Raw genomic sequence first — 288,358 nt, 5'->3', positions numbered from 1 at the left:
TCACTATTAGGACATGCCACACACATCAGAGCATGTCCTACCTTACACTTCCAATGCACCCTGCCCTAGGGCCTACCATAGGGGTGACTCGCATGAAGTTAAGGGAAGGTTTAAGGACTGGCAAGTAGGTGCACTTGCCCAGTCAGGCTGCTTCTGTGGGTGGCACAACCAGTGCTGCAGGCCCACCAGCAGTATTGGCATTTACAAGCCCTGGCACTTCAGGTGCACTTTATTGGGGACTGACAGTAAACCAAATAAGCCAATCATGGAATCCAATCAATGTATCAATTTAACATAGGGAGCACTTACACTGTGGCACTGATCCGCAGTGTCACAGTGCCCAAAGCAATATTCCAGTAAAACATCGTAAACAGAGGAGGCAAACAGACAAAAAATGGAGGAGAGACTCATGCCAATGATGCCAGGTCTAACACCCACTATACTGCTTTAATATCCTTTCCTCGTGATCCTTCTATTACTCAAAATGTCATTTAGTTGTTTCATTGCTTCACTTTGATAGCACTCAGACGTTAAGAGCACTATATTGCCCCCCTTATCTGATGGTTTGCATACAAAAGTGTTTTCTTCTTGTAAGCCTTTCATTGCCTCCCTCTGTTCCTGAGTGATGTCACTCTTAGTTACTCTCTTGTCTTTTCTTGTCTATAGTTTCATCAGGTCTTTGGTTACAGTCTCTGTGAAGACATTAATAGCATCCTTGGGCATCTGTGGAATAAATTGAGATGACGGTTTAAATGGACTTCCAGGGCCCACTTTCATGATTACCAACTGTTCAGCTCTATGGATCTCTGTAGATATCCCTTCTCTGGGATTCCCTTAACTTTGCAAATCTTCCAACACAGCCAGCGTCTCTAGATCGTTTACCATAAAAATGTTCATGCCCCTATCTACATTACTGACTCATGTCCCTCTATGCCCATATCTATTAATTTTGAAATACTTATGAAGTTTGATTTCCCTGGCAATTTTAAACAAGTTAATTCTTGTCTGGGTATATTTGAATCTTTTAGAGGGACAAAATGTAAGTCCTAAGCACAATCCTGTTTCTTCTGTTGCGTTCAGTATTCTTGGTGTCAGATAGTGAGATTCTCAATTGTTGGCGTTTGTTCCCCTTTTTGCTCCGAGTGACTCGTGGTGAGAGGCTATTGTTGCTTGCTCCAGCCGTCCCTCCTCCTTCTTCGTTTGCTCTTCACTTGGAGTGTCTTCACCTCCCTCCTTTGCACCACGTCTGCCCGATCAGCCGGAACTCCTTGTGAAAAGGAGTAGATGATTCCTTTGCTGTGGCCTGTGATACACTTTCCTCGCTTGACAAATCTGTATCTGTAATGTGTGATTCAGATGTTTCTCTCTGTTCAGCAACAGTACGGGTTCTGTTGTTTAACAGTTGCCTGCGCGGGGCATCCAATCTTTTTCCAAAAGTGAGCACATGCCCCAAAACGTAATTTTTTGACTTCCTTTCAAATTTGTCTTGTTTTTTTTTGTTTGATTTTTTGTTTTTAATTAACTAATTAATTGTGGGTTTGTAATGCACTAGAATCAACTCCCGAAGGAGTATTTATGCGTAGTAGACCGCTGGGGAACCCGTCCTGGCTTCCCTGAGAGATGGTCCCTTAATGGGTATCTCCAGGGTGAGACCAGGCATCCCCGGCGGTCTGGTGGGGCCGTTAGTGAGGATGAGGCAAGCTAATGCCCAGAGTTGCCGAGTGTGATCGCTGATCAGAGTGGGCACCGAGGCGAGAGAATTATCGAGTCCGCTGACCCTGGTCCAGAAACCTGCCGCGCCGGGAATCGGTCCCAGGCCGTCCTCTGCTCTCGGGTCTGCCGCCTCTAACCAGTGAGCCACACCACTCCACTGGATAAACGTTTATTTATTGCTGACTTTAGTCACTCCTGTTTGTTTTTATCATCATTCTTGTCAATTTCACTCTTTAGAGTATTTATTTCTTGTAGAACACATTCCCGATCACTCAAATTTCACCAGGATGACTAACATGCCTTTCGATGAATTGGCTGTGTGGTCAGCCCATTCCATAGTAATAGCGGTCTGGGTTCTCATACACTGGAACCGCATAAATGCGCAGCCCACGTGGTATGCGTTGAACATCGATGTAGTTTGGGAGGGATGTTGCCTCTCACCATTACCGAATTTCTGTTTCATACACTTTTTTTAATTTCATGAATTGCGCTTTCAATTCATCTTTGACCTCTGCCATGTTCTCTTCTTTGAGAATCTCCCTTCCTTTTGCATGTGTCAACTGCCGCTTCCCGGCCGCTTCACTAAACATGCCATAAATGATGTGTCACCAATGCACTCAATCTTGTACTCCTGCTCCTCGACCTGCCGCCTTGTTACAACCATTCCAAGTGTAAATACAGAACACCTTCTTACCAGAACCAACTTGCACCCGTGTCTGTGTTAAACCCCACCGCTTCAGTAATTAAACGCGACTCATCACAGGTAAGATACTTTGTTGAACTATGTGCTCAGAGGCGGCGGCGAAGGGAAAGGGATCTCTCGCTGCTACAGATCGCCAATGTTCCTTCGCTCGCGGGCGGGTGCTTTATGCGCGAAGGTGAAAATTGTGCTGAAATATTCCAGCTACACAGTAGAAATCCACCAGCACTCACGGGAGCAGTTCCCAAGTATTTTATTGGGATTTGAGTACTTTCAGACACGTTTCGGCTGCCGCCTTTTTCAATGATGGCGCATGCTGAGAAACAGCCTCAATTAGTATACACTTCCTTGGTCAGTAGTTTAACATCAACAATGGATTTCACACACCAAACGACCATCTGTCTATTATTTTCAACCATCTTAATGCATGTAAATCAATACGCATTGCATCATAAATGAAACATGAGTGTGTAACTAAATCATATCTCTCACCCTGAATGGGCAATGTATAACTATCACTATTTTTTCAGGGAATTTCTACAGCTTTTCAAATGCTAATTTATAACTATAACGTCTCTGAAACTGAAACCTATGGTTTTTTCAGTGAACATATATATATATATATATATATATATATATATATATATATATATATATATATATATATATATATATATATATATATATATATATATATATATATATTCTGAGGAAATGAATACTGGATGGTCTGCTAACATGTTGAAAGTCTCTATATGAGCATTAGACACACAGACGGCTTAAAAGCATGTCAACATTTTTTGAGAGCCAGGAACATCAAACTTTTAGAACACACACACATGCTCCTTCAAATGATTGAAATTTCTCTGACTGAGAATGTTTTCATGTTAAAGGGAGGTGGTGCAAACAACTACCATTCTTTGATATCAAAATGACATGATATAGGACTACTGGATATGGACGAATTTTTATTTTTGAGACAACTGAAACCTACCATCCCTACCTTCTACCACTTGCCGAAGGACAGGCAGGCATCGCCAGGGAGACCTATTGTGGCATCGCATGGAAGTCTCACCGAACATATGTCAATCTATGTCCATTTCTTCCTTTTACCACACGTAAAGGTTCTCAAATCGTACATTAGAGACACTAAGGATCTGTTGGGTAAAATTGTATCCTTGCAGTGGGAAGAAGGGTACACAATGATGGTTCTTGGCATTACCAGTCTATATACTTCAATAGAGCATCAAGATGGCCTGGTGGCCATGAAGTATTTTTTGGACAAACGTCCTTTGAAGTATACTGAACACAGTACATTGGTATTGGAGTTTGCAAGACTTTGTCTGTTTAATAACATTTTTCTTTTTCAGACTCAGTTGTACAGACAGACGTCTGGTACAGCCATGGGCACCTGCTTCCCCCCAGTTACGCAAACTTGTTTGTGGGCCGGTGGGAGGAGCAGGTGGCCTGACGCATGGCCAACAAAGAATGGACCGATCAAGTTTTCAGATGGTACAGTTTCATAGATGACTTGTTCATCATCTGGAATGGGTCATCTGAGACAAGAATGAGGTACATCTTGAATTTTCTGGTGATGTCAGCACTGTTCAGTAACACTACGGTTTCTGTTGTTTAACAGTTGCCTGCGTGGGGCATCGAATCTTTTTGCAAAAGTGAGCACATGCCCCAAAACGTAAATTCTCGACTGGATAGACATTTATTTATTGCTGACTTTAGTCCCTCCTGTTTGTTTTTATCATCATTCTTGTCAATTTCACTCTTTAGAGTATTTATTTCTTGTAGAACACATTCCCGATCACTCAAATTTCACCAGGATGACTAACATGCCTTTCGATGAATTGGCTGTGTGGTCAGCCCATTCTACTAGTAATAGCGGTCTGGGTTCTCATACACTGGAACCGCATAAATGCGCAGTCCCCGTGGTATGCGTTGAACATCAATGTAGTTTGGGAGGGATGTTGCCTCTCACCATTTCCGAATTTCTGTTTCATACACTTTTTTTAATTTCATGAATTGCGCTTTCAATTCATCTTTGACCTCTGCCATGTTCTCTTCTTTGAGAATCTCCCTTCCTTTTGCATGTGTCAACTGCCGCTTCCCGGCCGCTTCACTAAACATGCCATAAATGATGTGTCACCAATGCACTCAATCTTGTACTCCTGCTCCTCGACCTGCCGCCTTGTTACAACCATTCCAAGTGTAAATACAGAACACCTTCTTACCAGAACCAACTTGCACCCGTGTCTGTGTTAAATCCCACCGCTTCAGTAATTAAACGCGACTCATCACAGGTAAGATACTTTGTTGAACTATGTGCTCAGAGGCGGCGGCGAAGGGAAAGGGATCTCTCGCTGCTACAGATCGCCAATGTTCCTTCGCTCGCGGGCGGGTGCTTTATGCGCGAAGGTGAAAATTGTGCTGAAATATTCCAGCTACACAGTAGAAATCCACCAGCACTCACGGGAGCAGTTCCCAAGTATTTTATTGGGATTTGAGTACTTTCAGACACGTTTCGGCTGCCGCCTTTTTCAATGATGGCGCATGCTGAGAAACAGCCTCAATTAGTATACACTTCCTTGGTCAGTAGTTTAACATCAACAATGGATTTCACACACCAAACGACCATCTGTCTATTATTTTCAACCATCTTAATGCATGTAAATCAATACGCATTGCATCATAAATGAAACATGAGTGTGTAACTAAATCATATCTCTCACCCTGAATGGGCAATGTATAACTATCACTATTTTTTCAGGGAATTTCTACAGCTTTTCAAATGCTAATTTATAACTATAACGTCTCTGAAACTGAAACCTATGGTTTTTTCAGTGAACATATATATATATATATATATATATATATATATATATATATATATATATATATATATATATATATTCTGAGGAAATGAATACTGGATGGTCTGCTAACATGTTGAAAGTCTCTATATGAGCATTAGACACACAGACGGCTTAAAAGCATGTCAACATTTTTTGAGAGCCAGGAACATCAAACTTTTAGAACACACACACATGCTCCTTCAAATGATTGAAATTTCTCTGACTGAGAATGTTTTCATGTTAAAGGGAGGTGGTGCAAACAACTACCATTCTTTGATATCAAAATGACATGATATAGGACTACTGGATATGGACGAATTTTTATTTTTGAGACAACTGAAACCTACCATCCCTACCTTCTACCACTTGCCGAAGGACAGGCAGGCATCGCCAGGGAGACCTATTGTGGCATCGCATGGAAGTCTCACCGAACATATGTCAATCTATGTCCATTTCTTCCTTTTACCACACGTAAAGGTTCTCAAATCGTACATTAGAGACACTAAGGATCTGTTGTGTAAAATTGTATCCTTGCAGTGGGAAGAAGGGTACACAATGATGGTTCTTGGCATTACCAGTCTATATACTTCAATAGAGCATCAAGATGGCCTGGTGGCCATGAAGTATTTTTTGGACAAACGTCCTTTGAAGTATACTGAACACAGTACATTGGTATTGGAGTTTGCAAGACTTTGTCTGTTTAATAACATTTTTCTTTTTCAGACTCAGTTGTACAGACAGACGTCTGGTACAGCCATGGGCACCTGCTTCCCCCCAGTTACGCAAACTTGTTTGTGGGCCGGTGGGAGGAGCAGGTGGCCTGACGCATGGCCAACAAAGAATGGACCGATCAAGTTTTCAGATGGTACAGTTTCATAGATGACTTGTTCATCATCTGGAATGGGTCATCTGAGACAAGAATGAGGTACATCTTGAATTTTCTGGTGATGTCAGCACTGTTCAGTAACACTACGGTTTCTGTTGTTTAACAGTTGCCTGCGTGGGGCATCGAATCTTTTTGCAAAAGTGAGCACATGCCCCAAAACGTAATTTCTCGACTGGATAGACATTTATTTATTGCTGACTTTAGTCCCTCCTGTTTGTTTTTATCATCATTCTTGTCAATTTCACTCTTTAGAGTATTTATTTCTTGTAGAACACATTCCCGATCACTCAAATTTCACCAGGATGACTAACATGCCTTTCGATGAATTGGCTGTGTGGTCAGCCCATTCTACTAGTAATAGCGGTCTGGGTTCTCATACACTGGAATCGCATAAATGCGCAGTCCCCGTGGTATGCGTTGAACATCAATGTAGTTTGGGAGGGATGTTGCCTCTCACCATTTCCGAATTTCTGTTTCATACACTTTTTTTAATTTCATGAATTGCGCTTTCAATTCATCTTTGACCTCTGCCATGTTCTCTTCTTTGAGAATCTCCCTTCCTTTTGCATGTGTCAACTGCCGCTTCCCGGCCGCTTCACTAAACATGCCATAAATGATGTGTCACCAATGCACTCAATCTTGTACTCCTGCTCCTCGACCTGCCGCCTTGTTACAACCATTCCAAGTGTAAATACAGAACACCTTCTTACCAGAACCAACTTGCACCCGTGTCTGTGTTAAATCCCACCGCTTCAGTAATTAAACGCGACTCATCACAGGTAAGATACTTTGTTGAACTATGTGCTCAGAGGCGGCGGCGAAGGGAAAGGGATCTCTCGCTGCTACAGATCGCCAATGTTCCTTCGCTCGCGGGCGGGTGCTTTATGCGCGAAGGTGAAAATTGTGCTGAAATATTCCAGCTACACAGTAGAAATCCACCAGCACTCACGGGAGCAGTTCCCAAGTATTTTATTGGGATTTGAGTACTTTCAGACACGTTTCGGCTGCCGCCTTTTTCAATGATGGCGCATGCTGAGAAACAGCCTCAATTAGTATACACTTCCTTGGTCAGTAGTTTAACATCAACAATGGATTTCACACACCAAACGACCATCTGTCTATTATTTTCAACCATCTTAATGCATGTAAATCAATACGCATTGCATCATAAATGAAACATGAGTGTGTAACTAAATCATATCTCTCACCCTGAATGGGCAATGTATAACTATCACTATTTTTTCAGGGAATTTGTACAGCTTTTCAAATGCTAATTTATAACTATAACGTCTCTGAAACTGAAACCTATGGTTTTTTCAGTGAACATATATATATATATATATATATATATATATATATATATATATATATATATATATATATATATATATATATATATATATATATATATATATATATATATATATATATATATGTATATATATATATATATATTCACTGAAAAAACCATAGGTTAGAGACCATATATAGTTAGCTGGACATTTTATTGACATAAAACCAATGAAATTCCATATATAGTTAGTTGCACTAACTATATATCGCGCACCCGCAATCCACTGCTGATGATGTCACATATTACATCATTCATGACATGGTCAGTGACATCACTGATGACATCACTGATGACATCTCAAATGACATCACTGATGACATCACTGATGACATCTCAAATGACATCACTGATAACATCATCTAGTGTCTGTGTGTTTTTGTAAAGTTTAATTATGTTTTACATATTGAAGAATGAGTGGATGTATGGAAGACTGAGTGTGTGTGTGGCTGGCTGGGAGGTGTGTGACTCTGTGCATATCAATGTGTACTTGTATCAGTGATTGTATAAGAGAGTAAGTATGTGTTAGTATATGTGTGAAAAGTATGGTGTTCTGTGTTTAACTGTATAGATGAGGAAATCGAAGTGTGATTGATTCTTCACAGGACTAACTAGGTGTATGAGTGCATATGATAGTCTTGTAATAATGAGTGACTGTATGTATGAGTGATTGTATGGGTGAATGAGTGAATGTGTGTGTAGACGTAGGAATCAGTGAGTGCGTATGTAGTAACTGGTATTGGTGTGTCATGATGTCATCAGTGATGTCATTTGAGATGTCATCAGTGATGTCATTTGAGATGTCATCAGTGATGTCATCAGTGATGTCACTGAAGTATGGTGTTCTGTGTTTAACTGTATAGATGAGGAAATGGAAGTGTGATTGATTCTTTACAGGACTGACTAGATGTGTGAGTAACTCCATGGATGAGTGGCAGTGTGTGAGTGTCTGCATAGGTGTATGAGTGCATATGATAGTGTTGTAATAATGAGTGACTGTATGTATGAGTGATTGTATGGGTGAATGAGTGAATGTGTGTGTAGACGTAGGAATCAGTGAGTGTGTATGTAGTAACTGGTATTGGTGTGTCATGATGTCATCAGTGATGTCATTTGAGATGTCATCAGTGATGTCATCAGTGATGTCATTTGAGATGTCATCAGTGATGTCATCAGTGATGTCACTGACCATGTCATGAATGATGTAATATGTGACATCATCAGCAGTGGATTGCGGGTGCGCGATATATAGTTAGTGCAACTAACTATATATGGAATTTCATTGGTTTTATGTCAATAAAATGTCCAGCTAACTATATATGGTCTCTAACCTATGGTTTTTTCAGTGAATTTTCAAGGTTTTGTGAATGCAAATTCCTAACTATATATGGTCTATAACCTATGGTTTTTTCAGTGAATTTCATTGGTTTTTTAAAAGCTAATATCTATAGCTGTAAAATATATTCTTTATTACGTGACGTATCACGTAGCCACGTGAGACGCCTCATGACGCGTCGCATAACCGTGACGTATCGGCTCTGCAGCGCAAACAAAACCCGTAACGTAAGCGTGCCGGAGCACGCTTACAGATATATATATTTTTTTTAACCTTAATTAGACAAAATCCACACGTGCACATATCTTGAGGCCTTGCAAAGGCACATCAAACAAACAGTCCCTACAATTTTGTCAAGTTTGCTGGAAATCTATTCCCTTAATTTTTTTTTCACTGTTTCTCTTGGTTTTCCCCTTGTTACGCTTACCGGGACGCTACCCGGTACACGAACCGGACACTCCAAAAACACAAGATGGCGGACTCCCGTTACGCTGCCGGTTAGCTGCCCGGTTCGCGTACCGGGAAGCGCCTCTACCGCGAAAAATCGCTGGGGACTTTAATATTCCCCTCATCAATCCTAGGGGGTCAGGAGGGGTTTACCTTGCCCCCTTTCCTTCATTTCCCCCTTCTTTTTTCACCACATCTTGTCTCTCGAACCTACCGAGAGACAAGATGGCGGCCGCTCCGGACTGTTTACAATGTTGACAGCTGCGCTGCCGGTTAGCTGCCCGGTTAGCTGCCGGGTGAGCTGCCCGGTTCGCGTACCGGGACGCGCCTCTACGGCGTAAAATCGCAAAAAAATTATTTTTATTTTTTTTGCCCCGCGGGGCACTTTAATATCCCCCTCATCAATCCTAGGGGGTCAGGAGGGGTCTACCTTGCCCCCTTTCCTTCATTTCCCCCTTCGTTTTTCACCACATCTTGTCTCTCGATCGTACCGAGAGACAAGATGGCGGCCGCTACGGACTGTTTAGAATGTTGACAGACACCGGAGAGCCAATCAGCTTCGCTTCGCGAAGTTCCGTTACGCGTCAGGTACGCAAACCGGGGCGCTAACCGGAGCGCTGTCACAGATATATATATTTTTTTAAACGTTAATTTCTCAAAATCCACTGGAGCACATATATTGAGACATAGCAAAGGCCCGTCGGGCAAACCATATCTACAATTTTGCCAAGTTTCATGTAAATCTATTCAGCCGTTCGAGCTAAAAGTGAGTCCAACCGCCCTATGGAAAAATGAATGGGAAAAACGTGTTTTGGGACCCCTCTTGTTTCTCGACCCCCCCTTGACGAAACCCCCCCAAATTTTCAGGGGCTGCTAAGAAACGAAATGTGCCATTTTCCTGAAAATCTCAGCCAATTCCGTCCACAAACGCCAAAGTTATTAGACATAGAATTTTCAGAAATCCCATAGAGAAAAAATCCTAACTATATATACCCACTGGCTATCGCCAGTAGGTAATATACATATATAAACATATATAATCTGCATATCTATATAAATATAAATGCATGCATACATATACATATATGCATACATATGCATGTTATTTACATGAAAGTTTTAAAAACACTAATAAAAGCAAAGCTAAAAAGCCACCTCATTACAAACAGAATGGCTTTAACTTAAACGAGGGCGAGATCTATTGCATTTTCAATGCTTGTTTACTTTGGTTCTATCAAGAAGGCATTCAGATGTTTCACACATTTGCCATAAATTCTGAATGTTAGCACTCTAGTTGCTCATTAGATCACTGTAGTAAAGCTAGTGCTCACCAGGGAAGTCTGCTGCTAATCATGGTTTGCAGCCATTTTCCAGCATTTTTTATGCCGCAGACTTTCAGTCCGCATACCATTATCCCGCAAGGTCATTGACCTCGCATACCATTATCCCGCATTTTTTCAAAACGCATGTGCATTTATCGCGCATGCCTTTACAAAGAATTACGTTTTAAAGGCATGTATGGTAAATGCATTTGCGTTGTGAAAACCACGATGACGAGAGAGGTAAGTGGGTTTGTGTTAATTTTTTCGTGGGTTAGTGATTGTGTAGTGTAGTGTAGTGTTGTGTAGTGTAGTGTTGTGTTAGTGTAGTGTAGAGTTGTGGTGGTTGTTTAGTGTAGGGTCATGCTGGGGGTAGTGTTTTAGGGTTTAGGGTTGTGTTGTAGTGTTTGCGTAGTGTAGGGTCATGCTGGGGCTAGTGTTTTAGGGTTTAGGGTAGTGTTGTAGTGTTTGCGTAGTGTAGGGTCATGCTGGGGGTAGTGTTTTAGGGTTTAGGGTTGTGTTGTAGTGTTTGCGTAGTGTAGGGTCATGTTGGGGTGTAGTGTTTTAGGGTTTTGGGTAGTGTTGTAGTGTTTGCGTAGTGAAGGGTCATGCTGGGGGTAGTGTTTTAGGGTTTTGGGTAGTGTTGTAGTGTTTGCGTAGTGTAGGGTCATGCTGGGGGGTAGTGTTTTAGGGTTTTGGGTAGTGTTGTAGTGTTTGCGTAGTGTAGGGTCATGCTGGGGGTAGTGTTTTAGGGTTTTGGGTAGTGTTGTAGTGTTTGCGTAGTGCAGGGTCATGCTGGGGGTAGTGTTTTAGGGTTTAGGGTAGTGTTGTAGTGTTTGCGTAGTGTAGGGTCATGCTGGGGGTAGTGTTTTAGGGTTTAGGGTAGTGTTGTAGTGTTTGCGTAGTGTAGGGTCATGCTGGGGGTAGTGTTTTAGGGTTTAGGGTAGTGTTGCAGTGTTTGCGTAGTGTAGGGTCATGCTGGGGTGTAGTGTTTTAGGGTTTTGGGTAGTGTTGTAGTGTTTGCGTAGTGTAGGGTCATGCTGGGGGTAGTGTTTTAGGGTTTTGGGTAGTGTTGTAGTGTTTGCGTAGTGTAGGGTCATGCTGGGGTGTAGTGTTTTAGGGTTTTGGGTAGTGTTGTAGTGTTTGCGTAGTGTAGGGTCATGCTGGGGGTAGTGTTTTAGGGTTTAGGGTTGTGTTGTAGTGTTTGCGTAGTGTAGGGTCATGCTGAGGGTAGTGTTTTAGGGTTTAGGGTAGTGTTGTAGTGTTTGCGTAGTGTAGGGTCATGCTGGGGGTAGTGTTTTAGGGTTTAGGGTTGTGTTGTAGTGTTTGCGTAGTGTAGGGTCATGTTGGGGTGTAGTGTTTTAGGGTTTTGGGTAGTGTTGTAGTGTTTGCGTAGTGAAGGGTCATGCTGGGGGTAGTGTTTTAGGGTTTTGGGTAGTGTTGTAGTGTTTGCGTAGTGTAGGGTCATGCTGGGGGTAGTGTTTTAGGGTTTTGGGTAGTGTTGTAGTGTTTGCGTAGTGTAGGGTCATGCTGGGGGTAGTGTTTTAGGGTTTAGGGTAGTGTTGTAGTGTTTGCGTAGTGTAGGGTCATGCTGGGGGTAGTGTTTTAGGGTTTAGGGTAGTGTTGTAGTGTTTGCGTAGTGTAGGGTCATGCTGGGGGTAGTGTTTTAGGGTTTAGGGTAGTGTTGTAGTGTTTGCGTAGTGTAGGGTCATGCTGGGGGTAGTGTTTTAGGGTTTAGGGTAGTGTTGCAGTGTTTGCGTAGTGTAGGGTCATGCTGGGGTGTAGTGTTTTAGGGTTTTGGGTAGTGTTGTAGTGTTTGCGTAGTGTAGGGTCATGCTGGGGGTAGTGTTTTAGGGTTTAGGGTAGTGTTGTAGTGTTTGCGTAGTGTAGGGTCATGCTGGGGGTAGTGTTTTAGGGTTTTGGGTAGTGTTGTAGTGTTTGCGTAGTGTAGGGTCATGCTGGGGGTAGTGTTTTAGGGTTTAGGGTAGTGTTGTAGTGTTTGCGTAGTGTAGGGTCATGCTGGGGGTAGTGTTTTAGGGTTTAGGGTAGTGTTGTAGTGTTTGCGTAGTGTAGGGTCATGCTGGGGGTAGTGTTTTAGGGTTTAGGGTAGTGTTGTAGTGTTTGCGTAGTGTAGGGTCATGCTGGGGGTAGTGTTTTAGGGTTTAGGGTAGTGTTGTAGTGTTTGCGTAGTGTAGGGTCATGCTGGGGTGTAGTGTTTTAGGGTTTTGGGTAGTGTTGTAGTGTTTGCGTAGTGTAGGGTCATGCTGGGGGTAGTGTTTTAGGGTTTTGGGTAGTGTTGTAGTGTTTGCGTAGTGTAGGGTCATGCTGGGGGTAGTGTTTTATGGTTTTGGGTAGTGTTGTAGTGTTTGCGTAGTGTAGGGTCATGCTGGGGGTAGTGTTTTAGGGTTTTGGGTAGTGTTGTAGTGTTTGCGTAGTGTAGGGTCATGCTGGGGGTAGTGTTTTAGGGTTTAGGGTAGTGTTGTAGTGTTTGCGTAGTGTAGGGTCATGCTGGGGGTAGTGTTTTAGGGTTTAGGGTTGTGTTGTAGTGTTTGCGTAGTGTAGGGTCATGCTGGGGGTAGTGTTTCAGGGTTTAGGGTAGTGTTGTAGTGTTTGCGTAGTGTAGGTTCATGCTGGGGTGTAGTGTTTCAGGGTTTTGGGTAGTGTTGTAGTGTTTGCGTAGTGTAGGGTCATGCTGGGGGTAGTGTTTTAGGGTTTAGGGTAGTGTTGTACTGTTTGTGTAGTGTAGGGTCATGCTGGGGGTAGTGTTTTAGGGTTTAGGGTAGTTTAGTTGTTTAGTGTATGCTAAAGGCATATTCGTTCTAAAAGTTTTCGTTATTTTAATTTGCGGCCTAATAGTACATGCGGGATTTTTTTTGCAGACTGATGGTATGCGGGATTTCGTCATATATTCGCTAATCATACTTTCTATGGCAAAATGAACCCCCTCATTTTGTTCCTTTTTAAATTAAATGTTTTAAGAGTTACCACTTTATTCCAATCAAGATGGCTTCAGGTGTGCCATACCTTTGTAATAAGTAGGACTGTTAGCACTCTAGTTGTTCTTTAGAACACTCTGGGACATTCTGTCATTGGGCTATAGTTGGGCTACATCTGGCTGATATTTGGGCTACATTTGTTTTTTTTGTCTCTAGTGGCCATCTTTGGGCTACATTGGGCTACATTGGGCTACATTGGGCTACATTTGGGCTCCAACATATATATAGCCCAAAGTAGCCCAATATATATTTTTCAAAGTTAATTTTCGTAAAAACCACTGGAGCCTATATCTTGAGACATAGCAAAGGCACATCGGGCTACCAGCCCCTACAATTTTGCCAAGTTTGGTGTAAATCCATTCAGCCGTTCAGGCTAAAAGTGAGGCCAACCGCCCTATGGAAAATTGCATGGGAAAAACACGTTTTGGGACCCCCCTTTTTTCTCGGCCCCCCCTTGACGAAACCCCCCCAAATTTTCAGGGGCTGCTCAGAAACAAAATGTTCCATTTTCCTGAAAATTTCAGCCAATTCTGTCCTCAAACGCCAAAGTTATTCGACATAGAATTTTCAAAAATCCCATAGGAAAAAAATCCTAACTATATATACCTACTGGCTATCGCCAGTAGGTAATATATATATATATATATTCTGAGGAAATGAATACTGGATGGTCTGCTAACATGTTGAAAGTCTCTATATGAGCATTAGACACACAGACGGCTTAAAAGCATGTCAACATTTTTTGAGAGCCAGGAACATCAAACTTTTAGAACACACACACATGCTCCTTCAAATGATTGAAATTTCTCTGACTGAGAATGTTTTCATGTTAAAGGGAGGTGGTGCAAACAACTACCATTCTTTGATATCAAAATGACATGATATAGGACTACTGGATATGGACGAATTTTTATTTTTGAGACAACTGAAACCTACCATCCCTACCTTCTACCACTTGCCGAAGGACAGGCAGGCATCGCCAGGGAGACCTATTGTGGCATCGCATGGAAGTCTCACCGAACATATGTCAATCTATGTCCATTTCTTCCTTTTACCACACGTAAAGGTTCTCAAATCGTACATTAGAGACACTAAGGATCTGTTGGGTAAAATTGTATCCTTGCAGTGGGAAGAAGGGTACACAATGATGGTTCTTGGCATTACCAGTCTATATACTTCAATAGAGCATCAAGATGGCCTGGTGGCCATGAAGTATTTTTTGGACAAACGTCCTTTGAAGTATACTGAACACAGTACATTGGTATTGGAGTTTGCAAGACTTTGTCTGTTTAATAACATTTTTCTTTTTCAGACTCAGTTGTACAGACAGACGTCTGGTACAGCCATAGGCACCTGCTTCCCCCCAGTTACGCAAACTTGTTTGTGGGCCGGTGGGAGGAGCAGGTGGCCTGACGCATGGCCAACAAAGAATGGACCGATCAAGTTTTCAGATGGTACAGTTTCATAGATGACTTGTTCATCATCTGGAATGGGTCATCTGAGACAAGAATGAGGTACATCTTGAATTTTCTGGTGATGTCAGCACTGTTCAGTAACACTACGGTTTCTGTTGTTTAACAGTTGCCTGCGTGGGGCATCGAATCTTTTTGCAAAAGTGAGCACATGCCCCAAAACGTAATTTCTCGACTGGATAGACATTTATTTATTGCTGACTTTAGTCCCTCCTGTTTGTTTTTATCATCATTCTTGTCAATTTCACTCTTTAGAGTATTTATTTCTTGTAGAACACATTCCCGATCACTCAAATTTCACCAGGATGACTAACATGCCTTTCGATGAATTGGCTGTGTGGTCAGCCCATTCTACTAGTAATAGCGGTCTGGGTTCTCATACACTGGAACCGCATAAATGCGCAGTCCCCGTGGTATGCGTTGAACATCAATGTAGTTTGGGAGGGATGTTGCCTCTCACCATTTCCGAATTTCTGTTTCATACACTTTTTTTAATTTCATGAATTGCGCTTTCAATTCATCTTTGACCTCTGCCATGTTCTCTTCTTTGAGAATCTCCCTTCCTTTTGCATGTGTCAACTGCCGCTTCCCGGCCGCTTCACTAAACATGCCATAAATGATGTGTCACCAATGCACTCAATCTTGTACTCCTGCTCCTCGACCTGCCGCCTTGTTACAACCATTCCAAGTGTAAATACAGAACACCTTCTTACCAGAACCAACTTGCACCCGTGTCTGTGTTAAATCCCACCGCTTCAGTAATTAAACGCGACTCATCACAGGTAAGATACTTTGTTGAACTATGTGCTCAGAGGCGGCGGCGAAGGGAAAGGGATCTCTCGCTGCTACCGGTCGCCAATGTTCCTTCGCTCGCGGGCGGGTGCTTTATGCGCGAAGGTGAAAATTGTGCTGAAATATTCCAGCTACACAGTAGAAATCCACCAGCACTCACGGGAGCAGTTCCCAAGTATTTTATTGGGATTTGAGTACTTTCAGACACGTTTCGGCTGCCGCCTTTTTCAATGATGGCGCATGCTGAGAAACAGCCTCAATTAGTATACACTTCCTTGGTCAGTAGTTTAACATCAACAATGGATTTCACACACCAAACGACCATCTGTCTATTATTTTCAACCATCTTAATGCATGTAAATCAATACGCATTGCATCATAAATGAAACATGAGTGTGTAACTAAATCATATCTCTCACCCTGAATGGGCAATGTATAACTATCACTATTTTTTCAGGGAATTTCTACAGCTTTTCAAATGCTAATTTATAACTATAATGTCTCTGAAACTGAAACCTATGGTTTTTTCAGTGAACATATATATATATATATATATATATATATATATATATATATATATATATATATATATATATATTCTGAGGAAATGAATACTGGATGGTCTGCTAACATGTTGAAAGTCTCTATATGAGCATTAGACACACAGACGGCTTAAAAGCATGTCAACATTTTTTGAGAGCCAGGAACATCAAACTTTTAGAACACACACACATGCTCCTTCAAATGATTGAAATTTCTCTGACTGAGAATGTTTTCATGTTAAAGGGAGGTGGTGCAAACAACTACCATTCTTTGATATCAAAATGACATGATATAGGACTACTGGATATGGACGAATTTTTATTTTTGATACAACTGAAACCTACCATCCCTACCTTCTACCACTTGCCGAAGGACAGGCAGGCATCGCCAGGGAGACCTATTGTGGCATCGCATGGAAGTCTCACCGAACATATGTCAATCTATGTCCATTTCTTCCTTTTACCACACGTAAAGGTTCTCAAATCGTACATTAGAGACACTAAGGATCTGTTGGGTAAAATTGTATCCTTGCAGTGGGAAGAAGGGTACACAATGATGGTTCTTGGCATTACCAGTCTATATACTTCAATAGAGCATCAAGATGGCCTGGTGGCCATGAAGTATTTTTTGGACAAACGTCCTTTGAAGTATACTGAACACAGTACATTGGTATTGGAGTTTGCAAGACTTTGTCTGTTTAATAACATTTTTCTTTTTCAGACTCAGTTGTACAGACAGACGTCTGGTACAGCCATGGGCACCTGCTTCCCCCCAGTTACGCAAACTTGTTTGTGGGCCGGTGGGAGGAGCAGGTGGCCTGACGCATGGCCAACAAAGAATGGACCGATCAAGTTTTCAGATGGTACAGTTTCATAGATGACTTGTTCATCATCTGGAATGGGTCATCTGAGACAAGAATGAGGTACATCTTGAATTTTCTGGTGATGTCAGCACTGTTCAGTAACACTACGGTTTCTGTTGTTTAACAGTTGCCTGCGTGGGGCATCGAATCTTTTTGCAAAAGTGAGCACATGCCCCAAAACGTAATTTCTCGACTGGATAGACATTTATTTATTGCTGACTTTAGTCCCTCCTGTTTGTTTTTATCATCATTCTTGTCAATTTCACTCTTTAGAGTATTTATTTCTTGTAGAACACATTTCCGATCACTCAAATTTCACCAGGATGACTAACATGCCTTTCGATGAATTGGCTGTGTGGTCAGCCCATTCTACTAGTAACAGCGGGTCTGGGTTCTCATACACTGGAACCGTATAAATGTGCAATCCACGTGGTATGCGTTGAACATCAATGTAGTTTTGGAGGGATATTGCCTCTCACCATTTCCTAATTTCTCTTTCACACACTTTTTGTAAATATTCTGTAACAGTTATGTACATACATGGTAAATAGGCCACGAAAATTGGCAAAGTGTGTATAAATGTATATTGTGGCTAGATGTATTTTCCCTGCATTTTATATTTGCATGTAGGAAATACTTGAGTTGCTGTTTTGGTTCCTTTTTTTCTCTCTTTTTCCCCTTTGTCTCTTTTCTATTTTTTTTCTCTTTTCTCTTTTCATTATCTTTTTTCCCTTCCTTTCCTTTTGATCCTGCTTGATTCTCAATTTTCCTTTGATGAAATGCAGTATGAGCTTGTTTGTATATGTGTATATAATGTATATGGTATGTATCATATAGAAAGGTTGCCTCCAGTTATGTTCTCTTTGTAGATATGAAGTTTAAGGAGATTATGGATTGATAACATCCTCCTCTTCGATTGATCTGCTCATCCAGGGCATGATATGTTTAATGATTTTTGTTCCAGGAAAGGAGTGCCATAGGTGATTGTTCATGCCCATCCATGGGCGTTATGTATGATCATTGAGTCATTGTACTTCTGTTGGTTTAGGTGTATTAATTGCCGTACTGATATTTGAATTTTGTGTCTAAACATAATTTTGACATTCAAAGATGGCACTGCAAAATGTAACGTTTGTTCGGGACGCCTCGATTTCGCGACAGTCCCTTCTTTGTGCTCATGCTCGGGAGGGGGGTATTTAAACTCTTTCCTGTGGGGCTAGTTCCCCCGCTGTGTTGCAGGGCGGGAGGGCGAGTGCAGCGCCCTGGTGCTCATGGCGAGCTCGGCTTGTCATGCAGCATGGTGGAGCTGTGCTCATGACAAGCTGAGCTCGTCATGACCACGCCCGTTCCAATGGAACGCCCAGCATAGCAGGGGAATTTTCCCCATGTTGGCGCGGCGCAACGGTCATGATGAGCTCAGCTTGTCATGAGCACAGTACGACCGTGCCTCAGGAGTAGCTGAGCTCGTCATGAGCACGCAACGGGTCAAATACCATGACAATTCGGCCCTTCGGTAAAAATGGAGAAAGGTTATTACCGAAACGCGTCTGTTTATGCTGTGCGAGTTTGCTGTTAATAAATGTATATAAATAGCACTGTGAATAAATGGTCGCCCTGTAACCCCCGCTGTGTCCTCTGGTCATTTTCATGGAGGTGATCGTTTGTTGGATATTTTCACGCGCCTGCCAGTAGCGTGTGTAAGAGGATCCGTCTTTCAAAGTGGATCTCAGCAATATTGGCAACGTGGCAATTCTCTCCAAGGTATTGGATACTGCGACCCCGCCTCGGAAACAGACCAAGCAAGTGACCGCTGCTAGAAGCAGTCCGTGACTGCACGGAGACCCGTGATCACTGAATCTACGCGTCACGGCCCGGTTTGGTACCTGAATCTGGGGTTGAGGCGTTTGGGGACCCAAGGCGGCTATGGACACTTTCATTTTGGGACACACTCAGCTTCTACCAAGCCTCCTCCCCCCCTTTGCAAGGCACAGCAGTGCTCACTGAAGCACGTACTTACTCCGCAACCAACACAGATCGTTGAAATGCATGCTGGGATCTGCAGTCTTCCGATGACAGGCTGCAGCTGTAGGCAATTAGAGGCGGAGCCGTGGAACATTCAAAAGGAGGGAGTGAGTGTGAACCAGTGCAAGTGTGGTAAATTTTAATTACCTATACTTAATTTATGCGGTAAAGTTCAATAAGAATAACTCAGTCAAAAAAAGGAGAGACAGAATCCGTGGTATCGGAGGTTTTAAAAGGGGTTTTATTCCTTAAAAAGGAATTGGTTATATGGTTCGAACCATGGCAAATCGATTTCCGTTGCCACTAAGGCTCGGGAAAGGATAGACAATACTTTATTGACAAGTTAACATATATATAGTCAATGCATTACAATAATGGCAGATGCAGGAGGCGTAACAGCTGGGAGGAGAGATAAGAATACACATACGTAATGAAAAAAGGCGTTACAATAGGCGTGCATGAGGGCAGGTACTAGAAACGTCATTATGTGATGTCACAGGTGGGTGGATCCACAAGAGAATCCTGTAGTGTCAGCAGAAATATATGGCAGAGATGCGCGCGCAGGCAGCATGACGTGTGATTGACGTGTAACTGGAGTGTGAAGGGGACTTGACATTTAGCCCTACATGAGGAGACAGAAGTCTGGGGCGTCAGAACAACCTAATCCCAAATCGTATCTAATATCTTGTGTTTAGGGAACTGTATTATCTGAATGGAAAAGGTCTCTCGGGCAAAAGGCTATTCTATACTGACTGCTAGTGCGTGCATATGTGTCTACGTGTCTGCATGAGATGCGAGGGGGCATGGGCCTACCATGGTAACAGGAGCTATGAATTACTTGCATGGAGACAGTGAGACCGGGCCCTTTGCTCTGCAGCTGGAAGGATGTTTTCCTAAACTACCAGACAGGAATGTATTTTCGAGGAGCGGAGCAGATAACTCGAAAGCAAAATACCGTTTTGGCAGGCAACAGGCTGAGCCAGGCACCGTTAGCCGCGCAGGGAGTAAGACAAAGGTCAGGGATACAGATGCTCATCCAAGCTGGAGCATTCAGAGGCAGAAAACAGGAAAGAACTCGATGACAGGAATCAGGGCCTAACTCGCCTGAGCCAGGGAAAACGTGAAATGTGCACCATGAAAAAACGTTGGCAAGGCACACTTAGGAACGGAATATCTGACCCATTCATGGTGGATCTGAAAGAAGACATGTTAACGTTGGACGCAAATGTATTTGCGTCTTCATAGCTGATACAGGAGGGAAGTTACATGCACTTTAAGCTCGTACATGGAGACGGTGGGGTACACGTTAGGGAACATTTCTGACCATAAAATTTATATTTCCTCACAAGGGACATCAGAAGAAGGCAAAACGCCGAAATGCATCATGTCGATCACTGTGAATAAATGGTCGCCCTGTAACCCCCGCTGTGTCCTCTGGTCATTTTCATGGAGGTGATCGTTTGTTGGATAAATAAATATGTATGTATATATATTAATGAATGAATGAATGACTACACATTTGTGTAGCGCATGGCTACCCGGAGGCATCCCAGCGCTTAAGTGATCCATTCATCTCCAGTGTATTAAAGGAACACAAATGTTTTCAACATCTTCCTAAAACTGAGGTGGTTCTCCTCCAGACGAATGGCATCCGGGAGATTGTTCCAGAGTTTTGCGGCCTGCAAAGCAAAACGCCTACCCCCCATACGGATTCTCCTAATCCTTGGGATTGACCATGGATAATGAACCTTTCCCCACTAGTGGAGGTTGCAGAGATTTGCTAACTACGCACATTACAATGAACACACAGAATTCATGCAAAAACTCTGACTCCGTCACATAGCGGACTTAGTTACTGCACCCACAACCCTTTTATAAAACAACTTTACCTTTACATGCTATAAAGCAAATAACCAATTCAGAAAAGTGAGCTTTGAAAAATATCAGGCAATGAGAGAGGTGATAATTTTGGAGTCCCCCCAATATAGGGCGAGGACCAAGCAGATGGCTTGAACACAAAGAGAATGTCTCGCAGAACAATTCGGTGGTGGTCCCATCCTCCTAGGACCACCCCAAGAAAAGATATGGGCAAAAATACAATGTCAACTGAAGGCCCAGCAAAGCATTATGGGGCGAGATTCTAGAGTGCAGTGAATATTATAGTATTAGCTCTCAGCTGAGCCGGAAGAGCACCTGCTGCTTGAGGAAAGTTTTGATATTGAATACCTGTTTTGTAGGCTCAGTAATGTTTTGGTCTTGCCTACTCAGCATGCATGGGCTGCATAGGAAAAGCCCTGTAGAAAGCGATTTAGGTGTGCTGCCAAAAACGTGCACACATTGCATTGCTTTGCATGGCAACGCACGCACGTTTGGTGATTCCCTTGCGGGTGTGAGCTTTCAAACCATCTTTTAATTGCAAACAGATGGTTCCTGCTCACTCCCCCAAGGGAAACAGGCACAGGACTCCTCCTCTCTCCCCTCCCCCTGCTGCATGTTCCTTTCCTCGTCTTTTTTTTTCTTCAGTGCGAGGTGTGCACGCTTGTTTCTCATGCCGTTGCCTCAACAGCAGTTCTATTTTACGGGCTACTTATCATGTTTTGAATGGTGATGGTACTCTTTGAATAAGTACACCTTTGTTCTGTGATGTCTCTCATAGTGTATGGACTTTTGTCGATGCAATTGAAGGCAAGGGAATTAACTTGGTATAGTTGTATGTTGACTGATCTGCTCCTGGTTTTTAATAAGTCTCACATACCAAGCTTTCTCATTGCAGCGTCTGCAGTAGTAATTTTTGATACTACTTACTTTGATTAGATTTCTTATATCCACTGCTGAATAAACTATCCCCAGCACAGGGTCATTGAGCAATAGTTGGGCTTGTGCTGCGGGGGGGGCTTTGCTGCCAGGTTAACATCTGAAAACTATTTTGTATATTAAGTTTACGTACTTTAGGCAGGAGAAAAATAGGAAACTGTACAGCCGGTCTTAAAAGGGCAAGCAATTAATTTGGGAAGGTAGCCTTTTTTTACGTAGGAGTGCTAAAGAGTATGATGTAATCTGCAGAAAGGCATCTTTTTGATATGAGCTGGCTTTAAGCACCCCATGTACCAGAATGAGTAAGTGCCTTCTGTGAAAACCAAAATGGTAGTAAGCTTAGGAATTTGTCTTAAGTTAGTTCTGTGAGTCAGGCCCTCACTATCTTCTCTGTCTGTGTGTGGGTGAACTCTCTATCAACACCATCTAGACGCTCCTCAGAAGCCACAAATGCTATTTTTTAATATTTTTTATTATCTTTGTTTCTATGTTAAACAGAAACAACAGAGTTGGACAGTTTTACTTTTATTTTTTGTATAAAATTGGTCTATAAAAAAAACGATATTAGTGGGATCACCTTAACATGGTAAAAATTGAAAATTTGTACGTAATGAAAGTGATTGATAATATGAATGTGTGTATGATTAATGTTAGAATTGAGTATAAGTAGTGTCTCAGTGAATGAATGAGTGCATGGGTAGTATTTAAGGGAATGGATGAGTTCTACAGTAATGCCTGAGTGATTGGATAGTACTTGGATGATGGTATGAGTGCAGGGGTGCTGCCTAGATGATCGTATGAGTGCATAGGCACTGGGTTTAAGTATTAGTGCAAAGGCATTTGACAAGTGCATGGGCAGTATATGAGTGAATGTATGAGTGCATGGGTAGTGCCGGAGTGAATGATTGAGTGGAAGAGTAGTGCCTGATTGATTGCATGAGTGCATGGGTGGTGCCTGGGTGTTTGCATAAGTGCTGGGATAGTGCCGGAGTGATGGGATGAGTGTATGAGTAGTGCTTGAGTGGAATGATTGGTACAAGAGTAATGCCTGAGTCATCGGATATGTGTATAGGTAGTGCCTGAGTGGCAATTGAGACAGGACTCACGATATACAATCCATATCACCGCCATACTTGAAAGGTAATGTTATATATTTTAAGTGTTGTTCTCCATTACCAACATGTGTAGTGCTGAGTGAGTGCCTGAGCCTTCTCCAAGGCGAGGTGGCCCCCACTCAGCTGCTCCTGCCTGCCGCCTGCCTGAGCCTTGCTCCTGCCTGCCGCCTGCCTGAGCCTTGCTCCGCTGCTGCCTACCTCGTTCTTCCCCCTGCTGCCTCCTCGTTTTCCTGTGCCTTGCTCCGCCGCCTCGCTGCTGCCCTCAGCACTTCCCCCCTCCTGCTGCCCCGCTGCTGCCTACCTCATTCTTCCCCCTGCTGCCTCCTCGCTTTCCTTCTCCCTTCCTGCTTGGGTCTCCTCCGCCGGACGACCCAGCCGCCGCAGAGCCGCCCTGTGAGCCCCTTCCCGCCACAGATCTCTGCCGCCGACCCTGCCCCCCCTGCCCATTGTACGCCCCCCTCCCGCCACCCAGCTGACCCGCCCTACAGGCTCCTCTCTTATGATGCCCCCAGAGCGACCGCGCAGCTGACGCGTGCAGCGGGAGCGCCGATTGTGCGCCAAAGGTGCGCCAAAGGTAAGCCCGTCTGTGCCCGTCCGCACCTGGACCGTGCCCAGTGCCAGGACTCCTGGCCCCCGCAGATCCCAGCCCACCTGCCGGACCTACCTCGCAACCGAACTCATCGCACTCAACGCCGGCCGAAGCCCGGGTTGTTACCGAGCCACCCCGAGACGCACCTACGGACCCTTCTGCTGCCACTCCTGCAAGTTCACCAGCATCCGGACCAGCACTACACCAGCACCGACCAAGACGAACAACAGCAGCAGCCACCTGAAGTGCATCCTGCTCAACACCCGCTCCATCCACAGACACGCTGTCGAGCTCTGGAACCTGCTCGACACCACAGCCCCAGACGTCACCTTCCTCACGGAAACCTGGATGAACGCCTCCTCTTTGCCCGACATCGCCATCGCCATCCCAGACGGCTACAAGATCACCCGGAGGGACCGCATCAACCAGACTGGAGGAGGCATCGCCATCGTCCACAGGAACACCATCCGCATCACGACCAACACCAACGACACCCTCGCACCCGCCGAGCACCTGCACTTCCAGATCCACATCAACCCCAAGACCACCCTCAGAGGCACCCTCATCTACAGACCCCCGGGACCACGCACACAATTCTGCGAGGACATCGCCAACTTCGTCAGCCCGCACGCACTCCCCTCTGCTGACTACATCCTCCTTGGGGACCTCAACTTCCACCTGGAGAACAACAACGACCGCAACACCACCACCCTGCTGGACAACCTCGCTAACCTCGGACTCAAGCAACTGGTGACTACCCCCACCCACTACGCCGGACACACACTCGACCCCGTCTTCTCATCCAGCAAGGACATCGCCTTCAGCCACGCCACCGGACTCCACTGGACGGACCACAGCTGTGTCCACTTCAGCTTCAGAAGGACCACGATCCACCACCACCAGCACAGGTTGCACGCAAAAGCTGGAACAAGATCACAGCCGACCAGCTCGCGACTTTCCTGAGCAAGAACCCACCCACCAGCGCAACGAACCCCAGCCGAGCGGCCACCAACCTCACGAAGTGGATCAGCGACTGCGCAGACGACCTCGCCCCTCTGAAGACCCCACCCAGCAGACCCGGAAGCAAGAACGCCCCATGGTTTACCGACGAACTCTAGAGCTCCAAGAAGAACTGCAGAGCCCTCGAGAAAGCCTGGCGCAGAGACCCAACACCGGACAACATGACTGCCCTCAAGCTCGCCACCCGAAAACACCCCCAACTGATCCACGCCACCAAGAAAACTGCATTCAAGGAACGACTGGACAACAACGCACACAACAGCAAGGAGCTCTTAAACATCGTTAAAGAGCTCTCCAACCCCAACGCCGGAATCAACGACATCACCCCTTCGCAAGACCTCTGCAACTCCCTCGCCTCCTACTTCCACAACAAGATCGCGGACATACACAACAGCTTCAGCACTCAACCGACGCACGCCACGACCGAACCACCGCCCCCCACCACCACCCTCCACGCCTGGACCCCGATCAGCACCGAAGACACCGTCCACACGATGAACTCCATCCACTCCGGATCTCCGACCGACCCCTGCCCTCACCACGTCTTCAACAAGGCCGACGCTGTCATCGCACCCCACCTGCAAGACATCATCAACATCTCCTTCGACACCGCTACCTTCCCGGAGAGCTGGAAGCACGCCGAACTCAGCGCTCTACTAAAGAAGCCATCTGCCGACCCCACCGACCTCAAGAACTACCGCCCCATCTCGCTGCTCCCGTTCCCTGCTAAAGTCATCGAGAAGACCGTCAACAAGCAGCTGGCCGCCTTCCTCGAGACGAACAGATCCCTCGACCTCTCGCAGTCTGGCTTCCGGGCCAACCACAGCACCGAGACCGCCCTGATCGCAGCAACCGACGACATCCGAGCCCTGCTCGACAACAGAGAAACAGCGGCTCTCATCCTCCTGGACCTCTCCGCGGCCTTCGACACTGTTTGCCACCGTACCCTAGTGCAGTGCCTCAGCAACGTCGGAATCCAGGAGAAGGCATGGAGTGGATCATCTCCTTCCTCGCCGGAAGGACACAGAGAGTCCGCCTCCCCCGTTCAGATCAGAAGCCACCGAAGTCATCTGCGGCGTTCCTCAAGGCTCCTCGCTCAGCCCAACCCTCTTCAACGTCTACATGAGCCCCCTCGCAGCCATCGCACACCAGCACAACCTCAACATCATCTCCTACGCCGACGACACCCAGCTGATCCTCTCCCTCACCAACGACCCCGCCACTGCCAGAGCCAACCTACACGAAGGGATGAAAGAGATAGCCGAATGGATGAAGAACAGCCGCCTGAAACTGAACTCGGACAAGACGGAAGTCCTCATCCTGGGATCTTCACCCTCCGCATGGGACGACTCCTGGTGGCCCCCCGCCTTAGGCAGCGCACCCAAACCATCAGACCACGCACGCAACCTGGGCTTCATCCTGGACTCCTCCCTCTCCATGACCAGACAAGTCAACGCCGTCTCCTCGTCGTGCTTCAACATCCTGCGCATGCTACGGAAGATCTTCCGGTGGATCCCCACCGAGACCAGGAAGACGGTCACCCAGGCCCTCGTCACCAGCCGTCTGGACTACGGCAACTCCCTCTACGCCGGAACCACCGCCAAACTCCAGAAGAGACTCCAGCGGATCCAGAACGCCTCAGCACGACTCATCCTGGACATCCCCCGCCGCAACCACATCTCCGGACACCTGAGAGACCTGCACTGGATCCCGGTCAACAAGAGAATCACCTTCCGTCTCCTCACCCACGCACACAAAGCCCTACACAACCAAGGCCCAGGATACCTCAACAGCCGCCTCAACTTCTACGCTCCCAAATGCCAGCTCCGATCGACCGGAAACGCCCTCGCCGCCATCCCCCGCATCCGAAGAGCCACCACAAGGGGAAGGTTCTTCTCCTACCTCGCCGCCAAGACTTGGAACTCCCTCCCGACCCACCTCCGCCTGACCCAGGACCACCTCGCCTTCAGGAAGCAGCTCAAGACCTGGCTGTTCGAGCAGTAGCGGACCCCCTCCCCTAGCGCCTTGAGACCCTACGGGTGAGTAGCGCGCTATATAAATGCTTTGATTGATTGATTGATTGATTGATTGAGTGAATGGATGAGGACACAGATTGTACCTCAGTGTATGGTTGAGTGCGAGAGTAGTTCCTGAGTGATTTGCATGAATGCATGCATACTCCCTTGATGATTGCGTAAGTGCAGAGATACTGTTTGGGTGATTGGATGAGTGCATGAGTACTGCCTGAGTAACTTCATGAGTGCACGGGTCATCTCTGGGTGCTTAAATCAGTGCATGGGTACTGTATGAGTAAAAGGATGTCTGCAAGAGTAATGCCGGGGTCATTGGATGAGTGCATGGGTACTGCTTGAGGGAATAGATAAGTGCAAGGCTAATGCCTGTGTCATTGAATGAGTGCATAGGTAGTGCCTGAGTGAATGGATGGATGCATGCGCACTGCCTAAGTGAATGGCTGAGTGCAAGATTAGTGCCTGAGTGATTGTATGAGTGCATGGCTACTGCTTGAGGGAATGGATGAGTGCATGGGTAGTGCCTGAGTGAATGGTTGCGTGCAAGAGTAGTGGCTGAGTGATTGCATAAGTACTTAGGTTGTGCCTGGCGATTGCATAAGTGCATACGAAGTACCTGAGCAAAAGTATGAGTGCAAGAGTAATCCCTGGGTCATTGGATGACTGCATGAGTAGTGCTTGAGTAAATGGATGAGTGCATTGAGAGTGCCTGAGTGAATGATTGAGTACAAAAGTAGGTGTTGGCACCATTGAGCAAGTACTTAATCTATCAATGTTGATAGAGAAATACACAACGGCCAAGGGAGGAAGACTCTTTCTAACCTTTTTAGATCTCACCTCAGCGTTTGATCTCGTAAATCATAGTAAACTTTGGACTATTCTAACTACTCTGGGAGTAGATGCAAACATTATCAGCCTTCTAAGAGAATTGTATAATGGGGCGTGTGCAATGGTCAGGTTTGGGCGGGATGGTGAATGTACAAGGGAATTTAGAATTGGAAGGGGTGTGAGGCAGGGGTGCGTCCTTGCTCCATTCTTATTTTCTATTTATATCAACAATTTAGAGGATACACTCCTTCAGGAATGTAATGATATGCCCAACGCCTCAGCCCGCCGGTTACCTGCACTTATTTATGCAGATCATACCGTGCTTATGGCAAGGACCCCTGTAGCCATGCAGGCCATGATTACGTCTTTTAGTGCCTTTATGGATAAACTTGAATTACAAATAAATTGCACTAAGACCTTTGTGATGAACTGTGGTGGAAATGTCCGGAAAAGGAAAAAAACTATGTTCATTGGAACAACTCCACTACAGCACACCCCGACTTTCCAATATTTGGGGATTCTCTTTGACCATAATGGAAATTGGAATAGTGCAATACAGGCTAGGAACTTATTATTTGCTAAAGCTATAATGGCCCTTAAGTCATTTAGCAAAAAGATGGGGGAAAAGCCAGTCAAGGAGCTTATATATATTTATAAGACTAGCTGTGTCTCGGTGGCACTATATGGGGCAGGCATATGGGGACACTTAAGTGTCAGTAGTTTACAAGTAACTGAAAATGTTTTTTTACGATACCTATTGGCACTCCCAATGAGCATGTCCAACTACAATTGCCATACAGAATTGGGTCTTTTTTTCTTGGAAGACTTAATTAGAATCCAACCGATACTTTTATGGCACCGGGTATGGACAAATGAGAGATGCCATCTTAACAGACTCATATTGGGAGATGCTCTAAAGTTGGATGGGGCAAAAAGGATAAAATGGTTATGTCACATTAAAATTGTGTGTAACAACATTAAGCACCCGGAGTTCTTCAATGAGCCAGAATCCATGTGTAACATTACTAGAAAGACTTTGAAATTTTTATGTTTAAACTTCCTTGTGAATCAAAGACATTCATGTGAAATGGCTAAAAAGACTGTGATCTCCCATCAATCGATCACCAAAGGAAGGACTATTCAGCCCTATCTAAACTTACAAATGAAAGAGCATGAAAGGTTTCTACTAACCAGATTCAGATTTGGAATTTTGTTTAGACTACTGAGTTTCCCAGCCATGAATGACTGGTCTAAAGTTCTGAATAAATGCCCCTGTGACAATGTCTCTATTCAATTGGACATACACATTTTATTCTTTTGTAGATTTTATGTGACACCCAGGAAAAGATGGATAATCCCAATTCTAAAATATATGAATCAGAGACAGTGCCGCCCTGCATTTTTTGCTATACTGACATTGGAAGATATTTTCTCCGTTTGTTCCGTTGTGGCATTTCTTAAAAGTGTATTTTATTTGCGTAAGACAATGATAATTTGATTCTGGCCTGTGTACATAATTACCCTGTATACTGTTCTCCTGTTTATTTTTTAACAAAAACTTGATGTCTGTAAATTTTAATGTGATTTTATCTACTTTTCTGGTTATGAAATATAGCAGAATAAAGTCTTTTGATACTGATACTGATACTGAGTACAAAAGTACTGGCTGGGTGATTGCATAATTGCAGGGGGAATCCCTAAGCAGTTAGATGAGTGCCTGAGTGACTTCATGAGTGCAAGAGTAATATCTGGGTGCTTAGATCAGTGCATGGGTAGTGCCTGAGTAAAATGATGACTGCAAGAGTAATGCCTGGTTCATTGGATGATGACTGCATGGGTAGTGCCTGAGAGAATGGATGAGTGCATGAGTAGTGCCTTAGTGAATGGTTGAGTGCAAGAGTTGTACCTGGGTGTTTGCATAACTAGGGAGATGTGTCACGTTGTAAAGCCCTGCGTCACATTATACATGCATCAGGGTGGGCATTACCACGCAGGACAACCTCTTAAAAGTGATGCAGTGAAATCTACAATATTTCACTGCATCACTTTTAGGACGTCACTTCGTCAAAACCTTACGCAAAGGAGTGACGAAGTACAGTAAGTATAGGCCTCAAAATACATTTATGGAGTTGCGTCGTGCTTGTGAGACAACTCCCACAAGCAATGCGTTACTTTTGGGCCAACAGATGCGTTAGAATTTCTGATTCTCATGCACATCATAGACACCTAAGCATCTCACTACGGTTACAAACTAAACAGAGAGAAGTCAGAGTGTATGCCACTAAACATACACACAACTATAGAGGTATTGGGTAACTCAGGGCTAGCATGGCAATCAAGATCCATCAAATACCTAGGAATCAACTTCGGGAAAAACTTAAAAAGCACCCTCGAACAAAACGAGAAAAATACCCTAGACAAGATAAAGGGGCTGCTTGAAAAATGGTCGCCCAAGTATATCACCTGGTGGGGAAGAATAGAAACAGTCAAAATGATGATCACGCCAATAGTTAACTACCTATCAGCATGCTTCCCCTAGCACTAACTAAGGACTTCCACAAGAAAACAGACCAAATTCCTAACAATTTCATCTGGAGTGACAAAAAAACGAGAATAGGCCTTGCAAAACTGAGCTTAAAGAAAGAACAAGGGGGCCTCAACGTCGCAGACCCTAGAACCTTCCAGAATGCCATGGTAGTCAGGCAGGGGGTCCACTGGGTGCTCCATAATCAACAATACACTCCGACCTGGCTATTACTAGAAAAAGCCATCCTCGGCAACACCAACCCACTTGCTCTCCTAACCACCAACAAAAAGGCACTAAAAGGGAACCCGATACTCAAAATAACAAAACAGGCTCTCCTCAAGGTAGACCAAATCTAGAGAGAAGCATCCAAAACTCCTTATGGGTAGCACTCTGGGCAAACCACAAAATCAAATACAGAGGCAGACCCCTTGACATAACAAAATGGAGACAAACAGGCCTCTCGCACCCAGCTCAACTGGAGGAGAAAGGGATGCCCCTCATGTTCAACAACATGAAGGAAAAGCATACCCTCCCTGACTTAGAGCTATACAATTTCCTGGTTATTAAATCTGCCATCACAAAAGCAAATCTAAATAGGCTGACTCCCTCAATATTCCAATACATGGAAAACATAAACAAGACCGGTCACCAAGTGTCACAGCTGTTCAAACTCCTCCGCCCAAAATCCACAAAACTCAACGCCAAAAACACAGGCTACTGGGAAACATAGATAGGCTCGAAATTTACAGACCATATGGAGGGCCCCTACACGCAACATAATTTCACCGGGACTAGCCCAAACAAAATTCTGGCTACTGCATCAAGCACAATGGACTCCAGTTAAACTAGCGAAGCTGGGTCTAAGAGAGAATAACCAATGCTGGAACTGTGATAGAGAAACAGGGGAACTAGCCCACCTTACCTTCTACTGTAGCAAGGTTAGCAAATTCTGGAAGAAGGTGTTCGACTATACGAACAAGGTCCTAGGCTGCACCCTGAAACAAGAATTCAGCACTATAACCACAGCACACCTCAACACAGACGTTTCCTCCCAACAAGACAGAAACCTTCTTGACTTCCTCCTCACTACTGCAACAAAAACAGTGCTTGCCAAGTGGAAAGACACCACCAAGGCCACCTTTAAAGAATGGCTGAACTGGGTGACGCACCTAAGAGGAGCCGACTCAACTGCACTAAGACACACACCCTGGAGAAACACCAACAGAGAGATGTGGTCATCCTTAGACCGCTTCCTCGACCCATACAAACCACCATAGATAGCACAGAGAAAGAAAACAGCAAGAACAGCAAGTTTCCTTGAACTTACTCCTGAGGCGAAAAGCCGGGAGTTAGCATCTCATTTTTAAAACTTGTATAATCTGTTTTTAAAGAAAGCTAATTTCCCAGGCCATTACCTACTATCACGCAGACCCGCCCAGCCGATTCAGGGCTGACGCGATCGACTGCTGGCAGGGCAACGCCGCCTTCCTCGAGCAGCGGACACGCCCATCCGCGCTGACCACGCCCCTTTCCACAGTATATGAACGAGCGCTGAGCAAGAGCAAGCGTTCATTGAACTTACTCCTGAGGCGAAAAGCCGGGAGTTAGCATCTCATTTTTAAAACTTGTATAATCTGTTTTTAAAGAAAGCTAATTTCCCAGGCCATTACCTACTATCACGCAGACCCGCCCAGCCGATTCAGGGCTGACGCGATCGACTGCTGCCAGGGCAATGCCGCCTTCCTCGAGCAGCGGACACGCCCATCCGCGCTGACCACGCCCCTTTCCACAGTATATGAACGAGCGCTAAGCAAGAGCGAGCGTTCATTGAACTTACTCCTGAGGTGAAAAGCCGGGAGTGAGCATCTCATTTTTAAAACTTGTATAATCTGTTTTTAAAGAAAGCTAATTTCCCAGGCCATTACCTACTATCACGCAGACCCGCCCAGCCGATTCAGGGCTGACACGATCAACTGCTGCCAGGGCAACGCCGCCTTCCTCGAGCAGCGGACACGCCCATCCGCGCTGACCACGCCCCTTTCCACAGTATATGAACGAGCGCTGAGCAAGAGCGAGCGTTCATTGAACTTACTCCTGAGGCGAAGGGCCGGGAGTTAGCATCTCATTTTTGAAACTTGTATAATCTGTTTTTAAAGAAAGCTAATTTCCCAGGCCATTACCTACTATCACGCAGACCCGCCCAGCCGATTCAGGGCTGACGCGATCGACTGCTGCCAGGGCAACGCCGCCTTCCTCGAGCAGCGGACACGCCCATCCGCGCTGACCACGCCCCTTTCCACAGTATATCAACGAGCGCTGAGCAAGAGCGAGCGTTCATTGAACTTACTCCTGAGGCGAAAAGCCGGGAGTTAGCATCTCATTTTTAAAACTTGTATAATCTGTTTTTAAAGAAAGCTAATTTCCCAGGCCATTACCTACTATCACGCAGACCCGCCCAGCCGATTCAGGGCTGATGCGATCGACTGCTGCCAGGGCAACGCCGCCTTCCTCGAGCAGCGGACACGCCCACCCGCGCTTACCACGCCCCTTTCCACAGTATATGAACGAGCGCTGAGCAAGAGCGAGCGTTCATTGAACTTACTCCTGAGGCGAAAAGCCAGGAGTTAGCATCTCATTTTTAAAACTTGTATAATCTGTTTTTAAAGAAAGCTAATTTCCCAGGCCATTACCTACTATCACGCAGACCCGCCCAGCCGTTTCAGGGCTGACACGATCGACTGCTGCCAGGGCAACGCCGCCTTCCTCGAGCAGCGGACACGCCCATCCGTGCTGACCACGCCCCTTTCCACAGTGTATGAACGAGCGCTGAGCAAGAGCGAGCGTTCATTGTACTTACTCCTGAGGCGAAAAGCCTGGAGTTAGCATCTCATTTTTAAAACTTGTATAATCTGTTTTTAAAGAAAGCTAATTTCCCAGGCCATTACCTACTATCACGCAGACCCGCCCAGCCGATTCAGGGCTGACGCGATCGACTGCTGCCAGGGCAACGCCGCCTTCCTCGAGCAGCGGACACGCCCATCCGCGCTGACCACGCCCCTTTCCACAGTATATGAACGAGCGCTGAGCAAGAGCGAGCGTTCATTGAACTTACTCCTGAGGCGAAAAGCCAGGAGTTAGCATCTCATTTTTAAAACTTGTATAATCTGTTTTTAAAGAAAGCTAATTTCCCAGGCCATTACCTACTATCACGCAGACCCGCCCAGCCGATTCAGGGCTGACGCGATCGACTGCTGCCAGGGCAACGCCGCCTTCCTCAAGCAGCGGACACGCCCATCCGCGCTGACCACGCCCCTTTCCACGTCTTCTCTCTGCACGATAAATCATGTACAGTAACCGGAAGCGCAGCGGACGAGCGCAGCGGGCGCGACGATTGCGCGCCAAAGGCGTGCATAAGGCAAGCTCGTCTGCGCTCGTCCGCGCCGAGGCAGGGCTAAGGGCCACCCCCCCTACCGCTCCGGACCTACGTCCGTACCATGATACGGTGAGACTTACCTATACCTCTGTCGAACTACTGACTCTCAGACAAGTAGCAGAAATACCCCATGCTACACCAAATCTTGGATATACTAACCCCATCCTGGGGCCGCACATATGCCCAACTTGCATAAAGGATACTCCTAACCCCCCTAAGACTGTCCCACAACAAGTACTAGCAGCTCTAATAAATGCTAGATCTCTCCCCAAACACAAGTTAGAAATAGCTGAACTAATCGATACACATAAACTGGATATATTATTTATCACGGAGACATGGGGAGATGAGTCCTCTGGCCCAGATTTTAGAGCTGCCACTCCGACCAACTACAGTGTCTGTAGATTGGACAGACCGAAAAAAAAGGGTGGAGGCTTAGCGAATATTTACAATGACCAGTTTAAACTTACTATGGTACAATCAAATTGTCCAGAGTATGAGGCCTTTTTCTTCACCATCGGCCTTTCGGCCAAAACATCTTTCAAAGATATGCTACTATACCGCCCTCCGGGGTCAAGATCAAAGTTTCTAGCCAACCTAAGTAATTTGATCGAAGCCGCGGCAGGATCTACACATTTCACGTTACTGGGAGATTTTAATTTCCATTCTTGAAGCTATCAACGACTCTGAAACAGTACAGCTAACGACCGATTTAGCGGCCGCCGGCATGCTGCAAATGGTAAAAGAACCAACGCACCAAGCAGGCCATACTTTAGATGGTTTATTTACCAGCAACCCATATATATCCATCACCCAGGTAATACCCCTGATCTGGACTGACCACGCTGTGATCTGTTTTTCCATCGAAATTAACTCTGTCAAACCACCTTCTACATCTTCATCCCTAGTCTCCTTTAGAGACTGGAAACATATTAATCTCGTTCAGTTAACAGAGATGATGCAAGACAGCTACACCCCTAATGAACAGGATCCCACTCGAGCGTCCTTTAAGTACTTAGATAAACTAAATACAGCATGTAACATATTAGCCCCTATCAAAACTACCCACTGCAGTAGGAAACTCCCTTCAGCACAATGGTTTACAGAGCCCCTACGAATCCAGAGACAGCACTGCAGGAACCTGGAAAGGCAGTGGCGCCGCCATTACAGTCTGCCGACAAAACGACCTACAAAAATGCTATCTCTAAATACAAAAAACTCATAACCGTAGAAAAAAGTCGCTACTTTACTTCGCAAATTAACCAAGCGAAAAATTCGGCAGGGGAACTATTTCAGGTGGTCACCCAGTTGTCCAACCCCCCGGCCCCGCGCCTAGAAGGCTTTCAATCTCTATCAGACGCTTTGGCCACCTTTTTTTTTTCACAACCAAGTTTATTGAGCAAAAGAATGACAAGCATGAGGCACCTTCCCACACCAAGGTCACCACATCAAAATCAATGTATGGATCACATATACAAGAAATATTAAGCAAGTATCAAGGAAGCTCAGCTTTAAAACCCCAACTACCCTTCCCAACCCCCAACTACACCCCCACCCGTACCCACTACCCCCCCCCCTTTCCACACATGTACAGAGGCAATACAGAGATGGTTCATATAATAGAAGCAGGCATGAAGCAACCTGGGATGTGCCTTTAGGGCCAGAGACAGCGCTGCGATCAAATGTCCTCCTCCGGTTCCGCCGGGGGTTCCAAGGATAGGCCACGGTAGTCAGCCCACCGCTTCCAGATCTTGAAGTGCTTGCGTGGGCAGCCCCGCGCCTCAAAAATCGGTTTCTCAAGACCCATAAAATAGTCTAGTCCCGCCTTCCATGCCGACAGGGGGGGGGCCCTCACTGACTTCCAGGCCCGAGCCAAGTCGCGCTTAGCCACCACCAGGCCCAGCAACAATAGGTGCCGTTTATAGATGTTGCCCCCAACCCCGTCCATGACGTGCAGTAGGCCCAGCCGGTGAGTACGGGGAAGATCCCAGCCCAGGACCTCAGTCAGGCAATTCCACACACCCCTCCAGAAGCCAGCCAGGCGACCACATGACCACACTGTGTGCAACAAGGTGCCGGGCACTTCCCCACATCGCAGGCACTCCGATGACTCAATCAAACCAGCCCTCCACAGTCGTTCACGTGTGTAATAGGCACGATGTAGATACTTGAATTGTATGAGACGGAGCCGAACCGCGATAGCGGTGCCACGGGGAGACTCCAGGGCCTCTCTCCAGTCGTCCTCGTCCAGGGTGCCTACGTCCACCTCCCAGGCTTCCCGGAGGGAGCTGAGAGTAGACGAGCAATGAATAACCAGAGTCTGGTAGATCCTGGAAACCTTCTTGTCTCCCAGGTCGCCCATAAAGACTTTCGCCTCAATTGGGCTAAACTCTGGAAGGGAGTCAAGGCCAGCAATGCTTGGGGCGAGGGCATGGCGCAGCTGTAAGTATCGGAAAAACTGGGACTGAGGCATTTGGAATTCCACTCGGAGGTCTGCAAAGGACTTGAGGGTTGCGCCGGACACGACGTGACCCAGTTGAGTAATCCCAATAGTCTCCCAACCCTCGAACCCAGCCAGAGTCGCCAGCTCTGGAAGCAGACCGTTGTGCCACAGCGGCGTTTCCGCCGTCAACTTGCCCCACCATCCCATGCGGCGCAAGGACTGCCGCCACACTGCAAAGACCACCCTTGTCACCGATGGCAACCCACGGCGTATACGCGCTGAGTATAGAACGGTGTGGAGCGTATGGTCACCCATAAGATGCCTTTCCAGGGCATATGCCGGATCACTCCTATCCCCGTACCACCAATCATTAAGAACAATCAGATGGGATGCTTGGTAGTAGGAGAGGAGATCAGACGTGGCCAAGCCACCACAGTAGGTGGATAGAAAACATGTCTTTAGGGCCACCCTGGCTGCTCCGCCCTCCCACAGGAAGCGGCCCAGCACAGAGTTCACCTGGCGAAACCACTCCATGCCGATAGGGTGCGGGAAATGTTGGAGTTGGTACAGCAGTCTCGGCAGCGCCACCATCTTAAAGATGGCCGACCTCCCAAAGATCGTAAGCGGCATCCTGGACCACGTTTTAACATCCGTCTGGACCCGTTCCCACACCGGCAGGACACTACGCGTCCAGGCCACGGCCCGCGAAGTCGAGAGAAAAACACCCAAGTATTTCAGGCCGTCAGTCGCCACTCGTAGATCAGCAGCCCAGTCGTCGGCCACTACTCCGCCATGCAAAACCCATAGGGTCGACTTAGATAGGTTAAGGGTAAGCCCGGAGACTTCGCCAAACCTCCGCATGATCTCCAGGATTTGAGGGCCAGAGCGCCGCAGATCTGTAAGGAACAGGAGGACATCGTCCGCGTAGAGTGCAATTCTATCCGTAAGCGTATCGTTCCAGACAAAGCCACGCAGCTGGGCATCTAGCCGCACCCGCGCCGCGAGGGGTTCCATGGCCAGGGCAAATAGGTATGGGGATAACGGGCAACCCTGGCGCGTACCGCGGCCGATTGGGAAGCGTCCTGAGACCGCTCCCGCCACCCGGACCGACGCCGTGACATTGGTGTACAGGAGGCGGACATAGGACAGAAAGACCGGCCCGAGGTTTAGGCGGGCCAATAAGGTGAAGAGATACGCCCAGCTCACCGAGTCAAAGGCCCGGTCCATGTCCGCAAGGAGAAGTGCGGCCTGTTCATCCCTAGCACTCATGGCGTCGATCGCCGCCTGTGCCCGCCGGATATTGTGTCGGGTGGCCCTGTGCGGCATGAATCCGGCCTGGTCGGGGTGGACCAGGTCGGCTATGAGGGGCAGAAGGCGGTTCGCCAGGGCTTTCGCCAATATCTTGGCCTCGATGTTGAGGAGGGAGATAGGCCGGTATGAATCATGACGGTCAGGTGCCCTACCAGGCTTCAAAAAGACCACAATCTCAGCATGACGCCAGTCAGGTGGCAGCTCGCCCCTAGACCGCGCTGCCTCCAGCGCATTGCGAAAGTGGGGTCCCAGCTGGACGTGGAATTTTTTATAAAATTCGGCAGGGTAGCCACTAGGGCCGGGCGCCTTCCCAGCGTTCAGTTGGCCAAGGGCCTCCCCTAGCTCCTCGGACGTAAGTGGGACCTCCAGGGCCGTTCTAGCCTCCTCCGGGACTGCCTGCGGGAGTAGAGCATCCAGGTACGGGGCAATCCCGCTCTCCCCCAATGGATCGCGAGGGGTATATTGTGCTTCGTAGTAGCGGGCAAAGCTGGCCGCCAATTGGTCCGGGTCGGTTATGACTGAGCCATCCCCCGCCGTGAGACCGGGGAGCTCCAGGGGCTGGAAGGTCGCCTGGCAAAGTCTATGCAACATGGTGCAGGACTTATCGCCCCACTGATATACCCTACTGCGCGTGGCGAGCCACGCCTGCCGGGCCTCCTCATGTAGGACCGAGGAGTAAGTCTGCTGGGCCTGCAGGAGCTGGCGCATCACGCCCTCCTCACCTCCAAGTCGACCACGCTGCTCCAGCTCCTCCACGCGGGCCGCGGCAGCCACAATGGCCTCCCGGTGCTTCCGCCGAGCGGCCACACACCAAGTTATGTCGATGCCCCGGATCGTGGGCTTCAGCGCCTCCCACACCACGACTGCATCGGCTCCCCCCACCAAGTTCTCGCGCCAAAAGTGGTCGATCGCCACCCGTAGGTGCGCCACATAGTCCGGCCGCTGCAACTGCCAGGCGGACATACGCCAGCGAAAAGGTTGCCGTTTAACGAGGAGGGTCAGAGTGGCCAGGACAGGGGAATGATCCGAAAGGCCCCTGGGGAGTATCGAGGCGTCCTTAACACGGCTCAGGCAGGCCCCAGGTACAAACAAGTAATCAAGCCTCGAGAATGACCCATGCACCGCCGATACATACGTGAAGGCCTGTACTGCGGGATGAAAATGCCGCCACACATCGACCCAGCCCATACTGCGCGCCGTTGCACTCAACCGGGTGGGGGCAGCCGCGGGGGGGGGTTAGGTACCACACACGCTCGCCGCTGGCGGTCCAGGCCCACATCCATGACTTCATTCCAGTCGCCCCCCACCACAGTCAGGACCTCGGGGATTTCGTCCCACAACGCAAACAGCCGTTCAGACAGTGCCCACTGCAGGGGGGGAGGGGCATAGACACTACCAAAAACCACCGGCTCGGAACCCAGTAGGCCTTTAACAAAAACAAATCTGCCCTGGGGGTCAACCCATTGCTTCTCGTGGACATAGGCCACCCTACGATGGATCAGTATGGCCACCCCCCTCGAGCCCCTCGTAAAGCCAGCATGATAGACCTGGTGGTAGCCGAACCTCTGGAGGCTAAGGGCTTTGGAACCCAGCATGTGCGTTTCCTGAAGCAAAAGAACATCCACCATCTCCCTTTTCCCCCACCGCAGCACAGCCCCCCGCTTAATCTTATCGAGGACACCCCGCACATTCCACGTCACCACCCGCAGGGTCTTCAAAGGAGTCACACTCGCAGCACTAGCCATTATCGACACACAGTTTAAGATCCGGCCCACCCTCCCACCCAGGTGCTACCCGCAGAACGACAAAAAGCACAGCCCCCGACACGTGTGGACCCACCCCCCCAGCCCGCAAACACAACTCCCCCGTTCCAGCCCAGAGCCCCCCCAACAACAAGTGCAACACCAGAACACCCCCCCATACCCCACCCCCCCCACCCCACCCCACGTAGTCGCACTGCCTCATCCGTCCAGCGAAACACCTCCTCCGGCGAGTCAAAGAAGTGGGTACGAGACTGGTGTATGACCCGCAAGAGAAGCTGGATACAGGAGCGAGTACTGGAGCTTGAGGCCCCGGAGCTTAGCCTTAGCGTCCATGAAGGAGTGCCGCTGTTGTTGCACCATTTTTGTGTAGTCCGGGAAAATCATAATGGTATGATTCTCAAAGGCGAGGGAGCCCTTGTTCCTCGCCTCCCGTAAGATAACATCACGGTCATGATAGTTCAGCAGGCGGGCTATAACCGGCCGCGGGCGCCCACCCTCCGGCGGCCGCTGGGTCAGGGCCCTGTGGGCCCTCTCGATCACGAAACACCTAGATACCGCCCCTTCAGGGAGCCAGCTCTCCAGCCACCCGGTCAGGAACCTCTCCATGCTGTCCTTCTCGCACCGCTCCGGAAAACCAACGAAGCGGAGGTTGTTGCGCCGCGCGCGCCCTTCTGCATCCTCCACGCGGGCCGCCAGTGTCTTCTGGACGCTTTCAACCTCCGCAAGGCGCTTCTTTAGGCCACCAATGTCCGCCTCAGTCTCCGTGACACGGATTTCGACCCCAGCAATCCGCTCCACTGCATTGCGGAGGTCCTGGCGTAAGAGCGTGACATCCGCCCCGACCGCGCCTATCTTGGCATCGAGCATGTCCCGAGACTGGGTTATGGCCGCTAGGATAGCTGCATTGTCTGGCCCGGGGCCGCCGCTGCCACTGGTCGCCCCAGCGCCACCACTCGGCCCTGTGAATTTATCTATGGGTCCATGCTTGGGCGGGCCACCTCCTCTGTCCCTGGTCATGGCAAGCGCCGGGCAGGGTCCACACCACTCTCGGGCACTGTCGCAAGAGCTGGATCGGGGCGGCCCAGATGAGGCCCCGGGGAGGGGACGCTGCGATCGGGTGTCGCGAAAATCGAGGCCCCGGCGTCACCCCAGCAGGACAGGCCGCACCCACACTCGCCCTCACGGGCAGCCGTCTAAGATATATCAGGAAGAATCAGCGGGTCCGCGGTCCATGGGTCGCCGTAACCAGCGGGCCTAGCCAGGGGAGGCGGATCAGGGGGGCCAGCCGACCACCAGTCCAGCCCCGGTCGCCCCCGGGCACAAGGGGTCCCGCCACCAGACTGTCGCAGGGCCCGGCCACGCCACCACCACTCGCCGGTCGTGCAGGGGAAGAGCCGATGGGTAGGAGTCGCTGGTTCCGCCTCAAACTCCAGGCAATCGCTGGCGGAGAGAGAAGCCCAGGACGGCGTAGCGGATGCCACCCGCACCCGCCAGGTCACAGCTGCCACCAGGCGTCGCGAAACTCGAGGACCCCGGTTCCGGCCGGCCACCAGGCCGCGCTCTGCCACCGACTCCCCTCGATCACAGGAAGGGGGGAATCACAGGATCTACACACCAATGCAGACTGGAGACTTCACTGGATCGAGTGCAGGCACTGGGCACCAACAGTGGGCTCGGGGGTCAGGATAAATGATCGGATTTAGTCCGGGCCGGCGGGAGCTCTACGAGGCTGCGACCGCCATCTTCGCCCGCCAAGCCACGCCCCTCTTTGGCCACCTTTTTCAAGGATAAGGTTAGTTCTATCTTTCTGACCTTTTCTCATTCCTCGTCCACCCCCACCCTCAGAGCACCTTCCAGCAGCAAACTACCGTTCTTTTCATCCTTCGAAGCAACTAGTCAGGAGCACATACAACACCTGGTAGCCAGCACTAAATCAGGATCCCCCCTTGACCCATGCCCCCCTGCCATACTGAACCTCATCACGGAAGCGATCGCTCCTGTATTATCTACAATCTGCAACGCCATGTTTTTAACAGGCACCTATCCATCGGTTTGGAAGAAACCTATTATTAAGCCACTCCTAAAAAAGCCTGCTCTGGATCCTCTGCTTCCTGCCAGCTATCGACCTATTGCATGTCTCCCTTTCCCAGCCAAGATCTTTGAAAAAATAATGAACAGCCAACTTTCAAAATTCATTAACGACAATGACCTACTCTATGATACCCAGTTTGGTTTCCGACAGGGTCATGGAACGGAGACAGCATTACACAAAGCAGCAGATGAAATCAGAGCTACGATGGATAAGGGAGGATCGGCAGTCCTTATACTACTGGATCTTTCCGCAGCCTTTGACACAGTCGATCATGTCACTCTGATCGACCGTGTCCTGGCCTTAGGAATAAGAGGCAAAGCCAAAGATCTTATTGCCTCATTCCTGGCCAATCGCCCTCAGACAGTCAAGATGGGTAATTACACCTCCCAGACCTTTTCTCTCCCTTGCGGAGTACCACAGGGCTCCTCGCTAAGTCCGACGCTTTTTAACATTTATGTATCGGACTTAGCGAGGGTGATAAAATCCTACGGAATTACCCTAACAACGTATGCAGATGACACGCAGTTAGTGTTATCTGTACACAATGATGGTACTTTAGTCGCAGATAATTTTCAAGAGGGTATGAAGGCAATAAGTTCCTGGATGTCATCAAACTGTCTCAAACTAAACTCCGACAAAATGGAGGTGATGACATTTGGGAACTTACAGCCTGCTTGGTCCCCTCAGTGGTGGCCATCTCAGCTGGGGGTACCCCCCCAACCAGTAGTCAAGGTGCGTAATCTGGGAGTCATATTTGACAACAAGATGACCTTTCTGCAACATGCCAACGCGGTGGTATCTTCCTCCTTCTACATCTTAAAAAGGATAAAAAAAACTACTTCCTTATTTACCACCGTCCGCGGGCAAAACCCTAATTAGTACCTTGGTGTTCTCGAGAACAGACTATTGCAACGCCCTCCTTCTAAATGCTCAGGAAAAGGTACTTAATAAACTACAGACGGTGCAAAATGCTGCGGCAAGAATTCTGGTTTCAATTCCCAAATTTACCGACTTCTCCTTACATTAGAGAGCTGCATTGGCTCCCTATTAGGAGTCGGATCAAGTTCAAGGCCCTGTGCATTGCCTACAAAACTATCAATAATCCAGGCCTACAGTTCCTAAAAAAAGCTCTCTGTCCGTTGGAACATCCTAGGACTTTACGATCATCCTCAGCCCATTTGCTGAAAGTTCCTCGGACAAGAAAAGCCAACTGGGGAGATAGATGCTTTACCATAGCAACTGCCAAACTATGGAACACATTACCACTCCACATTAAAACTGCCCCTACGCTACTAAAATTCAGAAAGAGTCTTAAAACATGGCTATTTTCATCCTAATTCCCGTATGTCTCCAGTAGTGAGTTCTGTAACGCCAGCGCCGAGACACCCGTACGGGTATTTAAAAAATTGCATTAAATAAATAAATAAACCCCCCACAGTGTTCGACGGTCGATCCACAACCAACAGCCGAATGCCTATATGTTATATGTATACGTTATATGTTATAACCAAGCACATGACGGTAAGATGATGGTCCTGTTCAACGGTACCATAAAGGCCGCATGCTCATAGGGGCATTCAAATTCCAACCAAGAACCATCTACCAAACGCTTTTATGTAATACGTGTATGCCAAATGAAAGAGCAAAATGTTCTTAATGATACATGTATATGTGTGTCTTGTCAAAGAAAAATAATAAAATTATATTTAAAAAAAAAAGAATTTCTGACACATCTGTTAATACTTGCATGATGGACTATTGTATTATAAATATAGCGCATCCATGGTGGTGCTAGGACATTTGATGGTGGTGCAAGGAAACTGATGCATCTATACAGATGCGTCAGTTCCTTGTAAATCTGCCCCATTCGTTTTTGTTTCTAATTTTCTTCTATTTGCTCTATAACATAGAATCATTAAAATTAGATATTTACCAAATATTTTGTTAGATTTGGGGGTCTCTGGTTGGTGCAAGTATTCACTTTTGACAAGCAGGGACCCTTTTCTCTAAGTCAGGGTGAAGGATGACCCCTTAGAATGACCCTTGCTCACCCTCTAGGTGCGTGGCGTGAGCAGCCAAGGCTATACTTCAGGCATTGTTAGTTAAGCATTTGTAATAACCCACACAGTAAACATACCAATCCCCCCACAAATGGACACCAGGCTGTAGTTATATAAAAATACGGCTTCTTTATTTAAAAAATATATATATGCAGGTAAGACTTATCACAAGACCAATATAACGATTTGCTAAGCCACAAGGTTGTAAATAGGCAAGTGTTCTGCTTCCTTTTACTCTTGTCAATGTTCTAGTTCCTTTTAAAAATACTCTTTTTAAGGTTTCCAGGTACTTTAGGCCAGTCTTAGGCCAGCTGGGCGCTTCGTAGCACTTCTGTGCGCTCTGAACGGGATAAAATCACAGCACCCTACCAAGTCTCACGCATCTCGTGTGAGTCGCGTACCTAAGGCCCTACCAACTCTCACGAATCTCGCGGTGCGGGTTTAATGGAGACCAGAGAGGGGCCTCGAGAGACCCAGGGCCTTTTCCGGAGGTGGGGGCTCTTGAGCCTCGAGAAACCCAGGGCCTTTTCCAGAGGTGGGGGCTCTCGGCTGTAGTGAGGGAGGGATGTACGGCATTACAACACGGGCTTTTACACCGTGTGCCGTTACAACGCTGTTTTTACAACGCAAGTCGTTACAACTAGGTGTGGGCGGAAAATCCGTTCCGCTCGCGGATTTTGCGGATTTTCGGGAAATCCGCAATCCGCGAGATTTGCGAATTTCCCGCAAAATCCGCAAATCCGCGAGCAGCGGATTTTGCTCGCACTGCTCGCACTGTTCGCGTGAGTTCGCGCCCCGCGAATAAGTGCAAAATTGCAGAAATACGATCTTAGCAAAACTGAAAGTAACTACTTACCAGGTTCAAAAGTTCAGGCACATCATTAGTAGCCATTTCCTGTAGTGCTTCCTGAGGGGCCCCTCCAGAGTTCAGTTGCCAGTTGAAACTATTATGTGACCCTGCTCTGAACCTCAGAATAGTTACACATATGCCACAAAGGTCCTGAATTACAGCTAAGGGAGACAAGCAGGAGCCAGGCTGGAAGTTAAAATCCATTAATCAGCCCCTAATTCATTATTGTCAGTTGGGGCAGGGCAGGTGTTGTAACTAATTTTGCAACAATGAAAGCACTTAGCAAGTGCAAAAGATCACTAATCAGGGCGCACTAAGGAAGCAGGTGCCAGCTAAAAAAATATTCTGTGACACATTAATCAGCCCCAAATTAATTCAGGTCACTTGAGGCAGGGAAGGTGTGCTTTGCTTTGCCGAAAATAATGTACACTGGACAACCAGAGGGTGTGGTGATGAAACAGAGGGTGGCATGGGTGGGCCAGAGGGTGGCATGAGTAGTCAGAGAGTGGCAGTGGTGACAGAGAGTGGCAGTGATGAAGAAGAGTGTCCCAAACAGGCTGGACACGTAGAAACAACAAGTTCGCAAAACTTGCGACCCGACAGGTAAGTTCGCAAATTGCGAAATTGTAAAAACCCTCGCGAACTGGCAGAAACACGGGCGAACACAAAAAAAAAAAATCTGCAAATTCGCGGGAATTCGCGGATTTTGCGGATTGCGAATCCGCAAATCCGCAAAATTCGCGAACGCGAGATCCGCAAAATTCGCTCATGCCTAGTTACAACAACTTGCGCTGTAAGGGCTGGATAGTGGAATAGTTTAATTTTCTATTCCAACTCCAGCCCACGTTACAGTAGGGAAGGTGTTGGAATAGAAAATTAACTATTCCCTATCTAATAGCGCCCTCCAGCGCAAGTCGTCGTAACGACTTGTGTTGTAAAGGCAGCGTCGTAATAGCAGCGTGGGGTAATGCTTGCGTTGTTAAGGATGTGTCCCGTGAGGGAGCGAGGCTGGCACCCGAGGCATCTGGACTTCACGGAGTCTGTTCTCTGGGTCTGTTGGTCCGGTGGGGAATTCAGGCAGGAGTGTGGGGGCACACCAGCGAGCCTCCAATGGTGGGGTGACACGGCGATTTCCCTCAGCGGGGGGGGGACCGGCTCGGCAGAGCGGGGCTCTCCCTCGGCGGGGACGGGGAAACACAGTTTGGTCACGGCCTCGAGGAGGGGCTGGGGGGCACCAAGGTCACGGCTCCGGTGGGGCAGAAATCCTCGCAATTACCGGCAGATGAGCAGAGAGCAGTGAGGAAATAGAAATTATAAGGTGGCCAATGTGTCCCCCACTCGCACCCCATCCATACACATGTGCCCCATGTATGTCATGTAATTCCTTTTCCGTGCCTGCCAGGAAGATGCATATGCATTTGTGTCCAATGTTAACATGTCAGTTATACAGTTCTTCAAGAAAATCCCGTTAATTAGGCTTCTAGGCCTATGGTGCCAACGTCTTTACATGGTGCACTTTTGAATAAAGCACACGTTTTCTCCATGTTTTCTGGCTCAGCCGAGCCAGGCCCTTAATCGAGGCTCCGAGTCTCTTCTGTCTCTGAAAACTGCAGTTTAGGTATGCATCCCTGACCTCTACCTTACATCCTGCCCAGACGTGCGGTGCCCGGCTCGGCCTGGCCTGCCTGCCAAGACAGTATTTTGCCTACAGTTATCTGCTCAGCCTCCGCGAAAACACATTCCAGTCTAGTGAAATAGGTAAACATATTCCCGGCTGCAGAGCAAAGGGCCCTGCCTTCCTGTCTCCATGCAAGTAATTTACTGCACTCGTTACCATGATAGGCCCATGCCCCCGTACTTGGCATGAAGATTCATGTGCATGCACTAGCATTCAGTGATGAACGGCCTCTGCCCGAGAGACCTTTTACTTCAGACACTACATCCTCTAAACACAAGATATCAGATATGCTATAGGTGCAGGTCGTTCTGACATCCCAGACATTGGTCTCCTCTACTAGTGCTAAAGTCAAAGCCCCCAGCTCTCCCCAGTTACACGTCATGCTTAGCTGCGCGCGCATACGTGCCAAAGGTTTCTGCTGATCTGGCAAACTTTCTCTAGGCATCCACCCACTTGTGACGTTTCTCCGACTCGTCAAGTGCACGCCTACGTGTACGCCTCTTTACACGCCTTCTGTTACGCACATGTGCTCTTATCTCTCTCTTTTCACCTGTTACGCCTACTGTATTCATTTCAATTATATGGTTTTACTATATATAATGTGTGATGTTAATAAAATGTTGAATATCCCTTCCTGAACCTTAGTGGTGATGGAACCCGATGTCCAGTGACTCGAGCCACTTAATTAAAGCCCATATGACTCAAATATAACGGACTCTGCCTCTCATTTGATTGAGCTATCCTTATTGTCATTTAATGTATAGAAAAATAGTCCGGTAATTTATTTTACCACATAAATCTGGTGCCCGAACAGGAACCCCTCCCCTTCCTCACTCGCCTGCGATGTAACGCAGGCCCCTGACCCCTTCTACAGCCGTGACGGATTCCGTGCACACCTGCGGGGTTTCCTGCTATCTCCCTCAGGCCTACGGAGGAGACGGAGACTGCGACCCGGCATCCAGATGAGGCGGTGAGGAATGCGGAGGATCCCGACCAGAGCCCAAGCCGAGAGAGCAAGGTCCGAGGTATCCGGAGGCCTACCTGTTCCGAAGCGCAAGCGTAGTAGAAGCCGTAGCAGTCCAGTCCAGTCCAGTATCAAGTGTCCGAGGCCTTCAGTTTCTACTTCCCGGTGAGTACCGTTGTTGGGAACGCATCTAGACGGGTTCATTAATTTGTGCCCGGTCAAGACGGGTCTGGGTACACAGACTCGGTCCAGACGTGTTCACTTAGGTGGATACGGTATGACGTGTCTCTTTTATGGGACCGGTATGTCTGTACTATTCTAGCAGTGCATCTAGTAATTCAGTATTCTAGAATCTCGAGTTTTTCAGAATTGTGTGTTTTCTATGTACTAGATAGCATCTGTTCGAAAATGTTTTAATGTATCCAATGTCGTGGTATGAATGATTGTTTGCAATTCATTATTGTGTTTATTGTGTCCACGTTCAAGTCAGCTTAAATATGCCACTGTTCTCGAAATTACGTCAGATAGGAACCAGGAAAGGGATACTCGAAGAAGCAGTTCCCGTCCCGCCTAGGGACACTCCCGGACATTTTATGTACCAGAAACATGGCTTAGCTGCCATACTGTATTTAGACTTATGGGTTGATTATACTAAGGATCTGGAAGAGAAGTTTAGATGGCCTGTCTCAGGGACATGGGATGCTGAATGCATCATGAGAGTAGAAGAAGCATTATGGAAAAAGAAAGCCAGACTATCCCAGAAAGATGCCATAGAATTATGGCGTAAAGAAGCGCATAGAAGAACAGAGAAAGAAATCAGGAAAGCAGAGAGAAGTAGAGAAGAATCCGAAAAAGCTAAAGAAAGAGAGTTACTAGAAGAAGGTTAACGAGTCAGAATAGAACAATCAGACAGACAAAGAAATGCCCTTATTACGGGTCTGTATCCAGTTCTCGCCGAGGGCCTGCCCAAGGCGACCCCTGAAGTACCCCGTAACTTGCCACCACCATTGGTCCCGACTAAACTCCGTCATAAACAGACCGCAGTGGACATTTTCCTTTCTTCCTATTTAGATGACGTTGCTCCAGAATATACCAATGCACGTGTACCACCTGCTAATAATAATCTTCAGCCTATTCAGCCTGTTCAAGACACGACTCCCCCTATTGTCACTTCCCCCACTGTCTCTCCTGCCACTGGTCCTGGCAATCCTTTTTCTACACCTGCAACCCAAAGTTTGCCTACATTACCTACCCCTACTTTACCAGCTATGACACCAGTAGCGACAGCACAGCCAGTTGACGGTCCCGCTTCAGCTTCAGGAGGTGCAGTAGGAGGTCTCCCTATTACCCGCCTCAAGTAAAACGCATAACACTTAGAGAACCAGCATTACAACGCACACCAAAAGTAACTACATACGCAGCCCTTAGACAGTACCTTACTGATTGCAGATATGATCCAGTACCAGGCGAAGACCAGATGATACTATACTCAATACGTTTACGACGAGTCACGAACTATTTGTCTATTTTACCAAATATGAGAGAACATTTAGATAACATAAATAATTTTATTAGAACAGGGGAGAGACCAGAATGCATTCACGAGGCCATGGCACACAATAAGGTGGAGACACAAAATATGATCTTACAGTCTTACAGTTTTGATAAATTGTTTGATAAGGGAACAAGATCGGCCAGGTAAAAGCAAAGAAGAGATGCAAGTCCTGATAAAATGGAGTGACAACATAGCTGATGGTAAACATAGTAAACAAAGTTGTATAGAATCCATGTACAGAAAGATCCGTAAAGAAATCCTAGACATACACGCAAAAGAAAAAGCAGCTAGGGAAGCCGAGAAAGCGGAGGAAGAAATCTCAGAGGATGATGATATAGATGATACAGAAGACCCAGATAGAATAGCATACGTAGGTAGAGCAAGACCTTTTGACAGACCCATTCGCCTAGAAAGCAAGAAACGTTTCCTTTCTCCCATACCAGAACAATGTTCTCTTGAGCATCTATTCCAGACCACTGATAAAGTACTGAAACAACGAATAGGTTACAGTGAACTTAGTACCATGCATGAACAGGAACTAGCACGGTCAGCAGTACAATGGGCTGGAAATACCAGCGTATATAAAGATGATACAGTAGCGCAAACATTTTTGAATCTTTCCCCAGCCGAACAGCGATTAGCTGGTATGTACATGATCCAATATCTCATTACACTATATGAGAGCCAGCATTCCGATCCAGGCCCCCTATATAATATTTTGGACGAGTTACTTCTAGGTAGATGGAGAGGCCTAGGTACCGATTTGATTAATACCATTCTAGAACAACGACACAAATACTTTTCTGACTCCACATTTCGTTCCTGTTCCACCCCCAGTAAGGAAAACATTTTATATAGACAGACAGAATCCCTTACGAGAAGTCCATCCCGTCCGGAGAACAGACGGTGAGCTTGAACGAGTATTCGTATACACACCCTTGACCAAAATGGAATTATTGGAAATGAAAAAATTAGTACCCTGTCACGATAAAGATCCAGCAGGGTTTCACCGTGAATTAAAAGACATGCTCCTCATGGGGGAGCATACATATCCCGATATCCTTAAAATGTTAAAAGTACTGTTGCCTGCCGGTATTTACGAAAAACTGAAAGAAAAAGAATGGGAGGTGGGAGAGAAAAAGATTGATTGGACAGTATTAGAAAACGAAGAAAATACTCGAGTTCCAGGTACTGGTCTCGGGGAAAAAGCCAAAGCATTACCCGAGTTGTTAATACAGGTTTTGCCAAGATTACTAACTACGAAAAAGGAGGACTGGGATGCAATCTCAGCCTGTAAACAGAAACAAGACGAAGACACTAGTGATTTTTATTCCAGATTTGAGAAATGTTTCATTATTAATAGCGGCCTGAAAACAAGTAGTGAATCATACCCACATCTTTTTGTGACCAAATTAATAGAGAATTCCTTACCACAAGTTAAAAATAGAGTACTGAAAGTCGAGAGTACATGGCAAGCAAATACCCCTTCTCAAATGTTACAAATGTTACAGTACCACCAGAACCGAATTAGAGAGGAACACGATCATGAACAGAGACGCATTAAAGACACGAAAATGAAAGTACTAGTTGCTCAGTCTGTTCCAGCTGACGGTCAGAAGAAGGGTACGGCACCGTCAGGTCATTCTGCAGTTCCCGTTAAAGGGAATTGCAATTACTGTAAACAGCCAGGTCACTATATAAACGAATGTGCCGTTCTGAAATACAATATTGCTACAGGCAGGACGAAAGAAAGACCGCGTCCCCCTAGACAAGAACATGTTCCACAGCATATTTCACAGAACACGCAACCTCCACAGAATGCACAACAGACAGTAGCTGTAACCCAACCCCAACCTATTGCTGCCACGCAACATGTCACGCAACAAATGTACCAGTATGCACAGTCCGATTACCCCGATTATCAGCAGTACTCATGAAACAGCCTAGAGAGGGAGGTTGGCTTGCCTCTTATCGAGGTTCCTGTAGATCAAGAGGGTCCCTATGTACATAGTCAGGTATTAGGGAAAGACAGAAAGTTTTTGATTGACACAGGGGCGAGCAGAACTACCATCAGTCATGACGAGGTTCCAGGGGCACCCCTCTCAGGCTCACAGAATGTCTCCCTGGGTTTTTCAGGAAAGCCTATTGTTAACGAAGTGTCAAAGCCAGTTTCCCTAGAAGTTGGTCCATTGTCCCGTACTACAGACTTGTTACTTACAAAAGCATGCCCTGAAAATCTGCTTGGTATTAAAACGTTGAAAGCACTGGGAGCAGTAATATGTTGTTCTCCGGAAGGAGTGAGATTGTTTTTACGTGATTTTAAAGGACATTATGTGTTGAGAGATTTTGATCCAAGATTGCAGAATGTACCACAGCATTTATGGGCACAAGGTCCAACTGATGTAGGTTGTATGCACATTACTCCATATCGTGTTACACTCAAGCAAGGAGTTGTACTACCCCGAATCCAACAATACAAATTGCCACCTGAGGCTGTAGCAGCCTTACTGAAAATTATTGACGAACTGATTGCCCAAGGAGTGGTTGTTGAAACCGACTCCAATGTATGTAATTCTCCAATCATTCCGATTCTTAAACGAACTGACCCAAATGCGCCACCAGTCTACAGATTGGTGATCGACCTTCGAGAATTAAATAAATGCATCATTCCCCAGTACCCAGTGGTCCCAGACATTTCTTCCTTATTGACTGCCATTGATTCCGAAGCAGCGTTCTTCACTGTTATCGATCTCAAGAACGCCTTCTTTAGTGTCCCCATTCATCCGGAAAGCCAGTATCTTTTCGGATTCTGTTTAAATGGCCGAAGCTTCAAATTTGCACGTGCTCCTCAAGGGTTCACGGAAAGTCCTAGTATTTACAGCCAAGCTCTGAAAAGACAACTAGACAGTATTCACATGCCTACTGACACTGCCCTACTCCAATATGTTGATGACCTGTTAATTACAGCACGGACCGAACGTGACTGCGAGCGCGGGTCACTGACTGTCTTGTATTTCTTGGCCGAAAAGGGGCATAAAGTGTCCCCTTCGAAGCTACAATTCTGTGCCCAGCAAGTGGTATACCTTGGGCACTTGCTGTCCAAGTGGGGTAGACAGTTGACACCAGACCGCATCCAGTTAATTGCACATCTGCCACAACCCAAGACACAAAAGGAGGTACGGGCCTTCATTGGCCTCACCTCGTACTGCAGACAATGGATTCCTCAGTATGCATATCTAGCCAAACCACTCATACAGTTGACAACACAGGAGGCAGCGACTTCGACTGTCCTCCCTTGGACTCAGGAACATACACAAGCTTTTGATGAATTGAAGAAAGCCCTATGTTAAGCACCTGTTTTAGCGACACCATGTTACAGCAAACCTTTTACACTTTTTGTCACTGAACGCGATGGCACAGCATTATCTGTCCTCACACAAGATCAAGCAGGAAAACACAAGCCTTGTGCTTACTTTTCTAGTACATTAGATCCAGTGGCCCAGGCTCTGCCTGCGTGCCTGAAATCAGTTGCAGCAACAGCTCTAGCAATCAGACAAAGTGATTCAATAGTGTTAGGACATCCCCTGATAGTACAAGTTCCACACTCCGTGGAAGTTCTTCTGAACCGAACCCAGACACAACACCTGACCATAGCAAGACTGACAGGATATGAACTGACATTGTTTCAGCCACACATAGAGATCAGACGTTGTAACACTTTAAACCCTGCCACATTGTTACCCTCAAGCACAATTGACCCTACACCACATGACTGTGTGGAAGTCATTAATACTGTAACAAAACCCAGACAAGACTTGACAGACATTGCATTACCCGACCCAGACCTGACACTTTACGTGGATGGTTCATGTATGAGAACAAGCACAGGAGAGTTAGTGGCCGCATATGCAGTGACCACTGAAACTGAAGTCATAGAAACACATCGTATTGACACATTGTCTGCCCAAGCAGCAGAGCTCATCGCTCTGACCCAAGCTTGCATCCGAGCCAAGAACCTGAAAGTAAACATATACACAGATTCACAGTACGCATTCGAAGTTGTTCACGACTTCGGTATCCTCTGGCAAGAAAGAGGTTTTTTAACTTCTCATGGCGCCAAGATACAGCATGGTCCCCTCATTCAAGCCCTGTTAGAAGCAATACACTTACCTGCATCCATTGCTATCATGAAGTGCAAAGCACATACGAAAGATACTGACACCATTTCCCAGGGTAACGACCTGGCAGATCGAACAGCTAAACATACAGCTCAGACTCAAACAGACATCCCGACTGATCCGACAAAGACTGAAGTATCAACACAGACACATTGTATGACAGTGAAGGATCCCGTTCTAGATGTACTCGACATACAGACACATGCCACTCCAGACGAAATCAAGAAATGGACTGAACAAGGAGGGATCCAAACAGATCAGGGATGGATGACGAAGGGAAGAGCCACATGGTTCCTCCCCGACTCTATGGTTCAAGTTATCATAAATACAGCACATAGTCCAGCACACTTAAGAGAAAAAGCCATGTTAGACAGCATTCAAAATCTCTGGTCCAACAAGCATTTACGTGCAGCAGCAAAACAGAAAGTGCGTACCTGCATGATCTGTTGTCAGTTCAATCCAGGCAAAGGCATTCCCGTGGAACAAGGTGGATTCCATCCTCCTGATCACCCTTTCGAAGTCCTCCAAATGGATTATATCCAGATGGACCGATGCAGAGGATTTAAGTATGTCCTCGTAGTTACAATCAGAAACGGTAACTGTTAAGGTTAGAGCGCACAGCAGGTAAAGGTATATTATAACTGATTGTCCAAAGTGGTGCTCAAAATGAAGCAAGTCCGTTACCACGACATGAATAGTGCTATAAATAGCTCAAACAATTATATATTCCATCGAGCACTCAAATAAGTCCAATAAATTTCTTTATCAAGTGGTGCAATTATTATTTAATCTTGAATATTTCAATTCTTCTCTTCATTGAAATACAATCTTCAACAATCTCCAAATTGTGCAGCCTGAAATACAATCTTCAACAATCTCCAAAATGTGCAGCCAACACGTGTTTCGTCTAGTCTGATTTGACTTAAGACTTCCTCAGGGCTGCAACCCAAAACAAAGTACAGACACTGTTATAACTCTATATCATAGGTAATTATAACAGACTAGTCATTTTGACCATATGTGTGAGGGACACTTCCCAGAAGCCGACCCTGTGTAAAAAAGGGGGGTATAAAGTGTATAGTACAGTCCTCAACACCAAGAGCAAGCTAGAATACTCCACAGTGATCTATAGATATCTATATACAAGTCTAAAAGTTAGTATCTCTATAGGTAGAAGAGAGAATATAGTATATATAAGAAAATCAAAAGCACAAAACCGACCATGTTAGAAGGCGTCATACCTATATGTCTCCTCGTTGAGCCAACCTTTTCACAATTGTAGTCTTTAATTCTCCTTATCTCAATCTATAAAGCGTTGATACATTATGAGTCAGTACGAAATTATTTAGGTGTCAAGTTAAACAAAGGACATTTACTGGCGGTAAGCGCTACCTGCTGTCTTACCTCTTATAGTAGATTATTATCCATAATAAGTATTTTATGTTCGGGTGAACATATCTGTCACCTGAAATGAACATAAAGCTCAGTATTAGATTATCGCATTGAGTTAATGTAAGGGGAATATCTATCCTAATTATCGCACTCGCTTCCGTCTCCTTTCTCACCTTGTAAAGGAATCTCCTTACTTCGAACCGCGTCTCGTCTTCTCGGCGTTCTAGTAAAGCGCCATCTTGAGTTTCTAATTTATACTAATGGATTACGAGATGCGCCATATTGGTATAGTTGTATTAACTACTCGAGCAAAACTCGAACAAAACTGTAAAGTAGCAGATGGGATAGAGTTCACTATGGTATATTACGCAATGCTTGTGTCGATATTACGTGTTATATATATATCGGACCATAATTATTTACCTTCATGAAAGTACCGTAACTGTAAGCTAAATTATCCATTACGCTTAGCAAGGATTATATATTAATAAAGTAGTATAGCTGGAGGTTGTATTAGAGTATACGAATAGTAGTTTATCTAAAATAAAATCCAGGGTAGTTCAAACTGACGACAAAGTCGTCCGCCATCTTGGAACGGTCTACTATACTGTCATTATACTATGTAAGGTACTGATTCCGGCTCCATATTACGGTCCACACTGTAGTGGATACCTTCTCTAAATGAAGTGATATATTGGCAAAAAGTAAAGTTATTTAAATGGCCATCTCGATATCCTCTAAATATAGTCGCCTTTGATGATACTTATTCAAAGTTAATCCGTTTATGTTGGTTAGCGCTACGATGTGGCACACAGATAATCAGCTCCTCTACATAGTCGAAGAGTGTTATTATAAGAAAGTTATTTGCAGGAGGATTAGAGGTTAGGGTTTGGAAAAGGAGGTCATAGTATTACACTCCACATATTTGTTATATCATATACATATGCTATTTTTAGTTGACACAATATCCTGTCATGATTAGATTATTAACAACTTACAATACATACATAAATTTGTATGGGAGAACATATGTTATATGAAAACATGACGTTAGTAGCATTACATTAAAAACATTAGAATCCATACATTTCATTTACATGAGTTCAGGTAGAGAAAGCCTTCTCATAGGTTATTTATAATCACTCATTTCCTAGGAAGAATTCATACTCATTATCGACATTGAGTCCCTTCTCAACGGCCTGTAGTTTAATAAGCCATGTCACTTCCTTTCTTCTAAGTGTTAAGATCCTATTCCCTCCCCTGGGATCTGGATCAACACGTTCAATGCCATGATAGCTGAATGAGTGTTTCAAACTATCTTGTGAGTTCCTAATCAAGTGTGCAGCCGTAGGATAACGTGTGTCACCTTGCTTGATGGCTCTAAAATGTTCTGCCATCCTGTCTTTAAGTCTCCTCTTGGTGCTCCCCACGTATATCATTCCACAGCTACATGAAATGATATAGACTACATAGGTCGTGTAACAGTTTATGAATTTGTCAATAACATATTCTCCTGTGTCATTATAGTTGAAAGTAACTACCTTTTTCTTGGCCCATCTGCATGAAGAGCATTTACCACATTTGTGGAAACCCCTAGATCCAGAGAGCCAGTCTCTATTCACACGTTTCTTTGGGTAACTCGGACTCAGAATATTAGATAGAGTCAAACCCTTCCTGTATGTAACAGAGGGGTATTTACTAATGTACGGTGTGAGATCTTGGTCTAGCTTCAAAAGATGCCAATGTCTTTTAAGAATGGAGTACAACTTAGGACTCTCTGTGCTATAGTGAGTAATCATTCTCACCATAGTTGCAGTATCATTCTTGGTGTCTTTGGGTTTAACTTTCAGAGTGTCTTTACGTTTAAGTTTCTGTACCCTTATTACAGCCTTGTCAATCACTTGTTTATCATAGCCTCTTCTAACAAAGCGACTAGATATGTCTTTGATGTTAGTTTTAAAATCATGGTCTGAGGAACAGTTACGCCTGGCTCTCACCATCTCTCCATAAGGTATTGCCTTTAATTGATTATTAGGGTGACAGCTTTTGGCATGAAGAACTGCGTTGCAGCTCGTGGGTTTCCTGTACATTCTGCTTTTGAGATGGCCTTCTTTAACATATAACTCAATATCTAAAAATGTTATTTTCTCTAGATCATATTGAGTTGTAAATTTGAGATTAAAGGTATTCTCATTGAGGTAGTTGAAAAATCCTTTTACTTGTTCTACTGTCCCTGTCTAGATTAGGAGACAGTCATCGATGAAACGACCCCAGTAATGAATATACTGGATCCATTCCTTATTAGCCATACCCCAAATTCGCTCCGCCTCGAACCACCCCATAAAGAGGTTAGCCAGAGACGGAGCAAATTTGGCTCCCATCGCCGTCCCGAGCTTTTGTCGGTACCAGTTACCGTCAAATAGGAAGATGTTATTTTTAAGGACTAGTTCAGTCATCTGTAGTAACATTTGTGAGTGATCATAGAGCTCTGCTGCTCTTTTACTCAAGAAAAAATCAAGTGCTTTAATGCCCAAGTCGTGTTCTATGTTTGAATATAAAGATACTACATCAAGGGTAGCTAGTATCATTCCGGTATCCCAAGACATGTCATCCAGTATATTCAAAATGTGCTTTGTATCTTCATGAAGGTAAATAATTATAGTCCGATATATATATAACACGTAATATCGACACAAGCATTGCGTAATATACCATAGTGAACTCTATCCCATCTGCTACTTTACAGTTTTGTTCGAGTTTTGCTCGAGTAGTTAATACAACTATACCAATATGGCGCATCTCGTAATCCATTAGTATAAATTAGAAACTCAAGATGGCGCTTTACTAGAACGCAGAGAAGACGAGACGCGGTTCGAAGTAAGGAGATTCCTTTACAAGGTGAGAAAGGAGACGGAAGCGAGTGCGATAATTAGGATAGATATTCCCCTTACATTAACTCAATGCGATAATCTAATACTGAGCTTTATGTTCATTTCAGGTGACAGATATGTTCACCCGAACATAAAATACTTATTATGGATAATAATCTACTATAAGAGGTAAGACAGTGGGTAGCGCTTACCGCCAGTAAATGTCCTTTGTCGGTACCAGTTACCGTCAAAGTGGTGCTCAAAATGAAGCAAGTCGGTTACCACGACATGAATAGTGCTATAAATAGCTCAAACAATTATATATTCCATCGAGCACTCAAATAAGTCCAATAAATTTCTTTATCAAGTGGTGCAATTATTATTTAATCTTGAATATTTCAATTCTTCTCTTCATTGACGGTAACTGGTACCGATAAAAGCTCGGGACGGCGATGGGAGCCAAATTTGCTCCGTCTCTGGCTAACCTCTTTATGGGGTGGTTCGAGGCGGAGCGAATTTGGGGTATCGCTAATAAGGAATGGATCCAGTATATTCATTACTGGGGTCGTTTCATCGATGACTGTCTCCTAATCTGGACAGGGACAGTAGAACAACTAAAAGGATTTTTTGACTACCTCAATGAGAATACCTTTAATCTCAAATTTACAACTCAATATGATCTAGAGAAAATAACATTTTTAGATATTGAGTTATATGTTAAAGAAGGCCATCTCAAAAGCAGAATGTACAGGAAACCCACGAGCTGCAACGCAGTTCTTCATGCCAAAAGCTGTCACCCTAATAATCAATTAAAGGCAATACCTTACGGAGAGATGGTGAGAGCCAGGCGTAACTGTTCCTCAGACCATGATTTTAAAACTAACATCAAAGACATATCTAGTCGCTTTGTTAGAAGAGGCTATGATAAACAAGTGATTGACAAGGCTGTAATAAGGGTACAGAAACTTAAACGTAAAGACACTCTTAAAGTTAAACCCAAAGACACCAAGAATGATACTGCAACTATGGTGAGAATGATTACTCACTATAGCACAGAGAGTCCTAAGTTGTACTCCATTCTTAAAAGACATTGGCATCTTTTGAAGCTAGACCAAGATCTCACACCGTACATTAGTAAATACCCCTCTGTTACATACAGGAAGGGTTTGACTCTATCTAATATTCTGAGTCCGAGTTACCCAAAGAAACGTGTGAATAGAGACTGGCTCTCTGGATCTAGGGGTTTCCACAAATGTGGTAAATGCTCTTCATGCAGATGGGCCAAGAAAAAGGTAGTTACTTTCAACTATAATGACACAGGAGAATATGTTATTGACAAATTCATAAACTGTGACACGACCTATGTAGTCTATATCATTTCATGTAGCTGTGGAATGATATACGTGGGGAGCACCAGGAGGAGACTTAAAGACAGAATGGCAGAACATTTTAGAGCCATCAAGCAAGGTGACACGCGCTATCCTACGGCTGCACACTTGATTAGGAACTCACAAGATAGTTTGAAACACTCATTCAGCTATCATGGCATTGAACGTGTTGATCCAGATCCCAGGGGAGGGAATAGGATCTTAACACTTAGAAGAAAGGAAGTGACATGGCTTATTAAACTACAGGCCGTTGAGAAGGGACTCAATGTCGATAATGAGTATGAATTCTTCCTAGGAAAGGAGTGATTATAAATAACCTATGAGAAGGCTTTCTCTACCTGAACTCATGTAAATGAAATGTATGGATTCTAATGTTTTTAATGTAATGCTACTAACGTCATGTTTTCATATAACATATGTTCTCCCATACAAATGTATGTATGTATTGTAAGTTGTTAATAATCTAATCATGACAGGATATTGTGTCAACTAAAAATAGCATATGTATATGATATAACAAATATGTGGAGTGTAATACTATGACCTCCTTTTCCAAACCCTAACCTCTAATCCTCCTGCAAATAACTTACTTATAATAACACTCTTCGACTATGTAGAGGAGCTGATTATCTGTGTGCCACATCGTAGCGCTAACCAACATAAACGGATTAACTTTGAATAAGTATCATCAAAGGCGACTATATTTAGAGGATATCGAGATGGCCATTTAAATAACTTTACTTTTTGCCAATATATCACTTCATTTAGAGAAGGTATCCACTACAGTGTGGACCGTAATATGGAGCCGGAATCAGTACCTTACATAGTATAATGACAGTATAGTAGACCGTTCCAAGATGGCGGACGACTTTGTTGTCAGTTTGAACTACCCTGGATTTTATTTTAGATAAACTACTATTCGTATACTCTAATACAACCTCCAGCTATACTACTTTATTAATATATAATCCTTGCTAAGCGTAATGGATAATTTAGCTTACAGTTACGGTACTTTCATGAAGGTAAATAATTATGGTCCGATATATATATAACACGTAATATCGACACAAGCATTGCGTAATATACCATAGTGAACTCTATCCCATCTGCTACTTTACAGTTTTGTTCGAGTTTTGCTCGAGTAGTTAATACAACTATACCAATATGGCGCATCTCGTAATCCATTAGTATAAATTAGAAACTCAAGATGGCGCTTTACTAGAACGCCGAGAAGACGAGACGCGGTTCGAAGTAAGGAGATTCCTTTACAAGGTGAGAAAGGAGACGGAAGCGAGTGCGATAATTAGGATAGATATTCCCCTTACATTAACTCAATGCGATAATCTAATACTGAGCTTTATGTTCATTTCAGGTGACAGATATGTTCACCCGAACATAAAATACTTATTATGGATAATAATCTACTATAAGAGGTAAGACAGCGGGTAGCGCTTACCGCCATTAACTGTCCTTTGTTTAACTTGACACCTAAATAATTTCGTACTGACTCATAATGTATCAACGCTTTATAGATTGAGATAAGGAGAATTAAAGACTACAATTGTGAAAAGGTTGGCTTAACGAGGAGACATATAGGTATGACGCCTTCTAACATGGTCGGTTTTGTGCTTTTGATTTTCTTATATATACTATATTCTCTCTTCTACCTATAGAGATACTAACTTTTAGACGTGTATATAGATATCTATAGATCACTGTGGAGTATTCTAGCTTGCTCTTGGTGTTGAGGACTGTACTATACACTTTATACCCCCCTTTTTTACACAGGGTCGGCTTCTGGGAAGTGTCCCTCACACATATGGTCAAAATGACTAGTCTGTTATAATTACCTATGATATAGAGTTATAACAGTGTCTGTACTTTGTTTTGGGTTGCAGCCCTGAGGAAGTCTTAAGTCAAATCAGACTAGACGAAACACGTGTTGGCTGCACATTTTGGAGATTGTTGAAGATTGTATTTCAGGCTGCACAATTTGGAGATTGTTGAAGATTGTATTTCAATGAAGAGAAGAATTGAAATATTCAAGATTAAATAATAATTGCACCACTTGATAAAGAAATTTATTGGACTTATTTGAGTGCTCGATGGAATATATAAATGTCCTCGTAGTTGTATGTGCCCTTTCCAGATGGACAGAAGCGTACCCAGTCCCAGATTACACTGCCGTGACCACTGCCAAACAGTTGGTCCGTGAATTCTTCCCGCGATACGGCTTGCCCCGTGTCGTGTACTCAGATAATGGACAGCCATTCTCGTCCGAACTCATGAAACAGGTATCACTCCTGTTAGGTTATCAGTGGACATTTCACTGTGTACGACACCCCGAAGCAGCTGGCCTGGTCGAGCGACATAATCAGACTCTGAAAACACGATTAGCGAAGGTCTGTGCAGAAAAAGGTGTAGATTGGATAGTAGCCCTGCCAGTTGCCCTCTTTTACATGCATATGGTAGCTCATTCCAGAACCGGACTATCTCCCTATGAGGTAGTCTTCGGCAGACCTCCAAATATGTGGGGTACGCCGATGCCCCGAAAAATTACCGATGTCGATAGTAACATGCTGACAGATTATCTGGCTTCCTTGATGTCTGCACTACTATCTTGTCGTTCACAGGTCGCGGCTGCCTTCCCGGACAACACCCAAGTGAAACCGCATGAAATCGTTCCAGGAGATCTGGTTTACGTCCGCAATTTTGATCGCACAAGCTCTCTGGAGCCCAGGTGGAAGCAGCCGAAACTGGTGTTGATGACCACGAGGACCCCGGTGAAAGTGGAAGGCAGAAAAGGGTGGCTCCACTTCAGCCACATAAAGAGATTTCATGGACTGTGTCCAGAGACTGTTTTCAAGGACTGCCCCGTTTCAGACACTGACTCTAAACTCCCCCTGTTAGAAAAAACTCCGCAACAGGAGTATCGAGCTAAGCTAAGGTCTAGTAAGTCAGACAGCGTTTAATTGTTTAAGTCCCCCTCGGGTGAAGCGGTTAGACAGGTTTCTGACATGTATAAGATAGACCCAAGTAGTCAGAGAGATAGGCGAATCGAAAAGAGAGAAAAATATTGCAAAAACCTGCATAGCAGATGTGTCATTACGTTAATTTTCATGTTTTTTTTTAAGTATCTCGATTATATGCATAAGCTTGATGCTACATGTTTTCTTTCCTCCTCTTGGTTCACATGTACATACTTTCTCTAATGACACCGTAGAGCACACTTTCAGCGACCTGCCCCCTCACGAGCTATCCTATCGACTAGCAATGCGCAACAATACTTTCATTCGTATGTTACACCATACTCACCTGGGTATGTGGCCGACTCCCACCTTATCAGAAATACAAGGGAGCTCTGCCCCTCTTTCCCTACCCGTTTACACATAATGGTTCATGTGGAGCATGGTTTGCTTTAATGTCTTCTTTAGACAGTAAGTCCAAAGTTTCCCAAAGCAATTGGATATGGGGGAACCTGAATACAGTCATGAATAAAGCATGTTTCCCAGACGCAAACGGTCTTCCCCAAAGGATAGGGACCGATCTAGAAAATGAAGTGTATGAATTAGGTAACTTTTCCCTCAATCTCATGATCCTGAACGTCCAGTCCGAGACTAATTCGGACTTGCCGTTTATAACAGTTTTACCAGTAAAAGGCGAATTATGCGTTAGAAAGAATGGTTCAGTACATCTAGGACACAGTGATTGTGATACTGTGGTCGAATTCAGCGATAAAGGAAAGTCTACTTTCAAAGCCTCTCGCCATTCCTATTTCGTTTGTGGTCAGACAGCTTATGTACATCTGCCCCTTGATTGGGATGGAACGTGTTATATAGCGTTCCTATTACCACCTGTTTTTCTAGCCCCACCTGATTACCATCGAAATTCACGCCTTGTGCATATAAGACATAGAAGGGAGATCAAGTCCCCAATTGTCGATCAGACTGAGACAACATGGGAACAATATACAGATTTCAATAAAGGATTCTTTTTCTTTGTAGGTCCTGTCCAAAACAGTAAACTGATATGCAAATTAACCAGAACTTTGGAAGCAGTAGTAAATGAGACTACTTCTTCTTTAGGAAACCTGACCAAAGAGCAATCTGCTATGAGACTCGTTGTTCTTCAAAATCGCCTTGTCCTTGACGTCCTCCTGGCCGATAGGGGCGGGGTTTTGTAGAGTGATCGGATCCAGTTGTTGCGTGTTTATTCCTAATAACGCGCCATCCGTGTATAAAGCCATAACGAGGCTCCACGAAATTGCTCACCTGATACACCAGAATCCAGGCACCTGGACTTGGTCCGGTTGGCTCTGGAGTGTGATATCCGCCTGGGGATGGAAAGTGTTATCATTCGTAGGATTAATACTGCTTATTCTATTCAGTTGTTGTCTCTGTCTACAATGTGGGCCAGCGATTTGCGGCTTGTGCGCCACAGCTTGTATTCCCCGTCCCAGTTCACGTTCCCGTTCCCGAATGAAGAAAGAAGAGCAAATGATGTTATATGAACAGATAGATGGTCTCATGAGAATAGATATATCCTAAAGGGTGAAGTAGGGGCCAAGGAGGGAATGAGGAAATAGAAATTTTTAGGTAGCCAATGTGTCCCCCACTCGCACCCCATCCATACACATGTGCCCCATGTATGTCATGTAATTCCTTTTCCGTGCCTGCCAGGAAGACGCATATGCATTTGCGTCTAACGTTAACATGTCAGTTATACAGTTCTTCAAGAAAATCCCGTTAATTAGGCTTCTAGGCCTATGGTGCCAATGTCTTTACATGGTGCACTTTTGAATAAAGCACACGTTTTCTCCATGTTTTCTGGCTCAGCCGAGCCAGGCCCTTAATCGAGGCTCCGAGTCTCTTCTGTCTCTGAAAACTGCAGTTTAGGTATGCATCCCTGACCTCTACCTTACATCCTGCCCAGACGAGCGGTGCCCGGCTCGGCCTGGCCTGCCTGCCAAGACAGTATTTTGCCTACAGTTATCTGCTCAGCCTCCGCGAAAACACATTCCAGTCTAGTGAAATAGGTAAACATATTCCCGGCTGCAGAGCAAAGGGCCCTGCCTTCCTGTCTCCATGCAAGTAATTTACTGCACCCGTTACCATGATAGGCCCATGCCCCCGTACTTTGCATGAAGATTCATGTGCACGCACTAGCATTCAGTGATGAACGGCCTCTGCCCGAGAGACCTTTTACTTCAGACACTACATCCTCTAAACACAAGATATCAGATATGCTATAGGTGCAGGTCGTTCTGATATCCCAGACATTGGTCTCCTCTACTAGTGCTAAAGTCAAAGCCCCCAGCTCTCCCCAGTTACACGTCATGCTTAGCTGCGCGCGCATACGTGCCAAAGGTTTCTGCTGATCCTGCAAACTTTGTCTAGGCATCCACCCACTTGTGACGTTTCTCTGACTCGTCAAGTGCACGCCTACGTGTACGCCTCTTTACACGCCTTCTGTTACGCACATGTGTTCTTATCTCTCTCTTTTCACCTGTTACGCCTACTGTATTCATTTCAATTATATGGTTTTACTATATATAATGTGTGAAGTTAATAAAATGTTGAATATCCCTTCCTGAACCTTAGTGGTGATGGAACCCGATGTCCAGTGACTCGAGCCACTTAATTAAAGCCCGTATGACTCAGATACCACAGACTCTGCCTCTCATTTGATTGAGCTATCCTTATTGTCATTTAATGTATAGAAAAATAGTCCGGTAATTTAATTTACCACAGCAGGTTGAGCCAGTTGATCCTGTGGCTCAGGTCAGGGAGCAAGCTCAGTCAAGCCCTTGGAGAAAGTTTCAAGCACAAGTCTACAAAGTCTTTTCAGCAAGTCTTTTCCTCTCCTTCCTCAGCAAGGCAAGCAGCAGGCCAGTCCTTCCAGCGTCTTCTTCTCCTTCTAGTTGGGCAGAGGTTCTTTGTGGGAAACAGGATTCTAATTTAGGCTCCTACTTTTATACAGCATTTTCTTTGTTCTCACAGGCCGGGGGGCCTCTGCATAACTTCATTTAGTCTCTGAGCACTTTGTTGGGTGTACTCTGGCTTCTGCTTTCAGTGTGAGGGGCAGGCACATCAGACGTTCTACAGGAGGTGGTGCCAGCATTGTGGGGACAGGGGCAGCCAGGAGTACCTTGTTGACAGTGCTTTGTCTTTCCTGGGCCAGGTGTCGGCTGAGTCATCAGTCGCTCCCCAGGGGACGGAGCCAGCATTGAGGTGGCAGAACACAGCCCTATTCAGAGTCGAGGGGCACTCCCACCTCCCACCAAGTTGTAATCCTTGCATTCACCACCTGTCATCCACCAGCCCTGTCACTCACATAACCCAGACAGTCAGATACACATCCTAGCAGAGGCGGGCTGAAATGGTTAGGCAAGCAAATTCTAGCTTTCTAAAAGTAGCATTTGCAAATAAAGGATATTCAAATAAACTTTACTAAAAGATGTATTTTATTATTCTGAGTTCAGGCATACTAAACTTGACTTTCTACCATGTTCCCTGAGCCTGCTGGGATTATAGGGTGTAATATTTCCAGCAGCCCATCTTGGCCTAAGAGAACAGGTAGCCTTACAATAGTGAAAAACTAAATTGGCTGTAATTCACTATAAGGACATGCCACACACATCAGGGCTTGTCCTACCTTACACTTACAATGCACCCTGCCCTAGGGCCTACCATAGGGGTGACTAAGATGAAGTTAAGGGAAGGTTTAGAGGCTGGCAAGTGTGTGCACTTGCCCAGCCAGCATGACAGTACCAGACTGCACGCAGGTTCTACAATGGCAGACCCTACACACATTTTAAAGGGCTGCTTCTGTGGTCGGCGCAACCAGCGCTGCAGGCCCACTAGCAGTATTGGCATTTACAAGCCCTGGCACTCCTGGTGCACTTTACTGGGGACTGACAGTAAATCCAATGAACCAATCATGGAAATCAATCACAGTTACACTTTACATTGGGAGAGCATTTGCACTTTAGCACTGATCAGCAGTGGTAAAGTGCCCAGAGTCATTAACCCAACAAAAACAGGTCAGAGAGAATATTGGAGGAAGGCAAAAAGTTCAGCGATGACCCTGCCAAGAGGGCCAAGTCCAACATATTTCTATATGTAATGTAGACAACATCTCTGATCTACAATGTGAACATTTCATGTCCTGATTGGCTGTTTTAATCAATTTGTTAAAAGGTACTGATTTACAGTACGGTATTGTCAAATATATGAATCTTTCTGTTTGTATTTCAGTGATGGTTGTAAATAAACACTCTCCACATTTATGATCCCATCTGTAACTTAGCAAATCTGAATTTGTTCATCTAACACTCTAAGCATAAGCATTTGAAATTCTTGTGCATCTTGTTGTACATTAAGAGTAAATGTCATGAACCAGTACATATATCCAAAAAATGCCAAACGCCAGAAGCAGTATCGATTTTACTTTTGTCAGTTACCAACTATTGAAATACATGATGTAATAAATGACAGAATATTTTTTCATGATTTCCTATGATTTCACAATAAAGATCTTCTAGATAAAACACAAAATTCAGAATCGCATTAGCATAGCAATTGATACATGAAATATTTTCCAACTGGTACCCTACAATCTCATCAACATTTTCTACTTTCTTTTTCTTTGGGCCTTCAAGTTTCTCTTCATTTCTTTTATTTTTTTGAACCTCAATATTCACCTAAATCAGGAGCATGAAATCTTCTTAAACGATTATACTCTTGTATACAATTTGCATCAGCACTAAGCTTATTCTCATCAAAATCTATCTAATACAAACCAGACAATGTTCTTACTCGATATAATGCAATATATGCCATTCCCTCTTTGAACACTGAACTTCCGATAATTACAAAAGCACTGTCTATATTAAACCTTGAGATTAATGAATAGTTACTGAATTTACTAAGGACAGAGGAAACTGTTCTTTACGAACATGCAAAACTTTTTTGCAAGTAAATAATGTACACCACAATGTCCAATTTGTCTTACCTCTTTAATCTGATCAAATTCTATTATCAAAAGTTCTATTCCATCTCTGTTCTGAAATTTCACAAAATCAATCACTTTTTTCCATTGCTCCATTTACTAAACCGTCTTCTACATACAAATTATGCCATAAAATTTCCCTCACAGTTTATACATACATGTAAAGTCTTTCACTAAGCCAGCGGTTTTATATACAGACTTTTCCAAATAATGCAATTTAGCCTGTAGTTTGTCTGTGAGAAGAGTAGCCTTTCCCTAATAGCTTTAATATTCACTATTTCCTTTTTTTCCAGTTTCAAAAGTTCTTGCTTAAATGTGGAGCACTCTTGCAGAGTAGGCATTAAACAAAGTATATACTTGTTTTATCCAAGCTTATTGTAGATTATTTCAGCCACTGTGTTTGCACTTGTAATGAAGTTCCTTAGTAGCCGACTTTCTAAACTTTGTTTACCACATTTCATCAAGACACCAATTCTTAAATCTTGAAGAATATTACATAAACTTCATAACTAAGTTGTTGCATATTCTTAATAAATTCTTTATATTCAAAATGCACCCAAATGTTTGCATTTCCAATATTTCCCTAAAATTTCCTAGTGCCTCCATGGACAAGTGTTTTAAAAACAGGTTGTCCTTTTATCGGAGTAAGTTGTTGTAGATCTCCGAATACAATTAAATGTTTTCCTCCTAACAAAACATTGTAATGTATTTTTTTTAATCTGTTGCATTCTTAAATGTACAAAGGCAAGAATTAAGTTTGGAGACCATGCTCACCTCATCAATGATTAAATGTTTATTTTCCTTTAGTACTCTTGAGACTTCATAACAAGCTTCTCCAGATAGTTTCTGATATTCCAATGTATTGCCATGTTCAACAGGTGGCATCAGTAATCGCTGTAAAGTAATCCCTTTAATGTTATAGGGAAATTGTGCATTGGATGCTATCTTTACATGTATTAAAATAATCTTCATAGCAGTCAAAATATCCAAGCAAATCTGTTTCACTGCGCCAAGGCTCAAACATTTGTAGAAGTGCTAAAGAGAAAAATTACCTCTTATCTGGAGTTTTGTAGCAGAGTTTTCTGTGGTTAATAAAATGTATTTTGGCATGTTTTACCAAACATCCATCACAGCCAATTACTGCATATTTTTCTACTTTTATATTTTCTGTAACGTTTCTTTTAAAGCTGTAATGTTGAAGTATTTCATACAGACATAGGTTTTCCAGATGTGGACTCCTTTTGTGATAGTATATATCCAACATATTAGTGTTAACAATATCTGTACTTTCTGGTTTATTGAATACTAAGTATTCAATTTCTTGTAAAGTTTTCGAATACCCTATTTCGTGTGGAAGCAAGACCTAAACTTACCCAGGGGATTCCTCTTGAATTTGAATATATACTGGCAGAGCTCAGCGATCTGAACATTCATAGGATCCAGTCTCCCAATGGGAAAGCATCTTCAAGCTAAAGCTGTATAATTTCTTGCTAAAATGCTTTTCTTGTGAAATTTCTTCACACGTTTCTTTCATCTCTGTATTTTCAGATTTGGTTATATATGATGTAACATAGTGAGCAGCAGCAATTGAATTATCTGCAACATATTGAATTTCGATGTTTGCATTCCACATTTTCAAAATCAATGGATTGTAGTCATTAATATACTTTGAGTCTTCTGTTCTTTGTAAGTTGTATGTATTCTTCAGAGATTTTCGAGTTATTGAATGCCTTACTGCTGACATAAAACTATCTACTCTTCCTTTAGAAATTATTGGACGTGTGAATTCAAAACATATTTTGAATAAAAGTTTACTTTAGACTTGTATTTTTCTCGACAGTATTTTCCACATTGATGACTTTTAAAGTGTAAAACTTGTTATCCAAAGCTATTTTTTCCTCCTTCTCTTGGAATGGCACAGGTAACATACTGTTCGATGAAAGACAAAACACTTTCATCAATATCATTTCCAAATTTTGGAGCATTCTTGATCCATAATAGCATGTCTGTATGAGGAGCACCTCTGGATTTGGTACACATTTCGCCAAAAGAAATCAACGTCTCCAAGAGGAGGAATATTTGTATTGCAGCTAAATTACATCACACTTTGAAACTTATGGTTAAAATACCTGCAGATATTTACAGGATTCAAGGAACAGAGTTCTCCAGGTGTCTACAATTCAATATTTTTTAGATTTTAATTTGTTTCTCGTAGAATTTGTTTCTTCGTAGTAAATTGTCCCATGCATATTCAGCACAGCTTAGTGTTGCAAACCATGTAGGGGTAGCCAAGTTTCTTAACATACATTTAGGTTCACTGTGATGACAAAACCAAGATTCATTGGTACCACGTTGACATGCCATCAAATTAATTAACTGTGATTCTACATTTTCATCTCTTTATTGACATTTGTCCATGAATTCTTTTGCAGAAACATGTTGAAAATGAACTCCTGTTTTTAATATGTGGTTCACTGCATAGGAAAGTGCGGACAAATCACTTTCAAACAAAAGATTAATATATATATGAATGCACTGTTGAAATCTTGGATCTTCAGAGCACATTCCTGTAGAGCAGTATTCTGATGCTGGAGTCTAAACAGCTCGTTCATCAAATCGTCCACCTTTTCCAGTGGAGAACAGCTGTGGAAAACAACAAGATTGTAAACTTTTTTTCCCATACACTCATGGGAGTTGCCTTTGCTTTCTTCATTTGAAATAATTCAATACTGTTTTAAATCACTTCTTTTGAATGTAGTGGATGTATAGTGCTATGCTCATAGATCTCTTCAGTCCTACACTTGTCCTCTTTTTCGATTTAGCCACTTGAAATTTCTGTTTCATCTTCTCAGCATGTTTCCTGTTCATCGACATTTACATTCTTATATTAAATATTATACTGTATCAGATATAATGTGGCCTTTTCAAATTTATTAACATCTATAAACTCTTGCTATATTTTTCAACTCTTTGTTGGTACACCATCAACTAGAATAACTACTGGGTCATTTTCCTCCATATTTATAGCAACAGTTTCAATATTTTTCTTAAGCTATAAAGGTAAGTACACAACTCTTCCTTCCAGATCTCTAAATCTGTTAGAGGCAATTTACCTGTTTTAGGCTCCATACAAACTATAGCCTGAAATGTGTGAACAGTTTAATTAGAATGGACTCATATACATTCACATCTGCCAGTTCAGGAAGAATAGCTACCAACTCTAAGTTTTTATGTACTGCTCTAGCTGGCATTTTGTTCTCTTCTAATTTGTTGTAACAAAAATTTGCATATATGTTGATCAGTGGCCAACTCAAACCAACCTTCTACCAACAAATAAGCACCAAATTGCTGCCACTTATCATTGTTTTCCTTTTTCATTTTCACTTTTTAAATATTAATAAACATTCCAGGTTTGACTTCTATCGTGAGTATGTTGACAACAAATATAAACATAGTTTGGTTTCTCAAATGAAACTGTCTTAAACTTTGTCATTTATTCAGCAAACTCGTCAATACTAATATCTTCTACCTCTTCTTCAATACCGACCACATTTCAGCGACACCATCACCGACCTCATCAGCACCCACGCCCTTACCTCCATGGACTACATCCTCCTCGGGGACCTGAAATTCCACCTCGAGAACAACAACAACGCCAACTCCACCGCCTTGATCGGCAACCTCGCCAACCTCGGCCTCAAACAGCTCGTGACTACACCCACCCACGCCGCCGGACACACTCTGGACCCCATCTTCTCCGCAAGTCCCCACATCTCCTTCAACTACACCTCTGAACCCCACTGGACCGACCACAGAGGCGTCCACTTCACCTTCAAGAAATCCACCACACACCGCAACACCCAACAGCTACCACGCCGCTGCTGGGGCAAGGACACCAAGGACCAACTAACCACCACCCTGGCACTGAGACCACCCGCCGACCCCACCGACCCCGACACCACAGCCACCAACCTCAAACAGTGGATCCGCGACTGCACCAACACCTTCGCCCCACTCAAGACCACCGCTACCAACCACACCAACAAGAAAGCCTCATGGTTCCTCAAAGACCTCCGGACCTCCAAGCGCACCTGTCGGAAGCTGGAGAAGAAATGGCTCTGCGACCGAACTCTAAACAGCTACACAGTCCACAAAAACGCTACCTGCAGACACCACCAACTCATCAGGACCGCCAAGAGAACCATCTTCAAGGACCGCCTAGACAACAAGGCACACAACACCGAAGAGCTCTTCAGCATCGTGAAAGAACTCTCCAATCCCAGCTCCAAACCAACGACATCCCGCCATCACAAGACCTGTGCGACTCACAGGCCACAAGATCACCGACATCCATGACAGCTTCACCTCCGACACCCCGACACCCACCGCCGAGACCATCACCCCTACGACCTCCACCCACACCAGTCGCCTGACCACCTGGTCCAACGTCAGCGATGAAGACACCATCAAGACCATGGAATCCATCCACTCCGGATCCCCATCCGACCCAAGCCCCCACCACGTTTTCAACAAAGCCAGCTCAGTCATCGCACCCCACCTCCAGAAAACAATCAACGCCTCCTTCGAGGCAGCAACCTTCCTGGAAAGCTGAAAGCACGCCGAGATCAACGCCCTACTGAAGAAACCCAAGGCAGACCCCAACCACCTCAAGAACTTCGGGCCCATCTCCCTACTCACTTTTCCAGCGAAAGTCACAGAGAAGATTGTCAACAGACAGCTGACCCTCTACCTCGAAGACAACAACATCCTAGACCCATCCCAGTCCGGCTTCCGCAGCAACCATAGCACCGAGACCACCCTCATCGCCACCACAGACGACATCAGGATCCTTGGACAAAGGAGAAACAGTCGTCCTCATTCTTCTGGACCTATCAGCAGCCTTCGACAGGGTCTGCCACCGCACCCTTACAGCGCACCTACACGACGCCGGAATCCAAGAGAAGGTCCTGGCCTGGACCACATCCTTCCTCTCCGGCAGAACCCAGAGCGTCCGCCTCCCACCCTTCCGCTCCAAGACCACCGAGATCGTCTGCGGCATCCCACAGGGATCCTCCCTCAGCCCGACGCTGTTCAACATCTACATGGCACCACTCGCCCACGTTGCACAACAACATAACCTCAACATCCTCTCCGACGACACCCAGCTGATCATATCCCTCACCGAAGACCCCCACACCGCCAAAACCAACCTCCACAGAGGAATGAAGGCCATCGCTGAATGGATGAAGAACAGCAGGCTCAAGCTGAATTCAGATAAGGCGGAGGTCCTCATCCTCAGCCCCACCCTATCAGCCTGGGACGACTCCTGGTGGGCAACAGCCAGATCACACCTCACCTGGGAAGCCTGCACTGGCTCCCCATCAACAAGAGGATCACCGTCATACTCCTCATCCACGCACACAAAGCCCTACACAACACAGCCCCAGCATACCTCAACGACCGACTCGTCTTCCACACCCCCACCCGCAGCCTCCGCTCTGCCAACTTTGCCCTCGCCACAGTCCCTCGCTTTCGGAAAACCATCGGCGGCGGCAGATCCTTCTCCTACCTCGCCGCCAAGACCTGGAACACTCTCCCTGCCAAACTACGACAGACCCAGGACCTGCTGGCCTTCAGAAGACTTCTCAAGACCTGGCTTTTCGATCAGTAGCTGCTTTCCCCTCCCTCCCACTCCCCCCAGCGCCTTGAGAACCTCACGGGTAGGTAGCGCGATTTACAAATGCATTGATTGATTGACCAAGCTCTCACTTTCTCTACACTCCTCTTGTGAACCAAAAAAAATGAAATTGTATATCATCACAACCTTTTTTTTACATCTGATACTGAACTGTGCAAAAGAGCTGTGTTCATTTCAATGAAAGATAATGCAGGGCTTTTTACATAGTACAGACTCCTGACTGACTTCTGCATTTCTGAGTGATGTACTGCTAACATTCTTAAATGATGAAAAGTACTTTAACACACGTTTCTTGAAAGACAAGCCAGGGAATGACCCTGAAACTTAGTATACTTTCTTACTTTAAATGGGTCTAGTCCTTGTAAGATCTTAATCTTCTATTTAAGACTTATTTTTACATATTCTCGTAAAGTAAATCGTAATATGTCAATACTACTACAATCCTACTTATTTACCAGAACTTGCGTACGCATCCCTTGAACTTCCTCACCTATTATATCTTCCACATTCCTAGGGACCATCTTTTTTTTTGGAATGGGACAACCATCTTTCTCTCATAGCATTAACCATTAGTATAAACTGCATGAACTAATGTGATCTGTTGAAAATAACTTTCTTCATTAAAGAAAGGCTCAGTACTAGAAGTGTGCTTCCATTCACCACTGAAAGTTTTACAAAAGTTACTTCTATTAATCAGTCTTTTTCTTTTTCTTTTTTTCAATGTTTTCATTTGCTTTAATACTAATATAAATAGTTTTCATTTCAATTCAAAAGCAGTATCTACTACACTTTCAATGTGTTGCTTCTTCTTATATGCTGCTGATCTTTTATACTTTGTGCAATCTTTTAATTCATTTTGAATGACTCTATTTTGAAATAATCATACACGTATCTGTTTAAACTGTTTTCTTTTTTTTGTGTCGTGTTCTTTTTCCAAAAATAAATACTTTTTTTTCCATTACATCTGTTTATTTGCTTGTGCTTTGTTCTAAAAATTTCTATTTTGCTTTCATTACTATTGTCTTTCTTTAATCTTGCTACACGTGTTTTAATACATTGTTTAGTACTCTTACCAGAAGAGACTTTAGCTTCAGTAACATTTTTCAAGTGCGCGCTTTTTATTTTTCTTTAAGTACTTCTGTTTTCTTTGTTCTTATCTCTTTTCATGTTTTCTTGCCACCTTTAATTTGTGATTCAAATAAGATAAATTTCTAAAAAACAAAGAACAGTTTCAAAAGTTGCATCTCTATATTCATAATAACTAGTAAGCAATTAATTACAATTACATTGCTATTCTCTGTATAACAAATAACAAAAGTGTTGGAGCAAGCAAGACAACTGTAGAGAGAGAAAAAAAGGTGCTGACAGAGAAAGAAAGAGACAGAACAAAAAAAAGGTTTGGAAACAATGAAAAGAAAAACACTTACAACAACACAGCTACTGAAAAATGTAAAAAATAAAGAAAGAGTCAACAGAGGTGCAGAAAGAGACAAAAGAAGAAGAGAAACAATCAAGAAAAGTACAAAAGAAGCAAGAACATTACAAAAACACACAACACAAGTGCAGGAAGACAGGAAAGAACAGTTAAAAAAGGAAAAGTGCAAAAAATGACTAAATAGTTGGCAAAAAAGGGGGCAAAAAGAATGCAGAAGAGGCAAGGGAGGTGCACAAACAAGCAACTGAGGTGCACAGGGAGGAAAGAACAATAGTGAAAGACACCAGAGGAATGCTAAAAGAAGCAATAGAGGTAGAGAAAAGGGAAAGCCAGGTGGAGGCATGCTAGCTCTGCTTTCACCCTAGTCGCACTCATCAGTTATTCTTTGCTACCTTCTGCAGTCACAGCTGGGTAAGCTTTAATAGACAATTATCTTATTCCAATGGCTCTTCTCTTTTCTAAAATGCCTCTCCATTTAACCCTGACTACAAGGCACATACATAATATGAATGATACATGTCACGTATAAAATCAATCCTTCAGACATCCTGTCTGCCATAAGTAGGTGGTGGGAAAAGTGATGCACTGCATTACTGGTAAAGGGTTAAGGAATGGGATATAAATTGTGTTTGGCACATTCATCACAGACTATCCCATCTTTAAAAGACAATGCACTTACTTTGTCCCACTTTTCTCCCTGGCCTCACCCTCCACCACACTTATTAATTATTTTTTTCCAACAAATACATTTGCATGGTAGTAAGGAAAGGAAACTTAACTTACTCTACTGCAGGGTAGGTAAGAGGGATTAGGTTGGGTAAGAAGACGTTTTACTTATTTGTAGTGGAGACAAGACGTCTCCAAAGTAATGTGTCAAGCCCCGACGGCGTCTGGATGCTGAGGAAGGCCGTTGTGTTGTTCCATTCTCCCCGTTGTCTCTGGAGCCAGGAACGAGGTGGACTGTGGCTTGGCGAGCGCTCGGCCCACGCCTTTCACAGAGGGCGCAGGCTGTCTGTGCAGGGAGCCCCCCAACCCCCATATATAGCGATCGCACAGCGGGCCATCCAGATCTGACCTGGGAGCACTGGACTGTCCAGCGCTGCACCGGACTGCCCAGATCCGCCCTGGGAGCCCAGAGTTGCACCCGAGCAACAGCGGACTGCCTGTGGGCCGCTAATTTATTTACTGGCAGCTGCGGATCGTCGCATTTGAGGCCCAGCAGCCGCGAACTGTCCAAATCAGCCCGGGGGCCGCCTCGTTGATCATCGGCTGCAGCGGATCGCTTCTAGTCCGCTCTGGGACCATGGATCGTCGAATTAGCAGCAGGGGCCTCGGTTTTCGATCTGGGCCAGCTCCCCCCCTTCTACTGACCACCGGGGGAAGGGGGGCCCCTGATGTCCAGATCCCAAACTCCTCCATTTGTAGCAAAGAGCACTCAACTTCATGGAGAGGAGGACCCTGCAAAAAGAAATAGACACTGAAAGAGGACTAAACAAACACAGGAAAAGCATCGGCCATCTAGGAAAGGAGTAAAAACTACAGTATGAATCAATTATACACCTTTTCTAAACTGTTATGTGCCACGAGAGGCTGCTAATGCAGCAGTGTATAGCAAAGTACATTGGTCCAAGGTCCAGTGAGGCCTCACAGGACCTTTGCAATCAAATCTCTACCTATTTCCATGAGAAAATCACTAACATTTACTCGGGCCTAGAAACCCTTAATCATGATCTAGTGCCGCCCTCTGACTTGGAGACTCTTTCCCCAGCTGCCACCTCCATTACACCGCAGGGGGGTTATTTCACTAACTTCCCTCTGCTTACCTCAGAACAAATTAATCTGCTTTTGGACAATCTGAAGTCTGGATCTCCTCTTGATCCCTGCCCTCTTAAAATGTTCAAGGAATGCAGGGAGGTCCTACTTCCTCCCTTTCTAGAGGTGATCAATCAAGCAATTCTAGAGGGAGTTTACCCGGAGCCTTGGAAATTGGCCATCGTCAAGTCCCTCTTTAAAAAACCCATGTTAGACCCTGGCATTCTTAAAACTTTCCGCCCCATCTCCCTGCTCCCTGCCCCAGCGAAAATACTGGAAACCCACCTAAACACCCACCTGAGCGCCTTTTTAGATCATGCCATTCTACTTGACTCGTCCCAACACGGTTTTCGAAAAGCCCATATCACCGAGTCCGCCCTGACAATTGTCGCTAATAACATACGTGCGAAGGTCGACAGTGGCCAGACTACCCTGCAGGTCCTGCTCGACCTTACTGCTGCATTCGACACTCTGTCTCCTGCCATTTTGGCTGGGCGTCTGCGGGAAATAGGAGTGGATGGACTGGTCATCCAACGAAGTGTAGATAGTTGAAGTTCCAGGATTTCTGTAGCTGAGTTTCATCCAGGTAAATCTAAAGTCCTGTAGTCATGGGTTCCTACTTTATACCCAAGGAAGGGGTGGGACAAACTCTGGGGACCCACCTATGGGAGAGTCAGGATAGAGGGGTGGTTACACCGATATGCCCTTGTCCAGTTTCGCACCAGAGCAGAGGCTGAGTGCCCCTGAAACCGGTTTGAGCTGGACTATGCACAGGGACACCAAATGTGCCCCCAGTACAGACATCAAAGCACTCTTGGAGTGCACCCACCCAGCCCCAATACACTAATGCCTGTCTGGGAGGTGGTCACACCTCCCTGTGACAAGAAACCTTTTGTCAAGCCTTCCCCTGCTGGTGTTTCATCCAGCAGCAGGAAGGCAGAATCATGTCTGTGGCTGCAGCATCCCTTTTGTGATGCCAGTGTCGAGGAAAGCTGGTACCAGGTGGCCCGATGCCCCACACTAGTGGTTCTACCGTGGAGGAATCCTACCTCCCATACCAGATATTGGTGTGGAGGTATGATTCCAAGGTTTTTGACACAAAACACAACATGGTTCTGTGCAGCCGTTTAAAAGTTAGTATTTACTGCAGGTTATAATGCACTCAAGAGTATATGGTCTAGGCTGCATTGCTAACAACCCCGGAAGATGGATTCCGAAGGCTGCACAGGGGCTCTGCTCAAGCATGGGCACCCTCTCACACAAAATCCAGCACCCTGCCTTCAGGATTGATAAGGCCTGCCATAGTGGTGACCAATAGGCTTCTAGGTGTAGTGATAAGGTAGATATAGGGAACCTATATCTGAGTAAGGGGTGCCTACACCACCTTACACAGGCTGCTGTAGCATACCTGTTGATTCATTGTGCATGGTCTCTCATGGGTGGCATAATGCATGCTGCTATCCCCGAGAGGCCTCTAGGGTACCTATGACCTGGGTATATAAGATACCATATACTAGGGACTTATAAGGGTACCCCAGAATCCAATCTGCGGTCTACCTAAAGTACATGCAATCATCTTAGAGAGGAAGCAGCTAGGCTGGGGTCCTGGATAGCAGGGCCAGACTAATGTAAAAAAACAGTGAAACATCAGCAAAAAGTGGGGGTAACTATAAGAAGCAGATCCTACTCTCCTATAGCCACCTCCATCTCTTCACGGTGCCGCCAACCGCAAGGTAAGCGGCTGGTGCTACGGGTGATTGAGGGTGGCCTGGCACTGCCGCTCCCCTGCTCTGCCATTGCAGTGGGTGGGAGTAAGAGAAGATAAGAATATGAATGGTAAAAGGAAGGCAGTGGGAAATAAAATGAGATAGTAAAGCAAAAAATAAAAAAGGACAAAAGTCACAAAAACTGAAAAAAAATCACAAAAACGTAAAATACATGAACACAAAGACACACAGTAATATAATAAATACAAATGAGGGGTAGATAAGTTTGATAGTGGGATTAAAGTGATTAAAAAAGGAATAAAAATGTCCCATAAACAAGATGGGTGCAACCATGAGAACCATGTGGTGCCGTTCTGAGACAATTTTCGGTATGAGAACGCACGTCGCATTGTGCATGGTGAAAAACATTACGCGAACGAGCATGGTGAGCAGCTCAACGGTATCATTAAGGATCCTTTGGAAGATGAATTTGATGATGATCGACATTGTTTAGTTTCCACTTGCCTCTATTGGTGCTGCTGCTTGGTCTTGTGGGAGTGGCTAGAGGATTTCTGGAACTTTCTGGAGTCCATTTTCTCGACTCATCATGACGAAGTTGGTTTCTCTTTGCAAACCATTACAAACGTTTTTCTTTCGCACAGCCTTTGCATGTTTGTCCACTGCAGGTACCAGCAGCTCCATAAACACATCACCTGTGTTCACTTGGATCATTGCGAATGCAACTTTTCACTTTGAACGCACTGGTTCCCAGCCAGAACTCGAATCAATGTAAACTGCCTCGCTCTTCATTCTTGCCGATGAGTGCAATTATGGCCTTTCTGGGTAGACTCATCTCCTTTCATTGGCGCACTTTTTTGCACCTGGCTATCGCGGCCTTCTGTGCATCTCTGTACCTGGTTGTTGTTGCCTTGAGCACTAGCGTACCATATGTAGACTGGCACCGTACCTTTTCACGGAGCCTTACCAGCAGGCAGCGGCGGTCTCCATAACGAACGGTGGTGGGATGGGTGGGGTCATGTGGGACGCATCGCGCTGTGGGGATCGAATATAAATAAAAACCTTGCCTTTTGCCGCTGGCCGCTCCAGCATTGCGTCTCCTTCCGCCACCTCTCTTCTTCCTGTCTGCTGGCCCCAGTAGCCCGTGGGACAGACTCCCTGTCCAATCCCATGCTGCAGAGCAGTGCGGGGATTGGTCTGAGCAGGCAGAAAAGATGCCCTGCCCTGCCCAGCGAGTCAGTGGGGTTTTCATTGAGCAGTTGGGCTGGTAGAAATCTAAGTGCGCATGTATGTTTTGGTCACTCTGAGACAGCCGCCAAAACAGATGCGGACTTAGGGAATGGAGTGCACATCGTTTTAATTTACATTTGCTGTCTCTCAGCCAGGCAGTGGGACGACACTAGTTCTCCATTTCGGAGGAGCCGCCTCTGCCAGCAGGTTCCTGGTGCAACTGGGACAAAACTTTCTGCAGCGTTGCACTGGCTGGAGTAGCGCTTTGACTACACATTTGCCATCCGTTGGCAGCTTCACTTCAACTGAGGCGCAGGTGGCTTGAAGAAACAGTCTGCTGGCCCTAAGCAAACTCTCAGAGAGAGCACTCTCGTTGCTTCGGGTTACAGAGCCCATCCTCGTTGCCAGTTGTAGCATCCTCCTGGTAGCATGCAAATGACCACGCCACATAGGGAGCTCTGTAATGCAGGTGTTTATAGTTTGGAGCGCAACCGCTAACTGTACACACTGCAACATGAACTTTTTGAACCACACCCAGACACACCTAAACGATTATTTCATTCTCATACGGAGTCTATCAGGGACCAATAGAGTCCCGCTATTCATAGCCATGAGTCACTACGTTGGTTAGTGTGTCAGAGGGAGGGAGAGAAAGAAGTGAGAGGGAAGAGAATAAGGGAGCAAGATGCAGGCAGTCAGTGTGTCGGAGGGAGGGAGAGAAGTAAGAGGGGAGAGTAGAAGCAGGCGGTCAGTGTGTCAGAAGTAGGGAAGTGAGAGGGGAGAGTAGAGGCGGGCGGTCAGTGTGTCAGAAGTAGGGAAGTGAGAGGGGAGAGTAGAGGCGGGCGGTCAGTGTGTCAGAAGTAGAGAAGTGAGAGGGGAGAGTAGAATTTGGGCAGTCAGTGCATCAGAAGGAGGGAGGGAAGTGAGGGGGGAGTAGAAGCAGGCGGTCAGTGTGTTGGAGGGAGGAAGGTAGAGATAGAAGTGAGAAGGGAGAGTAGAAGTGGAACAGTCAGTGTGTCAAGGGAGAAGGGAGAGTTGAAGCGGGGCAGTCAGGGCATCGGAGGGAGAGAGAGGGGAAGAACGAGTGGAGGTATAGAGGACAGAGAGGAGGGATAGAAGAAGAGGTGAGGGGGAGGAGGAGCAATAAACTGAGATGAAAGCCAGAAGGGGAGGAACAGATGTGAGGAAAGAAAGTGTCAGAAGCAAGAAGGGAGATAGAGAGGTGGGCAGGGCCGGCGCTAGGCATGAGCAGTGTGGGCAGCTGCCCAGGGCCCCGTGCCTGCTCTCAGCCATGGGGCCTCGCACCTTTAAGGACTCCAGACTATTGAGGACCAGGGGGCCCTCTAAAAGTTTATATATTTTTTTGCTTGAACAATCTCCCCTGCAGACCTGTCTCTGTGGGCCTAATGGCTGCATCTGCATGCTGATGACAGCAATCAGACAGGTAATTGAAGTGCCTCGTGCCTATGAAGTGGCCCTGCCCCTGTATCAATGAAAAGCAGACTATCCTGCAGGGCACAACAAAGGATAGAGTGGCCATCGCGGCGCATTACAATGGAAGCTGCTCACTAAGGAGAAGTGGAAAGGGAGCAGAGAGGGGAATAACGGGGGGCAAGACAAACGGAATAATATGGGGGGAGTAGATAGGTGTGAGTGCAGCGAGCGTAAGACAAGAGGTGCACGCAGAGGAGCAGAATCAGCCTATGAAAGTAGATGAAGCAGGGCTTAAGTGTGCTGGGTCACTCAAGTCTTAGACCCGGTAGTGAATTAAAATGGACATTGAAAAGGGCCCCTACATTCATGTCCTTAACTTCGCCTGCAAAAACATTGATCCAGTATCTGCACAATGAAACAGAAAAACAACATGGTTCACCGACGACCTCAAAGAATCAAAGAAATCCTGCAGATCCCTCGAGAAAACCTGGCGCCGCGAACAGACGACAGAAAACATGACAGCCCTCAAGAACGCCACCCGCAAACACCACCAGCTGATGCGCACCACCAAAAAGACATCGTTCAAAGAACGCCTGGACAACAACACACACAACAGCAAAGTACTCTTCAACATCGTAAAAGAGCTCTCCAATCCCAATGCCAACAGCAACGACTTCACACCATCGCAAGACCTCTGCAACTCCCTCACCACGTTCTTCCACCGCAAGATCGCCGATATCCACAACAGCTTCGGTGCCCAGACTACGACCCCAGCCACCGAACCAACACCCCCTAGAACAACCCTCAGCGCCTGGACTCCCATCAGCACCGAAGACACCGCCCACGCTATGAACACCATCCACACCGGCTCTCCTTCCGACCCATGCCCTCACCACATCTTCAACAAAGCCGACACCATCATCGCACCCCACCTATGAAACATCATAAACAACTCCCTTGCGTCCGCCACCTTCCCAGAGAGCTGGAAGCATGCAGAGATCAATGCCCTACTGAAGAAGCCCACAGCGGACTCTAAAGACCTAAAAAATTCCGCCCCATCTCTCTTCTTCCCTTCCCGACGAAAGTGATCGAGAAAGATCATCAATAAACAGCTGACCGCATTCCTCTAGGCCAATGGATCCCTCAACCCAATCCAGTCCGGATTTCGAGCCAACCACAGCACCGAAATCGCCCTTATCGCAGCCACTGACGACATCAGGACCCTACTCGACAACAGGGAAACCACCGCCCTCATTCTCCTAGACCTCTCAGCCAGTTTTGATACAGTCTGCCATCGCACCCTAATAACCCGCCTCCACAACGCCGGGATCCGAGGCAAAGCCCTGGACTGGATCACCTCGTTCCTCTCCGACGGAACCCAGCGAGTCCGCCTCCCTCCCTTCCGCTCCGCGGCCACCAAGATCATCTGCGGCGTACCTCAAGGCCCATCGCTCAGCCCAACCCTCTTCAATATCTACATGAGCCCCCTCGCCACCATCGCACGCAAACACAACCTCAAAATCATCTCATACGCCAACGACACCCAGCTGATACTCTCCCTCACCAAAGACCCAGCCAGCGCCAAACTCAACCTCCAGGAAGGAATGAAAAACGTAGCTGAATGGATGAAACTCAGCCGTCTAAAATTTAACTCAGACAAGACAGAGGTCCTCATCCTCGGACCATCCCCATCTGCCTGGGATAACTCCTGGTGGCCCATAGAACTGGGCACCGCACCGAGTCCCACTGACCACGCACGTAACCTGGGATTCATCCTGGACTCCTCTCTCACGATGACCAAGCAAGTCAACGCCATCTAATCCTCATGCTTCAACACCCTGCGCATGCTCAGAAAGATCTTCCGGTGGATCCCTACCGGAACTAGAAAGACGGTCACCCAGGCCCTCGTCACCAGCCGACTAGACTATGGGAACACCCTATACGCAGGGACCCCAATCAAACTTCAGAAAAGACTCCAACGCATACAGGACGCATCCGCATGACTCATCCTCGACATCTCCCGCCACAGTCACATATCAGCCCACCTGAGAGACCAGCACTAGCTCCCCGTCAGCAAAAGGATCACATTCAGGCTCCTCACCCAAGCACACAAAGTGCTCCACGAAATAGGCACCGAATACCTCAACAACCGCCTCACGTTCTACATTCCAACACGCAAACTCCGCTCCGCCAGCCTTGCCCTCACCACCGTCCCAATGGATACGCAGACCCACCACCGGAGGAAGATCATTCGAATACCTGGCGGCAAAGACTTGGAACACCCTCCCCACCCACCTGCGTTTCACCCAGGACCACCTCATATTCAAGAAACGCCTCAAGACCTGGCTCTTCGAGCAGTAGCGGCACTCCCCCACCCCTCTCCCCCCCCCCAGCACAGCACCTTGAGACCCTCACGGGTGAGTAGCGCACCCTACAAGTGTATTGATTGATTTATTGATTGATTGTGAAGCAGGTGATGAGACGGGCCCACTCTGCATTTTTGTCCTCAAACAATTACTCTGCAGACGTGCCACCTTTGATGCAACTTCATCAAGACTCTGCATAGTTCTCTCAGAGTCTCATCATGTCAGACCGGGAGCATTCTCGATATTATATGCAAGGAAGCTGGAGGTGTTGCTTATTCATCTTAGGCAACTAATAGCCACGGACAAAGCCAATAGTCCTGGCTTGTTGTAGATATAAGTTTACTTGTTGCAATAATTATCTGGAGGCAATGACAGAGGCAGCAAAATACCATTTGGGTGGCGCACTATGCTAAGTACAGATTTAGATAGCTTACATGTTTTTAAGCCACACCCTTAGTTACATCAGCCATGCCCCTTTGAATGATCCCCCCCCCCAGTTTTTTCATCCCACCTGAAGCCCTGCTGTCAGGTCAGTATATGGGCCATTTTTGTGGCTAGTTGTTGACCTGCTTTATGGTTTTTACTTTTGATTTTTATGATATTAAAGCAAACATTGCCTGCACCAAACTCAAATCGGTGCAGTCCTTCCATACCTTACGAAAAACTTACACAGCAGGGGGCAGATTTATGAAGAGCTTGCGCCACGTTTACGCCGCCGTTGCGTGACGCAACGGCGCGGAAACCTGGCGCATCCCTGCGCCCTATTTACAACGTGATGCATCTAGGAGATGCGTCACGTTGTACAGCACTGCGCCATGAGGAGGCGTTCCTGCGCAGGGGGGGCGTTCCTGCGCAGGAACGCCTCCTGAAAGTGGCTGAGTGAAATCTATGAGATTTCACTCAGTCACTTTCAGGGCAATGCTGCGTCAAAACCCTGCGCCTGCTTGAAGCAGGCGTAAGGCTTGAGGCAGCATTGAAAGAATAGGCCCCCCCAGAGCATTGCTGGAGCTGCGTCGCGCTTGCGACGCAACTCCAGCAATGCGTCACTTTTACGGCACAGATGCGTGACGCATCTGTGCCGTTTTTGCCCCATGGTGCGCCGCATCATAAATGCGGCGCACCATGGGTGGCGTAGCTGTGGCGCACTGTGGCGCATGTTAACTGGCGCATCCCTCGGGATGCGCCAGTTAACATAAATCTGCCCCCAGGTCTTTACAAGTTTTAAACTGCCCTAGTTTGCAAACATGGGACACTTTTCCAGCTAACTAACTCACTCATAGTACAGGGGCCTATTTTCCCTCCCAGTCTGATGCTGCCTGTTTGGCAGGGCCACTGGAATTATGCGATTAAGCGGCAGCGGCGATTTCTGCAGAATTATGCATTTGACACATTTGACACATAATCCATCATCTGCTACATAATTTACAGATTTTAAGAACAAAATTGCCTTCTATCTCTAACGGTTCAAAAGCTACAAAAAATGCAGCCACGCGTCTTGCTGCGTGTGGGAAGGCCCTTATGAAAAGCTGGAATAGTCAACTTTATGTTTCCCACTGCTAAATTCTGGGGTTAAGTTGGTACTAATGGGATGCAGCCAGTGCCCAAACAGTGTTACATAGTTTAAGAATTGCAAAAAAATGAAGTAATACTATTTCAAAATGTGCCGGATTATGCCACATAAATTGTTTTTTCTTGCCACATAATGTTGCCATCTCCTGCCGCATAATTCCAGTGGTCCTGATGTTAGGGTAATCCATGGCAGTGGTTTTGTTCCAGTTTATATTTCACATGCTTTACTGAATCTTGCATTCCCCAAGAGTGCTAGCCATTTCCAGCATGTGTGTTTGTGTATTTCATCTCACAGCATGTTACTCTTGGATGGTGCACTCTTTGCACTGAGCCGCCTCCAGGTGTTTATAACAGGCTCCAGTTGAGCACTTCGGAGTTGAGGCTCAGGCAGTACAACTTTCACACTGTGCCTGTCCGTGGGTCAAAACGGTGTTCAGATTACATGATCATTCAAAATATGGCCTCTCTGCAGAGCACAAAGAGCAGTAGTGTGAGGGAGAAGTGAGAGGTGCAAGGAGACCTGGAGAGAAAAAGAAATAAGAATCGAGAGGGGGGGGGGGGGAGTAGAGGCCAAGAGTGTCTGAAGACAAGAAGTATGCAGAGGGACAAACTGAACCCCACTCGTGTGCTCCCCTCCTCTGCACCCCGATGGCACCGCCTGCAGTGCCAGCATCTGCCCCGGCAGGGCTCTTAAAGGGGCCGCGTCCCAGTAAATGTTCTGAAGGCAGAGCGCCTCGAAGCTGCCTCGTCAGCGCTGCTGCTGCACCCGGTGTTTAATGGTCAGCTGTGGGTATTCTTGGCACTGCCTGCGGCGCTGCTTCATAAAACCTGTGATCTTGGGCAGGAACTTCCTTAACTGCCTCAGACCCTCCCCCTGGTCACTCCCCCTCTCCTCCATCGTCTCATCGTGACTCAGCAGCGAAGATCAGATAAAAGGAGGAGCCGAAGGGGCATCAGTGTGCACCTGGATACCTGCAACAGAGGAGGCAGGAGCAGCAGAGGGAGGCAGACACCAGCAGAGGAAGCAGAAACCAGCAGAGGAGGCAGCCAGCAGTTCTGAGGCTCCGTGACAGGAGAAAGCACTCAGTGAGTTTGTCTTCAGTTTTTTTGTTGCATATTCATATATATATATATATATATAGCGCGAACTCGACCCGAAGGTATTGGAGCGCTTTACATGAGCATCGGTTACTTACACTTTCAGGAAGCGGGAAGTTAAGTGATTTGCCCAGAATCACAGGATGTGTGGACCAGTTCAGACAGTTGCAGCAGGGCTGTCCTGTGCACACACACGGAGCTGCGAATATCTACACTCATACAAGAGAGCTTACATGTGCACACCCGCAGCAGGGTTAACATGTGCACACCCGCAGCAGAGTTAACATGTGCACACACGCAGCAGAGTTAACATGTGCACACCCGCAGCAGAGCTTACATGTGCACACCCGCAGCAGGGTTAACCTGTGCACACCCACAGCAGGGTTAACCTGTGCACACACGCAGCAGGGTTAACCTGTGCACACCCGCAGCAGGGTTTACATGTGCACACCCACAACAGGGTTAACATGTGCACACCCGCAGCAGAGCTAACATGTGCACACCCACAACAGGGTTAACATGTACACACCCACAGCAGGGTTAACATGGCACACCTGCAGCAGGGTTAACATGTGCACACCCGCAGCAGGGTTAACATGTGCACACCCAAAACAGGGTTAACATATGCACACCCGCAGCAGGGCTAACATGTGCACACCCACAACAGGGTTTACATGTGCACACCCGCAGCAGGGCTAACATGTGCACACCCACAACAGGGTTAACATGTACACACCCACAGCAGGGTTAACATGGCACACCTGCAGCAGGGTTAACCTGTGCACACACGCAGCAGGGTTAACCTGTGCACACCCACAGCAGGGCTAACATGTGCACACCCACAACAGGGTTAACATGTACACACCCGCAGCAGGGTTAACATGTGCACAGTCACCCGCAGAGGGGTTAACATGTGCACACACACAGCAGGGTTAACATGTGCACACCCGCAACAGGGTTAACATGTGCACAGTCACCCGCAGAGGGGTTAACATGTGCACACCCGCAGCAGGGTTAACATGTGCACAGTCACCCGCAGAGGGGTTAACATGTGCACACCCACAGCAGGGTTAACATGTGCACACCCGCGACAGGGTTAACATGTGCACAGTCACCCGCAGAGGGGTTAACATGTGCACACCCGCAGCAGGGTTAACATGTGCACACCCGCAACAGGGTTAACATGTGCTCACCCGCAGCAGGGTTAACATGTGCACACCCGCAGCAGGGTTAACATGTGCACAGTCACCCGCAGAGGGGTTAACATGTGCACACCCGCAGCAGGGTTAACATGTGCACACCCGCAACAGGGTTAACATGTGCTCACCCGCAGCAGGGTTAACATGTGCACACCCGCAGCAGGGTTAACATGTGCACAGTCACCCGCAGAGGGGTTAACATGTGCACACCCGCAGCAGGGTTAACATGTGCACACCCGCAACAGGGTTAACATGTGCTCACCCGCAGCAGGGTTAACATGTGCACACCCGCAGCAGGGTTAACATGGCACACCTGCAGCAGGGTTAACATGTGCACAGTCACCCGCAGAGGGGGTTAACATGTGCACACTCGCAGCAGGGTTAACATGTGCACACCTGCAACAGGGTTAACATGTGCACAGTCACCCGCAGAGGGGTTAACATGTGCACACCCGCAGCAGGGTTAACATGTGCACACCCGCAACAGGGTTAACATGTGCCCAGTTACCCGCAGAGGGGTTAACATGTGCACACCTGGAGCAGGGTTAACATGTGCACAGTCACCCGCAGAGGGGTAAACATGTGCACACCCACAGCAGGGTTAACAAGGCACACCTGCAGCAGGGTTAACCTGTGCAAACACGCAGCAGGGTTAACCTGTGCACACCCACAGCAGGGCTAACATGTGCACACCCACAACAGGGTTAACATGTACACACCCACAGCAGGGTTAAAATGGAACACCTGCAGCAGGGTTAACATGTGCACACCTGCAGCAGGGTTAACATGTGCACACCCACAACAGGGTTAACATATGCACACCCGCAGCAGGGCTAACATGTGCACACCCACAACAGGGTTAACATGTGCACACCCGCAGCAGGGCTAACATGTGCACACCCACAACAGGGTTAACATGTACACACCCACAGCAGGGTTAACATGGCACACCTGCAGCAGGGTTAACCTGTGCACACACGCAGCAGGGTTAACCTGTGCAAACCCACAGCAGGGCTAACATGTGCACACCCACAACAGGGTTAACATGTACACACCCACAGCAGGGTTAACATGGCACACCTGCAGCAGGGTTAACATGTGCACACCCGCAGCAGGGTTAACATGTGCACACCCAAAACAGGGTTAACATATGCACACCCGCAGCAGGGCTAACATGTGCACACCCACAACAGGGTTTACATGTGCACACCCGCAGCAGGGCTAACATGTGCACACCCACAACAGGGTTAACATGTACACACCCACAGCAGGGTTAACATGGCACACCTGCAGCAGGGTTAACCTGTGCACACACGCAGCAGGGTTAACCTGTGCACACCCACAGCAGGGCTAACATGTGCACACCCACAACAGGGTTAACATGTACACACCCGCAGCAGGGTTAACATGTGCACAGTCACCCGCAGAGGGGTTAACATGTGCACACACACAGCAGGGTTAACATGTGCACACCCGCAACAGGGTTAACATGTGCACAGTCACCCGCAGAGGGGTTAACATGTGCACACCCGCAGCAGGGTTAACATGTGCACAGTCACCCGCAGAGGGGTTAACATGTGCACACCCACAGCAGGGTTAACATGTGCACACCCGCAACAGGGTTAACATGGGCACAGTCACCCGCAAAGGGGTTAACATGTGCACACCCGCAGCAGGGTTAACATGTGCACACCCGCAACAGGGTTAGCATGTGCTCACCCGCAGCAGGGTTAACATGTGCACACCCGCAGCAGGGTTAACATGTGCACAGTCACCCGCAGAGGGGTTAACATGTGCGCACCCGCAGCAGGGTTAACATGTGCACACCCGCAACAGGGTTAACATGTGCTCACCCACAGCAGGGTTAACATGTGCACACCCGCAGCAGGGTTTACACGTGCACACTCGCAGCAGGGTTAACATGTGCACACCCGCAGCAGGGTTAACATGTGCACACCCGCAACAGGGTTAACATGTGCACAGTCACCCGCAGAGGGGTTAACATGTGCACACCCGCAGCAGGGTTAACATGTGCACACCCGCAACAGGGTTAACATGTGCACAGTCACCCGCAGAGGGGTTAACATGTGCACACTCGCAGCAGGGTTAACATGTGCACACCCGCAACAGGGTTAACATGTGCACAGTCACCCGCAGAGGGGTTAACATGTGCAAACCCGCAGCAGGGTTAACATGTGCACACCTGCAACAGGGTTAACATGTGCCCAGTCACCCGCAGAGGGGTTAACATGTGCACACCCGCAGCAGGGTTAACATGTGCACAGTCACCCGCAGAGGGGTAAACATGTGCACACCCACAGCAGGGTTAACAAGGCACACCTGCAGCAGGGTTAACCTGTGCACACACGCAGCAGGGTTAACCTGTGCACACCCACAGCAGGGCTAACATGTGCACACCCACAACAGGGTTAACATGTACACACCCACAGCAGGGTTAAAATGGAACACCTGCAGCAGGGTTATCATGTGCACACCCGCAGCAGGGTTAACATGTGCACACCCACAACAGGGTTAACATATGCACACCCGCAGCAGGGCTAACATGTGCACACCCACAACAGGGTTAACATGTGCACACCCGCAGCAGGGCTAACATGTGCACACCCACAACAGGGTTAACATGTACACACCCACAGCAGGGTTAACATGGCACACCTGCAGCAGGGTTAACCTGTGCACACACGCAGCAGGGTTAACCTGTGCACACCCACAGCAGGGCTAACATGTGCACACCCACAACAGGGTTAACATGTACACACCCACAGCAGGGTTAACATGGCACACCTGCAGCAGGGTTAACATGTGCACACCCGCAGCAGGGTTAACATGTGCACACCCACAACAGGGTTAACATGTGCACACCCACAGCAGGGTTAACATGTGCACACCTGCAGCAGGGCTAACATGTGCACACCCACAACAGGGTTAACATGTGCACACCCGCAGCAGGGCTAACATGTGCACACCCACAACAGGGTTAACATGTACACACCCACCGCAGGGTTAACATGGCACACCTGCAGCAGGGTTAACCTGTGCACACACGCAGCAGGGTTAACCTGTGCACACCCACAGCAGGGTTAACATGTGCACACCCACAGCAGGGTTAACATGTGCACACCCACAACAGGGTTACCATGTTCTCACCCGCAGCAGGGTTAACATGTGCACACTCGCAGCAGGGTTAACATGTGCACACCCGCAGCAGGGTTAACATGTGCACACCCGCAACAGGGTTAACATGTGCACAGTCACCCGCAGAGGGGTTAACATGTGCACACCCGCAGCAGGGTTAACATGTGCACACCCGCAACAGGGTTAACATGTGCTCACCCGCAGCAGGGTTAACATGTGCACACCCGCAGCAGGGTTAACACGTGCACACTCGCAGCAGGGTTAACATGTGCACACCCGCAGCAGGGTTAACATGTGCACACCCGCAACAGGGTTAACATGTGCACAGTCACCCGCAGAGGGGTTAACATGTGCACACCCGCAGCAGGGTTAACATGTGCACACCCGCAACAGGGTTAACATGTGCACAGTCACCCGCAGAGGGGTTAACATGTGCACACCCGCAGCAGGGTTAACATGTGCTCACCCGCAACAGGGTTAACATGTGCACAGTCACCCGCAGAGGGGTTAACATGTGCACACCCGCAGCAGGGTTAACATGTGCACAGTCACCCGCAGAGGGGTTAACATGTGCACACACACAGCAGGGTTAACATGTGCACACCCGCAACAGGGTTAACATGTGCACAGTCATCCGCAGAGGGGTTAACATGTGCACACCCGCAGCAGGGTTAACATGTGCACAGTCACCCGCAGAGGGGTTAACATGTGCACACACACAGCAGGGTTAACATGTGCACACCCGCAACAGGGTTAACATGTGCACAGTCACCCGCAGAGGGGTTAACATGTGCACACCCGCAGCAGGGTTAACATGTGCACAGTCACCCGCAGAGGGGTTAACATGTGCACACCCACAGCAGGGTTAACATGTGCACACCCGCAACAGGGTTAACATGTGCACAGTCACCCGCAGAGGGGTTAACATGTGCACACCCGCAGCAGGGTTAACATGTGCACAGTCACCCGCAGAGGGGTTAACATGTGCACACACACAGCAGGGTTAACATGTGCACACCCGCAACAGGGTTAACATGTGCACAGTCACCCGCAGAGGGGTTAACATGTGCACACCCGCAGCAGGGTTAACATGTGCTCACCTGCAGCAGTGTTAACATGTGCACACCCGCAGCAGGGTTAACATGTGCACACATGCAGCAGGGTTAACATGTGCACACCCACAGCTGTTTTAACCTGTGCACACCCACAGCAGGGTTAACATGTGCACACCCGCAGGAGGGATAACATGTGCACACATGCAGCAGGGTTAACATGTGCACACCCGCAGGAGGGATAACATGTGCACACATGCAGCAGGGTTAACATGTGAATACTCGCAGAAAGGGTTATCATGTGCACAGTCAACCGCAGCAGTGTTAACATATGCTCACCCGCAGCAGGGTTAACATGTGTACACCCGCAGGAGGGATAATGTGCACACATGCAGCAGGGATACCATGTGCACACCCGCAGCAAGGGTTAACATGTGCACACACGCAGCAAGGTTAAACCAGCAGGGTTAACATGTGGACACACGCAGCAGGGTTAACATGTGCAAACGCGCAGCAGGGTAACATGTACACACATGCAGCAGGGTTAACATGTGACCACTCAGAGCAAGGGTTAAAATGTGCACAGTCACCCGCAGCAGAGTTAAAATGTGCACACCTGCAGAAGGGTTAACATGTGCACACCCGCAGGAGGGATAACATGTGCACACCCGCAGCAGATGTAACGTGTGACCCCCTGCAGCAAGGGTTATCATGTGCACGGTCACCCGCAGCAGAGTTAACATGTGCACACCCGCAGCAGAGTTAACATGTGCACACATGCAGCTGGGTTAACATGTTACCACCCGCAGCAAGGGTTAAGATGTGCACACTCACAGCAGGGTTAACATGTGCACACCGCAACAGGGTTAACATGTGCACACATGCAGCTGGGTTAACATGTGACCACCCGCAGCAAGGGTTAAGATGTGCACACCCGCAGTAGGGTTACCATGTGCACACACACAGCATGGATAACATGTGCACACACGCAGTAGGGTTAACATATGCACACATGCAGCAGGGTTAACATGTGCACACCTGCAGCAGGGTTAACCTGCGCACACCCGCTGCAGGGTTAACATATGCGCACCCGCAGCAGGGCTAACATGTGCACACCCACAGCAGGGTTAGCCTAAGCACACCCACAGCAGGGTTAACCTGTGCACACCCACAGCAGTGTTAACCTATGCACACCCACAGCAGGGTTAACCTGTGCACACCCACAGCAGGGTTAACCTATGCACACCCACAGCAGGGTTAACCTGTGCACACCCACAGCAGTGTTAACATGTGCACACTAGCAGCAAGAGTTAACATATACACACATGCAGAAGGGTTAACCTGTGCACACCCGTGGCAGGATTAACATGTGCACACCCACAGCAGGGTTAACATGTGCATACCCGCAGCAGGGTTAACCTGTGCACACCTCCAGCACGGTAACCTTTCACTTAGGTCACAAGTCCAAAACAAGCAGTTTGAGCCATTGCACTACAATACCTTCAAATTTTGCACATGCAAGACCTATTGCATTGCACATTACTAGCGCCCATGCAGCGATTTCACATTCCTAGAGCCACACCCCTTTCTTTGACAAGACATGTCTAAAGAAAGGGGTGTGGCCGACATTAAAGTGAAACCTCGGCTTCGCCCTGCCTTCACTCATTTATAGAAGGGCTTCCCTTTGCACTCCCACAGCAGGGTTAACATGTGCACACTTGCAGCAGGGTTAACGTGCACAGACGCAACAGGGTTAACATTTGCACACCCGCAGCAGGGTTAACCTGTGCAAACCCACAACAGGGTTAACCTATGCACACCCACAGCAAGGGTTAACATTTGCACACCTGCAGCAAGGGTTAACATATGCACACATGCAGCAGGGTTAAGCTGTGCACACCCGCAGCAGGGTTAACATGTGCACACATGCAGCCGGGTTAACATGTGCACACTCAGAAGGGTTAACATGTGCACACATGCAGCAGGGTTAACATGTGCATACCCGCAGCAGAGTTAACATGTGAACACCCGTAGCAGGGTTAACATGTGCACGCACGCAGCAGGGTTTACATGTGCACACATGCAGCAGAGTTAACATGTGCACACATGCAGCAGAGTTAACAGGTGCACACATGCAGCAGGGTTAACATGTGCACACCGCAGCAGGGTTAAACTGTGCATACCCGCAGCAGGGTAAACATGTGCACACACGCAGCAGGGTTAACATGTGCACACCCGCAGCAGGATTAACATTATGCACACCCACAGCAAGGTAACATGTGCACACCCGCAGCAGGGTTAACATACGCACAACCACAGCAGGGTTAACATGTGCACACGCAGCAGGGTTAACATGTGCACACCCGCATCAAGGTTAACATGTGCACACCGCAGTAGGGTTAACATGTGCACACACGGAGCAGGGTTAACATGTGCACACCCGCAGCAGGGTAAATTATGCACATATCCAGCAGGGTTAACATGTACATACCCACAGCAGGGTTAACATGGCACACCTGCAGCAGGGTTAACATGTGCACACCCACAGCAGGGTTAACCTGTGCACACCCGCAGCAGGGTTAACATGTGCACACCCGCAGCAGGGTTAACATGGCACACCCGCAGCAAGGTTAACATGTGCACACCCGCAGCAGGATTAACATGAGCACACCCACAGCAGGGTTAACATGTGCACACCCGCAGCAGGGTTAACATGTGCACACACGCAGCAGGGTTAACATGTGCATATCCGCAGCAGGGTAACCTTTCACTTAGGTCACAAGTCCAAAACAAGCATTTACGAGAGTCTGAGCCATTGGCAATGCAATAGCTTCAAATCTCGCTTATGCAAGACCTATTGCATTGCACATTGCTATCACATTCCTGGAGCCACACCCCTTTCTTTGACAAGACGCGTCTTTAGAAAAGGGCGTGGCAACATTAAAGTAAAACCACGACTTTGCCCTGCCTTCACTCATATATAGAAGGGTTTCCCTTTGCACTCCCACAGCAGGGCTAACATGTGCACACCCGCAGCAGGGTTAACCTGTGCACACCCGCTTTAGGGCGTTCCAGTGGAAACCCACAACAGGATTTCCTTGTGCAAACCCACAGCAGGGCTACCCTGCTCACACCTACGAAAGGACTTAACATTGCACACTGACAGCAAGGTGTGCCAAGTATGTGGGTGCACACCTATGCACATTTGGGTACATTTGCAGCTTCCCACTCCAAGGCTACCTAGACTAGTCAACTGATTGGCACACCATGGTTCACCTAGACATACCTGCTTCTTGGTACTCCAGGGCTTGCCTGATTCCACCTTTAGCTTGGCACTGATGGCTGACTTGTACATGCTAACTGTTTTACATTCTAGGGCTCACTTGGACACACCTGCACAGGTGTGCTGCTTGGATGGACACATGTGCCTCATAGCAGTCACAGTGTCACCTGGACACATCTGTGCTTGTTGGAACGCCAGGTCTCCTAGACACATGTGCCCAACGGCAGTCCCAGGCTCACCTGGACACACCTGTGCTGGTTGGCACTCCAAGCCTCACCTGGACACATCTGTGCTGGTTGGCACCCCAAGCCTCACCTGGACACATGTGCGCTTGCCACTCCCGGTCCAATGGCAAGTCCCAGGCTTACCTGGACACACCTGTTGTGCTTGTCACTCCTGTGCTCACCTGGACACATGTGTGCTGCCTGGCACTCCTGGGCTCACCTGGACAAACCTGTGCTGCTTGACACTACAGGGATCACCTAGACACACCTGTGCTGCTTGGTACCCCAGGGTTGAACTGTACACATCTGTGCTTACTTGCACTCCCAGGCTCACCTGTACTCATCTGTGCTGCTTTGCACTCCGAGGCTTACCTGGACATGATTTTGCGGCTTGGCACTCCAGTGCTCACCTTCACACACATGTGCTGGTTGGCACTTACGGGCTCATCTGGACAAGTGTGATGCTTGGCACTCCTGGGCTCACCTGCAGATTCCTGCTGCTTGGCACTCCAGGGCTCACCTGAACTCACCTGTGCTGCTTGGCACTCCAGGGCTTACCTGAACTCACCTGTGCTGCTTGGCACTCCAGGGCTCACCTGAACTCACCTGTGCTGCTTGGCCCTCCAGGGCTCACCTGGACACACATGTGCTTCTTGGCACTCCAGGGCTCACCTGTGCTACTAGGCTGTTCCAGTCTCACCTGTACAGGTCTCATGCTTGGCACTTCAGGGCTCACCTGGACACACGTGCTACTGGCACTTTTGGGCTCACCTAGACGTGTGTGCTGCTTGGTACTCCAGGGCTCACCTGGACACATTGCCTGCTTGCCACTCCAGAGGTCACCTAGACACACATATGCTGCTTGGCACTCCAGGGCACACTTTGTTACCCCTGTGCTGCTTGGCACACCCGGGCTCACCTGGGCACAATAGTGCTGCTTGAAACTCCAGTGTCGTCCACCTGGACACACCTGTTCTGCTTGGTACATCTGAGCTTACATGGCCACGTGTAATTCTTGGAACTCCAGGACTCACCAAGGCACAGGTGCTGCTTGGCACTCTTAGCCTCACCTGAACACGTGTGCCACTTCGCACTCCAGGGCTCACATGGACACAGGTGTGCTGCTTGGCACTCCAGGGCTCACCTTGAAACTCCTGTGCTGCTTGGCATTTCTGGGTTCACCTGGAAATATGTGATGCTTGGCACACCAGGACTCACCTGCACATGCATGCTGTTAGGCACTCCAGGGCTCCCCTGGACACACCTGTACATCTTGGCAGTCTAGGACCCACCTGTGCTGCCTGGCACTCCAGAGCTCACCTGGACACCTGTCTTGTGTCACACTTCAGGGCTCATCTGGACACGCCTATGATTCTAGCTAGCACTTCAAGACTCACCTGGACAGGTCTCATGCTTGGGAATTCAGGGCTCACCTGAACACATCTGTGCTGCTGGGCACTTTCAGGCTCACCTGGACATGTGTGCTCAGTGCCCTCCTAGAGACATTGGCTCCTTGTCAATCCAGGGCTTGTCTGGACACACATCTGTGCTGCTTGGCACTCTCTGGCTCATCTGGATGCACCTGTGCTGCCTGGCACTCCAGGGTTCACCTCAACACAGCTGTGCTGCCTACTCCAGGGTCTACATGGACACACCTGTGCTGCCTGGCACTTGAGGGCTCACCTGGGTACACCTGTGCTGCTTGGCACTTCAGGGCTCACCTGGGTACACCTGTGCTGCTTGGCACTCCCAGGCTCACCTGGACACAAGTGTCCTAGCACTCCAGGGCTCATCTGGACACACCTGTGCTGCTTGGCACTCCAGAGCTCACCTGGACACACCCGTGCTGCTTGGCACTCCCAGGCTTACCTGGACCCCACTGTGCAGCCTGGCACTCCAGAGAATACATGGACACAACTGTGCTGCCTGGCACGTCTGGGCTCACCTGGAGTGTTAGTTGGCACTGCAGGGCTCATCTGTATACCTGTATACCTGTGCTGCTTGGCACTCCTGACATCACCTATTCACATCTGTGCTGCTTGCCCTTCCGAGGCTCATCTGGACATGTGTGCTGTTTATCACTCCAGGGCTCACATGGTCACACCTGTGCCTCTTGGTACTCCCAGGCTCACCTGGACACACCTGTCCTTCTTAGCACTCCTGGGCTTACCGGGACATGTGTGCTGCTAGTACTCCAGGGTTCACCGGGGTTTACCTGTGATGCTTGGTACTCCAGGGCTCACCTGAACACACCTGTGCTGCTTGGCACTCCTAGGCTCACCTGGACACACCTGTGCTGCTTGGCACTCCAGGGCTCACCTTCACCTACCTGTACTGCTTGGCTCTCCGGGGCTCACTTGGACACCCCTGTGCTGTTTGGCACTCCCAAGCTCACCTGGACACCCCTATACAGCTTTGCACTCCCTGGCTCATCTGGACACACCTGTTTGGCTTGGCACTCCTGAGCTCACCTCGACCCACATGTGCTGCTTAGCATTCCAGGGCACACCTGGGCAAACCTATGCTGCTTCGCACTCCAAGGCTCACCTGGAAACACGTGCGCTGCTGGGCACTCCAGGTCTCACCTAGACACACCTGTGCTGCTTAGCACTCCAGAACTCATCTGGACACACCTGTGCTGCTTGGCACTTAAGGGCCCAGCTGGACACACCTGTGATCCTTGCCACTACAGACCTCACCTGAACACACCTGTGATGCTTGGCACTCCAGGGCTCACCTGAACATAACTGTGCTGCTTGGCCCTAAAGGATTCACCTGGACACACCAGTGCTGCCTGGCACTTCTGGGCTCACCTGGACAGGTGTGATGCTTGGAACTGCAGGGCTCATCTGGATCCCTGTGCTGCTTAGCATTCCTGGCCTCACCTATTCTCACCTGTGCTGCTTGCTACTCCAGGGCTCATCTGGATACACCTATGCAGTTTTGCGCCCCCGGGCTCACCTGTATTGCTTGGCACTTCTGTGCTTACCTGGACATGTTTAATGATTAGTACTCTAGGGCTCACCTTGACACAGAGAAGTGTGGAGAAGTGTGGCTCAATGGTTAGAGTGGCAGACCCTGATGCAGAGGTCTGGCCCGGGACCAGGGTTCAATTCCCCGCCTCGGCGGGTCTTGGGCATAATTTCCTCGGACCTGATAATTCTCGCCTCGGCGCCTACTCTAATCATGGGTCCCACGCTGCAACTCTGGGCAATAGCTTGCTTAATCTCCACAACGGACCCAACAGCGCTGGGATGCCTGGCTTCACCTTGGGGGTGCCCAGCAGTGGACATTTCACAGGGAAAAGCCAGGAAGGGTTCCACAGCGGTATGAGTACAGCGCCAGGATGCCCCGGAATGGGGCGGCAGTGCGCTTTACAAGTACAAATACATTTACATTTACACATGTCTGGTTTGTAACTCCAGGGCTCACTTGGACACACCAGTGCAGCATGGCACTGTTAGAAATTAGTATTTCTGGTTGGCTGAGGCTTGCACCAAAGCCAGGCAGAAACCACCATTCTAAGACAGGGCAAGGAAGTCACCCGCCAAGATAACCCCTGCTCACCCTCTTGGTAGCTTGGCAGGAGCAGTCAGGCTTATCTGTAAAGCATTTGCGCACGCACCCACCAGCAACAACACCCAAGGCCCCCCACAAAAAGAACTCCACACAAGGTTATATCAAAAATAGCCTTTGTATTATCAAAACACATCAGAATCAGAATCACAGGATGTACATTGTGCCAACTGGAACGGGCAATATTTACAAGTAATTATGTACACGGGACAGGGCCACGTGGACCACTATCAGGACTAAGCACTTGATAGAAATAACACTCTAGACATAGCAAATGTAGCGCACAACCAGTAACCACTGGTAAAAGGTAAGTACCACCTACACAACCCTAGCAACCTTAGGAAAATATCACGCAGGGAATCCTGAACACACTAGTATAACACATACTTGATAAAACAACCACCTAAACATGAAAATACATTTAGTCGTATAAGCCCGAAGCTTCACACATGATGCATAAAAACACATTCAGAGGTATCAAAACACAGGGTGCGCAAAACATCCTACACACAGTACCTTTCCTAACACCCAAAGCATTAGCGCATAAATCACATTTAGCACATAAATCACATCAAAGTCCAGGTTGCGCCACAGCGCCAAAACCTAAATGTTGCAGCTACCCACTACTTGCTGGGCAGCTGGGGGACAAGAACAGGGCCTAAACGCTGCACCTGGCACTAAGTGCTGCGCAGCTGGGGAAGGCCAAATTAGGGGCGAAGGAGTGCGACTCACTCCTGAGTCCAAAGACATGTCCCTAAGAAGAAAAACCTAAACGGAGCAGCTGCCCACTACTTGCTGGGCAGCTGTAGGTCAAAATGGCAACAAGGGCCCTCACTGGCCCTCTGAAAGAAAACTGCACCAACTGAGAGCCTTCTAGGCTCTGGAACAATCATATGCGCCCTTCTGGGAGCCCTCTAGGCTCAGGAACAAATGTGTCCCCGGTTGGAGCCATCTAGGCTCTAGGGATACTGGGGCCTAGTAGGATCTGGAGGCAAAAATGCTGCCATCCTGGGGGGGACGTCCCACTGCCTGCTGGGGCCGCTCTACCACCCAAAATGCCCCTTCAGTCCTGGGGCCTTGTAATGAACCACTGTGCCCCCAAGCCACTCACAGGGGCTCGTAAACAAACATGGGCCATCGTTGGAGCTTCCTGGGCTCGGGAAGAACGGTGGGGCGGCCCACTGCAGCTTGCACTCCCCACGCATCAGGAATTACCATGGACACACACATTCCCCATGCATTCCTATGGGAGGGGAGGCCAATCTCACACATGCAGTAAGAGAGCGCATGCACTTTACACTGTGCCACAGTGCTAAAGTGTGCAAAGACCAGAAATCGTTATAATTATGTAACACTAGAAGGCAAAAAGTTCAGGGGTGAACCTGCCAGAAGGGCCAAGTCCAACAGGCACTCTCAGGGTCATCTGGACACACCTGGGCTGCTTGGCACTCCAGGCTCATCTGAACACACCTGTGCAGCTTGGCAATATAGGGCTCACTTGGACATACTGTGTTGCTTGGCACTCTCGGGCTCACCTGGACACAACTGTGGTGCTTGGCACTCCAGGGCTCACCTGGACATAACTATGCTGCTTGGCACTCCAGGGCTCACCTCACCTGGGCTCACCTGGACACACCTGTGCTACTTGGTACTATAGGGCTCACCTGAACACACCTGTGATGCGTGACACTTCTGGGCTCACCTGGACAGGTGTAATGGTTGCATCTCTATCGCTGATCCATTGCTCGAGCTGTCCTGATGGCTGCGTTGGTCAACAGCCCTCTTTAATATATTGACTGTTGTGCCAGGACGCTTCCACTGGTGATAGTGAGCTGTAGTGAAACGGGCCTTCGTGAAACCGTTGATAGAAACTGGTGTAGTGTCAGTACTGGGGAATGTTGTAGTGTCGTCAGTGAAACCTGCCACTCTTGCAATCTTAACCTTTCCCGACGTTTCCAAAGATACACTTATAAAGTATACATGAAGATTTTGGGGCAGTGAACAGCGAAATACACGTTATTCACCAAGTGACATCTATCATATCCGATAAATACCGGCTCAGTGGAGTCTGATTTATCAGGTGTGATAATTCTCGCACTAATTAACGGGCCATTCGTAAATAGGGGACTCGAGTGGATGACTTTGTCCCAGCTTGTCTCCAGTTCAAGGGCAGCGGTGTAGCAAGCTTGGAATCCAAGGGCCTCATTTATGGGGTTTTGTGGTTGGGCAGCGCTGTCCTACGCCAAAGTGAAAGGGCGGGAATGCCCCGTATTTATGCAATAAAGTGCATCCCTGTCCGTTCTCCCTACGCTGGCGCCGTTTCAGCAGCCTAGCTCCAACGTAGGCGCCCTTGCCACGGGGCAAGATTGGTGCAATCCTGAGAGGTGTTTTTCTCTTTCTATTTGTGCTGCAAAATGCAGCACGCAAAGAAGGAGGAAAAAATTAGGAGGAATAAATATATTTCTCCTTTTTATGCCTCCCCTCGGGAGGCGTACGGTTTTGGCACGTCCCCAGGTTTAGATCACTTTGTAAATCTGGGGCACAGTCAAAAACCACTGAGGTGAGTGGGAAACCCACGGCGACGCCCATGAAACGCCTTCCTGGCGCAGAGCGAGGGGCGCAGAATTTGCGCTGTGTTGCCTTACTCGTGATTTATGAACCACTGAAAGCCACGTAGGTCGGCTTTGAGTGACCTCATAAATCGAAATGAGAGCCCTGCATCACACATGTATCACTTTGTGTGGTACAAAAGTGACGCTGCGCTCTCATAAATAAGCCCCCAAATATTCAGCAGGGACTTCATTTCACAGCCTCTCGCATTGGCGAATGCACCTGCCGTAAGGCCGGAGCCCATGGGTGTTCCAGCCCAGAGCCAGACCTCTGCACAGTTTGTTTGTGGTCCTGGTGTTTGGTGAGGGGAAGACGCCTGCCCTCTAGTGGAAAACCATAATATTGCAACATAGACCTCCTCTAGCAAGGCTCTCAGCCACACATTGCAGCACTCTTTACACACCCAGGGAAAGGAGTAACAAGCATTGGCATAGCAAATAGGTCTCGCCTTTGAGACCTTACAAGTGTTTTGCCAGAGTTATTGGCTTTGTTAATGTGTTAAAGCTATGTTGTAGAGCACTTGTGACTGCCTGTTAGTAGTAAAATATTGCAATAGTTGGTGGTTAGAGGGGCTCCTACAGCTTTGAGCCCCAGTTTCATTACACCCGTTACACCTGCTGCACCATCTAAATAAAGCCTATTTCAACTGCAAGGTAACTGTAATTTGACTGCCCATTTAGTAGTAAAATGTAGCAATATTAGGTGAATAGGGCCTTTGGACCTGCTGCACCATTCAAATATATATAAAAACAAGTGTGATTATTACCCTGTTTAACAGTACACAATTTATTAACCTGAGAAAGATGAAAGGTGGAGATGGCCCACCAGATTTTGAACTTGCTTTTTGAATGAGGGAGAAAGAGGAAGTTAGATGCCATTAAAAGAGAGGGAGAGAAAAACTGGAGTATGCTTCAATAGAGAATTCTAGAATTTGCAAGAATTAGTAATAATCAGAAGAGGCAAAAGAGACCAAAAATAACATTCTGAAGTACGAACTTGATCCTGACAATCACTGAACTTGTCATCGATCAGGATCCCTTTCAGGGCCTGTGAATACATGTTTGCTGAAAACATATTTTAATCAAGAATGCCCCACATTTCTACACTTATGTGGAGAATCGCATTACGCGCACAATGATTTAGCAGTCACTGTAGGCACACCTGAGGAATCGCATACCTGGCGCTGAGTGATTGCAGTCTACACAGAACTCGTCTGATTTTGACAGCGCGTGGTCAAGTGCAAAAGATGTATTATTCTTCTGCAAGACGAGAAAGGGCTGCTGCAGAGCGGACACAAAGAAAGCACGCACAGCAGGCAAAGATGTCCGGATGATGTTACATTCATGGGTGTAGACCGGACTTTGGACTGCGCTGGCTTGTATTTTATTTTGTCCTTTGTCATCAAAATTTACTCTTTTGAGCATAATATAAGTGGCAGCCGAATGATATGACACCGCAACAGTGTAACCTACCTCCTTTACAACTCGGCTTTAAAGAAAATCATTGCAGAGGCTTGGTCAAGGTTTGCACAACACGCAAAGACAAATAGCATATCGCAACGAGCTCGAAGTGGAGTGACTGAAGGAAAAAAGCACAGAACGAAAGTGAAAGCAACCGCAAGACAGGCAAATATAAACAAGCGTGGCCACGGTAATTAGAAACAGATGACCCCAGCGCGCCGCTGCTCGCTCCCACAAGGTGGATGCCGTGGGAGTCAACATTTTGACACAACTCTTGGCCAACTGAGTGCTTTCATTTCTGACAAACGCACCCAAAGGACAATACAAGTACTGCTAAAAAAAAACACATGCACAAGTGTCAGAAAGTGCAGACTGATTCCAAAAGGGCATTTTTTAGAGCAGGGCATGCACGCTGCACTAGGCTCGACCAAAAAAGGGCCTCACAATCACATAGAGGCCTACAGGGTTTGTACACACATTCCGCAGGCACAGTGACCAGACGCTTAGAAGTCTGTACCAACCAGGGGGCCTCCACATCACCAGGAATTATAGGATCCTCTCTCCTGTTTTAAGCAGAGGGGTACTAACCCCTCCCCGTCTAGAGCTGTCTCCATGACCACTAGTGTAAGACCCCTGGTGGCTTCTCAGAGTATGCAGGACAAGCATTGGCAAAGCCAATAGATCGCGCCTACAAGACCTCTTTATTTTGCCAAAGTCTTTTAGCCATGCTGTGTTGCATTGTGCTGCTGTGCAGCATGGTTAAAATAACAAATGTAAAAAAACGATATGATGACGTAGCCGCTGTGTCATTTTGTAGTCACGCACATGCGTTCAGCCACATACATGCTGGTACAAAAGGACACAGTCGAATATTTTTTATTTTATTTACAAATCCGAGATAGAGCAGAAAATTAAAAAAAAGTAGAACAAAAGCAGTATAAAAAAAACTGAAGCGGATGACTTGGTAAAGGAGTGCGTGGGGATAAGCAACACAGCAGGTAGGGAAAGAAGGAACAAAGGAAGGGTTCATGGAGAAATACACGGATGAAAGTAAGCAAAGAGGCAACCAAAGAGATAGGCCAGTAAATTAAAAAAAAGTGGAACAAAAGCAGTTTTAAAAGAAAAAAAAACTGAAACGGTTGGATTGGTCGAGAAGCGGGTGGGGCTGAAGCAACACAAGGAAGGGTTCATGGGGACAAAGGGAGAAATACACAGGTAAAAAAATCAAAGAGTTGCATGGTGGGGAAGCACATAGATGAGAGAAAGCAACATTAGTGCAGGTGGGGGGGAAGAGAAACACATGGACAAGGGACAGCAATGTGAAAGGGGGAGACAGGGGAGATGGCCGGAAAACACATGCACTCTCATGGAGTGTGGAAACAATAATTTAAAAAAAATTGTCCTCTAAAAGTGAGCTGAAAGAGCATTGTAGCCAATGAATCATAGGGATAGTAAAGAGGCCATGCTCCATGGGAGGGGCAGACACATGGTGGACAGGTTGAAACCAGAAATGTCATCCAATAGAAAGCAAGCAAATGCAACTGGCAATAAAACAAGTCAATAGAAAGCAAGCAAATGTAATTGATGATAAAACAATATAATTGAAAGCAAATGGTGGGTTTTAAGGCCGGGAACATTTCTGGGGAAGCACATTTTACATCTTTGCGGCGCTATCTGGTAGACTCGACCTAAGGTTCGAACCAGGGAAGTTATGGGGCCACAGGTGAGAAAACTTGCTGTAGTGTGAACCTGACGCAAGAGCAACAACTCCCCCTCCTTATACTTTAAAACACCCCCACCACTCACACCTGGACTACAATCACTGTGGTTACTCGCACACACACTGTGTGCTCTTGTTTGAACACTCTCAGGAGTGCATCCTCACATTTCTTGCACACTCACTCCTCCGCGACCACACTGCCAGCCTCCCTACTTACTCTACTGTGTGTAACTCGTCCTCTCTCTCTTCTTGCAGTGGCGCAGTACACCATCACCTACTTCCCCGTGCAAGGTAAGTGCACCTCTGACACTTTCTTCTTCCTTGTGTAGATGGTTGTGGAAAGGAAGCAGTGGTAGAGGTGGGAATGGTGAGATGCGGATCCCTCCAGACCCTCTCCCCACCCCCCCACAGAGACCGACTCCTAATGCAGACTCTAGGAGTGGGGGTGGGGTCGGGGGTGTGATGGTTGTTTCCCAAATGTAATGTGCATTACAACATAAAAGCGCTTAGAGGACAGAGAAGCGCTATTTGGGGAGCTCCTCCAATGTCTCGTGCATTTCCACGTTAAGAGTTTAACAGGAAGTTCATCAAAGGGGGTGGAGCTGCAATGCTGTCCTGTTCATACCCAGTGCATGCTGGGAGACGTAGTGATAGGAAGTCTTTATTCACAGAGACCTGTGGTGCTTGGGAGTCCCTGACACGTGTTTCGCACACATCACGGTCCATTACTGAGGGGGTGGTGGGCACTGAGTTACCACAAAGACACTCCCCATGGCTCACAGATGTCATGTGTCACCACTGAAGCCCCGGCCACGAGAGATAGTTGCACACACATCTTGTAAGTTAGCGGTGATGCTAGCAGGTCACACGTACTAACACATAAATACCCAGTACTGCGGAACGTTGCAAGCTGGTCACATGTACTAACAAATAAAGCCCCAATACTGTGTGAATATGCACACATGTCACACGTACAAACTCAGAAAGACCCATTACTGTGGGATGTTGCACCCAGGTCCCAAGTACTACCACATAAAGACCCAGTATTGTGGGAGTTTGCACCCTGGTTACATGTACTAGCACACAAAAAGACCCAGTAATGTGGAATGTTACATGCTGTTAACATGTACTGACATAGAAGGACTCAGTACTGAAGGATGTTGCACTCTGGTCACATGTACAACTAACACAAAAAGACCCAGTACTGTGGGATGTTGCACACAGGTCACATGTACTAACACATAAAGAGTGAAAGGCAAGGGAGGTCTCCTTTGTAATCCAATTGGGGACAAGGAGAATAGAAGTAAAGAACTAGAGAAGTCCCAAAACACTCAACTGTTAAGAAGCCCTTTAGTGTATTTCCCTCATAACTCGTGATGCCCACTCAATGCAGAAATATACAGTATTACTCAATTTAAGACATAATGAAAAAGTCAAGAATCTAAAAAAACGTGTGTATTGTATTAAAAAAACAGTTGATTACAAATCAATAAAATCAATGTTTTATAACATAATTACAGTGCCATACATCCAAATATTGAGTTCAGTCTTTGTTAAAAAAAGTTGTCGGTACAAATACAAAGATAAAAATATCATAAAAAACATAGTTGTTAAGGTTGTCGACGCAGTGTTTCGGTGTATAACGATACCACCTTCATCAGGACAAACAATTCTATACAGAAAAAGCATATAATTAAATACATACAATGGTTTATTAAAAAAGGTTTATTAAAAAAAACTTACTTTCACAATTTTCACAGCACAATTTTATTTTCACACGTTATGCTATTTGTTTTTAACAAGCAAAGAAGTGTTATCATTAATGAGTCATTCTGGCATTTGAGTTATACTGGGCTATACACGGGGTTCTTAACTTTAGTGACACAAAGTCACCAATAAGGTAGCTCTAAGATAAAATCATGATGCATACCTGTGAAAAATTACTGTCCCTCTCTTCTTAATTGGAGGTAGTTTGGATCGTAATCCCTCAATTGATAGAGGATCTGGTCTATTATGTCCAGTGTAACATTCCTTTCTGTAAAGAGCATTACATCACGTAACTTATCTCTATTTACTAGGGCTGAATTACAATTTTATCAGAACAAGGCCATTGTATTTGGGTGGCATGTGTTTGTTACCTTTAAATTTCAGGAACTCAGTAATGAAGAGGATTTTGCTGGAGCGGGGCCACCGTATTATTATGAAAAAAATCACTATAATGAAAATAGAGTAGTATATTTAGGTGTAGCTGGATATGACAAAGATTATATTTTACTCAATCTATGCAACCTGGTGGTTATACATATAGTCGGTCTGAGTCTGAAAGGTCAATTTTCTCAATGTAGGACATGGTAAGAACTACAGGTGTTCTTTTAAGTGAACAGAAGAAATTACACATAGCAGACCTGCAGGTGTTTTTTTATTATATGAACAGAAGGGATTAACAAGGGCAGACCTAATATTAGGGCTATGTTTTTCCTGGGAAATTCATGAGTTAAGCAGCATACTCACCCTCAAAGCTGGGTTATATGACCCTCAATGCAGCGTCACTGGATTCCTTTTAATCTGCTACCAGCGCTGAATATCGTTATACAGTGTCTTTTGTCAATTTGACCTGTAGAGGATTATATTACAATCATGATTGTAATATAATACATAAAATCCTAGTGCTGTGGGGTATTGCATGCTGGTCACATGTACTCACACATAAAGGCCAAGTATTGTGGGATGTTGCATGCTGGTCACATGCACATGCACATAAAGACCCTGTAATGTGAGATACTGCTTGTTGGTCACATGTACTAGCACATAAAGACCCAGTATTGTGGGATGTTGCACTCTGGTCACATGTACTAACACATAAAGACCCAGTACTGGGGGATGTATCACCCAGGTCACATGTACTGACGCATATAGGCCCAGTATTGTGGGATGTTGCACACAGGTCACATGTACTGACACATAAAAACTCAGTACTGTGGGATGTTGCATGCTGGTCACATGCACTAACACATAAAGACCCCATACTGTGGGATTTTGCACGCAGGTTGCATGTACTAACACATAAAGACCCAGAACTGCAGGGTGTTGCATGCATGTCACACGTACTGACGAAAAAAGACCCAGTATTGCGAAATGTTGCACACAGGTCAAATGTATCAACACATAAAGACCCATGATTAGAGGATGATGCTCACTGGTCACATGTTATAACACATAAATTCCTAGTGCTGTGGAATATAGCACGCAGAGCACATGTACTAACAAATAAAGACCCAGTATTGTGGGATGTTGCACACAGGTCAAATGTACTAACACCTAAAGTCCCAGTACTGTGGGATATTGCATGCTGGTCATATGTACTGACCCATAAACGCCAAGTACTGTGGGATGTTGCACACAGGTCACATTTACTAACACATAAAGTCCCAGTAATGTGGGAGATTGCATGCTGGTTTCATGTACTGACAAATAAAGGCCAAGTACTGTGGGATGTTGCACACAGGTGACATTTACTAACATATAAAGTCCCAGTAATGTGGGATATTGCTTGCTGGTTTCATGTACTGACACATAAAGTCCCTGCACAGTGAGATGTTGCACGCAGGTCACATGTACTAACACATTAAGACCCAGTATTGTGGGATGTTGCATTCTGGTCACATTTACTAACACCTAAAGTCCCAGTACTGTGGGATATTGCATGCTGGTCATATGTACTGACACATAAACGCTGAGTACTGTGGAATGTTGCACACAGGTCACATTTACTAACATATAAAGTCCCAGCAATGTGGGAGATTGCATGCTAGTTTCATGTACTGACACATAAAGGCCCAGTACTGTGGGATGTTTCACACTGGTTACATGTACTAACACATAAAGCCCCAGGACTGTGGGATATTGCATGCTGGTCACATGTCCTGACACCTAAAGACCTAGTACTGCAGAATGTTTTATGCAAGTCACATGTACTAACAACTAAAAACCTAGTACTGCAGTAAATATTGCAAGCTGTTCACAGATACTACTTACATGAACTAACACATAAAGTCCCAGTACTGTGGGATATTGCATGCTGGTCACATATACTAACACACAAAGACCCAGTATTGAGGGATGTTGCACACTGGTTACATGTACTAACACATAAAGTCCCAGTACTGTGGGATATTGCATGCTGGTCACATGTACTGACACATAAAGTTCCAGTACTATGGGATGTTGCACGCAGGTCACATGTACTACCACATAAAGTCCCAGAACTGTGGGATGTTGCATGCTGGTCAAATGTACTGACACATAAAGGCCTAGTACTGCAGAATGTCCCACGAAAGTCACATGTACTAACACATAAAATCCTAGTACTGTGGAATATTGCACTCTGGTCACATGCACAAACACATAAAGACCCTGTACTGTGGGATGTTGCACGCAGGTTACATGTACTACTAACACATAAAGACCCTGTAGTGCGGGATGTTGCACGCAGGTTACATGTACTAACACATAAAGACCCAGTATCGTGGGATGTTGCACACTGGTCACATTTACTAACACATAAAGTCCCAGTACAGTGGTATATTGCATGCTCGTCACATGTAAAGACACATAAATGCCCAGTACTCTGGAATGTTGCACACAGGTAACATTTACTAACACATAAAGTCCCAGTACTGTGGGAGATTGCATGCTGGTCACATGTACTGACACATAAAGGCCCAATACTGTGGGATGTTGCAACCAGGTCACATTTAATAACACACAAAAGACCCAGTATTTTGGGATGTTGCACACTGGATACATGTAATAACACATAAAGTCCAAGTACTGTGGGATATTGCATGCATGCTGGTCACATGTACTGACACATAAAAGCCTAGTACTGCAGAATGTTCCACGCAAGTCCCATGTACTAACACATAAAAACCTAGTACTGCGTAATATTGCAAGCTGGTCAAATATACTAACACATTAAGGCCCAGTACTGTGGGACCTTGCACACTTGTCACATGTACTAACACATAAAGACCCAGTACAAAAGCATGTTGCACCTAACTCACATGTACTTACACATAAATACCCAGTACTGCAGATTGTTGTATGTTGGTAATATGTACTAACATATGATGACCCATTACTATGGGATGTTGCATGCAGGTCACATGAACTAACACATAAAGACCCAGTAGTGTGGCATGTTGCAAGCTGAACACATGTACTAACAACTACTCACTAGGCCTGGCTGTAGTTTGCGTAGCAGCACTACACCTAGCTTCACGAAGTACACAGTAGCTGATAACACTGTGTACTTATATGCACTGTGAAAAAATTGCAGAATATTTGCAAATGGCATCCTGCACAGTGTCAGTTATGATAAAATAAGTATCTCTATTTTTATATGCTAAAGAGCATATACTACTATTAGCATGCAGTGAGAGAGGTTATGATTTTAGGATCCTCCCTAACCTAGGGTGAGTACCAAACAGATGCCCTGAAAACAAAAAAAAGCACATCTTATTGAACGATCCGGTGGTGGTCCCATCCTCCGAGGACCACCCCAAGCACAGTTATTGGCAAAAAAACATTCCCAACCAAAGGCCCGCAAAGCATTATGGGATGAGATTAGCAGTGGGCAGTGAATATTATAATATCCAATATCAAAATAATTCTACAAAGAGCTGCTGTTCAACTGGTGGTTACTAGATGTCCCTCACGAGTCAAATGCAAATGCTTGATGAAAGGGTTTGAAAGGTTTTGCATTTGACTTGTGAGGGACATCTAGTAAAGACTAGTTGAACTGCAGCTCTTTGTAGAATTATTTTGATGTTGGATACTATAATATTCACTGCCTACTGCTAATCTCGACCCATAATGCTTTGCAGGGCCTTTGGTTGGGATTGTTTTTTTGCCAATAACTGTGCTTGAGGTGGTCCTAAGAGGATGGGACTACCCCTGAAGTTCAACAAAATGTGCTTTTTGTTTATGCTCTTTGTGTTCAAGGTATCATCTTGGTTGTCCCCCTAGGTTAGGGGGGGGACCCCAAAATCATCACCTCTCTCATTGCCTAATGTTTTCATTGTAATGTAAAAGTTCATTTTGTGAAGTGGTTATATGCTTTTAAGCATGTAAAATTGTTTTTTCAAAGCATCTGAGGATGTTGTTGATTTAGCTGCTACGCTACGTGATTAAACACGTGATTAAACACGTTTTGGTACTTTACGTGCGAATTAGTAGAAACTTTGCATTCTCCGTTAGTATTATGCCCAGGGTTAGTACTAACACATAAAGACCCAGCACTGTGGGATGTTGCACGCTGGTTACATGTACTGACACAGAAGGACCCAGTACTGAAGGATGTTGCACTCTGGTCACATGTACTAACACATAAAGACACAGTACTGTGGGATCTTGCTTGCTGGTCACATTTACTAACACATAAAGACCCTGCACCGTGGGATGTTGCATGCTGGTCACATGTACTAATACATAAAGACCCAGGGCCCGATTCACAGAACTAACTTAAGACAAAATCCTAAACTTACTACCATTTTGGTATTCACAGAAGGCACTTACTCATTTTGTTATTCACACAAGGCACTTATCATTTCGGTATTCACAGGAGTTAGGGGTCCTAAATTTAGGACTCTTAAATGCCTTCTGTGAATACCGAAAGTCTTAAATTTAGGATTTTTCTCAGTTTAGGAGTAGTAAAGTTCGGATTCCTAACTTTAGGTCTCCTAAATGACTTCTGTCAATACCGAAAGTCTTAAAGTTAGGATTTTTCTCAGTTTAGGAGTCCTAAAGTTAGGAGTCCTAACTTTACTACTTCTAAACTGACAAAAATCCTAACTTTAAGACTTTCGGTATTCACAGAAGGCATCACAGTGGGCCCGGATGGCACACTCCAACCCAGAACCAATTCTCCCCACTGTGTTTGGTGCAGGAAACGCAGTCTGACACAGGGGGATCCGCCAGTCCAGTGGCTGAACCTGCAACGGACAAGTGACTGGTAACTCAGGTGGTCGGAATGTAACATAGGGGGTCCTGGACACTGTGAGTATCTTTATGCTCTAATCTGGGGGGATCATGGCAGCCTGATGAGTTAGAGGTGGGGCTGCTCTCTGGAGTGGTTTGAGTATAATGGGATGGGGACGGGGGCGGTAACCCTGTGTTTCACAGTGCCCGTTCTATTTTGCCAATTCACCTTAAGTGGCCGATTGTAGAGTGCCGAGGTGGCCGGCTAGGCATGGGCCGGGCAGGGCTGCACGGTACCAGTCAGTCGGCTGAAGACTTAACTACGGGGTGAAGGGGTTCTTTTGGACTATAAAGTATTCAATTGCAGTGTTTATCTTGTTTAATTCTTTAATTGCAAGTTGAAGGGGGGATCTGAGGGGGGGTGAGTCTTTGGGGCGGGGTTTGAGGTCTCCTGACCGGTTCCGAATCGGGAGATGCGGTACTACCGCCTGTGGGTGGGTGATGTTAAGGTTCCCTGTTTTGGTTCGGGTGGCATTCCGCCTGTGGGGGGGGGGGAAATGTTGGGGTTCCTAGTTTTGATTCAATGAGAAATGCTGCCGGGTTATTTTAGACTCTTGCTATGTATTGTTTAAGTTGTCTACCTTTTGATGGGTCACGTCACACTGCGGAGATGATTCCAAAGGGCACCAGGTGGGAGCTGCGGGGTAGATAAATACTAATCAATGATGGGTGATACCTGTAAATACAAACTACTGGCGTGGAATGTTAGGGGGCTCAATAACATGGTTAAGCAGATCAGAGTAGCCAAATACATCCGGCGCTATGGGGTCAGCTTTGCTTTCCTACAGAAAACACACCTCTGGGGGGAGTGCCTTAAGTATGTCCAGTGTAGATAGCGTGGTCAGTTTTTCGCTACGTCCTACTCAGGGTTTGCTAGAGGGGCGCTAATTTGGGTGGCACCTGGGGAACCCTTTAAAGCCATACACTCAAACTTGGATCCAGAGGGTAGGTTTGTAATCGTGGTGGGTACCCTGGTTGGGCGTAGTGTTTGCCTGGTGAATGTTTACGCCCCAAATACGGATGATGGTGAGTTTTTGGGTCAAGTGCTGGGCCGGTTAGATATAGACCCAGACACGGAGCTCCTGCTGGCGGGGGATTTTAACTGTGCACTTGATGGGAATTTAGACAGATGCCCCCCAAAGCTAGACGCCAAACCTAAAATGAGAGATGCAATGGCCCAGATGCTCCAAAGTTATGACCTCATAGATGCGTGGAGGCACAGCAACCCTGTTCGTCGGGTGTACTCGTGCTTCACGCCTTCTGCCAACACACAAAGTAGACTAGATTACTTTTTCCTGCAGGGCATGGTAATGGACCGGGCAGAAGAGATCCACTAATTGGCGCTATACCTATCTGATCACTCCCCACTCCTGCTCACGTATTTGGTGGGTGGACCACAGCCCAAGATCCCGCTCTGGAGACTCAACACGGAGGCCTTCGGAGATCCCACGTATAAGGAGGCGATCTCGCAGGGGCTCGGGACATACCTAGAAGTGAACTGGGGGTCAGCTACTACGAGGGCAACTGAATGGGACGCCATGAAGGTAGTCCTTTGGGGGACAGCTATGTCCACGGAGGTAGGGGTAAAACGGGTGCTGTAACGGGAACTCCGACAGCACGAGGACCGCTTGGCGGAGATGGAGAGAGACTTCCCTACAGATAAGGAGCAACGGCCTGAATGGACGGCCACACGGCAGCAATTGGGAGACGCATGGGCCTCGCTTGGCAAGCTTAACAGGACAGACAGTAGACGAAGATGGTATATGGAGGGTGACAGAGTTTGTAGACTGTTAGCGCATTTGATACGGACAGAAACCCAACCTCACCCTATTTTGGCTATGCAGAATGAATTGGGCCGGACGGTATATACCCAGCAGGCGATTAACGAGGTGCTCCGATCCCATCTATGTAAAATATACTCTGAATCACAACCGTTGGCGGACGCCGAGAACATGAAGGTGTACCTCGAGGGGATACAGCTCCCTGAGATTGTAGCAAATAGCCAGGAGGACCTGGGGGGGCCACTCTGAGAGGAGGAACTACGTGCTGCAATAGTCCACCTGCAGACAGCGAAATCCCCGAGGATGGACGGGTTAGCGGCCGAACTATATAAAGAGTTCAAGGCGGTTCTGGTTCCAAAACTCCGTGAGGTGGCAATGGAGGCCTACGACCGGGGCTCGCTCCCAGACTCCATGTGGGCAGCGACGATTGTAATGATCCCCAAGCCGGGTAGGGACCCTCTCCTCCCTGGATCCTATCGACCTATATCCATGTTGAACGTGGACTTGAAGATCATCAGCCCAGTGCTGGCTTCCAGACTCCTCCCCTGCCTTCATCGCCTGGTCCACGATGACCAGTCAGGGTTCATCCCGGGCCGGAACACCTTACGGAATATCCGTCGCCTGGCACATGTCATGCGAACTCTAGCGGGACAGGCCAAACAAAACACACTGGTCTTCCCGGATATCGAACAAGTTTTCGACTCGATTCGCTGGGCCTACCTCTGGAAGGTGCTTTTAAAACTAGGTCTGGGGGAAGGATTCGTAAAATGGGTTCAGTTGCTATATACCAGGCCCGTGGCCAGAGCCCGCACGGGTTGATGTATCTCAGATGAGATAGCCATATCGAGGGGAACGCGTCAGGGGTGTCCCCTCTCCCCCCTGCTCTTCGCCCTGGCGATGGAGCCGTTGGCGTGCCATCTCCGCACGGCACTGCAGGGCCAGGGTGTCAGAATAGGGACTGGGGAACATGTGGTGTCCTTATATGCAGATGACGCCCTGGTCTATCTGAATCAACCGACGCAATCGTTACCCGTCCTGCTGTCCGAACTGTCACACTTTGCGGCTGCCTCGCAGTAAATAGGGCGAAGTCCCAGCTTTATACGATTGGGGAGCAGTCTGAATGGCAGGGGGTCCAGCGCCCAGAGATGGGACTCCCATGGGTGGACGACAAACTTCGCTACTTGGGGATCTGGTTGGGTCGCAACCCGATCGATTTTTTCTACCATAATATGGGACGGATACTTCAGGGTTTGAAGGGAATTATTGCCTTCTGGAACACCCTTAAGATCTCCCTGATGGGAAAGATCGCCCTAATCAAGATGGTGGTCCTCCCGCGCTGCCTGTACACGATGCAGGGGTCCTTTTATGAGTTGCCGCACCGGACTTTTCGGGAATTGGATTCCCTCCTAGTCCTCCTGTTATGGAATGGGAAGAGATGTAGGGTGAGTCTAGAGGTCCTGAAGCGTTATTGGGGCGCGGGTGGACTGGAAGTCCCCGACCTTGAGCTGTACTATTTTGCATTACAGCTACAGCATGCCATTGCATGGTTGTACACGGACCCCTCCTGGGAACGGTCCTTGCTGGAAGGGGCCTATGGGAATAAACAACTGGGAGCGCTGCTTTGGCAGGGGAGGGGACGATGAGGCCACATTCCCCCACTGGTAAGATTGGGGGCCGCAATCTGGGACCGTGTGACGCACCCACACATCTGCGGCACACCGTTTGCCCCCGATATGGATCTGTGGCTAATGCCGCCCTTTGCCCGGATTGCACAGGTCATGTCCGTAGACAAATGGATGGAGGGTGGTTGCCTGATGTTAGCCGATCTGTACCCAAATGATAAATTCATCACTTACCAAGCGGCGGTCACTACCTTCGAGCTGGGTCCGGGGCAATTCCTTCACTACACCAAACTAGCGGCGACTGCGCGGCAGTTATGCCCCTCATTCCCGGAGGCTCCGGCACACACCCATACCTTAGTCATGATGTTGGCAATGGCGAGGGGCCGGAAGTTTATGACCCACCTCTACAGGGCTTTGCGGGAGGATAAAAGATTACGGCCCTTGGTGATAGAAGACAAATGGCAGCCGGCGTGTCCACAAAACATCACCCCCCGTCATTGGGAAAAGATATATGAAAGCGTGCGGAAGGTGTCGGTTAGCAACCGTTTTAAACAAATTCAATATAATATTATACACATGACCTATCTCTCCCCTAGGTGACTCCCAGGCTATTGATAGCACCAGGGATTCCCAATGCCTGAGATGCCGCAGTCCCATGGCGGACTTTATTCACATGGTGTGGGCGTGCCCTAACCTCCAATCCTACTGGAAATCAGTTCTGGATGTCTTGGAGAGGGTCTCGGGGCGGGTGATAGACGTGGACCTGCGCCCTTGCCTCCTGGGCTTAATTCCCAGAAACCCCAAACGGAAAGTGAGCAGACGGTTCCTCATACTAGGCCTGGTCACAGCCCGCCGTCGTATAGCGATCCACTGGCTGTCCCCGCAGGGCCCCATGTTGCAGAAATGGAGGGCGGATCTACGGGAGTGGGCATTGGCAGAAGAAGCGCACGTAAGACACACAAGAAGGGACGGGAAGCTACAGGAGGTCCTACAGGCTTGGGGTGTGATGTTTCAGGTATTAGTGGGGCTGGATGCCCCACAGACTCAAAACAGCCCCGATTCCACGAACATGGGACAGGGGGAGACCGAGACACAGGGTGGCGCGACACACAGTGACCCGCCATAGAGAAGGGGTGGCATGCATAGACCAAATCTTTTGTTTATACTTTCTCCTTCGTTCCTAGACCCGGCAGCAGAGGGGGGGGGAGTTCGGGGAGGGGTTGGGGGTAGGGGGATGGGGGAGGGGACGGGTGAGTTCCTATGCTGTCCACTATCGGTTTTCTTTTTTGTGGAAAAGTCATTGGGCGAGTGGTGGATAAAGCACACTTCATTATCCTCGCCATGGTTAAGAGACTGGCCAAATCCTGGACATGATAGACGGATTCTCATACATACCGCGAATGTGATGTATGCTGTTGGACTCCATTGTGTGCATATCCATGGTGCTCTGCATTGGTATCCGTATGTAACCTTGCTATGCAATTTTGTTTAATAAAGGTTTTCGAAAAATTAAAAAAACAAAAAAAACACTGTCTAGAACAGGTAAGAATAAATCCCTTGAAAAGGTGTTGGGATACGTTAAAGCAAATACCATTTCTGTTCTAATCTTCCTCTTATGAACTTATATTGATTTAGTAAACACATGTTAAATAAAACGTAAGTTGGTTTGTCCCAGGCCATCCCTACCCTATTCAGAACTTTGGATGGGCCATGGAAACCCCGGGAGTTCATTTTAGAATGTTGATGTGCCCCAGTCTGATTTGAACCTTATTGCTGAGGGAGCTTTTGTGGCGGTTGGGAACGCCTACCAAGAGAATAAACTTACCAGTTATATCTGAAAAAAAAGTTAGTTCTGTGAATCGGGCCCTAAGGACTGTGGGATCTTGCTTGCAGGTCACATGTACTAACACAAAAAGACCCAGTACTAGGGGATGTTGCAGGCAGGATTTTACCCGAGCTCGGTGATGCAGTTAATTGTGTAGATGGTGCAGTGACACCGGTGCAAGTGTCAGGGCGGACAGGAGAATGGGCAAAATTCACCGGAAAAAAAGGAACCTGTTGCAGAAGGTGGAGTGATGCGCCGCTTCTCACTTCCGGCCACACATTCCTCTGGGACCCTATTCTCCCACTCCGCACCTTTGAGCACCCACGGACCCTGCTGCGAAGGCACGTAGGCGTTTATGGGGCCTGTAAAAACGTAGGGGCAGATTTATGAGTTCTGGCGCATCTCTGAAAAACAGCAGGGATGCACCAGAACTGATGCGTCACGCAATTCCCTCCTTGCGGCACCACAGATGCGCCACATTTACAATGCGGCGCACCATGGTGCAAGGAAGGGCAGATGCGTGACGCATCTTGTGGTGTACGGGCGGCGCATTGCTGGAGTAGCGTTGCAAGTGTGACGCAACTCCTGCAATGTACAGAGGCCACCCATACATAACGTGGTGCGTCACTCCTTACGCCTGCTTCAAGTAGGCGTAAGGATTTGACCCAGCAGCCTCGTAAAACTGACTCAGTGAAATCTTGTAGATTTCACTGCGTCAGTTTTACGGGGCTTTCCTACGAGGGAACGCCCACCCTGTGACAGAACACCCACATGAAACCTGACGCAGGTTTCATGTGGCGCAGGGCTTTACAACGTGACGCATGTGCCTAGATGCGTCACGTTGTAAATAAGTCGCAGGGATGCGCCACGTTTCCGCGCCCTTGTGTGACGCAACGGTGGCGTAAACGTGGCGCAAGTCCGTCATAAATCTGCCCCGTAATTTTCTGTTGTAGAGACGCCTTTATTTTTTGACTTGACACCGATATTGTAAATATCTAATCATACTAATCGGAGGAACTCAGGCATCAAAGTCACCCAGATTTGCCCTTCAAAAAAACATTTTGTGGAAAAAACAGATTTCTATGATACCTTCACGTGTGGGACTGTACTGTTCCCCATTGAGTGTTTGTACTAATTGAGCTTGCAGTGATGTGCACCCTGGCAGGGTACAGGCCGGGTGGCTCAACTGCTAACAAAGCACCAAGCACTGTAAAATTACACAGGCGGCCAGTTTCCAGTGTTGGCATTATCTCAAGAAGGCACTTGAAGGGTAATGATTTCTTTAAGTAACACGCGTCCGCTTCATGCATCGTCCGTGCAGCAGAGTTGGGGGGACAATGCATAATTTAAAAGTAAAAGCGCAATACCCATTTAGCAGGCGCTGCGCTGAGTTACTAAAACACGACATTACCGCTTAAGTAAAAGTAAACATATTGTAAAAAAAGTCCTGTGGTGAGCTGTAAATAAAACAAGTACACGTATATACCATACACGGTCTCATGGAGGAGGCAGCAGGACTTTAGGTCTGGTTGGTGGGGTGGGGAAGAAACAGACATGAGGACTCGTGTTGTTATTGAAAGCGAGCGCCCAAGTTGTTAATTTAAAAACACATGGTATAAGATAAAGCACTGCCGTGCTGCTTAAAAAAAACACAAGCGGTTCCAGCTGAAGCAGCGCACGTCCTGCTAACAGTAGGATAAATGCAATAAAGAAAATAGAGCTTACAGACTAATTAGCACGCATCGTGTAACAACCAAAGTAAAAGGGCCAGTCCTCATGGGAGGTCACAAATGAAGACAAGGTGGTACTAAGGAGGGACTAACAAGCTTATTAACATATCAGAAGCCAGCATTTTTGAAGGACAATGACACAAGCCAATGAGAAATATGGGCGGGGCTTGTAATCCATACTCCAGTACAGCAAGTCTCACGGCGCATGCGCGCTGACTCTAGGCTCGACCTAAAAAGGCTGGGATCTCATTTACACCAACATCTAGTGCCTGGCAGCAGCAGTGACAAATGCAAAAACAACAGTTGATGGACAGAATGCAGAAATGTCATACATTCACCCCAGTACAGAGATCTGCACCAAAATCCATCGTTTTTCTGCACTCCACACCACCCTAGGTCAGACAATGGCTATATGCAAATCAGCCTTGACCCTGTGCCTCATGGGAATAGTCCAGCCCAAACTGCCAAGCCATGTCTTTACTGGACCGGAATCAAGCATCCTAGGACCGGTTTCTGGCTAACAGTGAAGTAGTGTGGCTCACTGGTTAGAGGCGGCAGACCCGAGAGCAGAGGACGGCCCGGGACCAGGGTTCGATTCCCGGCGCGGCAGGTTTCTGGACCAGGGTCAGCGGACTCGATAATTCTCTCGCCTCGGTGCCCACTCTGATCAGCGTTCACACTCGGCAACTCTGGGCATTAGCTTGCCTCATCTTCACTAACGGCCCCACCAGACCGCCGGGGATGCCTGGTCTCACCCTGGAGATACCCATTAAGGGACCATCTCTCAGGGAAGCCAGGAAGGGTTTCGCAGCGGTCGAAGCGCCTTGGGACCCTCCGGGTAAGTAGTGCGCTATATAAATGCCTATACATACATACATCAGCCGTCTTCAACCAGGATAGCTTGAACCAGTGATGTGGAGAGCACGGGACTCACGTCTGAGCATACCCGTCTCACTCGGGGTGACAAATGCAAATACAACAGTTAATGGACAGAATACAGCTTTTTGACATTCAGTGGAGCAAAGGGGAAGGAAGGCGAGGAATAGGAAATGTCACTCCTCTGAGAAATGAGCCACACCCAAGAGACACATGAGCCTTGGAGAGCCCCGCGTCCTCGCCGAACGTCCGCCCATGTGAGTTGGCTCAATGAACCCACATCATGGCCATTCTGGCTTCAAGGCACTATAACAAATGACAAATCTGTCTGCTTTCCATCACTGTGTGCGGAGGTGTAAAGATTTTTCTCTACAAAGTTTCTCAAGTTTTCTACACAATTTCTAAGCTCAACAACTTGTTTTATACTAAACATGTGCAGCAAAACGTCCCTGTTAGAGAGCGGACCTTCGCAGCTCCTCTGCGAGGAATGGTGTGCAAAGTTTACAATACTCTGTGGTTGTCGCTTTTTATTTGACCCACCCACCCCCCAAATCCAGCCTGTGTGACTTCAGCATCCTCTCACACTAAACATACTAAACTATTGCTTGCCTCCATTCATATTAACGTGGTATCTCTTCATCTGTTGTATGTTTACGTATTCTGCATACAGTCATATATTTGAACGCACCACTTTTACTTTAATCCATTTAAGAGTGATACCTCTTGATCTACTGATTAGGATGTCATTGTTTTTGTCTTCTATATACATAAATAATTTCTGATCTTCTAAACTTGTGTGGAGTCTCTTTGTGGTGCATTCATTGTGTTTCTATGTGAGTTTGGTTCACAAACGCTTAACACATTGCCTCTGATGATAAGCCCGCCTGGTCTGTGCCAAGCTACGAGAGGGTGAGCACAGGTTATCTTTGGTGTGTAACTTACTTGCCCTGACTAGAGTGGTGGGTTCTGGCTGGTTAGGTGCATACCCGAGTCAACCATAAACCCCATTTCTAACACCCTGACTCTTTTATTTTCTGGCCCGCACTACTTCAGTAAGTTATTTACAGATGTGCTGGCCTCTACATTAACCCCTTGCGTGCGTTCGTCGGCCAACGGCCGTCGGGAGCACTACCTCAGTAGTGCTGTCCGTTGGCCGACGTTGCCCCGCCCGCACAATCAAACACCCATACCGCGGCAGATTTGCCGCTGCAGTGAACAGGTTAACAAAAAGGCAGTTTACATGTGTATGCCTCTAGATGGAACCAGATACCATGTTTTCTCTTTCCCTGGAGTACATTGTTATATATCTAGGCAGAGTTGATTTTGACACTGGGCAAAAACGCAAGAAGATCCCAGAGGGCATACATTAGTTTTTCCCAGGCCTTGCAAAAACTTTTGGTAAGCCTGTACCATTTCAGGGCTAGGAGTTACCCAATCCCCTGTCATCCCTAGCCCTCAGGGGTGCTGTGCTATGGACTGTAACCGATCAGAAGGCGTCCAACGCAGACTGAACTAAAAGAAATGTGGGCAGAGGATTTTAGGACCTACTCTCCTAGCAAGTGAACTGAAGGGTGGCTGCCAGGGCTAATGAAGTTGTTGCGCCCCCCACAGGACGGACTGAGCCCATGCGGCTGCTGCTCGCTGACCAGGGCGCCCAGTGGAAGGATGAGGTAGTGCAGATTGCGGATTGGATGGGTGGAAAACCAGAACTGAAAAAGGAGGCGGTGAGTATTTTTATTTATTTATTTAATGCAATTTTATATAGCGCGGACTTTACCCAAAGGTGTAACAGCGCTTCACAATAGAACCAAGACTGTCACATGAGGAAATGTACATACTTACACGTTGAGAGCCCCTATCTCACACTAATAACCTGACCTCTTCAAGGGCCACTACCTCACTCTATCAACCAGGCTACTTAAAGGGCCCCTATCTCACACTAGTGACCAGACCTCTTTAAGGGCCCCTATCTCACACTACTGACCAGACCTCTACAAGGGCCCCTATCTGACACTAGTAACCAAACATATTCAAGGGCCACTACCTCACACTAGTAACCAGACATCTTCAAGGGCCCCTATCTCACACTAGTAACCAGACATCTTCAGGGGCCCCTATCTCACACTAATAACCGACCTCTTCAAGGGCCACTATCTCATACTAGTAACCAGACATCTTCAAGGGCCCCTATCTCACACTAGTAACCAGACATCCTCAAGGGCCCCTATCTCACACTAAGAACCTGACCTCTTCAAGGGCCACTATCTCATACTAGTAACCAGACATCTTCAAGGGCCCCTATCGCACACTAGTAACTAGACATCCTTGAGGGCCCCTAACTGACATTAGTGACCAGACCACTTCAAGGTCATATACTACTGAGCAGAATGGACACCAGGCCCTCTGGGGCCCCATCAGTCTGACATGTGTTCATTTGTCTCTTTCAGATGTTTGGACAGATGCCTAAGTTTCAAGATGGAGACTTTGCCATTTACCAGTCCAACGCCATCCTGCGTTACCTGGGGCGCAAATTTGGTGAGAATGCAGGTGTCGTGTGGGGACCACTGGGCGGAGGGGTGACGGGCCTTTGGGGATATCGGTCAGACAAGTGCCTGTTTGGTGGGCGCAGTTCAGTCTGAATCCTGCATCCTGAAGGATGCTGCGCAGAAGATGGCGCTGTCCTGGGACAGGATCGAGATAGAGAAGATGGGATGAACCTCAGGGAGGGCTGACGATCAGCAGATGCCAGTTGAGGACCTCTAATCAGTAGATGTAAGTTGAAGGCCTCTGATCAGCAAATGTTAGCTGAGGGTTTCTAATCAGCAGATGTTAGTTGAGGGCCTCTAATCAGCAGATGTCAGTTCAGGGCCTCTAATCAGCAGATGTTAGCTGAGGGCCTCTGATCGGCAGATGTCATTTGAGGGCCCCTGATCAGCAGATGTTAGTTGAGGGCCTCTGATCAGCAAATGTTAGATGAAGGCCTCTTATCGACAGATGTCATTTGAGGGCCCCTGATCAGCAAATGTTAGTTGAGGGCCTCTAATCAGCAGATGTTAGTTGTGGGCCTCTAATCGGCAGATGTCAGTTAAGGGTCTCTGATCAGCTAATGTCAGTTGAGGGCCTCTAATCAGCAGATGTTAGTTGAGGGCGTCTGATCAGCAAATGTTAGCTGAGGGCCTCTAATCAGCAGATGTTAGTTGTGGGCCTCTAATCGGCAGATGTCAGTTAAGGGCCTCTGATCAGCTAATGTCAGTTGAGGGCCTCTAATCAGCAGATGTTAGTTGAGGGCCTCTGATCAGCAAATGTTGGTTCAGGGCCTCTAATCAGCATATGTTATTTGTGGGCCTCTAATCGGCAGATGCCAGTTGAGGGCCTCTGATCATCAAATATCATTTGATGCCTCTAATCAGCAGATGTTAGTTGAGGGCGTCTGATCAGCAAATGTTAGCTGAGGGCCTCTAATGAGCAAATGTTAGTTGTGGGCCTCTAATCGGAAGATGTCAGTTAAGGGCCTCTGATTAGCTAATGTTAGTTAAGGGCCTCTGATCAGCAGATATTAGTTGAGGGCCTCTGATCAGCAGATGTCAGTTGAGAGCCTCTGATCGGCAGATGTCAGTCAAGGGCCTCTGATCAGTAGACGTCAGTTGAGGGCCTCTGATCGAGATGTCAGTTGAGGGCCTCTGATCAGCAGATGCCAGTTGAGAACCACTGATCAGCAGATGTCAGTTGAGGGCCTCTGATCAGCAGATGTCAGTTGAGGGCCTCTGATTACAGATGTCAGCTGAGGGACTCTGATCAGCAAATGTTAGTTGAGGGCCTCTAATCAGCAGATATCAGTTAAGGGTCTCATATCAGCAGATGTTAGCAGAGTGCCTCTGATCAGCAGATGTAAGTTGAGGACCTCTGATCAGTAGATGTTAGTTGAGTGCCTCTGAAGAGCATATGTTAGTTGAGGGCACCTGATCAGTAGATGTTAGTTGAGGGCCTCTGATCCCAGATGTTAGTTGAGGGCCTCTGATAAGTAGATGTTAGGTGAGGGCCTCTGATCCCAGATGTTAGTTGAGGGCCTCTGATCGGCAGATGTCAGTTGACTGCCTCTGATCGGCAGATGTCAGTTGAGGACCTCTGATTGGCAGATGTCAGTTGAGGGCCTCTGATCGGCAGATGTCAGTTGAGGGCCTCTGATCGGCAGATGTCAGTTGAGGGCCTCTGATCGGCAGATGTCTCTTGAGGGCCCCTGAGCAGCAGATGTCAGTTGAGGGCCTCTGATCGGCAGATGTCTCTTCAGGGCCCCTGATCGCAGATGTCAGTTGAGGGTCTCTGATCGGCAGATGTCAGTTGACTGCCTCTGATCGGCAGATGTCAGTTGAGGGCCTCTGATTGGCAGATGTCAGTTGAGGGCCTCTGATCAGCAGATGTCAGTTGAGGGCCTCTGATCGGCAGATGTCAGTTGAGGGCCTCTGATCGGCAGATGTCTCTTGAGGGCCCCTGAGCAGCAGATGTCAGTTGAGGGCCTCTGATCGGCAGATGTCTCTTCAGGGCCCCTGATCCCAGATGTCAGTTGAGGGCCTCTGATCGGCAGATGTCTCTTGAGGGCCCCTGATCAGCATATGTCAGTTGAGGGCCTCTGATCGGCAGATGTCTCTTGAGGCCTCTGATCAGCAGATGTCAATTGATGGCTTCTGATTGGCAGATGTCAGTTATCAAAGGAGGGCCCGAGTCAGTAGGTACGTGTTTCGATTAGGGCCCCTAATGGTAGGTGTCAGTTCTTGAAGGAGAGCCTCGGGTCGGTGGATATGAGTTCTCAGGTGAGTACCTTTTAAGTGCCCTACATTGTGTTTTACATCAGTCGCTGTGATAGACAACTTTGGTATCAGACAGTGAAGGGCCCTCACATAGGAGGGGCCCCAGGAAAGCAAACCTATTGCTGTTTCTGCCTTGTATTTGACCCCAGGAGCCCCAATATATGTGTCCTATCCATCACAGCCGGAGCCACCTGTACCGCCCTACACCTGACATGAGCCCTCTTGCCCTCCATACTGGCCATCACACCCATGCACTGATCATCAACCAGATCATCATGCTAGCCCCACAGACACCCACCACAACTCTCCTCCACTCACATAGACCCCTCAAGCCCCCCACACTGTCCATTGCAAACCATTCAAGGGCCACTGCAACCAGATCCTCTCGCTAGCCCCAACAACACTAAGGGTGGGCATAGTTGGCAGAGTACTACTACACGGAATTCCACAAAGTTGAACAAAAACTCCATGAATTCCTCAACGTTGCTCTCTGGGACACCCAATTAATAAAATAGAAACCTCATATGCTTTTGGTAAAATAACAGGTATTGCTGTCTTTGCATGCTAAAATGCATATAGTCATTTCACAAAAGAGAAAAGGAAAATTTAGCAAGCAGTGAGAGAGGTGATGATTTTGGGGTCCACCCTAACTTAGGGGGTAGACCAAGCAGATGCCTTGAAATGTGCACTGCACATCATAACCCACATCTACCCACTCGAGCCCCACACACTGTCTATTGCAACCTGTGCACTGGACCTCACAACTTCGATCCTCACGCTAGCTCCACAGACACGCTAGCCATCACATTCTTGATTTTACCACCTATGCACTCGCCACGACATCCCACATCCACTCGCACAGACCTCTTGAGCGCCCACGCTGTCCATTGCTACCCATTCACTGGCATCACAACCTAGATCCTCTTGCTGGCCCTGTTTCTGAGTGTTTATTCTACCCCTCGCCTCCGTCTCTTATAAATGTTGTGCTCTCCGCAGGTCTCTATGGCAAGAACGACAAGGAAGCTGCACTTATCGACATGGTGAATGATGGGCTAGAGGACTTTCGCCAAAAATTTGGACGCCTTATTCACACTGAATACGTACGTTCTAGGCACTTATTTCATATTGTCCACATCTCAGGATCTAGAGGTTGTACACGTTGCTGAGTGGAAGCTTGTTTGGTGTGAGAAAGTAGATTATTAGTTGGGGTGGTTGTGAGACCTCATTCTGTAGTAATGTCACTATTCTATATCAGGTCCAGTTCGGTTTATTGAAATCAGGCCTTAGTTCAGTCCTGGGTAGCTGTAGCACAGAGCAATCAGGCTTAACTCAAAGGAAAACAAGTGGAAAGCATTTGAAATTACCAAAATAGTGAATAAGTAAAAAATCAGAACACAATAAAAATCCCAATCCAATGAATACAAAGTGTGCATTTTTAATCTTTAAACAAACACCAAAACAAAAGAAAGTCTGATGAAGCGCAACGGAGATATGATTTTCAGATGTTTTAAAGCTTTATAGCGCCAAAAACAGCGAAATGCCAACCGCAGGTATCTGGTCGTGCTAGATCGAGTCAAAGCCAAAAGGTAAGGCCGACCGCAGTCGAGCGCAGGCCATATGCAGGGGCCAAGTGTTTTCTGGTGAAAAGTTTCCCTTCAGACTTAGGGCCTAATTTATATCATGGCGTAAAGGGTTATTCCTTCTCCACAGCGAAGGAGTACCGTTCCTGCCAAAAGTTTGATGACAATGGAGACTACTCATTCTCCGCTGTGCCCAGACTTCTTCGACATCCCACTGGAGAAAAGGCCATTGCAGGATAAACTATATGTCCACCTGCCCAGCTTAGATGGACGACCATATAACTGTTTATTACTGCTGTTCCTGCTAGGGAAACCCGGTGGTTAAGGGTGAAAAAACTTCGAATAGCCCCCCTTGCCCTGTGACATAACTCAGGGGGGGGGGCATTGTATTTTTTATTTTCAAAAGCAAAGTCCCCCTTTGGTGTTTTTGTTTTTGAAAAAAAAATTATTTGCTGGGACCAAACTAACCCTGGGTGTAGTTTGCGTCGCTTCGCATAGTATACTTTAAACTTTGCATAGTATTGAACTTTGTGTAGTACCCAAACTGGTAGTGAGTAGCTGATGGCACTGTGCACTTGTCTGCACTGTACAATAAATGCAAATGGCATCTTGTGCAGTGCCAGTTATGATGAATTAAGTATCTCTATTTTTATATGCTAAAGAGCATATAGCACTTTCACAAAAGTGAAACTGAAAATTTAGCAAGCAGTGAAAGAGGTGATGGTTTTGGGATCCTCCCTAACCTAGGGGGAGTACCAAACAGATGCCTTGAACACAAAGGGCATATCATGCTGAACGATTCAGTGATGGTCCCATCCTCTTAGGACCACCCCAAGCACAGTTATTGGCAAAAAAACAATTCCAACCAAAGGCCCTGCAAAGGGATGTATGACGTTACAACGCATACTTTTACCACGCATACCATTACAACGCGGTATTTACAACGCATACCGTTACAACGCATAGCGCTTAGAGGTGCTGGATAGTGGTAAGTATAATTTTATATTCCAACTCCAGTCCCCGTGGACACTAGGGAAGGTGTTGGATATAAAATTATACTTATTCCCTATCCTAGAGCGCCCCCCAGCACAATGCGTTGTAATGGTATGCGTGGTAATGCCTGCGTTGTAGTGGTAGTGCGTGGTAAAAACTTCGTTGTAAACGTTGTATACCCCTGCAAAGCATTATGGGACAAGATTAGCAGTGGGCGGTGAATATTATAGTATCCAATATCAAAATAATTCTACAAAGAGCTGCAGTTCAACTGGTGGTTACTAGATGTCCCTCACGAGTCAAATGCAAATGCTCGATGAAAGGGTCTTTTAATGCTTCTGCATTTGACTCGTGAGGGACATCTAGTAACGACCAGTTGACATGATGCTATTTGTAGAATTATTTTGATATTTGATACTATAAAATTCACTGCTCACTGCTAATCTCGTCCCATAATGCTTTGCAGGGCCTTTGGTTGGGATTGTTTTTTTGCCAATAACTGTGCTTGGGGTGGTCCTAAGAGGATGGGACCACCACCGAAGTTCAACAAGATGTGCTTTTTTGTTTATGCTCTTTGTATTCAAGGCATCTACTTGGTCCTCCCCCTAGGTTATGAGGGACCCCAAAAATCATCAGCTCTCTCATTGCCTAATATTTCCATTCAAAAATGTCATTTTTGTGACTTGGTTATATGTTTTTTTAGCATGTGAAATAGCTTTTTCAAAGCATCTGAGGATGTTGATTTAGGTGCTACTCTATGTGATTGAGCACAGCTTTTGTACTGTAGTGCAATTTGTGGGAATTTATACAGACTACCAAAGGGCCGTTGAATCTATTTCCACAGCCTCAAGCGCATTAAGTAAAACACTCAAGCGGTTATGACAACAAATGTTCCACCAGGGTGTGTCTCGTGCATCGTTCGCCCTACAGGAGGCACCGTGTTCTGATATTATTGCTCTCTCACTGCAGGAAACTGGAAAAGACAAGTATATCGCAGACCTGCCCAATCAGCTGCGCCCCTTCGAGCGCATCCTCTCAGAACATCCAGGGGGCTTTGTCGCAGGAAGCCAGGTAAGAGCAGTGGCTTAACAGGGGTGAGGGGGCAGCAGGGATTTTAAATGCCTCACAGACATGTACTGACCTTAAGGTGCTTCTGGCTCCTTGGAGGGTGGGGCCCCATGCGCTGCAGGGTCTACAGGTGGCTGCATTATGCCTCTGAGTATGAGGGTCAGAAGAGGAAATGGCACCATCCAAATTGAACATGAGCCCCATCTAGTGACAGAAAGTGTGAACTGCACCTGAGAGGCCTGGCGTTCTGCTGACTGGCCAGCAGGGCGCCTCTTTCCAGTACTTGTCTGGTGGTGAGGGGGGCACTGACAAAAGAACATAAAAAACATCTGTATATATTTTTTTTTACTTTGATAACTTTATTTCGGTCAAAGACCATAAAAGTGCAATAAAATATGTACAAGCGCAATGATAAAACATAAATACTTCAGAGTTAAAAAGTTATTAAACTTTGGTTATCAAAGGAATAATAAAGCATAAAAGCAGTAGTCCATTATTTCTTGTGGATAAATACAGTTCTTCTCCGCCACCGGGAAAGGGCAAAAACAATGAGAGGGGCAGTGTCATAAGTTAGGACTCTACAAGCATGTACACAGTGTCTAAAACCCAAGTTTTTGCATAATGGGATAATCCAGCACTTCCGAATTTCACTGTATGCCGGACAAAAAAAGAGGATATGTATAATGTCTTCCCTGGCGTGATTACAGGCAGGGCAGTTAGCCTTCGTCGTTATTGCCCATCTGGATGTGAATGCCCCAACCGGTAAGGAGCCGTGCCTCAATTGAATATATAGTTTTCTTGCCAGTGGAGACTGCACCAGGTCCAAAAACACCTCCATCCTGTATTCAACTTTTGTTGTGAGGAACTCAGTGGACAATCTGCCCAGGGAAGTAGAACAGTGTAGCAGTTTGAGGTTATGCGATTTTACAACTGCCACCAGTACAGACCTTTGCATCCTCATACAGCTGTCCTCCGGTGTATCCCAAAGTTGGGGAAGACCAATTTGATAAAGAAGAGTCTTAACATGTACCAACCAAGGTATATTCTTATTCTTTAGCTGCCCCCAGATAGTATTGAATTCTGCTCTAAAGGGTTCAAGCTCCGGCACAGACCAGAGCCTTCTCCAATAGAGCAGAGGTCGAGCTGCCACCAGGTCTGTAATAGGTTCCAGACCCAGGTCCAAGCGTAATGGTAGCAGGGGCGTGCTTTGTGGAAGACCAAACAGATGTCGCATGAAAGACTGCTCGACTTTCATTAAACTACATGCATTAGTGTGTCCCCAGAGTTCAGCAGCGTACAAGGCTGCGGACCTGACCTGTGTTTTGTATATCTCTAGGGCAGGGGTAGCTGGTTTAAAGGTTGAGGCACTATGGAGTCTGCCTACGCCACCCATAATCTGTGCAAGTCTCAAGGAGGATTTAGAGACTTGGTGGTCCCATGTAAAGTGTTCAGTCAAAGTCACCCCCAGATATATAAAGGTCTTAACTCGCTCAAGTAGGGTTCCATTCAGTGTGGGGTTTGGGCGGGTGTGCCTCGGGGGGTTGAAGATCATAAACTTGGTTTTCTCCAAGTTGATCTCCAAACCCTGTGAGGCGCAGAAGGAAACAAACCCATCCAGAACCCGCTGGATGCCCGATAATGACCGCGTCAACAATAAGGTGTTGTCCGCGAACATCAGAGCGGGCACCCTTCCAGTAGCCAGGCGTGGAGCATCGTTATCCCTGACACAATTAAGTCTATCTATCAGGCCGTTGACATACAAGCTAAAGAGAGTAGGGGCCAGTACGCAACCCTAGCGTACTCCCCGGGTAACAGGGAAGCGATCGGATAGTTCCCCGTTTTTCCACACCTCACCTGGGCATAGTTCCCAGTATGAAGTCGGGTTAGGGTGGAGAAGTGTGGCTCACGGTGTAGAGCAGGCAGACCCGGAAGCTGAGGTCAGACCCGGGACCAGGGTTCAATTCCCGACGCGGCAGGGTCTTGAGCTCAAATGTCCACGGACTCGATAATTCTCGCTTCGGTGCCTGCTCTAATCATGGGTTCTCACTCTGCAACTCTGGGCATTAAGCTTGCTTAATCTCCACAATGGCCCCCCTGTGGCGGGATGCCTGGCTTTCACCTTGGGGATGCCCTGTAAGGGCTATCTCACAAGGAAAAGCCAGGACGGGTTCCCAAGGCAAGCGCCGGAAAACCTCCGGGTAGCTGTGCGCTCAATAAATGCAATAATAATAATAATAATAATAATAATAATAATAATAATAATAGGGCATCTAGTAAGTAAGGAGGGAGACCAAGTTCCTCCAACACCGTCCAGAGCCTCTCCCTGGGGACCAGATCGAATGCGGCCCGCAGGTCCACAAAAACAAGGTAGAGGCTGCCACCCTCTACTCTTGCAGTTTTCCAGTATAGGACCTTGAGTCGATAGATCTGGTCCAGAGTCGATACCCCTGATCTAAAACCGGCTTGGAGGGTGGTCAAAGTTTTGTTTTCCTCCATCCAGCCCAATAATCTCTCCAGCAGGATTTGGCCCATCAGCTTCTGCGTCGTGTCAAGTAAACTAATTGGTCTATAATTTGATGGGGCGAGCGGACAGCCCTTTTTAAAAATTGGAACAATCTCGGCTCCCAGCCAGGTCTCAGGTACTGGGGAGCCCTGTAAGACAGCATTGAACAGGACCATCAAATATGGGGCCCAGATTTTTGGCTGAGAGCGAAAGAGATCTCCAGGGAGCTTATCCAGACCGAGGCCTTATTCGGGAGCAGTTTCTCAATTGCCAGTTCAACTTCCCTGAGTGTAATATTGTCTGAACTACAAGTGGGAGTCCCAGTAGGGGCATCCTGTCTCACTATTGTGAGACAGGATCCAGGTCCAGGGTCCAAGACCTCCGGCAGTCTACACTTGTGCGGGGGGTCTGGGGCCATGGGAATCTTGGGAGCTTGGCTGGAGCTGTGGTTTTGACAGGGGGAAATCCCTGGACCTGGGGCCCCCAGCAGTCGACACTCGTGCGGGAGGGCCCGGGCTGTGCGGGTGCAAGAAACCAAGATCCCAGGGCCCAAGGCCCCCGGCAGTCGGCTCTCATGCAGGGGGTCTGGAGTGACGGGAATCTCGGAAGCTTGATTAAAGCTAAGATTTTGACAGGGAGAAGTCCCAGTGCCCGGGGCCCCCAGCAGTCAACACTCATGCGGGAGGTCCCGGGCCGTGCGGGCACGTGGAACCAAACTCCCGGACCCCGGGGCCCCCGGCAGTCGGCTCTCGTGCCGGAGGTCCCGTGGCGCACAGGCCCGAGGTTCCAAAACTAGTTCTGGCAGCCCATCCTGGACCTGACACCCAATTTCCTCCAACTCAGGGCTTGTATAGAGTGACTTAAAGTGTGCCTCCCACACTATAGGGGCAATATTCGAGACCCCAGTGTCTCTCTCACTTGTCGCTGAAGAAGTAACAATTAGCCAAAAGGTCTTAGAACCTTTTAGGAGTAGTGCCTGTCTCAACTCTTCCCACCTAGATTCCTCCCACTCACTCTTTGCTCTAATGAGCACCTTCTTGTACAGCAGTCTAGTTGTTCTAATTTTAAGGATATCCCTAGATTTAATTGCTTTGAGTAGGTCTGTCTTTGAGTTTTTACATGCGTGGTTGTGCCAGGGATGTGTTTTATTCCGGCGCAACTTAGTCCCACTAACCGGATAGAATACATCCCCTAGACTCTCAACTAACTTTCTGTGGGTCTCTATAGACAGCCCATGGGAGGTGGAATTACCCATATCGCTTATCAGAGGAACAGCTATCTGATAGATTTTTGTGAGACGAGTAGGAGAGTCTAGGCAGAAGGCCATCTGACTCTTCTCCTGTTGTTAGATATAATGTGTGGTGGGATTATCGGAGTGGAATTAGAGTCAGGGTTAGTTAGTCCAAATGCACTGGGTTTAAGCGTTAGGACCAGCGCATTAGGTCACTATCGTGCCTTAGGACAACCCCAAAGTCTTTAAACTTGCCCCAATGTTTGACTTCCAACATGAGGTAATCAATGGTGGAAGTACGATTTGTCCTATTATATGTGGGCAGGCCAGAACTTTCGTTTTTGCCCCTTCCATTGCATGCCCGCAGAAACATCTGTATATTTATTAACTGGGACAGAGAGCCTCAAGAGGAGTGGTGCGGATGAGAGATTTCTTGACCATAGTGCCTGTCACACCCATTGCATAGAGGAGACCGACCCAGCGACACATACAAGAGGGGCTTTGGAGACTGTCAGACCCACTGTATGAAGTAGACTGACCCAGTGGCAGATACAAGAGGGGCCCTGGAGCCTGTCACACCCAGTGCATGAATGGGTCAGGCTCAGTGACATACACTAGAGGGGCCTTGGAGCCTGTCACACGCCTGCATGGAGGCGACAGACCCAGTGACACACACAAGATGGGCCTTGGAACCTGTTACAACCACTGCTTGGATGCGACAGACCCAGTGACAGGCACAAGATGAGCCTTGGAGCCTGTCACACCGACAGCATGGAGGCAACAGACCCACTGACAGACACAAGAGAGGCCTTGGAGTCCTTCACACCCACTGCATGGAGGCGACAGACCCAGTGACAGACACACAATGGGCCTCGGAGCCTGTCATTCCCACTGCATGGAGATGATAAACCCAGTGTTAGACACAAGATGGGCCTTGGAGCCTGTCACACTCACTGCATGGAAGCAACAGACCCAGTGACAGACACAAGATGAGGCTTGGAGCCTGTCACATCCACTGCATAGAGGCGACAAGCCCAGTGACACATCCACACAAGATGGGCCTTGGATCCTGTTGCACCCACTGCATGGAGGCACCAGATTCAGTGACACAGACAAGATGGGGCTTGGTGCCTGTCACACCCATTGCAGAGGGGAGACAGACCCAGTGACACACACAAGATGGGCCTTGGAGCCTGTCAAACCCACTGCGTAGAGGCGACAGACCCAGTGACATGCACAAGATGAGCCTTGGAACCTGTCACACCAACTGCATGGTGGCGACAGACCCAGTGACAAGCACAAGATGAGCCTTGGAACTTGTCACACCCACTGCATGGAGGCGACAGACCCAGTGACACACACTAGAGGGGCCATGGAGCCTGTCACACCCACTGCATGGAGGTGACAGACCTAGACACACACACAGGATGAGCCTTTATTTATTTATATTTTTATTTATTTATAAAGTTTTATATTTTGCGAACTTGATCCCAAAGGATATCAGAGCGCTTTACAATTTGAGGCAAATAAATAACTTCCCACGCTATTCCCCTATAAACCCACATCCCACTATGGAACTAAAAATGGAAAATTAGAACAATAAAATGTAATAACTACTAACATTTTTACACAGATAATAAAAAAAAACAAATCTTATACCAAAAGTACATGCATCACACACATACAAAATAAATACAAACATAATTACATTAATACAAAATCGATATTTTTAACATTACAAGTCAACATTTACAGGACAAGTGTGTGGTAGTGGAAAAATATATTGGAAGGTTCTTTTGAACGGCTGAATTTTGAGTGAATAAATATTATAGCTAGGGGACATAGTACAGTTCATTCATTGAGTCATTGGAATAGTTTACAAAGCATTTAAATATAACATACATACTTGATATTTTTATTAATAAATATATCCCCCAGTGCCATGAGCGGCCCAAAGTCCCCCACCACTCCCCCTCCCACCCGCCCCGCAGTCATGAACACAGATAGCAACCTACGGCATGACCTCCGATATCCCATCCCCCGTGTGGTCAACCTTCACAAGGACAATGGGTCCACTGGCGCTCCGACATCACAAAGCCAAAGCAAGATGCCATCTGACATGAGGGCCACGCCACTGCCACACAAACAGCAGGACACATTTATCTTGGCAATGAAATGAGTAAGATAAAAGAAATTAGGGCCCCCCGAGACCTGCAAACCTGCACGAACGCAAACCTCAGCACAAGAGTCCCTACCCCACCACCACCAAACTGGCAGGAACCGGCCAAAATGAAGATGGCAATAACGCTGCCCACAGACCTGTGTCACTCCCATCTACTGTGCACAACCCCTCCTCCCCAACCCACCAGCCGGCCCATTCACCACTGGTGCACCAAATCCCAAAACAAAGAAAGTGAGAAGGGCACACCGCCACCCGGCTGGCAAAAAGATCCATCCATCCACGTCCCAATACACGCGCCACAGCTGCCCAGAGGATGCTAGCAAATGATGCAAGGGATGCAGAGAAGCACGGGAGGCCAAAAACACAAACCGAGACCCGACCTCCCAATGAACTGTTGACAACCACAAGAAAACAGACTCCATAGTATTGATCTGTCCACCCTCCACAAAAATCAAGACATCTTCGCATTGCCCATGGCAAACGTGCCAACATTGGACCTCTCCATCTGCAGACCACACTGAATGACCAGCAGTGGCAGCGTTTCACGACAGTGTTTCTCTGAATTGCCGAGACTGAAGAGAAAAAAAAAGGAAGTCTTCCGGCATGCGGCATCATTTTACCAATTTATATGGTAAGTAAACCTCACAATCATTCCTTTAGGCATTAAAAGAGGGGTCACAGCATCAGAATGTCCTCACTACCTTATAGTGGGAGCCTGTGCCTGAATGTAGTTTCTGTCAAGATGGAAGTAGTATAGATCACATTGTGTTGGTCATGATAGTTAATAAAATACTGACTGCCTCCGACGCTACTAAAGCCTGCTTTAGATCCTGGTGCTAGCAATGTTCTATTCAAGGTATTTGCTGCCTTTGAGGCTGAAATGCACCGTCTCACTTTAGAACGATAGTGTTACATTCTCACGGAAGGAAGCTCCTTTAACCTCTTCTCCTGCACACTGTATGTTGGACTCTGATTCTCAAGATGGATTGTTGTTAAGGATAATCTCTGTTTTTGTATCTCCGTTCCACTTTCAAAAAGGCCCCAGTGCTTCGAGTGGTTCAAAGTCCTTTACCATTCCCCCTCCTACTTGCCTTGCAGTCCTGAATACAGATAGTAACCTACTGCATGACTTCTGATATCTCATCCTCCTGTGTGGTCAGCTTCCACAAGGACCTCATGTCAGATAACAGCACTGGTGCTCTGACATCATAAAGCTAAAGCAAGATGTTATCTGACATGAGGGCCACTCTGCTACCTACAAGCAGCAGGACACATTTATAATGGCAATGAAATGAGTAGGATAAAAGAAATTAGGGGCCTTTTTTGAGACTTCTAAATTTGTATGAACGTACATTTCAGCATAAGAGTCTCAACTTCACTATTGCTGAACGGGTAGGAATTGGCTAAAATGAAGATGGTAAACATGTTATTCATAGATTTGTATTATTCCCATTTACTGTAGCATAACCCTCCCTCTAACTTATCAGCTGGCTTATTTGCTACTGGTGTACCAAATCCTAAAACAAAGGAAGTGAGAAGGGTACGCTGCCACTGGGCTGGCAAAACGATCCATCTATCTATCTATGTCCTAATGTATGTGCTACAGTTGTTTAGGTTTAAAGCATTTTTATTAAAACGAAAGAAACATGGGGAAGGGGAGTAGGAGGTCAAGGTTACATACAGTACAATGAAAAGAAAAAGAGACATGTTGCAGCAGTTCTGGTCGAAAGGGGGGAGGTCGGTGGTCCAGGAGGGGAAGGGAAAGTATCAGCTGTAAGGCAATAAGGCAGTGCGCACAACCCTCCTATATTCCCCGACCTCCCAACCAAAGCTAAGAGCGAGTAGCTTCCTGCAACACAGCAAAACACAACGCAGTCCCTCCAAGCCCCCCGCCCCCAGAAAAAGGAAAAAGAAGAAAACAATACCCCAACATCCCCGTCCAATAGCCCTTAGTAGAAGCCTCCGCCCCAAACCGCCTACCCCCAACCCCTAATCCCCCCAGCCCCATCCCTCCTAATCCGCCGGGGCCGCCGGTGGCGTCAGCCTAAGAAGGCGCAGGTACCTCGGACATGTGAGCTCCCGGAATTCTGTGGACAGCAGTGCCAGGAAGGGGTGCCAGAGCTCCTCGAACTGATCTACATTTCCTGCCACTGTAAGCGACATCTTCTCCATACCCAGTACCTGCCAGAGTCTATGTAGCCAACCAGTGATGGAGGGGGCAGTGGAGGTGCGCCAGTGGACAAGGATATTTTGGACCGCTGAGCCTAGCGCAATAGCAATCTGCCTACCCCTGCGGGACTTCAGCGGGTACATTAAGTCGTTGGGAAGGCCTAGCAAGACATACGCCGGGAAGCGCGGCAGTTCAATCTCAAAGTGTCTATCCACCTCATCCAAGACCTCTGTCCAGTAAGCAGTCAGTACCGGGCAATCCCAAAGAATGTGCGATAGAGTACCCTCCTGTCCGCAGCCCCGCCAACATCCCTTGTTGGTGAGTTTGTGCATCTCATAGAGCCTCTCCGGGGTGTAATACCAGTAGGTGGACACCTTAGTAAAGGTCTCCGTCAGCCCAGTGTGGTATGCAGAGTGCCTCGCCCGATATGCGATCTTGTCCCACTCCTTGTGGCTCAGGGTCCTGCCCAACTCTCTGTGCCAGCGCTCCCTCCCCGGATTATGGAAATGAAACGTCGGGGTTGGAGAAATTTATATAGATCGGAAATAAGCTTGGCATCCAAGGTCCGGGTCACTAGCCACCGCTCGTAAGAAGTGATTTGACGGGCTGCGACGTCGCGCACCTGGGGTTGGAGAGCCCAGTGGCGGACCTGCATGTAGCGCAATCTGTCTACCTCCGTCAGACCAAATTCCTGTCGAAGTTGCTGGAAAGGAAGCACGCCCTCCGGCCCATAAATCTGAAAAAGTGTCCTGCAACCCGCACTCACCCAGTGGGAAAAAGCTCCCGGCTCTAAGCCCGGAGTAAGTCCGGGTTACCAACTATGGGTGTAAACGGTGATGGGAAGGTAGTTAGCTCGCGGAGCTCGCAAACCGCATCCCACACCCGCAGGGGAACCCGGGTGACAAAGGAGGCGTAGAGGTTAGCCGGGCGATGTGCGCGCCGCAGGAATGGAACCTCCTGAAGGGTACGTCCCGCTACCGCCTGATCCTGAAAGAGCCAGTGCTTGTCAGATTCCCACCTGCTCCATTCCACCAAATATCGGAGTTGCGCCGCCTGAAAATACTTCCGGAGATCCGGGATACCAAGACCCCCCGCCTCCGGAGCAAGCGTGGAGAGAACTCTCTTCATCCGAGGCCTGCGGCCTTGCCACACGAAACGGGAGATGTCAGCCTGCGCTTGCTGTATCCAACCCACAGGGGGCTGGAGAGGTAGAGCGCGAAAAAGGTACAAGATCTGAGGCAGCACCGTCATCTTCACCGCTGCGATACGGCCCAGCCACGAGAGCAGGCCCTTGTTCCATCGGCCGAGTTCCTCCTTAATCTTCTTGCTAAGGGAAGAGTAATTTGCTTTGACCATTTCAGGCAGCGAAGGCGCCAGCAGGATCCCCAGGTATGGCACCGTGGATGAGGACCACTGCATGAGGAAGAGACGCTGAAGGTCTCTCCTGGTGTCCGCGGCGAGCGACACGTCCAGGGCAGCCGATTTGGCCATATTCATTTTAAAGCCGGCCACGCGTGCAAAGGCGTTCAGTTCCTGGACGCAAGCAGGGAGTGACCTCCTGGGGTCATCCAGGGTCAACAGGACATCGTCCGCATAAAGGCTAACAGTATGGGTATACTGACCCATCTTAACCCCAATAGCGTCCGGATTATCGCGTATCCTCTGGGCAAACGGCTCCATGTAGAGGGCGAACAAAAGCGGCGAGAGGGGGCAGCCCTGTCTCGTACCGCGCTCAATGACAAAACTACTAGAGCTGTGCCCATTGACCCGTACCGATGCTGATGGTCTTTTATAGCAATTGAAGACCATGGTGCGGAACTTCTCGCCGATTCCCAGTTTCCCGAGAACCAGCTCAAGGTACGGCCAATGAACTCTATCAAAGGCCTTCTCCGCATCGACCGACAGTAACATCCGCTCCCCCGGGACGCGCGAGGCCTTTTCTAATATGTGCGTCACCCTCTTGGTGTTGTCAACTGTCTGTCTACCGGGTACAAAGCCAGCCTGGTCCGCCTCCACCAGGCCCGGTAAGTGCAGTCCAAGTCTGGCCGCTAGGATCCCCGTGTAGAGCTTAAGATCAACATTCAGAAGCGAAATAGGCCTATAAGAACCACACAGGATCCGGTTTCGGAATAACCGACACAGTCGCGGAAAGAAGGTCCGGCGGGATAGCCCCCGGTTCGGAGAAGGAGTTGAACAGGCGAGCCAGGATATGCGCCACTGTGGAACAGAAAGTCTTGTAGAACAAGGCCGTGTTGCCATCCGGGCCCGGGGCTTTACCGTGTTTCAATCGTGCTATAGCGGAGATGACTTCCTCCACATGGATGTCTCTCTCTAGGTGGTCCGCTTGGGCGGGCTCTAGCACCGGGAGGGTCACAGACTCCAGATAATCCTCTGCGACCCTCGGCGAGGAGGGTTCCGCGGCATATAACGCCTCGTAGAAGCTACGAAAGGAGTCCGCCACCTCCGCGTCACCGGAAACAGAAACCCCGTCTGCACCCACTAGCTCCTTCACCACATTGCGTTGCTGCGCAGCCCTGAGCCGATGGGCCAGGAGCTTACCGCATCTGTCTCCGCCCGTGTAAAAGGCATGCTTCAGACGCAACGCTGCATATTCCGCTCGATCTAGGTCCAGCGCAGAAAGGAGTTTCCTCGCCGCTTTCAGCTGCCTCCAAACTCGAGGAGCCCCTGTTCGGCGGTGAACCTGCTCAAGTTCCCTGACCTGCGCAGTCAGTTCGTCCCTCTTACATTGCCGCTCCCTGTTCTTGGCCGAGGAGATGGAGATAAATTCCCCCCTGAGGACCGCCTTCAAGGCCGCCCACTGCGTCGCTTGAGACGTGTCGGAGTTGCCATTGTGGACCAGATAGTCCTGAATGACCTCCTCCACTCGCTTCACGACCGACTTCTTATGTAGAAGAGTATCCCGAAGCCGCCACAACCCTCTGGAGGGGGAGGCCGCCGGCCATGCAAAGACGCCGGAAACCGGTGCATGATCGGACAGGGACAGGACCCCGATGTCCGCCGCCGTGGCGGCCGTGCGTAGCGGTCCACTCACCAGGAGGTAGTCCAACCGCGAATAAGTGCGGTGCGCGTGGGAGAAATAGGAATAGTCCCTATCGGTGGGGTGCATAGCGCGCCAGAGGTCATGCAGATCCATCTCTGCAATCCGGTCTTGCACCACGCGGGAAAGCTCCCCCGTCTGTGGGGAGCGCTGGGCAGACCTATCCATAGCCGAGTCGAAGACAATGTTCAGGTCTCCCCCCAAGACAACATGGCGATCAGGCGAGGCAGTGACGTCCACCAACACTGATTCCAGGAAACGATCCTGGTGATCATTCGGGCTGTAAACGGAGCCAACCGTGAAGGCAATACCCCCAAGCCACATGCGATACGCTAGGAGCCTCCCCTTTTGTTCGGCATATTTGTACAATACCTCGCCCCTGAAAGAGCTAGCTAAAAGAATGGCTACGCCTGCAGTCTTGGTCGCTGCCGAAGAGAATTGGGTGGGGAACTTGGCAGAGCGCAGCCTATGACAATCTTTGGGTAGCAGATGAGTTTCCTGCAAAAGGCATATGTCCGCTTGCGTCCCTTCTAGTAGGGATAGGATCGCTCTGCGCTTCAAGGGATTGTTCAGACCCTTAACATTAAGGGTCACCACTTTCAAGGATGGCATCTCCCCCAGGGAATCGAAGCGCTGTGCAGCAAGCGAGGGATCAGCGGAGGGGGCGCGCGGGGCAGGCGCGCAGGGAAGGCCAAGACCGGCCTAACGCGTGCTTGGGCATTATCGGACGGGACCCCACCAACAACAAAACAACTCTTAAGCCCTCCCAGAACCAACCCATGGCAACTAGCCAAAACCACAAACAAATAAAAACACCCCATTGTCTCAGTCCAGCCCGAACGGGCAAGTCTGTAGAAACCAATCAAGTGGACGTTCAGCCACTCACCTCCAACCGTTCCCTCCCAACCCCCAGCCCCAACCCAGCATCGTAGAGGCTAAGCATCTCTCCCCCCGGAGTGAAGTTAGGCCGTCAAGGCCACGTCGTTGGAGTCAGGCAAGGTCCTGGCCGCCGTTCTCAGGGCTTCCTCCATATCCGCCCTGATGGTAGGGGAATCAGGGCGACTCGCAGTCGCCGACGATTGTCTCCTCGTCGATCTCCGCCGGCTCCGTCTCTCCGAGCGCCTCCATGTGGGCGTCGCTCCGTCTTCCTCCGTGGCCGTGAGTCCCAGCACCCCACAGATGTCTTGGAGGGAGCGCAGCTGGTGTAACACTCCGTTCCATCTAAAGATGAGGCGGAAGGGGTGACCCCAGGAGTAGGGCGTCTCGTGCTCCCGCAGAAAGTCTGTAGCAATCCGGAAGGACCTGTGCGTCTGCAGCGTGATGGCAGACAGGTCCTGGTAGAGCGCCACAGGCCGCTCTCTGAAAGTTAAAGGCTGCTTCCTGCGGGCCTCTGTCATGATGCGCTCCTTCAAGGGGAAATCAGGCAGGAACGCCAGAATGTCCGGTGGGGGTGCTGATGACTGGCGCTGTCGGCCCACTCTATGCGCCCTATCTATGCGGATCGGGAATTCTGCATCTTCTCCCAAAATCTCCTGGAACAAGTCCTGTAGATAGGCCACCAGATCCGTCCCCTCGTCCGCGGATGGGACACCCCGCACCCGGATGTTGTTCCGTCTGGACCTGTTCTCGAGGTCCTCAGAGTGGGCCTGGAGCTCGACACACTGCTCTCGGAGACGGAGAACGTCCTGCTGGAGATGGACTATCTCCTCATCACGGCGCTGGGCCGCCGTTTCCACCGTGTCAACACGCTCGCCAAGGCCCTCCACCTCCCTGCGCACTTCTCGGACCTCGCTGGCCACTTCCTTCTTTAGCGTCTGGAAGTCGTCCTTGAGGGAGCTAAATAAGTCCTCCATAAAGGACCTCGTGACCGGGGGTTCGCCTCCAGTTGCGTCTGCCGAGGCCCGGGAGGACCCCGGCGACGGCTGCGTCCTGTCCCTCAGCTGCTGGGCCCTGCTGAGCATGTCCGGCAGAGTACGGTCACCCCTTTTCGAGCCTCCTCTCCCAGTCATCGTGGCCGCTGCAGTGGGCAAGGTTCAGGGCAGGCCGCCGTGGATGCGTCCAGTCGCTCGTGGGCACCAGATGTGAGACCCTGCCGAAGACAGGGGTGCTGCGTCACAAGCGACAAAATGGCGGCTCAGGCCGGGGCGAGACAGTCGTTGTACCGACCAGGGTGGCAATCGGGGGCCAAAGTCAGGGTCTCTCAGCAGCGCACCCCTTGAGAAATTAGGTCAGGAGCCAAGGCGAAAGTAGGCACCCGCCCGCCAAAGGCACGGGTGGAGGTCGCCAGCTCCAGCTCCTCAGGGAGAAGATGGCGGCAGGGCGGGGCCCGGGAGAGCAGCCCGGGCTGGCGAGACCACCGGCGACCCCCGGGGCACAATAAGCAAGGAAAGTCCACAGCCAGTGTCTCACAGTTTCGCCAGCGGGTCCGCCCAGGTCGGCTGCCGCGTAGATGCCTCCGTCCCTCGCCACCAGGTCCGGGGTCCACGCCGCACCATACACCGTCGTCGGTAGCGAGGGGCCAAAGCGCCAGCTAAGGTCCAGGGTCCGCTGCGTGTTGGTGGCACCGGTCACGTAGGCTTCGGCCGGGGGGCGCTGTTATTCTCCGTAGCACGTCGGGTCCGAACACTCGGGATCACCAGCTTTCAGCACCAGGCCCAGCCGAGGCGCCTGGACAGCACTGCGATACGCTCCGCCTCCCAGGCTCTCCTCCGTGCTCCGAACTTTGAGCAAACTTTCGGGGTACTTCCTCCGGGGCGATAGGAGTCAAAGTAGCATCAATAGGTGCACCAGGAACTCCGGCACAGTCCTCTCACCCGCAAAGCAGCTGCGGGGGGAGAGAAGCGCAGAAATCGGGGCTCGAGCTGAGCCGGGCCGGAGGAGCTACGGGAGCAAGCGTCCGCTCACCCCGCCATCTTGGCCACGCCAGCTGCTACAGTTGTTTAGAGGATGTTGGCAAATGATGCAAGGGATGCAGAGATGTATGGGAGGTTAAAAACACAAACTGAGATTTGATTTCCTAATGAGCTGTTGATTCTCACAATAAAACAGACTCCATAGTATTGATCTGTTTACCCTTCACAAAAATCAAGATATTTTTGTATTGCTTATAGTAAATGTGCTAACTGTCACGATTCTCGTAGCCTCAGGATCAGGGTGATGCTGAAAGGGGTCCACCTCCTGATTTCCCCACACTCAGACTGTACAACAAACACAGAGCGTAGAGGTAATCAAGCGAGGGATAAGTCAGGGAAGGTAAGGGAAGGGACAGGAACGGAAGGGACAGCTGAAATGACAAGAAGAGAGAATTATCACATCAGTTCTAACTACTCTCTTTCAATTCTCGCTAATGAAACGATACATACCACGTAAATCAGGAGGGGACCTCGGCCTCTCTATACCATAGATACTTCTCTATACATAAGTGCTGCCTGTAAGAAAACCACTGATTAATGATTGTTCAACAACACCTCAAGGTACATCAATGAATAAACCAACCACACACATACCCGTATTATGCTTCCCTTGAAACGATAAAAGTTCTCTCCAGTAACCCAGCGGAGCAATGATTTGATAAAGCACCTCAGTTCCAAACACTGAAGTATGAGGGATTCAGGATAGTCTTGCAAACAATGCCACGTTCACCAAGGACAAAAAGTACACGAAATAGTATTCCTAGCTGGGCCCAACTAAATAGGGAACACTAACAAAAATAGAAACGAACGGAATGCAACCTCCTTCGAGGCTTACCAGTTTAGTAGACGATTTTTACACCAGTCAGTGTTTTTGGGTTGCGAGCGTTTTCTCGCCTTCCTGGTAATACTCCAGCGGCCTTTCTTCCTCGCGGTGTCCGCTCGCGGAAAGAACCAACAACAAGCAGGTTTCCTTTGCTCGAACCCCAAGAGGACTAATCCAAATAGTTCCTGGAAACAGGACGCCAACCACTGTAGACCTTCCTTCGCAGCAGCCGCACACGAACGGGTAAGTCTTAGGACACGGAAACGGCCACTGTTATCCATGCTCTCCAAACCAAGATTCTCTGCCGATACTCGCGTTTCTCCTTCCGCGGCAGCCGCACACGGAAAGATAACAACAAACTCAATGTTCCAAAGTCTTTGATCCTGGATAGTAGTTCCCGAACGTAGAACTCGACTCCAACACTCACAGGTTCCAAAGAGTAATCACTTACAAAGCCCCCTAGTGGACATCCGGAATATATAGATTCAGTTCTGCCCCCATTTTAGCATTATGGGATTTGTAGTTCGGCAGGCGCAAATATGCAAACCCTGACACTAACAGTGGACTTGCTTTGGTTTCGAGTCCAGCTCTGGTGGTGCCCCTTGAATGCCAGACCTCAGTGATGTGAGATACCAGAATTTGTTGGAAAAATATCTCCTGACATAAATGTTGTTTGTCGCAAACATCTTTGGAAAAATATTATCACAGTGGAGGTAGGAATAGAAAATTGTGGTCCAAAAGGACAGAGCTTTTGTTAATAAAATGTTGGTCCTGGTATTTATACCAGACCATTTTTTTGAATATGATATTCTGGCATAGAAACGTCAGCAAGAGCGTCTGTGGGTGCTCATCACATGGAGTTCATTACCACAGGGGATAATGCGATTTAGAGGTCTCGTCCTGATTTCAGCCTGTCGCGCTCCTTGTCAGCCATGGATCCTCTTCTTCTCCTGGCATTGAGCATGGAGCACCAGAGAGGGAAACTTAGAGCCGGATTTATCAGAGTGTTGTGTTGCCCTTGCAAGGGCAACCCGAGGCCACCTTGCGTGGTCCTGCGTGGCTTGGTAAATCTAGTAATCTGTATTGCATGATTTAAAAAGAAACCTTTGCAAGTTACAAAAGATAAAATTATGACACTTAATAAAATTGATAAAAATATAACACATATTAAGCATGAATAAAATAGAACCCTAGATCCAGTAATAAGAAGCACCCCCCCAATCCCCAATATGCGTGCGCTCTTGTTGGCGCGCTGGAAACGATCCCGTTAGGGCAGTTATGACCAACGTTATATTTTGAGACCCAAGGTGACCAGCCTATGCGCACATCCCTTTATTTATATCAATATACTTTGACAATATTAACGATATTCATATGTCAGGGTGCCCGCAAGGCAGAATTGCCCCTTATAGTGAGGACCTTGGATCTGCATCTGTGGCTGTGGTGGCGAACAACCCCTCCCCCCCTCTAGTTTTTTTACTGCGCTGTCTATAAACCTCACCAGTGCGCAGTTTAAGTGTGTATCCGTGGGTCGAAGCAGGCCAATACTGCAGTTCTACACAATCCAAATTCCTTGTTGTTCCAGGCCCTCCGTAGGATCGACCTTCTTTCTTTCAGAAGGCTTGGACACAGGCACAGTACATGAATTATATCTTCCCTATGGTTGCCACAAAGTCTACATGGCTCCGAAATGTGTCCCCATTTACATTTGGGAAGATGGCAGGGCAGTTGATCACCCCCAATCTTAGTTTTAAAAAACGGAATTTGGTGCGTGCGTTAAAAGTATAAGTTAGGTAGCTCTGAGGTGTCGGCTGAATGTATGAAGTGAGGATCATCCAACCATGGCTTCTTTTTGCGAGACGAGCCTTGTCTTCCATTGAGGAGAGTTTTTTTTAAACTTATTTTTGCTGGCCTTTTAAACTCGTTTTGGCTAACGTGTAGGTCTCATACATCGCTCGGACCTAGGGTTTTTATCCCACTTAACAAATAGCGATGCCCCGATTGCCATCGATTTGTATTCAGATTGGACCTCAGCTTGTGGCAGCACATTAGGAAATTCATCCTTCTGCCTAATGTTTGCTTACAAATCCCCAGTTCCAGCCTAATTTGTGCCGGTGATGTAAAAGGTGGTAGCTGGAAGACTGTTCTAAAGATTTTTGCTACAATTATGTCTAGTTGGGCGCTATCCAGACCTTTTAGCACCTCACTTTCATATTTTAATGTTGGGATGACTTTTGCCTGCGCCACCTGGAGTGTAGGGGCGAATGTTGGGCCAAGTAGTTTCTTATGAACGGAGCTAAGAGCAAATGCTAACGCTGTTCCTTTCTTTTTTTGCTCTCCCAGGTGGCTTTTATATCTTCCATTGTTGTTAAATAGGACACCTAGATACTTGTGGCATTTAGATTCTGTGATGCTTTCCAAATTTAGGACCCATGCCAGCTTTTTAGGCCTTCCCGGGCGAACCACCAAGATTTTTGTTTTCTAGTTGTTTATCTGAAGCTCGTTCTTGTTTGAGTATGCGGCAGTTGCGTCCATGAGCCTTTGTAGGCCAACCTTTGTATTACTTAGGAGGACCACGTCATCAGCATATAATAAATTAGACAGCTGTAATCTGCCTAGTTTGGGGGCATGAGAATTGACTATGTTTAGGGCTTCTGGGAGATCTGATAAAAATAGATTAAAAAGTGTAGGGGCCAAGACACATCCTTGTTTGAGTCCTTTTGTTGTAAAAATTGGTTGTGACAGTCTGGAACCGTCACACATCTTAATCCTGACCCATGTGTCCTGGTGCAGTAGCTGTAGGGCTCTCAGTAAACCATATGGGATGTTCAGTGCGAAAAGCTTCTGCCACAGCTTGGCCCTATTGACTTTATCAAACGCCGAACTGTAGTCTATAAACCCCATATAAACTGGTCTGGTGCTGAGCTCCGCCTGATCTATCAGACATGATAGAGTCATAAGGTTAACCGCAGTGCCGGTTTCGCTTGTAAATCCAGTTTGGTTTGGGCGAATTATTGAGTGTTCCTCGGCCCTGTCCCACAGTGAATTCAGCAAAATCCATGCAAAGTACTCTGCTTCATTGTCAATAAGAGCGACTAACCGATAATTGCCTGGGGATTTTTTGTCCCCTCCTTTAAAAATTGGAACAAGAATCGAACCTTGCCAAGAGGGTGGAATGTTGTTTTTTGCTAAAATTGGAGCGAAAAGTGGAGCTAGTTTAGAAGCCCAGAAGGCCGGATCCAACTTGAACATAGCTGGAGGAATGCCACCTGGTCCGGGGGCCCGTCATTCTGACCCTTTTTTATCTGCCTTTCAATTTGGTCCTCGGGGACTGTGCTATACTCAAAGCCGTTGTCATGGTTTTGTCTCTCTGTTCCATTTTTTGTGATTATTTTTGAGAAACCTCGTCCGTTATAAGCCCTTTGCGAAAGCGGTCTGAAAGTGAGGTCCATTCTGTCAAGGTGCTGCTGCCCTTTGTGCCGGTAGCCTGATTCGGAGTGTGGTCTTGTCGATCGTTGAAGTGTCTATGCAGAAAGAGATACCTCCCGGACGCCAGTATGTTTGACGAGGTAACTTTCAGGATACAACCCCCAAGACTATTTATGGTACGCCAGAATTTGGCTGAGTTGTTTGACCTTATATCTTGGTGCAATTTGGCCCAAAAGGAATTCCGGTGAGACCTTCGATGTTGGTAAATCTGGAGCGACGCAAGGCAGTGCCAGCGGCTGCCTTAAGCTACTCTGCCCTGGAAAGGCGTTCCATGGCTGGAACATGGGTTTTTCCACACACCCACCCATGGATTTTGGCATATTCCCAAATTTAGTATTAGTTGTAAATACCGGCACACGTCAAAATGCTAGGTTTTTCCCGGGGAGGCGCAACAAGGAGAAATATCTTTATTTCTCCTTCTTGTTTCCTCTTTTTAAGTGCACCGCATTATGCAACACTCTTCGAATAAGGAAGCCGCTTCTAAGGGTTGTTTTAGTGCCTGAAGGTGTCCCTTCCTGCAAAAAAACAATCCTACCTGCAAAGTAGGCACCCTTGCACCACGGCGCCTTCGTTCACTGCCTTGAGAAACAAAGAGATAGTGTAGTCTTCTAGTTCATGGAGTCTATCACTCCCTCGGCGCTCACCTCAATGCTCAGAGAATGAAAGCGACTGTGTGGACTCCTGTCCATGGAGTCTGTCCTTTCTGTGGCACTCATATCACTGCCTAAAGAATGACAGAAACACTTTCGTCCCTCGTTCATTGAGTGTGTCCCTCCTATGTCGCTGAGCTCACTGCCTGGAGACCAAAAGAGACAGTACATTTTTCCTCTCCACGGAGTCTATCCCACACGTCAGTGAAGTCCTTGGCCAAACAATGCTCGGCTGGAAGCGGCCGAGGGAATCTTGACGTCCATGGAGTAAGCTTCACCCCTGTATTGAGGAGGTGGCTTTTCTTGCAAGTGCAAGAGACAGAAGGAGCCCACGGTCCATTCACTCTGTTGTTCTGATCACTGCATGTGGCTGGTTGGGCTTCTGGTCATTAAGTCTCTTACAGGTTTGTTAATTTCTCTGTTTTCTCTCCACAGATCTCATTTGCAGACTACAACCTCCTGCACGTCCTCCATATGCACCTGAAGCTCGCCCCAGGGTGCCTCAATGATTTTCCGCTCCTCAAAGCCTTTGTAGCAAAGATGGACGCCCGCCCAAAACTCAAGGCTTACCTGGAGACCGACGCCTGCAAGAAACGCCCTGCTCACCCCAAGGACAAGTAGTGAAAGCCTCAATGGCAGAACATCTGTGGATCAGAGGAGGACATGACTGGACCACAGTGGACCTTCTTAACTTTTGTATGCTTTCAAAAAATAAACAAATACAAACAATTATTAGATTGATGCATCTGCATGTCAACTTACAACCAAGCCCTCACCTGACTAGATACATCCAACCCTTCAGGAGTCATCGTGGAAAGAGTGGAAAAAGTGGTGGCGACTGGTGCACTTGGAAAGTGATGGGGTGAAAGAAGTCGCTTAAGTGGCGGATGCTATGCCCAGGCTTCTGTGAAGAGTAACGTCTTCAGTTTCTTCCTGAATGGGAGAAGGGCTCTTTCGAAGCGGAAATGGCCTGGCAGCCTATTCCAGAGTTGCGGGACGAGGACCGAGAAGGCTCGCCCACCTTTAGTTGTGTAATTGAACCGTAGACATTTTACTAGGCCCTCCGTGGCAGACCTTAGGGTGCACCCTGGGACGTATTTCACCAGGCATTCTTTGATGTATGTGGGCGTCTGACGATACAAGGCCTTGTGGGCGATGCAGAGGCCTTTCAATGTAGCCCTCTGTTTGGTGGGAAGCCAGTGCAGTTGTTGCAGTAGGGGTGAGGCCTGGGTGCATCTGGGATGCTTAAAGATCAACCTGGCTTGTAGCACAGGATCCAACTTCCCTCAGAGGGCTTAAGGTTATGTAATGTTATGCTAAGGAATCGTGATAGAGGCCACGGTCACGAAAGGCTTCTTGGCGCTGAGTGCAAAATGGAATGAGGCAGTTATAGGAGTTGGTGGAAAAGGGTATTATTAATTGTAGCTTGTTTGAATACCTATCATTTCAGGTTTATTCTGATTGACCTGAGTTTGGTTTCTTGACATAGATGGACAGGAGAGAATTTCACAGACATGCAGCTTTCACTGAACATCACCGTCCATAGCTGCTTTGTTGTAATCAAATTCTTGTAGCCGAGGTGTAGTTTAAGATGCTTAGTTGCAGGTTGGTAAATCCATGTACAGCAGCCCCACCAGGAGCAGCCTGCCTGCTGCTCAGCCATGCTCCAAATGTCCACCTCACCTCACAGGCAATCAATCAATCATAACACTTGTATAGCGCACTACTCACCCGGAAGGGTCTCAAGGCGCTTGGGGGAAGGGGACCACTACTGCTCGAAGGCACCCAAAAATTCCATTCAGCATCACCGCACCAGCATTCCACGCAGCACCTTTACGCCGTCTGAGCAGCTAGAGGCCAAAGCAACAGGGCATTAGTACTAATACATATACAAGATACTACTTTTTTTATGGGACATGGGCAGAATGTGGGGGAAGGATGTCAGGAGAACGCGTGATGGAATTTAGTGTTTGATCCTCCAGGCTAAAAAGTGAGGAGAACAGCTCTGAAGGTCTTAGAAATGAGGCAGCAAGTTTTAAATTGAACTCTTTGTTTCACTGGCAGCCAGTCGGGTTGGTTCACTAGAGGGCAACATGGGGGTTTCTGGGGAGTTTATTGATTAAATCAGCAGCCTCGTTGGAACCACTAACAGTCTGCAGATGTTGGTATCAGGGGCCCCAGCTAAGGGACAGCGGAACTGCTTGAGAACTATGGTGCATATTAGCAAGGACCATATCTCCGCTTTAGCGTCACTTTTTGCCTCTAAAGCGGCGATATTTTTATCGCCCTATTAGCAAGCTGGTGCGAACAGCAGTTAGCGACAGCTTATAGGCGATAGCGACCGGTTTGGGGCCCGCTTTGCATGTCATGCAAAGTGGGCATATACAAACTATTAGCGACTGAAAGCAGTTGCTAACAAAGCTATCGCCTATTAGCAAGGCAGGCATAGCAATGAAAAAAATTGCGCTAAGCGCTATTATCGGTATAATCTAACACCTGCTTAAAACATGACTTACCTGTTCATCCAATGGGAGGTGGATTTTCAGGTTAAGTCCCCATTGGGGTTAACAAAAAAAAGGGGGTTGGTTCCTTTCTGTGGTTCCTAAATTGAAGTACGCAGTACTTAACGAGATTTGACACCCAACACTTCTATACCTCAATGACATGTACCCTAGTTTGTCCACAAAATTATTGCATAAACATATTATTCTTAAAATTCATATTTATTAAAACCTTGAAATAGCAGCATGATATGAGTAACAATTTTACATATAGACATATAAAAACATAATCACATTGCATTTAAGTTCAACACAAAAAACAATAATTAAAAGTAGCAAGAATGTCGACGCGTTTCGGTGTTTACAGCAGATGGTACACCTTCCTCAGGACTACAGTAAATTCTTGAGTCTAAAAAGTATATGGGACAATCCATTAGTGTACATTCAGAGAGGATTTTTTAATTTTACAAAAAAGTTCTCAAAAGTTTGCGGTGTCAAAAATAAATCATTTCTTACATAATACGCAGTATTCAATGTGTGATGACAGCATAAATCCTGGGGATAGAAAATTCTTATCCACTGTTTTAGTTCAATTCCTTCCCTTCAAGTGACCTGTGACCTGTATGCACACAGTGATTTGATTTACAATTAGTTTATTCATTTAAAGAACCGATCTATAGGCAAACCCCTTTACACCACAAGAGACATGCAGGCTTACTTTGTGCTTAATGGATGGGGCGTTGGTTGTACTTCTTTATATTAATTTCAGAAGGCTCAGGGTATTCGTTGGATGGGGCGTACTTTCCTTTCGCACCCTTGAATTCACCTGATGAAACCGAAGAGCTTCTTTTTTTGTAATTGAAGCAGATTCCCTTTCTCTAAAAAGAGACATAGGGAGTACAGTTGTTATACATTACTGCCTCCTAAGTTTTATACTGAAGAGCAATATTGGTGAATCATGCATGATATACTGAATTACACCAAAAGAAATGTATTCAGATTTAATTCAAAATACAGTTTGTTTTACTGAAAAGGGGATTCAGGTTTGTTTTGGTTTGGAGCAGAAACGTTTAAACATTGTTTCAAAGTGCTAAGGAAACATAGTATATTCTTCCTTAAAAGCGTTCATCTTAATGTTAATTGGAGCTAAAGCATGGTTACATTGTTGCAACATTATTTTGGGAATTAGTTGGTAGTCCCGCTTTCCAAAGATTTGCTGTTATGCAAATTATTTCCAGCTCGCTAAACATTAGAGCCTCTAAGTGGATATTAGCCAGGGCAGACATAGCCTAGCACAAGGAGAGACATTGAAAAGCAGTGCACTTGTTCTGCCCAAAGTCCTTACCTCCGTAATTGTAGCCACACGCCGCCTCCCTGGTAACCCGGTCTCCAGCGTCAGATGGTATGCTGCGCGAGACGGGTCTTTTTATGTGGTGCGGCGGAGCAATTTTAGATAATTAACTTGCTACACCTGGGAATTCCGAGCATGCGCATTGAATCCGTTATTTTTGTAGTTTTTTAGTTATTCCGCGTGTGCGTGTGACTTCCTGCAGTAAAGGAAGGACTAAGTTGCGAGGACGCACTATATTCAACGTGGACTTCAGATATATTGTTATGATATTATTAAAGGGATTACTGGTCTTTAACTGGTGCGGCAGAGCAATTTAGATAATTAAATTGCTGTACCTATGCCGAGAAGTCTGAACATGCGCATTTAATCCGCCATTTTTGTAGTTTTTTCACGTGTGCGTGTAACTTCCTACAGTAAAGGAAGGGCTAATGCGCGGAGGCGCACTGTATTCGAGGCTGACTTCAGATATTTTGTTGAGATACTGTTAAAAGGATTACTGGTCTTTAGTATTTTGGGAGCTTGCCACACGGGGATTTTTAGTGTGTACAGCGTCCAAGACAGTGGTTTATATGGTTTAATACCGGGGCATAGTGTTGTTCCTAGAATTGGGGTTAATGCATGAATATCACTGGATTTCCAGCGATATTCACGCATTTCGCCACTATTGCTGGATATTTTAGCACAATGGAGAAAAACGTTGCTAATAGTAGGTTTTCTCGGCTAACATATGTAGCAATAGGTAGTGATAAAAAAATGCGCTAAGCGCATTTGGCGATAAATATCGCTATTTCTTGCTAATATGCCCCTCTCTTCTATGAATGAGTGAATGAAATAATTTGATGTATCGTGCAATACCCAAAAGTGTCTTAGCACTACACAGACAATAACAAGGAAGCCTCCTGTCAGATGAACACGTCTGGCAAAGCTTATTGATCTAATGAATAAACAGGCAGGTCTTCAACTGTTTTCTGAATTGCTGCATGGTGGATTGCGATTGCGAGTGTTAGGCAAGAGGTAAGGAGTTCCATAGTTTCCCTCCACAGCAAGAGTACATTCTTCCACCCCACCCAACTTTGCTTTGTTTATTCTTGGGACAGTAATCATTTGTGTAGAACTAGGTTCTTAATGGGGGTGTACCAGGAGAACCGATCCTGAAAATAGTTTAGACCAGCCTTGTAGAAGGGCCTTATGTGTGAGAAAAAGGGTAGGGCTATGACCTTTTTCAGGATTTGCCCGGCGCTAACCGCCTCTGTACCATTCAAATTACCAAGCAATGAGGCAGGCGCCGGAGACCAGAAGGCAGGAAACAGAAGTTTTTTATTCCGACGGAGCAGAACACATCAGATCAGACAACAAGGTATCGTCTCGAGGTGCTCTAACAGCCTCTCGGAGGCCTGGCCTCTTATACACTGGTTTATGGCATGTGACCTTTCTTTATTACAATCAGAACATTGTGAAGTAAGGAAAAAGACATCCCCGTAATCCTCGTATCAATCCCACCCCACATGCCTCTACAATAGAGATCCTCAACCTGCTGATAAGAGGAAGGGGTCATCGCGCAGCTGAGTGTTCTGCCGATTCTTAGGATGTGTGCGCCTGATCATATCCCGGGGGGTGGGGAGGTCTTGATTAATAGAGGGTCCTTTGAAGAAGAGTGACTTCATACAATAAGGGGCAGTAAAAGACATCTCCTGGCTTAGGCGATGGCCTCGGACCTGTGTGGACAGCTGGACACGGGGGAAGGGGTCATCAAAGGAGTGGTATTCATGCCGCGTGGACAATCGAGCGCGGAGGGAAGGTTTATCAACAGAGGGGCATTCATGGGAGGAGAGGAGATGCTGGTCAGGCGCAGGCGTGACTCCCAAGGACAGGGTCATGCAGAAGGGTTATGCTCATGAGAGGGAGGGAGGGGGAGCCAGGGTGCGCGGAGGATGCCTGCTGGGTCAGAGGGGCGCGCTGGCGATCGATCGTGGACAGGGAGACCATGATACCTAAAATGGTTGTCGTGCACGTTGTACATGGGTGACAAGCTGGCGCAGATGATGTTCAGCTCGTAAACTAAAATTCCACAGTCCTCCCTTTTAACATGTCTCGCCAACTTGTCAGTTCGGATTTATCCCCATAAGGCCACGTATTTCTACTTCGTAGAGGGGACTCATGTGCTCAGTTCGGAAGTCTAAAGTCTTTGGGCACATACAGTTAGAAACGAAGCTGCACAAGGAGGGTAGACATTGAATACCTAAACAACACCCACATAATATGACAACAGGTATCAGTACGAAAGAAAATAACTTCCAACCCCAGTCCTTCAAAGTGTCCCAAAACCAGCTTCCAAGCGACCATCCTTCTTGTTCTTGGTGAACCTCTGAGGAAAGTCTGTGGAGGTGTTCAATTGCCTTGTAGACAGAAGGTGAGTGGTCAGGCACGTAGGTGCAGCAGCTAGATCCGATGATGCGGCATGCTCCTCCTCGGTCGGCTAGGACCACGTCTAGGACGAGGCGGTTTTGTAGGGTCACAAGGCGGACCGCCTGAAGCTCAGCCGTGTTGTTAGCGAGGATGCCAGCCGTGATGTTGATCGTTGTTTCTACTGCCTGGGTTAGGTGTCGGATAGCGCGGCTATTTGCCATTGGGCCCCACAGAGGAACAAGTCCCTTTGCTGCATCTAGGAACTGTGCTCCAGTGGAGTCGGCTTGTCCAATGTCATCTGCACGCCTCTGCCGGTGGTGGTTGGCAGGGGCTACATATGTGGGTGGAAGGACGAAGGCAATGTAACAGGTGCCCTTCCAACCTTTCGGGAGCCAGGTGTAAGCCTTGGTGCCACACACAAAGTACATATTTGGGGAAGCAACAAAGGAAGGGGGGTCAACTGAGTCCAATGTTCTGGTGATTCGGCAGGCACTGTGACCCACTAGCTGTGTTCCATGGCCTTCGAGACACACAAGACCTGTGACATTGATAACAGACAGGGCCACCGTCAGAGTGGCGGTAGTTTGTTTTTGCAGATGAGAGAAAGTGGTTATGGCTGGATTGTGGAGCACCTGTACTTCGACTCGTTCTTTGGCTGGAATATCTTTAAGGAAGGTGGCGCCCGTGAGCGCAGGACACAGGGCAGCAGAGGTCTTTCCGGTTTTGTTCAGCCAGAACCCAGAGTAGAAGTGCGACACTGTCTGGCTGGAGGTGGCGTTGTCCTTGTGGCTCTCTTGCATGAGGATCAACCAGGCGAGGCAAGAGCCGTGAACTGAGAAAGGAGAAGGGATGAAGGGGATGGAGTGTCCAGTGGCATGCAGGAGCAACCCGCAGATCCAGCAGTTCGTAGCATTTGCAGCAAGGTTGTGTTGGTGCAACAGTTGCACGAAGGAATTGTTCCAGAATTCCCTGCGCCTTTCTCGGAGCTGAGGCGACAGAGAGATTAGGTGATGCTCTTTCAGGGGTGTTGGTTGTGCAGTAGGTAGCAATGCTTCATGAGCCGGTGTGCTTTCCTCCAGAATCCAGAAGGAGGTCATGAGGAGGAGGCAGAAGAGGAAGACAATAAAGAGGGCGATTGTCTTTGATTTGTGCAAATTGTCAGTCTTTGGGTTTCTATAGTGGGTATTTCCTGTTGCTTCCATCATCTTCTTATCTGGCGCTTCCATCATCTTCTTATCTGGCGCTTCCATCACCTTCAAGGGGCTCGGTAGCGGGCAGAACCACAGACTTCGTTTAGCTTCTCTCCCGGCAACCCTTGGTTGTGCTTAGGTCACCGTTCTGAGATTCAACTTAGTCCGAGGCCTACTTAGCCGAAGCTCCCTCCTTTCGACGCAGGAAATACCCTTCTCTGGATGGCACAGTGGGATCAGAGAATTTTGCAAGTTCGAGTGCCTCAGTATCGGGATAACAGTTCAATGTCGGTCGGTCTTTGTTCAGGAGCTCTTCTTGGGTGTTGACGTTTTCTGTCGTGGCCAGGTTTGCAGAGACCTTCCGGCAGTGATGCGCGTGCAGCCAGTGCCTCTTCCCCTCCACTCGAAGCGCCGTCCGTGTGGTAATCAGCACTTGCCAGGGGCCCATCTACCGGGGTTCCAGACTCTTGGTCCGTTGGAAATTTCGTATTAGAACGAAATCTCCCGGTTGGATGTCGTGGCCGGGGCCCCTGGAAGCATCGGGGATGGCCTGCTGCACCTGTTGATGAATGACAGACAACGTTTTAGTTAATTTGCACAAATAATCAGACAGTAGGACGTCCGGGACGTCATGAATGGAGGTTGGTTTGGGAGCAGTCCAGAGGTTCATCGGTCGCCCGAATACAACCTCGTAGGGGGTCAAATGATGTTTGGTGGGAGTGGAGCGCATCGATAACAATGCCAGTGGGAGGGCATCCGGCCATTTAAGTCCAGTGGTGGCCACTATTTTTGACAATTTCAGCTTCAGTGTGGCATTATGGCGTTCCACCAGGCCGGCGGATTGGGGGTGGAAGACCGCATGAAACCTTTGCTTCACCCCCAACCCCTTTAAGATTAATTGGATAACCTCAGCTATGAAGTGGGGGCCATTGTCGCTCCATAAAATTCGACAAAGGCCATAGCGAGGGAAGAATTCTTTCAGTAGTACTTTGGCAGTAGTCATGGCGGTGTTGTCACGGGTTGGATAGGCCTCTACCCATTTGCTGAAGGCACATACGATGACTAGTACATACTTCAAGCTTTGGCATCTCTCTAGTTGGATGTAGTCCATCTGCAGGACCTCAAAGGGGTGATTGGGGGTCCCAAACCCTCCCCGCGGTACCACAGTTCCTTTCCCGGGGTTGTGTTGCAGACAGATAAGGCACTGTTGGACTAGGCGTCTGGCTGAGTCGGGGATTTTGTCTTTGTGCCAGACTTTGGAAATGAGTTCGATCATGGGTGCAGATCCTATGTGTGCGGGGGAATGTGCCATCATCAGTATGGGGATCAGATATGAGTCGGGCAGCAACCATCTGTTGGCATCCTTTGTTCGCCAGCAGCCCTCATCATCCTTCAAACCCACCCCCGCCCATTTAATCAGTTTGTGAGGGGTGCTGGCCGACTGGATATCTCTGATCATTTCCCTTGTGTCAGTCCAGTTCTCTGCTTGTGACCTGGTCACATACATGCGTGTCACCGTCCTATTCTCAGCTGTGGTTTGTGCAGTGATGTCGGCCAGTGCATTCCCTTGTCCGACTATGTCTGTCACCCTTTTGTGTGCCTGACATTTGATCACCGCTAATCGTTTGGGGAGGAGAACTGCATCAATCAGGGCGGAGACTAGATCTCCGTGGAGGATAGGGGTACCGTGGGACGTCAGGAATCCCCTCTCCCTCCACAGGAGCCCAAAATGGTGAACCACCCCGAAGGCATACTGGCTGTCTGTGTATATGTTCGCGGTGGTCCCCGTGGCTATGATGCATGCTCGTGTGAGGGCTATCAGTTCTGCTGCCTGGGCAGATCGTTGTGTGATGCGGGCTGTCTCAACTACTGTTCGGGCTGTCGTAACTGCATAGGCAGCTGAAGTGGTGCCATCTGGGAGTTTGATGCATGAGCCGTCTACCCATAGCTCTCCATCGGGGTCAGTGAAAGCAGTATCTCGGAGGTCAACTCTACTCCTAGTTTGTTCGTCCGTGAGGGTCACACAGTCGTGTATGGGAGGAACGTCGGGGTCATTTTCAGGTAGGGGCAACAATGTGGCAGGATTCAAAGTCGTGCATCTCTTTAGTGTGATGTGGGGTGCAAGTAGTGTCAGTTCGTACCCTGTCAGTCGTGCGCTAGTCAGATGTTGAGTCTTGGTTTGGTTCAGAAGGGTGTCGACAGCATGCGGTACTAGCACAGTGAGGGAGTTGGAAAGTACGATTCCTTCGCTCTGACGGATAGAGACAGCAGCGGCAGCTACTGCTCGAAGGCAGGCAGGCAAAGCTCTTGCTACAGGATCAAGAGTGGCGGAGAAGTAGGCACAAGGGCGCTGCTTAGGACCAATTGATTGAGTCAGGACAGACAATGCACACCCCTCCCTTTCGTGGGTGAAGAGGGAGAAGGGTTTGGAGTAATCCGGGGTTCCTAGGACGGGTGCTGAACAGAGTGCATTTCGTAACTCACAAAAGGACGTTTGACACTCAGGGGTCCAAGGGAGCGGGGAGGGGACATCTTTGGCCAGCAGGGCAAGTAGGGGCTTTACAATGAGGCTGAAATTAGGTAACCACTGTCTGCAAAAAGAGGTTAGGCCAACCAAAGAGCGGACTTGCTTTTGTGTTTTTGGGACGGGGGTGTCTAGGATGGTTTGGATTCGGTCGGGTGTGAGTTTCCTCCCTTCTTTGGACAGGAGATGGCCTAGGTATGTCACTTGTGGCTGGCAGAACTGTAACTTCTTTTTGGAAACCTTATGGCCATTCTCTGCAAGAAAGTGTAGGAGTTGGATAGTGGCTGTGATTGCAAGTGGGGTGGTGTCGGCCGCCAAAAGGATATCATCGACATATTGGATCAACACCACTCCATCTGGTAGCTGGAAGGCATCCAGCTGTCTTTTGAGGGCCTGGCTGTAAATGCTGGGGCTTTCAGTGTACCCCTGGGGAGCTCTACAGAATCGGTATGAGCGGGATTTTAAAGTGAAGCCGAAGAGATAACGGCTGTCTGGATGGATGGGGATAGAGAAAAAGCATTCTTAAGGTCGATAACAGTGAAGGTGGTGGCAGTGGACGGGATGAGGGTCAGAATGGTGGTGATATCGGAGACTACAGGGTATTGGGGTACAACCACTTTGTTAATTTCTCGCAAGTCGATGATGAAGCGGTATGCTTTCTCATCTCCTTCGCCTTGCTTCTTAACAATAGGTAGGATTGGGCTGTTGCAGACGTTGCTAACCACCTCTTCAACCACTCCTGCATCTTCCAGAGACTGAATGATCGCTACCAGTGCCTTCTCACCCTCGGGGGATATCCGATATTGTGGGAGTTTCGGGAGCACAGCGTCCTGTCTTACAGTTATATGAATAGGGTCAATCATCATTCGCCCCACACCAGAGTCATTTTTGGCCCACAGGTACGGAGGCAGGGTGTCAAGCAAGGACAGGTCAGCGTCAGTTGTGGAGCACATGTGTTGTAAGGGGCAGGATCTGGGCATGCCTGGGTTGTCGTACAGGATGACTCGGACTCCATCTGGGGAACACCTAATGGTAGCTCGAAAATGTTTCAGTAAGTCAATGCCCATAATGGCGTCAGGGGAGTTGGAGGAGAGCAGAAATGTTGCGTCAGTGGTGTTGCTTTCTAGGTCAAAGGTGATAGGTACGGACAGGGGGTTAGTGGAGGGCGTCCCATCAAAACCTATCGATGTAATGTGTGAGCCAGACAAGGGTGCCCTTGGAATCAGTCGTTTCGATAACACACTACGTGTCGCTCCAGTGTTTACCAAAAATGGAGACTCTGTACACAGGACCTTAGCGGTGACATAAGGACCTTGCTGGTCAACACAGAGCTCGACTGGATCCCTCCCTTGCCCCTGGCAGTCCTATGCAAAATCGGGGGCATTCTCACCATCAGATAGTTGATATTGGTTCTGTCGGGGGCGGTCAAATGTGTTCAATCTCCCTGATCTGTCTTTGTTGGTGTCGTTTGTGTGCCCTCGTCCTTGTCCTCTGTCTCTCTGACCACCCGCCACATCCCTGGGGTCCCTATTTCTATTCATCTCTAGCAGAACCGGACACACGGATTTCCAGTGGCCGAATCCTTTGCAGAAGGCGCATTGGTCATTGCTAATGTCTCTACGTCCAGTGTGCGGTGTTGGGGAGTGATCTTTAGGAGGTAGATTTCTGGGGGTGGTCGATTGGTAGTTCCCCCTTTGGTGTTCCCGTCCTATCGCTATACTTTGTATCTGGGCTATCATTACCCTTTCTTTTAAATCTTTCTTCTTTTTCTCGGACGCCCTATCATTCTCATTCTTTTGGTGCTCGTAATACTGAGCCATCTGAAGGATAGCTGCGGGTTTGGAGGCCCCCAACTACTCTCACTCGTCTGCAGCTTTTGGGAGACCTCTTGTGTTAGGCCCTTTACATAATTTTGTACAAACAGGTGCTGTCCGGTTGCAGTGGTCATGTCTTGGCCACTGTAGTCGGAGAACACTGTCTCGAATCGGGAGAAGTATTCTGACACGTCTTCCTGGGGTTTCTGTCGACAGGCCGTGACTATCGACCAGTCTACCTTTCTTTCTGGGATCAGTGTCTTCAACTTCTGAACTAGTTTGTCTGGGAGTTCCAGTATGTCCTTTACTGGTTTCCTTCCTGGCTCTCGCTGTCTATCTAGTTTACCGAGTTGGTCCCAGGTATGCCCAAACAGATCCGCGTGGTCAGCCTTCCGGATTTGCTTCCACACGTCAGCTGGCAGGCATAACCCGAAGAACAAGTCAATGTCCGCTAAAGTCATTATCGTCGAACCCAAGGCCGTGCCTAATTCGGTATAGAATGCTGTCGGGTTCTTTCTCAAATCGGGCAGAGTTTGTTTAAAGGTTAGGATATCTTGTCGGTCCCATGGTTGGTAAACCCAATTATACACAACTCTCCCTTTTGCATCTGCGTGATTAATATCGTCGCTTGTTCCCAGGCCACGTGGCGGGATCCAATAAGGGGCCGCCTCTCTGATGGGCATCATAGTATTGGCTACTTCTACTGAGGTCGTTTCAGGGACTGTAACCTTGGCTTCTGGTTTTTGTTCCGTGAGGTGGCGGAGGACCCCAAGCATCTGCAGGAAGATCTCCGTCGCCTCACATTCAGTCCCATCTCCAACATCAATCTTCCTATACAGCGTTGTTAGTTTAGCGGGGCCCTTACTTTGATACCTATCTTCATATGCGTTCAGGTTGTGATAGCTGAATCGCAAAACGAAATGCCGTCTGTGGCTGTCGGCATGTGAATTATATATGCTCATTGTGTATTCTTCGCTCTCCCTTCGTTCTACTAATGTCTTTGCTATTTTGTCGATCCCATCCCGCTCATCTTTGCTCAACCTATTTGGTCTGGCTGGTGGTTGTTTGCTAGCCTCAGGGTCGTCTGACGATGTTGTTAATGTGGCTGGTGCGGAAGCCGTGAGGGCTGGTGCACTAGCACTAAGGTCACTTTCGCTCGCACTCGGGGCTTGCAAGCCTTGTTGGCAGGGGGCATATGGAGGGGGCATGTAGATGATTGGGGGACCTAGCAGTAACTCATCGTTCGCCCGTTGTTTGGAGGGCAATTCAGGGTAGAGCGCAGAGGGGGTCCTAACAGGACATTGACCTGTTGACCCTGATTCTTGGTTTTGTGTAGCTTCCTTTCTTTCTTTTATTTCTTCTTCTAGTTGCTTAGCGGCTAGGTGGGCTGCCTTTCGTAATTCTTTCCCTATTTTTGCTTCTTTTCTTTTCTTTCGTTGTTCCGTTTCTTTGCGCCACATGCCTATACTATCGAGCATAGTGGGCGTGGTCTTATTTTTCTGGAGCGCTATTTCCAATGTTTTTATTTTGTTTTCATCGAAGGAACCTATCAGTGGCCACTGACTTTCAGGGTTCTTCTTTGTATATTTATGCCATAACTTAGTATAAGCTATAGCGACTAGTCCATGCTTAGTGAACATGTCCTTATTAGGGGTGCCCTCCAGTGGAGCCGGATGGTTCATCTCTAATAAGCGGTCCGGGCTGTACAGGCTACCAATCAGTGGGGAGAAGATAGGCATGACGGGTTACAACGGGGACAAAGGTCTGCACTACCTATCTTATCACGGCGGGCAAAGACTAGACAGAATATTTCTATTCTCCGTTGTTTGCCGGCGGTGAATACCTCAAAAGAACCAATACCGAACAATCAGTGCTCGGTTCAATCAAACAATCAGTGGGGAGAATAAGTGGGTACGAAAAGTTTGCGTTACCCACTCTTTCTCTACCTGCAAAGAGAGACCTTGTTCTTCCCTGTTTGCAGACAAAGAATCTCCAGACAATAATCCACGAACGATAGTTCGGGAAAACAGTGGGGGAGGAAGATAGGCACGACGGATTACAACGGGGACAAAAGTCTGCGTTACCTATCCTTCACTGTTTGCAAAGAGAGAGCCTGTTGTTTTCTCCGTTTGCAGACGGTGAATCTCCAGAGGGTTCAACAAAGCGTAATACTAGTATTATCCAAACCAAACAATCGTTTTCTCAGTTTGTCGTGTCTACACGACCTTACCCGGACCGCATGGACGGTTTCCTGTCTTCTGAATCCAGCGCCCGATCGTCCTCTCTTCTTCGTGATGTTCGTGGCACTCCTGATGGTTCCCAGTCAGGACCGTAGATCACTCGAGAGAGGTCTGTTCGGAACTAGTGAAGGTCGGATGATCGGCTGTCAGACGAGGGTCTATCGGACACGAGCTCTCCCGATCGTTGCAGTCGTTCCCTCTGTCGTTGTGACCTCTCCCACTGGATCCACGTGTCGCTGATGGGCCCCACGCTTTTGGGACGCCAATTGTGAGAAAAAGGGTAGGGCTATGACCTGTTTCAGGATTTGCTTGGCGCTAACCGCCTCTGTACCATTCAAATTACCAAGCAATGAGGCAGGCGCCGGAGACCAGAAGGCAGGAAACAGAAGTTTTTTATTCCGACGGAGCAGAACACATCAGATCAGACAACAAGGTATCGTCTCGAGGTGCTCTAACAGCCTCTCGGAGGCCTGGCCTCTTATACACTGGTTTATGGCATGTGACCTTTCTTTATTACAATCAGAACATTGTGAAGTAAGGAAAAAGACATCCCTGTAATCCTCGTATCAATCCCATCCCACATGCCTCTACAATAGAGATCCTCAACCTGCTGATAAGAGGAAGGGGTCATCGCGCAGCTGAGTGTTCTGCCGATTCTTAGGATGTGTGCGCCTGAACATATCCCGGGGGTGGGGAGGTCTTGATCAATAGAGGGTCCTTTGAAGAAGAGTGACTTCATACAATAAGGGGCAGTAAAAGACATCTCCTGGCTTAGGCGATGGCCTCGGACCTGTGTGGACAGCTGGACACGGGGGAAGGGGTCATCAAAGGAGTGGTATTCATGCCGCGTGGACAATCGAGCGCGGAGGGAAGGTTTATCAACAGAGGGGCATTCATGGGAGGAGAGGAGATGCTGGTCAGGCGCAGGCGTGACTCCCAAGGACAGGGTCATGCAGAAGGGTTATGCTCATGAGAGGGAGGGAGGGGGAGCCAGGGTGCGCGGAGGATGCCTGCTGGGTCAGAGGGGCGCGCTGGCGATCGATCGTGGACAGGGAGACCATGATACCTAAAATGGTTGTCGTGCACGTTGTACATGGGTGACAAGCTGGCGCAGATGATGTTCAGCTCGTAAACTAAAATTCCACAGTCCTCCCTTTTAACATGTCTCGCCAACTTGTCAGTTCGGATTTATCCCCATAAGGCCACGTATTTCTACTTCGTAGAGGGGACTCATGTGCTCAGTTCAGAAGTCTAAAGTCTTTGGGCACATACAGTTAGAAACGAAGCTGCACAAGGAGGGTAGACATTGAATACCTAAACAACACCCACATAATATGACAACAGGTATCAGTACGAAAGTAAATAACTTCCAACCCCAGTCCTTCAAAGTGTCCCAAAACCAGCTTCCAAGCGACCATCCTTCTTGTTCTTGGTGAACCTCTGAGGAAAGTCTGTGGAGGTGTTCAATTGCCTTGTAGACTGAAGGTGAGTGGTCAGGCACGTAGGTGCAGCAGCTAGATCCGATGATGCGGCATGCTCCTCCTCGGTCGGCTAGGACCACGTCTAGGACGAGGCGGTTTTGTAGGGTCACAAGGCGGACCGCCTGAAGCTCAGCCGTGTTGTTAGCGAGGATGCCAGCCGTGATGTTGATCGTTGTTTCTACTGCCTGGGTTAGGTGTCGGATAGCGCGGCTATTTGCCATTGGGCCCCACAGAGGAACAAGTCCCTTTGCTGCATCTAGGAACTGTGCTCCAGTGGAGTCGGCTTGTCCAATGTCATCTGCACGCCTCTGCCGGTGGTGGTTGGCAGGGGCTACATATGTGGGTGGAAGGACGAAGGCAATGTAACAGGTGCCCTTCCAACCTTTCGGGAGCCAGGTGTAAGCCTTGGTGCCACACACAAAGTACATATTTGGGGAAGCAACAAAGGAAGGGGGGTCAACTGAGTCCAATGTTCTGGTGATTCGGCAGGCACTGTGACCCACTAGCTGTGTTCCATGGCCTTCGAGACACACAAGACCTGTGACATTGATAACAGACAGGGCCACCGTCAGAGTGGCGGTAGTTTGTTTTTGCAGATGAGAGAAAGTGGTTCTGGCTGGATTGTGGAGCACCTGTACTTCGACTCGTTCTTTGGCTGGAATATCTTTAAGGAAGGTGGCGCCCGTGAGCGCAGGACACAGGGCAGCAGAGGTCTTTCCGGTTTTGTTCAGCCAGAACCCAGAGTAGAAGTGCGACACTGTCTGGCTGGAGGTGGCGTTGTCCTTGTGGCTCTCTTGCATGAGGATCAACCAGGCGAGGCAAGAGCCGTGAACTGAGAATGGAGAAGGGATGAAGGGGATGGAGTGTCCAGTGGCATGCGGGAGCAACCCGCAGATCCAGCAGTTCGTAGCATTTGCAGCAAGGTTGTGTTGGTGCAACAGTTGCACGAAGGAATTGTTCCAGAATTCCCTGCGCCTTTCTCGGAGCTGAGGCGACAGAGAGATTAGGTGATGTTCTTTCAGGGGTGTTGGTTGTGCAGTAGGTAGCAATGCTTCATGAGCCGGTGTGCTTTCCTCCAGAATCCAGAAGGAGGTCATGAGGAGGAGGCAGAAGAGGAAGACAATAAAGAGGGCGATTGTCTTTGATTTGTGCAAATTGTCAGTCTTTGGGTTTCTATAGTGGGTATTTCCTGTTGCTTTCATCATCTTCTTATCTGGCGCTTCCATCATCTTCTTATCTGGCGCTTCCATCACCTTCAAGGGGCTCGGTAGCGGGCAGAACCACAGACTTCGTTTAGCTTCTCTCCCGGCAACCCTTGGTTGTGCTTAGGTCACCGTTCTGAGATTCAACTTAGTCCGAGGCCTACTTAGCCGAAGCTCCCTCCTTTCGACGCAGGAAATACCCTTCTCTGGATGGCACAGTGGGATCAGAGAATTTTGCAAGTTCGAGTGCCTCAGTATCGGGATAACAGTTCAATGTCGGTCGGTCTTTGTTCAGGAGCTCTTCTTGGGTGTTGACGTTTTCTGTCGTGGCCAGGTTTGCAGAGACCTTCCGGCAGTGATGCGCGTGCAGCCAGTGCCTCTTCCCCTCCACTCGAAGCGCCGTCCGTGTGGTAATCAGCACTTGCCAGGGGCCCGTCTACCGGGGTTCCAGACTCTTGGTCCGTTGGAAATTTCGTATTAGAACGAAATCTCCCGGTTGGATGTCGTGGCCGGGGCCCCTGGAAGCATCGGGGATGGCCTGCTGCACCTGTTGATGAATGACAGACAACGTTTTAGTTAATTTGCACAAATAATCAGACAGTAGGACGTCCGGGACGTCATGAATGGAGGTTGGTTTGGGAGCAGTCCAGAGGTTCATCGGTCGCCCGAATACAACCTCGTAGGGGGTCAAATGATGTTTGGTGGGAGTGGAGCGCATCGATAACAATGCCAGTGGGAGGGCATCCGGCCATTTAAGTCCAGTGGTGGCCACTATTTTTGACAATTTCAGCTTCAGTGTGGCATTATGGCGTTCCACCAGGCCGGCGGATTGGGGGTGGAAGACCGCATGAAACCTTTGCTTCACCCCCAACCCCTTTAAGATTAATTGGATAACCTCAGCTATGAAGTGGGGGCCATTGTCGCTCCATAAAATTCGACAAAGGCCATAGCGAGGGAAGAATTCTTTCAGTAGTACTTTGGCAGTAGTCATGGCGGTGTTGTCACGGGTTGGATAGGCCTCTACCCATTTGCTGAAGGCACATACGATGACTAGTACATACTTCAAGCTTTGGCATCTCTCTAGTTGGATGTAGTCCATCTGCAGGACCTCAAAGGGGTGATTGGGGGTCCCAAACCCTCCCCGCGGTACCACAGTTCCTTTCCCGGGGTTGTGTTGCAGACAGATAAGGCACTGTTGGACTAGGCGTCTGGCTGAGTCGGGGATTTTGTCGTTGTGCCAGACTTTGGAAATGAGTTCGATCATGGGTGCAGATCCTATGTGTGCGGGGGAATGTGCCATCGTCAGTATGGGGATCAGATATGAGTCGGGCAGCAACCATCTGTTGGCATCCTTTGTTCGCCAGCAGCCCTCATCATCCTTCAAACCCACCCCCGCCCATTTAATCAGTTTGTGAGGGGTGCTGGCTGACTGGATATCTCTGATCATTTCCCTTGTGTCAGTCCAGTTCTCTGCTTGTGACCTGGTCACATACATGCGTGTCACCGTCCTATTCTCAGCTGTGGTTTGTGCAGTGATGTCGGCCAGTGCATTCCCTTGTCCGACTATGTCTGTCACCCTTTTGTGTGCCTGACATTTGATCACCGCTAATCGTTTGGGGAGGAGAACTGCATCAATCAGGGCGGAGACTAGATCTCCGTGGAGGATAGGGGTACCGTGGGACGTCAGGAATCCCCTCTCCCTCCACAGGAGCCCAAAATGGTGAACCACCCCGAAGGCATACTGGCTGTCTGTGTATATGTTCGCGGTGGTCCCCGTGGCTATGATGCATGCTCGTTTGAGGGCTATCAGTTCTGCTGCCTGGGCAGATCGTTGTGTGATGCGGGCTGTCTCAACTACTGTTCGGGCTGTCGTAACTGCATAGGCAGCTGAAGTGGTGCCATCTGGGAGTTTGATGCATGAGCCGTCTACCCATAGCTCTCCATCGGGGTCAGTGAAAGCAGTATCTCGGAGGTCAACTCTACTCCTAGTTTGTTCGTCCGTGAGGGTCACACAGTCGTGTATGGGAGGAACGTCGGGGTCATTTTCAGGTAGGGGCAACAATGTGGCAGGATTCAAAGTCGTGCATCTCTTTAGTGTGATGTGGGGTGCAAGTAGTGTCAGTTCGTACCCTGTCTGTCGTGCGCTAGTCAGATGTTGAGTCTTGGTTTGGTTCAGAAGGGTGTCGACAGCATGCAGTACTAGCACAGTGAGGGAGTTGGAAAGTACGATTCCTTCGCTCTGACGGATAGAGACAGCAGCGGCAGCTACTGCTCGAAGGCAGGCAGGCAAAGCTCTTGCTACAGGATCAAGAGTGGCGGAGAAGTAGGCACAAGGGCGCTGCTTAGGACCAATTGATTGAGTCAGGACAGACAATGCACACCCCTCCCTTTCGTGGGTGAAGAGGGAGAAGGGTTTGGAGTAATCCGGGGTTCCTAGGACGGGTGCTGAACAGAGTGCATTTCGTAACTCACAAAAGGACGTTTGACACTCAGGGGTCCAAGGGAGCGGGGAGGGGACATCTTTGGCCAGCAGGGCAAGTAGGGGCTTTACAATGAGGCTGAAATTAGGTAACCACTGTCTGCAAAAAGAGGTTAGGCCAACCAAAGAGCGGACTTGCTTTTGTGTTTTTGGGACGGGGGTGTCTAGGATGGTTTGGATTCGGTCGGGTGTGAGTTTCCTCCCTTCTTTGGACAGGAGATGGCCTAGGTATGTCACTTGTGGCTGGCAGAACTGTAACTTCTTTTTGGAAACCTTATGGCCATTCTCTGCAAGAAAGTGTAGGAGTTGGATAGTGGCTGTGATTGCAAGTGGGGTGGTGTCGGCCGCCAAAAGGATATCATCGACATATTGGATCAACACCACTCCATCTGGTAGCTGGAAGGCATCCAGCTGTCTTTTGAGGGCCTGGCTGTAAATGCTGGGGCTTTCAGTGTACCCCTGGGGAGCTCTACAGAATCGGTATGAGCGGGATTTTAAAGTGAAGCCGAAGAGATAACGGCTGTCTGGATGGATGGGGATAGAGAAAAACGCATTCTTAAGGTCGATAACAGTGAAGGTGGTGGCAGTGGACGGGATGAGGGTCAGAATGGTGGTGATATCGGAGACTACAGGGTATTGGGGTACAACCACTTTGTTAATTTCTCGCAAGTCGATGATGAAGCGGTATGCTTTCTCATCTCCTTCGCCTTGCTTCTTAACAATAGGTAGGATTGGGCTGTTGCAGACGTTGCTAACCACCTCTTCAACCACTCCTGCATCTTCCAGAGACTGAATGATCGCTACCAGTGCCTTCTCACCCTCGGGGGATATCCGATATTGTGGGAGTTTCGGGAGCACAGCGTCCTGTCTTACAGTTATATGAATAGGGTCAATCATCATTCGCCCCACATCAGAGTCATTTTTGGCCCACAGGTACGGAGGCAGGGTGTCAAGCAAGGACAGGTCAGCGTCAGTTGTGGAGCACATGTGTCGTAAGGGGCAGGATCTGGGCATGCCTGGGTTGTCGTACAGGATGACTCGGACTCCATCTGGGGAACACCTAATGGTAGCTCGAAAATGTTTCAGTAAGTCAATGCCCATAATGGCGTCAGGGGAGTTGGAGGAGAGCAGAAATGTTGCGTCAGTGGTGTTGCTTTCTAGGTCAAAGGTGATAGGTACGGACAGGGGGTTAGTGGAGGGCGTCCCATCAAAACCTATCGATGTAATGTGTGAGCCAGACAAGGGTGCCCTTGGAATCAGTCGTTTCGATAACACACTACGTGTCGCTCCAGTGTCTACCAAAAATGGAGACTCTGTACCCAGGACCTTAGCGGTGACATAAGGACCTTGCTGGTCAACACAGAGCTCGACTGGATCCCTCCCTTGCCCCTGGCAGTCCTATGCAAAATCGGGGGCATTCTCACCATCAGATAGTTGATATTGGTTCTGTCGGGGGTGGTCAAATGTGTTCAATCTCCCTGATCTGTCTTTGTTGGTGTCGTTTGTGTGCCCTCGTCCTTGTCCTCTGTCTCTCTGACCACCCGCCACATCCCTGGGGTCCCTATTTCTATTCATCTCTAGCAGAACCGGACACTCGGATTTCCAGTGGCCGAATCCTTTGCAGAAGGCGCATTGGTCATTGCTAATGTCTCTACGTCCAGTGTGCGGTGTTGGGGAGTGATCTTTAGGAGGTAGATTTCTGGGGGTGGTCGATTGGTAGTTCCCCCTTTGGTGTTCCCGTCCTATCGCTATACTTTGTATCTGGGCTATCATTACCCTTTCTTTTAAATATTTCTTCTTTTTCTCGGACGCCCTATCATTCTCATTCTTTTGGTGCTCGTAATACTGAGCCATCTGAAGGATAGCTGCGGGTTTGGAGGCCCCCCAACTACTCTCACTCGTCTGCAGCTTTTGGGAGACCTCTTGTGTTAGGCCCTTTACATAATTTTGTACAAACAGGTGCTGTCCGGTTGCAGTGGTCATGTCTTGGCCACTGTAGTCGGAGAACACTGTCTCGAATCGGGAGAAGTATTCTGACACGTCTTCCTGGGGTTTCTGTCGACAGGCCGTGACTATCGACCAGTCTACCTTTCTTTCTGGGATCAGTGTCTTTAACTTCTGAACTAGTTTGTCTGGGAGTTCCAGTATGTCCTTTACTGGTTTCCTTCCTGGCTCTCGCTGTCTATCTAGTTTACCGAGTTGGTCCCAGGTATGCCCAAACAGATCCGCGTGGTCAGCCTTCCGGATTTGCTTCCACACGTCAGCTGGCAGGCATAACCCGAAGAACAAGTCAATGTCCGCTAAAGTCATTATCGTCGAACCCAAGGCCATGCCTAATTCGGTATAGAATGCTGTCGGGTTCTTTCTCAAATCGGGCAGAGTTTGTTTAAAGGTTAGGATATCTTGTCGGTCCCATGGTTGGTAAACCCAATTATACACAACTCTCCCTTTTGCATCTGCGTGATTAATATCGTCGCTTGTTCCCAGGCCACGTGGCGGGATCCAATAAGGGGCCGCCTCTCTGATGGGCATCATAGTATTGGCTACTTCTACTGAGGTCGTTTCAGGGACTGTAACCTTGGCTTCTGGTTTTTGTTCCGTGAGGTGGCGGAGGACCCCAAGCATCTGCAGGAAGATCTCCGTCGCCTCACATTCAGTCCCATCTCCAACATCAATCTTCCTATACAGCGTTGTTAGTTTAGCGGGGCCCTTACTTTGATACCTATCTTCATATGCGTTCAGGATGTGATAGCTGAATCGCAAAACGAAATGCCGTCTGTGGCTGTCGGCATGTGAATTATATAGGCTCATTGTGTATTCTTCGCTCTCCCTTCGTTCTACTAATGTCTTTGCTATTTTGTCGATCCCATCCCGCTCATCTTTGCTCAACCTATTTGGTCTGGCTGGTGGTTGTTTGCTAGCCTCAGGGTCGTCTGACGATGTTGTTAATGTGGCTGGTGCGGAAGCCGTGAGGGCTGGTGCACTAGCACTAAGGTCATTTTCGCTCGCACTCGGGGCTTGCAAGCCTTGTTGGCAGGGGGCATATGGAGGGGGCATGTAGATGATTGGGGGACCTAGCAGTAACTCATCGTTCGCCCGTTGTTTGGAGGGCAATTCAGGGTAGAGCGCAGAGGGGGTCCTAACAGGACATTGACCTGTTGACCCTGATTCTTGGTTTTGTGTAGCTTCCTTTCTTTCTTTTATTTCTTCTTCTAGTTGCTTAGCGGCTAGGTGGGCTGCCTTTCTGTAATTCTTTCCCTATTTTTGCTTCTTCTCTTTTCTTTCGTTGTTCCGTTTCTTTGCGCCACATGCCTATACTATCGAGCATAGTGGGCGTGGTCTTATTTTTCTGGAGCGCTATTTCCAATGTTTTTATTTTGTTTTCATCGAAGGAACCTATCAGTGGCCACTGACTTTCAGGGTTCTTCTTTGTATATTTATGCCATAACTTAGTATAAGCTATAGCGACTAGTCCATGCTTAGTGAACATGTCCTTATTAGGGGTGCCCTCCAGTGGAGCCGGATGGTTCATCTCTAATAAGCGGTCCGGGCTGTACAGGCTACCAATCAGTGGGGAGAAGATAGGCATGACGGGTTACAACGGGGACAAAGGTCTGCACTACCTATCTTATCACGGCGGGCAAAGACTAGACAGAATATTTCTATTCTCCGTTGTTTGCCGGCGGTGAATACCTCAAAAGAACCAATACCGAACAATCAGTGCTCGGTTCAATCAAACAATCAGTGGGGAGAATAAGTGGGTACGAAAAGTTTGCGTTACCCACTCTTTCTCTACCTGCAAAGAGAGACCTTGTTCTTCCCTGTTTGCAGACAAAGAATCTCCAGACAATAATCCACGAACGATAGTTCGGGAAAACAGTGGGGGAGGAAGATAGGCACGACGGATTACAACGGGGACAAAAGTCTGCGTTACCTATCCTTCACTGCTTGCAAAGAGAGAGCCTGTTGTTTTCTCCGTTTGCAGACGGTGAATCTCCAGAGGGTTCAACAAAGCGTAATACTAGTATTATCCAAACCAAACAATCGTTTTCTCAGTTTGTCGTGTCTACACGACCTTACCCGGACCGCATGGACGGTTTCCTGTCTTCTGAATCCAGCGCCCGATCGTCCTCTCTTCTTCGTGATGTTCGTGGCACTCCTGATGGTTCCCAGTCAGGACCGTAGATCACTCGAGAGAGGTCTGTTCGGAACTAGTGAAGGTCGGATGATCGGCTGTCAGACGAGGGTCTATCGGACACGAGCTCTCCCGATCGTTGCAGTCGTTCACTCTGTCGTTGTGACCTCTCCCACTGGATCCACGTGTCGCTGATGGGCCCCACGCTTTTGGGACGCCAATTGTGAGAAAAAGGGTAGGGCTATGACCTTTTTCAGGATTTGCCCGGCGCTAACCGCCTCTGTACCATTCAAATTACCAAGCAATGAGGCAGGCGCCGGAGACCAGAAGGCAGGAAACAGAAGTTTTTTATTCCGACGGAGCAGAACACATCAGATCAGACAACAAGGTATCGTCTCGAGGTGCTCTAACAGCCTCTCGGAGGCCTGGCCTCTTATACACTGGTTTATGGCATGTGACCTTTCTTTATTACAATCAGAACATTGTGAAGTAAGGAAAAAGACATCCCCGTAATCCTCGTGTCAATCCCACCCCACATGCCTCTACAATAGAGATCCTCAACCTGCTGATAAGAGGAAGGGGTCATCGCGCAGCTGAGTGTTCTGCCGATTCTTAGGATGTGTGCGCCTGATCATATCCCGGGGGGTGGGGAGGTCTTGATCAATAGAGGGTCCTTTGAAGAAGAGTGACTTCATACAATAAGGGGCAGTAAAAGACAACTCCTGGCTTAGGCGATGGCCTCGGACCTGTGTGGACAGCTGGACACGGGGGAAGGGGTCATCAAAGGAGTGGTATTCATGCCGCGTGGACAATCGAGCGCGGAGGGAAGGTTTATCAACAGAGGGGCATTCATGGGAGGAGAGGAGATGCTGGTCAGGCGCAGGCGTGACTCCCAAGGACAGGGTCATGCAGAAGGGTTATGCTCATGAGAGGGAGGGAGGGGGAGCCAGGGTGCGCGGAGGATGCCTGCTGGGTCAGAGGGGCGCGCTTGCGATCGATCGTGGACAGGGAGACCATGATACCTAAAATGGTTGTCGTGCACGTTGTACATGGGTGACAAGCTGGCGCAGATGATGTTAAGCTCGTAAACTAAAATTCCACATATGGATCATACAAAGAGCCTTGAATGTAATCCTCTTTTCCATCGGGAGCCGGAGCAGGCCGTGCATTAGATGAGTGATTCTAAGAAAGACTTTATCCTATTCTGCAAGGGACCCTGGAGTCCAGCAGCTTCCACACGATCAAATATTATATCATGGATGACCGTGTCAAAAGCAGCGGACAGATCCAATAAAACAAATCTTGAAGTCTGTCCTCTGTCACATCTCAACAGAGATCAATGATCATGGAAAGAATCACAGACTCTGTACCATGTGACGGAGAGACACCTGGTTGAAGGGGTTCAAGTTAATCTGAGCTCTGTAGATGACCCCACATTTGCTGAGCCACACTGGCTGCTAGAATGTATGCAGAAAGGGAAGCAATGACATTGGCCTGTAATTGTTTTATTACTGTAAGATATTCCGCTTGTTTTCACTGCGTTCTTAGGAGATTGGCCGACTGAGCCCTTTGGCAAGGATTTATCCAATAAATAAATCAGCGGAGTCTGTGCTGCAGATAAAATTGATTTTAAAATTGCCAAAGACAGGGATCTAACAGGGAGACAGATTTTATTTTTTCCATCAAATATTTAAGATGCGCGACCCTGGAGTCCCACCTGCTTGGGGCGCTACACGACTTAAGACAGACTTAAGTTAGCATTTTGTCTTAAGTCTGTCTTAAGTTCATTTTAAGACAAACTTAAGACAAAATCCTAACTTCTGTGAATACCAAAAGTAGTAAGTTTAGGATTTTGTCTTAAGTTAGTTCTGTGAATCGGCCCCATTGTTTTTCTATATCTTTATTGAGTTGTGTCCTTTTGTGGTGTCATTGCTGCCTTATTGTACGTGGCCATAAACGCTTCACACACTGCCTCTGAGATAGGTCTAACTGCTCATGCTACGTTACCACAGGGTTGAGCAGGGGTTGACCCAGTTGCCCTGACTTTGGAAGAAGGGTCTCTATTTGGACAGTGGCACCAGCCAGCGCCAACTAGAGACCCCCATTTCTAACAATACCTGACACAGGTACAATGTGATGCAGGGCTTTACAACGTGACGCATCTCCCTAGATGTGTCACATTGTAAATAGGCTGCATTGTTAGCGTTACCGTTGCGTCACAAAAAAGTGGCGGTGCAAGGGGCTTGTAAATCTACCCCTGAGTGCCACGTGCAGCGCACTTCATGTGAATGAGTCACAGGGGCAATCATCAATGACTGCGATGAATGACTTCTTCCCCTTTGAATTCGTTGAACTTGCAACGCTTGATGAATGCTTCAAGTCTTTCAGCAAACGCAGCCCTCATTTCTCCAGTTCGTTGTCTCTCTTGGTCAAAGATGCTCCTTTCGTAGTTGATGGACAGCATTGGATTGAACTTGATTCCTAATACTGTCTTAACCCCTTCCATGCTGATGACGGCCGGGAGCCGTCATGGCACACAGTGCTCGTGTGCTGATGATGGCTCCCGGCCGCCATGACCACACCCGCGATCGGAATGTGCCGCACAGGCGCAGAATCGCGGCAACGCCCAAGGGGTTAATCTGACATTACGATAGTTCATCAGCTTGTGATATTTTTTTTATTTCTACTTTCACTCTGTCACCTGCAAGGTTGTTTAAGTATTTGATGATCTTTTTGTCATCTGTTTCTTCTAGAACGTCGATGAGTTCATCGAAAGGTTCAATCCAGGCAGTACATCTGGTGCCAATGTTCTGCTTTTCGACGGTATTGAATGGAGGTGGCGGTTTCAAGAAGGTGGCGGCCTCTTATTTGTCACTGGTCTCCATTGGAGCCTTTCAAATCTTGAGGACTTTTGTGTTGTGCTGGGAACAGCCAATCGTCTTTCGAGGTTGCCGCTTTCGGTAACAGCGGCTTCGTAAGTACAACCCCAGTGGGTTCACTTGGATCGTTGCGAATGCTACTTTTCCCTTCGAACGCACCGGTCTCCGGACAGAACTCGTCTCTATGTCAACTGCCTTGCCGCTTATCACCTCATAGGTCCTGCACCCTGGTGGGGGGCGATTTTAACTGCACTTTTGAGCCCCTGGACCTTGAAATCTTATCTGATCAAGAGGAACTCGACGCCAGGTGGGGGATCCCATCTCTTGAACTGAATCCCATTAAAAGGTGGTCAGAAGTGGCCCTCCAGATCAATTCGATAGCCATGGAGTTTGGCCTGAGGGCCGCCAATGGCAGGACCGGGTCTGACAAAGCCGGGGTCCACACTTACAATAGGCCAGGGCACACGTCACGGATCGATTACCTTCTCCTTGACATTCATCTGTGGAGCATGGTGGAGGACATGGTGGTTATACCATCTGTCGAGAGTGATCACAATCTTCTCTCTCTCACCATGTCCCACAGGTGGATGTCCTGCCCCGTGACTAGAACTCCCTGTATCCCCGCCCCGGACCTGTCAGTAGTTGCCAACTGTGGTCGGCGGCTAAAGTGGGCAAAGTTAGCACTCTCTGAGGAGAAAACCTCTGCCATTAGGCAGCTTCTTGCCTCAGCCCTAACAAACTTGGACATCCATGTGGACGGGTTGTCGGAGGTGACCCTGAGGTTCTGCACTATAACCCAGGTCATTGGCGATCTTTTCGTAGTGCCAGTCAATACAAATAGAAGGAAACCTAGCCCACAAGGCAGATTGGGCTGGTTCAATCAGAAGTGCAGGGAGGCGAAGTCACTTCTCATTGAAGCAGTAAAATCTAAATTACCATCTAGGACTAGGGTGGCCAGGAGGCACTATGCACTCTGTCAAAAAAATGCCAAAATAGAGTGGGAGGATAACTTCTGGCAGGACCTTCTGACCGCCAGTCGAGGGAAAGACGCAAAACGCTTCTGGGACCTGGTGGGAATTAGGAACCGTCCTGACGACACTTTGAGGCCCTGTACCATCAATGCCCAAACTTGGTTCTCCCACTTCCAAAAACTCTATTCTGCCATTGAAGGCCCTCTAAATGACCCCTTTGCCACCCCGCCCTCTAGTCCGATCCAAGACCTGGAATCCTTTACAGTTTTGGAGGTCACAAAACAGATCAAAACTCTGGTCCCACTTAAAGCAGCTGGCCCGGATGGCCTCCCAGGTGATCTCCTTCGAGCATACTCAGAAGAGTGGGGGGCAATAATCTCTGCACTCCTCAACGCAATTGTCGCTGGAGGTCCGGTGCCAGATTCGTGGAAAGGTGCTGAGGTGGTCCCCATTTATAAGAAGGGCAGTAGGGACCTACCTGGGAACTATAGGCCTATAAGCCTAATAGATTTGTCCCAGAAATTGGCGGGGAAAGTGATTTTGGGGAGGATTACGCAATGGGTGGATGAAAACCACATCCTGTCCGACATGCAAGCTGGGTTCCGCTCAGGTACCGGAACCATCGAACAGGTATTCAGGCTCCTGCTACTATACTGGAAGGTGGTGGAGCTGGGCAAAGGCAGTCTTTATTTGGCCTTCATTGACCTAAAGACTGCCTTTGACCTGGTTCCCAGGGAGGAACTCTGGAGGGTGTTACACAATCTAGGGATGCCCCGGTATTTATTAAACCTCCTTATCAAACTGCACAATAACACCTATGCCCAGGTTAGATGGGGGTTGAACGGGGAAAAGACCGATAAGATCAGGGTCGAGAGGGGAGTAAGGCAGGGCTGTGTCCTGGCTCCTACCTTATTTTCCCTCTATATTAATGGGGTGGTAGACCACCTACTCGGCGAACCAGCAGACGCTCCCACTCTGGGAGGCGTAAAAATTCCAACCTTGCTGTTCGCCGATGACACCCTCCTCATCTCTAAAACACCCCAAGGTCTCCAGACATTGCTTAATCGCTTCCAGGACTTCTGCACCTCCAGGGGCCTTGTCATCAATGTTGAAAAGACTAAGTATTTAGTTTTGCACCCGCCCCGCAAGCTTGGTCGTCCCCCTATTTTGAATTCGATACCCCTAGAAAGAGTGGCAGAATTCGATTATCTGGGAATTCGACTCAACGACGTGATGAACTGGAACGCCCATATCAACAAAATGGTATTGACCCATAAAAGGGTGGGGGGGGCTCTTCTCAAAGAGTTTAACAACTCAACTAAACATTGTGTTGCCCCTCTACTTGATATTTACAAAGCTCGTGCGGTCCCTGGGTCACTGTATGGAGCCGAATTATGGGGCGTGGGTAAAGTGGATCTACTGTGCAAGGCGGAAAACAAATTCATTAAAGACTAGAACAGCAATGCCCCTGCACTACACAATAGTGTAACACTTTACGGTAATGACATTTATGGCAACAAATGATTAATAAGTACACATCCACATTTTCAGAGTGGCTGTAAAAGGATCAGTTACTCCAGGTTCAGGTACAAGAGTTCCGTAAAAGAAAGAGAAATGTTCAGTTCTTGGTGTAAAGTAATAGGTTTATTGTTCCTTTGTTAATGCCAACACGTGTTTCATCGCAGGGAACCTACTGCGAATCTTCAGGGCTTCCTAAGAAAGAATGCCAAATTGTGACAGATGGGTGCGCAAAAGTCCGTGTCAGGACGAAATTCTAATAAGCAACAAAGTGTAGAAGAAAGGAATGTAGCACGCTGCCCGCGTGTTCGCGGAATCTGGTTCGGTATTTCAGGGTGTCTATGACCGGGAGGAGTTGACGGTACCGGGAAACACAAGAGGGAGTTCAAGACCAAGAAGGTGTACCCGCCTTCACGAAATGCGTGTCCTTCATCCAGAGACCCTGTTTTAATCCGTCAACTCCTCCCGGTCATAGACACCCTGAAATACCGAACCAGATTCCGCGAACACGCGGGCAGCGTGCTACATTCCTTTCTTCTACACTTTGTTGCTTATTAGAATTTCGTCCTGACACGGACTTTTGCGCACCCATCTGTCACAATTTGGCATTCTTTCTTAGGAAGCCCTGAAGATTCGCAGTAGGTTCCCTGCGATGAAACACGTGTTGGCATTAACAAAGGAACAATAAACCTATTACTTTACACCAAGAACTGAACATTTCTCTTTCTTTTACGGAACTCTTGTACCTGAACCTGGAGTAACTGATCCTTTTACAGCCACTCTGAAAATGTGGATGTGTACTTATTAATCATTTGTTGCCATAAATGTCATTACCGTAAAGTGTTACACTATTGTGTAGTGCAGGGGCATTGCTGTTCTATTGTTTGTGTGGATCCCCGGGGTCCTAGTTTGGGCGGTCTTGCGAGATTACCGCTCGCCCTTTTGCCTACACCCCTCACTTGATAGTGCTCTCTACCTGTGCGGACACACTGGTGCGCGCCCAATTTCCCTGGTTAAAATTGAAAATCTCCTTGCTGTCTACAAATTCATTAAAGACCTCCTTGCCATACCATCAAGTAGTCCGACTATCCCAGTGCTCATGGATGCAGGCTGTAAAGCAATAGGGGACCAGGCTCGCCTTCGACCCCTCTTGCTCTGGGCCCGTCTGTGGAGGGTACCGGAGCTAAAATCTTACGCTGACGGCCTCGCTGAGGTGATGCACTCCGACGGATGGCACAGAATCAAATGGCTGAAGAACATCAAACACCTTCTAGGGGATCTAGGCTTGGATTTTTGTTGGGATAGCCACTCCGCTCCCCCGAAGGAGACCCTAAAAAGACTGTTCTGGGAGTGGGTCCGCATGAAGCGCAACAGCAATCAGCACCACTGCAAAGCCACCGCAGCTTTTCTGATGATAAAAGATGTTGTCGCCTACGAGCCATACATGGACCTAATAACAATTGCCATGGACCGGTCCCTGTATATCAAATTTCGGCTGGGGCTGCTACCCTTGGCTGATCTCTGTTCCAGGTGGAATAACTCCCAGCCCTCTTCACGATACTGTGCTCTCTGTCCTGACAAACCAGAGACTGTGCCACATTTCCTCTTTGAATGCCCTGATTACGGCCGACCAAGAACACGCTGGCTCGGCCCTATCTGCAGAGAATTGGGTACTCGCCAGCACTCTGTTGCCCTTCGGATTCTTGTAACTGACACAGCCCCCCCGATTGTTTGTGCCGTTGCCAAGTTTTTAAAATGGGCCTGGTTGATTAGACTTAGAAGACTGTCCATATCAATTTAATCTTCTTTTAACTAATTTATGATGGTCTAACGTGTTTTAATGTTTTTACTTATTGTACAGTCATACTCTTTTCGACATGCTGTTTTAACTTTTTGTATCGCTTTTATGATATATGCATATCGAAATAAAGCAATCAACCAACTGCCTTGCTCTTCATTCTTGCCGGTTGGTGCAATTAAGGTCTCTCTACCTAGATGCATTTGTTTTCCTTGGCACACTTTTTTGCACCTGGCTATCACGGCCTTATGTGCTTCTGTGCTTGTCTGGTTGTCGCTGCCTTGAGCGCTGTGTACCGTATGTTGGCTTACTCTTTGGTATTTGGTGACACAGTACCTCTCTTTCAGCCCTACCGGCAGGTTCCAGACTGGGACAGAGCTTTCCGCAGCCTTGCACTGGCTGGAGCGGCGCTTTGACTCTACATACGCCATCCGTCGGCTGCTTCACTTCAACTGAGGCGCAGGTGGCATGAAGACCCAGTCTGCTGGCCCTCAGCCAACTCCCAGGGAGTGGACTCTCATTGCTTCGGGTTCCAGATCCCATCCTCGTCGCCAGTTGTAGCATCCTCTCCCTCCTGGCAGCATGCAGACGACCACGCCACATACGGGGCGCTGTAATGCAGGGCTTCATGGTTCGGAGTGCAACCACTAACTGTGCACACTGCATCGAGAACTTTATGAACCACACCCAGACACACCTAAACGATGACGTCATTCTCATACAGAGTCTACCAGGGACCAGTAGGGTGCCTCTATTCATAGCCACGAGGCACTACAATAGTCAGTGAGTCAGAGGGAGGGAGAGAAAGAAGGGAGAGAGGGGAGCAGAGGCGGGTCAGTGTGTTAGAGGGGGGGCGGGGGGGGGGGGGGGAAGAGGGATAGATAAATGGAAGGGGCATGGGTAAGAGCGGGCGGTCAGTGTGCCAGAGAGATGCAGGGATATAAGTGAGAGGGGAGAGGAGAAGGGGAACATTCAGTGGGTCAGAGGGAGGGAGAGAAGTGAGGGGACGAACGAGTGGAGGTAAAGACGACAGAGAGGAGGGATAGAAGAAGAGGTGAGGGGGAGGAGGAGCGAAACACTGAGAGGGGAGAGGAGAGGAACAGATGTGAGGAAAGAAAGTGTCAGAAGCAAGAAGAGAGATAGAGAGAGGGAGGTGGGAGAGACAGAGCAAGGCAGAGAGGAGTCCAGCTGGAGTAGTGTGAGGGGGAAGTGAGAGGTGAGACGAGACATGGAGAGGAAACCCCTCCTCTGCACCGCCTGCGGTGTCAGCATCTGCCCCCTCTGGGCCCTTAAAGGGGCCGCGTCCCGGTAAATGTTCTGAACGCAGAGCGCCTAGAAGCTGCCACGTCAGCGCTGCTGCTGCACCCGGTCTTTAATGATTAGCAGGGGGTTTTCTCGGCCCCGCCTGCGGCGCTGCTTCATAGAACCTTTGACCCTTAGCAGGCACTTCCAGAGTTGCCTGGGACCCTCCCTCTGGACCCTCCCTCTCTGGCTGCGAGCCCGGACTGCCTTGTGCTCCCTGTCCTCCATCTTCTCATGGTGACTCAGCAACACAGGTCAGATAAAAGGAGGAGCTGCAGGGGCACTAGGTCAGTGTGAACCTGGATACCAGCAGAACAGGAGGCAGACACCATCCCTGGACAGACACCGTCCCTGGACAGACACCATCCCTGGACAGACACCGTCCCTGGACAGACACCGTCCCTGGACAGACACCGTCCGTGGCAGCAGACACCAGCAGAGGACGCAGCCAGCAGCTCCGAAGAAAGCACTCAGTGAGTTTGTCCTGTGCACACACACGGAGCTGCGAATATCTACACTCATGTAACAGAGCTAACATGTGCACACCCGCAGCAGGGCTAACACGTGCACACCCACAGCAGGGTTAACCTGTGCACACCCACAGCAAGGTTAACACGTGCACACACGCAGCAGGGCTAACATGTGCACACCCGCAGCAGGGTTAACATGGGCACACCCGCAGCAGGGCTAACATGTGCACACCCACAGCAGAGCTAACATGTGCACACCCACAGTAGGGCTAACACGTGCACACCCGCAGCAGGGTTAACCTGTGCACACCCACAGCAAGGTTAACACGTGCACACACGCAGCAGGGCTAACCTGTGCACACCCACAGCAAGGTTAACACGTGCACACACGCAGCAGGGCTAACATGTGCACACCCGCAGCAGGGTTAACATGGGCACACCCGCAGCAGGGCTAACATGTGCACACCCACAGCAGGGTTAACATGGGCACACCCGCAGCAGGGCTAACATGTGCACACCCAAAGCAAGGTTAACATGGGCACACCCGCAGCAGGGTTAACATGTGCACACCCGCAGCAGGGCTAACATGTGCACACCCACAGCAGGGTTAACATGTGCACACCCACAGCAGGGCTAACATGTGCACACCCGCAGCAGGGCTAACATGTGCACACCCCCAGCAGGGCTAACATGTGCACACCCGCAGCAGGGCTAACATGTGCACACCCGCAGCAGGGCTAACACGTGCACACCCACAGCAGGGCTAACATGTGCACACCCACAGCAGGGCTAACATGTGCACACCCGCAGCAGGGCTAACATGTGCACACCCACAGCAGGGCTAACACATGCACACCCGCAGCAGGGCTAACATGTGCACACCCACAGCAGGGCTAACACGTGCACACCCACAGCAGGGCTAACCTGTGCACACCCACAGCAAGGTTAACACGTGCACACACGCAGCAGGGCTAACATGTGCACACCCGCAGCAGGGTTAACATGGGCACACCCGCAGCAGGGCTAACATGTGCACACCCACAGCAGGGTTAACATGGGCACACCCGCAGCAGGGCTAACACGTGCACACCCAAAGCAAGGTTAACATGGGCACACCCGCAGCAGGGTTAACATGTGCACACCCGCAGCAGGGCTAACATGTGCACACCCACAGCAGGGTTAACATGTGCACACCCACAGCAGGGCTAACATGTGCACACCCGCAGCAGGGCTAACATGTGCACACCCACAGCAGGGCTAACATGTGCACACCCGCAGCAGGGCTAACATGTGCACACCCGCAGCAGGGCTAACACGTGCACACCCACAGCAGGGCTAACATGTGCACACCCACAGCAGGGCTAACATGTGCACACCCGCAGCAGGGCTAACATGTGCACACCCACAGCAGGGCTAACACATGCACACCCGCAGCAGGGCTAACATGTGCACACCCACAGCAGGGCTAACACGTGCACACCCACAGCAGGGCTAACACGTGCACACCCACAGCAGGGCTAACATGTGCACACCCACAGCAGGGCTAACATGTGCACACCCAAAGCAAGGTTAACATGGGCACATCCGCAGCAGGGTTAACATGTGCACACACGCTGCAGGGTTAATATGTGCACACCCGCGGCAGGGTTAACATGTGCACACCCGCAGCAGGGTTAACATGTGCACACCCACAGCAGGGCTAACATGTGCACACCCACAGCAGGGCTAACACGTGCACACCCACAGCAGGGCTAACATGTGCACACCCACAGCAGGGCTAACACGTGCACACCCACAGCAGGGCTAACATGTGCACACCCACAGCAGGGCTAACACGTGCACACCCACAGCAGGGCTAACACGTGCACACCCACAGCAGAGCTAACATGTGCACACCCACAGCAGGGCTAACACGTGCACACCCAGAGCAGGGCTAACATGTGCACACCCACAGCAGGGCTAACACGTGCACACCCACAGCAGGGCTAACATGTGCACACCCACAGCAGGGCTAACACGTGCACACCCACAGCAGGGCTAACACGTGCACACCCGCAGCAGAGCTAACATGTGCACACCCACAGCAGGGCTAACACGTGCACACCCGCAGCAGGGCTAACATGTGCACACCCACAGCAGGGCAAACACGTGCACACCCAAAGCAAGGTTAACATGGGCACACCCGCAGCAGGGCTAACATGTGCACACCCAAAGCAAGGTTAACATGGGCACACCCGCAGCAGGGTTAACATGTGCACACCCGCAGCAGGGCTAACATGTGCACAACCACAGCAGGGCTAACATGTGCACACCCACAGCAGGGCTAACACGTGCACACCCACAGCAGGGTTAACATGTGCACACCCACAGCAGGGCTAACACGTGCACACCCACAGCAGGGCTAACATGTGCACACCCAAAGCAAGGTTAACATGGGCACACCCGCAGCAGGGTTAACATGTGCACACCCGCAGCAGGGCTAACATGTGCACACCCACAGCAGGGTTAACATGTGCACACCCACAGCAGGGCTAACATGTGCACACCCGCAGCAGGGCTAACATGTGCACACCCACAGCAGGGCTAACACGTGCACACCCACAGCAGGGCTAACATGTGCACACCCGCAGCAGGGCTAACATGTGCAGAACCACAGCAGGGCTAACATGTGCACACCCACAGCAGGGCTAACATGTGCACACCCACAGCAGGGCTAACATGTGCACACCCACAGCAGGGCTAACACGTGCACACCCACAGCAGGGCTAACATGTGCACACCCACAGCAGGGCTAACACGTGCACACCCGCAGCAGAGCTAACATGTGCACACCCACAGCAGGGCTAACACGTGCACACCCGCAGCAGGGCTAACATGTGCACACCCACAGCAGGGCTAACACGTGCACACCCACAGCAGAGCTAACACGTGCACACCCACAGCAGAGCTAACACGTGCACACCCACAGCAGGGCTAACACGTGCACACCCACAGCAGGGCTAACACGTGCACACCCAAAGCAAGGTTACCATGGGCACACCCGCAGCAGGGCTAACACGTGCACACCCAAAGCAAGGTTAACATGGGCACACCCGCAGCAGGGCTAACATGTGCACACGCTCAGCAGTGATAGCATGTGCACACCTGCAGCAGGGTTAACATGTGCACACCCGCAGCAGGGCTAACATGTGTACACTCGCAGCAGGGCTAACATGTGCACGCCCACAGCAGGGCTAACGTGCACACCCGCAGCAGGGCTAACATGTGCACACCCGCAGCAGGGCTAACATGTGCACACCCGCAGCAGGGTTAACATGTGCACACCCGCAGCAGGGCTAACGTGCACACCCGCAGCAGGGCTAACATGTGCACACCCGCAGCAGGGCTAACATGTGCACACCCACAGCAAGGCTAACATGTGCACACCCGCAGCAGGGCTAACATGTGCACACCCACAGCAGGGTTAACATGTGCACACCCGCAGCAGGGCTAACATGTGCACACCTGCAGCAGGGTTAAACTGCACACCCGCAGCAGGGTTCACAAGTGCACACCCGCAGCAGGGATAACACACGCACACCGACAGCAGGGTTAATACGTGCACACCCGAAGTAGGGTTAACATGTGCACGCACATAGCAGAGTTAAAATGTCCACACCCGCAGTAGGGTTAACATGTGCACACCCACAGTGTTGTATTTGTATAGCGCGAACAGTCACCCGTAAGTATCCCGGCGCTTGTACTCCTACCACAAGGGAACCCCTCCTGGCTTTTCCTTGTGAGGTGTCCACTCCTGGGCATCCCATGGTGAAACCAGGCATCCCTTGTGTATCGGGGGCCGTTGTGGAGACTAAGCAAGCTATTGCCCAGAGTTGCAGCGTGGGGCCCATGCTTAGATTCAGCACTGAGGCGAGAATATCCAGTCAGAGGAATTTAAGCCCGATCCCGCCGAGGCGGGAATCAAACCCTGGTCCCTGGCCAGCACTCTGCATCAAGGTCTGCCGCTCTAACCATTGAGCCACACTTCTCCACAGTAGGGTTAACATGTGCACATACGTAGCAGAGTTAACATGTGCACACCCACAGTAGCGTTAACATGTGCACACCTCCAGTAGGGTAACCTTTCACTTAGGGAGCAGGTCCTAAATCAAAAGTGGGGGCTAACCAAGCTATGCAAGTGACCACATGACATGTGACATCACAGCGCAGGACATCACAGCATGTGGCATCGCATGTGGCATCACAGGTCGCGTCATCACAACTCATGACCTCACAGTAAGTGACATCACAAGGTCACATCAGATCGTAAGAGCTCAGACATATGTTTAGAGGGTCTATCATGAGTACATTTGAGCGCCTTACAATATTTAACAAAATTGGATTTTGGGCGGGAGCTGTGCCAAAACAGTGACGCAATCCCAACGCAAAATCTGGGCATCAATTTATATATTTATTTTTTTAAAGCATTCGGCAAAGAAATTGGAAAAAGGAGAAACTTGGCAATAAGTCTGTTCTGCTTACTTGGTTGCAAAGTCTGCATTTAAAAGTATCTTATGGGGTTAAGGCACCTTCTGCAGAGATCTTTGTTTGCCCAGTAAATCTCAGGGAACAATGATGGTGGTAAAATACCTCTGGAAGTGAACGTATTTGCTGGAGAGATCTGTGCTTTGTCTAGTCCCGGTTTTGAATCAGAGTAGCAGAGAAGGTTTCTGTTTTTCTTGCAGAGCACATTATGTAATACGCAAGTGACAGATTTTTATTTTATTTAAATGGGTAAGTGGGTCACTGCCTTTTACACAGAGTTCCTTTTGTTTCCTGCAGTTCATAATTTGTAATCTTTCTAATACAGCACAGTGAGCTACGAAGCACATGTGACTCCCACACGTTGGAACCCTCACTGTCTTATGCAGCACATCCTGTACGTGGATTTACACACATATGATTTAGTGTCAATATATAACGTGTACGTGTGATGTAAAGCGCTATGACACCCTGCCCTGCGATGAGCAGCAATATAGCGCTATAAAAGAAAACGAAATAGTGGTATTTAAATTATTTGCGTAAAAACTGGAACAAACCAACACATCCGATATTTTTACAGGGCACGCACATCTCTTATACACAGGAGCTGAAAAAAGGCAACGCCGTACGTCTCTTAAGTACCTGTAAAGTAATAACAATCCACGAGCCTTTATTTTCCATCACTGCATTTGCATCAAGGTGTGAGGCTTCCAATAGCTCACAGCCAGGGTATTCGAACAAAAGGTGGCCTGGTAGTCCCTGAAATTTGGCCTCTGTTTTGGTCCCACCTGGGATTTCAAATAACGAGACCCCCTCACCTGAACCCTGCTGCTCGGAATGAAAGCAGACAACGTGCAGGCGCCGCTGAATGTGTCCTGGTGTCTGAAAATTAAACTGGGACTAGTTTATCAAATTTCTGGGGGACACAACTTCTTGGCAGGGGAGATGGTGTCCACCCTGTGATAAGAGAGGGTAGACGCCATCTGCAGGAGAGTAGGATCTGCTTACTATGGTTACCCCCTCATTTTGCTGGTGTTTCACTGTTTTTCAACTTTAGTTTGATTGGGGCCCTGCTGATCAGGACCCCAGCCTAGCTGCTTCCTCGCTAAAATGATTGCATGTACTTTAGGTACACTGCAGATTGGTTCCTGGAGTACCCTTGTGAGTCCCTTGTATATGGTACACTTTGTACTAAGGGCATAGGTACCCCAGAGGCCTACCATGGGCTGAAGTGTATATTATGCCACCCTTGGGAAGCCTTCTAAAATAGCACCACAGGTCTGCTACTGCAGCCTGGGTAAGGTGGTGCATGCACCCCTTACTAAGATATAGGTTACCTATATCTACCTTTAATCACTGACAGATATAAACCTATAACTCTGAAAATCTAAACCATCTCCTGAGGCGGAAGCCGGGAGACCACTCGCCACACTTTTTTTTAAAAATTGTAAATTGACTGTGTTTTTATTGTGCACGTTCTCCCCTGAGCATTTCAATTGGAAAGCAGACTCACTCGAGCTCCCCTAACAGCGGATTCTAGCGCTGTCAAGGGGTCCGTGTAAAGATTGCTGCCATTGGCGAGAATACTGGGACACGCCCACTACCGTGAGGCCACGCCCCCCGCCAGCAGCATAAATAAGAGTGCTCTGAATACAAGCGCGACTCTGAAAATCTAAACCATCTCCTGAGGCGGAAGCCGGGAGACCACTTGCCACAGTCTTTTTAAAAAAATTGTAAATTGACTGGGTTTTTATTGTGCACGTTCTCCCCTGAGCATTTCAATTGGAAAGGCGAATCTCTCGAGCTCCCCTAACAGCGGATTATAGCGCTGTCAAGGGGTCCGTGTATAGATTGCCGCCATTGCTGAGAATACTGGGACACGCCCACTACCGTGAGGCCACGCCCCCCGCTAGCAGTCCACTCCTACAAAACATGTGCATTCCTAGGACGCGCAGCGGACGAGCGCAGCGGGCGCGACGATGGCGCGCCGAAGGCACGCCTAAGGCAAGCCCGTCCGCGCCAGTACAAACCAGGAGCCAGGCACGGGGGCTGAGATGAGGACACTATACTCAAGGGAGGTCTTATTCCACCTTAACCGGCCTGTTCCACCGCCATGTTCCCAGGTATTGAGAGGGGATTCTTGTTTCACCCATTGCCCCCACTGTTCCTTCAAATGCACTCCCACTATTAACAAGGACCCTACTCAGACGATTATTAATATGGCCCTGATCAATTGCAGGTCACTGCCCAAACATGCCCTTGAAATACACTTACTTATTGAGGAACACCATCTAGAAATCTTGTTTCTTACAGAAACATGGCTTGCGCCTGACTCAGACGCCGACATAGTTCAGGCTCTTCCCCACGGATTCCTTATTCAACATCTGAACCGTCCCAAGGGCAGGGGAGGAGGAATTGCCGTTATTTTTAAAGAATCGTTCTCGTGTAGATTCCTTGATAGCCCCCTGTCAGACTGTGAAAATGTTCATTTCACTATTCAAATCTCCCCTTGCATCTCCTTTTCAGGAGTCCTTATTTACCGCCCACCCGGAGCCATGGGGCAATTCCATAACTCTCTTCTGGAATGCTCCTTGGCCATGGCCAGTACACGGCCTAATCTCCTTATCTTAGGGGACCTCAATGTCCATATGGAAGATAGCAAAGATAAACTAGCTACAGAACTGATTCTAGATCTGGCAGCCCATCAACTCCACTTACAGAACGACCTTCCCACACATAATCGTGGTCACCTGCTTGATCCCATCTTTTGCAACTTTCCTGACCTTGTGGTGGGAACACCTATCCCTGTGCCATGGTCCGACCATCTGCTCATTCCCTTTAGTTGGCGTATTCAGTCCACTTCTCCCCCCACCCAAGCATCTGGTAGACCATCCCGTCCTTGGGCGAAACTAGATTATGACAAATGGAAACAAGCTCTTGAGGACACCAGACCACATCCCAGTTCGAACCCTTATCTGGCAGACATGGAGTTCTCATCCTGGGTCACTAAATCCTTAGATACTGTGCTCCCCAAAAAACCCCATCGGAAACCGAGGAAAAAAGCTACATCTCCATGGTTCACCCATGAGGTACGCCTCTTAAAAAAAATCTGTAAGAGAGCGGAACCAGTATGGAGGAAAGACTTCGATCTTAATAGCAAAAATTATTACAGGCGGACTATCCTTAATTATAAAAAGGCTTTAAAAAACGCTCAAATATCCTTTTTCAATGAAAAAATTAGCGAGGCAGCCTGTTCGTCCAGAGAAACGTTTTTGATTGCGAAAAAACTTTTAAAGACTCCAGTACCTTCAGTTACGCACAATCTCTCGGACCATCACTGTAACGAACTAGCCACATTCTTCGACCTGAAAATACAAAACATTCTTCAACACCTCCCCCCTCTTCCCCCTGTGGACCCTTCTCCCTTCAATTATCTGCAGTGCCAGAACAGGGATATAGAATTAATCAGGTTTTCCTCAATCAGTGAGGAAACTCTAGGGCCCATTCTTCACTCCCTCAAAAGCGGATCTCCACATGACCCAGCACCAGTCAGACATCTAAAATAGGTCGCCCCTACTATCTTAACACCAATGGTGAACCTAATAAACGCCTCCATGGAACATGGAATGGTTCCCTCTAGCTGGAAGAAGGCGGTAGTGAAAGCCCTAATCAAAAAACCCAACCTAGACCCTGGTAATCTGGCTAACTTCAGGCCGATCTCCCTCCTCCCTGGCATCAGCAAGATGGCTGAAAAATACATCAATTCGCAGCTATCAAATTATTTGGAAACCAATGATCTGCTCAAAACATCACAGACCGGTTTTCGCCCGGGCCAGGGTACAGAAACAGCGATGGTGGCGGTTGTCGAAGAGGCCAGGAAGATCATTGATAAAGGAGGATCAGTGGAAGTTATCCTCCTGGATCTTAGCGCGGCATTCGACACCGTCAACCATAGCATCCCGGCGCAGCGGCTTGAAAATCTTGGTATTTCAGGATCCGCCCTTTCTTGGCTCAAATCCTATCTCCACAACCGCTCGTTCCAGGTGGCGGAGGGTGATTTCATCTCCAGGGAGACCCCTATACGTTGCGGAGTGCCTCAGGGCTCGTCATTGAGCCCAACGCTCTTCAACGTGTATATGTCGCCCCTGGAAAAAATTGTCGTCCCGTATGGTATTAAACTTCTGACCTACGCGGACGACACTCAGCTGGTTGTTTCCCTCAGCCAGCCAGATAACCCCACCATTGATCTGCACTCCTGCCTGGGGGACATAGTCAGTTGGATGAACGCCTCCCATTTAAAACTCAATGGGGAGAAAACGGAGATAATGATAATGGGTAATCAGCCCCATTATCGTCCGGAGTCACTATGGCCCCCGAGTATGGGCCCCCCCAATCCCCAAAACTGACATCAAAAGCTTGGGGATCTGGTTGGATCATAACCTAACACTTAACACCCAGGCCAGAAAAACAGCTGGAACATGCTTTGGCCTACTACGTACCCGCCGCAAGATTCTCCCCTGCTTCCTTTCCAGTCAAAAAAACTACTCCTACAGGGCCTCATCCTGTCTAGACTGGATTACGGCAATGCCCTATATCTCGGTTCACCTAAAAAAGTTATAGCCAAGCTGCAGGTGGTACAAAATGCGGCCGCCCGGATCCTCACGGGCACAAAAAAATCGTTGCTCTGCCAAACCGGCGATCAGAACACTCCACTGGCTTCCCGTGGAGCAAAGGGTGCAGTTTAAGGCCATGTGCTTAACTCATAAAATCCTCCATGGAAATGCCCCGCCTATCCTTAAAGATCTCGTGACTCCTTATATCACGACCAGAACCCTCCGATCCTCCTATATCCACTTCACTCAAATACCTAGGATTAAGAAAGCACGCTCCGGAGGCCCGCGGTTTTCCTATCAGGCGTCCAAGATGTGGAATGTTCTCCCACTGGACCTCCGTGCCCAACCTAACCTTCTGTCCTTCCGTAAATCCTTGAAGACGTGGCTGTTCCCTTGACCTTCTTCTCGCTTCCGCCTGACCCGATTTCCTGGATTTTCTGTCAGCGCTGGGACGCTCTTGGGCAGCCATGCGCTTTAAAAATCTCATTCCATTCCATTCCAGTCCATAAGTCACTCCTATGGCAGGCCTTATCAATCCTGAAGGCAGAGTGCTTGGTTTTGTGTGAGAGGGTGCCCATGCATGAGCAGGACCCCTCTGCAGCTTTTGAAATCTATTCTCTTGGGCTGTTCTGTGATGCAGCCAGACCATATATTTATAAGGGCATTATAACCTCGTGGTAAATACTAACTTTGGAATGGCTGCATGGAAACATGTCATTTTTGGTGTCAAACACTTTGGATTCCTACCCCTTCCGCCAGTCCTGGCAGCAGGGGTAGAATTCCACCCTTCTAGATGGAGAGACATGTGCACACTGGTCTGACCGGTAATAATTTGAAAGAGCCCTGGCATCACAAAATGGAGGCTGCAGCCACAGACACGAGTCTTCCCTCCTGCTGCTGGATGAAACTCCGGCAGGGGAGGCCTGGACAATAGGTTTCCTGTCACAGGGAGGTGTAACCACCCCCAGACAGGCTTTAGTGTATTGGGGCTGGGTGGGTGCATTCAGAGAGTGCCAGAAAGTCTGCCCTGGGTGCACATTTGGTGTCCCTGTGCATAGTCCAGTGCACACCGGTAGCAGGGAAACTCAGCCCCTGCACTGGTGTGAAATTGGACAAAGGAAATGGGTGTAGCCAGCCCTCTTTCCAAACCCTCCGATAGGTGGGTCCCCAGAGTATGTCCAACTCCTTTTATTAATATCAGTAAGGGACCCCTGGCAAAAGGACTTTAGATTACACCTGGATGAAACTCTGAAAAATAAATCCTGGAACTTTGACACTCTACTAACGATTTGAGGACGGAAGGATCTCCCTTTGGTTCAAGAAGTGACTCCCCTGTTAAAACAGGCACCAACAAAGCATTTACCGGTCTGCATCTCTGAAGCACCCGCCGGACTACGAAGTACCTACAGCCCAGGAAGAGGATTTTCAGACTTCTCTAAGGCCAACCCGAGCGCCCTGCAAAGCTGAGACCCTAAGCCCTCACGAGTGACGTGGAACCAGAACCCTGGAAACCGTGCACATTTGCTAAGGACATTGACTTCCCAAGCTTTCTTGAAGGTGTGCTTTACGTTTCTTGTAGCCCAAACCCCGAACATCAGCTGCACCAAGGATTGTGGGCCTACACTCAACGAGTGTTCCGTGAGCCCGCTTCTTGCATTTCCGCTCGAGGTTCCTTTGCGATCCCTGTCCGTTGACTGATGGGTCCCCTCGAAGGTGACTCTAATTTTCCTTGCGCTTCCTTGGTTGCTCAAGATGTGCCCTGACTCCTTACCAAGTGGTGAGTCTCTCAGACTTTGCTGGTCTGCACTGAAGCATATCTCTGCTTTCTTCATGGGTTGCTGTTGCCCAGGCTGGTTGGGTCCAATCCGGGCACTGACACCGCAGTACTGGACATCCTTTGAGGGACAGCTTCAATCCAGCTCCTGATTGTCGTCGATGTCTCCGGGACCTCGTGGCTGAAGAGTCAAGCTCCACCTTCTTCACCGGAAATCACCCGACATCGGTGGGCATCCGCCTAACGTCCTCCTGGTAACTGGCAAGTGACCCAGACTCTGTCCCCTCTGCTTTCAGGTTCTTCACATCTCAGATCCAGGGGTGGATCTCTCCAGACACTTTCCACTTGGACCCCAGCAGTACTTTTCAGCAGATCACCATTGAAAGCGACGGCGAAACCCGACACAAAAAGACACCTATGCACCCGGCTTCCCTGGGTGAGGTAACTTGAGTACTTCAGTGCTTTCATGGGTGTTGACTCTAGAACCTCCTAGTTCTAAAGGATTTTGCTCCAAGTCATCTTCTAAGTGTCCTTTATCTTTAAAATTTCAACTGCGACTTTCCCCATAGAAGTTAATGTTGATTTGCGGCTGTGTACACACACTGCACGCATCCCCCGTGGGTCCCCTGTGTCACTACCTTGGGTGGTTCCTGGTGACCCCAGCTGTTCTAAAGACTGTAGGCCTTGTGTCTATGCAATTTGTGGTTATTATACCACTTTCTTAATATATGGTGTGGGACGCCCCCAGGCTCAACGTATATTGTGCTAATTTACTGTGTGTTATTGAGTTTACCGAATGTACTTTTGCCTCTAGCCGCATAAAGAGATTAGAGGAATGTGTTTAGAATAAATACATATATTTTATATATATACCTGGTGTGGTTCTCCTTTCATTTGAACATTCAAGAGATTATAGACTGGTAAAACAAGCTGCTTTACATTCCTTCAAGTCTTAGCCTGAAGGCTGCTCTGCACAGCTACCACTAGGATAGCTTTCAATAAAGGTTGTCTTTAAACCTACCATCAGTAAGGGTCGTTTGGACTGGTGCAAGGTTCCCACTAGAATAGTGGACATAATATGCCAGGCCAACTCCTCACACCATCTACACACATGTACCCTTTACTTGTGCCCTGCCCTCACTCATTTATAGAAGGGCTTCCTTGTACACACACAGCAGGACTTCTCTGTGCACACCCACAGGATGGATAATCAGTACACACCTGCAGCAGGACTTCCCTGTGCACACCCACAGCAGAACTTTCCTGTGCACTCCGGCTGCAGGGTTTCCCAGTGGAAACTCACAACAGGACTTCCCTGTGCACACCTACAAAAGGACTTAATGGTGCACACTGACAGTAAGGTGTGTCAAGTATGTGGGTGCACACCTATGCACATTTGGGTACATTTGCTGTTTGCCACTCCAAGGCTGCCTAGACGAGCCAACTGATTGGCACATCATGATTCACCTGCACACACCTGCTGCTTTGTGCTCCAGGGCTTGCCTGATCCCACCTGTAGCTAGGCACTCACAGCTAACTTGAACATGCTCACTTGTTTTCATTCTGGGGCTCACTTGGACACACCTGCACATGTGTGCTGCTTGGCACTCCAGTGCTCTCCTGGATACATCTCTGCTGCATGGCACTTCCGGGATTACCTGGACATGTGTGCCTCATAGCAGTCACAGTGTCACCTGCACACATCTGTGCTGGTTGGCACACCAGGACTCACCTGGACACAGCCATGCTGCTCGGCACAGGTGTCCTGGCCTCGCCTGGACACCTGTGCTGCTTGGCACTCCAGGGCTCACCTGGACACACCTGTGCTGCTTGGTACTCCAGGGCTCACCTGGACACATCTGAGCTGCATGGCACTCCAGGGTTCACCTGAACATAAGTGTGCTGCTTGGCACTCGAGGTCTCCCCTGGACACACCTGTGCTGCTTGGCACTCGAGGTCTCCCCTGGACACACCTGTGCTGCTTGGCACTCCAGGGCTCACCTGGTCACACCTGTGCTGCTTGGCACTCCAGGGCTCACCTGGACACACCTGTGCTGCTTGGTACTCCAGGGTTCACCTGGTCACACCTGTGCTGTTTGGCACTCCAGGGCTCACCTGGTCACACCTGTGCTGCTTGGCACTCCAGGGCTCACCTGGACACACCTATGCTGCTTGGTACTCCAGGGCTCACCTGGACACATCTGAGCTGCATGGCACTCCAGGGTTCACCTGAACATAAGTGTGCTGCTTGGCACTCGAGGTCTCCCCTGGACACACCTGTGCTGCATGGCACTTCTGGGCTCACATGGACAAATGTGATGCTTGGCACTGCTGGGCTCAACTTGACACATTGGCTGCTTGCCACTCCAGGGCTTACCTGGAAACACCTGTGTTGTTTGCACTCCAGAGTACACCTGGACACACCTGTGCAGTGTGGCACTTCCGGGCTTTCCTGGACACACCGCCGCTCTTTGGCACTCCAGGGCTCACCCGCACAAGGGTGCTGCTTGGCCTCCAGGGCAAATCTTGCAATCTCAACCTTGCCCCCACGTTTCCAAAGATACACTTTTAAAGTGTACATGGTGATTTTGGGGCAGTAAACAGCAAAATCCATATTCTGCCCGAAAAACAAGCAGCTGAGTGGCATCTACCACATCCGATACATTCTGGCTGAGTGGGTTTAGATTTTAAAAGGCGTGATAATTATCAGCTCAATTATGGACCTAGTAAATATTGGTCCCAGCTCGGCTTCAGCTCAAGGGCAGCAGCGAAGCAACCTTGGAAACCAAGGGCCTCATTTATGGGGTTTTGTGGTAGGGGGCAACGCTGTCCTACGCCAAAGTGAAAGGGCAGGGATTCTCCGTATTTATGCCATACCACGCATTCCAGCCACTTCTCCCTGCGCTGGCGCCGTTTCAGAAGCCTAGCGCCAACCTAGGCACTCTTGCACCATGGTGCAAGGGGTCCTGTGTTGTCAGGAGGATTGCTTTTGTGCATGAAGGGGCCCCTTCAAATCCTGAGAGGTGTTTGCCTGAAAAATACAGCACACATGGAAAGAGGAAAAATTTGAATAATAATTATATTTCTCCTTTTACGCCTCACCTCGGGAGGCGTACGGTTTTGGCACGTCCCCCGGTTTACATCACTTTGTAAATCTGAGGCAGCGTCAAAAACCACTGAGCTGAGTGGGAAACTGCAACGCCCATGAAACGCATCCCGGGCGCAGAGCAAGGGGCGCAGTAATTTGAGCTGCGTTGCCTTACTCGTGATTTATGAGGCCACTCAAAGCAATGTTGGATGGCGTTACGCGTGTACCACTTTGCGTGGTGCAAAAGTGATGCTGCGCTCTCAGAAATAGGCCTCCAAATATTCATCAGGGGCTTCATTTCACAGCCTCTCGCATTGGCGAATGCACCTGCCGTAAGGCCAGAGCCCATGGGTGTTCCAGCCCAGAGCCAGACCTCAAAACAGCTTCTGTTTCTGGTCCTGGCGTTTGGTGAGGGGAAGACGCCTGCCCTCTAGTGGAAAACCATAATATTGCAACATACACCTCCTCTAGCAGGGCCCTCGCCACACATTGCAGCACTCTTTACACACCCGGGAAAGGAGTGAAAAGGGCCTCACAAAGAGGCCTACAGGGACTTTACACACATTCCACAGACACAGTGACCAGATTGCACCTTTAACAGTCAGAAGCCTGAACCAGTCCCCATCACCAGGAGATATAGGCTCCTCGCTCCTGCATTAAGCAGAGGGGCCCTTTATGTACCTCCCCCCCCCCCCACCCAGTCTAGGGCGGTCTCAGTGAGCACTAGTGTAGGACCCCTGGTGGCTTCTCTGAGTATGCAGTAGGACCAAGAATTGGCAAAGCCAATAGGTCTCGCCTATGAGACCAATTTATTTTGCAGTGTTTTTAGCCATTCTGTATAGCATTGCACTGCTGTGCAGCATGGTTAAAAAAAGGAATTAAAAAAAAGATGTAATGACGCAGCCGCTGTGTTATTTTGTAGCACACACATGCACGCCGGTACAAAATGACACAGGCATACATTTTTCTGTTTATTTACCAAAAAGATAGAGCAGTAAATTTAAAAAAGTAGAACAAAAGCAGTTGTAAAAGAAAAAAAACAGAAACAGATGACTTGGTAGAGGGGTGGGTGGGGCTGAAGCAACATAGCAGGTTGGGAAAGAAGCAACACAAGGAAGGGTTCATGGGGCAAAGGGAGAAATACACGGGTAAAAAAATCAAAGAGGAGCGTGTCGGGGAAGCACAAGGATGAGAGAAAGCAACATGAGTGCGGGTGGTGGAAGAGAAGCACATGGACAAGGTACAGCAATGTGTAAGGGGACGAAAGGAACACGGGGAGATGGCTGGAAAACACATGCTCTCTCATGGAGTGTGTAAACAAATATAAAACAAGCATTGGCATAGCCAATAGGTCTCGCCTTTAGGACCTTATAAGTGTGTAGCGTTGCAGCACATTATCCTGGATGATTCATTATAGCTTAATTTCTGAATATGTGTAAGGTTATATCAATCCAAAATTGGAACCTGTGGAAGCTAGCGGCATTAGGCACAGTGTTGGGTAGCTTGCAGTTGTGTAGGGGAAGTCAAGGGGAGCTCGCAGAAGTGAGGAACATGAGAAAGCTTGCGTCATTGGGAGCAGTGTCGGGTAGCTTGCAGTTGTGTAGGGGAAGTCAAGGGGAGCTCGCAGAAGTGAGGAACATGAGAAAGCTTGCGTCATTGGGAGCAGTGTCGGGTAGCTTGCAGTTGTGTTGGGGAAGTCAAGGGGAGCTCGCAGAAGTGAGGAACATGAGAAAGCTTGCGTCATTGGGAGCAGTGTCGGGTAGCTTGCAGTTGTGTAGGGGAAGTCAAGGGGAGCTCGCAGAAGTGAGGAACATGAGAAAGCTTGCGTCATTGGGAGCAGTGTCGGGTAGCTTGCAGTTGTGTAGGGGAAGTCAAGGGGAGCTCGCAGAAGTGAGGAACATGAGAAAGCTTGCGTCATTGGGAGCAGTGTCGGGTAGCTTGCAGTTGTGTAGGGGAAGTCAAGGGGAGCTCGCAGAAGTGAGGAACATGAGAAAGCTTGCGTCATTGGGAGCAGTGTCGGGTAGCTTGCAGTTGTGTAGGGGAAGTCAAGGGGAGCTCGCAGAAGTGAGGAACATGAGAAAGCTTGCGTCATTGGGAGCAGTGTCGGGTAGCTTGCAGTTGTGTAGGGGAAGTCAAGGGGAGCTCGCAGAAGTGAGGAACATGAGAAAGCTTGCGTCATTGGGAGCAGTATCGGGTAGCTTGCAGTTGTGTAGGGGAAGTCAAGGGGAGCTCGCAGAAGTGAGGAACATGAGAAAGCTTGCGTCATTGGGAGCAGTGTAGCTTGCAGTTGTGTAGGGGAAGTCAAGTGAAGCTCGCAGAAGTGAGGAAGATGAGAAAGCTCGCGTCATTGGGAGCAGTGTCGGGTAGCTTGCAGTGGTGTAGGGGCAGCTAAGGGAAGCTTGCCAAAGTGGGTCCCTGTAAGGAAAAATACAAAATCATTCCAAAAAGAAAACAAAAAATAAGATTCCAGATGTTTCTAAGACAGAGGTGGGCACAAAAGAGCTGCCTTCTTCCACCACACATTCAGCAGCTGAATAATATATAACTTTCCAGGTGCAGAGGTTGTGGCATAACATCCAGAGCTGCCAACTTAGTTTGTGTCTCAACATTAGCTCAAAATCCAGTGATTCTTCTGGGGAAATCACTCACTCTCCCCTGCCTACCAATACTGAATGTGTAATGTAACTATGCTCCTCTAAAGTGCGTCAATACCTTTGGGTCGAGTTGGCGCTATATAAAACTGCCAACAAGAGAGGCGAGTTCCTGCCAGTGTTATTGAGTGATCGGGGAAAGTGGCGTAATGCTGCGTTCATAAAGGGGGGTTTCAGATTGCTGTTCATCTGAGACTGAAACGTGACCATTGCTGGACTGTCTCACTCGGGAACTCCTCTTTGCTTAGTGTCTACACATACTCTCGGTGCCAAGAGTTCTTACAAGTAATTACAAGAGCATGCAATGCATTCTTTGACTTGGCTACAAGAAAATTGTTTATACTGCCAATACTGAGGCATCATAATTTTAGGCAATGTCGGGTCGCAATGTATTTCCTAAAAGCCCTGTGTGACCCATTCGTCTGTTTCTGTGTTGCCTCATATCTATGGGCCTGCCTCAGGAAGAGGAAAAGGCTGGGCATAGTTTCTAGCAGCACCTTGTAACCATATTATGAACAGTTTTTTTTTTTTTTTACAATAACTGATTTTAAAGGTTTTAGCTGGACCACAGCAAAATGTATTTAATAATGTTTTAACTAATGTATATATGAATATTTATTGATCTAGATATTTTTTATATGTATTCTTTTGCTTTTATGGTCTGTTCACAATGATCGAATAAAGCTGTATGAAATGAAAATGACTTGGCTACACACCTTTTGGATGGATTTACACAGCGTGCAGTAAAGCAAGAACTTTCCATAGTTCACAGCACACTCCGATTCTATACGGAAAAAACATGCACTCTGAACAAAGCAGAACTTCCATTTGTTGTGGAGTAAAAAAGCACGGGATGTGCTCACCTCGAGTAAGGTTAGGTAAGGTCTCTTCAGATTGAAGATGTGCAGGTTACCGATGACAGGCAGCAGCCTTGGTCCAGGAGGGAAGTTGCTGTATTTGTTGCTCTAAATTGAGAAGCAAAACAAATGTTACCCTTTGGCATGGAATCGTTTTATGCATGGGTTCTGCATTGACTCCCTTGACCACAGGTTTACGCCACTCCCTGGGATGAAGCACCCTAGTTTACTTTGCAGAAGGCAGCAGCCATGGGCAGGGGCTGGTCTGTTTGAAAAGCAGGAAAGGACAGAAATGGGGTGATATTGGGAGTATGTTGATCACAGAGGAAAACATGGGGACATCGTGGCATCCTCGTGAGACAGACTACAATGGGAATTTAAAACAGTAATGGGGAGGGCGTGATTTGAGGACACAGCGCGTATAGACGGGAGGGAGGAGGTGCGGGAGAAGCTTTCAAATGCACGCACACACTTACCTTGCCGTTTTCCAACATTAATAAATATTTTAATATCAAGGAGATGTATTTTAGCTGCCTCAAAAGCATAAGGGAAAACACGCTGCCGTTCAAATGCCTCGAGAGAACAAGGAACGAAAAAAGCGAAGCTTCCACAAACATGAGGAAGTCCAGGCGTCCTGTGAAACAAGCAAGAGTGCCTCGCGCTGGGAGGGTGCCTGCGCCTGTTTCTCTTGCAGGGGCGAGCAGGAACCATCTGTTAATTACAAACAGATGGTTTTGAAAGCTCGCTCCCACAAGGGAATCGCCAAACGTGCACGAGATGCCATTATAAGCAATGCAACGCGTGCACGTTTTGGGGCGACAAAGCAAACCGATTACCAAAGGTCTCTCCTATACAATGCATGCGCGCTGCTTAGGCGAGCCTAAAAAAGTGTCCTCTAAAAGTGAGCTGAAAGAGCCTTGTAACCAATGAGTCATAGGACAGTAAAGAGGCCATGCTCCATGGGAGGGGCAGACACAAGGTGGACAGGCTGAAATCAGCAAAGGCATGCAATAAAAAGCAAGCAAATGCAACTGACAATAAAAAAAGGCAATAGAAAGCAATCAAATGTAGTTGACGAAGGCCGGGAAAAGTTGTGGGGAAGCACATTCTACATCTGTGCGGTGCTATCTGGAAGACTCGACCTAAGAATTGAACCAGGGAAGTTGTGGGGCCACAGGTGAGAAAACATGGCTGCGGTGGGGGCCTGACGCAAGAGCAACAACTACCCCTCCTTACACTTTAAGACACCCCCACTACTCGCACCTGGACTACATTCTTGCACACACAATCACTGTGGTTACTCGCACATACACTGTGTGCTCTTGTACACCGACTCAGGCTTGACCCTTCCCATGATGTACCCTCACATTTCTTGCACACACTCCACCACAGCCACACTCTGCCAGCCTCCCTACTTACTCTATGGTGTGTAACTTGTTCTCTCTCTTCTTGCAGTGGCGCAGTACACCATCACCTACTTCCCCGTGCAAGGTAAGTGCAGCCTCTGACACTTTCTTCTTCATTGTGTAGATGCCCCCCTGCTTTTCACATTGCAAGCATGCTTTCCGCTCGGAATGCATGCTTGCATTGTGAAGTATACGAGTGCGACCGTAATCGACGACAGCAGGTCTGTCGGTTACGGCTCATGACCGATGTTGGACGGACTCGGGTCCGTCCGACATCGGAATTGGCCCCTAAGAGTTTCACAGGAAGTTTATCAAAGGGTGGAGCTGCAATGCTGTCCTGTTCATCCCCAGTGCATGCTGGGAGACGTAGTAATAGGAAGTCTTTATTCGCAGAGAGCCGTGGAATATTGAAATGCCAGCTCAATGCTTGGTAGTCCCTGGCACGCGTTTCACACACATCAAGGTCCTTTACTGGGGGAGGGTGGATGGACGCTGAGTTACCACAAAGAAACCCAGCATTGCTCACAGGTGTCATGTGTCACCACTGAAGTTCTTGCCATGGCAGGTCACATGTACTAATACATAAAGACCCAGGGCCCTATTCACAGAACTAACTTAAGACAAAATCCTAAACTTACTACCATTTTGTTATTCACAGAAGGCACGTTCGAATTTTGGTATTCAGAGAAGTTAGGAGTCCTAACTTTAGGACTCCTAAATGCCTTTTGTGAATACCGAAAGTCTTAAAGTTAGGATTTTTCTCAGTTTAGGAGTAGTAAAGTTGGGAGTCCGAACCTTAGGATTCCTAAACTGAGAAACATCCTAATTTTAAGAATGTTGGTATTCACAGAAGGCATTTAGGAGTCCTAAAGTTAACTTCTGTGAATACCGAAATGGTAGTAAGTGTATCATTTGGTCACATGTACTAACATATAAAGATGTAGTACCTTGGGGTTTTGCACACAGGTCACATGTATTATCATAAAAAGACCCAGGACCTAGAGGTGGGCCACTGACTCCTTCTATTAACACAAAGGGTGATATGTGTTGTGCCCACTGATTCCTTTTACTCACACAGGGGCTTATTGGGGGTGTTGCACACTGATTCTTTGTATTAACACAGGGGGTGCTTTGAGTGGTTCACACTGTTTTCCTTGTATTCACACATTGAGGGTGACCTGGGGGGTGCATACCAATCTCTTGCATTAACTCAGAAGGTGGTATGGGGTGGTGCACAGGCATTCCTTGTATTAACGCAGAAGGTACTTTGAGTGGTTCACACCGATTCCTTTTTTCAACACAGAGAGTGGTTTGTGCACACTGGTCCCTTATTACCATGCAAAGCCTCACTAGTGCTTTTCGAGGCGCTAGGCTGACACTAGTGCTTTTCGAGGCGCTAGGCTGACACTAGTGCTTGTTGAGGCGCTAGGCTGACACTAGTGCTTTTCGAGGCGCTAGGCTTACACCGTGGCCACAGCAGTGTTTGGAATAATCTGACAAGTTTCAGAAGTTTAGGTTTTATGAAGTGACTTCTGATTGGACCGGCTCTGTCAGGCCTGGGGTGCGGCAGGCGAAGCTGTGAGGGGTGCAGCAGGTGAGTGGCACCGGGTAGTGCCCCCAGGGGGCCTTTTGTATGACTTACAGCACAGAGGGGTAGAGGCACCCATTTCTGTAGATTGCATTAGGGCGCTGTTGCTGCCTGTTACGGCGCTAGCCATGGGCAGTGATAGGCCCAACTCCGAGCAGTGCAGTTACTGAGACACACACACCATATAGTGAGTACAGGCGGAAGGACCACGTTTGATCCTCGCCCCTTTATTTATATCCTCTGACGACGCCTGGCCAGAGGGTGATACAATGTTTGTATGCCCTTCCGGACCAGGCCCCGGGTTCAGCTCTTCATGGCCGGACTTGCAACCAAAACCGGCCCTGGCAAAGTACGCTCCCCAGCCCGGGGGTTGCGAGTGCCGCCAAGCTCTTTGCCAGGGCCGGTTTTCGGCCGATTTTGCAGCTAGGGTGCAAAAATGCCCCTGTAACAAAAACGGCCCCCAGGGGCCCAAAATCAGCCCCCACCCGTGCGGCGCACTGGGGGATTGCCCAGTGCCCTCTACGGCCAGTCCGGCCCTGCAGCTCTTGCAGGACTTGGGTCATTACATTCCTTCCCAAATCAGTATCCAGAATACATTAACAAAAAATTAGCAAACAAAGTCTGTAAGTCTCTGACTGGGTGATGGGTTCGGCCTCAGGTTGTAACTCCACTGGTGTGAATCGATGACTTGATTTATGGCTTTGCAGTGACGGGACGGTCAACTCCTTGTTCTCTTGAGTCGTGGTTGTTGACTTTTCAGGAGTGGCTTAACACTCGAGCGAGCGAAGATGGGAAATCTCTCTGTCCAAGACATCTCTGACCTCTGTGTTCTCAGGACTAACACTCCCTTTTTCTGACTATTGAACTTTCCAGAACCAGGATACATTCCTGGTGACTGCTTTGGTTCCAGGCTTGGCAGTAATAGCACTTCCATTTGATCGCAGTACAGTCCAGGCGCCGGATGCCTAGGCTGTATTGAACTATCCTTCTGCACGATGGTTCTGAATTAGAACTGAGCTCCCCAGTGCGATGACTCTAGGCTGGGCCCCTCTCCATCGGCTGGCTCGCTCATTGTTCTGGATTTGTCGAGTTTGGGTGTTGGCTGGCTCGTATGGTGGCAGGACACAGCCTTCAGCCTTGGTGCTGGTGTCTCGTCTGTTTCCAGTTAGCATTAAGGACCAGGGGGACCTTTGGGTAGTGTAGTGAGGGATGCTGCGGTATTCATGCTGGAACCGTTGCAGCGTTGTCTCTTGGTCGGCTTGCTCTGCCACAGTGATGTGCAAGATCTTATTCAGTGTATGAATAAAGCACTCGGCTTCACCGTTGGCTTGCGCCCTTTGGGGGGTGATCCAATGGTGGAGTAAGCCGAGCAATGTGAGTAGGCCCTTAACCTTTAATCCTTGGACTGGGGGACCACTCTCTGTCTTGAGCTCATGTGGCAGGCCGAACACCACAAATGTTTTCACAAAAACTGGTAACAGGTGTGCGAATGACGTAGGGCCCGATTCACAGAACTAACTTAAGACAAAATCCTAAACTTACTACCATTTTGGTATTCACAGAAGGCACTTACTTATTTTGGTATTCACAGAAGGCACTTACTCATTTCGGTATTCACTTTATGACTCCTAAATGCCTTCTGTGAATACCGAAAGTCTTAAAGTTAGGATTTTTCTCAGTTTAGGAGTAGTAAAGTTAGGACTCCTAACTTTAGGACTCCTAAATGTCTTCTGTGAATACTAAAAGTCTTAAAGGTAAGATTTTTCTCAGTTTAGGAGTAGTAAAGTTAGGACTCCTAACTTTAGAACCACTGGGATCCGTTCAAGTCGGCTATGATGTCATCTATGGTTGGTGTTATATGCCTTTCTCTTTTGATCGCCTAGTTAGGCAGGCGCATGTCGATACACACTCTTATCTTCCTGGGTTGCTTTGGCTTCTCTGCTATTACCATAGGTGAGACCCAGGGTGCCGGGTTGGTAACCTTTTCAATTACTCCTTGCTGTTCTAAATCGTGGAGCTATTGCTCAACCAGCGGCTGTAGGTGCCTGTGACTTAGCGCTCTGGTTTTATTGCTTTGTCAATGTGTAGCTTGGCTGGTGGTCTTTTCATGCATCCCAGTCCAGTGAAGAGTTGTGAGAATAGTTCCAGTATCTCATCGGTTTATAGGGCCTTGACCGCATGGTCAAACGTGACTAAGCTGCGGTCTTCCGCAGTGTTGCTGCCTAATAGGATGTTGGCTTCTCTGTCCACTACATGGAATGTTGTCATGATTTCTTGGCCTTCTGACTTCACTTGCATCTTGCCTTTCAAAGGCAGTGGTGTCTGGCTCCCGTATGTGAGTATCTTGACGTGCGACAGGGTTAGCTGGGGTCGTGGCAGTAGTTGCTTGTACTGTTGACTTCCCATGACATTCACGGAAGCCCCGGTGTCGATTAGTGCTTTGATACAGGATCATACAATTTCTTGAGGGTGCCACCAGCAATTCAGGTCTCTGGCAAATGTGGTGATGCAACACTTGTTTTCATCCTCCGTAGATAAGTCTTCTAGGCTATGTAGCTGTCGCAGTGATGCCTTGATTGTCTTCGAGCTGTTTGGCGTCTTCGAGGGACAGTTCTCTTACGGACTTTGATGGTGGTCTCCTTCCCCGTACACCTCAGTTCCTCGACCCACCTCTGCATGGGATGGCAAAGTGGTATAGGGCGTTGTATGACATTGCAACACATGCTTTTACCCCGCATGCCATTACAACACAAGTTTTTACAACAACTTGCTGTCAGGGGTGCGCCGGAGTGTGGAATAGTAGAATTTACTATTCCAACTCCAATCTGTGCAACAGTGGGGGAAGTGTTGGAGTTAAATCCAATACCTTATACTCCCTACAGCAAGCCACTTTGTTTTAATGGCATTTGGGATAAAAAAAAATGTGTTGCAAAGAGTGCATTGTAACACTTGTTTCCCGGTTTAGGATTCCACATTGTGCTGGGCATTCTTCTGGGGAATGTTCTTCTCGCCCACAGTATCAACACCTTGACCCGGGTTTGGTCTTCACCAGCATTCTTCCTCTGCCTTCTCTGCCTTGTACACAAAGTGCATTTGCTTGTTCCATTTTTATAGTTGCAGGTTTTTCTGGTTGCTGGGTGATGGCGATGTCCGTCTCTGTTGCTCTTGCGTCCAACAGGTCATAGGGCATTGCCATGACGAGGATGTCTTCCAGTGGGATCCTGGGCTGGTGGAGGATAAGGGTCCGAAGGGTCTTGTTTCGGCATCCTTGTATGACCTCCGCTCTCACTTTCTCATTCTGATCATCAGCTGGGCACCTGCTGGCTAGTTCTCTAAGGCGAGAGTGGAATGTGTCCATTGATTCTCCTTCAATTTGGCATGCTTGTCAGAGCTTGAATCTTTCATAATCCAGATTCAACTGGGGGTCGTAGTGCACATTCAGGGCCCTGACTGTGGCATCGTAGTCATTTGCAGCTCTGGTGTTTGGCAGGTGTGCAAATAGTTTATATATCTCTTTACCTGCAAAGTGTAGTAATAGAGACCTTTTGATGGTGTTGTCTGTGTACCGCATCGCTGTGAAAAAGTTGTCTAAGCGGCCAATCCATAATTTCCCTCTAGGGGAGGCGGCGGCAGGATCCACGAGTTCGCTAAATGGTGGCAGTGCGTTGATTTGGATGTGTTGTGTGGATGGTTTGATGTATTGGTGACCAGCTTGCTGCCCCAACTGTGGGCCTGCTTGCGCGGCGGCATCTGTCATGATTGTGGATGTCTTTCCCCCCACTTACTTTTCCAGTGTGTTTTTCTTCAGTGCCTTGTTTAAATTAGCATTTGCCATTTTTCTTTTCCCTTTTTTTTTCTTCCTGTGTTTCTCTCAAGCTAGCAGGGCTGGGCTTGCTGTGGCCCTGCTTGTGGTATGCAGTCTGGCCAGTGATATTGTACTGCTGCCCTAGTGGTTTGTGGCCTTTCCTCCTAGTGGCGTGCCCTGCGCCTGCATGCACCGTTGTGTGTGGCGCAGGGGGTGTCTGCTATTTATTTATTTTATTTATTTATTTATTTATTGGGCTTATTGAGCACGACAGCTACCCAGGAAGGGTTTCCCGGCGCTAGAAAGATACTGAACCAAGAGGGTAGAAAGAAAAACTCGGGATGTAGACATGAGCTGATTATTGGTTGAAAAGCCAGGTTTTAATGGCTTTGCGGAACTGAGTATATCGAGTTTCCAAACGATGAGGTTGCGGGAGGGCGTTCCAGAGCTTGGGGCCTAGAAGGGAGAAGAATCTCCCTCCCATCCTCACTCAGCGTATTTTGGGGACGCAGAAAAGGCCTTGAGTGGAGGATCTCAGGCAACGAGCCGGCGTGTAGCTTTGCTCGAGGGTTTGTAGGTATCTGGGAGCATTGCCCCATTTTATTCTATGCATGAGGCTAAGAGTTTTAAATTTGACCCTATTGTCGATTCTCAACCAATGGAGCGCCTTTAGGTGACTGGACATACGTTCCCTCCTATGGCATTTGCATAACATTCTGGCTGCAGCATTTTGCACCAGTTGGAGACGAAGCATGACTGGTTGTGGTGCCCCTAGATAGAGGACATTACCATAGTCTAACCGGGAGGTGATTAGTGCATTGACTACAGTCTTTTGTGTGTCGTCCGGGAGCATCCAAATGATTTTTCTGAGCTATCTCAGAATTGTAAAGCAGGTGGCAGTGAGGTTGTTGACTTGGGGCTCCATAGTTAGGCCATTGTCGATGCTAATGCCAAGATTTCGGACTTGTTGCGACGGGATAGGTAGGGGGCCCATTTCTGATGGCCAGTGTCTAGGATTCCAGAGATTTTGATCTGGACCCACTATTAAGACCTCTGTCTTGCTGCCGTTAAGTTTTAGCATATTAGTGCTCATCCAGGTGGCGATGTTCCTGAGGCCCACCTGCAGGAGGGAGGGGGAGTCATGGTCACTGTTTGAGAGGGAGAATACAATTTGTGAGTCGTCGGCATATGTAAACATATTAAGACCAGCTGCTTCAGCGATCTGGGCGAGCGGGGTTACATAGAGGTTAAAGAGCAGGGGGCTAAGCACCGATCCTTGTGGCACTCCATAAGGGGAGAGATGGATATTTGATGCCACGGTGCTAGAGGAGATTTGAAATGTCCTCAATGACAGGAAAGATGCAATCCAATCCAATGCATTTCCTTTGATGCCCATATTGAAAAGTGAATCAAGCAGTATGTTGTGGGAGATGGTGTCGAATGCTGCGCTGAGGTCGAGTAAAATCAGCGCAGCAGAGTCACCTTTATCGACCAGAAGGTGGAGGTTTTCGATCACTCCGAGTAGTGTTGTCTCTGTCGAGAATCCGGGACGGAAACCCGATTGAGAGGGGTGCAGGATGTCATTAGCCTCCGCAATCCTTGCGAGTTGTTCGTGGACATGTTTCTCCAAAATTTTGGAGAAAACGGGCAGGAGGGATATTGGACGGAAGTTTGCCAAGATTTTCGGATCAGCCAATGGTTTCTTGAGAAGAGGTGAAAACCATGGCATGTTTCCAGGGTGCAGGGACCTTCGCAGTGGAGAGGGATAAGTTCAGAGTTTGGCATATCACTGCAAGTAGTGGGGTGTCCAGGAGTCTGAGTATTGAGATCGGGAGGGGGTCGGCAGGCGAGCCAGACTTAACTTTCCCAAGGATGTCTCGCAAACCCTGAACGTCAATCCCGGGCCACGATGTTAGGGGCTCATAGGACAGATGTGGTTGAGAGGAGATGTCTTAAAAAAAGAGAGACGACCCCACAAGTTCCAGGGAACAGGGTACCAAAGACCAAAAGTCAAGAAGAATCCCTGGAGAAGAGTATTTACTCACTCACACTAGATATTCTGAACCTCATTCATAATCACTGGTCACAAACTAATTCATAACGTTCACAGACTTTTATTAAAAAACATTTGCACATATAAATAAAGCACAATTCATTACATAATAAATTCTGAAACTCATTAGAGAAACAACTTATTAATACAATAAAAACAACATTAAAAAACAATTTATCAGTGTTTAAAGTTATATACAGAAAACGAAGTAGGGCATGCAATATGATTGTTCCTGTCATTGGTTGAGATTATACAGTTGAGGTCTGCTAGCTGTGTCCGGAGGAGCATGCGCATACGGCCGCGTGGTGTTGTACAGCTCTGATGCTCCTGTAACAGCACTCCGGTTCGCCGGTGCTTTCGGGCAGCAACCACTGGAGGGCGTTGTCGGAGTACCCCGCTTGTAGGAGCAGGGGCGGCTGCAGATTCTCCAGTGCCGGCCAGTAGTGGCAGGCCTGTACATCAGGGGGCAGGAACAGCAGGGCACCTGTCATGCTCCCGGCGGGACTCTGACGGGCTTACTTGTGAAATGGCAGTTGCATCGGTCTTGGGGTGACGCCTGCTGCCTTCAGGGTGATCGGTGGTGTCAAGCGGCGCCCACCCTTGACGCCAGTGTCACGACGCTTGCTGCGGACAGTGGTAGGGCCAACTCCGAGCCATATGGTGGATACGGCCAGAAGGACTACAAGCGACCCTCGCCCCTTTATTTATCTCCTCTGGCCACGCCTGGCCAGATTCTGGGATCAAGGCGCTATAACAAATGATAGATCTGTGTGCTTTTCATCATTGTGTGCGGAGGTGTAAAGATTTTTCTCTCCTAAATTTCTGAAGTTTTCTACACAATCTCCAAGCTCAACAACTTTACAAAGATTGCTAAATTCCTCAGTAGTTTGGTCTTCGCAAAACTATTTCTGCAAAATGTCTCTGTTAGAGGGCGAATTCTACAGTAAACAAAATGTTGCCTCACAGCTTCTCTGCGAGGAAAGGTTTGCACAGTTTACAAAAGTTTGCGGTGGAAAGTTTTTATTTGACCCCCTCACCCCAATCACACACATGTGTAACTTCAGCCTCCTTTCGAGGTCCGTCACGGCACTGTCCACATCACTAACCTAGAGATACAGGAAGGACGATGAGAACTGGCGGCGCAAGGGGCTTGTAAATAAGCCATTAGTTCCCTGGAAACTCTGTCTTCTATTTTTTGCTTTATGAATGGAGCAAGACTTTTGAGTCCTGAGACAAGATTAAATATTGCCTCTTGCCGTGCACTAAAAAAGGTCACATTTCGAGCTCACCTTTTGCAGTAATGCGGCACCACCGCTAGCTGGCGTTTGAAGACTGCTGCAACACCTTCCCTTATGGAAGTGTCAGCCCTGCTCTGAAGGAAGCTTATCGGATGAAGGGTGGATACAGCTGCTGGTGATGGTAGAAAGCAGCCTGGGAGCCGTGTCCCTTCCCAGACTAAACAGCAGGATTAGAGGGGAGGCCGTTCGCTCTCTCTGCTTTGGGATCAGTTATCTCTCTCTCTCTCTCTCTCTCGCTCTCTCTCTCTCTCTCTCTCTTTCTCTCTTTCTCTCTCTCTCTCTCTCTCTCTCTCTCTCTCTCTCTCTCTCTCTCTCTGTCTCCCTCACTCCCTCTCTCTTTTTCTTTCTCTCTCTCCCTCTTTCTCCCCCCTCTCTCTATCTCACTCTTTCTCCCCCCCCCTCTCTCTCTCTCTCTCTCTCTCTCTCTCTATCTCTCTCTCTCTCTCTCCCTCTTTCTCTCGCTCTCCCTATCTATCTCTCTCTCTCTCTCTCTCTCCCCCTCTCTCTCTCTCTCTCTCTCTCTCTCTCTCTCTCCCTCTTTATCTCTCTCTCTCTCTCCCTCTCTCTCTTTCTCTCTCTCTCTCTCTTCCCTCTCTTCTCTCTTTAGTGCTCCTGGGGACTGCCATGATGGCCCCTGAGCTGAATCACTTCCCTTGCCACTGGGGGTATCTTGAATGGGTGGCATTTTAAGGGGGGGTGGACGAGGGATCCTTATGCTGTGTTGAACCTTTCTGCAGGATTATCCCAACACTTTTTGCCTTCCTCTGCCTATTTTTGTGTTCTTCGTTTTGCTGGCTTAAGGACTCTAGGCACTTTAACACTGCGAATCAGGGCTAAAGTGCATGTGCTCTCTCCTCTAAACTAAGTATAATTCGTTTACAACTGTTTGGCATATTTGGTTTACTTGTAAGTCCCTTGTAAAGTAGTATCCCAAACACCCAGGACCAGTAAATTAAATGCTACTAGTGGGCCTGCAGCTGCAGCACTGCTTGTGCCACATACAGATGTAGCCCTGTAAACCCGTCTCAGTCCTCTCACTGTAGGGCCTGCGTGCAAATTTTACTGCCCCATCACCTTGGCATTTTAAACTGCTTGCCGAGCCTTAAACTTCCCTTTTATTATACAGAGGTCACCCCTAACGTAGGCCCTGTGGGCAAGGTGCTGTGCAAGTAACAGGGAGAACATGTGACTTTATGTGTGGCATCTCCTGGTAGTAACAAACCACCTAATTTATTTCTCACGGCTGTGAAGCCTACTCCTCTCATAGGCCAATATTTGGAATCGCCTTATCTAAAGTGGTAATTCCTAATCTGAAAGGAGTGGTTTTGCCATGTTTGGTATGTTTAGAATAGTAGTGTTAAATCCTACTTTCTGGTGCAGTTGTATTTTACATTACTATTTTAGAAATGCCACTTTTAGAAAGTGGATCTTTATCTGTGCTTATGACTCTTTGTGCTTTGCAGACTGACTCTAATACACGTCTAGTATGTGTGACAGCTATACCTGAGGCGTACTTTCCAGACAGCCATAACCAGAAAGGACTGGGTGTGACAGTAGATACATCTGCATAATGATGGTCTTCCAGGCTGTGAAGGGGAATGGGAAGGGGAAAGGTGGAGTGCACTCTGATAGATTGTGTCCTGCCCACACACAAAGGGCTGAATTACCCCCACCCCCCCACTGATCATCTGGAGCCAGGGCTGGGTTGAAAGAGTTTGTTGAGCATTGCTAAGAGTTCCTTTGAAGTCACACCATCATCAAAGACATTTTTGATGAGCCTGCCTGCTCTGTGCCAAGCTACGAGAGGGTGAGCACAGGTTATCTTTAGTGTGTAATTTACTTGGTCTGACTAGAGTGGTGGGTTCTGCCTGGTTAGGTTCATTCCCTAGTCAACCATAAACCCCATTTCTAACACCCTGGCCCTTTAATTCTAAAGCCTGCACTACATTAGCACAGATGTTCTGGCCTCTTCATTAACAAAGAGGCAGTTTACGTGTGTATGCCTCTAGATGGCACCAGATACCATGTTTTCTCTTTCCCTGGAGTACATTGTTATATATCTAGGCAGAGGTGATTCTGATACCTGGCAAAAATGCAAGAAGATCCCAGAGGGCATCTATTAGTTTTATCCCAGGCTTCGCTAGAGCTTTTGGTAAGCCTGCACCATTTTAGGGCTAGGAGTTATCCAATCCCCTGTCATCCCTAGCCCTCAGGGGCACTGTTCTATGGTCTGTAACCGATCAGAAATCTACCAACGCAGACTGAACTAAATGAAATGTGGGCAGAGGATTTTAGGACCTACTCTCCTAACAAGTGAACTGAATGGGGGTTTCCAGTGCTAATGAAGTTATTGTGCCCCCCACAGGACGGTCAGAGCCCATGCGGCTGCTGCTCTCTGACCAGGGCGCCCAGTGGAAGGATGAGGTAGTGCCGATCGCGGATTGGTTGGGTGGAAAATCAGCAGCGCTGCAAAAGGAGGCGGTGAGTAGGATCTCTCTGTAATCTATCATGGTGCCCTCAGGAGCGCCTGCTGTGCTTGGTGTACATGCAATGCCTGCATTCATGGTGGGAATGGTGTACTTTTGTGCTTTCCATGTATAATGCAGCAGGAATACTTGCCGTGCTTGGGGTATATGCTGTATTTGGCATGTGTGCTGTGCTTGGCATGTGTGCTTGGCATATGTGCTGTGCTTGGGTATATGCTGTATTCGGCATGTGTGCTGTGCTTGGGGTATATGCTGTGTTTGCATGTGTGCTGTGCTTGGCATGTGTGCTGTGCTTGGGTATATGTTGTATTCGGCATGTGTGCTGTGCTTGGGGTATATGCTGTGTTTGCATGTGTGCTGTGCTTGGCATGTGTGCTCTTCTTGCTATCTGTGCTGTGCTTGTTATCTGTGCTGTGCATGGCATGTGTGCTGTGCTTGGGGTATATGCTGTATTTGGCATGTGTGCTGTGCTTGGCATGTGTGCTTTGGCATCCCAAAACTATTTAGCTCTTGAGGTTACAATGCCTAATAGACACAAATGCGTTTACATTAACTTTTATAACAGCATACAATGTATAGCATTAAATGCAAGTATTAATTCACTGATGGAGTTTTTAAAAAGATATAGGGAGAGTCAGACCACTTTTGTATATTTTTTCCTGATGGGAGATTTTAATACTCATTTATGCCAACAGAACTGTCATGTTATCGATGCAATTAACACTGACATGCCACAATTACCACATTTTGAGCACTCAGAAAAGGGGTTGGCCCTAGAAGAACTTCTTTTAGAAAATGATCTACATGAACCAGAGTTCTGTGACAGAAAGGAACGGGTGCCTACCTATAGTGCTAGGGATAGTAATACAATAATCGATTACATTTTCATTTCACCGGGCATGTTACAAAATGTTATGTTTTATAACGCTGTACAGACGACCTTCAGTGACCATAACCCGGTCATACTAGAAGTAGATGATAGTAATTTGTTTTTATTTTCAAATGTAAACAATTTTGATTTGATCACAGTAGGAACTACTGATTTGATTGTTAAGGACCAGGGGAGACGGGTCAAATGGAGTGATATCATCCCTGAGGACTTTCTCTACTCTCTAAATCTTAAAATGGGTAAAGAAATTAATATCTGTATGGATCCTACTAGGTATGAGGGGAATATAATCCAGTCTTTTGAAAAAATTTGTTGTCAAGTATCGGACGACCTCAAAAGTAGCACAAAAAAGAAGGAGAAAAGGGTTATGGGATGGTTTGATAAAGAATGTTCCAAATCCCATAGGGAATTACATAAAGCCCTAAACAAGACCCCACGTGATAAGCAGGAAGTGGCCAGTAAAAGGCAAGAGTATAAGGCTAATATCCAAAGACGTAAAAATGAAATAAAAAAAAATGCATGGGAAAACCTATATGATAAAGCCATCCTGAAGGACAGTGCCAAATTCTGGAAAATTGTTAATACCCCCTTATTTAGCGGGATTGAAAATGCACCGTTAGAGGTGAACATTGCGGAACGAGATTGGCTGGAGCACTTCCAAAACATCTATGGTAGCAACATTACTACAGACCCCTTAGATCCAATACTGCTACAAACAGAAGAGATTCTGGCCAGTTTCACCATCAAAGAGGTGCAGAAGGCAATAGAGGACACGGCAGGAAAGAAGGCTCCTGGCCCTGACGGTGTACCTGCCGATATGTTTAAATCAAATTCGGGCATGTGGGCTGTGGTTCTCACTAATGTCTTCAATGTCATTAGCCTAGAAGGTACAAAAGCACCAGCTACTTGGTCGCAGTCTGTTATAATTCCCATTTTTAAGAAGGGTCAAAGGGGAGACCCTAGATGCTACAGACCCATTTCTTTGTTAGATTCTTCCTTTAAAATTTTGGGTAAAGTTATTTTGGAAAGAATTTCAGCCTGGGCGACAAACAATAACATCCTGTGTGAAGCCCAGTATGGCTTTCGTGCCGGGAGAGGCACAGAGGATCAGTGCCTTAATCTACTCCTTACCCTGGGCAAATACACTGTAGCGTCTAAGGGTATGGTGTATCTGGCTTTTATGGATTTGTCCACAGCTTTTGACCTAGTAAACAGGTCAAAGCTGTGGACAATACTCCTGGAACTGGGGTTAGACAAAGCATTGGTGAATTTTATGGCACAACTGCATAGTGATCTGAGAGCAACGGTACGTATGTCACAAGAGGGAAATTGCACCGCCTTTTTTAAATCAGGAAGGGGGGTGCGCCAAGGGTGCATTTTAGCACCAATGCTCTTCTCACTTTACATTAATTCTCTGGGGAAGACCCTGGAAATGGCCTCTATTGATGTACCACGTATGGGTGACTCCTTAATGCCGGTCTTACTTTATGCCGACGATACGGTATTGCTGGCTAGAACCCCAAATGGTTTACAACGCCTTTTAAATTCCTTTGGGGCTTTTATGCAAGGCTTGGATCTAGCAGTTAATATTGAGAAATCCCACGTTATGGCTGTTGGCAGTCGCAAAAATGGTATGAAAACCCTCACCTGTAATGGTTCAGTGTTTTCTAAAGTAAAAGTTTTTACCTACCTAGGTGTGGTGTTCGATGAGAATGGGACATGGGCTCCACAAATCAAAAGTAAGGCTGCGGCAGTAAAAAGATCGGCTGCCGCCATCCTAGGCTTTGCTAAAAGGTTGGGTGGTAAACCACCTGAGGCTATATTAGCAATTTATAAAGCTAAAACACTGTCAATTGCAAGGTATGGTGCCATGATATGGGGTTATAAAAACCTGGACCCCATACAAAGAGAAGAAAACATTTTTTTGCGATCCCTACTAGGCCTCCCGAAATCCACCCCAGCCTTCCCCGTACATATGGAATTGGGGATAGGGTACATCGAGGACTCTTTGACTCTGGCCCCTTTACTGTCATGGATTAGGATTTGGCTTAATCCAGCTTTAATTTTAAACCATATGATTATTAGGGACTGCATGGGGAGAGAAAACGTGGCTAAGATCGGGTGGCTACAATACATTAAAATTACAACAGAATATTTAGGCCGTTCGGAGTTATACACATACCCAGAGAGCATTGTGAGAGAGGATATTGACTGGGTAAAGAAAAGCTATATTGAGAAAAAGGTTTCAGAGCGAGAGGCTATCGAAATTGTAAAACCAACTGTTAGGGCCCACTATATGACGATTGCTTCGCTATCTATGCAATCCTATTTAACGATAGTAAGTAAACCTTTTCACAGGTGGGTCCTCACTAAATTTCGTTTTAATCAAGCACATTTTCTGCTAGGTGAATTTGAAAAATGGTGCAAGCCTCATGAAAATGCTCCCTGCAAATGCGATTACTTCTCAGATCAGGACATATTGCATTTCTTGTTCTTCTGTCCCTTCTATAAAAATGGGAGAGAAAGATATATTAAACCAATTCTGAAAGGTTTCGTGCAGGTTAAACCAGCCCTATTGTACTTACAACTTATGGAAACTTCAGTAGTAATGTACGGGGTGGCAAATTTTTTGACTATGTCAATCCGGTCAAAGCAAGCAAGACTAAAATCAAATAATTAACGTATCCTAAACTGCTTGTAATGATTAAATGGCCTTAGGTTATGTAACCCTTAGTTGTACCAAAACTTTAACTCATGAACAGCACGTTTTGCACTTTACCCCAGGCGGCTAGCATCTTCTGTATCTAAAATTGTAAATATTTTTCTCGTTTTGTACCGTATTTATAACCCGATTACTGTTAATGGACTATAAGAATGTGATCATTGTAAATATGTTTTGCAAAGATGATTTTTACATGAATTTTTATGTGTATAGTAATTTTTTAACTTTTTTACTTGTTTTAAAAACTTGTCTGTATGATTGAATATGGTTCTGTAGCATACTTTTATGATTTTAAAACAATCGAATAAAGTGTTTCTGACTTGACTTGACTTGATGTGTGCTGTGCTTGGGTATATGTTGTATTCGGCATGTGTGCTGTGCTTGGGGTATATGCTGTGTTTGCATGTGTGCTGTGCTTGGCATGTGTGCTCTTCTTGGTATCTGTGCTGTGCTTAGTATCTGTGCTGTGCTTAGTATCTGTGCTGTGCTTGGCATGTGTGCTGTGCTTGGCATGTGTGCTGTGCTTGGCATGTGTGCTCTTCTTAGTATCTGTGCTGTGCTTGTTATCTGTGCTGTGCTTGGGGTATATGCTGTGTTTGGCATGTGTGCTGTTCTTGGCATGTGTGCTCTTCCTGGTATCTGTGCTGTGCTTGGTATCTGTGCTATGCTTGACATGTGTTCTGTGCTTGGTATGTGTGCGGGGCTTGGCATGTGTGCTGGGCTTGGTATGTATGCGGGGCTTGGCATGTGTGCTTTACTTGGCATGTATGCTCTGCTTGCCATGGGTGCTGTGCTTGGCATGTATGCTGTGCTTGCCATGTGTACTGTAGTTGGTATGTGTTCTGTGCGAGGCAAGTGTGCTGTGCTTGGGGTATATGCTGTGCTTGCAATGTGTGCTGTGCTTGCCATGTGTTGTCACAAGAGCGCCCCACAGCACTGAGACAGCATTGGCTGCTTTCACAAGAGCGCCCACAGCACTGAGAGTGCATTGGCTGCTGTCACAAGAGTGTCCCACAGCACTGAGACCGCATCGGCTGCTGTCACAAGAGCAGCACACAGCACTGAGACCGCATCGGCTGCTGTCACAAGAGCGTCCCACAGCACTGAGACCGCATCGGCTGCTGTCACAAGAGCAGCACACAGCACTGAGACCGCATTGGCTGCTGTCAGAAGAGCATCCCACAGCACTGAGAGTGCATTGGCTGCTGTCACAAGAGTGTCCCACAGCACTGAGACTGCATTGGCTGTTGTCACAAGAGCACCCACAGCACTGAGACTGCATTGGCTGCTGTCACAAGAGCGTCCACAGCACTAAGACCGCAGTGGTTGCTGTGACAAGAGTGGCACACAGCACTGAGACCGCATTGGCTGCTGTCACAAGAGCGTCCCACAGCACTGAGACCGTATTGGCTGCTGTCACAAGAGCATCCCACAGCACTGAGAGTGCATTGGCTGCTGTCACAAGAGCGTACCCAGCACTGAGACTGCATTGGTTGCTGTCACAAGAGCGTCCCACAGCACTAAGACTGCATTGGATGCTGTCACAAGAGCTTCCCACAGCACTGAGACCGCATCGGCTGCTGTCGCAAGAGTGTCCCACTGCACTGAGACTGCATTGGTTGTTGTCACAAGAACTTCCCACAGCACTGAGACCGCATTGGCTGCTATGACAAGAGCGTCCCACAGCACTGAGACCGTATTGGCTAGTGTCAGAAGAGCATCCCACAGAACTGAGACTGCATTGGCTGTTGCAACACGAGCGTCCCACAGCACTGAGACCGCATTGGCTGCTGTCACAAGAGCGTCCCAAAGCACTAAGACCGCATTGGCTGCTGTGACAAGAGTGGCACACAGCACTGAGACCGCATTGGCTGCTGTTAGAAGAGCATCCCACAGCACTGAGAGTGCATTGGCTGCTGTCACAAGAGCGTACCCAGCACTGAGACTGCATTGGCTGCTGTCACAAGAGCGTCCCACAGCACTAAGACCGCATTGGATGCTGTCACAAGAGCGTCCCACAGCACTGAGACCGTATTGGCTGCTGTCAGAAGAGCATCCCACAGAACTGAGACTGCATTGGTTGTTGCAACACGAGCGTCCCACAGCACTGAGACCGCATTGGCTGCTCTCACAAGAGCGTCCCACAGCACTGAGACCGTATTGGCTGCTGTCAGAAGAGCATCCCACAGAACTGAGACTGCATTGGTTGTTGCAACACGAGCGTTCCACAGCACTGAGACCGCATTGGCTGCTCTCACAAGAGCGGAACACAGCATTGAGACTGCATTGGTTGTTGTCACAAGAACTTCCCACAGCACTGAGACCGCATTGGCTGCTGTCACAAGAGCGTCCCACAGCACTGAGACTGTATTGGCTGCTGTCAGAAGAGCTTCCCACAGAACTGAGACTGTATTGGCTGCTGTCAGAAGAGCATCCCACAGCACTGAGACTGCATTGGTTATTGCAACACGAGCGTCCCACAGCACTGAGACCGCATTGGCTGGTGTCACAAGAGCGTCCCACAGCACTGAGACCGTATTGGCTGCTGTCAGAAGAGCATCCCACAGCACTGAGAGTGCATTGGTTATTGCAACACGAGCGTCCCACAGCACTGAGACCGCATTGGTTATTGCAACACGAGCGTCCCACAGCACTGAGACCGCATTGGCTGCTCTCACAAGAGCGTCCCACAGCACTGAGACCGTATTGGCTGCTGTCAGAAGAGCATCCCACAGAACTGAGACTGCATTGGTTGTTGCAACACGAGCGTTCCACAGCACTGAGACCGCATTGGCTGCTCTCACAAGAGCGGCACCCAGCATTGCAATGGTTATCTGATTTCCTAGAAGGTCGGTTTCAAAGTATCCCTCTGGGTCCCTTCAAGTTCCGTCGTTTCCATTACTCTGGAGAGGAGTGCCACAGGCCTCATCCCTGAGCCCGACGCTGTTTAACATCTATGTTGCTCCTGTGGCCCAGACTGTCAAAACATCAGGGTTTGAAGTCATTTCTGACTGTGACGAAACTCGGCTGATAATCTCTTTGGGACAGGATGCTACCATGAGTTGTTTTCAAGCCACCATTAATAACATTGCAGCCTGGATGGCCAAGAACTATCTTCAGTAGAACACAGGGCCGGACTGGGGACCAAAACCTGCCCCGGCAGAGTGCTCGGCCGCCCCCGGTGGGGAGGCTGGGGGTGCGACCGAGCTCTTTGCGGGGGCCGGTTTTCGGCTGATTTTGTTACAGGGCCGATTTTGCAGCTATGCTGCATAAACGGCCCTGTAGCAAAAACGGCACACAGGGGCCCAAAAATGGCCCCCACCCTTGCGGCGCACGGGTGCCCGCAATGGCCAGTTTGGCCCTGGTAGAACAGCGAGAAGACGGACGTTCCCTCAAACTTGACCATAAACTCTCCTTGAAAGTTCACGTCGCTGCCAGTAGTGGGTCTTGTTTTGCTACCTTTCCCCTGGATTTCTTCCTCTGCCAGAAAAACGCTGATCCAGGCTTTGATAATCAGCCGTTGAGACTATGGCAAGGCTTTGCTGATTGCAGCCAATGTCACCCTTCTAACCAAATTACAAATGATTCAAAATACGGCTGCCCGATATTCTGTAATCTCTCAGCAGGTTTTCACAATTTTTCTAAGCTTTTTCATTTTTTTTAAAAACACTCTCAAAGAGGGAGTTTATTTTGAAAAATAAAATAAAATAAAAAACTAATGACCCCCCCCCCCCCCCTCCCCAAACCAAACATTTTTTCACCCATGGTGTAGTAGTCATTTTTCATTTTGTTTTTTTTACTGTCTCTCACTGCCATGGTATGCCCAGCAGTGAGTAACAGTTTTAAGAAAGGCGCATAACTCTCCACTCTAAACAGGGTCCACAGTCAGCTCCTACTCGGTCAGAGAGCATTTTACACTGACAGAGTCAATTTTACTTCGTCAATGAAAAACTTGAGGTCCGCTCGACTCAAAATCAGGCGGGGGGACCTTGAGTTTGGTGGACAGGGCAGTCTGTTGCCATTGCAATGGAGTACCCTCTCGGCTCAACTCTAATTCAGCCCCAGATACCCCCCAAAGCAAATCAGTCCTGACACCGCTCCTCATGGGAACAGTCCATCCCAAACCCTGGTCATCTCGCCCATCCACACAGATGCAGTGTATTAACACATAGAGGGTGATTTGGGGGCGGCCCACTGCTTTTTTAGTTGGGAGATTTACGATTCACAGCCCCCGAATCTCACTTGACTAACTAACCTACGCCCTTGGAACTTATTTTGTAACTGCTATACTTGCTGTGCTTGGCATGCATACAGTGCTTGGCGTGCATGCTGTGCTTGGCGTGCATACTGTGCTTGGTGTGCATACAGTGCTTGACATGCATACTGTGCTAGGCATGCATACATACTGTGCTTGGGGTGCATACTGTGCTTGGTGTGCATGCTGTGCTTGGCATGCATACAGTGCTTGGAGCGCACACTGTGCTTGGTGTGCATACTGTGCTTGGTGTGCATACTGTGTTTGGTGTGCATGCTGTGCTTGGCATGCATACAGTGTTTGGAGTGCATACTGTGCTTGGTGTGCATACTGTGCTTGGCATGCATACAGTGCTTGGAGTGCATACTGTGCTTGGTGTGCATACTGTGCTTGCCATGCATACCGTGCTTGGAGTGCATACTGTGCTTGGGGTGCATACTGTGCTTGGTGTGCATGCTGTGCTTGGCATGCATACAGTGCTTGGAGTGCATACTGTGCTTGGTGTGCATACTGTGCTTGGCATGCATACTGTGCTTGGCATGCATACAGTGCTTGGAGTGCATACTGTGCTTGGTGTGCATACTGTGCTTGGCATGCATACCATGCTTGGAGTGCATACTGTGCTTGGGGTGCATACTGTGCTTGGTGTGCATGCTGTGCTTGGCGTGCATACAGTGCTTGGAGTGCATACTGTGCTTGGTGTGCATACTGTGCTTGGTGTGCATACTGTGCTTGGCGTGCATACTGTGCTTGGCGTGCATACTGTGCTTGGTGTGCATACTTTGCATACTCTCCTCTATAGGCCAGGCCTCCAGAGGGGCCTTTGCTGCACTGTACTCACTCCTGGCAGTCACAAGGCCCTCTGGGGCCCCATCAGTCTGACACGTGTTCATTTGTCTCTCCTTCAGATGTTTGGACAGCTGCCTAAGTTTCAAGATGGAGACTTTGTCCTGTACCAGTCCAACGCCATCCTGCGGCACCTGGGGCGCAAATATGGTGAGAATGCGGGAGGCGTGTGTGGACCAGTGGGCGGAGGGGTGACGAGCCTGTGGGGATGTCTGTCAGACAAGTGCCCTCTGCATGGCCAGTGCCCTGGGGCGGAGACTGTCCTCATCCTGCCCTGGGTCAAAGACTGTCCTCATCCTGCCCTGGGGCAGAGACTGTCCTCATCCTGCCCTGGGTCAAAGACTGTCCTCATCCTGCCCTGGGTCAAAGACTGTCCTCATCCTGCCCTGGGGCAGAGACTGTCCTCATCCTGCTCTGGGGCAGAGACTGTCCTCATCCTGCCCTGGGGCAAAGACTGTCCTCATGCTGCCCTGGGGCAGGCCCAGAAGATGGCGCTGTCCTAGGACAGGATCAAGAAAGAGAAGATGAGATGAACCTCGTGGAGGGCCTGTTATCTGCAGATGCAATTTGAGGTCCTCCGATTCAGTAGATTCCAGTAGAAAGACCCTGATCAATAGATGTCAGTTGAGGTCCTCTGCTTGGCAGATGTCAGTTGAGGTCCCCTGATTACCAGATGCCAGTTGAGGGCCACTAATCAGCTGATGCACATTGAGGTCCTCTGATCAGAAGATGTCAGTTGAGGGAATCTGATCCCTGATGTCAGTTGAGGGAATCTGATCCCATATGTCAGTCAAGGGCCTCTGATCGGCAGATGTCAGTTGAGGGCCTCTGATTAGCAGATGTCAGTTGAGAGCCTCTGATCCCAGATGTTAGATGAGGGCCTCTCATCAGCAGATGTTAGTTGATGGCATGTGATCAGCAGATGTCAGTTGCGGGCCTCTGATCAGCAGATGTCAGTTGAGGGCCTCTGATTATTAGATGTCAGTTGAGGGCCTCGGATCGACAGATGTTAGTTGATGGCATGTGATCAGCAGATGTCAGTTGAGGGCCTCTGATCAGCAGATGTTAGTTGAGGGCCTCTGAACGGCAGATGTTAGTTGATGGCATGTGATCAGCAGATGTCAGTTGAGGCCTCTGATCAAAAGATGTAAGTTGAGGGCCTCTTATCCCAGATGTCAGTTGAGGGCCTCTGATCAGCAGATGTCAGTTGAGGGCCTCTGATCAGCAGATGTCAGTTGAGGGCCTCTGATCCCAGATGTCAGTTGAGGGCCTCTGATCGGCAGATGACAGTTAAAGGCCTCTGATGGGCAGATGTCAGTTGAGGGCCTCTGATGGGCAGATGTCAGTTGAGGGAATCTGATCCCTGATGTCAGTTGAGGGAATCTGATCCCATATGTCAGTCAAGGGCCTCTGATCGGCAGATGTCAGTTGAGGGCCTCTGATGGGCAGATGTCAGTTGAGGGCCTCTGATGGGCAGATGTCATTTGAGGGCATCTGATCCCAGATGTCAGTTGAGGGCCTCTGATTAGCTGATGTCAGTTGAGGGCCTCTGATACCAGATGTCAGATGAGGGTCTCTCATCAGCAGATGTTAGTTGATGGCATGTGATCAGCATATGTCAGTTGCGGGCCTCTGATCAGCAGATGTCAGTTGAGGGCCTCTGATTAGCAGATGTCAGTTGAGGGCCTCGGATCGGCAGGTGTTAGTTGATGGCATGTGATCAGCAGATATCAGTTGAGGGCCTCTGATCAGCAGATGTTAGTTGAGGGCCTCGGATCGGCAGATGTTAGTTGATGGCATTTGATCAGCAGATGTCAGTTGAGGCCTCTGATCAGAAGATGTCAGTCGAGGGCCTCTTATCCCAGATGTCAGTTTAGGGCCTCTGATCAGCAGATGTCAGTTGAGGGCCTCTGATCCCAGATGTCAGTTGAGGGCCTCTGATTGGCAGATGACAGTTAAAGGCCTCTGATGGGCAGATGTCAGTTGAGGGCCTCTGATGGGCAGATGTCAGTTGAGGGCCTCGGATCGGCAGATGTTAGTTGATGGCATTTGATCAGCAGATGTCAGTTGAGGCCTCTGATCAGAAGATGTCAGTCGAGGGCCTCTTATCCCAGATGTCAGTTTAGGGCCTCTGATCAGCAGATGTCAGTTGAGGGCCTCTGATCCCAGATGTCAGTTGAGGGCCTCTGATTGGCAGATGACAGTTAAAGGCCTCTGATGGGCATATGTCAGTTGTGGGCCTCTGATCAGCAGATGTCAGTTGGGTGCCTCTTATCAGCAGATGTTAGTTGATGGCATGTGATCAGCAGATGTCAGTTGAGGACCTCTGATCAGCAGATGTCAGTTGAAGGCCTCTGATGGGCAGATGTCATTTGAGGGCCTCTGATTGGCAGGTGTTCGTTTACCTACTCTGATCAGCAGATGTCAGTTGAGGACCTCTGATCAACAGATGTAATTTGGGGTCAGTTGAGGGCCTCTGATGGGCAGATGTCAGATGGGGGCCTCTGATCCCAGATGTTAGTTGAGGGCCTCTGATCAGCAGATGTTAGTTGAGGGCCTCTGATCAGCAGATGTCAGTTGAGGGAATCTGATCCCTGATGTCAGTTGAGGGAATCTGATCCCACATGTCAGTCAAGGGCCTCTGATCGGCAGATGTCAGTTGAGGGCCTCTGATTAGCAGATGTCAGTTGAGGGCCTCTGATCCCAGATGTCAGATGAGGGCCTCTCATCAGCAGATGTTAGTTGATGGCATGTGATCAGCAGATGTCAGTTGCGGGCCTCTGATCAGCAGATGTCAGTTGAGGGCCTCTGATTAGCAGATGTCAGTTGAGGGCCTCGGATCGGCAGATGTTAGTTGATGGCATGTGATCAGCAGTTGTCACTTGAGGGCCACTGATCAGCAAATGTTAGTTGAGGGCCTCAGATCGGCAGATGTTAGTTGATGGCATGTGATCAGCAGATGTCAGTTGCGGGCCTCTTATCCCAGATGTCAGTTGAGGGCCTCTGATCAGCAGATGTCAGTTGGGGGGCTCTGATCCAAGATGTCAGTTGAGGGCCTCTGATGGGCAGATGACATTTGAGGGCCTCTGATCCCAGATGTCAGTTGAGGGCCTCGGATTAGCAGATGTCAGTTGAGGGCCTCTGATCCCAGATGTCAGATGAGGGCCTCTGATGGGCAGATGTCAGTTGAGGGCCTCTGATGGGCAGATGACATTTGAGGGCCTCTGATCCCAGATGTCAGTTGAGGGCCTCTGATAGGCAGATGACATTTGAGGGCCTCTGATGGGCAGATGTCAGTTGAGGGCCTCTGATGGGCAGATGACATTTGAGGGCATCTGATCCCAGATGTCAGTTGAGGGCCTCTGATTAGCAGATGTCAGTTGAGGGCCTCTGATCCCAGATGTCAGATGAGGGCCTCTCATCAGCAGATGTTATTTGATGGCATGTGATCAGCAGATGTCAGTTGCGGGCCTCTGATCAGCAGATGTCAGTTGAGGGCCTCTGATTAGCAGATGTCAGTTGAGGGCCTCGGATCGGCAGGTGTTAGTTGATGGCATGTGATCAGCAGATGTCAGTGGAGGGCCTCTGATCAGCAGATGTTAGTTGAGGGCCTCGGATCGGCAGATGTTAGTTGATGGCATTTGATCAGCAGATGTCAGTTGAGGCCTCTGATCAGAAGATGTCAGTCAAGGGCCTCTTATCCCAGATGTCAGTTGAGGGCCTCTGATTAGCAGATGTCAGTTGAGGGCCTCTGATCCCAGATGTCAGTTGAGGGCCTCTGATCGGAAGATGACAGTTAAAGGCCTCTGATGGGCAGATGTCAGTTGAGGGCATCTGATGAGCAGATGTCATTTGAGAGCCTCTGATCAGCAGATGTCATTTGAGGGCCTCTGATTAGCAGATGTCAGTTGAGGGCCTCTGATCAGCAGATCTTAGTTGATGGCATGTGATCAGCAGATGTCAGTTGAGGGCCTCTGATCAGCATATGTCAGTTGTGGGCCTCTGATCAGCAGATGTCAGTTGAGGGCCTCTTATCAGCAGATGTTAGTTGATGGCATGTGATCAGCAGATGTCAGTTGAGGACCTCTGATCAGCAGATGTCAGTTGAAGGCCTCTGATGGGCAGATGTCATTTGAGGGCCTCTGATTGGCAGGTGTTCGTTTACCTACTCTGATCAGCAGATGTCAGTTGAGGACCTCTGATCAACAGATGTCATTTGGGGTCAGTTGAGGGCCTCTGATGGGCAGATGTCAGATGAGGGCCTCTGATCCCAGATGTTATTTGAGGGCCTCTGATCAGCAGATGTTAGTTGAGGGCCTCTGATCAGCAGATGTCAGTTGAGGGAATCTGATCCCTGATGTCAGTTGAGGGAATCTGATCCCACATGTCAGTCAAGGGCCTCTGATCGGCAGATGTCAGTTGAGGGCCTCTGATTAGCAGATGTCAGTTGAGGGCCTCTGATCCCAGATGTCAGATGAGGGCCTCTCATCAGCAGATGTTAGTTGATGGCATGTGATCAGCAGATGTCAGTTGCGGGCCTCTGATCAGCAGATGTCAGTTGAGGGCCTCTGATTAGCAGATGTCAGTTGAGGGCCTCGGATCGGCAGATGTTAGTTGATGGCATGTGATCAGCAGTTGTCATTTGAGGGCCACTGATCAGCAAATGTTAGTTGAGGGCCTCAGATTGGCAGATGCTAGTTGATGACATGTGATCAGCAGATGTCAGTTGAGGCCTCTGATCAGAAGATGTCAGTTGAGGGCCTCTGATCTCAGATGTCAGGTGAGGGCATCTCATGAGTAGATGTTAGTTGATGACATTTGATCAGCAGATGTCAGTTGTGGGCCTCTTATCCCAGATGTCAGTTGAGGGCCTCTGGTCAGCAGATGTCAGTTGGGGGCCTCTGATCCAAGATGTCAGTTGAGGGCCTCTGATGGGCAGATGACATTTGAGGGCCTCTGATCCCAGATGTCAGTTGAGGGCCTCGGATTAGCAGATGTCAGTTGAGGGCCTCTGATCCCAGATGTCAGATGAAGGCCTCTAATGGGCAGATGTCAGTTGAGGGCCTCTGATGGGCAGATGTCAGTTGAGGGCCTCAGATGGGCAGATGACATTTGAGGGCCTCTGATCCCAGATGTCAGTTGAGGGCCTCTGAAAGGCAGATGACATTTGAGGGCCTCTGATGGGCAGATGTCAGTTGAGGGCCTCTGATTGGCAGATGTCAGTTGAGGGCCTCTGAAAGGCAGATGACATTTGAGGGCCTCTGATGGGCAGATGTCAGTTGAGGGCCTCTGAAAGGCAGATGACATTTGAGGGCCTCTGATGGGCAGATGTCAGTTGAGGGCCTCTGATGGGCAGATGACATTTGAGGGCATCTGATCCCAGATGTCAGTTGAGGGCCTCTGATTAGCAGATGTCAGTTGAGTGCCTCTGATCCCAGATGTCAGATGAGGGCCTCTCATCAGTAGATGTTAGTTGATGGCATGTGATCAGCAGATGTCAGTTGCGGGCCTCTGATCAGCAGATGTCAGTTGAGGGCCTCTGATTAGCAGATGTCAGTTGAGGGCCTCGGATCGGCAGGTGTTAGTTGATGGCATGTGATCAGCAGATGTCAGTTGAGGGCCTCTGATCAGCAGATATTAGTTGAGGGCCTCGGAGCGGCAGATGTTAGTTGATGGCATTTGATCAGCAGATGTCAGTTGAGGCCTCTGATCAGAAGATGTCAGTCGAGGGCCTCTTATCACAGATGTCAGTTGAGGGCCTCTGATCAGCAGATGTCAGTTGAGGGCCTCTGATCCCAGATGTCAGTTGAGGGCCTCTGATCGGCAGATGGCAGTTAAAGGCGTCTGATGGGCAGATGTCAGTTGAGGGCATCTGAGGAGCAGATGTCATTTGAGAGCCTCTGATCGGCAGATGTCATTTGAGGGCCTCTAATTAGCAGATGTCAGTTGAGGGAATCTGATCCCAGATGTCAGTTGAGGGCCTCTGATCAGCAGATGACAGTTAAAGGCCTCTGATGGGCAGATGTCAGTTGAGGGCCTCTGATGGGCAGATGTCAGTTGAGGGCCTCTGATGGGCAGATGTCATTTGAGGACCTCTGATCGGCAGATTTCATTTGAGGGCCTCTGATTAGCAGATGTCAGTTGAGGGCCTCTGATCAGCAGATCTTGGTTGATGGCATGTGATCAGCAGATGTCAGTTGAGGGCCTCTGATCAGCATATGCCAGTTGTGGGCCTCCGATCAGCAGATGTCAGTTGAGGGCCTCTTATCAGCAGATGTTAGTTGATGGCATGTGATCAGCAGATGTCAGTTGAGGGCCTCTGATCAGCAGATGTCAGTTGAAGGCCTCTGATGGGCAGATGTCATTTCAGGGCCTCTGATTGGCAGATGTCCTTTGAGGGCCTCTGATCCGCAGGTGTTCGTTTACCTCCTCTGATCAGCAGATGTCAGTTGAGGACCTCTCATCAACAGATGTAATTTGAGGTCAGCTGAGGGCCTCTGATGGGCAGATGTCAGATGAGGGCCTCTGATCCCAGATGTTAGTTGAGGGCCTCTGATCAGCAGATGTTAGTAGAGGGCCTCTGATCAGCAGATGTCAGTTGAGGGAATCTGATCCCTGATGTCAGTTGAGGGAATCTGATCCCACATGTCAGTCAAGGGCCTCTGATCGGCAGATGTCAGTTGAGGGCCTCTGATTAGCTGATGTCAGTTGAGGGCCTCTGATCCTAGATCTCAGATGAGGGCCTCTCATCAGCAGATGTTAGTTGAAGGCATGTGATCAGCAGATGTCAGTTGCGGGCCTCTGACAGGCAGATGTCAGTTGAGGGCCTCTGATTAGCAGATGTCAGTTGAGGACCTCAATCGGCAGGTGTTAGTTGATGGCATGTGATCAGCAGATGTCAGTTGAGGGCCTCTGATCAGCAGATGTTAGTTGAGGGCCTCGGATTGGCAGATGTTAGTTGATGGCATTTGATCAGCAGATGTCAGTTGAGGCCTCTGATCAGAAGATGTCAGTCGAGGGCCTCTAATCCCAGATGTCAGTTGAGGGCCTCTGATCAGCAGATGTCAGTTGAGGGCCTCTGATCCCAGATGTCAGTTGAGGGCCTCTGATCGGCAGATGACAGTTAAAGGCCTCTGATGGGCAGATGTCAGTTGAGGGCATCTGATGAGCAGATGTCATTTGAGAGCCTCTGATCACTAGATGTCATTTGAGGGCCTCTGATTAGCAGATGTCAGTTGAGGGCCTCTGATCAGCAGATCTTAGTTGATGGCATGTGATCAGCAGATGTCAGTTGAGGGACTCTGATCAGCATATGTCAGTTGTGGGCCTCTGATCAGCAGATGTCAGTTGAGGGCCTCTTATCAGCAGATGTTAGTTGATGGCATGTGATCAGCAGATGTCAGTTGAGGACCTCTGATCAGCAGATGTCAGTTGAAGGCCTCTGATGGGCAGATGTCATTTGAGGGCCTCTGATTGGCAGGTGTTCGTTTACCTACTCTGATCAGCAGATGTCAGTTGAGGACCTCTGATCAGCAGATGTCAGTTGAGGGCCTCTGATCGGAAGATGACAGTTAAAGGCCTCTGATGGGCAGATGTCAGTTGAGGGCATCTGATGAGCAGATGTCATTTGAGAGCCTCTGATCAGCAGATGTCATTTGAGGGCCTCTGATTAGCAGATGTCAGTTGAGGGCCTCTGATCAGCAGATCTTAGTTGATGGCATGTGATCAGCAGATGTCAGTTGAGGGCCTCTGATCAGCATATGTCAGTTGTGGGCCTCTGATCAGCAGATGTCAGTTGAGGGCCTCTTATCAGCACATGTTAGTTGATGGCATGTGATCAGCAGATGTCAGTTGAGGACCTCTGATCAGCAGATGTCAGTTGAAGGCCTCTGATGGGCAGATGTCATTTGAGGGCCTCTGATTGGCAGGTGTTCGTTTACCTACTCTGATCAGCAGATGTCAGTTGAGGACCTCTGATCAACAGATGTCATTTGGGGTCAGTTGAGGGCCTCTGATGGGCAGATGTCAGATGAGGGCCTCTGATCCCAGATGTTATTTGAGGGCCTCTGATCAGCAGATGTTAGTTGAGGGCCTCTGATCAGCAGATGTCAGTTGAGGGAATCTGATCCCTGATGTCAGTTGAGGGAATCTGATCCCACATGTCAGTCAAGGGCCTCTGATCGGCAGATGTCAGTTGAGGGCCTCTGATTAGCAGATGTCAGTTGAGGGCCTCTGATCCCAGATGTCAGATGAGGGCCTCTCATCAGCAGATGTTAGTTGATGGCATGTGATCAGCAGATGTCAGTTGCGGGCCTCTGATCAGCAGATGTCAGTTGAGGGCCTCTGATTAGCAGATGTCAGTTGAGGGCCTCGGATCGGCAGATGTTAGTTGATGGCATGTGATCAGCAGTTGTCATTTGAGGGCCACTGATCAGCAAATGTTAGTTGAGGGCCTCAGATTGGCAGATGCTAGTTGATGACATGTGATCAGCAGATGTCAGTTGAGGCCTCTGATCAGAAGATGTCAGTTGAGGGCCTCTGATCTCAGATGTCAGGTGAGGGCATCTCATGAGTAGATGTTAGTTGATGACATTTGATCAGCAGATGTCAGTTGAGGGCCTCTGATCGGCAGATGACAGTTAAAGGCCTCTGATGGGCAGATGTCAGTTGAGGGCCTCTGATGGGCAGATGTCAGTTGAGGGAATCTGATCCCTGATGTCAGTTGAGGGAATCTGATCCCATATGTCAGTCAAGGGCCTCTGATCGGCAGATGTCAGTTGAGGGCCTCTGATGGGCAGATGTCAGTTGAGGGCCTCTGATGGGCAGATGTCATTTGAGGGCATCTGATCCCAGATGTCAGTTGAGGGCCTCTGATTAGCTGATGTCAGTTGAGGGCCTCTGATACCAGATGTCAGATGAGGGTCTCTCATCAGCAGATGTTAGTTGATGGCATGTGATCAGCATATGTCAGTTGCGGGCCTCTGATCAGCAGATGTCAGTTGAGGGCCTCTGATTAGCAGATGTCAGTTGAGGGCCTCGGATCGGCAGGTGTTAGTTGATGGCATGTGATCAGCAGATGTCAGTTGAGGGCCTCTGATCAGCAGATGTTAGTTGAGGGCCTCGGATCGGCAGATGTTAGTTGATGGCATTTGATCAGCAGATGTCAGTTGAGGCCTCTGATCAGAAGATGTCAGTCGAGGGCCTCTTATCCCAGATGTCAGTTTAGGGCCTCTGATCAGCAGATGTCAGTTGAGGGCCTCTGATCCCAGATGTCAGTTGAGGGCCTCTGATTGGCAGATGACAGTTAAAGGCCTCTGATGGGCAGATGTCAGTTGAGGGCCTCTGATGGGCAGATGTCAGTTGAGGGCCTCGGATCGGCAGATGTTAGTTGATGGCATTTGATCAGCAGATGTCAGTTGAGGCCTCTGATCAGAAGATGTCAGTCGAGGGCCTCTTATCCCAGATGTCAGTTTAGGGCCTCTGATCAGCAGATGTCAGTTGAGGGCCTCTGATCCCAGATGTCAGTTGAGGGCCTCTGATTGGCAGATGACAGTTAAAGGCCTCTGATGGGCATATGTCAGTTGTGGGCCTCTGATCAGCAGATGTCAGTTGGGTGCCTCTTATCAGCAGATGTTAGTTGATGGCATGTGATCAGCAGATGTCAGTTGAGGACCTCTGATCAGCAGATGTCAGTTGAAGGCCTCTGATGGGCAGATGTCATTTGAGGGCCTCTGATTGGCAGGTGTTCGTTTACCTACTCTGATCAGCAGATGTCAGTTGAGGACCTCTGATCAACAGATGTAATTTGGGGTCAGTTGAGGGCCTCTGATGGGCAGATGTCAGATGGGGGCCTCTGATCCCAGATGTTAGTTGAGGGCCTCTGATCAGCAGATGTTAGTTGAGGGCCTCTGATCAGCAGATGTCAGTTGAGGGAATCTGATCCCTGATGTCAGTTGAGGGAATCTGATCCCACATGTCAGTCAAGGGCCTCTGATCGGCAGATGTCAGTTGAGGGCCTCTGATTAGCAGATGTCAGTTGAGGGCCTCTGATCCCAGATGTCAGATGAGGGCCTCTCATCAGCAGATGTTAGTTGATGGCATGTGATCAGCAGATGTCAGTTGCGGGCCTCTGATCAGCAGATGTCAGTTGAGGGCCTCTGATTAGCAGATGTCAGTTGAGGGCCTCGGATCGGCAGATGTTAGTTGATGGCATGTGATCAGCAGTTGTCACTTGAGGGCCACTGATCAGCAAATGTTAGTTGAGGGCCTCAGATCGGCAGATGTTAGTTGATGGCATGTGATCAGCAGATGTCAGTTGCGGGCCTCTTATCCCAGATGTCAGTTGAGGGCCTCTGATCAGCAGATGTCAGTTGGGGGGCTCTGATCCAAGATGTCAGTTGAGGGCCTCTGATGGGCAGATGACATTTGAGGGCCTCTGATCCCAGATGTCAGTTGAGGGCCTCGGATTAGCAGATGTCAGTTGAGGGCCTCTGATCCCAGATGTCAGATGAGGGCCTCTGATGGGCAGATGTCAGTTGAGGGCCTCTGATGGGCAGATGACATTTGAGGGCCTCTGATCCCAGATGTCAGTTGAGGGCCTCTGATAGGCAGATGACATTTGAGGGCCTCTGATGGGCAGATGTCAGTTGAGGGCCTCTGATGGGCAGATGACATTTGAGGGCATCTGATCCCAGATGTCAGTTGAGGGCCTCTGATTAGCAGATGTCAGTTGAGGGCCTCTGATCCCAGATGTCAGATGAGGGCCTCTCATCAGCAAATGTTATTTGATGGCATGTGATCAGCAGATGTCAGTTGCGGGCCTCTGATCAGCAGATGTCAGTTGAGGGCCTCTGATTAGCAGATGTCAGTTGAGGGCCTCGGATCGGCAGGTGTTAGTTGATGGCATGTGATCAGCAGATGTCAGTGGAGGGCCTCTGATCAGCAGATGTTAGTTGAGGGCCTCGGATCGGCAGATGTTAGTTGATGGCATTTGATCAGCAGATGTCAGTTGAGGCCTCTGATCAGAAGATGTCAGTCAAGGGCCTCTTATCCCAGATGTCAGTTGAGGGCCTCTGATTAGCAGATGTCAGTTGAGGGCCTCTGATCCCAGATGTCAGTTGAGGGCCTCTGATCGGAAGATGACAGTTAAAGGCCTCTGATGGGCAGATGTCAGTTGAGGGCATCTGATGAGCAGATGTCATTTGAGAGCCTCTGATCAGCAGATGTCATTTGAGGGCCTCTGATTAGCAGATGTCAGTTGAGGGCCTCTGATCAGCAGATCTTAGTTGATGGCATGTGATCAGCAGATGTCAGTTGAGGGCCTCTGATCAGCATATGTCAGTTGTGGGCCTCTGATCAGCAGATGTCAGTTGAGGGCCTCTTATCAGCAGATGTTAGTTGATGGCATGTGATCAGCAGATGTCAGTTGAGGACCTCTGATCAGCAGATGTCAGTTGAAGGCCTCTGATGGGCAGATGTCATTTGAGGGCCTCTGATTGGCAGGTGTTCGTTTACCTACTCTGATCAGCAGATGTCAGTTGAGGACCTCTGATCAACAGATGTCATTTGGGGTCAGTTGAGGGCCTCTGATGGGCAGATGTCAGATGAGGGCCTCTGATCCCAGATGTTATTTGAGGGCCTCTGATCAGCAGATGTTAGTTGAGGGCCTCTGATCAGCAGATGTCAGTTGAGGGAATCTGATCCCTGATGTCAGTTGAGGGAATCTGATCCCACATGTCAGTCAAGGGCCTCTGATCGGCAGATGTCAGTTGAGGGCCTCTGATTAGCAGATGTCAGTTGAGGGCCTCTGATCCCAGATGTCAGATGAGGGCCTCTCATCAGCAGATGTTAGTTGATGGCATGTGATCAGCAGATGTCAGTTGCGGGCCTCTGATCAGCAGATGTCAGTTGAGGGCCTCTGATTAGCAGATGTCAGTTGAGGGCCTCGGATCGGCAGATGTTAGTTGATGGCATGTGATCAGCAGTTGTCATTTGAGGGCCACTGATCAGCAAATGTTAGTTGAGGGCCTCAGATTGGCAGATGCTAGTTGATGACATGTGATCAGCAGATGTCAGTTGAGGCCTCTGATCAGAAGATGTCAGTTGAGGGCCTCTGATCTCAGATGTCAGGTGAGGGCATCTCATGAGTAGATGTTAGTTGATGACATTTGATCAGCAGATGTCAGTTGTGGGCCTCTTATCCCAGATGTCAGTTGAGGGCCTCTGGTCAGCAGATGTCAGTTGGGGGCCTCTGATCCAAGATGTCAGTTGAGGGCCTCTGATGGGCAGATGACATTTGAGGGCCTCTGATCCCAGATGTCAGTTGAGGGCCTCGGATTAGCAGATGTCAGTTGAGGGCCTCTGATCCCAGATGTCAGATGAAGGCCTCTAATGGGCAGATGTCAGTTGAGGGCCTCTGATGGGCAGATGTCAGTTGAGGGCCTCAGATGGGCAGATGACATTTGAGGGCCTCTGATCCCAGATGTCAGTTGAGGGCCTCTGAAAGGCAGATGACATTTGAGGGCCTCTGATGGGCAGATGTCAGTTGAGGGCCTCTGATTGGCAGATGTCAGTTGAGGGCCTCTGAAAGGCAGATGACATTTGAGGGCCTCTGATGGGCAGATGTCAGTTGAGGGCCTCTGAAAGGCAGATGACATTTGAGGGCCTCTGATGGGCAGATGTCAGTTGAGGGCCTCTGATGGGCAGATGACATTTGAGGGCATCTGATCCCAGATGTCAGTTGAGGGCCTCTGATTAGCAGATGTCAGTTGAGTGCCTCTGATCCCAGATGTCAGATGAGGGCCTCTCATCAGTAGATGTTAGTTGATGGCATGTGATCAGCAGATGTCAGTTGCGGGCCTCTGATCAGCAGATGTCAGTTGAGGGCCTCTGATTAGCAGATGTCAGTTGAGGGCCTCGGATCGGCAGGTGTTAGTTGATGGCATGTGATCAGCAGATGTCAGTTGAGGGCCTCTGATCAGCAGATATTAGTTGAGGGCCTCGGAGCGGCAGATGTTAGTTGATGGCATTTGATCAGCAGATGTCAGTTGAGGCCTCTGATCAGAAGATGTCAGTCGAGGGCCTCTTATCCCAGATGTCAGTTGAGGGCCTCTGATCAGCAGATGTCAGTTGAGGGCCTCTGATCCCAGATGTCAGTTGAGGGCCTCTGATCGGCAGATGGCAGTTAAAGGCGTCTGATGGGCAGATGTCAGTTGAGGGCATCTGAGGAGCAGATGTCATTTGAGAGCCTCTGATCGGCAGATGTCATTTGAGGGCCTCTAATTAGCAGATGTCAGTTGAGGGAATCTGATCCCAGATGTCAGTTGAGGGCCTCTGATCAGCAGATGACAGTTAAAGGCCTCTGATGGGCAGATGTCAGTTGAGGGCCTCTGATGGGCAGATGTCAGTTGAGGGCCTCTGATGGGCAGATGTCATTTGAGGACCTCTGATCGGCAGATTTCATTTGAGGGCCTCTGATTAGCAGATGTCAGTTGAGGGCCTCTGATCAGCAGATCTTGGTTGATGGCATGTGATCAGCAGATGTCAGTTGAGGGCCTCTGATCAGCATATGCCAGTTGTGGGCCTCCGATCAGCAGATGTCAGTTGAGGGCCTCTTATCAGCAGATGTTAGTTGATGGCATGTGATCAGCAGATGTCAGTTGAGGGCCTCTGATCAGCAGATGTCAGTTGAAGGCCTCTGATGGGCAGATGTCATTTCAGGGCCTCTGATTGGCAGATGTCCTTTGAGGGCCTCTGATCCGCAGGTGTTCGTTTACCTCCTCTGATCAGCAGATGTCAGTTGAGGACCTCTCATCAACAGATGTAATTTGAGGTCAGCTGAGGGCCTCTGATGGGCAGATGTCAGATGAGGGCCTCTGATCCCAGATGTTAGTTGAGGGCCTCTGATCAGCAGATGTTAGTAGAGGGCCTCTGATCAGCAGATGTCAGTTGAGGGAATCTGATCCCTGATGTCAGTTGAGGGAATCTGATCCCACATGTCAGTCAAGGGCCTCTGATCGGCAGATGTCAGTTGAGGGCCTCTGATTAGCTGATGTCAGTTGAGGGCCTCTGATCCTAGATCTCAGATGAGGGCCTCTCATCAGCAGATGTTAGTTGAAGGCATGTGATCAGCAGATGTCAGTTGCGGGCCTCTGACAGGCAGATGTCAGTTGAGGGCCTCTGATTAGCAGATGTCAGTTGAGGACCTCAATCGGCAGGTGTTAGTTGATGGCATGTGATCAGCAGATGTCAGTTGAGGGCCTCTGATCAGCAGATGTTAGTTGAGGGCCTCGGATTGGCAGATGTTAGTTGATGGCATTTGATCAGCAGATGTCAGTTGAGGCCTCTGATCAGAAGATGTCAGTCGAGGGCCTCTAATCCCAGATGTCAGTTGAGGGCCTCTGATCAGCAGATGTCAGTTGAGGGCCTCTGATCCCAGATGTCAGTTGAGGGCCTCTGATCGGCAGATGACAGTTAAAGGCCTCTGATGGGCAGATGTCAGTTGAGGGCATCTGATGAGCAGATGTCATTTGAGAGCCTCTGATCACTAGATGTCATTTGAGGGCCTCTGATTAGCAGATGTCAGTTGAGGGCCTCTGATCAGCAGATCTTAGTTGATGGCATGTGATCAGCAGATGTCAGTTGAGGGACTCTGATCAGCATATGTCAGTTGTGGGCCTCTGATCAGCAGATGTCAGTTGAGGGCCTCTTATCAGCAGATGTTAGTTGATGGCATGTGATCAGCAGATGTCAGTTGAGGACCTCTGATCAGCAGATGTCAGTTGAAGGCCTCTGATGGGCAGATGTCATTTGAGGGCCTCTGATTGGCAGGTGTTCGTTTACCTACTCTGATCAGCAGATGTCAGTTGAGGACCTCTGATCAGCAGATGTCAGTTGAGGGCCTCTGATCGGAAGATGACAGTTAAAGGCCTCTGATGGGCAGATGTCAGTTGAGGGCATCTGATGAGCAGATGTCATTTGAGAGCCTCTGATCAGCAGATGTCATTTGAGGGCCTCTGATTAGCAGATGTCAGTTGAGGGCCTCTGATCAGCAGATCTTAGTTGATGGCATGTGATCAGCAGATGTCAGTTGAGGGCCTCTGATCAGCATATGTCAGTTGTGGGCCTCTGATCAGCAGATGTCAGTTGAGGGCCTCTTATCAGCACATGTTAGTTGATGGCATGTGATCAGCAGATGTCAGTTGAGGACCTCTGATCAGCAGATGTCAGTTGAAGGCCTCTGATGGGCAGATGTCATTTGAGGGCCTCTGATTGGCAGGTGTTCGTTTACCTACTCTGATCAGCAGATGTCAGTTGAGGACCTCTGATCAACAGATGTCATTTGGGGTCAGTTGAGGGCCTCTGATGGGCAGATGTCAGATGAGGGCCTCTGATCCCAGATGTTATTTGAGGGCCTCTGATCAGCAGATGTTAGTTGAGGGCCTCTGATCAGCAGATGTCAGTTGAGGGAATCTGATCCCTGATGTCAGTTGAGGGAATCTGATCCCACATGTCAGTCAAGGGCCTCTGATCGGCAGATGTCAGTTGAGGGCCTCTGATTAGCAGATGTCAGTTGAGGGCCTCTGATCCCAGATGTCAGATGAGGGCCTCTCATCAGCAGATGTTAGTTGATGGCATGTGATCAGCAGATGTCAGTTGCGGGCCTCTGATCAGCAGATGTCAGTTGAGGGCCTCTGATTAGCAGATGTCAGTTGAGGGCCTCGGATCGGCAGATGTTAGTTGATGGCATGTGATCAGCAGTTGTCATTTGAGGGCCACTGATCAGCAAATGTTAGTTGAGGGCCTCAGATTGGCAGATGCTAGTTGATGACATGTGATCAGCAGATGTCAGTTGAGGCCTCTGATCAGAAGATGTCAGTTGAGGGCCTCTGATCTCAGATGTCAGGTGAGGGCATCTCATGAGTAGATGTTAGTTGATGACATTTGATCAGCAGATGTCAGTTGTGGGCCTCTTATCCCAGATGTCAGTTGAGGGCCTCTGGTCAGCAGATGTCAGTTGGGGGCCTCTGATCCAAGATGTCAGTTGAGGGCCTCTGATGGGCAGATGACATTTGAGGGCCTCTGATCCCAGATGTCAGTTGAGGGCCTCGGATTAGCAGATGTCAGTTGAGGGCCTCTGATCCCAGATGTCAGATGAAGGCCTCTAATGGGCAGATGTCAGTTGAGGGCCTCTGATGGGCAGATGTCAGTTGAGGGCCTCAGATGGGCAGATGACATTTGAGGGCCTCTGATCCCAGATGTCAGTTGAGGGCCTCTGAAAGGCAGATGACATTTGAGGGCCTCTGATGGGCAGATGTCAGTTGAGGGCCTCTGATTGGCAGATGTCAGTTGAGGGCCTCTGAAAGGCAGATGACATTTGAGGGCCTCTGATGGGCAGATGTCAGTTGAGGGCCTCTGAAAGGCAGATGACATTTGAGGGCCTCTGATGGGCAGATGTCAGTTGATCCGCAGGTGTTCGTTTACCTCCTCTGATCAGCAGATGTCAGTTGAGGACCTCTCATCAACAGATGTAATTTGAGGTCAGCTGAGGGCCTCTGATGGGCAGATGTCAGATGAGGGCCTCTGATCCCAGATGTTAGTTGAGGGCCTCTGATCAGCAGATGTTAGTAGAGGGCCTCTGATCAGCAGATGTCAGTTGAGGGAATCTGATCCCTGATGTCAGTTGAGGGAATCTGATCCCACATGTCAGTCAAGGGCCTCTGATCGGCAGATGTCAGTTGAGGGCCTCTGATTAGCTGATGTCAGTTGAGGGCCTCTGATCCTAGATCTCAGATGAGGGCCTCTCATCAGCAGATGTTAGTTGAAGGCATGTGATCAGCAGATGTCAGTTGCGGGCCTCTGACAGGCAGATGTCAGTTGAGGGCCTCTGATTAGCAGATGTCAGTTGAGGACCTCAATCGGCAGGTGTTAGTTGATGGCATGTGATCAGCAGATGTCAGTTGAGGGCCTCTGATCAGCAGATGTTAGTTGAGGGCCTCGGATTGGCAGATGTTAGTTGATGGCATTTGATCAGCAGATGTCAGTTGAGGCCTCTGATCAGAAGATGTCAGTCGAGGGCCTCTAATCCCAGATGTCAGTTGAGGGCCTCTGATCAGCAGATGTCAGTTGAGGGCCTCTGATCCCAGATGTCAGTTGAGGGCCTCTGATCGGCAGATGACAGTTAAAGGCCTCTGATGGGCAGATGTCAGTTGAGGGCATCTGATGAGCAGATGTCATTTGAGAGCCTCTGATCACTAGATGTCATTTGAGGGCCTCTGATTAGCAGATGTCAGTTGAGGGCCTCTGATCAGCAGATCTTAGTTGATGGCATGTGATCAGCAGATGTCAGTTGAGGGACTCTGATCAGCATATGTCAGTTGTGGGCCTCTGATCAGCAGATGTCAGTTGAGGGCCTCTTATCAGCAGATGTTAGTTGATGGCATGTGATCAGCAGATGTCAGTTGAGGACCTCTGATCAGCAGATGTCAGTTGAAGGCCTCTGATGGGCAGATGTCATTTGAGGGCCTCTGATTGGCAGGTGTTCGTTTACCTACTCTGATCAGCAGATGTCAGTTGAGGACCTCTGATCAGCAGATGTCAGTTGAGGGCCTCTGATCGGAAGATGACAGTTAAAGGCCTCTGATGGGCAGATGTCAGTTGAGGGCATCTGATGAGCAGATGTCATTTGAGAGCCTCTGATCAGCAGATGTCATTTGAGGGCCTCTGATTAGCAGATGTCAGTTGAGGGCCTCTGATCAGCAGATCTTAGTTGATGGCATGTGATCAGCAGATGTCAGTTGAGGGCCTCTGATCAGCATATGTCAGTTGTGGGCCTCTGATCAGCAGATGTCAGTTGAGGGCCTCTTATCAGCAGATGTTAGTTGATGGCATGTGATCAGAAGATGTCAGTTGAGGACCTCTGATCAGCAGATGTCAGTTGAAGGCCTCTGATGGGCAGATGTCATTTGAGGGCCTCTGATTGGCAGGTGTTCGTTTACCTACTCTGATCAGCAGATGTCAGTTGAGGACCTCTGATCAACAGATGTCATTTGGGGTCAGTTGAGGGCCTCTGATGGGCAGATGTCAGATGAGGGCCTCTGATCCCAGATGTTATTTGAGGGCCTCTGATCAGCAGATGTTAGTTGAGGGCCTCTGATCAGCAGATGTCAGTTGATGGAATCTGATCCCTGATGTCAGTTGAGGGAATCTGATCCCACATGTCAGTCAAGGGCCTCTGATCGGCAGATGTCAGTTGAGGGCCTCTGATTAGCAGATGTCAGTTGAGGGCCTCTGATCCCAGATGTCAGATGAGGGCCTCTCATCAGCAGATGTTAGTTGATGGCATGTGATCAGCAGATGTCAGTTGCGGGCCTCTGATCAGCAGATGTCAGTTGAGGGCCTCTGATTAGCAGATGTCAGTTGAGGGCCTCGGATCGGCAGATGTTAGTTGATGGCATGTGATCAGCAGTTGTCATTTGAGGGCCACTGATCAGCAAATGTTAGTTGAGGGCCTCAGATTGGCAGATGCTAGTTGATGACATGTGATCAGCAGATGTCAGTTGAGGCCTCTGATCAGAAGATGTCAGTTGAGGGCCTCTGATCTCAGATGTCAGGTGAGGGCATCTCATGAGTAGATGTTAGTTGATGACATTTGATCAGCAGATGTCAGTTGTGGGCCTCTTATCCCAGATGTCAGTTGAGGGCCTCTGGTCAGCAGATGTCAGTTGGGGGCCTCTGATCCAAGATGTCAGTTGAGGGCCTCTGATGGGCAGATGACATTTGAGGGCCTCTGATCCCAGATGTCAGTTGAGGGCCTCGGATTAGCAGATGTCAGTTGAGGGCCTCTGATCCCAGATGTCAGATGAAGGCCTCTAATGGGCAGATGTCAGTTGAGGGCCTCTGATGGGCAGATGTCAGTTGAGGGCCTCAGATGGGCAGATGACATTTGAGGGCCTCTGATCCCAGATGTCAGTTGAGGGCCTCTGAAAGGCAGATGACATTTGAGGGCCTCTGATGGGCAGATGTCAGTTGAGGGCCTCTGATTGGCAGATGTCAGTTGAGGGCCTCTGAAAGGCAGATGACATTTGAGGGCCTCTGATGGGCAGATGTCAGTTGAGGGCCTCTGAAAGGCAGATGACATTTGAGGGCCTCTGATGGGCAGATGTCAGTTGAGGGCCTCTGATGGGCAGATGACATTTGAGGGCATCTGATCCCTGATGTCAGTTGAGGGCCTCTGATTAGCAGATGTCAGTTGAGTGCCTCTGATCCCAGATGTCAGATGAGGGCCTCTCATCAGTAGATGTTAGTTGATGGCATGTGATCAGCAGATGTCAGTTGCGGGCCTCTGATCAGCAGATGTCAGTTGAGGGCCTCTGATTAGCAGATGTCAGTTGAGGGCCTCGGATCGGCAGGTGTTAGTTGATGGCATGTGATCAGCAGATGTCAGTTGAGGGCCTCTGATCAGCAGATATTAGTTGAGGGCCTCGGAGCGGCAGATGTTAGTTGATGGCATTTGATCAGCAGATGTCAGTTGAGGCCTCTGATCAGAAGATGTCAGTCGAGGGCCTCTTATCCCAGATGTCAGTTGAGGGCCTCTGATCAGCAGATGTCAGTTGAGGGCCTCTGATCCCAGATGTCAGTTGAGGGCCTCTGATCGGCAGATGGCAGTTAAAGGCGTCTGATGGGCAGATGTCAGTTGAGGGCATCTGAGGAGCAGATGTCATTTGAGAGCCTCTGATCGGCAGATGTCATTTGAGGGCCTCTAATTAGCAGATGTCAGTTGAGGGAATCTGATCCCAGATGTCAGTTGAGGGCCTCTGATCAGCAGATGACAGTTAAAGGCCTCTGATGGGCAGATGTCAGTTGAGGGCCTCTGATGGGCAGATGTCAGTTGAGGGCCTCTGATGGGCAGATGTCATTTGAGGACCTCTGATCGGCAGATTTCATTTGAGGGCCTCTGATTAGCAGATGTCAGTTGAGGGCCTCTGATCAGCAGATCTTGGTTGATGGCATGTGATCAGCAGATGTCAGTTGAGGGCCTCTGATCAGCATATGCCAGTTGTGGGCCTCCGATCAGCAGATGTCAGTTGAGGGCCTCTTATCAGCAGATGTTAGTTGATGGCATGTGATCAGCAGATGTCAGTTGAGGGCCTCTGATCAGCAGATGTCAGTTGAAGGCCTCTGATGGGCAGATGTCATTTCAGGGCCTCTGATTGGCAGATGTCCTTTGAGGGCCTCTGATCCGCAGGTGTTCGTTTACCTCCTCTGATCAGCAGATGTCAGTTGAGGACCTCTCATCAACAGATGTAATTTGAGGTCAGCTGAGGGCCTCTGATGGGCAGATGTCAGATGAGGGCCTCTGATCCCAGATGTTAGTTGAGGGCCTCTGATCAGCAGATGTTAGTAGAGGGCCTCTGATCAGCAGATGTCAGTTGAGGGAATCTGATCCCTGATGTCAGTTGAGGGAATCTGATCCCACATGTCAGTCAAGGGCCTCTGATCGGCAGATGTCAGTTGAGGGCCTCTGATTAGCTGATGTCAGTTGAGGGCCTCTGATCCTAGATCTCAGATGAGGGCCTCTCATCAGCAGATGTTAGTTGAAGGCATGTGATCAGCAGATGTCAGTTGCGGGCCTCTGACAGGCAGATGTCAGTTGAGGGCCTCTGATTAGCAGATGTCAGTTGAGGACCTCAATCGGCAGGTGTTAGTTGATGGCATGTGATCAGCAGATGTCAGTTGAGGGCCTCTGATCAGCAGATGTTAGTTGAGGGCCTCGGATTGGCAGATGTTAGTTGATGGCATTTGATCAGCAGATGTCAGTTGAGGCCTCTGATCAGAAGATGTCAGTCGAGGGCCTCTAATCCCAGATGTCAGTTGAGGGCCTCTGATCAGCAGATGTCAGTTGAGGGCCTCTGATCCCAGATGTCAGTTGAGGGCCTCTGATCGGCAGATGACAGTTAAAGGCCTCTGATGGGCAGATGTCAGTTGAGGGCATCTGATGAGCAGATGTCATTTGAGAGCCTCTGATCACTAGATGTCATTTGAGGGCCTCTGATTAGCAGATGTCAGTTGAGGGCCTCTGATCAGCAGATCTTAGTTGATGGCATGTGATCAGCAGATGTCAGTTGAGGGACTCTGATCAGCATATGTCAGTTGTGGGCCTCTGATCAGCAGATGTCAGTTGAGGGCCTCTTATCAGCAGATGTTAGTTGATGGCATGTGATCAGCAGATGTCAGTTGAGGACCTCTGATCAGCAGATGTCAGTTGAAGGCCTCTGATGGGCAGATGTCATTTGAGGGCCTCTGATTGGCAGGTGTTCGTTTACCTACTCTGATCAGCAGATGTCAGTTGAGGACCTCTGATCAACAGATGTCATTTGGGGTCAGTTGAGGGCCTCTGATGGGCAGATGTCAGATGAGGGCCTCTGATCCCAGATGTTATTTGAGGGCCTCTGATCAGCAGATGTCAGTTGAGGGAATCTGATCCCTGATGTCAGTTGAGGGAATCTGATCCCACATGTCAGTCAAGGGCCTCTGATCGGCAGATGTCAGTTGAGGGCCTCTGATTAGCAGATGTCAGTTGAGGGCCTCTGATCCCAGATGTCAGATGAGGGCCTCTCATCAGCAGATGTTAGTTGATGGCATGTGATCAGCAGATGTCAGTTGCGGGCCTCTGATCAGCAGATGTCAGTTGAGGGCCTCTGATTAGCAGATGTCAGTTGAGGGCCTCGGATCGGCAGATGTTAGTTGATGGCATGTGATCAGCAGTTGTCATTTGAGGGCCACTGATCAGCAAATGTTAGTTGAGGGCCTCAGATCGGCAGATGTTAGTTGATGGCATGTGATCAGCAGACGTCAGTTGAGGCCTCTGATCAGAAGATGTCAGTTGAGGGCCTCTGATCTCAGATGTCAGGTGAGGGCATCTCATCAGTAGATGTTAGTTGGTAGCATGTGATCAGCAGATGTCAGTTGAGGGCCTCTGATCAGCAGATGTCAGTTGGGGGCCTCTGATCCAAGATGTCAGTTGAGGGCCTCTGATGGGCAGATGACATTTGAGGGCCTCTGATCCCAGATGTCAGTTGAGGGCCTCGGATTAGCAGATGTCAGTTGAGGGCCTCTGATCCCAGATGTCAGATGAGGGCCTCTGATGGGCAGATGTCAGTTGAGGGCCTCTGATGGGCAGATGTCAGTTGAGGGCCTCTGATGGGCAGATGACATTTGAGGGCCTCTGATCCCAGATGTCAGTTGAGGGCCTCTGATAGGCAGATGACATTTGAGGGCCTCTGATGGGCAGATGTCAGTTGAGGGCCTCTGATGGGCAGATGACATTTGAGGGCATCTGATCCCAGATGTCAGTTGAGGGCCTTTGATTAGTAGATGTCAGTTGAGGGCCTCTGATCCCAGATGTCAGATGAGGGCCTCTCATCAGCAGATGTTATTTGATGGCATGTGATCAGCAGATGTCAGTTGCGGGCCTCTGATCAGCCGATGTCAGTTGAGGGCCTCTGATTAGCAGATGTCAGTTGAGGGCCTCGGATCGGCAGGTGTTAGTTGATGGCATGTGATCAGCAGATGTCAGTTGAGGGCCTCTGATCAGCAGATGTTAGTTGAGGGCCTCGGATCGGCAGATGTTAGTTGATGGCATTTGATCAGCAGATGTCAGTTGAGGCCTCTGATCAGAAGATGTCAGTCGAGAGCCTCTTATCCCAGATGTCAGTTGAGGGCCTCTGATCAGCTGATGTCAGTTGAGGGCCTCTGATCCCAGATGTCAGTTGAGGGCCTCTGATCGGCAGATGACAGTTGAGGGCATCTGATGAGCAGATGTCATTTGAGAGCCTCTGATCGGCAGATGTCATTTGAGGGCCTCTGATTAGCAGATGTCAGTTGAGGGAATCTGATCCCAGATGTCAGTTGAGGGCCTCGGATCGGCAGATGGCAGTTAAAGGCCTCTGATGGGCAGATGTCAGTTGAGGGCCTCTGATGGGCAGATGTCAGTTGAGGGCCTCTGATGGGCAGATGTCATTTGAGGACCTCTGATCGGCAGATGTCATTTGAGGGCCTCTGATTAGCAGATGTCAGTTGAGGGCCTCTGATCAGCAGATCTTAGTTGATGGCATGTGATCAGCAGATGTCAGTTGAGGGCCTCTGATCAGCATATATCAGTTGTGGGTCTCTGATCAGCAGATGTCAGTTGAGGGCCTCTTATCAGCAGATGTTAGTTGATGGCATGTGATCAGCAGATGTCAGTTGAGGGCCTCTGATCAGCAGATGTCAGTTGAAGGCCTCTGATGGGCAGATGTCATTTCAGGGCCTCTGATTGGCAGATGTCATTTCACGGCCTCTGATCCGCAGGTGTTCGTTTACCTCCTCTGATCAGCAGATGTCAGTTGAGGACCTCTGATCAACAGATGTAATTTGAGGTCAGTTGAGGGCCTCTGATGGGCAGATGTCAGATGAGGGCCTGTGATCCCAGATGTTAGTTGAGGGCCTCTGATCAGCAGATGTCAGTTGAGGGAATCTGATCCCTGATGTCAGTTGAGGGAATCTGATCCCACATGTCAGTCAAGGGCCTCTGATCGGCAGATGTCAGTTGAGGGCCTCTGATTAGCTGATGTCAGCTGAGGGCCTCTGATCCTAGATCTCAGATGAGGGCCTCTCATCAGCAGATGTTAGTTGATGGCATGTGATCAGCAGATGTCAGTTGCGGGTCTCTGATCAGCAGATGTCAGTTGAGGGCCTCTGATTAGCAGATGTCAGTTGAGGGCCTCGGATCGACAGATGTTAGTTGATGGCATGTGATCAGCAGATGTCATTTGAGGGCCACTGATCAGCAAATGTTAGTTTAGGGCCTCAGATCGGCAGATGTTAGTTGATGGCATGTGATCAACAGATGTCAGTTGAGGCCTCTGATCAGAAGATGTCAGTTGAGGGCCTCTGATCTCAGATGTCAGGTGAGGGCATCTCATCAGTAGATGTTAGTTGATGGCATGTGATCAGCAGATATCAGTTGCGGGCCTCTGATCAGCAGATGTTAGTTGGGGACCTCTGATCCCAGATGTCAGTTGAGGGCCTCGGATTAGCAAATGTCAGTTGAGGGCCTCTGATCCCAGATGTCAGATGAGGGCCTCTGATGGGCAGATGTCAGTTGAGGGCCTCTGATGGGCAGATGTCAGTTGAGGGCCTCTGATGGGCCGATGACATTTGAGGGCATCTGATCCCAGATGCCAGTTGAGGGCCTCTGATTAGCAGATGTCAGTTGAGGGCTTCTGATCCCAGATGTCAGATGAGGGCCTCTCGTCAGCAGCTGTTAGTTGATGGCATGTGATCAGCAGATGTCAGTTGCGGGCTTCTTATCCCAGATGTCAGTTGAGGGCATCTGATGGGCAGATGCCAGTTGAGGGCCTCTGATGGGCAGATGTCAGTTGAGGGCCTCTGATGGGCAGATGACATTTGAGGGCATCTGAAAGGCAGATGACATTTGAGGGCCTCTGATGGGCAGATGTCAGTTGAGGGCCTCTGATGGGCAGATGACATTTGAGGGCATCTGATCCCAGATGTCAGTTGAGGGCCTCTGATTAGCAGATGTCAGTTGAGTGCCTCTGATCCCAGATGTCAGATGAGGGCCTCTCATCAGCAGATGTTAGTTGATGGCATGTGATCAGCAGATGTCAGTTGCGGGCCTCTGATCAGCAGATGTCAGTTGAGGGCCTCTGATTAGCAGATGTCAGTTGAGGGCCTCGGATCGGCAGGTGTTAGTTGATGGCATGTGATCAGCAGATGTCAGTTGAGGGCCTCTGATCAGCAGATATTAGTTGAGGGCCTCGGAGCGGCAGATGTTAGTTGATGGCATTTGATCAGCAGATGTCAGTTGAGGCCTCTGATCAGAAGATGTCAGTCGAGGGCCTCTTATCCCAGATGTCAGTTGAGGGCCTCTGATCAGCAGATGTCAGTTGAGGGCCTCTGATCCCAGATGTCAGTTGAGGGCCTCTGATCGGCAGATGGCAGTTAAAGGCGTCTGATGGGCAGATGTCAGTTGAGGGCATCTGAGGAGCAGATGTCATTTGAGAGCCTCTGATCGGCAGATGTCATTTGAGGGCCTCTAATTAGCAGATGTCAGTTGAGGGAATCTGATCCCAGATGTCAGTTGAGGGCCTCTGATCAGCAGATGACAGTTAAAGGCCTCTGATGGGCAGATGTCAGTTGAGGGCCTCTGATGGGCAGATGTCAGTTGAGGGCCTCTGATGGGCAGATGTCATTTGAGGACCTCTGATCGGCAGATTTCATTTGAGGGCCTCTGATTAGCAGATGTCAGTTGAGGGCCTCTGATCAGCAGATCTTGGTTGATGGCATGTGATCAGCAGATGTCAGTTGAGGGCCTCTGATCAGCATATGCCAGTTGTGGGCCTCCGATCAGCAGATGTCAGTTGAGGGCCTCTTATCAGCAGATGTTAGTTGATGGCATGTGATCAGCAGATGTCAGTTGAGGGCCTCTGATCAGCAGATGTCAGTTGAAGGCCTCTGATGGGCAGATGTCATTTCAGGGCCTCTGATTGGCAGATGTCCTTTGAGGGCCTCTGATCCGCAGGTGTTCGTTTACCTCCTCTGATCAGCAGATGTCAGTTGAGGACCTCTCATCAACAGATGTAATTTGAGGTCAGCTGAGGGCCTCTGATGGGCAGATGTCAGATGAGGGCCTCTGATCCCAGATGTTAGTTGAGGGCCTCTGATCAGCAGATGTTAGTAGAGGGCCTCTGATCAGCAGATGTCAGTTGAGGGAATCTGATCCCTGATGTCAGTTGAGGGAATCTGATCCCACATGTCAGTCAAGGGCCTCTGATCGGCAGATGTCAGTTGAGGGCCTCTGATTAGCTGATGTCAGTTGAGGGCCTCTGATCCTAGATCTCAGATGAGGGTCTCTCATCAGCAGATGTTAGTTGAAGGCATGTGATCAGCAGATGTCAGTTGCGGGCCTCTGACAGGCAGATGTCAGTTGAGGGCCTCTGATTAGCAGATGTCAGTTGAGGACCTCAATCGGCAGGTGTTAGTTGATGGCATGTGATCAGCAGATGTCAGTTGAGGGCCTCTGATCAGCAGATGTTAGTTGAGGGCCTCGGATTGGCAGATGTTAGTTGATGGCATTTGATCAGCAGATGTCAGTTGAGGCCTCTGATCAGAAGATGTCAGTCGAGGGCCTCTAATCCCAGATGTCAGTTGAGGGCCTCTGATCAGCAGATGTCAGTTGAGGGCCTCTGATCCCAGATGTCAGTTGAGGGCCTCTGATCGGCAGATGACAGTTAAAGGCCTCTGATGGGCAGATGTCAGTTGAGGGCATCTGATGAGCAGATGTCATTTGAGAGCCTCTGATCACTAGATGTCATTTGAGGGCCTCTGATTAGCAGATGTCAGTTGAGGGCCTCTGATCAGCAGATCTTAGTTGATGGCATGTGATCAGCAGATGTCAGTTGAGGGACTCTGATCAGCATATGTCAGTTGTGGGCCTCTGATCAGCAGATGTCAGTTGAGGGCCTCTTATCAGCAGATGTTAGTTGATGGCATGTGATCAGCAGATGTCAGTTGAGGACCTCTGATCAGCAGATGTCAGTTGAAGGCCTCTGATGGGCAGATGTCATTTGAGGGCCTCTGATTGGCAGGTGTTCGTTTACCTACTCTGATCAGCAGATGTCAGTTGAGGACCTCTGATCAACAGATGTCATTTGGGGTCAGTTGAGGGCCTCTGATGGGCAGATGTCAGATGAGGGCCTCTGATCCCAGATGTTATTTGAGGGCCTCTGATCAGCAGATGTTAGTTGAGGGCCTCTGATCAGCAGATGTCAGTTGAGGGAATCTGATCCCTGATGTCAGTTGAGGGAATCTGATCCCACATGTCAGTCAAGGGCCTCTGATCGGCAGATGTCAGTTGAGGGCCTCTGATTAGCAGATGTCAGTTGAGGGCCTCTGATCCCAGATGTCAGATGAGGGCCTCTCATCAGCAGATGTTAGTTGATGGCATGTGATCAGCAGATGTCAGTTGCGGGCCTCTGATCAGCAGATGTCAGTTGAGGGCCTCTGATTAGCAGATGTCAGTTGAGGGCCTCGGATCGGCAGATGTTAGTTGATGACATGTGATCAGCAGTTGTCATTTGAGGGCCACTGATCAGCAAATGTTAGTTGAGGGCCTCAGATCGGCAGATGTTAGTTGATGGCATGTGATCAGCAGACGTCAGTTGAGGCCTCTGATCAGAAGATGTCAGTTGAGGGCCTCTGATCTCAGATGTCAGGTGAGGGCATCTCATCAGTAGATGTTAGTTGGTAGCATGTGATCAGCAGATGTCAGTTGTGGGCCTCTTATCCCAGATGTCAGTTGAGGGCCTCTGATCAGCAGATGTCAGTTGGGGGCCTCTGATCCAAGATGTCAGTTGAGGGCCTCTGATGGGCAGATGACATTTGAGGGCCTCTGATCCCAGATGTCAGTTGAGGGCCTCGGATTAGCAGATGTCAGTTGAGGGCCTCTGATCCCAGATGTCAGATGAGGGCCTGTGATGGGCAGATGTCAGTTGAGGGCCTCTGATGGGCAGATGTCAGTTGAGGGCCTCTGATGGGCAGATGACATTTGAGGGCCTCTGATCCCAGATGTCAGTTGAGGGCCTCTGATAGGCAGATGACATTTGAGGGCCTCTGATGGGCAGATGTCAGTTGAGGGCCTCTGATGGGCAGATGACATTTGAGGGCATCTGATCCCAGATGTCAGTTGAGGGCCTTTGATTAGTAGATGTCAGTTGAGGGCCTCTGATCCCAGATGTCAGATGAGGGCCTCTCATCAGCAGATGTTATTTGATGGCATGTGATCAGCAGATGTCAGTTGCGGGCCTCTGATCAGCCGATGTCAGTTGAGGGCCTCTGATTAGCAGATGTCAGTTGAGGGCCTCGGATCGGCAGGTGTTAGTTGATGGCATGTGATCAGCAGATGTCAGTTGAGGGCCTCTGATCAGCAGATGTTAGTTGAGGGCCTCGGATCGGCAGATGTTAGTTGATGGCATTTGATCAGCAGATGTCAGTTGAGGCCTCTGATCAGAAGATGTCAGTCGAGAGCCTCTTATCCCAGATGTCAGTTGAGGGCCTCTGATCAGCAGATGTCAGTTGAGGGCCTCTGATCCCAGATGTCAGTTGAGGGCCTCTGATCGGCAGATGACAGTTGAGGGCATCTGATGAGCAGATGTCATTTGAGAGCCTCTGATCGGCAGATGTCATTTGAGGGCCTCTGATTAGCAGATGTCAGTTGAGGGAATCTGATCCCAGATGTCAGTTGAGGGCCTCTGATCGGCAGATGACAGTTAAAGGCCTCTGATGGGCAGATGTCAGTTGAGGGCCTCTGATGGGCAGATGTCAGTTGAGGGCCTCTGATGGGCAGATGTCATTTGAGGACCTCTGATCGGCAGATGTCATTTGAGGGCCTCTGATTAGCAGATGTCAGTTGAGGGCCTCTGATCAGCAGATCTTAGTTGATGGCATGTGATCAGCAGATGTCAGTTGAGGGCCTCTGATCAGCATATGTCAGTTGTGGGTCTCTGATCAGCAGATGTCAGTTGAGGGCCTCTTATCAGCAGATGTTAGTTGATGGCATGTGATCAGCAGATGTCAGTTGAGGGCCTCTGATCAGCAGATGTCAGTTGAAGGCCTCTGATGGGCAGATGTCATTTCAGGGCCTCTGATTGGCAGATGTCATTTCACGGCCTCTGATCCGCAGGTGTTCGTTTACCTCCTCTGATCAGCAGATGTCAGTTGAGGACCTCTGATCAACAGATGTAATTTGAGGTCAGTTGAGGGCCTCTGATGGGCAGATGTCAGATGAGGGCCTCTGATCCCAGATGTTAGTTGAGGGCCTCTGATCAGCAGATGTCAGTTGAGGGAATCTGATCCCTGATGTCAGTTGAGGGAATCTGATCCCACATGTCAGTCAAGGGCCTCTGATCGGCAGATGTCAGTTGAGGGCCTCTGATTAGCTGATGTCAGCTGAGGGCCTCTGATCCTAGATCTCAGATGAGGGCCTCTCATCAGCAGATGTTAGTTGATGGCATGTGATCAGCAGATGTCAGTTGCGGGTCTCTGATCAGCAGATGTCAGTTGAGGGCCTCTGATTAGCAGATGTCAGTTGAGGGCCTCGGATCGACAGATGTTAGTTGATGGCATGTGATCAGCAGATGTCATTTGAGGGCCACTGATCAGCAAATGTTAGTTGAGGGCCTCAGATCGGCAGATGTTAGTTGATGGCATGTGATCAACAGATGTCAGTTGAGGCCTCTGATCAGAAGATGTCAGTTGAGGGCCTCTGATCTCAGATGTCAGGTGAGGGCATCTCATCAGTAGATGTTAGTTGATGGCATGTGATCAGCAGATATCAGTTGCGGGCCTCTGATCAGCAGATGTTAGTTGGGGACCTCTGATCCCAGATGTCAGTTGAGGGCCTCGGATTAGCAAATGTCAGTTGAGGGCCTCTGATCCCAGATATCAGATGAGGGCCTCTGATGGGCAGATGTCAGTTGAGGGCCTCTGATGGGCAGATGTCAGTTGAGGGCCTCTGATGGGCCGATGACATTTGAGGGCATCTGATCCCAGATGCCAGTTGAGGGCCTCTGATTAGCAGATGTCAGTTGAGGGCTTCTGATCCCAGATGTCAGATGAGGGCCTCTCGTCAGCAGCTGTTAGTTGATGGCATGTGATCAGCAGATGTCAGTTGCGGGCTTCTTATCCCAGATGTCAGTTGAGGGCATCTGATGGGCAGATGCCAGTTGAGGGCCTCTGATGGGCAGATGTCAGCTGAGGGCCTCTGATGGGCAGATGACATTTGAGGGCATCTGATCCCAGATGTCAGTTGAGGGCCTCTGATTAGCAGATGTCAGTTGAGGGCCTCTCCAGATGTCAGATGAGAGCCTCTCATCAGCAGATGTTAGTTGATGGCATGTGATCAGCAGATGTCAGTTGCGGGCCTCTGATCAGCAGATGTCAGTTGAGGGCCTCTGATTAGCAGATGTCAGTTGAGGGCCTCGGATCGGCAGGTGTTAGTTGATGGCATGTGATCAGCAGATGTCAGTTGAGGGCCTCTGATCAGCAGATGTTAGTTGAGGGCCTCGGATCGGCAGATGTTAGTTGATGGCATTTGATCAGCAGATGTCAGTTGAGGCCTCTGATCAGAAGATGTCAGTCGAGGGCCTGTTATCCCAGATGTCAGTTGAGGGCCTCTGATCAGCAGATGTCAGTTGAGGGCCTCTGATCCCAGATGTCAGTTGAGGGCCTCTGATCGGCAGATGACAGTTAAAGGCCTCTGATGGGCAGATGTCAGTTGAGGGCATCTGATGAGCAGATGTCATTTGAGGGCCTCTGATCGGCAGATGTCATTTGAGGGCCTCTGATTAGCAGATGTCAGTTGAGGGCCTCTGATCAGCAGATGTTAGTTGATGGCATGTGATCAGCAGATGTCAGTTGAGGGCCTCTGATCAGCAGATGTCAGTTGAAGGCCTCTGATGGGCAGATGTCATTTGAGGGCCTCTGATCGGCAGATGTCAGTTGAGGGCCTCTGATCAACTGATGTAATTTGAGGTCAGTTGAGGGCCTCTGATGGTCAGATGTCAGATGAGGGCCTCTGATCCCAGATGTTAGTTGAGGGCCTCTGATCAGCAGATGTTAGTTGAGGGCCTCTGATCAGCAGGTGTTAGTTGAGGGCCTTTGATCCCAGATGTTAGTTGAGGGTCTCTGATCCCAGATGTTAGTTGAGGGCCTCTGATCGGCAAATTTTATATGAGGGCCCCTGCTCAGCAGGTGTTAGTTGAGGGTCTCTGATCCCAAATTTTAGTTGAGGGCCTCTGATCAGCAGATGTTAGTTGAGGGCCCCTGATCAGTATATGTTAGTTGAGGGCATCTGAGCCCAGATGTTATTGAGGACCTCTGATCATTAGATGTTAGTTGAGGGCCTCTGATCAGCAGATGTAAGTTGAGGGCCTCTGATCAGTAGATGTTAGTTGAGTGCCTCTGATCAGCATATGTTAGTTGAGGGCACCTGATCAGTAGATGTTAGTTGAAGGCCTCTGATCCCAGATGTTAGTTGAGGTCCACTGATCAGTAGATGTTAATTGAGTGCCTCTGATCCCAGATGTCAGTTGAGGGCCTCTGTGCCACACATCTTTCATTCAAAATAACGCATTTTCCGTTACTGCAATTCCTGAGATTGTCACTCACAAGAACCGTGCCCTGAACCATGTAGATCCATTACCTCACTTTGTTTACCGCATAAAAGCTGAGCTCCGATACTGTTTTTCAAAGGCCACAAGATGGCGCTATTGGTAGGTATAGAATTCTCGATATTCACGACGTGGAACTCTCGTGTTCTCCCAGCCCTACAAGCACAGGTGTCACGGGCCTTCAAAGAGCAGGCTGTGATCAGTAATGTGTCCCTGACTGTGACACATCAGGAGTTTGCCAGGCTTGGAGCGAAGAGCGTTTTCTTTTGTGCTTCCAGATGGGGATTTATTTGCTTCAAACTAACAAAATAACAGAAAGGTCGGAAACATAACACATTCAGACGCTCTTATGGTGGGAATGCTCCACGGTTCCCCGGTGGCTGCTGCAGCCCCAATGGCACGACACTTAGTGCCAATATCGGCAACACTCCCCATTACCCCAAAACAGCAATCTCCTCGAGAAATAAACAGACAAGACACTTTCTTTGTGGAGAAAATTGCTGCAGGTTTATTAGCATTACAAAATGCAACATGGTGGGTTATCTTACGGGCGATCCCAGGGCAGGCTGCCCCTCGCCGCCTGCCACCTGATGAGCCAAATTACACTGTGGCCCTTGCCAATCGGTGTTTGCCAGATTTGGGGGAGGAGAAACCCCTCCCACCGGTGGACTGCCAATCTAACCCCCTTGCTCACGCCCCAGAGGGGGGCGGAGCCTTCCAGGCAACCCCGGTTGCTCAGGTGCACAACCGCCCGAAGGACTAACAGGACGCCATCGCTCCTCCAGGATCCAACGCAAGGACCTCCCTGGGGATATTTGGCTTTAGCACCCTTACTGTGCTCCTGCAGAGGGTACCCTTCTGTACTTTACAGCCTTTGGATCGCACTGTAACTCCGCCTGCATTAAATATCTCAAATCGCATCAGTTTGAGCAAGGAGAAACTCTAAGAAGATCTGAAAACGGCTACAAAAGCACCAGAAATGGAACAACACTAACGGGAGCCTGCCCAGGCTGTCCCCGTGGGACCCCGACTGTAACTAAACTCATGTGAGAGAGGCCCCAGCGTGGCCTTCAGCTGCCTCAGCCTGATAACAAATGATATTAAAACCAGTTACAAAAGCTGACGGGCTCAGAGTGCGGCTGCAGCATCGGGCAAGACTCAGGATTACTAATATGGCAATATGTCTGTCCTTACTCCTGTGCAGAGATTCGACATGTGACTGGTGCAACATGGTTAGTTCCAGATTGTTGACTAGGCCCACCTTGGCATTTACCCTGAATTGAAGGAGTTTGGTCGGGATTTTCTGCCATGCTTCGGTTCTCTTCCTAAATATGATAAAAAGCAAAGGTCGGGCCACCTCGTGCCATCCAGGCTGCAGCAGCCCACAAGGAACTGCAGAGCATTCTCACCATAAGAGCTTCTGAACTTGGAATGTTGACACATTTTCTTTTATTTTGATAGTGGAAGCAAAAATAAATCCCCATGTGGAAGCACAAATGAAAAGACTCCTCGCCTGACCGGGGCTGCTCTGCGCTCCAAGTCTGGCAAATTCCTGATGTGTTACAGTCAGGTACACATTACCTCCTTGTCCGTCTTCCTCGCCACAGTAATTATCAATGAGCTTCCTGCTCCTACAGAAACTCGAGGCAAAAGTTACCATACTAGTCTTCTATCCCTCCAATATGGCCCCCAGTGGCAACCACCAATCACATAAAAGGATACAAGATCCACATCACGACCTGTTTTTTGTTTCTGCACTACTCCAAGTGCTGTTCATGTTCCTGCTTGTTTAGGTAAATTGGGGGCGGAGGTCCTGCTTTCGCGGACTCGTGGGCACCGTTCTGCGGGGTCTGGACCTGTTTTTCCTCCCCCTTGGCTGGCACTTTGGCCATTCTCCCCTGTCCTGCTCTAGCACACGCAGGGAACTACCATGCCTGTAACTGTTGTTTTTACTGCTTACATGTCACCAGCTGCTGGGTTCTGTGGACGCGTTGGTTGATCATAGAGGGGTGTGACTTCAATCCGTCTTTCCGTAAGGGTCGGCGCGTGGTATACTGCGCTTCTTCCGGGCCTCGTACTGTGTCATACTTGAATTGAGCCTGCCAATACCGGCCTGCAGCAATTTTTTGTCTGGTTTCCATGGCATTGGTGCACTTTACAAGCATTCTTGCTTGCTGTAAAGGTGTTGTGTGTCATTTTTGTGTGTGCAATGATGGTGGCGGGTGCTGTGTTGGATTCTGTTAACACAGAGGGGTCTTCTGGCTCTCTGGACGCAGCCCCTTCCCTAGTCTTGATCAGGCAGCGGTTTCATACTGCGGTGGCTACTGTTTTACATTATGGGGAATCTGTTCCTCCCTCTAAAAGGACCGGTTGTGTCCCTAGTCCCCCACATGACTAATGGGAACCAGGATGTGGTACTTAAGGGTCGTTTTGTGCAGGGGTCAAGTATTTGGGATGTTCTTCTGCATATTCGCTCCATCCTGTTGGTTCCGAAGTCTGTGGTTGATGTAGTTTCCAATTCTCAGTAGAGGGAGCCGGTGTCTTACCCCTCCTCTCCTCCGGCTTGTATTGACTTCCCAGGTTTTTTGCCCCACTTTTTCCTTGCGGGTCTTTCCTGTTGAGTTTCTGACCTCGGTGAGGGTGGATTCTTTGGTGACTGGCATATCTTCTCAGGGTACTGATGTTTCGGGTGGTGCTTCCCCGCCGGAACCGGTTTATTATGTGGTTTCTGCGGCAGTGTAATGCTCTTTTGCCACCGCCTATTTTTCTGTTTGTGCTGCTGCTTGTTCCCCTATGCCATCCGGTCATTGTGGGGTCTTCCAGTCGTTGCCTGAGTTGTTGGACTGGGCGTGGACATTTTCCCACTCTCGCCCTGATGGGACAACGGGTGCGGCTCCTTTCTATCATTTCCTTTGTTTCCTTGAGCCTAGGCCCATTCCACCCTGTTACACACCTGATCTCATTTGTTCTCAGACGTTAAGGGTCGCGCCAGGTTAGTACCTAGTTGGATGGCCGCCTGGGAATACCAGGTGCTGTAGGTTAACGCCTGCTGTGGTTCCATTCTTGGACAACCGATGATGCACAGAGGCTTTGCTACTGCCCATACCTCTTTCTGGCGTTCAGCTTTTTGGTGCTCCCTTGGTGGATATGAGTGATTCTGCACTTGGTCCTGCTTATCGTGTGCAGGCTCCTCCCTGTTTCATGGACAAGGCCGTGGTCCTGCTTCCTCTGGCAAGTCCCGGTTCCCTGCTACTTCTTCGTCCTCTTCTACTCCGTCCAATTCATGTCCGGGTTGCTCTAGGACTGGGCCCTGTGGGTGGTTGGCTGTCTCTCTTTGTGGTCGGCTGGATGCGGACTGTGTCGAATCACTGGGCTCTCCTGGTGGTGTTGATTGTTTTTTTCACTAGTTTCATCCTGTCCCCTCCAGACTGTTTCGGGTCACTCAGTCAGTCAAGATATCTTTATTCGGCTTATTTAAAAACCATACAAAGAGAAGAAGAATAAAATACATTTCATATAACATTTTTCATAATACACATGATATAGGAATTTAACAACAATTCTAAGATTGTAATAAACAGTTAAAAAGGTTATTTGGCATAAATAACTAATCTTGACAGACAGCTTTCGCCCTTGAGGCGGCTACCAGAAATTTAGCAACGCAATAGGTAATGTGGGAATTAGGTAGTAGTTGTAAGAAGAGCAAAGCCGGTCTCACCTGGGTGAAGCCGGCTTCCTTAAGAATTGGCAACAAGAATTTTTTCCTTGGCTCTAAATACAACCCACAAAACATAACAAAATGCATTGTATCTTGCACTGAGAACTGGTCACAGCTACAGGGCGAGGCTAGTTCTGGCTTCTGCCAATTATTAAAAGAGCCTAAGTAAAAATGCAGCAAATTAAATCTAAATTTGGTTAAAAGAAACCTGTGGAAGGGGAGTGTAATGAAACCAAGATTTGGCGCGAGTGATGGCGAACTAACCAACAGGCAGTGATCCCTCACTGCCGGCTTTGCTAGCTCACGTTCTTCACGGCATATTTCCTTCCTTCCCATGAAAGACTTTTTGACAAAGTCGAGATCTTGGATCCTAATAGTCTCCGGGGAGGTAAAAAGCTCTGGACGGCCTAAATCAGAAAAAGCCCTGGCCAAATAGGCCAGCCAAGGGATCTTGTTAGATTTATCGAGGGACAGGACATCGGTCATGATCTTATGGTTTAATGGGAGTTCTTCATTCATCCATATTTTTAACCAAAGGATCAAAGGGGCCATGCTTAACTTATCTGAAAGAACCTGTAGGCCAACTTCTTTATGTATAGAGTACGTTGGGGTCGACTGGGGTACAGAGAGTAGGGCTCTGATAAATCCATTCTCCGCTCTCTGAATTGGTTCCACATTTACATATCCCCACAATGCGGAACCATATAATGCGATGGCCACAGATTTGCTATTATAGATTTTTAAAATAGCTTCCATAGGCCTGGCCCCTAGCCTACCAGCAAAACTCAGGAGTGCCGAAGATGATCGTATAACGGCCAACCTCTTAGCTCTAACCTGTGAACCCCAGGACCCTTTCTGGTCAAACAGTATGCCTAGATATGGAAATGTGGATACCCTAGAGACCAGGTCCCCCCTGCAAATGAATGTTTGGTTTCTCTTCCTGCGACACTCTAGGCCCACCACCATTGTGTGTGACTTGGCTACGTTTATTTTAAGATCTAATTGCTCCATAAACGCACCGAAAGCATTCAATAGACGCTGGAGGCCAACTCCCGTACGGGCGATCAGCACGGCGTCATCCAGACTGTTTCGGGTCACTCCTTGCACCAGGGTCACTCTATGAATGCAATTTTTGTATTTGTATTTAGTTTATATAGAGCATAAATCACTGATAGGTCTCATAGCGCTTGCAGAAATTAGAGAGAGATGTGGTAGATAAGATGTCCTAAGTCTGAAAAAGCCATGTTTTCAAGTTCTTGCAGAATATTTTATGGTTTGTGTCGGCTCTGATAGATAGTGGTAAGGTGTTCCATGTTGCAGGGCCTATTTTGGAAAAACATCTGTCCCCATTTTTGACCATTCGTACTTTTGGGACTGTTAACAGGTGTTTATCTGAGGATCAAAGGGTTGGATAGTACTTCTTGAGTTTTCTTTCCAGGTACTTTGGTCCCTGGCCATTGATGGATTTATGAACCAGGCAGCGAATTTTAAATTTGATGCGTTTCCTTATGGGGAGCCAGTGCTGCTTCTTTAGGCAGGGGGCGGATGGAGTGCGGGGCTGGAGGTCTAAGACCAGTCTAGCTGCTGTATTTTGGATAGTTTGAAGTTTGGTCAGAGAGCTTTCCTTGATGTCCGCTAATAATGCGTTTCCATAGTCCAGTCGGCTTATAATTAGGCCCTGCACTAGGGGTTTGCGAGATACTTGGGGTATCCATTTAAAGACCTTTCTGACGCTACGCATTATTCCTACACTGGCGTGCACTACTTTGTTTACATGGACGGACATAGATAATTTGTCGTCAATGGTGACTCCCAAATTCCTTACTGAGTTTTTCGGAACAGGACAGAGGCCTAGTGCCGGTGGCCACCATTCGTCTGTCTAGTATTTATTCACATTACCGAATAGTATTATTTCTGTCTTCCCTGCGTTTAGCATTAAGTTGTTGTTTGACATCCAATTTTTGAAGAAACAATGCACTGTTGGAATCTGAGCTTCGTATCCGAGGTGTTAGGGCCTACGGTGATTAAAAGCTGAGTGTCATCAGCGCAAGACACTGTGTCGAAATCGTAAGCTCTAATCACCTTAGCCAGTGGGGATAGATATATGTTAAAAAGGGTGGGGCTCAGTATTGAACCCTGAGGGACACTCTTATCGTTGTCTACACTGGCTGAGGTGAAAGCACTGTTGGGTGTGTCCGTGCCTTGGAGAATATGACGCTGTTGTTCCAGTGCCTGTCTATCAGCGGGGGCTGGGTGTATACTATATTCTCTTCCTGGTGGATTTCTAACAGGGGTCCTCTGACCGGTGGTGGATCTGCCTTGGTTGGATTGATGCGTTAATTCTGTCAAAATTCCAGTTGGTGTCCTTGCAGGTGATCCTGCCTCTGGTCATTCTATGGATTTCTGGATTCTTTCGGTTTGCGGGTTGTTTCTCTCCAAGTCCCTGTCCTTCTGGCCTCTCATAAGTTTCTCCCCCTCTGCGTGATGGACTGTCTTTTCAGTTCTGTGTATTGCCCTTTGGCCTGTGTTCCTCCCCTCATGTCTTTACTACGGTTCTGGCCCCTCTGTTTTGACTTTTTTATGGGAGGAGGATTGGGATCTTTCCTTACCTGGCTGATTGGTTGATTTCTCCATGTCTGAGAGAGTTGCCTGGTCCTCAAAAGTCACAGATTTTTGTTGATTCCTGGTTCCTTCTCTGGTTTGGAAGTACATTGGGGCACACTTCAGGACTCTGTTGGGTTTGGTGTTCATGCCTCATGCACAGACATTGCCTCTGTAGTCGGTGTTTCGGTCCCTGGTGTCGGGGACTTGCCCTCCTGTGTGACTTTGGTTGTGGGTCAGGGTATGCTGTCCTCCTCCTGGTTGGTGGTTCCTTGAGCTCCTCTCCCTTTGTCTCTTATGGTGAGATATATGATTTTTCTCATTGGCACCCCTGTGGTCGGGATTTCGATCGGGGGGGGTTCCTGTGTCTGCCCAGGTAAAGGTAGTTCTAGATTGGTGTCTGGGTGACAGTCCTCTGTCCAGATGTCGTCCGTTTCTGTTTGTTCCCTCTCGGGTGGTCACTACGAGTGCCTATCTGTTAGCCTGTGGGGGGGAGGGCTGCTATGGACGTCTATTCGATGCAGGACTATTCGCCAGTGGCTCTGCTTTCTTGTTCCTCCAATTTCAGGGAGCTGAAGGCTCTTCAGTGGGGTCTCTTGGCTTTTCCTGTCTTGCTGGAAGGTTGCCATGTTTGTGTCCAGACAGAATCTCATGTTGTCATGTTCTGCTTCTATCTTCAGGGAGGTTGCAGTGTTCATTCCCTCTGTTGACTCTGTCACTTCATTTGTTCCTGGACAGAGTCGGGTTGGCCTCCCTATCTGCGGTTTCTCTCCTGGACCGGGGAAATGTGGTGGCAGTCTATCTGAAAAGCATCTTTCCCTCCATGGGGTCTTTTTCTCTGAACCAGATGATGTTCCAGACGTTGCAGTGGTGGTTTGAGTGTCTGGTGGTGGACTTGTTTGTATCTTTGGTCCATGCCACAATCCGTTGTTTCTGCGCCTTTACGCCTTTTTCAATGGCTTGGAGGATGGATGCGAAGTCCTTCCGGTGGCCCAGAGGCCTGTTTTATGTCTTTCCTCTGGTCCCCCTGATTCCGGCAGTTTTCCTGAGGATTGGGTGAGAGGGGGCATTGGTGCTTCTGGTGGTTCCGCGTTGGCGCCGCCGCCCATGGTTTCCTCTTTTGTTGAAGTTGGGGATGCATCCGTGTTGGCCGTTGCCATTCCTTCTGTTTCCATTGATGTCAAGTCAAGTCAAGTCAAGTCAATAAATTTATATAGCGCGCTACATAGCCAGAGGGTCTCAAGGCGCTTGAGGAAGGGTGGGGAATTACTTGTCAAATATCCACGTTTTAAGTTGCTTACTGAATGCTAGGTGGTTCTGAGTAAGGCGAAGGTGAGTGGGAAGTGAGTTCCAGGTTTTAGCTGCCAGGTAGGAGAAGGATCTACCTCCCATGGTGGTTTTGTTGATGCGAGGTACAGTGGCAGGGCTTGGTTGGAGGATCGTAGCTGGCGGGAGGGGGTGTAGAAGGACAGTCGTGTGTTGAGGCATTCGGGTCCGATTTCGTATAGTGCTTTGTGTGCGTGGGTTAGGAGCCGGAAAGTAATCCTCTTATTGACGGGGAGCCAGTGGAGGTTTTTCAGGTGACCAGAGATGTGTTCTTTACGCGGGATGTCTAATATGAGCCTGGCTGAAGCGTTCTGGATGCGTTGGAGTTTTTTCTGGAGTTTTGCGGTGATACCGGCGTAGAGGGTGTTTCCGTAGTCCAGTCGGCTCGTGACCAGAGCGTGGGTGACCGTTTTTCTAGTTTCGGTGGGGATCCAACGAAATGTTTTTTTGAGCATGCGAAGAATGTTGAAGCAAGATGAAGAAACGGCGTTGACTTGTCTGTTCATCGAGATTGAGGAATCCAGGATGACGCCCAGGTTCCGTGCGTGGTCTGTCGGGATGGGTGCTTTTCCAAGGGCCTCTGGCCACCAAGAGTCATCCCAGGTGGAGGGGGAGGTGCCAAGGATGAGGACTTCTGTTTTGTCTGAGTTCAGTTTCAGACGGCTGTGCTTCATCCAGTCGGCTACTTCTTTCATTCCTTCATGCAGGTTGGTTTTGGCAGTGTTAGGGTCTCTGGTGAGAGATAGGATCAGTTGAGTGTCATCGGCGTAGGAGATGATATTGAGGTTGTGTTGGCGTGCGATGACCGCGAGGGGGCTCATGTATACGTTGAAGAGGGTGGGGCTGAGTGAAGATCCTTGTGGTACGCCGCAGATGACTTCAGTGGCCTCTGACTTGAATGGTGGAAGGCGGACTCTCTGGGTTCTTCCGGTGAGGAACGGGGTGATCCATTCCAGTGCTTTTCCTTGGATTCCGACATTTCTGAGGCGTTGTAAAAGGGTGCTATGACAGACCGTGTCGAAGGCTGCGGAGAGGTCGAGGAGGATGAGGGCGACTGTGTCTCCATTGTCCAGTAGAGTTCGAATGTCGTCTGTTGCTGCGATGAGGGCGGTTTCAGTGCTGTGCTTGGTTCGGAAGCCGGATTGTGAGGAGTCGAGGGATTTGTTGGTTTCGAGGAATGCGGCGAGCTGGTTGTTGACCGCTTTCTCGATGACTTTGGCCGGGAATGGAAGGAGTGAGATAGGGCGGTAGTTTTTGAGTTCGGTGGGGTCAGCTGTGGGTTTCTTCAGGAGGGCGCTGAGTTCGGCATGTTTCCAGCTTTCCGGGAAGGTTGCGGAGTTGAGGGAGCAGTTGATGACGTCTCGGAGGTGCGGTGCTATAATGGAGTCTGCTTTGTTAAAGATGTGGTGAGGGCATGGGTCTGTGGGGGATCCTGAGTGGATAGAGTTCATCAGACGGATGGTGTCCTCAATGGAGATTGGCTTCCAGTCATTGAGGATGTTCAAGGGGGATGGGGGTCCTGCAGGGGGTTGGGTGGCTTGGTCTTCGGGTCGGTTGTCGAAGCTGTTGTGGATGTCTGCAATTTTGTTGTGGAAGAATGAGGCTAGGGAGTCGCAGAGGGCTTGAGAGGGGGTGATGTCGTTGGAGTTGGCTGAGGGGTTGGTAAATTCCTTGACGATGTTGAATAATTCCTTGCTGTTGTGGGCGTTGTTATCTAGTCGGTCCTTGAAAGCGGCTTTCTTGGCGTTCTGGATCAGTTGGTGGTGTATGCGGGTAGCGTTTTTGAAGGCGTCCTTGGTGCTGGTGGTTGGGTCTTTTTTCCAGGCCTTCTCAAGGGAGCGACAGAGTTTCTTGGATTTTTTAAGATCATCGTTGAACCAGGAGGCCTTCTTGCTGCCTAGTTTGATTTGTCGTTTTTTCAGTGGTGCTAGGATGTCGGCGCTGATGGATAACCATTGGGTGAGGTTGGTGGCTGCTTGGTCGGGGTTTGAGGAGTGGGCTGGGGGGTTTAGAAGAAGCGATGAGGAGATCTGGTCGATGGTGATTTTGTTCCAGTTTCTTTGCAGAGTGGGTTGGGGGTGGTAGTTGGATGTGGGCTTGTTGTAGGTAAAGTGAACGCAGCTGTGGTCAGTCCAAAGGAGACTTGTGGTGTGGCTGAAGGAGACATGTTTGCTGGAGGTGAAGATAGGGTCGAGTGTGTGACCTGCGATGTGGGTGGGGGTAGTGACAAGTTGTTTAAGTCCGAGGTTGGCGAGGTTGTCCAAAAGGGACAACCTCTTGGTTCCTCTTCCGGGGTTCCAGTCCGTGGATCTTCTGGCTTGGCTCTTATATGGTGTTCCTTGTTCCTGAATGGTTGTTCATTTGGGTTGCAGGTCTTCCCCGACTGTACAGGTGCCCCTCTCCTTTGCTATCTTACGCTACGCATTGGATCTCCTTTGCTGTTTGGTGTCTGCACTATGTTTGGCCTATTGTTGGTTTGGATCCTGCTCGGGTCCTGTAATTTTTTTGGGGGGTCGGTTTTGGTTGGGCTTGGCCATTTCTATCCTCCATGCTCAGTGAGTTGCCATTAGTGCTTTTCATGGTCTCCCTTTTGTGTCTGTGGGGCACTTGGAGACTCGTCTTTTCGAGTCTCTGGCATTTTAACACCCTCGTCCTGTGTTCTCTCCTCCCCATGGGATCTTCCGTTGGTGTTGAGGGCATTGCAGGGGGTTCCCTTGGGTCACTTTGAGTCGGGAGCTTGCTGTTTTTGATGTTATAAAGGTTTGGGCGCTCTTGCGGGCTCCTCCTTCTTTTGTGCCTATGTGTGCTCATTTCGTCTGACGGCACAGATGGTGCTTACTGTTGTCTCCTTTGCACATTTTTGCTTGTGAACCGTGTTTGGTGATGTATTTGTCTCATACAGCTTCTTTTTGTAGGATGGCCTCTTTGTTTGTCTCTTTTGGTCTGTTCCAACAGGGCCTGATGCCATCTCTTCCACTCTCAATTGGTGGGTTTGGCCGGCTCTCCTTTTGGTGTCTGTGGTCCCTCTTTTTAGTATCTGGGGCATCCTACTCGTTTTCTTGCTGTTTCTTGGGCTGCCTTCGAGGGTGTTGCTTTGGAGGATTTTGCAGTGCGACCGCTTGGTCTTCCCCTCTTGCCTTCATGTATTGTTGCCGGCTTGAGTTTGGGGGTGAAGCTTCTGTTACCTTTGCCTCTTCAGTTCTGGACTCTGTGGTTTTGTTTTTGGGATGTGTGTCTCTCTCCATTGTTGTCTATAAAGTTCTTTTTGTGCTGCCCTCCGTGTGTGGGCTATGTTTCCTATCCATGAAGCTGATGCTGCTTTGGTATCGGCTCATTGATAATTACTGTGGCGAGGAAGACGGACTAGTCCTAGTCTTCCTCGCCACAGTATAGATTCCCTTCCCTCCCGACCCTCTGTTGTGGCTTCATGTGTCCAGCTTTGTGTTTCAGGTCCTGATGTGGATCTTGTATCCTTTTATGTGATTGGTGGTTGCCACTGGGGGCCATATTGGAGGGATAGGGAGACTAATATGTTAACTTTTGCTTGGAGTTTCTGTAGGAGCGGAATGCTCATTGATAATTACTGTGGTGAGGAAGACCAGGACTGGGAGTAATGAAGATTACTGGTAAGTAACGGGGCAATAATGACAACGGCATGTTCTTTGAAGGCATGTGACACTTGTAATTGGAGGGCTGGGAGAACAAGAGAGTTCCGTATCGTAAATATTGAGAATTCTATACCTCCCATTGTACACTAGCGCCATCTTGTGGCCTTTGAAAAACAGTATAGGCGCTCAGCTTTTATGCAGTAAGCAAAGTGAGAAACTGGAACTACACGGTCCAGGACAAGGTTCTTTTGCATGACAATCTCAGGAATTGCCGAAAATTGGGAAAATTACAGAAAATGTGTTTTTTTAACGAGAGATGCGTAGCACTTGCCAGGACTGGTGGCAAAGAAACTGAAACAATGCTAAGGGTCCACCAGAGTCACAGCTCCTTGTAAACATTCCTTCGGGTCATTTAACATATGAATGACCCCCTCCCGCACCAATACCAGTCACTGAGCCCCAATGCACATGCCCTATCTGTCACTGCCGGAGCACCCTGTTCCTCACTACACCTGGCATGAGCCCTCTGGCCCTCCATACTGGCCATCAACCAGATGCTAATGCTATCCCCACAGACACTCATTAAAACCCACATCCACCCACACAGATCCTTCTAGCCCCACACACTGCCCATCACAACCCATGCTCTGGTCATCTCTACTCTCATGCACACACACAGAACAGACCCATCAAGCACACCCACTGCCCATCACAACCAATGCACTGGCCATCACAACCCAGATCCTCACACTAGCCCCACACATTACCCATCACAACACAATCACTGGCTATCACAACCCATTCTCTGGCCATCACAACCCAGATCCTCACACTAGCCTCACACATTACCCATCACAACACAATCACTGGCTATCACAACCCATGCACTGGCCATCTCAACCCTCATCCACCCACACAGACCCCCCCACCAAGCCCCCCACACTGTCCATCACAACCCAGATCCACCCACACAGACCCCTCCAGCCCCCCACACTATGCATTGCAATGCAAGCATGGGCCACTGCAACCAGATCCTCATACTAGCTCACACATTACCCATCACAACACAATCACTGGCTATCACAACCCATTCACTGGCCATCACAACCCAGATCCTCACACTAGCCCCACACACTTCCCATCACAATCCATGCACTGGCCATCTCAACCCTCATCCCCCCACACGGACCGCCCCCCCCAAGCCCCCCACACTGTCCATCATAACCTATGCACTGGCCATCACAACCCAGATCCACCAACACAGACCCCTCCAGCCCCCCACACTATGCATTGCAATGCAAGCATGGGCCACTGCAACCAGATCCTCACGCTAGCTCCACAGCCACCCATCACAATCCACACCCACCCACACAGACTCCTCGAGCCCCCCACACTATCGATTGCACGGCAATGAACCAGATCCTCATGCTAGCCCCAAAGACACCCATCACAACCCATATCCACCACTCCAGAGCCCCCCACACTGTCAATTGCAACGCATGCACTGGCCATCCCTACCCTCATCCATTTCATCACAACACATCCACCCACATGAGCCCCACACACTGTCCATCGCGACACATGCAACCCATGGCAACACATGCACAGCCACTGCAACCAGATCCTCTTACCAGCCCCACAGACACTGTGCTAGCCATCACATTGTCCATTTCAAACCATGCACTGGCTATCGCAACCCAGACCCTCTCACTAGCCCAGTTTCTGAATGTTTATACTACCCATAGCTTCCGTCTCTTATAAATGTTGTGCTTCACCTCAGGTCTCTACGGCAAGAACGACAAGGAAGCTGCACTTATCGACATGGTGAATGACGGGGTCGAAGACTTACGCCTGAAATTTACCCGCCTCATTTTCACTGAATACGTACGTTCTAGGCACTTGTTTCATATTGTCCACAGCTCACAATCTAGGGGTTGTAACATGTTGTTGAGTGGAACCTTGTTTGGTGTGAGAAAGTGGATTGAAGTTGGGGTGGTTGTGAGACCTCATTCTGTAGTAATGTCACTATTCTATATCAGGTCCAGTTCGGTTTCTTTAAATCAGGCCTTGGTTCAGTCCTGGGTAGCTGTAGCACAGAGCAATCAGGCTTAACTCAAAGGAAAACAAGTGGAAAGTATATGTGAGTACCAAAACAGTGAATAAGTAAAAAACACAACACAATAAAAATCTCCATCCAATGCACAACAAATGTGCATTTTTTAATCTTTAAATATACACCAGGAGAAAAACAATCTGATAAAGAGCAACAGAGATATGATTTTTAGATGTTTTACATCCTTTTAGTGCCTAAAACAATAAAGTGCCATCCGCAGGTATCTGGTTGGGCTAGATCAGGTCGAAGTCAAAAGTTAAGGCCGACTACAATCGAGCGCAGGCTATATACAGCGGCCAGGTTCGTTCTGGTGAAAGGTTTACCTTCAGACTTAAGCCCTAATTTATATCATGGCGTAAAGAGTATTCCTTCTCCACAGCGAAGGAGTACCGTTCCTCCCAAATGCATGGTCCGCCAATCCAATTTAAATTCAAGCGACCATAGTTTGATGACGATGGAGACTACTCATTCTCCGCTGTGCCCAAACTTCCTCGACATCCCATTGGAGTAAAGGCCATTGGAGGATAAACTATATGTCCACCGGCCCAGTTTAGATGGATGGACATATAGCCGTTTATTACTGCTGTTACTGCTGGGGAAGCCCTAGTGGTAAGCGGCTTCAAACATCACCTTTCTCTTGTGACATAACTCCCCTGATGAGGGGAGGGCATTGTATTTTTTATTTTCAAAAGCAAAATCGCCCTTTGGTGTTTTGTTTTTGAAAACAAAAAAAATCTTTACCTGTACCTAACATGATGGTGGCTTTATCTCTTGTGGCAGACACCCAACCACCCAAAATATTACACTCACAAACACAACTGGATCCATGCCCCCTCTGTAGCATATGCCAGTGCCCCCACAGGCCAGACCACAAAAGCAGAGAGGGTTGTTCCACATCAGTGGGTTTTCTCTGGGTCCTAGTTAATCCCCCAGATCACTGCAGGTCCCACTGAAGTACAACAAGCACTACTCAGTCTCTGAGATAAACACAGACCAGGAAGGGCCTGTTGAATCTATTTCCACAGCCTCAAGTGCATTAAGTAAAACACTCAAGCGGTTATGACAACAAATGTTCCACCAGGGTGTGCCTCGTGCATCGTTCACCCTACAGGAGGCAACGTGTTCTGATATTATTGGTCTCTCACTGCAGGAAACTGGAAAAGACAAGTATATCGCAGACCTGCCCAATCAGCTGCGCCCGTTCGAGCGCATCCTCTCTGAACATCCAGGGGGCTTTGTCGCAGGAAGCCAGGTAAGAGCAATGGTAGAACAGGGGTGGGGGGAGGGGGGCAGCCTTGGATTTTAAATGCTTCACAAACATGCACTGACCTTAAGGTGCTCCGGGCTCCCTGGAGGGTGGGGCCCCATGCGCTGCAGGGTCTACAGGTGGTTGTGTTATGCCTCTGAGTAGGAGGGTCAGAAGAGGAAATGGCACCATCCGAATTGAACATGAGCCACCTCTAGTGACAGAAAGTGGGAACTGCATCTGAGAGGCCTGGCGTTCTATTGAATAGCCAGTGGGGGCGCCTCGTTCCAGTTATTTGTCTGGTGATGAGGGGGGCGCTGATTAAAAACCATATAAAACAACTGTATATTTATTAACCGGGGCAGAGAGTCTCAAGAGGAGTGTGGATGAGAGATTTCTTGAACATAGTGCCTGTCACACCCAGTGCATAGAGATGACAGACTCGGTGGCACACACAAGATGGGCCTTGGAGCCAGTCAGACCCACTGCACGGAGGCAACAGACCTAATGAAACACACAAGATGAGCCTTGGAGCATGCAACATCCCCGGCAACGACACGACAGACCCAGGGACACACACTAGATGAGCCTGGGAGCCTGTCACACCCACTGCATGGATGCTACAGACACACCATGCATGAATGCCTGTCACACCCACAACATGACACACCATGCATGGATGCCTGTCACACCCACAACATGAATGTATGGATGCCTGTCACACCCACTACAGACACACCATGCATGGATGCCTGTCACACCCACAATATGAACCTTGGAGCCTGTCACACCCACTGCATGGATGCTACAGACCGAGTGACACACACAAGATGGGACCTGGAGCCTGTCAGACCCACTGCATGGAGGCAACAGACCTAGTGACACACACACACATGAGGGGCCCTGGAGCCTGTCACACCCACTGCAAGGATGCGAAAGACCCAGTCCCAGATACAAGAAGAACCTTGGAGCCTGTCACACCCACTGCATGGAGATGACTGACCCAGTGACAGGCACAAGATGAACTTTGGAGCCCGTCACACCCACTGCATGGATGCGACATACCGAGTGTCACACACATGATGGAACTTGGAGCCTGTCACACCCACTGCATGGAGGCAACAGACCCAGTGACAGACACAAGATGGACCTTGGAGCCTGTCACACCCACTGCATGGAGGCATCCGATCCAGTGACAGGCACAAAATGAACCTTTAAGCCTGTCACACCCACTACATGGATGCAACAGACTGAGTGACACACACAAGAGGGGACTTGGAGTCTGTCACACCCACTGCATGGATGCAACTGACCTAGTGACACACACAAGAGGGGCCCTGGAGTCTGGCACACCCACTGCATGGAGGTGACAGACCCAGTCCCAGATACAAGAAGAACCTTGGAGCCTGTTACACCCACTGCATGGAGGCGACCGACCCAGTGACAGGCACAAGATGAACCTTGGTTCCTGTCACACCCACTGCATGGTTGTGACAGACCAAGTGACACACACAAGATGGGACTTGGAGCCTGTCACACCCACTGCATGGAGGCAACTGACCTAGTGACACACACAAGAAGGGCCCTGGAGCCTGTCGCACCCACTGCATGGAGGCGACAGACCCAGTCCCAGATACAAGAAGAACCTTGGAGCCTGTCACACCCACTGCATGGAGGCGACCGACCCAGTGACAGGCACAAGATGAACCTTGGTTCCTGTCACACCCATTGCATTGTTGTGACAGACCAAGTGACACACACAAGATGGGACTTGGAGCCTGTCACACCCACTGCTTTGAGGTGACAGACCCAGTGACTCACACAAGATGGGATTTGAAGCCTACCACTTCCACTACTTCATTATGTAGAGAAAAAAAGAGATAATGTGTTCTTCTGGTCCATGGAGTCTATCCCTCCTTTGGCATCCCCTCAGAGCCCAGAGAGTGAAAGAGACAGGATGGTCTTCTAATCCATGGGGTCTGTTCCTCCTGCGGCACTAGTATCACTGTCTACAGAGCAACAGAGACACTGTGGTCTCCTGTTCATTGAATGTGTCCCTTCTATCGCACTGAGCTCACTGCCTGGAGACAAAAAGAGACAGTACATTTTTCTTCTCCACTGAGTTTGTCCCACATGTCAGTGAAGTCCTTGGTCAAACTAGGCTAGGTTGGAATCCGCAAGGGAATCTTGACGTCCATGGAGTAAGCTTCACCCCTATATTGAGGAAGTGACTTCTCTGGAAAGCGCAAGAAACAGAAGGAGCCCACAGTCCATTCACTCTGTTGTTCTGATCATTTTCATGAGGCTGCTGGTTGGCCATCTGGTCGTTCAGTCTCTTGCAGGTTTGTTAATTCTTTATTTTCTTCCCACAGATCTCATATGCTGACTATCACCTCCTGCACGTCCTCTATCTGCACACGAAGCTCGTCCCAGGGTGCCTCAGTGATTTTCCACTCCTCAAGGCCTTCGTAGCGAAGATGAATGCCCGCCCAAAACTCAAGGCTTACCTGGAGAGTGAGGCCTGCAAGAAACGCCCTGCTCACCCCAAGGACAAGCAGTGAAAGCCTCAATGGCAGAACATCTTTGGATCAGAGGAGGACATGACTGCACCACAGTGGACCTTCTTAACTTTTGTATGCCTTCAAAAAAATAAAAAATACAAACAGTTATTAGACTGAGGCGTCTCCATGTCCACTAAGAACAAAACCCTCACCTGACTAGATACAACAGGGGAGAAGCATAAACACATCTACAAGATACTACATGACTTTTTATTATAGGACATGGGCAGAATGTTGGGGAAGGATGTCAGGAGAACATGTGTTGGAATTTAGGGTTTGATCCTCCGGTCTAAAAAGTGAGGAGAACAGCTCTCAAGACCTTAGAAATTAGGCACTCAGTCGAGTTGCTTCAATAGAGGGTAACATGGGGATTTCTGGGGAGTTTATGGACTAAATCAGCAGCTTCGTTGGAACCACTAGTAGTCTGCAGATGGTGGTATCAGGGTGCCCCGGCAAGGGCACTCGTGATCTGCTTGAGATCTATCTTCTAGGGAAGACTTCACCCTATTCTGCGAGGGACCCTGGAGTCCAGCAGCTTCCACACGATCAACCATTATGGCATGGTCGACCGCATCAAAAGCAGCGGACAGATCTAATAACACCAATGTCGAAGTCTGTCCTCCGTCACCATCCCAACACAGATCACCGATTGCTGGAAGAATCACAGACTCTGTTCCATGTGTCGGACAGACGCCTGGTTGAAGGGGGTCACGGTAATCTGAGCTCTGTAGATCTCCACACATTTGCTGAGCCACACTGGCTGCTAAAATGTTTGCAGAAAGGGAAGCAGTGAAATTGGCCTGTAATTGTTTTATTAATGTAAGATCTTCCGCTTGTTTCCACCTCGTTCTTAAAAGATTGGGGGACTGAGACCTTTGATAAGGATGTATCCAATAAATCAATCAATGGAGTCTGTGGTGCAGATAACATTGATTTCAAAATTGACAAGGGCTAGGATCTAACAAGGAGATAGATTAACATTTTGTCATCAAATCTTTAAGCCGCTCCTCCTCAATTAATTGAAATTGGATTAACTGATGAGATTTTTGTACGATTTCGGAATCTTCCCTGTGACTTAATATACATAATCCTTTTTGATTACTTTTATTATATTTATAATGAAATCATTTCGTTTTAGCCCAGAATTCTTGCATGTTTTGAGTGTCTCTTTCTGTAGGTGGGAGCACAGTTGTAGCAAGGTGGCAATATGATGTGGCATGGCTGGGAGACCTTACCTGTAAAATTGACATGATAATCAAACGTTGTTTTGATTTAACACTAGTAATCCTTCTCTAAGTCCTGGTACAGTGACAAAGAGCAGACAAGCTTACTTAGAGGAACATGTGTTAAGCATTTTCCAGCACCGACATTGATGATAAGTAATTTCACGACTCGAAAGAAATCTGACACCAATTTATAAAAACAGAACATATTTTTATATCATTTTAGACACCAGAATGAAGTATGGACAGTTTGCATAACTGGAGTTATAGAATGTACAGTGATAATAAAATCAATACTTTGCAGAGCTGTCAAACTTTATCAATGCGGTCAATGGGAGAAATCTCAGGCGACACTCGGTCACTCTTGGGGTGAGTCCAGTTGTGCCCATTCTTCTGCCTTCGTCCCCAGCTCTCTGGGAGAGGACAGTGAAGTCTACTTCATGCTGTTGCAATAGCTCTGTGGTACAATTGGTCAGGGTGTGCTCTTTCATCAAGAGATTATACAGCCCATCATAACTGCCAGCATAAATACCTTTTACCCAGCTCTTGACTGAGGAGTCAACAAGTATAGCAAAGTTTGGTTTTGGCCTTTTTGGATCTCTCTAAACTTGAGTCTGAACTCCTCTGCAGTGATTCGAAACCCTTCTATGCGAGTCTCCTTCATGTGCTGATAGGACTCAGCTACATCCTCATTAAGGGTCAGATGTCTATCTCTGCCCTTCACTGAGAATAACTCCCAAAGTAGAGAGCCCCAATATTGGCGACCTACTGTCCTCATTTTGTAAGACCTTTCAAAAGCTGTAAACCATTTATCAATGTCATCTCCATCACTGACTTGGGGACAATCCCTTTGGGGGCTCTTAGAGCCAAAAGTCTCTTCTTTTTCCCTATATACATTGCAGCCACCATCTTTGGGAACTAGCCAAACTTAGCCCTTCTTACCTCAAGGGCATGTCTCCTCTCCTCTAGTTCAAGCTTTCTCTCCCCCAGGGAGATTTGATAAAGCTTGTCCTCAGGATTTCGTACCACCCTAGTAGTCGGGGGGATACTAGACTGACCTCTGTCACTTTCCACTGGTGAGGGGGAGTCTGAGAAAGGGTGCAGAGTTTTGTTCTTCATCTCTTTCTCCATTGTCCAGTTGGGCTAGGAGCACATCCTCTTCTTCTATCTCGACCTCAGAGGTTGGATTCTACTTGTCCTGCTCTTCCTCGTAGGTACTGAGTGCCTTCTAGAGGTCCTCTTTCTTGGCAATCTATCTAAAGTTAATACCTCTAACTGTGCACAGTGCTCTCAGATCCTTAATCCTGAGAGTGGAGAAGATGGGCATATCAAGGTTCTGTCCATCCTCCATTGTGCTCACTTTATCTAGAGGTGGGGATCTTATGAAAAATTACTAGGAACTTTTAAACACACTTTCATCTTAACCTTCTATAATACAAGTGCTTAGACTTGTGCTATTGGATTAGGGGTCTACACAGGAACCTAACAATTTCAATTAAACTAGTTTTTAGAAAAATCTAACAAAACTTTCTAAGGACAATTTTGAGGATTTATTTGTGGAGAGAAAAATACTTAAAATAAAGTGGTACTGCGAAATACAAGTTGTAGATCCCAACCACTAAAACACCAATGTAGAAAGGGGGCAGTGTTATGTAGTATGGCTGGGAGGCCTTACCATGTAATATTAACACGATACACAGAAGTGGACCACAGATTCACACTAGTGATCCTTCTCTCAGTTGTGGTAGAGTGGCAAACAGCAGACAGGCTCTTTGCCACTTTGGGATAAATAGAGCTTATTTTTATATATTTTAGATACCAGAATGAAGAATGTACATTTTGCCTAACTGGAGTTTTAGAATTTACAGAGATAATAAAATCAATACTTTGCATCGCTGTCACACGTTTACCATTCAAGTCAATGGGAGAAACCTAAGGTGACACTCGGTCACCTCGGGTGAGTTCAACGGAACACACCCGAAGTTAAGGTTTTGTGGGTCACCAGACCATGCCTCAGCAGTCAAAACTATTTTACCTTGCCCAGGAAGTCTCGGTTCAGAGGTGACTTGGCTGTCCTTGGTGCTCAATGGAAACCACAGGAGCTGTGCAAAACAACACTTGACAAAACAATACTTGGAGGGTGAGTTCAGAAGAGCCCCTTGGAGGTGAAGCTTGGAGGGACCCTGGAATCACCAGGCAGAACAGCTCTGCTTAGATCATGTGTCTCAGATTGTCTTGCTTTGCCCTCAGTCAGATAATACAGAGTACCACATGGTAGCTCAAACACGATGAAGCAATAGACACAATACCACACCCCTTAGAAAGGGATTTCACTTTATAAAAAGAAACACATCAAAGACTCTCTTTTCAGAATAAGGCTTGGGGTTTTATTTATGCAATGCTCCCTAACAGAAAGGCTTTCCCATATGTCAAATGAACAACATTAATATGTATATATATATATATATATATATATATATATATATATATATATATATATATATATATATATATATATATATTTATTATTTCATTTCACTGAAAAAAACACCAACGATGGAAAGAAGATGGAGATTCTGGCAGCTGATTAATTGATTAATCCCTTCCAGAAATTAGGCAATGCAATTAGGCTGTGAGGTTTTCCTAATGAATTCGGCCCGACTTAAGGTTATCTGCAAGGGGACTACCAGGGTATTCACTGCATAAGTTCAGGCCCAGGAATATTTGCAGGAACTTACAAGAGGATAAGAGAACAACCAAAGGACTACAAATTCTCTTTTCCACCATTTTTTGTATATAGTGGGTTAAATACTTCTGTAGGATGATTTCCTCCTTTCAAAAAAAAATTGGGGTTCTTTTCTCTAATTTTTTCTTATTTTTTTAGGCAGGGAAAGCGACTGGGGGGCATGGTGGAATGCAGGAGGTATCGCAAGGGTCTGTGGACCTTTTTTGCCTTCTTGAGCGGGTGGGGGGAGGGGAGATCCAAAAGAAAAAAATGAAGGGGCAGGTTGCACGAATTATTGGTGGTTGTCTGTGGGAACCGATATGGATATGCCACAGGGCATATGAACTGTTTTTAATTACTAATGGGGAAGCTTAGAATAGCTTCAATCAACATCTGCAGACTAAACAACCCCGAAAGAGATGAAGAGTCAGCTTGGACATCCACTTACTGAATGCAGTCATCATCCGCCTTCAGGAAAGGCACATTGAAGCCTGTAGGAGGAGGTTCTGGAGCTGGCAGGCTACCACCTGAACTCCAGCACCATGCAGGATGTTAAGACAAGAGGGGTGGCAGTAATGGCATGGAAGAGGTTTAATGGATTAAGACCAGGTAGGCTAGGGCAAAATTGTTTAATGAAATTTAGGTAGCCTTGTGGCAATTATTAATGATATTTAGTTATGCTGATAACTAAAGGTAAAGTGGGCATTAAAGAAATGTATAGCTTAATTTCTTCTTTTGGCTCGAGGGAGGGAAAGGGGGAGGGGCTGCTGGGGTCAGGGGTAGGGGGGATTGGGACATCTAAGGCGCGGGGGGCATAAAACGCAAAATTTGACATTGATTATATTTGTTTTGTATATTGTATGTTGTGTTTTTATCTCCTTTGAATGGTGTCTAAAATGAAGACTTAATAACAAAAAAACCATAGGTTTCAGTGACGTTATAGTTAGAAATTAGCATTTAAAAAACCTTAGAAATTCCCTGAAAAAACGACAGGCTTAAGGGATGTTAAAGTTAGTTGGACATTTCACTCGTACAAAACCAGAGAAATTTGGCTGTTATAGTTGAGCTAACTATAGCACGCGCCCTCACAATGTACTGCTGATGACGTCACATATTACATCATTCATGACATGGTCGGTGACATCACTGATGACATCTCGAATGACATCAGCGATGACTGCCTGTTTCTGTAAAGTTTAAATATATATATATATATATATATATATATATATATATATATATATATATATATGCCAAGGTGTATTGAAGAATGAGTGGGTCTATAAGTGTCTGAATGGATGATTTAGTAGGTGTGTGACTGACTGTATAAGTGGGTGATTAAATGTGTCATCCTGAATGCATGGGTTAGGGACTAAACGGTGTGATTGTCTGTATCAGTCTGTCAGTTGGTGTGTAAGTGGCAGCATGGCTTGGTGAGTAGCTACATTAGTGTCTATGTGGGTTATTAATTGATTGTCTGAGTATGGGTGCATGAATGTCTGTGTTGGTGGGAGGGGGAGTGTGCATAAATGTGTGAGTGAGTGATTGACTCGGTATATGGGTTCAAGAGTGCATCTGGACGGGCTGTATGGGTTGGGGAGTGTGTGTATGGGTGTGTTGGTAAGTGAATGGATGTCTCAGTAGTACATGTGTGAGTAACTACATATGTAAAAGGCAGTATATGTGAGAGTTGGAGTATATAAATGACTATATGTGAGAGTGAGTGATTGTGAGAGGGGCTGTATGGATGAGTGTGTGCTTGTATCAGTGATTTTATAAGAGACTAAGTATGCTTTAGTATCTGTATGAATAAGTGAGGTGGAGTGTGTATAACTGTATAGGTGAGTAAATGAGAGTGTGATTGGTTCTTTCATGACAGACTAGGTGTGGGAGTAACTCTATGGATGGGTGGCGGTGTGTGAGTGTTTGTATAGGTGTTTGAGTGCATATGATGAGTGACTGCATATATGAATGACTATATGGATGAATGAGTAGATGTGTGTGTAGGCCTAGGAATCAGTGTGTGGGTATGTAGTAACTGGTAATGGTGTGTCTACAGTTTTGAAAATGGTAGGCTCTGTTTTAGAGTGGGTGTATCAACAATTGGTATATTGGGTATGTGAAGGTGCATCAGATTATCACATGGATGATGTCATCAGTGATGTCATTTGAGATGTCATCAGTGATGTCACTGATTATGTCATGAAAGATGTAATATGTGACGTCATCAGCAGTGCAATGCAGGGGCGCGAGTTATAGTTAGCTCAACTAACTATAACGACCCTGAAACCTGTTGTTTTTTTCAGTGAATTTCGAAGGTTTTTTAAATCCTAATTTCTAACTATAATGATCCTGAAACATATGTTTTTCTGTGAATTTAAAAAAAAATGTAACTGCTAATTTCATGCACAAAGAGGCAACAGAGGTGCAGGAAGAGGCAGGAGGGGTGGAGAATGAAGGAAGAGAAGTACTGATAGAGGCAAGACAATTGCTGTAAGAAGCGACAGAGGTGTATAACAAAGCAAGAGAAATGTGGAAAGAAGCAAATGGGGTGCAGAAAGAAGCAAAAGCAGTACAGAAAGAACCAACAGAGGTGCAAAAAGAAGCAAGAAGGGTGCAGAAAAAGGTAAGTGAAGTGCAGAAAGAAGCAACAGAGGTGCTGTAAGAGGTGCGAAGGTTACAGAAAGAGCAAGATAAGTGCAGAAAGAACCAACAGCGGTGCAGAAAGAGGCAGGAGAGGGGCAGAAAGAGAAAAGAGGGGTGCAAAAAGAGGCAAGAGGTATGCAGAAAGAAGCAAGTGAGGTGTAGAAAGAGGCAACAGAGGTGCATAAAGACGCAAGAGAGGTTAGAAACAAGCAAATGAAGTGCAGACAGAGGCAAGAGAGGTGCAAAAAGAAGCAAGAAAGGTACAGAAAGAGGCAGGATGGGTGTAGAAAGGAGGAAGAGAAATGCAGAAAGAAGCAACATAGATGCAGAAAGAGACAAGAGGAGTGCAGAAAGAGGTAGGAAAGGTGCACAAAGAGGCAGTAAAGGTACAGAAAGAGGCAGGAGGGGTGCAGAAAGAAGGAAGAGAAGTGCAGGAAGAGGCTATAAAGAAATGCTGGAAGAAGCAACAGAGGTATAGAAAGAAGCAAGAGAAGTGCAGAAAGAGGCAAGTGAGGGACAGAAAGAAGCAAGAGCAGTGCAGAAAGAACCAACAGAGGTACAAAAAGAAGCAAGAGCTGTACAGAAAAAGGTAGAAGAGGTGCACAAAGGGGCAAGAGAGGTACAGAAAGAGGCAGGAGGGGTACATAAAGAAGGAAGAGAAGTGCAGAAAGAAGCAATAGAGGTGCTGAAAGAGGTGCGAAGGTTGCAGAAAGAGCAAGAGAAGTTCAGAAAGAACCAACAGAGGTAGAAAAAGAGGCAAAAGAGGTACAAAAACAAGCAGAAAGGTTCAGCAAGAGGGAACAACTGTGCAGAAAGAGGCAGGAGGGTGCAGAAAGAGAAAAGAGGGGTGCAAAAAGAGGCAAGAGGGATGCCGATAGAAGCAAGTGAGGTATAGAAAGAGGCAACAGAGGTGCATAAAAACGCAAGAGATGTGCAGAAACAAGCAAATCAAGTGCAGAAAGAGGCAAAAGAGGTACAAAAAGAAGCAACATAGGTGTGGAAAGAAGCAAGAGGGGGGCAGAAAGAAGCAAGTGAGGTGCAAAAAGAAGCAAGAGTGTTTAGAAAAATGTAGAAGAGGTGTAAAAAAAGAGGCTAGAGAGAAACTGAAAAAGGCAGAAGGGGTGCAGAAAGAAGAAAGAAGAAGGCTGAAAGAAGCAACAGAGGTGCAGAAAGAGGCGCAAATGGTGCAGAAAGAACAAGAGAAGTGGAAAAAGAACCAACAGAGGTACAGAAAGAAGCAAGAGAGGTACAGAAATAGGCAGGAAAGGTACAGAAAGAGGGAACACAGGCGCAGAAAGAGGCAGGGGAAGTGAATAAAGAGGTAAAAAAATGCAGAAAGAGGCAAGAGAGGAGCAGAAAGAAGCAAAAGAGGTATAGAAATAAGCAAGAGAACTGCAGAAATAGGCAGGGGGTGCAGCAAGAAGCAAGTGAGGTACAGAAAGAGGCAACAGATGTCCAAAACGATAAGGAAAGGTGAAGGAGGGGTGCAGAAAGAAGGAAGAGAAGTGCAGAAAGAAGCAAAAGAGGTGCTGAAAGAGGCGCGAAGGTTGCATAAAGGGCAAGAGAAGTGCAGAAAGAACCAACAGAGGTGCAGAAAGAAGCACAAGAGGTACAAAAACAAGGAGGAAAGGTTCAAAAAGCGGGAACAGCGGTGCAGAAAGAGGCAGTAGAGGTGCATAAAGAGAAAAAGGGGTGCAGAAGGAGGCAAGAGGGATGCAGAAAGAAGCAAGTGAGGTGTAGAAAGAGGCCACAGCGGTGCATAAAGACGCAACAGAGGTGCAGAAATAAGCAAATGAAGTGCAGAAAGCGACAAGAGAGGTGGAAAAGGAAACAAGCAAGGTACAGAAAGAAGCAGGCGGGTGCAGAAAGAAGGAAGAGAAGTGCAGAAAGAGGCAAAAGAATTGCTTGAAGAAGCAACAGAGTTGCAGAAAGAAGCAAGAGCAGTGCAGAAAGAACTAACAGAGGTACAAAAAGAAGCAAGAGTTTTACAGAAAATGGTAGAAGAGGTGCACAAACAGGCAAGAGAGGTACAGAAAGAGGCAGGAGGGGTGCAGAAAGAAGGAAGATAAGTGCAGAAAGAAGCAACAGAAGTGCTGAAAGAGGCGCAAAGGTTACAGAAAGAGCAAGAGAAGTGCAGAAAGAACCAACAGAGGTACAGAAAGAGGCAAGAAAGGTACAAAACAAGCAGGAAAGGTTCAGAAAGCAGGAACAGCAGGGCAGAAAGAGGCTGGAGATTGCAGAAAGAGAAAAGATAGGTGCAAAAAGTGGCAAGAGGAATGCAAAAAGAAGCAAGTGAGGTGTAGAAAGAGGTAACAGAGGTGCATAAAGACAGTGAAGTAGTGTGGCTCACTGGTTAGAGGCGGCAGACCCGAGAGCAGAGGACGGCCCGGGACCAGGGTTCGATTCCCGGCGCGGCAGGTTTCTGGACCAGGGTCAGCGGACTCGATAATTCTCTCGCCTTGGTGCCCACTCTGATCAGCGATCACACTCGGCAACTCTGGGCATTAGCTTGCCTCATCTTCACTAACGGCCCCACCAGACCGCCGGGGATGCCTGGTCTCACCCTGGAGATACCCATTAAGGGACCATCTCTCAGGGAAGCCAGGAAGGGTTTCGCAGCGGTCGAAGCGCCTTGGGACCCTCCGGGTAAGTAGTGCGCTATATAAATGCCTGTACATTACATTACAAAGACACAAGAGAGGTGCAGAAACAAGCAAATGAAGTACAGAAAGAGGGAAGAGAGGTGCAAAAAGAAGCAACATAGGTGTGGAAAGAAGCAAGAGGGGGGCAGAAAGAGGCAAGTGAGGTGCAAAAAGAAGCAAGAGTGTACAGAAAAATGTATAAGAGGTGTACAAAGAGGCAAGAGAGGTACAGAAAAAGGCAGGAGGGGTGCAGAAAGAAGAAAGAAGAGTGCTGAAAGAAGCAACAGAGGTGCAGAAAGAGGCGCAAGTCAGACCCCCCAGGATATAGCGGCATGAATTAGCAAATTTAGCGGCACAAAAATGCAAATTTAGCGGCACAAACATGGAAATTTAGCAGCAATTTAGCGGCATTTTATCTGGCCATTTTTACTACAACCAACACAAATATCTTTGTTTTTTGAGTTAATTAACAACATGAAGCTATGCATATATGCCAGTATGGTAAGCACCATCTGTGCACACACATTCCGAAGTATTCATATATCCAAGTACATTCAACACCCACAGTGCACACATTCTTAAGTATGCTTTGATGCCAGTACAGTGATTACCCGCTGTGCACACACATTTCTGTGCACGGACACTCTAATACATTGAGCACCACCTGTGTCACACATTACGTAGAATGCACATACACCAATATAGTAAGCAGCATCGGTGTACATATATTCCAAAGTATGCACAAATGCCAATAAAGTGAACACTATGCACACACATTCTGACGTGCACGCACGCAATACTCATACATCTGTAACCATCCAAGTGCAAGTACACAATATTGTAGCAGCATTCTTTGCATGCCCATTCTTTTCATGTTTCACTTTTGTATTCTCATGTAGATGTTTAAGACATGACAGCATTATGACACAATAATACAGTATAATCGAACAGTACAACCTACCATACCACCCAGTAACCAGGGTGCCATACCTGGATGGCACAGCACACCATACTGTCTACTTCTACGAAGTCACAATGACAATGTAATAAAACAAGCAGTTTATAAAATTACTTTCCTTTGAGAATCTACTGCTTGGCAGCAAGATGGTGATCGAGTAACACGCTTTGCATGTCGCTCCCTCCTAGCTCTAGCTGTTCTCCAGCCATGACAGACAAGAGGTAGTCAGAAAGGCAGCTAGGAATGCGATGCTACTCCGGGTGGAGACCTCGCACCTGTCTAAAACCGCAAGTTACCCTACATTGCACACAGGAGGAATACTGAGATAGTTCGCACTATTCTGGACAGTTCAAGAATTAAAACGACATACATCATAACATCAGTGCATGAATTGAAACACATAAATCACCATATGTCACCTTAAGTACATGGATCACAAAATAACATCATAAATATAGGGTGCAGCACACCTTTGGTCCTAATATATTTTAGCTGGTCAGTAGGCAACCCCCGTAAGGTATAGGAGCACTTGCCTTCCTACTAGATGTATTACAGTGAGTTACAGTTTACCAAAGGCAACAAGTTCCGAATCTGGGGCCTCAGCCGATGACTCACCCCGTCATGCACAATCAAGGAACTGGTACTCCCAGGTACGGCCCCCACCGGTGATGCACTCTGGAAGGGACACACAACACTGATAAATTCTGCACACTGGAACTCTCGCATTCCAGGTGATACCTAAGCTACTTGAATAGAACACACTGGAACTGGTTTCTTGCCAGATGCCAAGAAAAGGACTTTGGGAGTTAAAAATTCATTTTGGATATTTGGCGGAAAGTGGAGATCAATGAAGGAAACCGGGCCCTTTTAGCAAGCCGAGCCAAGGCTGATGCATACATGTTCTGCCAATGATAAAAGATCGGTCTTGCCATCTTTTTATTCGTACTTCTCTTTAACTAAAATCACGCTCTTACAAATGAAGCGTTCGATAAAAATGGAGCTTTCCAAGGAAGAGGTAATCAGTCACTGTAATCAGACCGCCCAGCAGTGAAATTCATTCACACCATATTTACACTAGATCGCTTTACACCGAGTTTTGCAGAGTTTGGCAGCCAGGAAGCAACTCTTTTATGGCTGCACAGCGACACCTAGTGGCGTGTGTGCCGCGTGCAACCAATAAGAAGCCGTCATTATTTCCTTTCTTCAGGAAGACCCTTTTTAGCGGCCAAATCAGTAAATATCGCGGCCATCGCGCTAATCTGCCGATTTCGCGATTTTTTCGCGAATCGCGAAATCGCGAAATGCTGGAGGGTCTGGCAAATGGTGCAGAAAGAACAAGAGAAGTGAAAAATGAACCAACAGGGGTACAGAAAGAAGCAAGAGAGGTTCAGAAAGAGGCAGGAAACATACAGAAAGAGGGAACACAGGTGCAGAAAGAGGCAAGAGAGGTTTAGAAAGAGGCAGGGGAAGTGAATAAAGAAGCAAGAAAAATGCAGAAAGAGGCAAGAGAGGAGCAGAAAGAGGCAAAAGAGGTATAGAAATAAGCAAGAGAACTGCAGAAAGTGGCAGGGGGTGCGGAAAGAAGCAAGTGAGGTACAGAAAGAGGCAACAGATGTCCAAATCGATAAGGAAAGGTGAAGAAAGAAGCAAGAGAAATGCAGAAAAAAACAACAGAGGTGCAGAATGAGGCATTGTTGCAAAGTCATCCTGTTCCCCCAACTTTTTGGTGACTGGTACTGGTGGTAACTGACTCTGACTATCCAGGCCCAGAGCAATTGTTATGCTGAAAGACACTTAGAATACAGTGAAAACACCTACAAACATTAGGGTACACTATGGGTTTATGTACCCCTGTGATTGGCATGACCTCCCCTGTAAGACCCTAGTACATAATGGGGCAGAGGGTTTAAAACTACCTCTAAGTCAGAGGTGTAGAAAGAGGCAAGAGAAGTACAGAAAGAAGCAACAGAGGTGCCCAAAAAATTATATGGAGTTGAATTGTGTTGTGTGAAGTGTAATTATATGGTTTGGAGTAGAGTGGAATTATATGCAGTTTGTGTTATTGGCTTTAATTGTGTGTAATGAATTGGGATGATGTGATGCGAAAGTGTGTGTAGTTGAATTGTGTGGCATGTTATTATAAGATGTTAAAATGTGTTGTGAGCAGTGGATTTATGCGGAATAGATTTGATGGTAACTATGTCTGTGTACGTGTGCTATTTACCAACACGCTTGAGCCTGCAGAAACATTTGCACAAGTCACAGAGAAACACCAGTCTAAAACACACCTGAGCATGCACACACACTCTCCCCAGCCACATAAAAACACCAGACAAAAACACACTGGAGACTGCACAAACACTCGCAACAGCCACAAGAACACCAGACAAAAAAGGCATATCATTATTCATGACGCGCATCAGTAGCAAATCATCAGTAAAATCTCACAAAAGAACACGTGTCCCCAAAACATAGAAAAGGAAATCAGACATAATATATGAGACGTGCATCAATCTGCCTTCTACTGGAAAGAACAATAACAGATTAAGTAGACAACATTGGGTTGCCTCGGTAATCTATAAGGAAAAACAAATTTCAGGAGGTTAAGGGACAGAAGAGATGTGAGTAATTGTGATTACACAACTGAGCTCTAAACAAATCAATTGTCAAGTATCACCAATTCTTATGTGCTTCATGGTATGAAAGAGTTCAGGATAGTGGCGGCAGTGCAGTTGGTAAAGGAGGGAAAGAGAGAACAATGCGCATGCCGGACCCGGAGGCTTAATGACTGGTGGCCCACGGCTCCAACAGAAGACATCATAAGCAGTTAAGGTGGTACAAGGGGTTGTCAATCAGAAGAGCCCTGGGCTCTCACAACATAGTTAAAAGAGAACAATAAAGCGCTTGTATAATGAAATCTTACTAAAAAAAATACTACCTCAAGTCCTTTGTGTGTCCATAGAAATCTTGAAACAACTCAGTTAAGGATGCAATGAGATGAAATATCTGATCTGCAGAAAGATGTTTTATTGGACATTGAAAGAAGTTTGCTAAAAGGGAGCACCAGCCAGTAAACAGTCTCTTGACGCAGAAGATAATAATGAAGTCCTAATAAAGGGCATATAAACATCCAGTAGAGATGTAATGGAAAGCCATTACATCATAAAGAACCCAAAGCTTAGCTTAACAATTTAGGGCCAGATGTAAGTAAATTTAAATTTGCGAGTCCTTAATTAGCAACATTTACTGATTCGCTATTAAGGACTCACAAAATTGAATGCAGATAGGAATCGCTAAAATATTAGCGATTCCTTAATATTCCTTAATAGCGAATCTCTAATTGAGATTCGCTAATAAGGAATACCTAGCCATTCATTCCTAGGGGCTAGGAGGCCCATAGGAATAAATTGGAAGATATTTACTATTTGCGATTCGCTATTAAAGAATCGCAAATAGCGAAAGCTATTTCAAGGGTGCCAGGGTGTCAATAGGACACCCTGTTGCACCCCTGAAATGTGCATGTGTGCACATGTGGCGCACATACATGCCCTAAGGGCATGAATGTGTGCCACAAGGCACTTTAACCCGTTCGGCGCTTATGACGGAACCGTTCCGTCACGCGCCTCGGGTGAGCTGTGCTAGTGACGGAACGGGTCCGTCACGGCCCGCTCGACGCGCCTGCGCGGCGCTGATTTCGCACCTGCGTGGCGCGTTCTATTGAGCGGGCGCGTTCGTGATGGAACCGTTCTGTCACTAGCACAGCTCACCCGAGGCGCGTGACGTAGCGGTTCCGTCACAAGCGCAGGTGAGCAAAAAGTGCTTTTGTAAAGGAATTTGCTAATTACCACCAACTTGAAGTTGGTGGTAATTAGTGACTCCTTAAGGCTAAAGTGCGCTTTCTTTTGTGCCACTTACATTGCATTTAAGGAATCTCAATTTACAATTCCTTAAATGCAAGAGCAAAATAAAGAATCTCAATTTTGCGATTCCTTATTTTGCTAGTAGGTTCAAACTCACCTACATTGCTCTCAGCCAAATTCCGATCGCAAACGCTGAAATTCTGTGAATTTCAGCATTAGCGATCGGTATTTGGCCACCTACATCTGGCCCTTAGAAGCAAGATACCACAGGTTACAGTAGGTTCAGTTTTCCTGTCATGACTCAGGCTAGCTCAGAATCTAAATGAACAGCCACCAGCCTTAATTTGTAGTTATTAGAACAACCAGGCCTCCTAGAGGTCCTCTCTCACTTGAAATTTTGGTAGTTCTATTGAAAAAGGTCTCATAGCCAGTGCCACTCGTAATATTCATATTCAAACACTATGGCCCACGTATACTCAGGAAACTCACTAGCGTTACCCAGCTCAAAAGAGGTTTTGCACTGAAAAGTGAAAAGTGAACTCATTGCACAAAAAATGCATTGTATACTTTTTTGTAGTGTACAGTTGGAACTTTGCCAAAGGGCGTTACAGCACTTTCCATGAGACCCATGTGACACTACACATTTCTAAGCATGGGAAGATGAAGTGATTTGCTTTAGGTGGCTTTGTGTCAGGGGAGTGTTAAAGGTGTGGATCTGAGCTCATAGGTTTTGATACAAAGGACGATTTACCAAAATAGCCGTATGAGGCTTTGCATCAAAAACTAACAAATACATACAGCAGGACTGAACATGAACAAATATGGAAATATATTAATTTCTTCAAAAACCGAGACATTGCAAGTGTTCTGTGGGGTAAAGCAAATGTCCAATGATTGGGGTCCATGTGTGATTGCCTATGCATAGGAATTTGTACTGGAGGGGTTAATCTGAGCTAGACAGCGCACACTCACCTCTGCACCCTGATGAGTGGCTTCAGGTCACACAAAACAGAATTGCTAGAGTATCAGCACAGTAGTAGAGCTGATCCTGCACCATTTCCCCCACTGTGCAATACAACTTTGACGGCAGTGCTGGATGTCATGCAAGATGAGCATATCTGAGACCAGAAGCCAGCTTCCGATAAGTTCGAAAGGATCCTGTTTTTCCGAAAGATCTAAGAGGCATATTATCAAGCAGGGCATTACAATTATCACCGTTTTAGCGGCATAAAACTGCTGCTAAAGCTGCGATAATGGGCTTGATAATACGCCCTTGAGAATTCCAATAGGAACCCATGTTCTGGTGTGAACATGGGCTTCTATTGGAATTCTCCAAGACATATTATCAAGCCTATTATCGCCGCTTTAGCTGCAGTTTTCTGCCGCTAAAACGGCGATAATTTTAACTCCCTGCTTGATAATATGCCCCTAACTTTTTAGCCCATTTGACCACTTCAAAAGGGAAGGAATCCGCTTTAATGTTTGTTCTGGCTATGCAGTCAAGCCACCTTTCAAGCTCACTGTGCAAGCAACCAGTACTTGAGGTTATCCATCCTAACGTTTATTCCAGCTAGTGCAAGGTTTAGAAGTTTTCCCTTAGAGTAATTAAGAGTTGGTTGGACCACGCCAAGCGCAGATTATTGAGAACTTTATTTCACCTTGTTTGTTCATCTGTTCAAGCACAAATACACATTGTGTTTTGCTGACATAAAATATTTGGAACTACATGTTGAACTGCTCTGTAATTCGTTGTGAGAAGTTAGCCTGGCATATGATGTCCACTAGTTCTAGTGGGCACCTTGCACCAGTCTAATCGACCCTTATTGATGGTGGTTGCAAAGTCAACATTATAGAAAGCTATCCTAGTGGTAGCATGAACCAGCAGTCTTCAGGCTTAGACTTCAGTAGGCGAGTTAAGCAAGTTGTTTTTCCATATATAATCTCTTGAGTACCAAATGAAAGGACACTGTTATACCCTACTTAAATGTATAACTTGTACTCTAGCCCTGCTGCCTCCAGCTGCTCAGCCAGAGTGTGTCTTGGCATTGGAATGTTGGTGTGTCTGTGATGGGTGGAATGCCAGGGTGTCTGAGAGGAATGAGTGTTGGCAGTTAGAGATGGGCTGAGCAGCTAGGGAGGCTGCTTCTGGTGGGGCTGGTGCCACACTAGGCTGGCTGGAGTCAAGATAGATGTAACCTGAACTGAAGACTTAATAAAGAAAACCTAAATATACTTCCTGGCGTCTGGTGTCTTTCTACATAGGATACAACAGACACCACACAAGGTATATATCAAATATATATGTATTTATTCTAAACACAACCCCTCTGCACTCTTTATGAGGTCAGAGGTAAAAATACAATACAAGTCACTGAGTAAATATACGATAAGTTGCACAGTATAAGTTATAGCCTAGGGGCCTCACAAACCATATACTAAAATAGTGGTATAAGAACCACAAGAGAATTAGAAAGCAGGCCTGGGGCCTGTGGAATCGCTGGGGCTACACTAAACAACCAAAGGTTAGGAAGTAGGAGACCCACGGGAAACGCATGCAGAGTCTAAACACAGCCGCGAGTTACCATTGACTTTCCATGGGAAACATAGAAGTTACAAATATACAATTTAAGGACACTTCTGGATGGACTACGATGGAACCCTTTTAAACAAGGACACTTTAAGAGTCAAGACTCACGGGAGCACTGGAGTACTCGTATTACCTCACTCAGGGAAGTCGGTGCACAGGTGTCTTTTCGTGTCGGGTTTCGTTGTCGTTTTCAATGGAGAGCTGCAAAGAAGTGCAGCAGGCAACTAGAGTAAAAGTGTCCAGGTGGATTCAAGGGTGGATCGAAGATTTGTAAAACCTGAAAGCATAAGGGACAGAGTCTGGGTCACTTGCCAGTGACGAGGACGGTGATAGGAAGATGCCACCAGATGTCGGGTGATTTCAGGAGAAGATGTGAAGTTTGTCTCTTCAGCCACGAGGACCAGGAGGCGTTGATGACAACCAGGAGCTGGATTCTAGCTGTCACACAAAAAATCTAGTTGACTGTGGTGTCAGTATCCTGACTGGATCCAACAAGCTTTGGCAAACGCAACCCGCGCGGGATGTCGAGATTGGCTTCGGTGCAGAACAGCAAGGTCTGGGGAACTTCTCCTTTGTGGGGAAGTTGGAGCACATCTGGAGCAACCAGGAAAGCAAGTTAGATTTAAAAGGAAGTCTTCAGGGGGCTCACTAGCAAACGGACTAGGAACTGGGAAGACGCATCAAGCTGAAAAGCAAGAGCGGCCCCAAGGGACACTAATGGAGTGTGGAGGCCTGAGCTTCAGTGCAAATGTTTCTTGGGGCTGGGGCCTCAAGCACCCCAATGCACAACTTCAAGATACCTCGAGAAAGGAGTGCAGCTTGCAAAATGCAGGATGTCCAGGAGTTCCAGTCCCACGTCTCCCGTTTCTGCCACATGTCTCAGCTTTGCTGTGAGTGAAGGTCAAGGTCAGAGCAGTCTGGAAGTCTGTGTTTTGTGCCGCAGATTCTTTGGGATCAGGCTGGAGCCTTGAAAATGCAGACCAGCAAAGTTGCTGTTGGTGCCTGTTTGAACAGGGTGGTCACTCCTTGACCACAAGGGAGATGTCTTCCGTCTTCCAGTCGAAATGGAATGTCGAAGGTCCAGGATTTATGTTTCAAAGTTTTGTTCAGGGTAATCTAAAGTCCTAGGGACACAGATCCTATACTTATACTTTGTTTAGGGGCTGGACTACCCTTAATGTCCCTCCTATGGGTGGACCTGGGAAGGGGGTGGTTACACCCTTTTCCCTTTGTCGAGTTTCGCGCCAGCGCTGGGGTAGAGTGTCCCATCAACCGGTTTGAACTGGGAAATGCACGGAGCACCTTGTGTGCCCCAGGCGGAGTCTGGAAAGCGTTCACTGAATGCAGCCCCCCTGCCCCAATACACAAAAGTCTGTCTGGGAAGGTGCTGGCACCTCCCTGGACAGGAAACCTATTGTCCAGACCTCCCATGCCGGAGTTTCATCCAGCAACAGGAGGTCAGACTCGTGTCTGTGGTAGCAGCATCCATTTTGTGATGCTGAGGCTCTGTTTAACTTTAACCGGGTAAACCAGTAATTACATGTCTTCTCCCTCTAGAAGGGTGGAATGCTACCCCCACCACCGTAACTGGCAGGGGGGATAGTATTCCAAAGTGTTTGATACCTTACACAACAATTTTTGATAAAGGCAAACCAAAGTTATCATTAACCGCGAGGATTATAATGCACATAAGTGTATATGGTATGGCTATATCATAGCACAGCTATAAGGAGATGGTTCCGAAAGCTGCAGAGGGGCTCAGCTCATGCTAGAGCACCCTCTCACATAAAACCAAGCACTCTGCCTCCAGGATTGTTAAGGCCTGCTATAAGAGGAATAAAATGGGGGTAACCATATGGTCAGATTCCAATGTCAATAGAAAAAACTGTGGCTGACCAGGGTTCGCACTCCAATTTCGCAGTAGGAAATATCTAACTAATTCTGCAAGTCACGTCCGGAGCTAGCCACACAGAAGGTCCACTGTTGAAACAGATACCAAATCTTATGAATGTAGGATGGTGCACCAAAAGAAGAAAAGTCCGTAGCACATGCACTTGAGTAGAAAAAGTGCCTTTATTGTTTAGTAATCTTTAAAAGGCCTCAGCCAACGCGTTTCGTCCCCGAGGGGACTTCGTCAGGGCTGAAAGAACAGACATAAAAACATCTTAAGTAAACAAATATGTACATGTATGTAATCTATATACACAAACTAAACACAGTATTCACAGGCAAACAGATACAACACATTGATACATACATATGGAACAACCACAAAACACTATACATATTAAAAGAGACTGAACAGCCACATCAAACAACATTTATGATTTGCTTCCTGCTGTGAAGGCCTGGGAGTAGCCCACACAGCAAACAAAAACCAGTAGAAGAGAAACTCTAGCTGACCAGTACCCCGAGTGAGGCACAGAATGGCCTCATGAAAAAGGAGACGAAAAAGCAGAAAAACCAGAAACGTCAGGGAGGAAAAAGGAACAAGCATTGGAAATGCAATAGGTCTCGCAGCATTAGAGTTAGTGCTTTTAGAATTGTTTATGGGTTTTTTTGTAAATCTTTAGCATTTTTGTTTCCTGTAGCCAATGCTAAAGAATTAAAAAAAAAAAGCCATAAACATTTCTAAAAGCTCTAACTCAAATGCTCCGAGACCTATTGCACTGTGTGAGGGTGAGGGGTTGAGGGTGAGTGAGGGTGAGTGAGGGTGAGGGTTGGTGAGGGTGAGTGAGGGTGAGTGAGGGGTTGAGGGTGAGTGAGGGTGAGGGGTTGAGGGTGAGTGAGAGTGAGGGTGAGTGAGGGTGAGTGAGGGTGAGTGAGGGTGAGGGTGAGGGTGAGTGAGGGTGAGGGTGAGTGAGGGTGAGTGAGGGTGAGGGTGAGTGAGGGTGAGGGTGAGTGAGGGTGAGTGAGGGTGAGGGTGAGTGAGGGTGAGTGAGGGTGAGGGTGAGTGAGGGTGAGTGAGGGTGAGTGTGAGTGAGGGTGAGTGAGGGTGAGGGTGAGTGAGGGTGAGGGTGAGTGAGGGTGAGGGGTTGATGTTGAGGGGTTGAGGGTGAGTGAGGGTGAGTGAGGGGTTGAGGGTGAGTGAGGGTGAGGGGTTGAGGGTGAGTGAGGGTGAGGGTGAGTGAGGGTGAGGGGTTGAGGGTGAGTGAGAGTGAGGGTGAGTGAGGGGTTGAGGGTGAGTGAGGGTGAGGGTGAGGGGTTGAGGGTGAGTGAGGGTGAGGGGTTGAGGGTGAGTGAGGGTGAGGGTGAGTGAGGGTGAGGGTGAGTGAGGGTGAGTGAGGGTGATGGGTTGAGGGTGAGTGAGGGTGAGTGAGGGTGAGGGTGAGTGAGGGTGAGTGAGGGTGAGGGTGAGTGAGGGTGAGGGGTTGAGGGTGAGTGAGGGTGAGGGTGAGTGAGGGTGAGGGGTTGAGGGTGAGTGAGGGGTTGAGGGTGAGTGAGGGTGAGGGTGAGTGAGGGTGAGGGGTTGATGTTGAGGGGTTGAGGGTGAGTGAGGGTGAGTGAGGGGTTGAGGGTGAGTGAGGGTGAGGGGTTGAGGGTGAGTGAGGGTGAGGGTGAGTGAGGGTGAGGGGTTGAGGGTGAGTGAGAGTGAGGGTGAGTGAGGGTGAGGGTGAGTGAGGGTGAGGGTGAGTGAGGGTGAGGGGTTGATGTTGAGGGGTTGAGGGTGAGTGAGGGTGAGTGAGGGGTTGAGGGTGAGTGAGGGTGAGGGGTTGAGGGTGAGTGAGGGTGAGGGTGAGTGAGGGTGAGGGGTTGAGGGTGAGTGAGAGTGAGGGTGAGTGAGGGGTTGAGGGTGAGTGAGGGTGAGGGTGAGGGGTTGAGGGTGAGTGAGGGTGAGGGGTTGAGGGTGAGTGAGGGTGAGGGTGAGTGAGGGTGAGGGTGAGTGAGGGTGAGTGAGGGTGATGGGTTGAGGGTGAGTGAGGGTGAGTGAGGGTGAGGGTGAGTGAGGGTGAGTGAGGGTGAGGGTGAGTGAGGGTGAGGGGTTGAGGGTGAGTGAGGGTGAGGGTGAGTGAGGGTGAGTGAGGGTGAGGGGTTGAGGGTGAGTGAGGGGTTGAGGGTGAGTGAGGGTGAGGGTGAGTGAGGGTGAGGGGTTGAGGGTGAGGGGTTGAGGGTGAGTGAGGGACCGCAAAGCTATGGGGGGCAGAAATACCACAGGAGGGGGCTATAGCATAAATACCACTGGGAGTTGATAGAGCGGGAAAACAGCCAGAGATTTGCAGGGCAGAGAGAGCACCACAGCGAGACAGCAAGGTGCGAACTCTGTGAGATATTGTGACCGGCGCACGGTGGGGCATTCCCAGGGTAGAAACGCACTGGGACAGTGGCAGGACAGAGAACCCGCGCGAAGCTGGAATGGCAAGAAGATCTCTGGGGTTGGTATGGGTTGAGTACCACTAAGGCTGGTAGGAGGGGTGTACCATGTGAGACTGGGGAGTGTGAAATAGGAGCAGCTTTGTGAAAAACGCCGGAGGGTGGTCCGTGGAGAATTTGGAGATTATTGAAAGCATGGCGGCGCCCCCAGATGTTCTTGTTCTGCGTACAGTGTTGTGGACGCGCAAAGTGCTCACGGCAGCAGCGGCGGTGTTGTTTTTGGCATATGCTGCGCTGCGGGAACGTGTCGGGGCGTTATTTCTTGTGAGAATATAATGTACATGTGTCAGAAGCGGGAGCAGAGGGAGTGGGAAGATGGAGAGACGGAAGGGTGTGGGCAGAGAGAGCAGCGGTAAGAGCAGGAATGGGGGGGGGGAGTAGGGAGCAGCTGAGAGGAGGAAAGGGAAAGGGGCCAGAGAGGCGCTGCCAGTGGAGCCAGCAGAGAAATTTAGAGATCGGGGAAAGGGAATTTACACAAAACCTGACCAGAAGGTGTAGAGAAGTGAAGAAAGGGAGCGAGCACTGGGAAGTAAAACAGAAAGGGGTAGAGTTGTACCGAGAGTGGAAACAAAGGAAACGGGGATGAGAGACGGGTAGGGAGAGGCGGAGATATGCAGTGAGATCGAAAACAGGAGGATAGAATGGAAAGTGAACGGCCACAAAAACCCCAGAGAGTGAGAAGGAGAAAGACAGAGGGAATCAGACAGGGAGCAAAGATAAGGGGAAGCTAAACATAACAAGCAGCAGAGCACGGCGTCAGTGTTGGAATTGATGGGGGTAGGGGGGAAGTGGGGATTTAAAAAAAAATGCGACACGGCGGGCAGGGGAGGGGGCGGAGCGGGTAAAATAAACAAACAAGACGGAGGGAAGAGAGGGGAGGGGGGAGGAGAAATGCGACACGGCGGGAAGGGAAGGGGGCGGAGCGGGTAAAATAAACAAACAAGACGGAGGGAAGAGAGGGGAGGGGGGAGGAGAAATGCGACACGGCGGGAAGGGGAGGGGGCGGAGCGGGTAAAACAAGACGGACGTGCATGCGCTTTTAAGCTCAATGCGCATGCGCATTGAGCTTAAAAGTCACGGGCACTGCAAGGAATCGCCACGATTCCTTGCAGTGGATAAAGAGTGGATAAGCCCCCATAGTCTCGCTTACTCGATGCGCATGCGCATCGACAGGCGAGACCTAAAAAGCACAGGGAGAGGATAAAATGTAAAATTAAAAATAGAAATGCTTATTGTGTGATCTTGCCTTGATTTAGTTGCGTTATTCCTCAATGTTAACCGTACATGACCTACGTACCATCTGTGTGATTTTAGATTGCTTTTCTTTTGGTTTTTGGGTGGAGAGTCTTTATGATTATTTCCAGTTTACGTGATTCTACTTCTCTGGATATGACTAGGTTGGCATCTTCTTCACATGTTGATTTGAGTCCTCGTCAAAGGAGCTTGCCTGCCAAATATAATTACTATGTAATGTCTTTTTCTTGTTCTCACATTATTTCACTTTTATTCATCATTTTTTTTTCTTTTCAGGTTTTTTGTTCAACTTTGTATTGTCATCATTTCTCTTAGATTGTTGTGGAAAGAGAGAAGTTGTAATATTGTGCATTTATATTTAGAGCACGAGCTGTTTGCATATGTTTCGATGTGTGTCAGGATTCCACCAGCGGTAATCAGTTGTTGGAGATCCTGGTATACAGCGGGAGCGTCTGGCTGTGGGTGTCAATTACTATGAATAAATCTCCACACTTACCAGATTGCCACTTGTAAGAGTATTTTATACTTCAAACACAAACTGCTAAAAACAGAAGTAGTCCCTAAAATAACTTGAAACCACTTCACCGTGCAAGTAAATTGTAGTTCGGCGGTGACTGATACAAGGAAGTGATGTATCGGGCGCACCGACCAATGAGGAGCCAACATATAAAAGGGACACAGGAGTGAACTAATCCCATACAGCAGGCGGGATTACACTCTGTATTGTAATTGCTCCTAGCACCGACCTAAAAAGCAACTCCAGGTGGAGGCAGTAGAATGAGGGAGGGGAGAAACGAAGGAGAAATGGAAGAGTGAGAGGAGAGAAGGGGGCGGAAAGAGGGGGATGGAGAGAGGGAGGGATGGAGAAAAGGGGGATGGAGAAAGGGGATGAGAGGGTGGTGGAGAGAAGGAGGGACGGAGAAAAGGAGGGAAGGAGAGAGAGAGAGATGGAGAGAGGCGGTGGAGAGAGGGAAGGATATAGACAGAGAGAGATGGAGAGAGGGGGTGGAGAGAGGGGGATGGGGAGTGGGTGGAGAGAGGGAATGATGGAGATAGGGGTGGAGAAAGGGAGGGATTGAAAGAGGGAGGGAAGGAGAAAAGGAGGGATGGATGAGAGGGATGGATGGAGACAGAGCGACGGAGAGAGGGGGTGGAGAGAGGGAGGGATGAAGAAAGAGGAGGATGGAGAGAGGGAGAAATGGAGAAAAGGAGGGATCGAGAGAGGGGGCAGAGAGAGGGCGGGATGGAGACAGGGAGGGATGGAGAGAGGGCAGATGGAAAGAGGGAGGGATGGAGAGAGGGAGGGATGGAGAGAGGGGGGTGAGAGAGGAAGGGATGAGAGAGGGAGGGATGGAGAAAGGGGGGGATGGAGAAAGGGGGTG

General features: G+C 48.2%; 2 protein-coding genes across 2 annotated transcripts; both read left to right on the top strand.

Moving 5' to 3' along the window:
- Positions 1 to 84,436: 84,436 nt before the first annotated feature.
- On the top strand, positions 84,437 to 145,914 carry LOC147736658 (glutathione S-transferase P 1-like). The gene is made up of 7 exons (XM_086953414.1): positions 84,437 to 84,567; positions 103,115 to 103,150; positions 119,343 to 119,455; positions 120,179 to 120,266; positions 123,533 to 123,636; positions 126,079 to 126,180; positions 145,631 to 145,914. Coding segments are annotated over exons 1-7 (630 nt in total). The 5' UTR covers positions 84,437 to 84,566; the 3' UTR covers positions 145,817 to 145,914.
- Positions 145,915 to 176,544: 30,630 nt separating this feature from the next.
- On the top strand, positions 176,545 to 265,855 carry LOC147736657 (glutathione S-transferase P-like). The gene is made up of 7 exons (XM_086953413.1): positions 176,545 to 177,459; positions 196,416 to 196,451; positions 207,476 to 207,591; positions 216,371 to 216,458; positions 260,571 to 260,674; positions 262,054 to 262,155; positions 264,522 to 265,855. Coding segments are annotated over exons 1-7 (636 nt in total). The 5' UTR covers positions 176,545 to 177,458; the 3' UTR covers positions 264,711 to 265,855.
- The last annotated feature ends 22,503 nt before the right edge of the window (positions 265,856 to 288,358 follow it).

This window comes from Lissotriton vulgaris, chromosome 1_2 (genome assembly GCF_964263255.1).
Source record: "Lissotriton vulgaris chromosome 1_2, aLisVul1.2, whole genome shotgun sequence".
NCBI classification, from domain to species: domain Eukaryota; kingdom Metazoa; phylum Chordata; class Amphibia; order Caudata; family Salamandridae; genus Lissotriton; species Lissotriton vulgaris.
This window is presented reverse-complemented; position numbering and strand designations above follow the sequence as displayed.

Bases quoted from the DNA above. Each gene is read 5' to 3' on its own strand.
- LOC147736658 (XM_086953414.1), top strand. The intron at 120,267-123,532 runs GTGAGAATGCAG...TGCTCTCCGCAG, and splicing joins TTACCTGGGGCGCAAATTTG to GTCTCTATGGCAAGAACGAC. The intron at 123,637-126,078 runs GTACGTTCTAGG...CTCTCACTGCAG, and splicing joins GCCTTATTCACACTGAATAC to GAAACTGGAAAAGACAAGTA.
- LOC147736657 (XM_086953413.1), top strand. The intron at 260,675-262,053 runs GTACGTTCTAGG...CTCTCACTGCAG, and splicing joins GCCTCATTTTCACTGAATAC to GAAACTGGAAAAGACAAGTA. The intron at 262,156-264,521 runs GTAAGAGCAATG...TTCTTCCCACAG, and splicing joins GCTTTGTCGCAGGAAGCCAG to ATCTCATATGCTGACTATCA.